General features: G+C 43.3%; 2 protein-coding genes and 1 long non-coding RNA gene across 32 annotated transcripts; 1 reads left to right on the forward strand and 2 right to left on the reverse strand.

Annotated features, from left to right (window-relative positions):
- Positions 1-575: 575 nt before the first annotated feature.
- On the reverse strand, positions 576-42,214 carry LOC125720706 (multiple PDZ domain protein-like). 13 transcript variants are annotated; one of them, XM_048996465.1, is made up of 41 exons: positions 42,092-42,214; positions 40,491-40,560; positions 38,528-38,700; positions 36,535-36,744; positions 36,005-36,141; positions 35,360-35,558; positions 33,234-33,308; positions 30,883-30,985; positions 30,561-30,649; positions 29,737-29,950; positions 29,271-29,357; positions 28,877-28,941; positions 28,518-28,664; positions 27,956-28,129; positions 27,109-27,279; positions 26,566-26,775; positions 25,608-25,766; positions 23,000-23,114; positions 20,196-20,394; positions 14,604-14,702; positions 13,136-13,231; positions 12,632-12,809; positions 12,179-12,289; positions 10,905-10,985; positions 10,368-10,472; positions 10,172-10,243; positions 9,558-9,732; positions 8,999-9,195; positions 8,708-8,799; positions 8,309-8,384; positions 7,524-7,604; positions 6,879-7,023; positions 6,436-6,572; positions 6,157-6,240; positions 5,398-5,570; positions 4,937-5,084; positions 4,770-4,856; positions 3,501-3,629; positions 2,329-2,408; positions 2,047-2,148; positions 576-1,647 (listed from the first exon to the last, which is right to left on the reverse strand). In XM_048996465.1, exons 2-40 carry the CDS (start codon positions 40,504-40,506, stop codon positions 2,064-2,066), a joined length of 4,974 nt encoding a protein of 1,657 aa, XP_048852422.1. In that variant the 5' UTR covers positions 40,507-40,560; positions 42,092-42,214; the 3' UTR covers positions 576-1,647; positions 2,047-2,063. The 13 variants fall into 13 exon arrangements, with proteins under 13 accessions (XP_048852422.1, XP_048852426.1, XP_048852423.1 ...); XM_048996469.1 differs by having other exon boundaries at positions 10,368-10,433; positions 10,905-10,964; positions 27,109-27,285; XM_048996466.1 differs by having other exon boundaries at positions 10,905-10,964; positions 27,109-27,285.
- Positions 42,215-48,908: 6,694 nt separating this feature from the next.
- On the forward strand, positions 48,909-214,036 carry LOC125720529 (adhesion G protein-coupled receptor L3-like). Of its 16 annotated transcripts, XM_048996040.1 has the most exons (27): positions 59,644-59,689; positions 59,784-59,822; positions 71,347-71,426; positions 73,457-73,536; positions 94,267-94,445; positions 109,141-109,354; positions 130,596-130,705; positions 139,404-139,418; positions 141,697-142,497; positions 152,934-153,239; positions 154,476-154,579; positions 158,115-158,300; positions 161,086-161,124; positions 167,647-167,830; positions 172,089-172,211; positions 173,228-173,433; positions 175,635-175,811; positions 183,545-183,754; positions 188,157-188,377; positions 191,505-191,571; positions 192,697-192,788; positions 202,008-202,176; positions 202,951-203,076; positions 204,447-204,543; positions 207,600-207,728; positions 209,112-209,129; positions 211,723-214,036. In XM_048996040.1, exons 5-27 carry the CDS (start codon positions 94,355-94,357, stop codon positions 212,520-212,522), a joined length of 4,485 nt encoding a protein of 1,494 aa, XP_048851997.1. In that variant the 5' UTR covers positions 59,644-59,689; positions 59,784-59,822; positions 71,347-71,426; positions 73,457-73,536; positions 94,267-94,354; the 3' UTR covers positions 212,523-214,036. The 16 variants fall into 16 exon arrangements, with proteins under 16 accessions (XP_048851995.1, XP_048852005.1, XP_048852000.1 ...); XM_048996038.1 differs by lacking the exons at positions 59,644-59,689; positions 59,784-59,822 and adding an exon at positions 48,909-49,432; XM_048996048.1 differs by lacking the exons at positions 59,644-59,689; positions 59,784-59,822 and adding an exon at positions 48,909-49,432 and having other exon boundaries at positions 209,112-209,163; positions 211,723-211,930.
- Positions 134,335-140,443, reverse strand: LOC125720532 (uncharacterized). Of its 3 annotated transcripts, none has more exons than XR_007385491.1 (3): positions 140,235-140,443; positions 135,659-135,752; positions 134,335-135,270 (listed from the first exon to the last, which is right to left on the reverse strand). It is a non-coding gene; the product is annotated as an uncharacterized LOC125720532 (long non-coding RNA). The 3 variants fall into 3 exon arrangements; XR_007385492.1 differs by having other exon boundaries at positions 134,335-134,918; positions 135,659-136,095; XR_007385493.1 differs by having other exon boundaries at positions 135,659-136,095.
- Positions 214,037-288,358: the final 74,322 nt, after the last annotated feature.

Raw genomic sequence — 288,358 nt, forward strand, 5'->3', positions numbered from 1 at the left:
GGGGGGGTTGCTCGAAACAGCAGCAGACGGGGTTTTCCAGAGGGGCTCCCAGCTGTGAAATTCAGTTGGATCAGTTTGAGGGGGGTGTCCCGCGGGGTGTGGTCGTAAATCGGGAAAAAAAATAATAGTAAACAGACGTCAGACCCTCAGACAATCCACATTTTTGCTCCCTCGCAGCTCCCAACACAGGCATACCAGATATTCTGTGTTCTTCATTGGCTGGCAGCTAGGTGGGAGCGAAAATGTGGACTGTCTGGGAATCCCTAGGACTGGGTCAAGATGCAAAGTTATGTAGCTTATGGAGGGGAAAAGAGCAATAGAGGAAATTGAAGGTGTCAGAAAGGGGCAAGAACAGGGATGCAGAAGTGTGATATCTGCTTTTTCTAAGCGTTTGTAGTCAGAAGAACAAATTTATACTCATTACAGTGACCAGGGACAGGTGTAACTAATTAAAATGCAAAACCCCGGTCTCTGGATTCTTTATCTCAAGCATGCCCCCTCCCACCCTCTCACAAAGACAACACGATTTAACATTCAATAAATCTTTTGGAATGCAATTAGTAAATATGTTGCTGTAAGTCCTTAGAATAATTTATTTACTGTTGGGATTTTCCTCGTCTAAGAATTACACTTGTGAATTTATTGTGTCAGTTACTGTAGCTTGAACATCTGTAAGCCAAGTACACAATTAGTGTAGTTAGTTATTCATGTAAATAAATTTAAATCAGAATAGTTTTACGGAAATTAATAAATGGAACTCATTATGAAAAGACTGTAGAAAATTTGCACTGCACAGACATGCCACAAGATTGATTAAAAATCATGACAGCAGAAGCAAAACCATTATTTTCTGAAGACACTGTCTTTTATCCACCTAAAATAGTGAAACAAACATCAACGTGCCGTTTTCAGTTGAAACTTATTAGTACCGTAAAGGAAACAGTGATAGAAGTACACATTTTTTTCAATAATATGTGAGATCTCTGCTCATAATTTCCAAAATCAACTGTCCACTGTTAGTATTCAACTTTCCAAAATGAAAATATGTATAACTATCTTCTCTTATGGAAAAATCAATGTATACAGTAAATGGGAAATCAAATGAAAAATAAATCTGTCCAACATTTGTACCACACTTAAAATATTATAAACATAATCCACCATTTATATAAAAAATAATGTATAATATATATACAAAGATTAATGTGTATGTGTGTATGTGTGTGTGTGTGTGTATATATATATATATATATATATATATATATATATATATATATATATATTTATATATCAATTTGATGCTATGTGAAAGGCTGTTACTGCGAATGTTATGTGCAGGATGTTGCTGTGAATGTTACGTGCAGGATGTTACTGCGAATGTTACGTGCAGGATGTTACTGCGAATGTTACGTGCAGGATGTTACTGCGAATGTTCTTCACAGCGCAGGTGATGATTCCACTTGTCCTCTGGTGTTTCCCAATGCTGTTCACACCATGGACTGTCTGGCAGGGAGCTGAGAGAGAGTAAAACCGTGGACCCTGCGGACCGGCTTGGGATACACCACTCTGCAGTACCCACAACGGGAGGGTCCCTTTACGCGAAGATTCACAGCCTGATCTCCATGCTTCAGCCTTGAAGGTGACTCCCTGCATGTGAAAATGGACATTTTCAGCTTGATGCTACTTGGGCACATTCACACATTAGAGGATGGATGCCTTCCGAATAAATTCCCAAACAGCCTGGACTGAATGGAACACAAGGCACCTTCAGAGATGAAGGAATCACCACTGTATTCTAACTCGTCGAATTCATTTGCATTTATTTATTTAGAAAATGCTTTTCATCCAAAGCATTAATGTAGGACAGAGAAGTCAGTGGCTACTAGTCCCTGGAGCGTCTGGAGTTAGGGGTCTTGCTCAAGGACTCAACATAAGTCTGCCGATCTTGAGATTTGAACCTAGGACCTTCCGGTCATAGACATAGTGTGTTAACCCCAAAATCACCGAATCGAGAGGCACACCTATCCTTCCCTCTAGTGGCCTTACCTCACTGAACCCTGATTTCACATTAACGGGGACACTGCTGAATATTCCGATGCCAGTCTAGCGTAGTCATAGTCCTTCATCACGGTTTTGTGCTGGGGGGGGCTGTAACGGAGAGATTAAAGAGATCTTTGGGTGAGCATTTTCTGTGTCTGTTAGTAAACAAAAGCTTGTGCTACGTCTGAACCGGGACAAAGGGATCTACTGGTGAGCTGGGCTTCAAAGCGTGACCAGCTGACTGGCGGATATGGGGCCAGATGTGGCTGGGTGTGTGTGAGAGCGCACCGGAGGTCATTCTGGAGAGCGCCCCCACTGTCTGGGAGGCCGGCCACTGCAGGCTCTGGTGAAGATCTCTGGGGGGCCACCTACACAGGCCAAAAGGAAAAACACGATGCAGGAATACAGGAAGACAGGACACCGGCGAGCTCAGCAAGGCCTGAACGTTGAATGTTGGTAATGCGTCTGAAAAACAATTATAACAAGCCCTTAACGCACAGTCTCGAGTCTGTCATCCGTCACACTTCCCATCATTTATTAGTGCCATAAATGCTATTTACATCATGCTCTAAGTGCCATTTATGCGCTGTGAGTGAGATTTACACACACTGAAAGTGCTGTTTACGTGTGACGTGGGTGCAGTTTACGAACTTCCTTAAGTGTAGTTTAGCAAACGTGGCGGACTCTTCCGCTAAGTCAGCTGGGCTGTAGCTCCACAACCCCCCCCCCTCCCCCAATGTGTCGCTGTGAGGCTGACGGCCCCCTTGTAACTCCCCCCCCTCTCTACGTATCCCGTCCCTCGATGCTTATGATCCTATCGCCGATCTGACATTCGAAACGCAGTGGGTATCTCCCCGATGTCAACTGCATTCTAGGCAACATGTTTCTTCATTAGTATAACATCCAGAAGGTGATCAAAACTGAAAATAATTCGGATTATAATAATAAATGCAAATAATCTGTCGAAAAATACTTTAACTAAGTGATCTAAGAAACATTGAAAAACAATGTTAAATTTAAATACATTTCAGGAATTTAATCCATATGCGGGGAATAATTCAAATTCAAATTACGCACAATGTCTTGAACTCGTTCAGTGCTTAAGCTAGCTTGATCTTTTAAGACTGATGTAAAGTTCAGTTCAAAAGTTCACCCCCAAGACTGCTGCTCTGTTTGAAAGATGCAAGGCAGTGAAGTAATTCGTTATTTATGTTCACAGATGGCCTGCCTCTTTGTGGTCTCATTGTCCTCAACAGAACACCCGTGGCAAGATGGGACAATGGTCATCTTGTGCGCCGTCAGCCCGCGAGCTGCGCTGGGTGGGTGGGAGTAGAATCAGGATCCAGCTGCGTGGCCCCCAGCAGCTTGCCGGAAGTCCATCACATGACAGCCTTCTGAGAGGCCTCTGTGTTTGATGCCCGGTGCCATCAAGCAGCTTGGTGTCAAGTTAGCGGACTCACTTTCAGTGCCGGTGACTCCGCCCCTGGGACAGCAGGATGCACAAGAACGGGAACGTCCCCCAGAGGGCCCACTGTTCCCCCAGCAGTTCCAGTTCCCGGAGACTCTGTGTCTTCCCGGAAACAACCAGGCTGAAACACAGGAGACATACACAGAATTCTGATGTAGGTGTTAAATCGATGAACAAATTTCCAAAAGTCACTCAGTTCATTGTTTTGCTTTTGAGATCTCCGTCCTCGTGGATTAACAAAGAACTTTCATTAAGTGTCCAAAACTCAAGTCCATAGAAACAGCACTTACGAAACTATGACGTCCACATATCCTGTGGCCTGAGTTTGGAAATTTGCTCTCCAGTTAAACTATTTGAAAAACATGTTTTTATTAGTTGGAGAAATCAGAACACAAATTCCAACCTTGAAAACTGAAACCGTCTGCATCTCTAGATAGTCTGATGCTGTGGGGAAAGTCGAGGATAACAGTCAAAGATAATAACCGTATCTGCTTATGCAGGACCATACACTTTAGGGGGAGTTTAGCTATGGGGGGTAAATCAGGCTAAGGGGAGTCGCTCAGATTTTAGCCCCTGTTCCTCGGCTCAGCTTGGACCTGTTTGGTCTTTACAACCCCTCAGTATCGGCTGGAAACAGAAGAGTTTCTTGCGATCATCACTTTCCCACTGGCTGTTGAGTGTTCCCTGGAAGCCAGGTTGTCTGTGGACGGTGTATCTAACAGTATCTGACACTCTGTTCTGTGACGGATAAGGCCATAGAGGGGGAGAAGTCAGCTAGTAAACGCTTCATAATGCACAGCAGATTATTTACATGCATTCTAGATAGAAACGACCTAAATGAGATAAAAACGTTTATTCTTGTAATGGCGTATCACTGGTATACACACACAGCCTTATGAAACACTTCACAGGTCAGGGTTGATGTCATGGGGGGGGGGGGTGTTGGTGGGCCATGCTACCCGAAATAAGCCAGTGTGCCCCCCCACCCCCCAAATGAGCCACCCTGCGTCCCAAACACCAACGTCTTTCATTTGTTTATTTATTTTTAATTTTGTTTTTTGTAAAAACAATTGATCCCAGTCCCACTCAGGGGTGTGCCTGTGGATCGTCTGAATATCAAAAATACACCCCCCCACGACTGATAACCGTTACCATCACCAATGCACGCCCCCGTCTCATCTGTTCTGGCACCAGCACAATCTCAGCTGGAGCAGCTAAGGTATCAGATTAAGAATTCATGTACACATATACATTACACTACCTGGCTGCAGAGTGACTGTGACCCCTCAGTGGGGATGTTCCTCACTTTACAACGGGCCACTTGTAGACTTATCGGTCTTGAGCAGCACTGCAAAAAACAGGACAGTGTAAAAAAAAATACCCCCCGCTTGTATCCAGCATTGGTACAACCCAACAGACTGCACTTACCTTCAGCAGGGCAGTCACATACTGCTGCGATGCAGCCCGGACGTCTTCCCCATTCACAGACAGGATTCGGTCCCCCTCCTTCAGCCTGCTGTCGGCCTCAGTGGTGCCGCCCTGCAGGATTTCCGAGATAAATACACCTGGATCGTTCCTGCGGGGGTAGAGGAGCAAAATGAGTGACCGAGCCCTGAAGGGGCGACTATCCAGGAAGACACAAGGCGGCCACACTTTGAGAAAAATTAACATGCATGTAAATTGCAAGACGTGCTGATACGGCCTTTTTGTCAATACCTAGAATGTGTCAAGTCTGAGAGACGGCTAAGGAAGAGATAAATCGGGTATCACAGACCTGACACCTCAGACGAAAAAGCTTTATATTTTAGCAAATTATATGTACGTGTATTTCGCATTGCCTACCGAGGGCAGATGACAAGCAGGCAGATTTCAGGTCAGCCCTGGCATACCTTTTCCCAAGAACTTTGAGGCCCAGTTCCTGGCCTGGCTCCCCCGCTAACTCTAACGTAAAGACGTCCCAGAGGTCCGGCTCTCCACAGCCGGCCTTGTCACGGCGCGGGGTCCGACTCACGACCCCAAGACCTTCTTCGCGAGTACCAGCCCTCGGCTCGATGCTATTCACCTGTTCGGGGGCAGAGGGCGCCATTGTGTCGATTTCATCCTTCTGGGGATGTGTGGACTCTTAATATGTCTGGACCGGTATGAGTTTCACACATGCAGGGTATTTTTTGTTTTCACCGAGGTGTAATTGGTGAAAAGGGATTCATTATGTAGGCATGATCATGTCACATAGCTGTAAGGAACGACATTCCCTAAACGCTCCTTACTCTAACATGCAAAGAGCAGCTAGAGTTCACCAATCTCCCACAAAAAGGTTATGCGTGACGACAGGAAAACAAATCGCTAAATTCATTTCCACATCTGAATGAATAATCGTCATAAGTGTGCCTTTATGCTCATTATTTCCAGCACTGCGGTAAAAATAACGAACAGTAAGCAGGCTTTTGGGGAGCCGTGAAATGCGAGGCACAGTCTCCTGTTTCCCTGCCAGGAAGGACGACCGTTCGTGGCGGAGGGCCAGCGATGAATAGCGAGGGATAATTTACTTGGGTCATGGGGTACTATCCACTGGCAGGGCTAAGCTGCTCTAATTTCCCCTGTCTGGCTGCCCCCATTAGCTGCGAGCGGGTGAACGGCGACCAGGGCACCTCCAGGATCTGGTCCCCGGGATGGAGATGTCCGTCCTTGGTGGCGGCCCCCTCTTCAGAGAGCTCCTGAAAGACGATAACCTCCTGGAAAAGGAGACAGGAAGGTGAGGAATGATCTAACGATCTAATGATCCGGCCTGTATTTCCAGCTATAAGATAGAGAACATTACGGTGGATGATCAACAAGATCGTCTGGCAAATTGGATTATGGCTATTTGACATTGAAAACTTCAAGCGATTTGGTTTGGTCATGTGGCATATGGCCTGCCGAACACTAACCGAAGGAATGTCACTCCCTCCCAAAATGCCGAGGCTGAGATCAGCGTGCCCCGTAGGGACTCCCGTGGTGGTCTCACAGCCAGGAATGATTGGGCGGGACCATAGGTCAGAACTTGGGGCCAGTGGTCTTCCAGAACCTGTGATATATAGTAAACTATTACGCAGCTAGATTACTGAAAAACCTTAATGTTAGCCTAGCTATTGCTAATCTCTAACAACTATGTCTATCATCAAAATGATGCAGGGAGCAGACAATGGTGCTGTTTATATAAAAAAAAACTAAGACAGATGTTTAGAAGATGGATGGATGGATGTTCCTCTCTGGAGTGGTACCTGCATACATTATCATCCCATTTGCATGTTGCTACGAATACGCCATGCTCCTGTGCGGCGGGGTGTAGCGTGACTCTAGCTCCATTTACGCTTGAAGGTGTGGTTCTCACCTCGGTCTGGCGCCAAGGAAACGAGGGCTTTCAGCCCACCGGAGACTCTCCTTCCTGGTTCAGCAGCTGAGGGCAGCAAGTCTGGGTCGTTCACGGAGACGCCTGGCTGTAGCAGCCCGGCCACGTTCCCCGGGAGATTTCCTGCCTGACAGCCGGCAAAAAAAAATCACATAAAAACAGACATCGCCTCAAAGTCTCCCATCTTCCCTCTAGACACCTATAGAAACTAATACAGAGCTGGCCACAAGGACCATGACACACCGAGGAAAGAACGCAATAAAAACCGTCGCAATAGGCAGTCAGACGCAACTTTCATCATCCACAGCCTGGATCCCCAGATTTAACCCGGCTGTCCTGCAAAGAATGGCCAATTAATTTATGCGTGTTTCTTCAGAAAACTGGAAGAAACCAAAAAGGACATTGCTCCACTATTCACAAAACATACGGTCACCTTACATACTATTAGTATTAATCTTATTAGTAGTAGTATTATTAGTATTATTACTGCCTATGCTGCTGGCTTTGTAAGGGGACGGTAACGCAGGGAGCTGCACGGCCCGCTGAGTGTCAGCCCACCCTCTGTTTTGGTGGCACCAGCGGTGACCGGCAGACAGAAAGGACACAGGCCTTTTTTTCTGCCGTTACCGTTACTCGTTCCTCCCCGGTCAGACTCCCGATAAGCAGCCCGCTCGCCTCACCAGCATCAGTCACTAGGCCACCAGGATCCTGACCAAGAAACAAAACAATAAGATTAACGGGGGAATTTCGGATCTCACACGCACAGATCCTGCACTTCTTCCTATATACTGACTTCCACATCTGACCAAAGACAAGGAACGCAGCTAAGCTGACTTCACCAGGAGTCACGTTAGTAATTTATATCACGATGCATCATATCCACTGTCACCTGACTCATGACCGCAGTAGAGGGAGGGAGAGTTGGGGGTGATTCCAAGGGCCCTTGAATTACAGGGACTCTTAAAAATTTGAAACATGATTGGCTTGGTCTGGCTTAGAAACCCAGATATGATATGCTTTCATGGGGGGCAAAATTTTCTAACGGCACCCCTGACCTGAATGTGTGTTAACAGGTTTGCAAAACAGAAACAGATCGCATTTACTGCCTACTTCGGGCGGGATCATGCGATAGACACACGTCAACATCTACTGCAGACATTACAGGCTGAATAAAGTCCAGCTAGGGAAAGGCAAAATGCAAAGTATTTCAATAAAACTACAATAAGTCTCCTTCCTGTAAATAGTTCGCAAGGAGAGAATGACAGAAGGGTTTTGTTATATTTTAAGGTATGAATTAAGAATTGCAACCTAGGATGTAGTCTTATACAGAACTGGACAGAAGTCTAGACATCACAGTTTGGTTTGTAGGTCATATACATGAAACGGTCAAAGGGGCAGTTGGCAGCAGTCACCTCTGGTTCTGCGCCCAGCACGTCTCTGCATTTCTTCACAGCTCCCACAGCCATCTGGTCAAAGGCGTCTATGTTCCTGTTGAGGTGGCATCGTGTACGTGAGTCGCAGCCAAACCTCTCTTAATTTGAGCTGCGTATAGCTCAGCAAACGAGAAACCATCCCTTTGTGGATCCCTACATTGCTCAGGGTTGCGGCTGGGGTCAAACTGAGCTTACGGACGTTGTAGCAGGAGCACTGGGGCTGCGGTGTGGATGTTAGAGACAGAGTGACACGCAGCACAAACTGATGGCAGCTTGATGGGAATGAAGCCCCACAGTATGAAGGGCACTACTGCCCTCTGTTGGTAGGAAAGGGTAGTGCATACTGTAATAATACAAACCAGTTTACAGAGCTCCTACCTTATAAAAATGATGTTGACCCTTGACGGTGCACTTTCGATAACGGTGGAGGCATCCTTGTGACTGCAGCCATAAAGAATCTGGCCGTTTATCTAATCGCGCCAAGAGAGAAGTGAGGAATGGCATTTAAAACGCACAAAGAACAGCGTTATTTAGCACTCTGCGTTTATTCGAGTCCTGCCGGCTGAAGAGGCCCCACCCACTTGTCAGGGAATGGCACAGATGGGACTGAGCACGCTCTATTCTACCCATCTCCACTCTCATTGGAATCCCACCGTAATGGACCCCCACCTCCAACAGTTCGTCCCCCACCAGGATGTGGCCGTCCTTGCCAGCAGCCCCACGAGGGTCAACACTTTCCACGAAGACTCCGGTAGCAGAGCAGCCCCTGCTGGCAGCCAGGGTCAGCCCCAAGCCCGTCGTGCCCAGCTCCAGCTCGACCATGTGCAGCGCCTCCAACAGGCCCCCGTACCGGCGATCGAGTGTCCCTAAAACGGCACACAGGATAGTCGGCTGCCTGTATATGACAAACTAACAGCACACGCAACAGGGGCACCTGTGCAGGCCGAACGGAACACTGACCAACTGCAAGAGTCCGGCTTCTGAATTCATTCACCCGACACGTTCGGTTAACTGTTAGGAACACGACTACACGGAAAGCTAGCTGAGGTGAGGGAGATGATCAACTTTAATCTGCAGTTTAACAAACACACAGCAGGTAGATAACAATATGTTGAGTGTTTGTACCAGTTTCATCACAGGGGGGTAGTCATCTCAGGCAGGATGCCACCTAGTGGCGTACTGGGAAACTGTAAACAGAGATGGGAGGGTAGTAATGATGGAGTCGTACCCCAGCTGTAGCCAAAGCCGTCCTCTTTCCCCACAGAGCTGAATGGCAGCGGTGGTCTCTCTGGAACATCTTGCACCATATCTGTGTCTGTCTCGCCAACATGGGGCATCTGGGGCAGTTCCAGGGGTGGGTAAGCAGGCAAGGGAGTCTTCACCATGTCCCTGTGTGCTGACAGCTGGGGCAGTAAGGAGAAACCAGCTATACTGGCAGACTAATTACAACTGATGGGCAAAACTGGACAAAATTTGGAACAATTCTGCCTATCTGCTCCAGGGGGCGCTATCCTGGAACACTTTTAGCCACCATGTGGTGCTAGCAAAACTGTATAATCACATGATTATATAATCATATAATGTTTGTTATTAATATATATTAAAGCTGTGATATCTTGTTCATTTAAAGTGCTATGAATGCAATGTTTTAAGACTGGTTAAGGTATATTTATACGCTGCTTATAAATATTCTATGAATGCATTATGAAGGTGAACTAATTGTTCTACGAATGCATTATAAAGGCATTATGAAGGTGCAGTTAATGTAAATCGTTACCCAATGTTATATAATTCATAACAGGAAATACAAACATGCAGATCTGACACTGATGCCCCACGAACCTTAAATGGGGCGGGAGTGAAGGTCTTAGCTGGGGGGAGGCGAGAGAACGTCCTGCACTGGATGCTGGACTCCTACGGTAACAAAAATAAAATCATCCAAGAGGACACTGTCTTTAATAACAGTATTAATGTGGCACCATTAAACATCTGAGTAATGAACAGGGACACAGGAAGAAGATGCATCTACTACCCTTACCGTGCGATTATAGCTTGGGTTTAATCCATCGACTTCTTCCTCTTCACTGACATCTACGGCGGGTGGCTGCTTGAAGCATTTCAGCAAGTTACACAAGTATTTCTTCTTAAATGGAACATATTTAAAGGGAATTAACCGAATAGAAGACAACAGTAAAGATCAGATCACTTAGGTTTATGTCTAACGTTATTTCTAAATAACAGTGTTTATCAGTGTTAGTTGGTATGACACGGTGTTGGCATTATAATTAAGGACTTTCATTCACGCGCCACGTCTTCAGTAACACACAAACAATCTTGAATTTCAGGATAGCGCGTGGATGTTTCTTGCCTTCATTTGACAATCGCGATTGACGTGCGCCGTGTGACAGTCATGAAGGAGGTTGTTGTGAAGGGATCTGATTTACTAGAGGAGCCTTAAAGTGCTAGTGTCAATTTAACAGTGCAAGTGTTTGTACAGAGACCACGGCAACACTATTGGTGCTGAACCAACACCTGCATTGCCAGGAGGAGGGGAAATGCATGGCGAGCGCCTGACCTCTGGAGGAGCAGGGGTTCGGCAAGGCGAGGGCGGGTCAGGGCCTGGACACGGGTTCGACTGCAAAAAGGGCAAAGGCGGCTTCCACGAGCAACACAGAACATCCAATTTAGAGGATAAGCAGGCGATAGGATAGAAAGAGAATTCAACAAGGATCTGCTTGTGGAAACATCCATTACTCAATAAGCATAGAGCTGCATAGATATAGAGCTGTTAACATCAGTTTAATGTTTATGACAATGCTTTACGTAAACTCACAGTTAAATTATTTAATTCATTATTATAACATGACTTTTCATTGGTACATGATAGTTTTAAGTTTTAAGAATTTTTTTTTCATCTTGGGTAACATCATAAATGATTATATTGATTCAGATTACAGATTAAATTAACATATTTCTTCTTGCCGGGTCCTTAAATTAAAGCATGTCAAAATATGCACAACTACACATAATGTTTATACATGTGGATAAATGTGTAATTTCAAACATTTGACAGACTGCAGTGAAGATTTCAGTCTGAAGGTGAAATTAAATACCCCAAACCATTATACATCCCAAACCATGAAAGTATGCCTTGACAAAGGAGCCGGTGATTAGTGAATTAAGGCGAATAAAAGCATTAGATCATGCTGATATGTACACATCTCAGTGCCTAGTGGGTCGGAAGAGGCCTACAAAACAAGAACTGAAGGATCTGTATAATGTGGATCAGTGCTGGACAAATCATAATTGAATTTTACACTTATTTATATACATTAAGAACACGACTGTCCACTTGAATGTAAATGGCTGCTATCTGATTAACTCTAAACTGGGTGATAATAGGTTAGCTTAATAACAGATACAGGATGCATAAGGGATTTACACCCATGACTGATGAACAGAGGATTTAACATTGTGGGGGTTTTGCGCTCCACTCCGTAAACTGGGGGGGGGGCTGAGGGACTAGACGACAGCGGACAGCGTGAGCTATTACGCGAGCATGAAGAAAGGGGTCAGTAGAGAGCCGTAATGTGTGTCACGTGACCCCAAGAGTGTCCATTATTACATCATTAAACCTGAGAGCAGGCCTGCGCTCCTTTCACATCTGCTGCTCGCTTCGCCTTTTTTACACTCCGGCAGAGTCCGAGGTGAGTTATTCCGCTCTTATCTTACGACATTCATCAACAGGCGACGGCAGTAAGCGAAGGATCCGTGCTGCTAATTCCGATTAGCATCGCCAAGCTAGGGAAGCCAGCGCCTCCGTCCAGGGCGGCCGACACCGGGACCTACCGGAGCCCCCTGGGCCACGCTCTGTACCAGGAACACCACGGGGTCCCCGGCCCTGCGAATGGCCTCCACCGCCTCCTTGTGACTGGCGCTGCGTAGATCCCTCCCTCCCACCTGAAGCATAAACAGAAGAGTGCTCTTAAATACTCGAGTCTGTCGGCACTATCAGGGACAGAACCAGCAGAGTGACAGAAACTCACTATTGCACCCTGGGTAATATTTCAGCATTAGCGGGACGATAATTACATGGCAGGGCTAGAAAGCTTTACGCTAGCCCGTGACCCTCCCAGTAATTAGCTCAAGGTTGCTATAAGCGATGTTGGAAGGGTAAGCAAAATAAACAAGAGGGAATTACGCTGCTGATTTAATTTGGCACCAGAGTTATTAAGTAAGTAGTGGACTGCAATAGGAATGAGTCGTCCCAGGCGGACAGCGCTCCCCCCCCCCCAGTGCTACCTCCAGGATCATATCCCCGTCCTTCAGGGTCCCACTTCTGCCCGCAGGACTGTCCTCCAGGACATGCTTGATGAAGATGCCCCGCATGACCCCGCCGTTGCTGAGACGCCTGCCCATCCCACGGCCGCCAACGATGCTGATGCCCAGGGATTTGCCCGCCTCCCTGCACAGCTTCACCCTTGGGGAGGTTATCCGTCAGGTACCAGGGGGATAAGCAAGGGGTGGGGTCTCGAACCCCAGCTGAAAGTTGATTGGCCCCCAGAGTGTTCCCTCCCCTGTCACTCATCGAATCAAGACATATCATTGGCTAATGATAAGGTTGGATCCTCTGTTAGATTTATGGCCAGTCTTATGCCCCCTACCTTAAAAAATGCTGGAATCACTAGACTGAGTTAAAAAAAAGACAGATCTTTAGTGATAGCAGCATATTTGTTGGATAATCGGTGAAGCATGGCTGGCTGTAGCTGACTTAAGGCGGCCCAGTTAGCCAGCGGATGTGCTTACGTCCTGAGCTGGTTCCAGTCGAGCTGGGCCGTGTCTGACTGATGGCCGTTCTCTCCCCCGCCTTCTTCCTGCTCTGAAATCTGAAGGACATGCTCACTGAGGAGGCAGAGCAGAAAGCAGAAAACCTCAGATTGACCCAGCAGATACATCACAGTAAAACTACTGTCAACAGTACCTGTAAACCACGTATATATCACTACCACTCACTCTGGTGAACTGAAACATTAGACATCATCGCTTCCAGTTGTTCCCCACTTAAACCTAGTAAACGAAATTAGCATTTGATTTTGTTACTCGGTTCGTTATAAAGCAAATAAGAAAGAGAGCTCTTTTACAGACTCATTTATCAATTTCTATCCACCGTATATATACACCTTCAACTAAAAACAAATCATTACCTTGCAGATCTAAATGTGATACAAACATACTTTTTTTTTCCCCCATGCACGTACATAAACATTGCTGACTTTACAGAAAGCAGTTTTCCACCCAGGCCAGCGGTTATACCAGGTCCAAGCCAAAAAAAAGAATAATTAAATTTAAAAAGCAACAAGAAATTCACCCAAAACGAAGGAAGGAGAACAGCTAGATAGATATTTCCGATTGTGGGCCCAGTGGGGTGAGATGTGGTGCCGTAAATGCAATGTGTACAAATTAAAATGCGAGTTGCATTTCTCAGTGGCCATGTGGGGCTTCTCATGGGGGAGGGGGGGGGTTCTCATGAATATATTTTGGCCCTAAAAGATAATAATGGGCTATCATTTTGATGAGTGATTGTGGCAAAACATGGCAGGATTTTTAAGATGCCTCTTCGTGCATGTGCAGCACCTATATTTACTATCAGAGTGATCCGGTACAGCTCATGTTTACAGTCCCGTGAGAAATGCTGAAACCCTGCGAATTATCAGATGAACACGGCAAAACAAGTAAAAGTCCTTCGTGTTTTTTGGGCTACGGCATTAAACCCCAACAGAACCTCTGCACTGAGTACATTCTGTTTTGATTGCAAGCAACATTCATTTGTAGCCTGTTAACCCTTTCCTCTCACCGTTTCTACGCCAATTCCGTATCTAAGCACTTAAATCTGATATGTACTTTCAGTTTCTCCCTTTGAGAAGATTTATATACGAATAAACTGCAAAGGAATTCAATGTGAGTCTGACAATGAACTTTTTTTCACTCAGAATAGCTCTTTTGGGTTTATATATGTGTTTATATTGTGTACCTGTCTTATCAGGGTGACAATTTTTTGTTGAGATGTGTCCAGACGTGGAAAGACTGTTATGCTTCCGTCTTTCCTTCACCTCCCCCTTAACTGATCGTGCACTATTGTAGTGACTCACCGCGGCCAATCAGTCACCACCCGTCCAGCAAACAGTCAGAGGTATAAACCTGCAGGGTTTCTCATAACTATCTGCCGGTCCGGCTTTTTGAATGGAGGAAAATCGCCACGGCGACTGTCGCTCACCACGTGAGGGGAGATGCGTCGTCCGTAGCGTCGGCCGCCTGTCGCTGGGGCAGCCCGGCTCTGTAAGTCTCCAAGAACTCCGCTGGTACGTAGGTTAAGCTGGGGATACAGGTGACGCAGACCTCGCATTGAGAGAACCAGCAGCCTGCCCGTGCTACGCCACCGCGTGTCTCCCCCGGGCTACGCCACCGCGTGTCACCCCCGGGCTACGCCACCTCGTGTCTCCCCCGGGCTACGCCACCGCGTGTCACCCCCGGGCTACGCCACCGCGTGTCACCCCCGGGCTACGCCACCGCGTGTCTCCCCCGGGCTACGCCACCGCGTGTCTCCCCCGGGCTACGCCACCGCGTGTCACCCAAGGGCTACGCCACCGCGTGTCTCCCCCGGGCTACGCCACCGCGTGTCACCCAAGGGCTACGCCACCGCGTGTCACCCCCGGGCTACGCCACCGCGTGTCTCCCCCGGGCTACGCCACCTCGTGTCACCCAAGGGCTACGCCACCGCGTGTCTTCCCCGGGCTACGCCACCGCGTGTCACCCAAGGGCTACGCCACCGCGTGTCACCCCCGGGCTACGCCACCGCGTGTCACCCAAGGGCTACGCCACCGCGTGTCTCCCCCGGGCTACGCCACCGCGTGTCTCCCCCGGGCTACGCCACCGCGTGTCACCCCCGGGCTACGCCACCGCGTGTCACCCAAGGGCTACGCCACCGCGTGCCTCCCCCGGGCTACGCCACCGCGCGTCACCCAAGGGCTACGCCACCGCGTGCCTCCCCCGGGCTACGCCACCGCGTGTCACCCCCGGGCTACGCCACCGCGTGTCACCCCCGGGCTACGCCACCGCGTGCCTCCCCCGGGCTACGCCACCGCGCGTCACCCCCGGGCTACGCCACCGCGCGTCACCCCCGGGCTACGCCACCGCGCGTCTCCCCCGGGCTACGCCACCGCGCGCCTCCCCCGGGCTACGCCACCGCGCGTCACCCCCGGGCTACGCCACCGCGCGTCACCCCCGGGCTACGCCACCGCGCGCCTCCCCCGGGCTACGCCACCGCGCGCCTCCCCCGGGCTACGCCACCGCGCGTCTCCCCCGGGCTACGCCACCGCGCGTCACCCCCGGGCTACGCCACCGCGCGCCTCCCCCGGGCTACGCCACCGCGCGCCTCCCCCGGGCTACGCCACCGCGCGTCACCCCCGGGCTACGCCACCTCGCGCCTCCCCCGGGCTACGCCACCGCGCGTCACCCCCGGGCTACGCCACCGCGCGCCTCCCCCGGGCTACGCCACCGCGCGTCACCCCCGGGCTACGCCACCCGCGCGCCTCCCCCGGGCTACGCCACCGCGCGTCACCCCCCGGGCTACGCCACCGCGCGCCTCCCCCGGGCTACGCCACCGCGCGTCACCCCCGGGCTACGCCACCTCGCGCCTCCCCCGGGCTACGCCACCGCGCGTCACCCCCGGGCTACGCCACCTCGCGCCTCCCCCGGGCTACGCCACCGCGCGTCACCCCCGGGCTACGCCACCGCGCGCCTCCCCCGGGCTACGCCACCCGCGCGTCTCCCCCGGGCTACGCCACCGCGCGTCACCCCCCGGGCTACGTCACCGCGCGCCCTCCCCCGGGCTACGCCACCGCGCGTCACCCCCGGGCTACGTCACCTCGCGCCTCCCCCGGGCTACGCCACCGCGCGTCACCCCCGGGCTACGCCACCGCGCGCCTCCCCCGGGCTACGCCACCGCGCGTCTCCCCCGGGCTACGCCACCGCGCGTCACCCCCGGGCTACGCCACCGCGCGCCTCCCCCGGGCTACGCCACCGCGCGTCACCCCCGGGCTACGCCACCGCGCGCCTCCCCCGGGCTACGCCACCGCGCGTCACCCCCGGGCTACGCCACCGCGCGCCTCCCCCGGGCTACGCCACCGCGCGTCACCCCCCGGGCTACGCCACCGCGCGCCTCCCCCGGGCTACGCCACCGCGCGTCACCCCCGGGCTACGCCACCGCGCGCCTCCCCCGGGCTACGCCACCGCGCGCCTCCCCCGGGCTACGCCACCGCGCGTCACCCCCGGGCTACGCCACCGCGCGTCACCCCCGGGCTACGCCACCGCGCGCCTCCCCCGGGCTACGCCACCGCGCGTCACCCCCGGGCTACGCCACCGCGCGTCACCCCCGGGCTACGCCACCGCGCGTCACCCCCGGGCTACGCCACCGCGCGCCTCCCCCGGGCTACGCCACCGCGCGTCACCCCCCGGGCTATTATATTACATGTCTTTGCCCTGCAGTTGGGTTGTTCCCTGCCTTGCATCCATAGCCTCAGTGCATACTGTAGCAGTTACAGAAAATGGATGGATGGATGGATGGATTACTATTTAGACTGCAATGCGTTGGCACCCCATCCTGGGGTATTGCTGGGACAGGCTAAGGACCCCCACAACCCTGCTTAGGACAAGTGGATATGGAAAATGAGTGAATGATAGAACTTAGGGATTAAAGTCTTAAACCCAAATAGGAGAGAAATTCCATCCATCCATTTTCCACAATGGGCACGAAGCAGGGAACAACCCAGGATGGGGGGCCAGCCCATCGCAGGGCACACTCACACACCATTCACTCACACATGCACACCTACGGGCAATTTAGCAACTCCAATTAGCCTCAGCATGTTTTTGTACTGTGGGGGGAAACCGGAGTACCCGGAGGAAACCCCACAATGACATGGGGATAACATGCAAACTCCGCACACATGTGACCCAGGCGGAGACTCAAACCCGGGTCCCAGAGGTGTGAGGCAACAGTGCTAACCACTGCACCATCATGCCGCCCCTAGAAGAGAAGCTGAAGTTTTTAATATTCGTTTTGTTTTATTCCAGATGTTTCAGACGGAGAGTCTCTCCAGAGTGCATTTCAGCCGTGAGCTGCCAGGGAGATCTTCCAGGTCCCTCATGACCTTAACCAGAATAAGCCGTTAGAAGATGGATGGATGGACATTTTAGATGCAATTTATTTGAACGATACCATTGTCAGCCATGTAAAAAAAAAAAATGTTATTTATACTCAGTTCAGGCAGAAAATTTGAAAGTACATTTTGGTCAGTTTGTCCTTAATGTGTTGACAGTCGAACTAAACTGCATCTAGGGTTGCGAGCAGGAGTGGCGCATGACATATTGGACACGATGGTCGAAAAACACGTATAATATAAATCCTGAATTTGAACGTTCATATTCAATTTGGAAAATAAACTAGCAGTACCCGACACACACATTCTTCCTTTTAAGGTCGAACATAGTTATGAAATACAGGCCTCTCATTGAGATTTTCCTCTGTGTTTAACATATTCAAAGTTCTGCCAAATGGCAAAAGCACTTGATGTAACCCCATTTTTCTACCATCTGGCCATCATTAGTTTTGAATGTTGCTGCTTATTTTTATTTTTTTGGTGGGGGGGGGCGGGGTACAAAATTGTCTAGCTGCCTGAATCGACCCCAATAGGCTTGAATCTCTCATGCGGGTTGCAGCAGTGAAGTTTTCATTGAAACGTTCTCAAAAATAAAATGCTAAGGCAGGCCTTTCTGTCAACACAAAACTGCCACCACTCGTAATGCGGAACTAGAAAATTGCACAATTACCCAGAATATTACCGTTAGCCGAAAAATGTCGGTAACAGTTTTGTTATTGCATTTTATTACGTACTTAAAAATAAAAGAAATATTTGAATGTACGGTCGACTTACATCGGTCACAGTCTTACAATGCGCTGTCAAAACCAATATGTTTAACAACATTTTTTAAAGTAGGTGTATCATGATATGTTATTGTGTTGGCGAAGTTACAGAACCAGCTGGGTTTAAAGCCTAAAATAGGGGCAACATGAGGAAATCGCTGGAAGGTTTTATTAGAATCTGATACCAATTCGGTATGAATCCTGAACTCGGGCAGATTGAATAGTGGTTTGCTGTTCATTCTCGCTGGACTCTGGGTCGGCCCGGTACTGCCACGGACAGCCGCACATTGAGGAGAGAGTGACAGGCACCGTCCGTATAAAGGAGACACATGAGGTGCGAATGTCAAACTCAAACCCATATGCTGACCCTGATCAGAAGCCTGATGCCAAAGAGCGGCAGAGTGGATTTGCTGGGACTGTAACAACCACAGACTCAATCACCACTGACCGACCAGAGACCGACCCAGACCCATCGTTCGATAAGCAAACGTCATGGAGACGTGAAGAATGCTATTGGTCAGTTTTTTTCCCTCATCACACATACATAGACACATTCATTTATATGTTTAATCGATTAATCCATCCATCTTTTTAACCACTTCTCTTGTTCAAGGTCCATTCATCCATTTCCTGCACTTGCCTGTCAAACTCTGGATCTTGGGGGGGGGGGGTTTGGAGACTACAGACACAAGGCAAGGAACAATCCAGGATGGGCCACCAACCCAACACAGGGCACACACTCACATACACAATTTGGTAACTCCAGTTAGCCTCAGTGTGTTTTCAGACTGGGGGGGGGCACAGTACCTAGATGATGGGGAGAACATGCAAACTCCACACACAGAGCTACGGTGAGGACTCGAACCCAGGTCCCAGAGGTGTGAGGCCACAATGTTAACCACTGCACCTCCAATGAAGGGTTTACAATCCAAACCTCTAACAAGTTTTCAGAAATAATTCTGAAAACTGACTTGATTACAATCACTAATTGGTGTGACATTCTTTTTATTTCACACGCGAGTGCAGTGATGAAGTTGTCGTGTAAAATATTGACTTGTTAGAAAAAGCCTCAGTGGCTCCCTCTGTAGGCAGTTCGGTGTACATGAGACTCGTGGGCCTTTAATCATTAGTCTAAACCTAATCACCACCTGCCTGGCTGTTCGATAAACAGACGGCCACATAGACGCCCCATTCTGTTTGCACTTGGCCGCATGGTGAGGCTGATTTGCGGCCAGCCTGCAAGGCTAGAATCTGAAATAAAACTTCGCACGGCTCCTGGGGCAGAATCAATCGCTTAACACCTGAGGGAAGTGCAGAGAAACTGACGTCATTTGTGAGCAATTATTGTCAAGTGTTGAAGGCGATTGGTGAATCACGAACCATCCGCCACCGGTCTCGCTTTGAGGCCAGTTAAAAGGTGGGTATTATATTAGACCGATCTGATTCAATTAGCTTCATGTTTTGTTATAGGTGAGACATCCCTGATATGTTTACTCATTTATCTGATGCTTTGATGCAAAGTGACTTACAGCAGAGGGAAGTATTAAAATTTATGTGTGTTTCTTCATATTTTAATCCACGACCTTCTCCTTGCTCAGAGGCATAGGGACCCGAGCAGGGATGGGGGTGGGAGGCCCCGATGGGCTGCCGATTACATAGCACATTGCGACGACAAATCTACTTCATTTCTGTATTTTGCTTCTCAAGCAAAGTGAAAATAAAGGGTGTTCGTATTATTAATTCACGCTACTGGACTTCATGCTAGAATAATGGTCATAAATTTTACCATGTCGGCTGGGGTGTGTTTTTTTGCCTAGCGTGTGAACCGAAAGTGGTTAACGCACAACATGCAGTAACACGCAGGCGTGTCTTACCGGCCCTTACCTGATTTCCGGCCCAATGAGTGAGTGTTTCCGCAGCAATGCACGGCCCTCCGCATTGCTCCGGCTACGCGTGGGCTCCTCATTGATAGCTACGATGCAGTCGCCTACACCCAACCGTCCATCTCGGCTGACGGATCCTCCGTGAACGATGCTGCGAATTACCACTCCTGAGCCATCCTTAAGCGCGCTCACTGTCATCCCTGCCAAACACACAGGTCTTGTCACCAGGCATGTGCAAAACGCAAGACTGTCAACGCCGTCACTCTCGCCTGCACCATGCATACGCTGATGTGCGTAAGATCTTACAGCTGGAGATATTCAACTTATGGTACGATTACAGTGTCTAAAAAACACATGCTGGTTAAAATTAACCATACATATACCATCGAAAATACATAGAATCCCTCCTGAAATTGTCGGGCTGCAGGCAGGGGTGCTACTAAAGATTCTAGACCCCGTTAGAGCATAACATATTTGGCCCCCAACCCAGATCAATCGGATTATGTTCCGAATTTTTTAGGGCGGCAATCACTCAAGAGGCCCTTGAATCGTCCAAATGTTCCCCGCAGTTCATGGGGCCTCCAGCTGCAGGAATTTCTCAGAACCGTATGTCTTTAAAGGAATAAGCCAATGACTCTAAGTAAACATCAAATTTAGACCGACCATTTCGGTCTTCTTACTTTGCGTGAATTACATTTTTCGGCATATCGCTTTATATACAACGTGTTAAAACTGCAGTGTCAGTGAATCTGGGAGGATTTCTGCGCTCAGCATTAGCGCAGCATAATATTCTGCATATTAATATATAGGCTAATATCCTGAGATGCACCATGTGGAGTTTGGTCACGCTTAATTGACTGCACTTACCGCGGCGGATAGCATGTTTATAACCTCCGCCGTTTCGATCTGCCGCGCTCTCCGCCCTCGTACGTTAGCGACTCGGAGCTATCTCTGGGCTCGCCAAATAAATGTAAGCGTAAGCTAACAGCATATTAATCAGAAATGCGAGTAACGCGACTTAACACCTCGTGCCCTCACCCGATTATCCGAAGACATCTATATGCATGAGTTAGCCAGTTTTCAAAGAGCCTTGTAAAATGACAAAATCCAGACCAAAAATATGCTGTTGCTTTTCGATCACTCAGAAATTATGGGTGAGGAACAGGATGTAGTAGGCTAATAATCTAAATGTTCTTTTACATGCACATTTGTTCCCAAATGACTCTTTTAGCTGTTTCTCCCTAATGTCTCTTTCCAAAGCATCAGCCTCTTAACAGTACTTTTGAAATTGATACATTGTGCACTGTTCCTCTCCAAAATCACGAAATAACTTTAGGCTTAATTAAAAATAGTTCAAACTGATTACGGTCACATTTAAATATTATCTTAATTTTGTTTGTGGGGAACACTACGGCAAATGTGTTTGTACATAATTTATCTCAAACTAAATAGTATGTGTTCCTTAAATACAAATCTCCTGTATAAATTATAGTCTATTCAAATAATACCTTTGCACGCATAATGACTTTTATCGAACGCAGATTTAGTTCGAGCTTCTTAGCGACCCTCCTTGCGTCAGGCAAGAAATGGTCTCATTTTACTAAGCAAATGTTAATTAGTGATCACCACTGATCATTCCGAATAACGTTCAAGTATATTAAGCTAGGTAATTTTATTTTCTCATATTAAACATTACGGACACTTTTAAGAGCTTGAATGTTTTTAATGACACTGATCAGGGGTCTGTATTGTGAAACGAGATTTGTCGGTTGGTTAGGTAGTTTAAATGGCCCTTATCTTTCACTTCACTTACATTTAGCCCAGACTACCTTAAATCCGACAAGACATCCCGCTATGCTTCCCGAGACCCCCTGTTGTGCGTTCCCTGATGACAGCACTGTATGAGTTTAGCAAACCCTCATGATCTGTGGTTGTCACTGACTATTCAGTCACTATTCTGCTGTGTGTGGTAACTCAGAGATGCAGTTGCTTGTGTATTACATGCATGAAACAAGAACACAAAGCGGTAATAGCAAGCGAGAGAAGTTTGGTTTTAATAAACACACAAAATATTATAATACACTCAACTCTATGTAAATCATAAAAAGAGCAAATAGACATTTGAATCTTTCCTCATCATATACAGAACCCCACATGTGGACACAGTTCAGGTATATAATTTTTGAAAAACAAAAATGATCTAGTAATTTTATCTTTGCCAAACACCTTTTCAAATAGTCGTACTTTAAAATAATTATGCTATTTTTTATTTTAAAAAGAACAGTAAACAAACAAGCAAAATTCATAGCTATTAAATATCAAAAAGGACACATTAACTGTACATCATTTCACGAAAATTGTGAAAGTATAATTTTCCGCAAGTATCCACATGTTTGGTTGCAAATTTGTGATGACATGCTGTCCACGCGAGAGAATAATGCATGAAAAACACATTCATGTTGTTAGTGTATTTATTATTTGGAAATAGATATGCTTTGAGTTTACCGTAGCACGACATGGCAGAAGATATAGCTTTGTTCTTTATTAATTTCATTTCAAGTCGCGTCATCGGCCGTGATGTAACATCCGTACCAGATGTGCCACGGTAAACTCACACGCAGCGCAGAAGCAGAGCCCCCATGCCCCCTATACCCAGCCCAGGCCGTTAATGACAGCGCATAAATGGAGATGGATGCCATGCCGTTATTCAGAGACCATGGAAAGACGCAGCCTTGCTAAGCATCGCCATGCCGACCAAATACACACACAGTGAGAAAAGGATCATAAGGAAGAGCAACAACGTACCAAGACTAGAGTTGCCCCTGACAACTGTGATTGTCCTCTGAAAATCGCTTGCGGCGGTAACGTCTCGCTTATCACCCGCCCCCATGTCGGCCGTTTCCGTGTGTTGCCCTTCTTCCTGCACGGGGGATGACAAGAAACGAAATGAACGTGATCTGTAAACATGTGGCCGCTGTTCATTTCATCGCCATTGCCCCGTTTACGCTGAAACGCATCCCGTACCACAGGACTCGCTGTTAATCTGGGTGAAGCACAGAGGGTTGTGAGTTTGGGAGGAAGGCGGCGGTTTGCACTGATGTTCTCTAATTGAAGTGAATATTTCTGTGTGTGTGTGTGTGTGTGTGTGTGTGTGTGTGGGGTGTGAATGTTCTCTTCTGTCCACACGGGGTTTCCTCCAGGTTCCCCAGTTTCCCTTCACAGTCCAAAAAGGTTCTAATTTGAACTGCATTTGGAAAATTGTCCGCAGCTGTAAATGCATGTGTAAATGGCAGGCCGTCCTGGGTTATTCCCTGCCTTGCGCCCACAGCTTCTGGAATAGGCTCGAACCCGTGACCCTGCATTGGACAAGCAGGTATGGAAGATGTGGCTTCCCCACCTCTGGATGAGAATTTCAGGCCTCGGTGCGTTGTTCATACCAAACATCACACCTAGGCATCCATATCAGCCTTACTACTGCTTATAAATGCTTCCAGCTAAAAGCACGATATGCTTCGGAACTATCGACCATGTGCTGATCTAAGACATCGTTGGTCGGGACTATTGAACCTCCTGACTTAACCACCCCACCTCTGTGACTGTGACACCACCAGAGACCGGCCTCCCCCAGCAAGGAGTCCGGGACGAGGCCTGATCAAACCCTGGAGAAGTTCTCCGCGTGAGTAAGGCTGCTGGCTGACTCAGGTCACTCCCCTCCTTCCCCATTTGCACCTAAACGCTGCTCAAGTGGCTAATTCAGAGCGACTTCTCAGAGTGCCAAGCCGAGACCCCAGGCTGACCTCCGAGGCACCGTAGCCAAGAAGGGCTTCGCGACCACGTTTAGCAGAGCACTCGGCTAAAGCACACCGCCGTTACTCTGCGGGGTCCTTCTCCATTAGACCTGCTGCCATCCCAGCGTGCCATTAATTCACAGCACTCGCGACTCCCTCCTCCTCAGAAGGACCATTTTTCTAGGAATAACGGATGACCAGGGAAACGCAGGCAGTCATAACGGCGGCTCGGGTTCCGGGAACTGGTGGCAGCTGAGAGCTTGGTAATAATCTTTGGGAAATATATCAATTTTGGCTTCATTCACTACTTCGGGGATTATTCTATAGCCACCAAAGTCACAATTAATCCTGATTTTTTCAGCAAACAGAAAATAAAACCTTCTACATGAGGAGGACTGAGGGCTGATAAACTTTGACCTCAAGTTGATAAAAAAAAAAAAACATTTACTCTTTGTAAAATATACATATAAAGGATTATTTGAAGAGAGGTAAGGAGTGCATGCTGATTACAGCGCGTTGCCACACCCACCACACGACAAACCACCTCGGGATGAGACCCAAGCGGGTGATACCTCAGCACCACACTAGTCTGAATGGACCAGTGTGAAGGTTTTCTGCTGGCCACCAGGCCCGAAATCTCCCCTGGAAGTTGGAGGACCTGCTTGCAGATGTAGATTAACTTCATACCCAGGATGAAGCTATTGCAGATTAAGGGCCTTGCTCTAGGGCCCACTGGAGTAGGATCACTCCTGGCGTTCATGGGGTATGAACCAGCAACCTTCCGATAGCTGGCACAGAGCCCTTGCCTCAGAGCCACCACTCTGTCCATTATTGGGAGGAGAATTGTAAAAAGCAGGGCTTATTATTGCTATAATACCTGAAAGGTCTGCTCTGTGCAGACAGTTACCCATCTCTCCACTTATTCTCTGCAACCATGTACCCTATTGATCCTACGGGAACAAGGCAGGGAACAACCCAGGATGGGGGCGCCGATCCATCTCAGGGCTCAATCACACTCAAACAACATACACTCAGCTTCAACATGTTTTTGGACTGTGGAGGGGGGGGGGGTGACCAGAGTACCCAGAGGAAACCTCGCGACGATACGGGGGGGAACATGCAAACCCAACTCACAAGGAACCCTGGCAGAGACTCGAACCCAGGTCCTAGAGGTGCGAGTGCTAACCACTGCCCAACCATGCTGCCCCCAAACACTTATCACTGCATCATATTTTAATCAAACATATTTATCATTTTCTTTTCATTTTAGGGTCACAAAGATGCATGTTTGCAGAACCTTATTCACACATGCTTGCATTGCTGCATAGTTCAATTAATTTCCAGCATCCTTAAATTAAAAAATCTTACTATATTATCTCAATGTCAAGGTACCGGCAAGGTACCAAAGTGAAATTTATGGAAAGTCATTCACTCTTGCCACATTATTATGCATTAATCCTAATACCCCTGATAAAGGTACATTTCGGGTTCAGCCTGCGGTGTAATCAAAAATCTGGGCCTTCACAAATGATGAAGGATAGAGGAAACACCTCTAACTGTGCTTCTTCCCAAGACTAGACCAACATTTAAGTGTTTACGGTCCCTGTCCCTGCTTGGGGGCCTACCTCAGGCGCAGACGTCCGCATAAGCATCTGGCAGTCCAGACCGGCACGCCAGGTGCTGCCAGGCTCGGCCAGCGTGGCGGCTTGGAAGGAGCCCTCTTCCTTTGAGTAATGAGGATCAAATGTCTTCTCATTCATCAAATCTGCTTCATTTGAGTCCATCTGTAAAGTGTGGCAGGCTAAATCAGCAGAGAAAACATCGCCAATCTGCCCAGAGCGGGAAAAAAGGCATAGACGGAGGCCAAAATAAACACCTCTTAGTGAAAGAAAAAAAATCACTCGGACGCGATGTAATAAATAAAACAAAAATTCTGAAGTATCGTCCTTTATGTGAATTCAGACAAAGACTGAAGGAGGCTCTGTTGCTACACAGATGGATTTAGACATGACGTATCGCACACGTACCTTCGCAATGCAGTGAAGAATAAATCCCATGATACCACAACTGGCACATTCTAGACATCTACAGTAACCATATACACAGGCTCTGGGGGCCGGGGGGGGGGGGGGGGCATTTCCTGTTTTACCTCAGCTTCCTGACCATGGAACAAGGCAGCCTCACCTGATTCTCGGACGATGGAGAGTTTGTCGGAAGCAGACTCCCGCCCTTCTCCCAGGGCTCCTCCTGTTCTCTCTCGCCAAATTACTCAGCTTAAACTCTGCCGTTTTAACTTACAGACTCCGCTAAAGGCCCTCAGAGCAGTGAGTTTTCCATACCAGATAAAAAGTAGACAGATCTAGCTCGCAGACCTTGCTATCTTGAGAGATTTGCGTACAGGAGGATACGTGGCAGCGAGAGGGTTCCTCCGATGGCGGCTCTGAACGCGATACTCCACATTGTGTAAATTTCTCGCACATTAAATATTAACGGCATGTAACTGGACGCTTCACTGCAGGTCCTTCGGCGGAATGAAAGCGCATGAGAGTGCTGGCGAAAGCAGGCAACAGGGGGCACTCTTACAAATATCGCCTTAGTGATGCCAAGCCTCACTGCCCCGGCGGGTGCCCCCTTCAGCGCCCGCACCGCCTCCTCCAGGCCAGCGTCTGCCAAGTCGGCGCCGTTCACGGAGACGAGTCGGTCCCCTGGGTAGAGGCGCCCGTCGAGGTCCGCCACCCCGTCGGGCACCAGTGAGCGGATGACTATCACTGTCTTTGCCAGGTCCGCGGGGTCCTGCGACAGACGCGCGCTGTGATGACTAATTATCTCATGACACGGGACTGGAAAAACAGCCTTAATGAAGCTCTGCTTCACAGCCACATATGCTCTAAGAAGAACGTTCAGCTTCATCTTCCCGGCCTGACTGCAGACTCATACCCGCAGATTTATCTCAGCCGGTCTTTATGGGCTGGATTCTGTACAGAAAAGTAAACACAGCTTGCAAAAACACCGCCCATTACAAAGAGTTACGAGGTGACTGGCTGAAATTGTTCCCAAGTCACACATCGCATAGTGTGGCTCCTGCTTTATCTACTGTATGCCCCCACCACACTCCGAAGCATTTACCTGATAGTCTAAAATACTGAAGCCAAGTCCGGCGTCCCCTCTCTCCAGGTCGATATACTGTATCTCGGCTTCCCACATGGCCAGAGGAGAGTCCGGGGTCTCCACAGGAACTTCGCCCCCTGTGATGTTGTCAACGTCGGGGACCATGTCCTTGTCTCCCTCGGATCCTTCCTGAAGCTTGAAAGGATGGATTACGCACTTTGGCATATAGGTTACACCTTTGTCTTATAGTACATCTAACCAGTGCTTCCCAATCCAATCCTTGGGGACCCAGAGACAGTTCAAGTTTTTGCTCCTACCGGGAGATGGGAGGGAGCAAAAACATGGACCGGCTGTGGGTCTCCGGGTTTGTTCATTTGCTCTTCTGAACAGAATAATGCTAATGTTGGGGGTGGCATATAGCTCAGTGGGTTGGGATGCTCTGCCTGTGTCCGGACGGTCATTGGGTCAAAGCCCATAGTCAGCATAGTGATGTCACCACTGGGCTCCTGAGCAAGACCCTTAACCCTCAACTGCACCAAGAACTGTCCGACTCTGCATACGTCACTTTGGATGAAAAGCTTCTGCGAAATAAATAAAATGCAAATGTTTGTTGTTTTCATTTTTTCCCCTTACATTCCTTCTGCATTGTGCCGCGACAATGATTTTCATATGCCTTCATATCAGAGTCGATTGTAAGGATGTTGCACACTGTCTGAGATGTGCTCAGCATCAGTGGGGAATTCTAGGGTTAGGGTATCAAAGTCATAATCTAGATATACACTGATTAAAAAAATAAATAAATAAATAAATAAGCAAAATGCACACAAACGACTCAGACAAGATCAGTCGGCAAGGATGACTAAACCTTGCCAGGTTCTTCATAAGGAGACGGTTCCTCCGCAAGGCGTTGGTCAGCACTGCTGTCACTCAGCTCAGATCTGGCAGGACTACTTGTCACCATGGACACGCTTGCTGGCAGGCCCTTGGGGAAGCTCCGCCCCTCCGCTATGCTTTCACCAAAGAGGGGGACCCCGCTGACCTAACACACAAGCCAAGCGGTTCGCTTCGTTAGCGGCCCGAGAGCAGAGCGACTAGCACTTTCCACTGCAGCCTTCATGCTCATCTCTTTAAATCGCTTTCCCAGATGCATCCCATAACTGTATCCTAGAGCTAATCACTTGGATTGTCTCTCCCAGACTGCACTGCTGAATCCGCAGTTTGCTGTAATCCGACCCACATGTGTCAAATAAAATGTAAACAGTAAAACCTTAAAACTAAAATACGACATGACACAAATATTTCTCATTTTATGAGTACGCGGGTAAAACTGGCCTTTTCAATTTGCAAAACAAAGGCGTGTAACTGAACACCCTTGATGGAGATCTGAACCTATGCAGATGGATCATGTGCAGCTCAGGAGCACTGACCTCCAGAAGTTTCTCCTCAGCACACGGCTCTCCAGTCAGTCTTACGGGGCCCTCTGGCATGACTGAGGCTCCGCAACGGCGCCGCCCTTCTGGATGAACACTGATGCTCTTCCAGCTACTCCCACTATGTGCCTCTTCCTGACCGAGCTGCCGTCATACCAGAAAAAGAACAAGCATGCTTCTTTAGCACATCATATTATTCATAAAACGAAATTATTCCAAAGCCGTTATAAAATATTACACTAGATTCCTTGCTTGCAAATCCGCTTTACCAATCGCACCCCTAGATCAGTAACAGCAGCATGACTGATTACGCAATAATGTAAGTGATGAGGGAGTTGCTCTTCGACTTGACGTACGATAGCTCTGTGCTCAAGGACGCTTTCCAGATTTCCATCTTCTGCAGGCATGGTCAACGTCGCCCCTTGAAGGAAATGCATAAACATTGTGTCGTTATCTCCGTTCCGAGGTTCGCCTTTAATGAGGCAGAACGTGCGAACATGTGTGCGCATACATTTGCATGCATTTCGGCGAGAAGTACATATGTAAACGCTCTTTGTCAGCAATCACATGGAATTAGTCATATGTAAATCCGGCAGTTTTCTGAAATCTTCCTGCTGGATTCATTTGCATCCCTTGGGGAACTTATTATATAAAGTGTGTACGTATTCCATTTGCCGGTCTGTTTTCATTAACTGACTATTAGTCTAAGACGACAGTAACCGCATAACTTAATTAAAGGTGCACTACGACCTTGGTAATCTGCCTGCTCTTCAGCAAGGTTGGAGCCGGAAGGCACAGTTTGGGAATGACACAGCGTCTCCTCTGTGACAGGAAGACCTGCGTGCAATACAATGACATGAAACTTACATCGAAAAATCGTTAAAATTTCATTTCGATTTTATGTGACATCGGCAATAACATCCACCTATCTCATTTTCACTCATCACACCTTTATCTAATTAAGACACTTTTGAAGGTAATTATACCTGATCAGCTGTTGGATTTTTTTTTAATTTTAATTTAGGTTCATCTCACCTTCTCTAGGGGTTACTTTGGGAGAGGCGTAAACTCTCTCTGTAAAGTTTCAGGAAATACTTACATTTCCGACGCAGCCATTTGCAGAAGCTGTACACTGTGAAGGGCTACCGAACACAAAACAATCGCTATCTTTGCTAGCATCGGCGTTAGCATTCGGTGTCATGTTAGTGCTTAGTACCTAGTGCTCCGCCCAGGTCCGCATCATGCACACTGGGCTGGTTGCCGTTTTCCACCTCGGTCGATGGTCCGGGTTCTAGGGCCGCAGGGGCTGCTGGGCCATCCTCAAGTCTGAGGGATCTCTTCAAGAGCTTCAAGACCACGGTCTGGCTCGTAGCCCTGAGGAGCGCGGTGACCTGCTGGTTACCGTAGCCCTGGATGCTGGTCCCGTCCACCTGTGGGGGCAACCGCACATGAGCGCAATTCCAGTCTACAGAGTTATAAGAGAACCAGCTACAACAGGGCGGCTCTACGCAAAAACAAAGTGTGCAGTGAGCGTTTTCAAAATGGCCGCCATGAAGGACGACTACCAGAATTAGTACAGCTGGATAGCTGCCTCATGCCCTCACTTCTCCTTAGGCTTTCAGCACCCAGCTGTTTAATATTCAGAAACAGTAAGCAATTATACCACAGTCATCGACTGTGCAACGTTTGGAAAAAAAAAAAAAACACAACAACATGAACGCTGATTATCGGAATACTTTGTATGTAATATGCATGGGGAAGCTGTAATTTTGACTGAAACGCAATCAACTTATTAATCAAGTCTGCGGTTAGCTAATGATCTGCTGTCCATGCTCGTTAAGCCTTTGTTTGGGTCACAAGTTATTGATAGCGATTTGATCACTTAGAAGGCAAAAGGGGAATTAATTAAACCTCGCATTGTCACACAAGCCGGTTAATGTATTCATATAAATCTAAAGTGGCTTTGAATTGAAAATCTGCATTTATTAAAAAGAAAAATAGATGATTAAGGGATTAAAATGAACCTGCAGAGACACTCACCGCTACGAGTTGGTCGCCGACATGGATCTGACCATCTTGCTCGCCTTCACTCTCTTTTGTTACACTCTTCACAAAGACTCCAACTGATTCTGTACCAAGGAATTTGCAAAAAAGCATCACTAGAAATTTTACATTAAAAAAAACTAAGATTTCCTATATTTTATCATTGCAGTATGAGCCGTTCATTAAGACCAAATACAATCTACACTGTTGGTCGTAATTAAAAAGTCTTCGGTTGTTAAATAACAAATATAAAACAAATAATTTATTTAAAATAAAATAGTCAGTAACATAAACTGTAGAAAAGATGACGCATTATTACCGGCGCTCTCTTCTGTGACATAACTGCCGACTGTGATTCCTAATCCTTCAGTATTTTTAATGAGCTCCACATCCAACGTGTCCAGCTGCTCGCCGTCGTGAACCTGTTACGAGAATGAAGACACGCGCCTGAGGTACCCTAGAAGAGGACACACATCTGGAAGCAGCCGGAAAGCCTCGCCTGCCGGGAGGGACGATGCTGATCACTGCGCTGAGTCCCTCACGCTTCCCGGACTCAGAATGACTCCTATGACACTTCATGATTATATGATATATCCCACTGGCCATTCTGGAAATTCTTTGCATAAAAGCAGCAGAATATTCTAGAGGTCACACGACGTATCAGGACATCCCAGAATCTCTGGTTGCTTGGCAATAAGAGGCAGCACTACTGAAGGATAAGCAGTGCTACCTGTGGCCCCCTTTCTGGTCACATGGGTACCACACCATGGTCACCTGTTTGGTGCTCGTCCCTGTCTGGTGTCCCCACACCTCCCCGAGCATAAATACCAATCCCGATGAGCAGTGGGTGATATATCTCTCAATTCCCCCTAAAATGTACATGGAAGTTAGTCTGCTGTTAAATCCAAACCTCTAGGCCAGTGTTTCCCAATCCAGCCCTCAGAGACCCGCAGACGGTCCATGTTTTTGCGCTGGGAACTGGGAGAAAGCAAAAACCTGCACTGTCTGGCAGGGACTTTGGAGGGATTAAAAACCTGCACTGTCTGGTAGGGAGCTTGGAGGGAGCAAAAACCTGCACTGTCTGGCGGGGAGCTGGGAGGGAGCAAAAACCTGTACTGTCTAACAGGGAGCTTGAAGGGAGCAAAAACCTGCACGGTCTGGCAGGGAGTTTGGAGGGAGCAAAAACATGGACCATCTGTAGGTCCCTGATGAACAGTTTTGGCAACACTGTTCTAGGTACAGTAAACGGCTAAAGCATACAGCACTGTAAAAAGATGCCTTCCTTTTCTCATGTTACCAAAACCCACTTAGCTAAAGCTTTCAGATCTTTAACGGAAACTAAATAAATTAGCACAAAATTTTGATGTGTTTATGTAAGACTCAGTGCCTTTGCATGTCCCCATACGCTCTGAAGTTAGGTCTGGCTTAGGCACCATTAGCAGTGAGTTAACTGTAAGCGGACACCTCCTGCAGCGACCGATCAATCTCTCACAGCGCCAGGGAGGAAATCCAGCCCGCCGCTCCACACTGAAGTGCTTCAGCTCAGCCCCATCTGTTAGTTTACAAGGCGTCAACATCGCAGTGGCCTTTCACTCTGGGCTCTGACTAATTCATCCAATAAATCGATGATTGTTTTTTTGTATTGAGCCAATCTGACATCGAGCATCCACTTTGTTTCCAAGAATTATCCCGTTGCATCACCCACCCATGCGTTAAGTTCAGCTCCCACCTGCACGGTCTAATGTTCTCACTTAGAGTTCTCTGGTACAGTTCAGATTGATTGATACCTTCAGTGAAGTTGAGCCATTCAGGTCCTGATTGATGAGGTCATCATCAAACCATGACCCTACCATTATCATTGGTATGTGGTACTTACCGAGGAATCCAACTATTGGGTCTTGCTTGATATGATTGGGTCCATTCCAGCCAAAAGGATCCATTTTTGAACAACTCTTCCACACAACATTCCTCCAGACCATTTTTGGCAAGAATGGCGTTCACATTGTCTGCAGTGACCAGCCTACCGCCTTCCATGCCTGTCTTACATTTTATATAAAGGGTCTCAGGATATCTTGCTAGTGTTATTTGGGCCTTCTTGGCTACTTTTTTATTTCACTGTTGGAGAAATTTTGGCAGGCCAGCTGTTCTTGAGGAGGATTTCACTGCAGAGCTTCGCACAATGCTAAACAAAAATGTACAGGCCTTGCTTTACCATCGACTTATGCTTTTCAATGATTGATTTATTATTAAGCGGACACATTGTTCCATTTATTTAGCTGAATACTCTTTGGACAAATTCAGGGCTGGTGCCTTACCGAGGGGTACAAAACAAGTCTGCTCCTGAAACCTGAACCATCCGTTTTCCTCCATGTAACCTGCCTAATTTATCAATTTAAGCCATCCTATTAAAATTTATGTTTTTAATGGTACAATTTCCGATACGGCTACCCAAGAACTCCAAGCCGAGAATTTATTATTCTGTTTCTTTTTGTGTTTTTGCAGTGAATCATTCCAGACATAAGTCCCTAGTCCAGACCTCATCATATCTTCTGCGAATCGTTGCAGAAGCGCAGGAAAAACCGCACATGCAAACACAGTCGCTTGCGTCGGAGGCGGACCTAGTTAACCTTTGCCTGGTTTTTGCATGTTTATTCCGGCCCTCTGTGGTACCTGGTCAGATGCTCCTCTGGGAAAAATGGCTTTGACCTTCACTGGCCCCGTCATCTCTGCCTGTTCTGAGGCACTCTGCAGGGGGCACAAGAGGGCGGCAAGCAGCTCGTGGGACTTTTACTTACACAAAAATGTCCTGAGAGCAAAATAAAAAATGCTTGGTTCAAAGAGATAACACTGTAAAGGAGGTACACTAGGTCAAAGCAACTAGAGGAGGTGGGACCAACCAATCAGATGGTCGCTAAGGCTTGGTCCTGCCTCCTCTAGCTGCTTGGACCCACCTCCTCTACAGTCTGATTGGTTGTCTCTCTGAACCAATCATGTTTCATTCTGCCCTCAGAACATTTTTGTGCAAGTAAAATTCCCACAAGCCAGCAAAAAGCTCTACAGTAAAATACAGGAGGGCAGACCAGCCAAGAAAACACCTATTTTCAGAGTGCCAGTCTCATTTAACATAAAACCACACTGCACTCCTGCTATATAAGAGTAACATTACTACAACCATTCAGTCCTTTACACTTATTGAAATGTGTTCTATAGATAGCTACATACACACATTCATTGGCCAGCCTATTAGGTATGCAACTGAAAACACACAGCACTCAGACAAGGACAAGAGGTTCAGTTATAGTTTGGCTAAGCATTGTGATCGCTAAGGCGCACGATCGAAATGATTTTGGATGTAGTGTGACTGTGGTTGTCCGACTTGACGGCTCGAGCGTCTCGGAAACAGCCATCCTCCCGGGATTCTCGCACAGTGCTGGAGTCCAGCTTTTGCAGAGAATGGTGCAACGGAACAAATAATATCAGATCTGGGGCAGTTATGCGGCTGAAAACACCATACTAACGAGAGAGGTCAGGGGAAGATGGCCAGACTCGTTAAAGCTAACAGGGAGGCCATAAGTGGAAAAATAACAGCTCAGTACAACAGCGGTGTGCAGAACAGCTTCTCTGAATGAACAACTCATCCACCCTTGAAGCAATCCTGGAGGCAAAAGTGAATCCTATCCAATAATAGTTATATGGACGTAATAACATATCCATTAGGTGTGTAATATTTGTCATCTAGTGTCAACAAAAATAACTGAGAGAAATACGCTCCTCACAAACTCCCACTTTATCCTCTGCATATATTTTCTTCGTACTGGTCCACTTCTACTGGCAGCAAGTCTCCAGTTATGACTCTTGGTTCTAATGCTTTGAAATTACCACTAAGAGCAAAGCTGCCAAGGGGCTGAGTTTGCCTGCTGCCCCGGTTGACTTTGTGTAAGTGCGTTGCCTGCTTGACTGAATTCATTGCAGCATTCAAATGAAATAAATCTGATGGCAATCATCAAAGCTATAATTAACTTCAACACATACACACACAGACACACACACACATGCCAGGTAAACATATCTTTATGGGGACCGCTCATTCATGTCTATGGGAAAAATGCTAATGCTAACTATGACAACCTTATTAGGAAATATGTGTTAAACCATACTTATCTTGCTATTAAGGATTTTCTAAAGATCTTTCCAAAAATATAGGCCTACATATATTCCCCCTTGTTCAATAATTATTCATTTCAGTAAATAATCAATTGCTTTTAGTTCCTCAGTGATTAAGGTCAATTACTTGCAATGTAAATTTATATAGATTTAATTCAGATTATAGCAAGTTACCCATTTCTTTATTATTATTTTTAAATGTAAACATATTTCTCAAATTGCACAAGGTTTGTGTTGAAATGCCAAAGAATTCCACCCAGTCCTTAAATAATATGATTTCACTTAAAATATGCAAAGAACTTATCAAGCCGATTTAGTTAAGAAACCAAATCCCAAGGGCTCTCATGCTTGTGAGGTGCAGAAGTGTCTGCCCCGCGCTGATCCCTCCAGAAAAAATGTGGCACACTCTGACTCAACAACTTCTTCCGCGATATATTCCTTCACCAGTGAAGTAGACCAGTTTGATTAAAGGTGCAACAAAGAATATATTCACATTTAATTCCGTTAGCAGCCTCATTAATCCTCGGTGACACGTACGGTCACAGGGACACGTGAGGTCACAGCGCTAGAAAGCTAATGTTCACCGAGTGAACACGGAACAGCACGGAAGGCCGGCTCCGCCCGCCCCCCACCTTCTCCAGGGTTCCCTCCACGCCATGATGTCCTGACCCTTTGCGTGATGCCGCCAGGCTGCCCAGGTGTGGGACGGGACCTCTGGTGACCTTCAGAAGGACGTCGCCCATGTGCTCCTGCAGGAGGCCAACTTCCTTTGTTACCGTCTGGTCCATCAGCTGCCCGTTGGTAGCTAGGATGTCCCCTTCCCTCAGCTTCCTGCAGGCGTAGAAGGTCGACAATGGACTCAAGAAGTCACACTGCATCACGACGGCCTACATTTTGTACTATAGAGTGAGAGATGCCACTCTGCACCCCAAAAGTCATGGCGAACATCAACAATGTTTAAATAACAGTGTAGGGGGCGATTCTAGGATTTTTTTACGGTGAGGGGGCGTACGAGGGGCCATAACTCATGCAGAGAGGCCAAACTTATTTTTAGCCAATGATGTGTTTTTAATCAATGAGTGACAGGAGAGGGGCATTCTGGAGGCCAATCAGCTTTCAGCTGGAGCCAGTGACCCTGTGGCCCCGCCTCTGTATATGAAAACACTGCTTATATACCTTAATATAATTACGACAGCTTTCCCTGCTACAGAAAACAGATAACTAACCCGTGATTTTGGTTCCAAACTGTGACGTTCCACCTAACTGTGAGGGAATACCTGCTCTCAGCACTGCCCGGCTGAACATCCTGCGCAAAGACACCCGGATTCCCCGTCTCCTCTCTCCTCAGACTGACCCCGGCAAAACCCGGCCCCCCAGGCGGACTCCTGGGCAGCTCCTCCGTCACGTAGCAGCCCTGTCCGACAGATGTTTATGGCCCCTTAACGACCATCACTCAATAACCATCCAAGGGAGGAACATTCAAGTGACACATGAACTACTTTAGGCAAAACTTTCCTTGGTGCTGAATGGAATGCTGACACTTTTTGTTTGAAGTCGGCAAGAATGCGCAACACAACCAAGAAAGTTTGAGAGCTCCATGAAAAACAGCTGTAACATAATAGACCAGGCTGTCTAGGGGGGACAACTGGGGAAATTTTCCAGGGCCCAGACCCAGGGGGGGCCTAGGAGAGGACCCTCACGGGAGGGGTTCCACGTCAGGGGGGCTGGTTGAAGTAATTTTTTCCCGGGCCCTGGAATTATACACGCCGGCCCCAGAACGTTGTTGAGTTTCCAGCGGGCCGCGTACCTGAGCCATGTGGAGTAGGAGGGGCTTGGGAGGGGCCCCTACGGGGTCGCTGCTGCTCTGTGTGGGTGAAGGGGGCATCGACGCGTCCCCAGCAGCTGCAGGACTGCTGTCCCGGGGACCTGAATCGCTGCTCGCAGCAGAGCGCACCTGAGAGTCTCTAGTTTCGGGATTCAACTCCGGACAGCTGCTGGATGCAGCTAAAGCGGCCTTCTGGATCCAGCATGGCACAGACGGTCATAAAGAGGATATATAAATGACAAATAAAACATATGAATACAGCTTATATTTACATGACGTGTGGCTCGGTGGGTTAGAGCGCTGTGTCTGTGATCTGAAGGTCATTGGTTCACATCCCACGGTTGACAGTGATGCTGCTCTTTGGCCCTTCAGCCTGGCCCTTAGCCTCTGGTTGCTCCAGCGACTGGCTGATGCTGCACTCTCCCCACTAAAATGCATGTCGCTTTGGATAAAAGTCATTGCTAAATATGCTAGCAGATGTGATATTTACATCGTATGTAACAAATTAATTCTTTCAGTACTGCAAAGAACAAAACTGTGCATGTTGCCCTCAAAGTGTGGCTCCCGGTGCAGAACCTCTCGGAATTGCACGCATGCTGCCGCAGTCCCAGTCAGACCCTTAAGCCATTAAGGTTTGACGAGCTGTCACAAAATATTTACGCAGTATTTCAATCTATGAGACGAATGGCAGATTGTTTAAGAAAATGTAAAAGGCAAAATGTGTTTCCTCCATGAGAAACCTAAGAAAATTAGTCAACCAATCAGCAATGGAAAAAAAAACACCGTTTTGAGATTTTCCTACCAAACTGACAGCCAAAAATATTTCTCATGACCAAGAAATATCCAGCCCAGTGAAATAGGTCAGAACTGCAGTGACAGCTGAATTATGTTTTCAGTAGCAATAATTTAGGCCGTCTATCTTCTGCTAAAATCTCGGTTCCTCGTGTGACTTACTGACGTTTTGTGTTATTTTGACTCTCTTTTAATGTTTACGTTTATGCTGGAAGAAACGGAACAGATAAAATAGAAAAAAATAAAACCACCAAACAGAGTGAAACGTAGCCCTGGATAGCTAACACCGCTACTGACCTTCGGTGCAACCCCTGCTGCATGTTGCATATAATCTCCTGCTAAAGTGTACAGCAAATGGACAGAGTTCTGCCTTTCTGTGTTTCTCAGTCGCCGTACACTGGTGATACGGGGGAGTCCGGAGCGAGCCTCACAAACAGCCATCGCTCCCTCAGCGCACTGGGACACCGTTAGCCCTCGGGGCTGCGTTGGTCACCTTGGGTAAGTAGATTACAGTGCCGGTTTGGCTACTGCACATTTAAAGAACCGGTTCTGCCCCGACAGGCTGTTGCCATGGCAACACCCTGCCTGAGTCTGAAGGCACTTCCCCCGTTCAGACTCCCGTCGTAAAGCTGGAATCCAGGCACAAATTGAATCTTTGCTCGCAGCATGTTTTTTTGCTTAAGATTCAGTCCGGGGTGTACTGCCCACCCGGTCCCCGGCGCTGCCTGGGACAGGCTCCCCCAGATTCCCCTCCTCCCCCTGCATAACCCTGGCCAGCAAAAGAGGTCTGAAGATGGATGGGATGAATAGACGCATGTTTCGCTTAAATTAGCCGGCAAAGTAGTTCTATGAAGTATAGCCTGTCCCCTCAGTAACGGCTGTGTGTCGCCGTGCCCAAACACGCAAGGGCAGGAACCATCTACTAAAAAGGCGAGTCAGAATGTGACCACGCTGAGGAAAAAACCCTAAGCTGAGACCCTGCTACTGAAGATCTATAACCAAATCATTACAGTCTTAACAGCGTATAGCATAAATCCAGAAACCAATCTGACCTAAACACTAACTATTGTGGATGACTTTCATTTTAGATAAAATGGAAAACGCAGTAGAGAACAATGTGAAAGACTGCAGATTCTTCTTTTACCTTTAAATAACCGTTAAAACATCGCTCTCCTGCACTCACCTGGCTGTGGGACTCTTCATGGGCAGATGTAGATTGTAGGGTGAGAATCTGGTGGAACAGGGGGCTCAGGAGAAGAGCCTTGAGTAGGCTGAGCTTCTCCTCCATGGGACCATGTCCCCGGGCCTTCAACTTGGCCTGTAGGCGTTCCACGGCCTGCAAGGCATGCTGGGTATCTGTTGGGTCATGTGTTCGCATTAATGTGATGTAAGTTTGAATTAAAAAAAAAGAGCTTGTAGGAGTTTTACTTACACAAAAATGCTCTGAGGGCAGAAGGAAAAACAATTGGTTCAGAGAGATAACCAACCAATCAGACTGTAGAGGAGGTGGGTCCAAGCAACTGATTGGCTGGTCCCGCCTCCTCTGGTTGCTTGGACTCACCTCCTCTACAATCTGATTGGTTATCTCTCCAAACCAATCATTTTTCTCTCTGTCCTCAGAACATTTTTGTGCAAGTAAAACTCCCATGAGCTAAAAAAAAGATACCTTCCAAGTCAGGATGCTGTAAAGCTATTAGTGCAGGCCTCACCATCATTTACACCAAAGCAGCTGTCTGAGAGTCCTACGACTCTTCCCATAACAGCGGGATTTCCTCACGGCCTAATGAAATTGTCCGTGTGACGGTTCTGGGTCTTCCCTGGAATCTGCGAATATGTGAACTCAATCGGGTAGGACTGGGCCGCATTGTGGAAACCCTGATGGCTTATGCAATGTCAAAATTACTGCAGCCAATAACAAATTGGGATTTAATGCTTACATAATGCTGGGACAGTCTCGTAAGCTATTTCACAAGCGTCATAACAGCATGAACATAATTGTGTATTTAGCTACAGTTGGCTTATATTGTGAGTAGACTACCAAATGGCAGAAGACTATGGATAAGTAGACTGACAGGTTTTCCTCATCTGGTGACCATTACAATGTTTGCCCCCTGAATTGCATTATGGGAGTTTTAAATCACTAATCCGCACGCAAACTAGACATAAATTCTGAGGATTTTTTTTTTCTTAAAAAGCTATTATCATTCCAGTAAAAGGCTTTCTTGGAAGCAACTGATAATGACATGTAATTATATAAATTTAAGTAATCAAATTTTTTTAAAAAAACCTCTCCTTTCAATCGTAAAATTTTTTTTTAAAAAAAAAGGTTTTTACTTCCTGACTCCTACACTGGCCTTTTCAGCGTGCTGTTTGAAATTATTTATAACCCTAAAAATATTATGTAAAACATTGTGCTACCCGTGAAGTGAATTCTGGACTAATGCATTTGCATTTTGACACAACTGGAAAACAGGAAAACGAGCAGAAAACACAGTTGTGAATGTTCACCGCAACATATAAATTCCAAGAGAGTGTAGCACAAGCTGGGCACAGAGAAATCAGCGGGGTGGGCAAATCGCGGCAGAGGGCAGAACATCACAATAATGTCGCTCTGTTCTCCTCTCTGGAAAATTCCATTCTTTCACTCCCAGAGATTTGGTTACTTTTGTTCCGCGGAGACATTGGGGCGAGATATTCCACAATTTGCAAACACAACCCCATTTAACCTTCGCCGTTTAGTGTCTTGCCCCCTGAAGAAAGCCTTGCCTAAACATGTACAGCTGTTATGTTGCTGTGCTAAAGAATAACCCATATGACTAGCGTACCTGAAACTGGTGAGATAAAGCAAGATGCGTCATCTTATATAAACATTCTTTTCAGTAAGCATATTATACTGGCCATGAATTCATTTAATTATCTGATAAGTTCATATTTTCAATTTACATAAACATTTCAATTATTTTACTTTATAAAAGGAGAGGAGGCATAAGGGATAGAATTAAGCTTATAATTATAATATGAAAAAATTGGGAGATCGGAGTAACATTGACATTTTTCTTTTTCAGAATGACGCTGATAGCTGGCATCTGGCGTTCAGAAAAAAAAACTTTTTTTTAAATAAAAGAAGCAGTTTAAAGGAGACTCACCAATTGCTTCAGTCATTCTATCTGAGCGTTACCAGAGCTAGTCAGAAAATCGGCGGTTTTTCATCAAAACCTGCAAAGAGAGCAGATGGTGGGAGACGTGAATACGCGATCCGTGAATGAGCAGTGAACCGAAGGCACCTTCAACGAAAACAAATGCAAACATATGAACATTTATTTAATTATTTTATTTAAGGTGAATGCAGCATCGACTGCCATTCACTTTGGGTAAGTGTGAGCAAAAAAGAAATGCCTAATATTTCTGAAGTTTACAAGACCAACCAGAAATTGGCCAATTCATTCTATATCTGGAAGGACTTATCTATAGCTGCCTGGTGTGTTTTGTGGTGATATTTCCATAACACGCAGAAGAATATCATAATTCTCAAAGAGGAATTACAACCCTCCAAAAAGGATCGAAATTAACGTGCTACAGCACAAACGCTGCCTGCAAAATTCCATTAAGTCAAGATCTTAGAAAAGAATTCTGTTACCCGCTACCCTGCAACTCTTCAGATATACAGCAAATCATACTTGATTTAATTTATTGCAGACACTGATTAATGAATCACTAGCAAGTGGTGCTGATCATTTATCCAAGTCTATTTAGGGTTGGTTATGTCGGTACACTTTAACAAGACTTACCGAACTATGACTGAGAAATCCAGGCCCCTTACCTTTAGATTTGACAGTTTGTAGTGTAAATACGGTAAAAAAAAAAAAAAAAAAACGTTGAGGCAGTATTACACGCTGGGACGTCGCACGCTGTCGCAGACTGCCTATACAGGCCTTTGATTGTCATCTAATGCTCTTAACAAGGATTAACATCTGCAGATTGCCCTATAACCCATAGTTACATTAATTGACTTTGGCAGAAAAGCTTCATCCGTTAGTTTCTTGTCTCCCCTATAGACTGTATTCTGTAATAACATTTATTCGGGCTTTTTTTTATTGATTTACTTATTCTAGTTTTTAATAAAACAGGAGAAAATCATTTGTTTATTAAAGCCTGCTGTTTGTGATATATTTATGGCGCTTCAATGCATACAACCGAAAGTAACCTTACGTCAAAACATAAATTCGCCATTAATAATTCATCCTGATGCCTGCTTTATAGTCTAGAATACAGTTGTATACGAAACATATTGCACCATGTATAGTTTTTGTCCCCCTGTAAACAGGATGTCGGCATTTTATTCATTGTTCTTAGATTTGCGTCCTTTATCTGGGAGCGGAGAGGATTTAATACCGACACATTTCCTTTTATACGCACATATTACTTTAATATGAAATAAGCAGATTTATATCAAAGGGCTGCAAGGCAATGGTACAGGTACATTTAGAAAATGGCAACCCAATAAAGTTACGCTCATCATTTAAAGATGGTATTTTGAAATAAAAGGACGTATTAAAATGCCGCTTATCGTCTTTTAAAGGAGTAGGGCAAACTTAAAATAAAGAGAAATAACGCAGCCAAAAACAAGAGCATAGTCCATATAGCGCAGTCACGAATTAACTTGTTTATTTCACTAGAGCTGTTTTCACAAAGTATCCAGCTTATTTTAACTAAAAGTAAAATCAGCTAATTCTAAAGGGGGACTTACACGAGCAGCTCCGCCTGGGATCTCCCGGGTTTCCCGCAGCTATCGGGGCCGGAGCGCCGGTCACCGCGGAGCCACAGGAGGTGACAAGCGCCGCCCGGCGGCCGCAGCCCCAACCGGGGCATTTCACCCGCAGGCTATGGCCGGTGCGTCTTCTGTTTACGGAATATTCATTTTTGCGTTTCAAATTAACAACACGCGTGTTTCCATAGAACATGAGTGTTACAATTTACCTGCCACCGATATCGTTTAATAATATAGAGCTTATTATAATTAATAATTGAGGTCACCGTTTTACCCTAATTGCTTTAATAAGAAAATTGATTTGATTTTGTGTCCGAGTTCCAATAACATGCCAAGAATGTCATTTAATGAAGAAATATATTGCAGATTATCTTTTTCTCCGCATTAATAAATAGCATGCATGCTCTGTATGAGTATGGAAATTGATTGAGCGACTCAGAAACGCAAGCTGGCATTTTTATTTTATAATTGGTTCCATTTGCCCTCTGACGCCAGTTCTTCTTTTCTCCACTTGATGGCACCGTGGCAGCCTGACTATAAAAACCCCTTGGCATGAGGGGAAATAAAGGCATTTAATGGGAAGAAGGAATCTCAGGCGGAGACCCTTTACGGGAATAATTTTTATCGATCTCCTATTTCTTCCTCGTTTTGATTGAACGGAGAACGTGTAGTACAAAATCATTTGTTAAAAGCATTTATTAAAACAGGGAGCGACTAAGAACGTATGCTTTGAATATAGCTCGTGGGAGTTTTATTTACACAGAAATATTATGAGGACAAAAGGAACAAAAAAGATTGGTTCAGAGAGATAACCAATGAGATTGTTGAGGAGGTGGGTCCAAGCAATTAGAGGAGGCGGGACCAACCAATCAGATTTCTTGTACCCGGCACCTCTAGATGCTTGGACCCACCTCCTGTACAATCTGATTGGTTGTCTCTCTGAACTAATTTTTTTTTTTCCTTCTGCCCTCAACATTTTTGCATAAGTGAAACTCCCACAAGCTTGAAGCTACCATAGAAAGACAAATTAATTGAAGTGCAGTGAGTAGGGACAGTGGGTTAACCTGAAAGCATACCTGGACGATGGTATGTACCTGGGTGAGTGGAGGTATAGGAGGCAATTATTGTGAAAAGCTTGCTGGCTTCTGTTGTATTGGATGGGTGAAGATGTGCGTAACTATCGCAGGTCTAGTGACACAAGTACTGGCATTCCTGAGTCTTTATTTTGCTTATTGAAACAGAAATAGGTCGAGAAACGTTTCTTCTCTTTGTGAGCAGAAGATGAGACGTAGGTAACAAAAAAACGCAGACAAGCCTGTCGTTCTTTTGCCTGCCGCCTTCCTGTATCGGCATCGTGGGCTTCTTGGGAATCGAGAGGAGCTGCTTGCTCACCTTCTTGTAAAGCTACCACAGATTAGTCCATTTTGCACCACAGAGGAAAGGATGCAGTAGTGAAATTTGTGGCAAATCCAGGAAGGGTAGGAGGGCCATCTAAGTGAAGGACGGCACCTCCACCCTGAATGGCTAATTACCCTATTTTGGTGCATCTCTAACTGGTGGGAAGCTTTGTACCTGGGGAAGAGAGACTGTGAGGCAACATTAAGACCATAGATTGTTCTAGACCCCCTAGGTTTTGTCTTGCCCCCCCCGAAAAATTGTATTTCTGAAACCATTTAGCGATCTGTCCTGCTGTACTGGATTTTCCTATACATTTCATACCTATCGCTCGGCAAAATTTGTTGTGTCCCCCCCCCCCTTCCTCACAGAAAATTTAAGCATTGGAGGGGGGGGGCATATTTCTTTAGGGTGCTGAGCTCCTCTATGTGTCAGACTCCAGAATTGCCTCTAATGAAGGTAGTATCTCAGGCTAAAATTCCCAACCTGAGCTTTGATGGATGGCCTGATCGAGGGGGGGGGGGGTGGGTGGAATTAAAAGTTATGGGGCAGAGCTGGTCCTTTGCACTGAAGAATTTGGGGGTCTTTGCTATCAGCCGAATAAGACTGGAAGGCAATCATTTACAGAAGAGCGATTTTCGCTCTCATAACTGAAATCTTAAGGCGGCTTTTGGGACGGTGCATTTCATTGTTTTATGTGCTTTTTTTATTATGCAACCAGCAAGTATGATCATGTTTCAGTACGAACCGGCCGATTAAACAAGAACAAAAATAAATAAATAGTAATAATCATAATAATAAAATTTAAAATGGGCCGCAGACAGCAAAAATTCTGGTTTTAATACATCCACTGCTGGCTGGTTAGAATTTCTATTATACATTCTGTCTATATCGTCAACAAACCCTTAAGTTTCCTGTAAATGATACTGTAACCTCAATAAAGCATTTTTGGCTGTGCAGAATAATGGCCTGTGTTCCAATTGTTTCTGGATATGAATGTGCTGACAGATTAAGGGCCGAAAATAAATGGCTAAATAGCAGAAACATCGGTGTGGCATGTTGCCTGACAATGCACTGCACACAGCCAGTGATTACGCAGCTGTTTCATGCTATAGTCTTCTGGAAGCGTTTATCATGCTAGAATCCATTTACCCATATGGCGCAAATGACTTTTGTGGGGAAACACCCTCACGCTCACACACAAACACACGAAAATGTCATCCGTTAGGACGATATCGGTCTAGCCGAGAGGGAAATCTTAACAAATAAGCTCTGGGACATACGGCACAGTGCTGGTAAGCGACCAGCATCGCCTCATCATGTGACCTGTGCAGGAGGCTGATTTATGAAGATGGCAGAAGATATTCCACGTTAAGAAATAATAGCAAGCGGAAACTGGTGATAAGTAAACATGATGACAAATGCTCTGGTGACGGCTGATGCGACAAGCCACAAATAAGAAGAATGTTAAGGATGTAATGCAGTTTTTTAATGGTTAAGACTCACTGTAGTGTTGGTTACAATCATCTAGGGCAAAATGGGCTTTGGGGGAGTAACGTTTAGCTTTGTTTCGTCGTCATGGTTTCACGAGACCTTCACACCGGGAACTTTTAGGAGGCTATAACGGTCATTTCACTCAAAAACAGTGGCAGACAAAGTTACACCCCTCGGCAACACAGACGGATGGTGTATAGTCTTGAAATAATACAATAAGAAAAAGCATCCTTCTGTAAGTGTAACGGAAGGGAAATGGAAAAGGACTGTAAGAATGGCCAGTTCATAAATCTTTGGAAGAAATGCAACTGAGAGTCCTGGAAACAGCTACAAAGTAACTCTCTTCCTATTTTTTTATTCCAGGAAAAAAATCATCTGCAGCCTCCTGTTTGGAGAACTCTAAGTAGGTCCTTCAAAATAGCCACAAGAAATGTCCGCTAATATGATGACGCGTCATCCTAGGAACTTCACCCCCTTTCTGGAAAGCACTTCACACCCCTGTTCAAAACACTGAGGAAAGTCACTGAACATTTCCGCATACTGAAACAACGTTCATCACCATTATTTCGACTCTTCCAAACATGTTATCTTGCAGGATGCACTGCACTTACTTTATTGTGATCTCAGCTTGCCCAGAGGTTACGCAATAGTTTTTACCAATTAAAAGGCATCGTAGTATTTTCTGATTTACAAGCTCTTTGTGCGTTTTTATAGGAATTTTGACCACTGCTAAAGAACAAGTTACAAATGTCTGAAAAGGGTCTTAGAGGTCTTACTGCATTGTTACTATAGTTCTTACTATAGTGCATGTACATACACTACATTATGATCTCACCAACAAGCTACAAAAAAGGCTTGATCTACATAAAACAAGTTTGACATTTAAGGCTGCACTGCCATTTTAACTTGAAATAAACGGGTTCCATGTGTATTTGTCTGTGTACTTGCGACTGTATAGCTTTCTAAGAGTCCGTGTAACTTCAGCATGAACTCTGTCTGAACACAACTAAGTTGGCTGTAATTCTTGTGGCCAGGGAGTCTGCTCTGGCCTCCTAGGGGCAGCTTTGCTGTTTTGGTATATTTTTGATTGGAGGATGCATGGGAGAAGCAATAAGTGTCAGGGGTCCCGCGGCTTGTGGGTGGGCTTCTCTTGAAGACGGAAACTTGAGCAGAAGATGGAGGGCCCACGACTGTGCACCATGGGCTTGAGGCAGGGCGCCGGTGTCACTGGAATGCCGGTGGAAACATCTGACGGTTTGGGTGGTTCGCTCGTTCCAGCTCAGTCAACAGCCGCCGTCGTAAAATAAAGACAATATGGTCAATGAAGAGGGGGCTGTAGTTATGCCAAGATGTGAGTCAGTCCACAACGTTCACATAGTTACATGCTTACGTTTAAATAGTTACTCATTCCTCGGCATGTAAGAGGCTGCTGGTTCTTATGCGAGAATGCACGTAAACAGTGCGCAAGTACGGAATGGCCGTGATATGCGCCCAATTATTTGTCGTACTTATTTTACATGCATTTGTTCTGTTATGAAAGAAATTACAGTGTATTTTAACCCTTATACCGCGAAAGAAGTACGCATTAGTCGTATAAAAGGTTACATTGCACTGTAATTTCTTGCTGTAACAGCGCAAAATTATTAAAATAAGTACGCATTTGCATTGTTACTACAAGAAATTACCGCGCGCATCGCTTTATAGACGGCGAGTGCGTATTTGCGCGTCAGCTATGTGCATCCCTGTTCGCATGCATGCTTAACAATGTCGCACAACCAACGTGTCACAATGGAGAAACATTAAAAACTATGGCAAAAAAGCTACCCCAATCAGCTAGGCAAAATGCAGCATATCATTTATGGTCATTGCCGCTCTGCTACAGGAATTACCTATTGGCCTATTTATTCTAAGCACCCTGATTTAGGCCTGTGTTTTTCTTTCTGAACTCCTTTCCTAGTTGTTTCAAGCTGTGGGTTGAGTCCAAATAGCTAAATAAATAAACAGACCCATTTCCACCGGAATGGAACCGAAACCTCGGGCACACAGACAAAAGCGCTTCCAAGCGCGGATGGGTATGAGTGGGTGAATCCCTATTCACGGTGCTGATCGAAAGAGGATGGGGCAAAATGAGTAGGGAAGACAATATTATAAAACTTTACAAAGTACATAAGGCAACAAACGGTCAGTTTTTATCTTAAAATATGTTATCGATTAACTTTGCTGACTTTAAATAGATTAAATTGCTGACGTATTTCATCACATTCTTGTCCGTTTTTATTGTACATTTTTATTGTAAATTGTAGCGCAAATTTAATCAACCTTTCAACAACTAATGGCATACAACTCAGTCACCTATAAAGGGAATCCGTGACAATGGGTGTTGATGCGACAACAGCATGTTCAGAATAAGTCTGAACGACAGGGAATGTAGTTATACCTGGCAAAATGATTCGCACACATTTCCGAGGCTTAAGAATTTATGAATTTTACAGACCTGAAAGCCTGTGAGACTCTGGATATCACTTAAAAAACGATGCATCGCTTTAAAAACATCGCATTGCCTGACAGCTGATTGCTCCCAATGCAATTTAGTGCATTACCGCGTAGTCAGGGGAACGGGAAGCCCATTTAGGGTGGACAGTGGCTGCAGACTTATTGTCTGTTTTAACAGTTGTTTTCAGTTGCGCAAGTGCCAGGGGCTGAGATAAATACGGTTCTGCAGCCTTCTTGATGACACCAAAGGGAATCTAATTTTTTGGAAATGTGTTGTTAGTCCTGGTTTGAGATCCAAGTTAAGGGAGCGCTGCCAAGCTCAGGGATGACAGGGATCATTAGAAACTTTTTTGAAAAGCAAATGATTTTTGAGCGTTTGTCGATCTGTAAAAAAAAAAGTTGATTTGTGAATTGTGTCAGTGCCGCTTAGAGGTTTAAATCTCGGTCTTCCAGTCGCATCAAAGCGAACATGAACTCAGAAATCCTTTGTGAAGCACCGGGCAGATCGCACGCTGCCGAATATAGGTTCGCGGCTCAGCTTTTATTTATTCATGATAATGGGCTCGTTTTTTGTTTTTTTTCTGGCCTCAAAGACTTGCTGGCAGTAAACAATGATATTCACGTCTAGTCAATGGATTTCAGCAGAAACCTGGGACAGAATGTATCTGTTCATTTCCCCCATGAAACCACGAGAGTGTGACTTATGTGAATTTAAAGACAGTCACTCAACTAAATATTCGAGTCTAGCTCTTTATGTTATTTGAGCTGTATATATTGTTTTGCCTCCTTGCTAATATGTTTCCTTTTTTCCCCATAAAACTTACAAGTCTTATTTTAATCGCTATCGTTTTGTATTTAACTGAATTGTAAATTCGAAATTTCGCGTCCGAAATATGTAATTAAACATGAAATTTGTTGTAAGCTTTTTGAAGTCTGGGTGCACCGTACATCGTACAGAACAGAAAAAAATATAGGCCTGTATTATATTAATGTGTGAATTTTAAGGTATTATATATGTAAACGTAGGATACGTTGCTTATATTCATAATTAAAAATAAAATTCTGCCACTTGTAGATGTCCTTAGTATTTATTAACGTGGCTGGGCTGCAGATGAAACCATTTTTTCCCCAAACTGATTCTTACATTTCGTGTGTTATGTTAATGATATGTAATAGTTTAATTATGTATATACTATAATTTGGCCGACGTTGCGTTTGCTTGGTGGCTGAATTGCTTTTCTGGCAACAAGCCACATATAAAAAGTATTTAGTTAATATAATGTAGAGGGAAAAGTATTTATTGTGTGGCGCGAGTCAATTTATCCCCCGATTACGGCTAGATGGAGCCCGAGTCCGCGTGCTGACATGGGATCCTGCACGGAAATTTTCCTCTCGCCATTCTCTGCCATTCCCATCTCCAGTCTGCATCTCGAAATTAGTTTGTCATTTTCTTTCAGGGCTCTGTTCAGTAAGCAAGCCGTACCTGGAGTCCTTTACTGCGGGACTTTTCAACGAAGAGAAGGGGTCTGGATATCTCTCTGGGCGCACCGTTTGTTTCCATTTCTCTCCTCAAACACGGGCAATATAGTGGAGAGGAGACGCGGTTGCTTTTAAGGGTGGAGAGTGATCTGGATACAAAATAAGGAGCTTCTTTTCCCCGATATTTTCTCTCAAATGAGCGGATATTAGACTTTCACTGTCGATTCTCTGAGAATCTTTATGGAGAATACAAGTGGCTGTGATCCCAGCAATTACATGGAATCCAAGTCAATATTTTGCAAGAGTATCTGCATGTAGGGTGTTTAGTAACCCAAGGACACTATATATTTTTTTCTTGTTAGGAAAAGACAGTTCTGTGACCAATTGCATCTTTGATGTTTTCAATGGAAAGACCTGAAGCGGATCGCTGCCGCAAACTCGTCAAAAGCTAGACATGTGGTAAGGATGCTTTCTAAATCCGATGCATCAGAGGTCCGTTTATGCGTATTTCCCAGCCCTGTATACCTGCATACTGTGAGAAAACGAGGATCTTAAATCCCAGCCGGTTGCTGTGTGTCAGCCGTGTTATTGTGTTCAAGAAATCAAACTGCTCCAGTAGGTTAAATCGTGCAATGTTCATGTAATGATCTGGATTTACCGATGCTGTCTGTTGTTGGTACCTGCGATCGATGTGCGTCGCTTAGAAAGATAGAAGGATTACAATGTTGGCTTTTTCTGTCGGAATGACGGTTTACGCCAGAATAAGGAAACACGAAACGATGGACATTCGCATTTATCGCCGGTTTAAAAAGACGCCCAGACGCGCCTTTGTACAGCCCAGTTGATTTCGAGATACTTGAGCTGCAGTTTTTATTTTATACTGTACTGGCTTTTAAAAATAGCGGATGCCCGAATGTTAACGCGCAGCCTATTTAAGTCTAATTGCGGCGAGACTCACTGTAGCCTAATGACAGCAAATTGCTGGAATAAAACAGCGCTTGACATAGTATCGGCACACACTTAAAAGAATTGTCAAAATGACCTTGAATCGTATCTCTGTGTCTATCTTTATATCTGTCATTCTAATAATGAGAAAAACGACTACAATAATAAATAATAACAGAATTATCATTATTATTTGTATTATTATTAGTCTAAGCTGATTCGTAGTAGGTAGATCGTAGTTATATGTTTTTTTGAGGATTTTCTTTAGCTAGTCCGAAAACATGAATCACAGCATTCCGGTCATTTCGCCTGTCCTCTTATACCATCATTCATTAAAAGTGCTGTGGTGAACTTGTATTGCGAATTACGTCTAATTATAGAGCAGAATTACGTGTGACACAATTACTGTGCGCTAAATATATTCAGCGTGAGGTAGGGTTTCCATGCATTTTCAGGCAATAGAACACATTTATCAATGTGTATTTTTATACCTTTGTAATTTCGGTAAGATTTTGGCGACTGCTGCGCCACGGATGTGGAAGTTGATGATGAAGATGAATGAACTTGCGGAGATACACCCTGTTTTGCAGCGTCCAGGCACCTTCCCACATGCGAACTGACGCAGTCGCCGAAAGACTCTCGCCTCTACAGACAACCGGCATAAATCGCCTTCTCCGTTCAAATATTTCCAAGCGATGATGTCTTACCATCTCATCCCTTTTGGCTTTGAATATTATGCCGTTTTTTTCCATCTAACTTCCACACAAGAATACAATTTCATTTACCCATTTACATTTAAGTTTAGTGAAAATAGCTTTGACATAGTTATTTTGTAAAAATAAAATTTTGATAATAATAATAACAATAATGAATGCACAATAACTTTGCTTAGCAACTGACCACAGATGCCAACGCTGCTCCGAACAATCGTCCCCTTATATCAGTTATTGCACCTGCAGTAATAACGCGCATCTTGCCCTTAAAGGGGAGCTGCACACCCTTCTCAGCTGCCAATAACTCATCCGCTATTCTTAGCGAGGCTTCACCTCAAAGTACACTTAGACTTCACTTCCAGGCCGCTGTTGATTGCACTGCCGCTCCGAGAGCACCCTCACCCCGCAATGTGTCGTTTGCTGCTCAGACTGGGGCATTATTTTCTCTCTCTTGCTTTTACAACCTATTTAAAATTACCTAGAGTGAGTCTGCGTCTTGAATACAAAGCATGGAGGGTGCCACTGAACCATGTCGGTAAAATAAAAGCATAGAGTCAGGCTGATTCTTATAACTATATTAATTGATCGGTGCTATAGAATAGCAGTGTTTAATATGGTAGTCAATCGCAATGTTTTAGCGTTTATTAAAAGCAGTCAATATATAATGACAATTTTTATTACAATCTGAGTGCAATTCACATATTTTGCCCATCATGCATTTTAAACACGCCCTGTTCCACTTTTAGCGTGACGTTCATAAAATAAATATTTATTATCACTAAACGGAGAGCTGAGAAATGTCGTTCAGCAGTACTTCAGTTTGCCACAGGCCAAGAACACAGCCTGTAACATATATATAAATGCTAGAGAAAAAAAATACAGATATAGAAATACGTTGTATGGAGTAGCTACTCTCACCCGTTTTCCAGTATCTTTTGGCTGTACTCGACAAATAGATTTTTGCACTGTTACATTGCGAGACTAACATATTTACCCACAACTTTTCTTTGGAATAGGCTACCCTTGCAACTCCGTTTCTGAAATCTCTCAAATATAGAAATTCGTTTTGGTAGGCTTGAGAAGATTGTTCTGCTGGTATTGTAAACACTAAAGCTGATAAACAAAGATGTAGTGGGAATGAGTTCATGTGTAAGAAGCACTGTAAAAAAATCCCAGCTCAAAGCTCATTTATTTATTTTACTTAATTTTTTTCCTTATACTTTGAAAAATGCAGCCAAGCTGCTTGCTTTCTAGATCTAGGGTAAAGCAGACGAATTGGAATTTAAATGAATTAAAATGTTGATTGCCAAACTTGATTCATAATTTTATACTTTGTAATTTAATATCTAACATTAATTACATGAATTTCTTTCAAGCTTCTCCCACATAAATCCCACATTTTGGAAACTCATGAAGAATTCAGATAATAAATAGTGTATAAATTCAGCATGTGCACGCGCAATACGTTTCTTAAAACGCCATATCTGTTAACGCGTCGTGCCTTATTCAACCGGTCGGCGATTCAACAATTAGGAATATCCTGCCAGGCGGGTTATGCTCCAGGTTTAAAGTAATTGTCATTGATTGTACTTTTGCGAGCAGAGGTCTGATTAGCTCGACTCATCTTAATCAGGCAATGTTTGACCTCCAGCGCGACCTGTAGTGAGATACCTCGCCTGGGATCGCTCTTCAAGATGTTTCTCTGTGTATTAATCCATTAACATGTGGGGGGATTAAAGGTCCTCTGGACTGCCTGCGTGCATGACATCACCCCTCGAGAACAATGTCCCCGCCATGGAGGGGCTCTTTGCAGAAAGAGCAGCTTCCCGTTGATGCCGGTTGCGCTTTCTATAGGGTCCTCGCGCGCGTCAGCGGCCTGTACCGTTCGCTGCTCCCTGCCCTCAAGGCGGCTCCCTGGCGCATGCGCGCAGCCTCCAGCATGGGAGCCGCGGCACGAGCGGCATCCCTGTGATCCGTGGGCCGCCGTTTCATTCCCCGGCGAACTTCCCTAAATCTTCCTCGAATACGCTTTCGGTAATGCCTGATTGCATCTTCAGCCTTAAACATATTTTCAGTGAGTGAAACCATCTGGAACTTAATGTGTGAAGACCTTGGTGCAAAAGGAATATATCAAGCTACATTGCCCGACCGATTCTTTTAAGTTAAACTTCTTCACCTGCCTGTACAAACAAATATGCCTTCAATAAATAAGTACGCTATTGGCCAATATTGTGGAATATCAATTTTTAGAGATTGCAGAATTTTATTTAACTATTGCTCCAGTTTCGTAATTAATCGTCCAATGTAATATATTTGTAGCATACGTTGATTGTTTATAAACATTACTAATATTCGTGCAATGCTTTTTGGAAGCGTAATACCAAAAATGCTAAGTTTCCACAATTTTGGCCACTATAATGTAGGTTACATGAATCTTTGATAATGTACATGTAAAACATAACACGCATGTCCTTTTCTAACCAGAAAGGGATAGAGTTCGTTGTGGCTCAGAAACTATTAAAACAAATAACACAAATCACATATAAAAAGAAATGAAAATGCTTTGTTCACAATACATCAGTCTCTAGGAATGAATAATTGATTAAATGTTAAATTGGCATGGGGATTTGGGTTTGGGTTTAAAGCCGTCGGCGGCCGCTGCCCTGTAGCTTTGACTCTGTCCGACAGGGAAAGGGAGCCTTCGTGGGCCCTGTTTGATATATGTGAAGAGTTTATGATACGTAATTGGGATGTTTTCATTGTGTAGCTGAAACGCTACACCACAATATTTTTAAATGTATTATTTGAGAAAAATTTATATCGCAGTCTATAGGGTGATTTTGGCTTCACGAAACGTACAATTAGTTAAAATCTGTATTGCAATATTATAATGTATTTTTTTTTAGCTACATCATATCTCGTAAGTGTTCCATCAATCGTTGTAAGCAGGGGTGCTGTAAAGGAAAGTTGGGAAAATTAGGGCAATTCCATGGGCCCCTGTCAGTCAAGGACCCTACGAAAATAATTGGATTGGTCCGCCTTGATGACTCACTAACATGTGCTTTCACATGTCCCAAAAGTCTGTAGCGACACCCCTGCATGTAAGTATCCTCATAAATAAATAAATCTCTTAAGGTTCATTACCTTGTTGAGTACCACATGTAATGCATCATTTCTCCCTGCTGTAAGTATACAGGAATTTATAACCTCTCCTCAGTAGTTAGGAGAATTTAGTCCTCATTCATTGTCTTATAATATTTAAGGAAATACTTCAGTAATAATTCCCTGTTGCATCTGTTCCTGTATTTTTTAGAGTTTTGCTTGGGTGAGCCTAGCTGCCCGGAGAGTACAGACCGTAAACAACGTGACCAGTATTCATTTTATGATTTCATTAATTGCATTTTGACCGAAGCCTCCTTAAAGTGCATGTAAAATATGCGCATAATCACATTGCTCTTGCGATCCTAGGTGTGTGAAATTTCTGCATTTGCGATGCTTATAAATTTGCACCGTGTTAACATTATGGGAATCTAGATTAATAAATATATTTAGCAAATAGGCTATGTAAAGTAATTCAGTTATTGGTATGCATGGGCTTCGGACCAGTCTGTTGTATTTCTCTATGATGAGGTTCTGTATTAGTTTGATAGTGATTGGCAGATGCACAGCAAAGGAATACCATTGGTGCTGGTCCATGGAGATATTGCGAGGATCAGTGACAGTATCACACCTAGCTGTCACATGAACGACCCCCTCCCCCCAAACCTGTCCTACACCTGCTAGTTGAAGGCCTGCCATGGCTGTGGATTAGGGCCCTCACGGATCAGGTATATTTTGCTGTGTGCTCCTGCCCTGCATAACGAGAGTGATGCGATTGGGAGAGAGCTTAACAGAAGAGTGTACATACTGCCGCTAAGAATTCTGGGTAGACGTCGGGCTACAAGACCAGACAGGACGTCTGAACATCACATGATTGTTTCTGCTGTATTTCTCTGCTACGGGCTGAGCATATAACGGTTGTGAAACGGTGGGGGCTGCAGCATGTTGGGGAGAGAAGAGTGGCCCCTTCCAAGCCCAGTTGATGCCGCTATGTAGCTTTTATCGGCTGTTTCATCAGTCGACGCTTTTATTGCAAGCATCTTGCGTAGATTACGGTGGGGAATGTGTGCCGCGTTTGCGCAGATGGTAATTACGTCAAGGTTAAACGTGCTAAAGAGTTCAAAAGCAGCCCCGAGATTTGGACCAGCAGCCTTTTGATCCGAGGGTGGCGCTTCTTAAACGGGGGCCCAGCTGTGGCCCCTGTGGCTCCATCTGTGCTGACGGCTGCCCGTGACACTGATGTTCCCGGACAGCGGGAGCATTTCGCTCTGTTGTGATGCCGGCTGAGTGTTGATCGCGCGCAGGCCTTAAAGGGGCGGCCGCACCTCGACCACACAGTGGTGTCCTTAGCCCCGGGCAAGGTGTCGTGCCCATGTACTGGCTGCTGGCAGAGGCCCGTTTCACCATACCGCTGGCGGGCAAACCGAAGTCTACAGTGCTGGTCGTTTCTAGTGCAAATCTGCAATTTAACCTGCAGCCAAGAATTCAATCAAAGACATACAATATGGGAGCCAGTATCAAACAATTCAAAACAGGTTTAGTGACTATTTTCTGTTATTGCACTGGGCATGGTTGCATGCTAGTTATGTCGTGGTTTTATAGTTCTGTGTAAAAGTCTTCGGCAGTCAGCTTAGGGATTTTGACATCCCTCCTAAAATCCGCCCCGTATATCTGCAGCGACCATGAAAAACACCAGTGTTTAGTTTTTGACTCAGCTGCTAACACACCTCGTATGTCCAGTCATTGACTTTTTAAAACTAATTTCATTAATTAGTACATGAACATGGAAGGGCTGAGGTGCTCCTGAGGAGAGGTTTGGGAACTGAAGCGGTGTTCATCTATTCATCTAGCCACCAGAAAAGATCTCAGTAACTTTTTGGAGAAGACGTGAAATTCTTGTTAGTTTTTATTGCTACGATTAATTTGAATATGATTAATTAAAAATTCCCCCCCTGTGCAAATGCACACTTCTTATCCAGATAGATATCTTTAATATTTTCTGACTGCCAAAGAGTTTTACACAGCACCATATTAATAGTGGCTCACTAAGGTATTGCATTGTCTGGTTAGATCATGGTTAACTAGGGCTAAGTTTGGGTTTTGTTTGATTAGTCGTTTTCTTAATGACAGTGGTTTGTTGCCATTGGGTATTTTTCATGTCTTGCTACCATACATGTTATACATGAGACGCATTTCTAAAAATTCCTCGCAGGTCATGGAAGTGTGCAGCAGTTCGTTGAAAGGGTAGTCCGGCTAACCCCCAGTAGTATGACGACGTTCCGGGTTTTTCCGTTTGGGCTGTCAAATCGTCCCCTGGCCATTATCACTGACTTGAAGCACTCGTCTGTCCGCTGGCGTTGGTGTGTTTTTGGCTCACGGTAACAGCGGCGTGTTAGTAACCTGCCCGGCGCACACTTCTCCGTGACGGTGAAGAGTTTTAAACCTGAGCCGACGAGGGAAAACCACTTGCGCATTAGTCATTGTCACAGCTATCCCCTGAACTGCGGACTGTCATAACGGTCACTCTCACCGCATTGTAATGAGATACGGCCACGCCGGGCCGAGTTTTATCGTTGTTTACGCGTCGTGACTGAGCGAGAGGCATCCGGAGATGGCAAAGGCTTCCCCTTTCAGCTTTCTGTGTCATGCGATGCACGTCTGATTAAAGGACTTAGTGACTTCGAGTGTAGGGTTAAGTGGGTTAGCTGGCTGTGGTTGTGATCAGAAGGTTGCTGGTTCAAATCCTACTTATTCCATGGATTGTCTGACCTTGCTTTCTTAATTGCATGTCACTTTTTTGAATAAAAGTATCCGCACTTTTACGTTATTCATGCACTTCATTGTTAAATGAGTAGTACTTTACACTGTGTTATGTGTATATGCACGTTATCAACTGTTCTGCTCATTTTATTTAGTTCTCATCCCGTTCAGCAGTGACCTCATGGTACCTCATAACTCGAGCCTCTTCTCTTTAAATCTTCTCTCTTGTGCATCTGGCCTGCATGCCAGGTGACTGTTAGGGATTCAGGCATAAAACCACAAGCGTGCTGGTTCAGATGCCAGGCTGAGCCCCACTGCAAGACCTGTGAGTGAGGTAATTAGCCCAAACCGCTCTGGGATGCATCCATCTCCCCTGTGAGTGGTCATATGTGAGGCATTGCACCCCCCCCCCCCCCTCAGAGAGCAGGCTAGCCCAACACAAGTGGCACAGACATTCACATAAATGTGTGCAGACACTTGGAGGAGTAGTAAGAGGAAACAGTGATAGAACAAGGAAAGAAATCGTGTAGAAAGGCAGAGATACAGGTTTTTAGGGAGGTTTGATGCGTGTGTCTGTAGAGAAACCGCAGTAATTACCGTCTACAAAGCTTGCCTAGCATGTAGCTAAGGGCAGTTTCACGGACGCTGGCTAGATTCAGATATGTGTTTTGTAATATAATAGCCTAATGCTATTTTAAAAATGAATGGAAATTGTTTGACCATTCGGAACATATATACAATTCATCAAAAGATCTCCGCTATTAAGATCTTGCTAGGAAACGGTTGACAGTCTGTTTTTCTCTCAGTATTGTCTGAACTGGTTAATTTCTGTCTTCAGGAAACGGCTATACCATTTCTTTGATTCGCAAACAACTCATTCATTGTTCATTATAAGATTAATATACAATGCACCAGGCAAGCACAGAGATGAACTGAAGCATTATGGAGGATGTCTGATGAGGTCATTATGATTTTTTTATACATAGTTGAAGTGAATTATGCATTGGAGTGTAACAGGAAGTGAAAACAATTGTGATTGTGTGCATGTTTTTTTTGAGGAAACAAAAAAACATTAACGGAATTAAACCTTGGGACTGATATCCGATTTAGAGTGTAGTGCAGCCTTGTGCTCTTTGCATGCTGGGACAGGCTCCAGGCCCCCATACCTTACAATCCTGTGGTGGGTAAATGGATGGATGGATGGAAGTTTGGATGGAAGGAAATTTGTTATTACACACATATAAAATTATAAACATAAATATTCTAACTATAATAAGAGGAAGCAGTTTGTTGTTAACAAATGTGGTTTTTCTTAGTAATAATACACTGTCGGTTTAAATCAACAATCGATTCCTATTTTATGTCCAAAATGGAAGCTTTTTTCTTGCGGTTGTTTTCGTTTATTTTATTTGTAACATCGGGTAATTTGAGGGAATATCTGTTAGCTAAAGCTGGAGAAAGCGCTTTCTCTCTCACCCATATGCGGCAGCCGTCCTTCACATCGTGCTCACCTTTCATTCTGACGTCCAGAACGGGAATCGCATGGGAAGAGAAATAATTAACTTCACAAATACAGAAATGCGTGCGATCCGGAAGAAAGGATGGAAAGGAGTCAAGCGGATGGGGGGGTCGTGCGACTTCATTTTCACGTTTTAATAAATGCAAAAACAGCCACGCGGGAATTTTTGGAAATGTCCCGAGGGAGACGCTTTTATATTTGTCCGATTAGGTGATTTTTTTTTTATTTATTGGCCATTCATTCACTTACTTGCTCTGAATGGAGAACAGTGTACAAATTCAATATGGCGGAAAACTGACGTTCACATGACAAGGAGTGATAAACAAAACAAGGTGTACACGGGATAGGTAAGTCAATAAGCAATTCTCAGCAAATACTGAGAGAACGTTTGAACATCACACTGTATATTTGAACCACATCACCAGTAGGCCACTTGGCAGAGCTAACAATTACTCTGAAATACTCTCCACAGTGTTACTGATAGGAGTTTTCAGACATTAATTCAAAGAATTGTAATTGAACTGATAAAATCAAGAGCAGAGTTAATTGGTTGGCCTAATTACACGAATAACAAACATACCCCAGGTGAAGAAGTGAGTGTTTAAGCACTCAATAGTTATTTTGAAATTATTATTATTATAATAAATGATGCCATTTAAGAGAATGATATAGTGCACTCACTGTGAGATATAAAACAATCACTGAGTCCTTGCTATCTGTTATTTTAGCAGTACCGTTCTGCGGTTCTCTATTTTTGGTACATACACAGCATGTAGGAGCAGTACTGCATTAATATTACGTTTAATTTATTTCGCAGATGCTTTTATGCAAAGCCACGTACAATTGAGATAGCAGGGTTAGACTCTGCCAGCAGGGGGCGTGGGCCCAGTGGGGGAACCGACCACGGGATTTGACCCCCCAATCTCCCAATCAAAGACATAGTCTCCTAACCGCCAAATATTTGACAATATTTGCATCTATTTCAAATGCTTAAGTGATGGTGTTAGAAATAGCAGCCATTTTCCAATTTACATTTTCTCCAATTTCCTTTGAAACAAGAGCTGTTTCTGTTCTGCTTTGCTGTTGCCTTTTGTACATTCAGAATCTGTGCTATCTGAAAGCTGCATCATTACTTAGTTGAGTATCATATACTCGTCCTACATCCATTATTGTAATTATTGTATCTAGGCAACCATTTAAAGGAAACGTGCTTAAGCAGGATGGAAATTATTATTATTAATAATTATTATTATTAAAATACTATTTATAATGAAGAGTCACTGAAACACATCAAAAGAGTTGGTTCTTATCTGCCAAATGAACGAATAAGCAGTTAAAAAAGAAAATTCAATTTCATGCTAAAGTGAGCGGACAGGGTGGATATTAGAGCGGTGTGAATAGCTAGGCGTTGTCGTTTTCGAGTTGCACGCGAGTTGACGGTCACCCGGGCTATCCCATCGGACTCGGGCCCCGCTTGCGGAGTGGGGGTTACATTTTTTTCCCCTTGCAATCACTGGCATCACATATCGACGGGCCTCTTCAGGCCGATGCGATCGAGCTGTCGCTTTTGCATCGGCGTATCAATGGCGTGTCAATGCGTAAATGCGTGGATCTCTGCAGCGTGCGCGTTTGGGCTTACGAGTATTTCCGTTCCGTTTTCTTGGCTGCAGTATATGCAGAGTAGGTATTGACCTGCCCCCAAAGCATGTTGATGTTTTGCTCTTTAGGCTCAGTTTCACTCTGTCTGACATTTCCTGAGTTTCTCATTCCAAAGGACTCCTCTCATATGCGGCCTGGGTGTTCAGCTGCCAAGGTACAGCATGTTTGCCTTTCTCCAAGGGCTCTGCTCTTTCATGTCAGATTTATCCCTGTGCTCCTTCACTCCTACTTCACCCTCTTGCCTCTTCAGTCCAGTTTTTTTCCCGGAAAATACTTCCTATTCAAATCTTCTCTCCAATTGCATCTGCGTCCTTAATTTTAACATGGTCCACAGCACGTGATCAATATTCTGCGAGAACATTTTTTTTTCCGTCTGTCTATTCTTATAAACATCTTTAAGCCGTTATTCGTCTTCTGTTCCGTATTAAGTGTCAGCTGATTTCCCAATCATTGGAAATGAAGAAACACTGTAATTAATTGTTACTCCGGCTAAAAACAGGTATGAGGGAAATGTGTTTTATATATGTACTTATGTGATGCATAGAAAAATATGAGTACAAAGGATCTAGGATCGTCTGAACAGCTGTGAGACAATGTGGATTCTATAAGAGTTACACAGCTGGGTACCTCCTCACTGGGATGCCTTCAAAGACGATTTCATTTGACTGTAAATCTCTTCTGTCCGCCGTCTGCTTTGATTGCAAAATATTCCATATGCATTGTTTTGGTTTTGCTTATGTCATGCGTTTCCCGGCCAAAATGTCATAATGGCAACGGTCGTAAAAAAACCCGGTAAATATATTTAACTGCTGCTTTTGAGGAACGCATTCACGCATGCATCGGCATTCATTCGGTGGCTGAGTGGGTTATTTTGCATATAGATAGATTGGTACTTTTATCTTAAAAGGCAAACAGTAGTTTTAGTTATCGAAATCCGTGACTTGATGGGGAATGAAGACCGATTTCCTTGTATGTTTAGTACAGTCTTGCCTCACATGTGCTACCCTGCACACTTGGCATGTTACGCGATGCCAGAATTCCCCACAAACGCCGAGTCCTTTTTTCTCCCGTGACTCGATTAAGCCGAACTCGGAATGAATGTGATTTATTTCCATCTCCTTCTAACGGAACCTTTCCCTCAGCTGGTTCGGAATGTCGCTGATAGACTTCAGCATATCTTTTGCGTGCCCTTGCGTTAGGCTAAATCGATTCCTCTAATCAATACCGTAGCATAGGATCCAACAGGGAGGGATTTTATGTGCTTGTAGGCTCTCTGTAGCTAGCAGAGCTGATGATTTACTAAAATATGTCTCCAAACAGTATGTTTCTTTGTTTAGTATTGAGCCAGAGGGACAATATGTATTACAATCGGTCTGATATAAGAAAAGAGGAATGAGAGTTGGGATATGAGTTTTCAGACCTGTCTCACTATCATTGGAGTGGGTCAGATGGGGTTGTCTCACCTTGAGCTAGACGGACCACCTTTGAGAGACTGAGTGGTTAGTGCTGACACGGCTGTGTGAAAACGCGTCTCTCTTCTGGATGATATACAGTGTGTCGTGTTTATCCAGTGCAGTGCAAATGTTTGTCAAGCCCACCCTTGTCGTTTTGAAAAAAAAAATATATAAATTCTCTAGCTAGATATTGCCAGCCAGAGGTCCTTCCTCTGTGTTGCTTGTGGCTCTGGGGGGTAGGACTTTTGCTTTGCCCCTTTACGGCTGGGGGGTTGAATCTCACCATCTCTGTGCATGTGTGTTTTGCACGTTCTTCCTATATTTTCGCCAGCAGTCTAGAAACATTTAATCAAGTCAATTGGTGACTGTAATCCAAACCCATTGTGTAATTCTGTGCGAAAATGTGTATGGGTGTTTTCTATGATGGACTGGTATCCCATGCAGGGTGTGCTTCGATGGACTGGTATCCCATGCAGGGTGTGCTTCGATGGACTGGTATCCCATGCAGGGTGTGCTTCGATGGACTGGTATCCCATGCAGGGTGTGACACGATGGACTGGTATCCCATGCAGGGTGTGCTTCGATGGACTGGTGTCCCATGCAGGGTGTGCTTCGATGGACTGGTGTCCCATGCAGGGTGTGATTCGATGGACTGGTATCCCATGCAGGGTGTGCTTTGATCGACAGGCTCACTGCAATAAATGACATTGGAAAAGGGATGGTTGGGCCAGACGAAAATATATAACACAGCAAAGCAACTGTGTTTCTTTGCTGTCTCTCCTGACTTCTTTTATATGATCTGCAAATTAGTTACAAGTTTACTTAAGGCTTTGTTATTCTAAAGACTATTTATTTGTTTATTGCTTTGAGGAACCCAAATCCCAGTGGCTTTTAGATGTTCGGCTACCCGAAAGTTTGCAGTATGTAACAAAAGCCACCCCTGCAGCACAGTGCGTGGATGCAGTGGATGCAGTGCAAACACGCTGTTTCGAGTCCACTTATCTGTGGAATTCTGAAACGCCTTCCCCTCCTTTTTTTTCCCTTTTTGCCTGCAATCATGGCGCGAGGAGCGGGGGGGGGGGGGGGGGGTCCGTCTCCTGTCAGTACTCCCCAGGTCCGATGTTAAAACGCTGGCCATTGTTCTCCCTCCTAGGTCTGCCGTGCAATCAGTCATTATGTCAGAGCTTGCCCAGGGAGCTCTGCTTCAACTCGTTCAGCCAAATAATAACCAGCTGATAAAGAGCCGGCCCAGGGAGATCTGTGGGGCAGGCCGTGTGTGGCTCGGGGCCTGCAGAATGGGCTTTTTCACTCAGCGTGTACAGAGATATCATCTCCGCTCAAGGTCTGGCGCTGCCTGTCACCGAGCGTACCTCTACGGGAATAAGGCGCCCTCTTCCTGCCTCCCTCCCTGCCTCCATCCGCTCTCTCTGAAGCGTAAGGTCGCCCCCCCCCCCCCCCTCCTTTTTTTGCATGCCGAGGGGATACTTTCCAAGCGAGCGACTAAATAGGCTTTTGAAAGAGCGGCACGCGGCCCCAGACCGTCGCCGCAGAGAGGTCGCGCTAGCAGTAAAATGTAACGGTTTTTCGGATGAGAACTATATTTTATTTGCCATTTGTATGAGCACAAGTATGGCTAGATAGGAATTCTTCGATCTTCCCATATCCCGTCTTAATCTCCTGTAACAGGTGAGAGGGAAGTTTGGGGTGAACGGAGGTGTTTTATATATAGGACTGTGGAGCAGTCTTACATTTACGATACGTCGTGCAGATAAATAGTTCAACGCTCTAGCTAACAGCTGACGCAAATGTTTTCCTGCAGGCTCATCAGGGATCATGGGTCAAGGATTTTTATTTGTCATTATGCAAGTGGTGTACAGAAGCATAACGGAATTACGTTTGGATGGTTAGCTGATGCGAGTTGTAGCCAGGCCGTTGACGTGTGGCACTTTGAACGATGTTTCAATACACCGAAGGCTTTGCATACTGTAATTTGAGAACCACTGAAATTTGACATTCGATGCTATTCGATTAGTACGACACGTCAATTTAATGCTTTCCATGAAGGTGTCAGATCATGCAGCTCGGACCAGTCTCAGTTAAAAATAGAAGGTCCTTTTAAAATTCCCTGCCCAGAATTCGGTCTAACCTGTGAGGACAAGGGAAGATTTCGGCGTAGCCTTAGAAGAAGTGTCAGAAATGTCATCCCTGATCACTGTCGCCCATTAATTATTATGTTTTCCACACATAAAATGTCATACGATACACGGAACCTTGCTGCCTTTGAAAAGCTATTCTGCAAGGCAGACTTTCAGCAATAGCGTGTCACGTCAGGATGTAGGGAATGCGTCTTAGTATATCTGGAACAATCACGCGCATGCACAGCCGTGCAACCCCCCCCCCCCCCCCCCCCCGCCAGCACCTGGTTACAGCCAGCGATTCACACGGGTGTCAGGGAGGGTCCCGTCGCGTCACCCCCGCAGGTACAAGGTGACAGAGCCACATGCTGATCTGCAGTGCCATTCCAGCGTTATTTTAACGAGAATGTTACTCGTTAACAAAAAGAAAATGAGCTGACTGTGATTTTTGAAAAGTGAGCAAACGCTGGCTTGCTGGGTCTGTGTTTCTTAGATTTTTCATTTCTAATACAGACCTCTGTACTTGTGGGGTAACGTAAAACATTCCCGACCCTATTCATTTACAGGTAGCACTTAGATAAAGCTGCTAAAGTACGTTAAATGCAAGTAGGCAGCTGCATCTTTCCAGTTCACTTGTATCTTGTGCCCTGAAAACGTATTCTAATTAGTGTAATGCTACATATTAATGTAAAGAATTTATTGATTTTTTACTAGACCAATGTTTTGTTATAGTATTTAATTTTTGACAATTACTAGAGAATTCTATTAACTGTAACTTCTGTTATACCTGTGTTTGCATCCAGTGCTTAGGCTAGGCTATGTTAGACTAATCTACGTTAGGCTAGGCTAGGTTAGGCCAGACTAGGTTAGGCCAGACTAAGTTAGGCTATATTAGGCTCGGCTAGCTGGGGGAAGAGGTGGGATGGGACATGCATACATTTTAACTTGCTTACAGTATATATTTGTGTAAGGAGAAGAGTATCAGTAACTGTTTACTTGAGGGTGAGAAAATAAGGGAGTTTTACACTCTTAATTAATGCAATAATTAACCGGAAAGGTTTTGTTAGTTACGTACCGATACTGTGTTTGTGCATCATTAATAAATCAGTCATAATGATTACTGCATTTCATGCATTTCTTATATTTCTTTATGATTTGTACTCGAGTTGTAACTTTTGTCATTTGTGTCCCCTCAAGTACCATGTTTCCGGAGTGTCTGTATATTTACGTCATTGCTTTAGAAACTGTATTTCAGCTTTGGTCTTACTTAGTACTGTACTAAAAACACAGGATGTGCAGATGGCCTTGCTCCGGGTGTAGTTAAATGGTGTCTCTGAACTGACCTCACCGTGTGTGTGTGTGTGTGTGTGTGTGTGTGTGCGTTTGTTTCGTCTTCACATATAACCCAGGGTGTACCCCAGCCTTGCATCGCATAAACGGTTGGTAGATGGATGGATGGAAAAACGGGTACAATTAATGTGACGCGCAGCCCCAGCAGAATACCTAGTATCTGATTAAAGAGCCTCTTGTAGGATTGTTACACTGTCTTCTTTTTCTTTGGGTAGGTCGCTGCCAAGTTCGCCCGTCGTTACTGCAGCAGCCCTTGACAATTATTCTTGGCTGGTGCGTCCCAAAGCTGGCTAGCTGCATTGGGATCGCCTACGGACAGCGGTTTTCAACTTTTTCAAAGGGTTCTCAGCGGGATCCTGAGCGGGCGGCACTTTGTCGGACGCTGAAGGACACTGGCTTTTTTATTCTCTGGGCCTGTTGCGCGGTGTTGCCTGGGCCTGGAGTAGGTCCTTCTTGGCGCTATTCGGCGCGCTGACAATGGCGGTAAACGATATGCAGGCAGGCCGAGCCGATGCCAGAAGCCGCACAATGGGGTCACGGTGACGTTTCCTCGCGACACCTGCCCCCAAAGTCGGCTGAATTGTTTTTGCAGGGGTGGGTGTCAAAGGTCACTGCGATCCTATGTTTACCCACCCACCCCCCCCCCCCTCCCCCGCTCTGAGGGAAGCTACAAGTTAACAGGACATTTTAACTATTCGGTTACCATGTAGCAGTTACCACGCAGCGGTACACGAGGTCGGTTTCTATGCAGTGTACATTGTGTTTTTCATAGAAAATATCGTAAGTCCACTTGGAGAGTAACGCAAACCTTATTATGACCTGCTGGGGTTAAAGATTGATTTGATTTATGATCTTCAGATGTCATAGAATATTTAGAAGGCTTTTAAATGAATGATTATTTGAAGTAGTCCCTCTTGTGCACTCAAATTCTATGCTCCCCTCCCCCCATGCAAGATTTAGCATGGCATAGTATATTTTTAAAAAAATAACAGAAACACACACACGCAGACCTGTTTTCATATCTTTATGGGGACTCTGTTAATTTCTATGGGGAAAACTATAATCCCAACAATGGCAACCCTAACCCTACCCAACCCTAACCTTAACCATAAGTAACCAGACAAAATACAAGACTTTGGGCATTTAGAGTTTTTTGATTGCATTCACACATTTTTGTAAAATTGATCTTATCCTTGTGGGGTTCGAAAAAACAAATGTTCCTCAAGGTAAAAGTTACAGGTTTTTATCAAATTGAAGGGACATTGGGTCCCCACAATGTAATAATTACAAATTCACGCACGCATGCACACGCAAGTTTGAAATAGACAGCGTCCATCTTCCAGCACGCCCAGGGACTGTTAACTGGAATATACGTGGCTCGCCTATCGATCTGACCCACAACGCACATATGGATTTAAGCGTTCGTTACGGAATACTTGAATTGGACCGCACTGGTTATAAGCCCAAGGTCAATAGCGGTCGATAACCCGGTCATCCGTTTACGCGACCGAGACGTGGGTCCGGAATCCGCGTTTCGTTTTATTTATTTATTTATTTATTTATTTATTTATTTAATTTTTCCTACTGATCAAGATTGAAATTGAGAAACCTGCACGACAGAGTGAAATCTGGCCCCAAAACTTGCTAGCGGGAGTTTTAATTGTGCTGCCGGCACAGGATGAAATTGAGCAGGCATAAAGTGCTTTTGTTCATTGATTTCTCTCTCTCTCTCTCTCTCTCTCTCTCTCCTCCATCCTCCTTTCCTTGCCCCTTCAGTGGCGGACACTGGCAGCCAGTGTGCGGCTGCACGTTTCGATGCTGCATGTAAATGAAGCTGATCCCCAAATCCTTTGCCTCTAAATATGACAAAGCAGGCTGCGGCTTTAATAGACGCGAAGCGTTTATCACAGCGTATAGCGTAGCTTAGCCGGCTCTGTGTTGCATCACCGTAAATCTGCTCCTGGTGGGGGTGGGAGTCAGCGGCATTCTCAGTTGTCAGAGGGATCTGACAATCCCCCCCCCCCCCCCCCCCACACACACACACACACACACACCCTTCCCAGTTTGAATGAACCTGTGGAGATTTCTTCGATATGGCGTGATAGCCAGAGTTAATGTGAACGAGAGCCAGTGGAACCCCCTGGTATCCTTCTCCTGACTGTGTTTATTTTTCGTCCTGTAACTAGATCCAGACGCGAGCTCAGCGTAGCTTAACTCTCACGCTGCCGCAGGTGTCATTTTCCATATTCACTTTATCGCTGCTGGCGGGCTTGCATTTCCTGCAGCGAGTCGCATGTTTAGCTGTTTTCAGTCAGGTACAGTGAAAACCCCAGCTTTAGAAAAGGGCACCCTCTGCAAGTGTTATCTGCCCCGCACTGGGGCAGAATGAAAGTGTGTTTGGGGTGGGGGGGGTGGTTATTGAACACCCCAGGGGAACACATCGTGGTGTCACGTTACACCACTATTCAAACACGTCAGGGCGCAGTCACACACCTTCTGCCAAAGCCGAACAGCTTTCTGGCTGTTCCCAGTAAGGCTGTGGGATTTCACCCACCGTCCTGTTTTACTACCTGTAGTTGCTGGGGCTTAGGACCAGTGGGAAGTTAATTGGTTGCAATTTTGTATCCATAAACAATCCAATTAGGCACAGATAATCTAATTAGGATGTTTGGATGGCTCCCTGTCAAATGATGAATAGTCTCTTCTCCATGATTTTTCACTGATTAAGCAAAGGCTGAGATGTGAAGTCACAAAGTGCCGTTTTATTTCTAGATTTATTTACAGAGCAAAGGCGCTCACACAGTGTGCATGAGTTGAAGTTGGTGCCACCTTCCTTCTTAAAGCCCTTTGGCTGCTTTCACGCTCATTTGCGCTCCTATTACTTCAGTTTCATCAAAGATTTGCCATGGATGGCTTCCGTAACCGAGTCTGAGATGTATGCCTCGGCTGTGAGACGGCTGTGTAATTTTACGCACGGCTAGTCAGCTTTCACCATCGCTCCATTTCTCTTTCGGACGTTTATTAAACGTCCGTCGCAGTGCGCTCAAACAAATGTTCTCGGCGGAGGAAAACTTTGGGAATCCGTCCCGTCAAATCTACCCGCGTTGGTGAAAATCAACATCTTACTGATGCTCTGCTGTATATCTGTCTGATTCATCTCATGCACCTATCATGAAGGAAAAGTTGCCTTTCATATAGAAATGTCAGAAAATAATCCTGGTGTATATCATAACTGGATAAATGTCATGGCTTATCCGTACATCGATGGAATCAAGAGCGGATTTAAAGCCGAATAAATAACTGAAAAATTATGTGGAACATTAATAGCGAGCAACACAGAATTTTATTAAGAATATAGGAATATGTTACATTTTGCTTCTTTAATATGATCACTCTGTGCTTACTCTGTGAAATGAATATTGTAATGATATTACTGAATATTCCACAAAAAAAATCTGTGAAGATGCATCTTTTATTTTTTTAATGGCCGTCCCTCGGACCTTTTGAATAGTTTCTCACATCCGGGGGGCGTCCTCTTGCAGGACCGGCTACCCCCCAAGGCTCGGTAAGATCTCGAAGATGAAGTCACCCTCTGACTCCTCTCGCCGCATAATTGTGTGGGAGATGACTCTGACAGCAGCGGAGCTAAAGCGAATCCTCGATATTTTCAAATCTAATTTCGCCTCTCTCGGCTCAGGTTCAGCCCCCCCCCCCCCCCCCAAAGAAAAAGTGGTGCCCTGCGCTCCCCCCCCCCCCCCCCCACACTATGTGGCCCTTCAGCCGCTGCTTGGTCACCTGCGTGTCCATTGGTCAAGGTCCCCATGCTTACTAATAGGCCCAATTTCAGTGCAGGCACGCCAGGCCTTCCGCTGTGGGCGGATGAAACAGGCCCCCGTCAGGGCCTGCCACTATCCCTGAGTGCCCCCCCCCGCTGCAGGCATGTGTACACAGCCTTGTGCTCAAGGCCGAGGCTGTCTGTGCGATGTAGGTGCCCCCTCCTTCCCCGCGCCATCTCAGGCACCCAAACTGACAGTTATCAGCTAGCGGGCTGATGTGTGTGTGTGTATGTATGGGGGGGGGGCTCATACATATTACAGTGTCAGGACCAAAGACCAAATGTCCCCACGATGTGATAAAAACCTGTTATTCTGACCATTTTTTCACAAGGGGAAAATCAATTTTCAAGCTTTTGTATGCAGAGATGTATAATGTCGATTCGGGCCCCCGTGAGCCTGCTTAGGACAAGCGGGCGTAGAAAATGCATGGATGGTGAGCGCAGTTTGGTTTGTCAGCATGCCTCATGCGGTGCAGCGGTTCAGGAAGACGGTGCCGGGCCCGGTGACATCAGCAGGATTGGGTTACGTTGGCCTGCGTTTTGACCTTTGACCCCCCAGCTCCGTTTCCCAGGGTGAAGGGGAGTGGGGGGTGCGGGAGGGGAATAGGCACGTGCTGTGAGGATGCATTAGGCCGGCCGTTTAAGTCTACGGCCGGCTAAATCACAAATTAATTGATTTTGAGGCAACACCAAGAGGTAGCGCAGGCTCGTTACGTCTCCCTGATAGATTTATTTTACTGTGTTTTTTACATTAGCTGCTTGAAGTGGCTGGAGGCTCTAATGAACGTGCAGCAGATAGATGCATTCGTGACCTTTGCTTAAAGACTGGCAACAGCCCGTGCCGCTGGGCTCCTCCGGGATCATTTTTAACTCTTTCCTTTATATTACAGGAACGCCTTGTTGTTTTTATGGTGATTTGTAGAGCCCTGTTGAAATAACCCGGGCAACATTGCAGGTCTTAGGAAGATATCTGAAGGGTGACATTTTGGAAATGTCTTTTTTTTCCAGTGGGGCCTGGATACTGAGTCAGGCTCACACAACATTGGAAGCGAAGGAGGACGACAGATTTCTAATGAGAAAATGAAATTTTTGTTTTTCTTTTGGTTTGCTTTTGGTTTTGTTCTTCTTTCCATCCTCCTCTGCCTCTGGGACAAAGCTTACTCTCGCTTGGCCAGTCTGGCATCCAGCAGATAAACAAAGCAGGCCGGGGAGGTGGGTGGGGGTGGGGGGCAGCCTCACAGTGGCAGACCTAGGGGGTGCTCGGCGAGACCTTGCGGAGCAGGCCCACCCAGAAATGCTTCCCTATCTGGGGATGTTGCTGGATCCACTGCCCGCTCAAGCTTTTGATCCCAGACTGGCTTTCTGTTAAATATCACAAGCCTTTATGTGCATGTTTGTGTATGTTTGTACGTTGTGGTTACCAAGCCCCATGCTGTATAGACTCTGCGCCCCATGCTGTATAGACACTGGGCCCCATGCTGTATAGACTCTGGGCCCCATGCTGTATAGACTCTGGGCCCCATGCTGTATAGACCCTCGGCCCCATGCTGTATAGACTCTGGGCCCCATGCTGTATAGAACCTGGGCCCCTATACTGTATAGGCTCTAGGCCCCATACTGTATAGACACTGGGCCCCATGCTGTATAGACCCTCGGCCCCATGCTGTATAGACACTGGGCCCCATGCTGTATAGAACCTGGGCCCCTATGCTGTATAGAACCTGGGCCCCTATACTGTATTGACTCTAGGCCCCATACTGTATAGACACTGGGCACCTATGCTGTATAGACCCTGGGCCCCTATGCTGTATAGATCCTGGGCCTCATGCTGTATAGACACTGCGCCCCATGTTGTATAGATACTGGGCCCCATGCTCTGTGGTTACTGGGCCCTGTGCTCTATAGGTATTGGGCCCTGTGCTGTGTGGTTACTGTGCCCCGTACTCTATGGTTACTGGGCCCCGTGCTGTGTGGTTACCGGCCCTCGTACTCTGTGGTTACTGGGCCCAGTGTTCTGTAGGTATTGGGCCCCGTGCTGTATGGTTACTGGGCCCCGTGCTGTGTGGTTACCAGCCCTCGTACCCTGTGGTTACTGGGCCCAGTGTTCTGTAGGTATTGGGCCCCGTGCTGTGTGGTTACCGGCCCTCGTACTCTGTGGTTACTGGGCCCAGTGTTCTGAAGGTATTGGGCCCCGTGGTGTGTGGTTACTGGCCCCTGTACTCTATGGTTACTGGGCGCTGTGCTGTGTGGTTACTGGCCCTCGTACTCTGTGGTTACTGGGCCCAGTGTTCTGTAGGTATTGGGCCCCGTGCTGTGTGGTTACTGGCCCCCGTACTCTATAGTTACTGGGCCCAGTGTTCTGTAGGTATTGGGTCCTGTGCTGTGTGATTGCATTTCCCAGGACCAAGAATATAAATGCAAATATCACTTTAGATATTTAAAGCGACAATGCTGCCCAGATATGTCCCTCTGTTCCACGCCGGCCCCAGGTCCGCAGCTCCGCCTCACGCTTTACCTATTAACAGCCAGCATGGCCTGGATAGCTCCTCATACATATGTGATGAGCTCATTATATATTCTGCACTGGATGCTTCTTTGGCAGGATTAGCTTTGTAGATGGTGAATAGCTTTAATTGAATATGTGTTCTTTAAGCAGACAAAGCCATCCAGGGTGGGGGGAGGGGTTTAACGTGTTTTGGCGGTCTACCTCGACCCGTATTTCATAAAAATGGCCAAAACTGAGAGCTATTTTGTATACCAGCATTGCTTGAGCTGTAAATGTATAAATTTATCTCTCTCTCTCTCTCTCTCTCTCACTCTCTCTCTGTCTCTCTCTCGCTCTCTCTCTCATACATGTACTGTAGAAGAGGCTGCTTTGTGACTTCTGTTTTCCTTCTTTTTCAGGACTGAAGAGTCCAGTGGGATGTGAAATGTGAAGCAGTGGGATTTTAAAATAGGTTTGACGGAGCGAGCGACATTTCCAGGTACCTGTCTCGGTCACCGCCTCGTTTCCCTTACGCCGTCTCCCTTCTTCACTTCCGCTCCCCTCCCCTCCCCCCCCCCCCCCCCCCCCCCCGTCGATCGCGCTCCGGATGAGGCCGATCCGCCGGCGTACGCCTGCACCTCGTTTCCCAATTAAGGCCTGTGTTTGCGGAAGCTCCGCTTTGACTGATGCCCGTCAGCATCTGCAAATCTCCGCTTAATTACTGATAAGCCTCTGATCCGGCACCCGCTGGATTATTTTCACCGCACCCAAACTTGTGCTGAGAACACTTTGACTCTCTGCCGTGCCAGCCCTGTGTTTACTGGGCCCCATGCTTTGTAGTTTCATCTCCTCATGCTTTGTGGTTCCCTCTCCCTGAGCTCTGTAGTTCCCTTTCCCCAAACTCTATGATTCCCTCTCCCCGTGCTTTGTGGTTCCCTCTCCCTGTATTCCGTGGTTCCCTCTCCCCGTGCTTTGTGGTTCCCTCTCCCTGTATTCCGTGGTTCCCTCTCCCCGTGCTCTGTGGTTCCCTCTCCCCGTGCTTTGTGGTTCCCTCTCCCTGTATTCCGTGGTTCCCTCTCCCCGTGCTTTGTGGTTCCCTCTCCCTGTATTCCGTGGTTCCCTCTCCCCATGCTTTGTGGTTCCCTCTCCCTGTATTCTGTGGTTCCCTCTCCCCGTGCTCTGTGGTTCCCCCTCCCCATGCTCTGTGGTTCCCTCTCCCTGTATTCTGTGGTTCCCTCTCCCCATGCTCTGTGGTTCCCTCTCCCCGTGCTCTGTGGTTCCCTCTCCCTGTATTCTGTGGTTCCCTCTCCCCATGCTCTGTGGTTCCCTCTCCCCGTGCTCTGTGGTTCTCTCTCCCAGTGCTCTGTGGTCCCCTCTCCCCGTGCTTTCGCGCAGTACCCACATGCTCCAGCTCTGCGGGCTGCGCATGGTGCTCCCCCCAGGGGTTGCGCAGTGCTGCTTTGCATGCAGAGCTGCACCTGTCCCCTCTCTGGAAGGACTCATTTTCTCTGGGGCGGCGCGCTGGCCTGGTCTCACCTGCCACTTGAGGTGCCGGCACACCGCAGAAGGGCTGCGCTACGTGAGCTGGCAGGGATTGCTGAACCGGGACGCAACTTTGACTTGGCAAGCTGGCTTATACCGGAGACGTGAAGCCGCTGCCCAAGCACGGGCGGAGCCAGCGTGTTGTTTAGTCGAGCTCAGTCTCTGGAGGAGACTGGAAATATGGCCAGTAGACTCTCCTTTTGTTAATCAAAACTGGTCTTGTTGGTGCTTATACAAAGGCAAGCTGAGACACTTTTAAAATATTTTGCCTGCTGTTGCATGTCCTGGGCAGCAGGTGGCGTATTAGTTAGGGGCTATGCGAATTGCTTCAGTGAAATGCATCTCTCTAAAAATGTGTATATCTCTGTACAACTAAGCAGCATGGAAGAACACCAGGGGGTCATTATGGACATTTGTACCTGTTTGTATGTGTTGTTAAAAGCGTTTACATTCCCCGGAACCAACAATCAAGATGCAAATATAATCCACAGCGACAATGCTGCCCAGATATGTCCCTCTGTTCCACGCCGGCCCCAGGTCCGCAGCTCCGCCTCACGCTTTACCTATTAACAGCCAGCATGGCCTGGATAGCTCCTCATACATATGTGATGAGCTCATTATATATTCTGCACTGGATGCTTCTTTGGCAGGATTAGCTTTGTAGATGGTGAATAGCTTTAATTGAATATGTGTTCTTTAAGCAGACAAAGCCATCCAGGGTGGGGGTGGGGGGAGGGGTTTAACGTGTTTTGGCGGTCTACCTCGACCCGTATTTCATAAAAATGGCCAAAACTGAGAGCTATTTTGTATACCAGCATTGCTTGAGCTGTAAATGTATAAATTTATCTCTCTCTCGCTCTCTCTCTGTCTCTCTCTCGCTCTCTCTCTCTCTCTCTCTCTCTCTCTCTCTCCTCTCTCTCGCTCTCTCTCTCATACATGTACTGTAGAAGAGGCTGCTTTGTGACTTCTGTTTTCCTTCTTTTTCAGGACTGAAGAGTCCAGTGGGATGTGAAATGTGAAGCAGTGGGATTTTAAAATAGGTTTGACGGAGCGAGCGACATTTCCAGGTACCTGTCTCGGTCACCGCCTCGTTTCCCTTACGCCATCTCCCTTCTTCACTTCTGCTCCCCAACCAACCCCCCCCCCCCCCGTCGATCGCGCTCCGGATGAGGCCGATCCGCCGGCGTACACCTGCACCCCGTTTTCCAATTAAGGCCTGTGTTTGCGGAAGCTCCGCTTTGACTGATGCCCGTCAGCATCTGCAAATCTCCGCTTAATTACTGATAAGCCTTTGATTCGGCACCCGGTGGATTATTTTTGCCGCACGTCGGCCTGTGCTGAGAACACTTCGACTCTCCTTTGGCGTGCCAGCCATGTTTTCCTAGCAATCATGCAGACTCGCAGCTGCCTGAAGGCTGCTTCTCCCCCTGCACTAATTAGTCATTGTTTGTGTTCGCACTCTTTCACTCAAAACCGGCACATCAAACCAGACTCAAAATTCATTCAGTGTTTGCAGGAAAAAGATTCTCGGCATAAAACATGCCGGCGATGGCCGTGAAGAGGTCTTTTTATTTTCAGTGCTAATATCTGTCGGGCCGTGCAGTAAAGTTACATTATTTCAAGTCATTACAGGATATTAACGTTCTTCATCAATGTTTAATGCACTCGTTGTCGCTACTGTAAGACTGAAGAAAGATTATTGCACGTTTCAGCACATAGGTTGTGTGTTCCTAAAGTACGCCGGTGACTATGACACAGACGATTGACCGACTTTACGATAACCGTTCATAAGCGAGGCTCTAGTACCTTGCAGGACGAATCCGTTCTAAAGTCATCGCAAAGCCATTTTCTTTTTTGCTTGTAGGCAGTTACAGCTATTAGGAAGTGTATCTCAAATCAAGGGCTCTATTAGTGTTGAAATATGTCAGCTTAATTCATGTCTGCGAGCTGCTCACATCACGAAAGTTTTAATGTGTGCTGACACTGAATTAAGACCTATATTTGATGCACCTTCCTAGCCCTAAGCAAAGTCAGTTTAGATCAGCCTTTAGCAGAAAAATAACTTTCTGAATTTGGGCTATATATATATATATATATATATATATATATATATATATATATATATATATATATATATATATATATATATACACACACACACACACACACACACACACACACTTAAGTATACATACATTTTTTGTTTTTCTTTTCTATATTTACAGTCTTAGAGAATCCATCTTAGTGTCAGTCATATATTTAATCATTTATTAAGTTATATGACTCGTAGTAAAACTATGAATTAAATCGACATGTAAAATGTAAACGGGACATCTTTTCATTTCATGGTCCAGTGTTTGTCTCTTGTAAACGGTCCTTAGAAAACAAAACATATACGTCTGTACTGTTTGCTAGGATAACGGGTCTCATGGCTCATTTATAATGCAGTGTGTGTTTTATGGTGTGGGTGCAATATGTAACCACTTCATTTGTTGGTTAAAAGCAGTAGTATTGATTAATAATATAATAAGCAAGAGTAGCAATCAGGATAATAAAAGCAGGAAGAGTGGCTATGAAGTTTATGGGCAGAGCGTGGAACAGATGGTATCTCTTATCACTGTATCAATGAAACTGACTACATATGGTCATAGGCTGCCTGCATCTCAGTATGTTTTTGACCGGTATCGCTTTGAATATTGCCAAACTGTACATCATGCCAGCCAATGCAGCGCACAGACTTTTGTCAAGAGGCAGATGCTCAAATGGGGGGCGTGTTTTAGGCCATATTTCATCAACTGGGGGTGTGGCTTACGGTATATGTTGGCAGTAGGGGGCAGGGCTTTGGGTAAATTTTGCTGGCTGGGGGTGTGGCAGAAGAGGGGCACTTTCTGTTTCTCTGATAAAAGGGGCAGGTACTCAGGAACCTTCAAAGCCCGCTAACTCCCCCCCCTCCTCCTCCATCCCCTTGCATTGATGTGTTTTATTTTATTATGAACAAAGTTGTGATGAGGAGGCTGGTTAAGGTTCCTGGAGAGCAAACGTCTGAACTGTAATTCAGTTAATGGCCAAACAGTAACCTGATTAAACTGCAGTCTACAGCCTTGGGTCGGCGTGCGGTTCCCCTAGCATGGAGATATGGATCCCCATCGCTCACTCGGCGCTGAGGGATGCTCGCTCCCTTCTCTCGGCAGTTGGAAGGTTCCTGAAGTCCCCCAGGAGAATAGTTAGCCTGTCCAGCAAGACCCACCAAGTAACCTGGCGTCCATCGTTCTCGGAGCGGTGCCTGGCTTATCCTAAGCAGCAGAACCTGTGCCTGGCTTATCCTAAGCAGCAGAACCTGTCTCTGACTTAGGACTTTGGATGAGAGTTGGTGTCTAACCTAAGGAGAACTTTGATCTTGCAGGACCAAAAGCTGCTTTCGCACCACCAGAACCTTTTCCCAGAACCAGGGACTTTGGTCATGTTCACACCACAGGCACTCGGCCCGATTGCAGTTCCAGAACCCTCTTTTTAGTACCTACGCTAGACTCGGTACTTGTTGTTCAAACGCAAACTACTGGGGAGATGCTTACAACGATAGCTTGCAAGCTGGTTGACCATAATCACCACCACGAACTCGGACATTACGCAGAAAGGCAGCAAAAGAGATGCGACGAAGCAAAAAATGAGCAGATTGAATTATTTTTCTACCCCAGTTACATTTAATGCATCCATGTGCAATTAATTAATGCATTTTTTGCGTGCATCTCAATATTTCTGCATTGGAAAATTATATCGCTAACCAATATACTTTATAACTAATATTCTCATTGTTTTGGGGTGGCGGTGTAGTTTCGTATGTAATTGTGTGAAGTTTAACCTGCTAACTTTTTGCGTCTCCCTTGCTTATTTAGCATAAAGATCCCAGTTCCTGTTGTACAGTGTGAAACCAAAAGTTACAAAAGTTCCAGCTCGAGGAAGCCTAGGGACTGTAAACAGGGACCAGGTTCCTGGGCCTAAAGGACCCATCGGATGCACAATGATTCACCTGGATGTTTTTATCCATTTTAATCCCATAATAAATGGATTGCAATTAACGTGGCGTTGTAATGGATACAGTGATCTCATCGTTGTCCGAAGGATTGCGTGGGATTCGCTCTGCCTTCTGACGACCACGCTGCACACAGCCCACGTTCCACACCGATGTTAGCTTTGGCTTCCTCGCGCATCGCTCTGAAGCGACCCCGGTAGGCTGACCTCACCACCTGGCCACGTAAATCACAGAGCCAACGATCACAGAAAGGAAGGATTAAAAAAGAAACTGTATTTTAAGCAGCTTGTGGCACAGCTGTGGTTGCGAAGCAGCTTGAGGTGATGATTCTAACAACGGCTCCAAAGCAAATCTCACCGAGCGGATCGCTTACCCTTTGATTTCAGCTACATGATCTTTTATCCGTCTGTTGTGCGGAGCTGCTGGGCACATCGCGTTCCTTTGTGACCTGGGTCTTAATGCTGTCGGACAGTATAATCTTAATGGCCCCCACCTGTCAGGTTTGCGTGGGTCTTCCTCGAGGCTGGGGTGGCCGGCCGCATTCGGCGATGACGCGGCTCTCACGCGGATTAATCGGGACACTCGTGCAGCAAAGGGCTCTCTCAGCGCATGGCGGCAGAGTGAGGCGAGTCACTGCGTTCGAAGGGCCGTCCAGCAGGCTCTCTGATGTAATGTTCACACGCGTCAGGCAGGGGGCGCTAGGCTGATATCAGCATAGACATTCAGGTGTTACCAGTTTTTCCAAGGCAGGATGGGGGCCTGATGTTTGCCGAGGCTCTAGGCCAGTGTTTCTCACACCAGTCCTCCCAGTTCACCTTTTTGCTCACTCCCAGCTCTCAGGGAAGAGGTTTGATTTATCCTCTTGTATTTTTGCCACCTGTATTTGACTTATATACATATACGTGTTTAGACAATGTAATAAAAACTTGTTATTTTGACCGTTTTTCAGGTCCCCACAAAGACCTGTGAATGCAATGAAAAAATTAATTAAGCCAAAAGTCTTGTATTTTGTTGGTTATTTACGATAAGGTTAGGGCTCGATAGGGGTTAAGGTCGTCATGTTGGGATTAGAGTTTTCCCCATAAAAATTAATAGAGAGTCCCCATGAAGATATAATTACAATCCTGTGTGTGTGTGTGTGATAAACATATGTATTTTAATCTTTATGCCACTGCTCTAGTTGACTAGACATGATCTCAGCCATGTTGCAGATTTATTTAACACTCTAGCCTGGCAATGAAACGTGGAATTTATGTCTTACTTTTTAATTAGAAATAATGTCTTGTAGAGTTGAAGTGATGAATGGCTTCGTCAATATATTGACTGCCTTCCCCCAATGAGGAGGCCCTTATTGACAATCTCCAGAGGTAGCCTAACGTAACACTGCGCCTTTCCTGGGGATGTTCGTTTGAGTTGGACTCTGTGTTTCCCATCCTGCCAAAAACGATCAAATGTGCAACATCTTACGCACAGAATGCCTGGCGGTATCTTTTACCCAAGCACCTGTTTGGCGTTTCTGAGAACAGGCTCTAGAATCCATGCATGGCCCTTGTCTGCTCGTGGTTTGTATAATTAAAACACGGCTGTTAAGAAGTTTTAAATGCCAGCTGATGAATATTTAATGCAGACATACTATTAAGTATCAGATTAAGTGTTCTGATAGGTATCTTTTTTGTGTTATATTTGCTCATATTAGCAGTTATTTTGTTTTAAAAATGCATCCACTGTTCATTGCAGTTAGTTTAGCTCTGATGATTTTAATTAACATAAAATGTTTTGTTAGCAGCGATGATTTTTCAATGAATTACTTCATTGTTTGCGAAGAGGTCATGCTTGTTGCATTGGGAGATGTGTCTGCTGTTTGTTCCAGGTGACAATAAGACGCACATCAGCGTTTTAAGCAGCTGAGTTCTGTCTAATGAGCTGGAACTTTCTGTACCACCATTTCCGCTTCAGCTACGAGCCCGATCTTGGTTCCCCGTGTTTAATTTTTAACTTTTTAAATATAATATATGTTGCTTGCGGGTCCCATATTGCATATTGGAAATGAACTGCTCAGGGATTTCAATAGTGTGTATTTTTTTTATTGAATTGCTTTCTAAAATTAACTGGGTAAATGGTGATGATGGCTGGATGGTACATTGATGCAGGGATACTAATTTGATTGGCATGTACCGTCGCATATCCGTCGCATGTCCGTCGCATATCCGTCGCATGTCCGTCGCATATCCGTCGCATGTTCTCCTTCTGCACCAGTGCGTAGGAGTCCGCATGCTCTCCCGGTGCCCGGCATCTTTGCGGGGGCTGTCTTCCCCAGGTTCCTCTTCCTGAGTGGATCGTCGGCGTGTGATCAGGAAGACAAAAGACATGGGCGATTTTCAAGCAATTACCATCTTCTAATGAGCGCATTGTAGATTCATTTCTCTTAATGGGGCGTTTTAAATTCACCGGCATGAATGTGATTCTGAGTGGTGAGCCCTCCGCTTCATCGCAGGTGTGGACGCCATCTCCCGGAAAGCCAGTACCTGGCTCGGAGTGTCCGGTTACTGCAGTCGCACTCAGCTGACACGGGGCATGACCAAAGGTGACCCTCCAACCCGCCCGCTAATTGGAAATCACAGCCGTGTGACATGGAATGTCTTCCGTCTGTCGGATAAGGGGCCTGCAGGTCTCGGGTTGCTTCGGGAGGGGGGAGATACTGACTTGGGGAAAGGCGTGTTTATCCCAGCTTAGGAGGCTTTCTGTTCCAATCCTGCATCATGCTGAGGATATTATTTATTGTTGTTTATTATTATTGCTACTATTATCAGTAGCTCTATTGAGAGTCCCGGCTCACAGAATTGCTTTACTGGATAAAAAGTCACGCAGGATGGATGCATTATTATTTCATATCATTATTGTCCGTCCACCTCATACTCTTTGTCGTGGGGGGGGCATACCTATTCCAGATTGCATAGGGCACAGAGCTGGATGGGCTGCCAGTTACAGCACATAGATGCATCATTATTATTATTATATAATAATATAATGATATAATATGAAATAATTATATAATGATAATAATGGTTGTAATAATAATTGGACAAATAGCAGAAAGTGAGAAGCCTGATGTACAAGGCAGCGACCTTTCGTGCTCCTCCGCCGGCTAAGCGTAACGCCGCAGATGATGTCGTCCGCCATCATGTTGGGGCTTGGCAGACGGTGGGCGTGTCCCGGCCGTGACGATTGCGTCGCTCGCTCCGCCAAGCTCCGCCTCCCGGTGCTTCCAAACGGGCCGCCTGCCCCGGTGAGCGCCCGAGAGAGACGGACCAGGGAAGCGGGAGCGATCGGGCCGAGGTGGGGGTACCAAAGTCCCGGGCGGGGTGATGTCATGCAGTGGGACAAAGGGGCCGCGCGTCAGCCATGCTTGTTTGCACAGTGAAATTGGGCCTTTCTGAGCAAAGGAGAGAAACAAAAAACCGTGCAAAGCTTGCTCACTAAGCTGTCCGTACACGCGCCCGTTTGCAGTAAACGCTTCTATTCACCACGGCCCTGTCTGCGGAGGGGCGCCGCCGAATTACCCGCCTTCACGGTCCTTCCCAGAGCCTCTGCTAATACCGACCTTTTTTTTTTCAGTACAAGAATAGGGGTTAAAAAAAACATGTTCTTTTGTCCTTTAGAAAAGGATTTGCACTGCGATTTATGCTAGTTGAGCACAGGCCGGGACCGGGAGGGATATCGGTGTTGCCGGGCTCCGCCCGCGGTTACGGGAGACGGATGGGGGGTGCTGGGGCCTAATTGTGCAGCACCATCTGCCGACACCAGGGAAAACGCCAGGCGTGTGACACCTCCCAGCTGCCTCCGCGCGCGAGGAGCAGATGTGACGAGGGGAGAACGTGGCGGGAGGCAGAGGTAGTGTTGGGGGGGGGGCGGCGTCGACTGAGACTGTTTGCCTCCTACCGGGAGACTGCAGGCGGTCCGAGTCAGTGTCGTCTGCTGGGGAAAGGGGGTCCTTCAGGGCGCTGTGCCTCTAGTGCAGATTGCATGTGGAATTACCAAACAAACAAAAACAACAGATAACTAAACAAAAACGAAGCGGAACGAAGCGCAAAGAGCTGCGTTTTCTCGATTTTCGTCCACAGTCTTTCTTTTGCTGTGTAGCTATAAATTCTGAACGTACCACATAATCATTTACGCAAATTTTGTGATATCAAGGCATTCGCACCTGTCTGTTTTGGGGTCCGATAGCCAATTAACTGTGTCAACTATGTTGACGGTGGCTATAAGTTATAACCCAAGCACGTAACTGTGTATCTTTAAGAATTATTCACACATTAATTGTCATATGCATTTCAGCCATCGTGGTCATCGTACTCTGATCAATCGCACAGGAACAAGTGCGTCATTAAATGAAGATCATTAACACAAATCGGTCGGCAGTTAAGTGTTTGTCACTTAGCTTTTTTTTCGTTTTAAGGCTGCGAATGGACTTTTTAGTTCCTTATGTCTGATTGGTCTCAGTTTCTTGCAGTTTGTTTATCTACCTGTATCATTCATTATAGTAAAAGCATAGCCTGTGTGTTTGTTCTTTGGAGCACTGCCATGACGACTGTTACCGGGGAGAATTTTTCCCATTGGCTCACAGGATCAGCCCCACAGGAACTGAGAGCACGGTGCGGACTCACAAGATGCTGGGGGAGCATCGTGCTTGGTTCTGTGCCCCGTTTCGGGTGTGATGGCCAGTGTAAAATCATGCCCCCTCTACATGCAAACCATGGGAGTCACTATTTGGTGATGTGGGGGTGTGGACTGACAGTAATTCTCGTTTTTGCAAAAAATGTCATTTTAATTTTAGAAATTAGTTCACTTTTGCTGAACTTTCGAGGAAGAAAAAAAGTCACTTTACACTTGAGACATTTACTTTATTATTCTCCGTTACGCAGTTCAAGTGTAAGGTTATGTAAGCCATATGTTTTTGAAACCATGCTTGGTTATGTAATCATTTTGCACCCCTGCCATGTCGGAGGAGATACAATGTTTTTAGCGTGTGCCGGCCAGTGGTTAATACCGGCCTGGGGTCGGTATTTTCTCATAGGACCCAGAAACCCAGAAGGAATCTTCCTTTGGTTTTTTTTTTTATCTGACTGGGGAGGGGTGGTCTGACTATTTATATGTGGCCTCTGGACAGTGGTAAAAAAGAGTTGTGCTGATTATCGTCAACCTTCGGAGGAGCTCTGCGGCTGGTCCCTAGTGCCCACGTGAGTTCGCCGGTGTCTCCGAGCCTAATTAAGCATTCCTTTTACGGGGACTTATTATCGCTGTTACGGTTGTTGCTTGTTTGGCTACCGTGCTAAAATATCATCGGGCCCGCCGAGGATGCCCAGGTAGGCTGCGTCGAAAGACCCGCCCACATCTCTGGGGATTGGTTGTTTGTAAAGCGGCATCTCCATTTTAAAGCAACAGCGTCCTTTTAATCGAAGTCCCGCCCCCTTTAATTTTTCCAAAGGCAAGACTGAAATCAGACACTCCCCTGGAAAGACATCTTTAGTGTTTTATCTATTTTTCGGATCTGCATACCAATGGACAAGGCTGCCGTCATCTGAGATGCTATGAGATTTTTCAGAGGCATGTACGGCTTAATGTACATTAGCGGCTTTAATACATTCCTCTTCTTCTAGGTACATGCAGTTAAACATGCATCCTGCATTATTACTTTGACATTTGACCCAGCTGGCCTACGGTCCCTGGGAGAACCGCGAGTTTCCCCAAGCTTGTTATTTCTGCATAATACCCATCTTGCCGTCTCATGTGTGGAGTGGTAGATGTGTTTAGTTTTATTATTTTTATGCATCCCATTAAAAATTGGAACATTTATTAAATCCTTCGCCTCTGCATTTTCCGTGTTGCTTAATATTGTATTCATTAGCGAAGCAAAATGGTTTCCAGCTACTGGCACCATGCGTGTGTGTTAAACTTAAGTTGCCGACTGATTGAGATGAATCTCGTTTTAATTGCACTTATTTTACCCTCATCTGTCCTCGCGATGAGTCATTCCCGCGTTCAGAGCGGGGGATCGATACACAGTGTCTGGAAAACAGTGGACGTGCACATGCGGCGATTCTGTGTACACGGGGAAGCGAGCGGCTTCGCACCCAACACTCCAGAGGTGACCGATACACATCCACCGCTTGTGAGCTGCATGCGCTCCTTTGTGTCACTGCCAGGGGGCAGCGGTGTGGACAGGGACCAGTGACAAAATCCATGAAATTTCTGTTGGAAGTATGAGAATATTTACATCTGACGGCACAGGTTCATACTGTAAATTGTAGTGCAGATAAATAGTCCTTCCTTCGTACATTGTTCTTACAAACAATGAGGATATTATCACGCGGGTAAACCCGCATCACAGATTGCCCAAAAATAGACGTTTTGGGGGCTCTCCACAACGTACAGGCGTCCCAGGAAAGGAAAGGAGGAGACGTCACGCTTCCTTAACCTTCGTCCACATGGTGTTCGTTGGGCCGTTTTCCGCTCAGCGAGACGATCCCCTGTGTTAAGTGCTCTCCTTTATGTTTATGCAGCTTTGGTGCCTATGTATTATTCATCGGGGACCTAAGTCCGGCTCGTGCTTTGGAAAGGCTCTCCGGATGAATATTTAATCACGTGATTACACGCCGTAATGCGGCTGGGTGCTCAGCGCTCCCAGGGAGGCAAAGAGGCTGAGGCCTCACCAGGACGCTGGCTGCACAGTGCTTTCTGGGAAGGGTGCAGCGGTAATGGTCCGGGAAGTTGGGGCATTTTTAGCCCCCGTGGGTCTCAGCTATGCCCAGATTGGAGGAGAGAAACCGAAAGAAGAGAAGGGTGGTGCTTCTGCAAGCCCTCCCATTATACTGACACATGGAGCGTGAGATTAGATCCTAACAGGTTCTGGTTTCTGAAGATGGAGGGTGGTGTTTCTTCAGGGCCTCCCATTATACATGGAGTGTGAGATCCTAACAGGTTCTGGTGTCTGAGGATGGAGGGAGGATGGTGTTTCTGCAAGGCCTCCCATTTTGCATGGAGTGTGAGATCCTAACAGGTTCTGGTGTCTGAGGATGGAGGGAGGATGGTGTTTCTGCAAGGCCTCCAATTATACATGGAGTGTGAGATCCTAACAGGTTCTGGTGTCTGAGGATGGAGGGAAGGTGGTGTTTCTGCAAGGCCTCCCATTTTGCATGGAGTGTGAGATCCTAACAGGTTCTGGTGTCTGAGGATGGAGGGAAGGTGGTGTTTCTGCAAGGCCTCCCATTATACTAACATGTGAAGTGTGAGATTATATCCTAAGATGTTCTGGTGTCTGAGGATGGCGGCACGCTGAGTGCGGCACTCGCGCTACTAAATGTTCCCAAGTCTCCTGTGGAGGCCTGCTTTTCCGGTGAATTCCATGGAGACATGGGATACAAGAGAGGAAGGAGCCAAGACCTTGGGCCACAGTACACAGACTTTGGATGGGCCTCCAGCCCTGGAAAACTTTGAAGAAGCATTAATTAGTCTCGTTCTAAATGCATCTGACGTAACATATTAATAATATACTACGGCATATGTATATTTACCTACGTTTATATATCGCTTTCAAGCTGGAAAATGTAAAATTTAGGATCAGTGGACACGGAGACCGGAAATGAGCAATCTTCATAAGTGTGATTTCAGTCTCACACTAAGATAGTATTCTCCAACCCTTGAGGGTGTCTGTCTTGCTTTGGGAAGATTGCCAGCAGAAAGCTTTCTTTTATAGGGCAGAGAAGCTCCCGTGCACGAACTGTAACGGAGGTGTTTAATTTAAAAATCTGGCAGCCGAGTTTCATAGCAGTCAGGTTGCTGCAATGAGACTGTGCACACAGTAATATACAAAGGAAAATTTAAGAAATACTTCAGCGGATTTGCGCTAACAGGATATACAAACTCAGCTAACAAACCAACTAACTGAAGATCGTCCCTAAATTAAGCGTGGGTGCTTTTAACTTTAAAAGTCACTTTCTGATGATTTTTCTATTCCTCGTACAGTGCTAGGAAGTGAGTAAAACGAAAGTGTTCATAATGAGCAGATGTGCATTTCGTGTTTAATAGCACTAAACGCTGCATGTGTAATGGACGTGCCTCTGTAACGGAGTTTTACATCGTTGTTTCAGGCCTGCAAGACACAAAATAATGAACTTTTAATGAACTTTTTTGGAAATGCAGTATATTGTAGACATATATTTTATAAGCTCATAATTATGTACTTGTGGTAAAAAAAATAAAATAAATATTCTGTCAGCAGAACGAAATAGCATCGCTGGTTGCCAGTAGACGCTGTTTGAGCTTAACTGCTAGACGCATGCCTGCTAAGGAATATGTTTACGTGTGGATTGTGGGGAGGCCTCCCCGTAAAAGTTCTTCAGTCGGAACGGTGGATGGGTTTGCGAGACGAGGATGGCAGCAAAGAACGGGGGCTTTATTTGGGAGTGCATTTTACAAGAAGGGTTGAGATGAAAATGCTGGGGGCGGAGGGATGCAAAATGCGCTGAGTCTGGAGGCATGAAAAGTCTGGGCTGTGGAGAGAGAGAGAGAGACACCCGAATTGGATTAGCGTAGGAACTGTCAACAAGTGAAATGGCTCGTCACCTGACTGCCCCCCTCGGCACATTTATGGCATTTCGAGCTGTGGAGTACCTTTCGTCTGGCCCGACTGATTAAGGCATCATGGAGGGGAACCCAACACATCAGCGTTTCTTTGGTCCTTTGGCATTAAGTCAAAACATAACCAATGCCAAGGATACTTCCTAAAGTATCCAGCCAGGAGGGGGTGGGGGGTGCAGGAGGTGAGAGAGAGAGAAAAAACACAGAGGGAGAGCTGAAGACAGACCGACGCCATCAATCATCGTGACAGTGTGTTTGCTCTGGAGCATAAAAGCATAAAATCCTTACTTCTAGACAAGGAGATCATGCCGTTATGCATTTAGAGGTGAAGATAGCATAGAAATGTCAGGCAGGAGGCAGGGCGGCTTGGACAGTCGTGGGTGGGTCGGGGACGTGGTTATTGCCGGGGGTGTGCGTGTACGTCTTTGCGGCATGGCTGTCGTTGAAGTGCTCTCTTCAGAACCCTGGCATGGGCGGGTGGCGTGCTCATCGCCGGGGCTGCCTCGGGGTGTGTGCGTACGTCTTTGTGGTATGGCCACCGTTGAAGCACTCTCATCAAGACCCGAGCTTTGGCACCTAAAATTCCAGCACTACAGCCTTTTATATGTATTTCATTTCCTCAATTCTCAACATCAGTACATTTGGACTCCATGAAACTGGACTTCTCACTGTGATTCAGAGTAACGTGCCTGCAATTCAGTCATAACAGAAACACTTTCAGAAACCCAGGCTGTTCATTTTCTTTCCGAGTTATAAATACTATAATATTATAAATGAATGAAATGGTCTAATGCATTTATACCACAGGTCAGAAACTGTAACAGTTTATCTTTTTTTATTGTCTGTATATTAATATTAAGGAAAGCATTACAACATTTGCCTGATAACAATTCCTAATGTCCCAAAGATCCTGTGAGTATTTGGATATTAAAGGATGGACTTATCTATTTATCAATGAATTATAGATTTGAATATTCTATACTGTCTTCTGTATAATTTATGTTATCATTCCTTTTATTAAATTATGGGCAGTTTTTGTGCATATTTAAACAAACAGTGGTGTCTGTATATCCATCCATCCATCCATCCATCCATCCATCCATCCATCCATCCATCCATCCATTCACCTTCCAAAACTTCATGTCCCATATTACCTCATGACCTGTATTGTAATAGATAAAACATTCATGTAGAAGTTTACAGGATGTATGTAGAGAAAAAGGTTTCCCATATTTGGGTGAACTTTGTCGCTGTGTCGTGCATCACTTGACTTTATCTCGTTAACTTTCGGGTTCTAGAGACGCAAACAGGGATGGCAATAAACGCGGAATCTTCCGGTAAAGTCCTGTGTAGCTGAAGGCCTAAGGCTTGCCAGACTGGAGTACCTAAATTGTGAGACTGAAAGAATGCTCCTGTCCCTCAGATGATCCCCTACCAAAGCCCGCGACAAAAACAACTGCTCGACGACCAGCGGAACTCGGGCCGTGCGCTGGTCTAAGCTCCAGGCCAGGAAGCTGGCGTGCTCTGTGGTATCGCTGTGGACTGTGCCCAATCGATCATGCCAGCTCTGAAATGAATTTCTTTTTGGCCTTCGACACAAAAGGGAAATGAGAAATGCCTGTGTTTACTTTGAAGATTACACATTCCCGATGGCCTGTTGCAGAGGAGAAGTAATATACTCTGTCAGATTGATCTGGCAGAAATGGAAAAATGCTGCAATCCTCTGCACCGAGATCACCGAGACCATGACTGCTTATTGCGGAACTGCAGAGGGAAGAGTGTGTGTTTTTTGCACTGGAGGCCCTGGTGGCTTGTGGGACATCAAGCGGACGCCCTCTTGGAATTAATGGGACATCAAATTCCAAGAGCCTTTCAGGCAAGCCACGATCGGCAACTCGGTAAAAATCTACCCTTAGTTAATTATGTTAACAGCAGAGTTTCCCAATCTTGTCCGCAGGGACTCACAGACAATCCACGTTTTTGCTCCCTGCTGGGAGGAAGCAAAACTGTAGGCTGTCAGGCAGGGAGCTCAGAGGGAGGAAAAACATGGACCGACTGTGGGTCCCCGAGGACCGGGTTTGGAAACACTGGTTTACAGAGCCAGGTTTTTGTGTGTGTGGGTTCCGGTTCCTGGGCTGGGAATTCCGCATTCTGGAGAGTGGAGGTGGTTGGTTCTAAAATTTCCTCTGTGAGGGGAAACTCCTGAAGGCTCCTACTGGATCTTATTATTGCAAGACGCCGTTCATGCTTTAAATCGGCGATTCATCAATATGCATGTGCTCGACTATCAAAATATGGATCTTTCCTGAACACAGCCTCAAAAGGTATCAATTATTACCCTCGCCGGAAATGCAAAGGCTTTACGGTAGCCCTGAAATTGCTGAAGCTATCTGCCAAAATTAATTATTGAATGCTCTTTGATTCCACCTTATTATGTGCGCGGCATTGATTGTTTAAGCGATGGTATCCATTTTGTGACTTTTGCCACATTTCCTGCGTATCAGCCGGGGTCTGTCTGATTAGGAATGGCGCTTCTATCATCTCGAATCTGCTCTTTGGATGAATGCCCTTAGAAGGAAGCGTCGTTATTGCTCTGCTTAGCCCAGAGCCCTTCTGGGTGAATCTAAATAACAAAAACAAAGGAGCGAGTCCCCTGTATTGCTGCCCGGATATGACTGTGTGGATCCGGGCCTGAGATTATGGCGCTGAAGAGGGCATTTGGCACTGAATAAAGCGGGTGGTTCCAGCACTCAGGGTAGAGATTCTGTGTTTACTTTGGTTCCTTTTTTCTCCGTCCACCCATTTTCTGTACCTGCTTGTCCTGTCCAGGGTCCGGACCCCGGACGCTACAGGCACAAAGCGGGGAACTACCCAGGACGGGGCGCCAACCCGTCCCAGGGCATATTCACCCACACATGCACACCTACGGGCAATTTGGCAACTCCAATCAGCCTCAGCATGTTTTTTTGGACTGTTGGGGGGGAAACCGGAGTACCTGGTGGAAACTCCACAACGACACGGGGAGGGCATGCAAACTCCACACACAGAGTCATGGCGGAGACTCGAACCCGGGCCCCAGAGGTGTGAGGCTGCAGTGCTAACCACTGCCGCCTTTTTTGTTCCCAACTGTGGATCTGGCTGAGCGATGGGTTGGTGACAGTTACTGCTCGCTCTCTTCATAATAAGAGGGAGTAAACATGAGGGAAGGGTGTGTCTTTCGCACATTTCTGACGTCCCTGACTTACAACCTGTGGGATACATGACATCTTTTTTTAAAAAAAAAAAAACTAAATGCATGTAAAAATAAATTTTGAGTAGCCGTACTCCTGCCACTCTGCTACCTAGTGTATGCTGCACTCAGTCAGTGAGATTATCCTATCCTGATGTACGTCCATTTCGACATATGACCTGCCTGTTGGAACGGAACCTAGTCATAAATCGGAGATAATCTGTGTAACCGTTTAATAATCAAATGACATCATCCATCCATCTTATCACTGTTTATCCTGGTCAGGATTGCACAGGGGGTGGGAGGGGGGAGTCTATCCCACGCAAGCCAGAGGGACACCCTGGACAAGATGCCGTTCTGTCACAGAGAATAACTGAATATGATTGTTATTGAAATGGTTGTTTGAGGATTTTTGTCCACAGTGACGCACCATGTTTACATCGTTTATGGTGACACAATGGTTTATTTGCTGGTAGAATCATAGTTAAAACCTCTCCTCGATGGTACAACAGCAGGGGTCTGGGCTTTGGCTCTACTTGGCGCCCCGCTGGTGCAGATGGGCTGCGGGAGTCTTTCCAATGTCCGGCACAGCCAGGCGTGCGTTATGACTTAGAAGCTGTCAGATCCCTGGTGGGGGAGGGCTGTAATAACAGGAAGTGCTTCGCAAAGCCCGGGCAGCCTTGGAGAAACCCGGGTGTCTCTGAAAGACAGATCCCTGGTGGGGGAGGGCTGTAATAACAGGAAGTGCTTCGCAGAGCCCGGGCGGCCTTGGAGAAACCCGGGTGTCTCTGAAAGACAGATCCCTGGCCGACCCGGAGCCTTTGTTTTTGGACTAAAAGAGGCTAAAATGCTTAAAGCTAAACAGACCGTTCAGTTTGGACAGGGACACAGGGCTGCTCTTATGGTCCGCGGCACGATCTGCATGGTTTCCACACAGAGGATGTGTAAATACACAGAGGTACTTACATTAGGCCGGCTGGGCACATCTTCATTAAATCTGCTCGTATATCCCCAGTTTTCTTTGCACATACGCCAACCAGTCACCTGATCTCTGGTAAAGCTTTTTCTCAATGAACGCTCGGGGGTAAATCACCGCATCAGCGCGGTAAAAGCGGGAACGGCCATGCCAGGTATCAGATTATCCGCTTCCACCTGGATTTATTTGGAGCGGCGTCGTGCTTGTAATTGCTGTGTTTACGTCGCCGTCTAGTGGGCCAGTGGGTTAAGGAGAAGGGCGTTTTCCTCTGTGATACCCAGGGAATTAATTAGGAAGGGAGGGAATTTGAAGTCGGCTGAATTGCTGGAGCTTAACACTCACACATCTATTTTATATAACTGGAATTATATAATTCTGCAGTGCACAAATATATGTGAGGTCCAGTGCATGTGACAGGGGATCCATCCATCCATCTTTTACTTGCTTATCCAGATCTGGGTTGGGGGGCGGGGTTAAGGGTTGGCGGCCTTGAGCCTAGAAATTTAGCTTTTTCCCTCATTGCTTCGGTCGGCGTTCAGTGAGTCGCGTAGAAACGCAGCAGCTCTATGCTTCTCTCTGAGATCCGCACCAGCTCACACACTGCAATCCTGTTAGCGTCACACCTTCACAGCGTCGCACCATCTGGAGCATATCAGAATCTGTCTCCCCTTTAATCAGCAGAGGTCCGTGAGTCGTGCAAGGATGCAACCCTCCCCCCCATACTGCTACTCATACATCTGCCTGCCCCCATTTCATATCCGAAGAGCTGAATTGTATCCAGGTATCCAACTGGGCCTCCCTTCATTCTCCCCATGGTCCTGAACGTGGTTCCCCTCACATAAACCCAACCGAAGAGGGCCATATGAGTCAATTAACCCGGACAAGGCCGGGCCGTCAATGTGGACTGTGGGGGCGCCTCACTCCCAGTCCCGAGCGACTCTCTGCTCCAGGTCATTCCCCGCTGTGCTTCCAGCCGCTCTGAGTCCAAATGGATCCGCCAGTGGGCTGCCTTATTCAATTCGCTCTACATCAGTTTCAGGTGAATCGGATGTGAACCCTAGTGGTTTGAAGTCCCTCAGTGCTGTAACGGCAGGCCGAGGTCATTAGGCAGGAGAAGGCGGGCTCTGTTTTAAGGGGCAGGACATATGAAATTTATTCTTCAGTCAAAAAGCGTGGGGGCCCAGAGCATACACCTCAAGAGGGTTTATCACGCAAACACAGCACCCCACACCACCCCTGAAGGTGTACCGCAGTTTGATCCTAAAGTACTCATTAAAAGTCGAGCATTAACATATTTCGCGTGGCCCGTATGAGGAGGGGGCCGGCAGCCCTGACGGTAATCCCTTTAAGAGGCGGCAATACGGGTGCACTGGATTATGCTCGTCCCGCCGTTAGCGCATGGAAGAAACCCTTGATAACTAATGCATTCGCAGCCAACTCAGCAGGGGAATGTGTTTACATTGGTTTGAGTTAGCAGGAGTTCAGCCCAGTGGGGGGTCTGGATGGGAGGAGGGAGGGGGGTGTATCATTAGCTTACAGACAGTGTGTGTCACCAAAACAGAATTACCGTGCTTTTGATTTATTTACTACTGCTTGTCTATGTATCAGTGTCTCGCATAACTATCGAGGTATGTGAGGTATATTTATTAGGGCATCGGTTAGGGGGGGTCTTTTTGGAGACGAGCTACGCGTCACCCTCCTTAAAGGGGATTTCTCTCCGTCCTTAAAGCGGATTTTTCATCGACTGTAAGCATCCCGGCCCTCCACCGCATTCCAGTCACGCGGGGGATGTCGCCTCCGTTCAGGGAGCACTTGTTTCCCGTATTCGCATTCAGACATGGCCTTTGAAGGCACAACCTTTCTTTGCCAGTGGCAAGACCGCAGTCTTCGGAGCGACCCAGGCCGGGTTGGGTGTCGTCGGGTCAGGTAGGCTCGGCCAGGCCTCTCGGAAACCTGGAATATCGCATCACACTGGTGCTTTCTGTAGCCAGTGCTGTGATTCCTCCTTTTGTTTTTTCCGACTCAGCCCAGCTTATTCCGAAGAACAGAGGGTGTCAGACCAATGTCTGGAGGGATCTAAGTGAATCTTACTGGGGCTTAATGGTCACTTGGGGAACGAAAAGTTTTGGGGGTTCGAATGCTGCCCCAGCGTGTGCGTGCGTGTGTGGTCATATGTCCTCACGATGTGATAAAAAAAAAACATGTTATTTTGATGTTGTGGGTATCATTATTTCGGTCCTCACAAGGGGAAGCTCAGTTTTATAAAAATCTGTGACTGCAAAATTAACTGCTTGGTTACTTGTGGTTAAGGTTAGAGCTGGATAGGGGTTAAGGTTGCCATTGTTGGGATTAGAGTTTTTCCAATGGAAATGAAAGGATGGTCCCCACAAAGATATGAATACAAACGTGTATGTGTGAGTGAGTGTCTATTTCCTCTAGTTATTCCTGATTTATCTCACGGTCCAAAAATGAGGCCTTATATGAATTTTTGCCTCGTGTTTTTGAATGCACCATGTGATGGACTGGCATCCCGCCCAAGCCATCCTGCAACTTGCGCCCATGTATGGACTGGCATTATAAAGGGTTAGAGTTAGTGACCCAAAGATAACAAGTTATTAGGAATGGAATGAAAACAAAAAAAAGCATGTACTTGAGAAAATATTAAACCTGTGGTGGATTCAATGCAACGCCAACGAGTGCGGTAGGAAACCAGTTGTTGTCGTTTTAGGCGTGTCATCGGTCCTCTCTTACTGTTTGGTGTTCATCCATCATCCATCTTCTAAGTGCTTATGCTGGTCAGGGTCAAAGGGACCTGGCAGCACCGGGAGCAAAGCTTGGCTGCGTTTGTCTTGGAGAACATCTGCCATTCATCGAGTTTGTAAGTAGCGCCTGATAGATGTTGGGGGGAGTGGAGAACAACAGAGCGGGCTGCTTGAAGGAGGGGGATCGCTAGTCACCTTAATGATCCGTTATTTCGGAGAGCCAAATATTACGCCCGCAGAGATCGATACTCTCCATTACTGCCGATGGATTTTCCGCCCCTCCCGCCACGGCACCCATGCAGCGAGGTGACTGCCTCGTGCGTGTCCTGGCGTTATTCGCCGGCCTCCTTTGTCTGGGCGAAGTCGACCGCGGCCCAGTATTCACGCCACACCTCTTAACGGCACGCCGTCGCCTTTCTGCTAATAACCTCCTCTATTTTCCCAACAATTAATTGTTTTTACCAGATAGACCATGAAATGAGCAATTAATTTAAGCCATCAAGTCGCATTTCATGGCGCGGCTTTGACGGGGAGCGCTAAAAATAGCCGCGCGCATGCTAATAAAATGCAATAATGCAATTGTTAAGTCGTGTAGATGGAGATTCAGGGCTGCTTTTGGGCTTTTGCGCGATGGGGCGCCATGCTTTGGGCTGGCTGCTCTTTATGTTGGCGAGCTACGGTGCTTTGTTGGAGTAGCGGGAGTCTTCATTTGCTTCTGCGTACCGATTCCTCGAAAAACGTGTACACTCAAGACGTTTTAGGCAAATTAATACATTCAAATATTGTTTTTTTTTTTTTTTTTAAGAAAAAATACCACACGAAAATAACACTTATTACAGGGTAAAAGGTGCTAATTAGGGAAAATGAACAATTCATTGAGAAAAAAAGAAACATCTTAATGAGGTTGTTGTTCAGTACATGCGGAAGCAGATGTTGGGGGTGTTCAAAGAGATTCGGAGAGTTTTAAATGGAAGATAGTGTGCTGCTGTAAAAATTCAAAGGAATGTATTCAGAGCAGCTGAATTGTAGTTTCCCTGTATCTAACGGCACTGCGCTATTGATAAAATAGAATTTCATGCAGTCGCATGCTAACATTAATGAAAAATTAAAAGTTCTGTTTAACTTTGATGCAAGGGGTGTTTGAAGCAGGACTCTGTGCCCCCGGGGAACACCTGATAAGTGGTTGACAGAAAGTGATTTTTTTTAGAACGTCAAACACAGATGGATTTCACGTTTACTTATTTATAGCTGGTGATGGTGTAGAATTTACAGTATATGGGAGCCATTTTATTGTATAAATAATTACTGACGTTTCTGGAGGGGAAGGAATAAATAAATTAAGCTGTGAAAGAGAAAGGAAGTCCACGTCTGCTCGCATTTGGGCGTGTTTTCCCGCGGTCTCTCGCCCGCCTGCATCGCGGACATGCAGCGCCCCAGCCGCAGCTCGCCACATTAACTGCAAATCACCCCGTTTTCGGGCCAGAGGCTCCCCAACCGGAGAACAATGCAGATGGAAAGCTCCAACTCAGCACAGCTGCGCCCGTGAATGGAAGACATCGATTCGACGTTAATTAGTCGTAGAAGAGTAGCTAGGTTAATGACTTTGCAGATAAACAATGCCCCCCTTCGCTAAAGTTCAATTATTTTAAACTAGATAAGACAACTCTAATGTAGGGCGTTTTCAGATTGTGTGCATTCATGTGACTTCAGAATGGTGTTGATGAGTCAAGCTATCTGATGAAACAAAGGGGAGACTCCGGTAGTGAGTATTAAATTATAGATTTATTAGAATAGTAATGCTGCTGGTTACAGAACCATATTTTTCACAAACCAACCCTGCATACGTTCATCGGGATAACGTCCACCATCTCCCTGCCGATACAGCAGATTCCCTACCACACGTCACTCCACCTTGAGCCACTTTGCGTCCACTCGGGTTTGAGCGCCCCTGGTGTTCAAAAAAGGGAATTGCTCCTCTCGCCAGACCAAACCTTTCGCCAAACCTTTCGCCGTCGAGAGTCGGTTGTGACGGGATGTCATTCTTCTGTATTTTGGATGCATTGCTGGGCGCATGCAGGCTCCCGTGCTCAGCCGTCCTACCATCGTGGGGAGGGGGTGTGGATGCCTCGTGACTGTATGCCCTCCATATCTCCCCCTACCCAGGCCCACCGTGTTTCTGGTCTCTGCTGCTTTGCTTCCCGGGGACTACAGAGGCCGCGGAGACAGACAGCTGCACGGGGCCTTGACGGGGATGCTCCGACCGGGGTCGCCTCCGCTGCGGGGTGCCATGCGGGCCACACAGGTGCTGATCCTCGCCTCCCTCCTCGCCCCCGCGGCCCTTGGTAAGCCCCGCCTTCTCTCCCCTCCCCGTATCTTTGGAAGACCTTCCAGACACACATACTCAAATGCACTAATGCACAGAATCAGAATGTGTAGGTTTCACTGAGTTAGAAACGGTGTTGTGGAAGAAAGAATCTAACCGTGCTGTGTATCTCTGGGCTGTGACCTTTAAATAAATACAAGAAAATAAACTTTTTATTCAGATTTCAAATATATGTCATCAAGATCTTGGAACTGCAGTGTTTGACAATCTGATTCAAATTAACTTTACTAATGTATTCAGTGTAACCTGCATGTGACCTGCAAACTAACTCATTTTCTCCCATCACCATAGTTGAATCTTTTTTTTTTTTTTTTTGACACCGACCTTCTCTCGCTCTGATTCCGGAGTTCGCTCCCTGCTTGCAGGATAAGATCGCACTTTTGTTGTTTTGCACTGGTGGTCAAGCTTCTGGTCTCGGCTTTCTGTTTTGTTTACGTGTCTAATTACGGTAACGGAGCGCCGTGCGAACGTATTTTATTTATAACATGGCAGTAACAGGGGTGAAACGATACGTTCCTTAAAGTCGACATTACTGAGGCACGGAGGCGTGGCGACTGTTTCTCCGTCCGCAGGAAGTGGAAAACAGCGGGCATCTCGGCTTCAGGCGACTCTACAATTTGTCGCCTTTGTTGCTGTGGTCCAGATGCGGCCCCGGTCTGCCTTATTTATACAAATGCGTTCTGTCTCTCGCCTCCTTCGATAATGGCAATGATTTTCACTCATTCCCCGACGGTTGCATTTCAGCATCAAAAAACAAATATACATGATCAAAGGCCGGGCTCGCAATAATTATTTTTTAAAGATCTACATTACTGAGAAAACACAACGACGGGCGAAGGAATATATGGACTTTGGCAGCGGATGGTGTCGAATCGAAAACAGCGCAGATGGAGAGAGCCGTCGGGGGAGTGTGGAATATCTCCGCGCCGTTTCGTGTTCAGTTCAGCCGTGATGAGGAATCCCACACAGGAACAATGTGATGCATTCGCCATTCATTTCCGCACATTATTAGGCTCATTTTTATACATCGAGGAAGGTTTCAGGTGACCACAAGTCAAGAGGGCGGCAATTAATTCTCAGCGCGTTGGCGTTGAAACGCGGCATGTGGCTCGGGTAGGTGGCTTAGGTTTACTGTGGTGACTGTACACTGTGACACAGGTTTCGTAAATCTAACAGTGCCAGGCCCGCCCGCCATCTTAGCCTGCCGCAAATGCTGTGGTCTGCTGAGTCCTCTGTTTCCGTGCTGCTCACACTGTTGTCAGCTTGGTAAGCAGCGATAGCTTGGAAAAGACCATCCAAGCTTGGTGTCGATGTGGACATTCCTGAGGGTCTGGAGTGCCTTGGAAGGACGGGGGAGGGGGAAGCTGGGAATTTGGGGACCCTTCTTCCCTACCAGCTTCAGCCAGGCGATCTTGGAGTACCAGGGCATTCACGCGTTTGCGTTCTTAGGCTTGGCGAGGAGAAGTAGGCCTTTATTATGTTTGTCTTGGGTTTGCCTCGCGTTTCCCGCATCGGTATCAGGAGGAGCTCCTATTATTACGGGACAAGCGTTGTGTTTATTTTCATACCGCTAATTATTTGCTTTCAGGCCAGGTTTTGTTTACCATTACCACATCCAGTGACACATCTGGGATATAAAACGCTCAGCCAAAGTCCACATGTGACCGTCAGGTCCAGCTTGTGTCTGTGTGGGCTCCGGGTGACAATGAGTCCACTATCCATTAGCGCCACCGGCTAATAGGCTTCACCCCATGACATGCTTATCATCTATTCACGACAGTTATTATTTGTCTTATACACATGATTGATTACACAAATTCTGCAATTCTTCCAAGCCCAAGAGGATGCGCCAGAACAAGGAGGCGAATGAGGCATAGCAGCTATGCAGATACACGCCCATTTGCACCAAAATATTCTCAAATTCTGGGGATAAAAATGGAATTAGAAAGAGGATCTCTTTGCAAGTGCCGTAGACAAGGGCATGCCGTTGTCATTGAAATATTTCCCAATGTGCATTGCTTCAGTTTGTATTAACCCTGGCTGACCCCTCGGTGACCAGTTCGGTTCAGCGATTCGGTTCAGGACTTTAAGGTTGTGCAAGTGGCGTGGAGGTCAAAGGGTAATCGACAAACTATGACGGGAGAGTGATGTCACCTTCAGTCCCCTCACAGATGCTATATAGAGTTCGCCTTGGTGAAGAGGCCATTGTATTGGGGAAACCTGTCTGGATATTATGGGATTTTGAGAATGTTCGACCCCGAAAATCATTTAAATCTACAGATATCAAGCCGGTACTTTGTTGGGTCATCGCAGTTCTTTAGTTGACCCAAGGTTTGATTTGAGGACGGTAAGCCATTCTGTCTTTCCTTGGGGGGGGGGGGGTCACATCTTGGAGGTATAGAGAGGAATAACTGAGCCAGTGAAAGCTATGGTGGGTAAATTACCCTGTTCTGAGCTGCCCACCTTCCCAACCTCGTTTGTCTTAAAGGAAATACGAGTTTTTGTCAGCTCGTAAACGCAAAGCTGAGCACTGCCTTTAAGCCACACGCACTGCACCAGATGGCCAAACTGAAGAGGTGACGTCTTTACGTTCGTTTTTTTTCCCCATCAGATATGCTGGAAATGAAAATATTGATCCTTTTTTTTTTTAAGTTTCTAGTTTCAGCTAACAAGCGCAGGCTATTCCTGGAATCGGGCGATTCGTTTGCGGTTCCCCACGAACAGGTGCGCGCCGCTCGGCACCGAGCTGACTTGCTCCCAGAGCATGCGGGGATAAGTTTCCGACTTTCGGCCGTCGTTTCTGTGTCTCGTCACAAAAAGGCAAGCAAACAAGAATCAGCTTTTCCTTTGTGTGAGTTTTAATTGAATTGCATCTTTGCCTACAGGACTAAATTTAGCTTTGATTTTTTTAAAGACGTTTTTTTTCGTTGATACAACAATGTTCCCCAAATACCCTGTTGTGTGATTTTATTTATATATTAATTTATTCTTTTTATGTCTTCTGGGCAATAGGAAGCAGGTACAGTCTTAAATCTGTACTGAGGGAACAGAAAGGAGCCGTCTGCTTAGGACTGTTAAAGTTCTGACTCGGTGGGATTAGGGAGAATGAATAAATTATGCAGACAATGTGAAAAGGCAAAGTGAACTGTAGCTTTGGGGCATAGGCACCAAAGTTAGATCTGGCTTTGAACAAGGCCTTTTTTCAGGGTGACACACAGGCCCTGGGTGGGCAGTTTAGAATGTGAATGCATGGGGGGGGGGGGGGTCCTTGCTAAACCACTTAAAATGAACGTTTGCCATCAGATGGCTCTTTGACCTCTGCATGTGACAGATTTCTCTGTTTATCTGCAGTATCATGGCAGATTAAGACGATAGGCAGGGATTTCAGCTTCGGAAGCAGCCATGGCTTAATCTCGGCATGGCGCACGATAATTGGCTTGGATTTGGGATGTAGCTTTTTTTTTGTGAGAGACGGCAGTGAGGCTATACTGAGGCTATCCGTCTCCCGGCGCTCACGCGCTTACGCGACGAAGTGTGTTCCGTCGAAAAGTGTCAACTGTAGGGCAGCCCTTCACAGGAAGCACATGTGCCCTCATACACGAGAGGCACCTTGGAGATGAGGATTCATCCAAATGCGGTGGAGGACACCCACACAGACGCGGGGAGAACCTTCAGACTGGGAATGGGATTTGAACCGACAAGCCTCGACGTGTGTGGGGAACACCACCCACGGAGTCACAGTGCCAGCCAAAAAAGTGACATCATTCAAAAGAAGCTCTACCAGGCTTGTTGCTCTGTGGAGACCCACCAATAAGAAGGCTGATGTCATGGTGCTAGTGACAGTTCTAAATGAATCCAGACACTCGCAGGCTGTCTTTGGAAAATAAACAGATGAATGAAAGGCCCCTGCTGATTGGTCACCCGAGGAACACTGTGGCATGAAGATACAGGAATGTTGATTGGCTGCTGTGTCAATACTGCCCGTTCTGGGTTGGGTTTGACTATAGGCGGATATAGGAGGGCATCCATTTTTTATAAGTGCCTGGGGGAAACCCGGAAGCGTGTCTACCTCAGGTGTCGGGGTGACACGTGTAATAATGATGTATCAGGCAGGTCCTGTGTGATTCGTAAGGTATATTACAGCTTCGTTAAACAGTACCTATGACCAAAAAGATAAGGAACGCCGAAAATATGGGGAGACTGCGCATTTTCTCTGCACGTAGAATAGTATAGTATACACATCTTTGTTGCGTGTAGGTTACCCCCCCCCCCCACCAATTGAGGAGGGAAAAAAAATCAATATTTCATTTGCAAGCTGAAAGTGGCTTTCAAAGCCAGGCTTCTGTATCTCACGCTGCCAAAGTGCTGTCACTGCCTCTGAAACATATGACAGCAACATTAGCCGTGCGGGCTTTTTGGAAACAGGTTAAATACTCCCAAGTTTTATAGTTGTTCCGAAGGGCATGAATATCTTATAAATTAGACCCCGATCCGCGATTGCTCCATTTCAAGTGTCGAAAGATGCAATTTAAAGTTGCTTATTGAGGCAGAGTGCTGTTTAATGAGAATGGATATTGACAGAGGGGTCGCGGGAATCTGGATGTTAGTTTACAGGAGGTGGCAGGATACACACAACGGCCTGGAGGCCAGCAGTGATGTCATAAATATTACAGAGTCTCCTAAACTGTAAAGGCGCTGACTGTTAACCTTCATTAAAATGCATTTATACACATATATAGCTTATAATATAATTACCATAAGCCTGTGTTCAGTAATATATCATCGTAAAAAAACAAATAACTAAAGATGATCAGCACACTGAATCCGAAGAAATACTGTTTCGGTAATAGATAAAACTGTCAAATGTGTTCTGACGCTGGGTTAGTTTCCTACTTGCTAATTAGCCTTAGCTAATGTGTTTATTCAGTTTTATAATTTTTGGTTTATACAAACTATAATTTTCCTGTTTATACAACTGGCTGCTCTCTGAAGTAATTCATCAAAGTGACTCATTTCATCGTTCGCATTTGGGGAGTCGGTTTTGTTGCGGCCTTCGCCGAAAAGCCGTTCTGTAGAGGAGCCCATCTGCTTCAGCCACCGTTATAGGCATCCCGACAGAGTCCCGGAACTCCAAAGTTAACAAAAAGAATGTGAATATTGGCAGGTTTAAGCATCGGGCCCGTTTGATGGAAAAGTGATCAACACGATGGGTAGAAAGAGGGCTGGTAGATGGAGTAGCTTGTGGGTTTTCTGATTGACGGGCTCTTTTCTTACTGAGCGTACATAATATACTAATAGCCTAATAAAATAATAATAGTACATAATAATAATATTAAAAGTAACTACATTCGGTACTGTATTGTACCTCGAGCCGACGAACCGCCAAAGGAGTTGTCAGTAAGTCAGGTCTTCTGAACGCGGGACTGCCGTTAATAGATGGGTGCATAATCCTTGTAATCCCCGCAAAAGCTGGGTCACCGATTGTTTGACGGACATAGACCTACTCCACCCCTCATTCTGTTAAGAGGCATTTTCATACCAACTAGTGGGTCATGAAAAGGCTGCAGGCACGATTCAGGTATTAAGAGGGACGCCATGTTGAGCAGAGGCAGCAGATATATTCGCTGGACGAGTCTAAAGAATCGTTTGGTCAGCGCCAGCTCTCTATGCCCTGTTCAGTCCTACGTTCCCCATTCCATCTTCCCCTTGGCTCCCCGCTTGGGCATGGGTAACAAGTGAAATAGCTGCCTAAGTTTTCTTAATAAGTTTTCAGTCATGTCTGCGATTCATTTTTTGCAGATTAGCACCCGGTGCGGTCCCACAACCAGCACGAAACGCACGTCATTTTTATTAATGAAACTGAGTACAAGTAAATAAGGTTAACTTTAATGTTCCAAAGGTTCTTTTCTCGTGAGGGAATTTCATTATATTCTGTGGATAAATGAGCCGCTATCCAGACAGATTAGTCGAATGGTAAGTGCATTTTCCATACAAACAAGCTGAACTTTATTACCCTCTGCACTGATTACTGTAGTTTTTGTTGCGGCATGCCAGTCCTTTTCGGGCCCACAGGTTTCAGAAATGCCATGTGTTATTTTATGCGATACATACTTCACCTGCTGCATAAAAATGTAAGTAGTGTACATTAACATAAGGGCACTTTGGTGGCTTGGGAGTTAGTGGCGTAGCCCAACCCCCACCGCCACCCCCACGGGCCTGCAGTTTACATGTTCTTCCCTTGAGCGGCTCTCCTCAGCCAATTCTGACTTCCTCCCACAGTTCAGACACTCATGTCAGGGATTCGATGAGTCTAAATTGCCCTTAGTGTGTCAGTAATGGACTGGCATACAGTTGAGGGTGTTCATTGCCCAGAAATTGATAGTTCAAGTCCAGGAAGTAAAGATCCAGACCAAGATCTTGTCCCAACCAACCAGTTGATAGTAAAGAGTCACATTCACAACTGGTTGGTTGAAACCCCTAGACAGTCATTGTACTTTTTTTGCAAAAATGCGAAAAAGAAAAAAACTATTTGCAAGGCAGTTGGGAGGGAGCAAAAACATGGAGCGTCTGTGGGTCCCCAAGGACTGGCTCGGGATGGGCTTCTCTCTCTGACACTTCATGCTTCCTGGGACAAACTCCAGGCCGGTGTGACTCTGATAAGTGGTTATGGAGTATGGATGCATATTAACTTATCATGCAGGGATTTCATTTTAAGGGTTATAATGGAAGTGCCAGGCAAACGAAGCCTATAATGTTTGCTGAATAAGCTGCTCAATATATGCGGGTGTTTCCAGGATTTTAAATGGAGAATCACAGGGAGCGTATGCATGCAAAAGGCCCGCTATTCCATCCAGCTAGCACAGATAATAATGAGGACATAAACACTAATAATTCAGTTTGTCATAAATTTGTGGATTCTCCTCCTAATAAAACTGATGCAGGCTGATGTATTAGCCGCCTGTAATACAGCAATCGCTCTCTATTCCGACAGTGCTCTCCCTGCTGTTTCAATTACAGTGAAATTAAAATGCAGATGCAGTGACATTAAGGATGTTTGGGTTAAAATTAAGTATTTCAAGACAGATGTAGGGTCGTTAGGTACTTTCAGTCCTGTTTCTGTTTATCTTCATGGGGCTGCGCTCATGACCCCACAGACGACACGTCCCAGACCACAGAAAGGTCGTCTTTCCAAACCACCACCGGAATTTTCTCCCCCCCCCCCCCCCCCCCCCCCCCCGTTGCTGGAGAAACATCTGCTTTTGTCTCATTTTCTTTTCTTTTTTTTATTATTATTTTGCATAAACTTTCTATTAGTGAAATTAACAGCATAAAAACACTCATAAATTAGATATTAGTGAGGGATATGAAAAAGTAGATAAGATTAATTGAGGTCATTTTAAGATGTTCTGCGATAATTGGAATGGAGATAAAGTGAGACTTCTTAAAGACCTTGGACGCATTTATTTCTTTCTGTCTGCATGAGTTTCCCATGACGCTCTTAAAGAACTCTCATTTTTGTGTTGTGCTGTTTTTTTTATCGTGGAGAAATAGAGATCTCATTTTTCCGTCTTCTCCTGGGAAGTGCTGAGCTTCAGACCAGCTGATTTCCTCCTATTTTTAGTGATTACATTGCCGGGTTGGATCAGGAAGACGCGACTTTCACACACAGGATGGAGATGCACCGTGGATGGTCCCACAGCCAATCACGGCGTAGCATGTCCCCTGTGCTGTAATGCTCACAGCCAATCACGGCGTAGCATGTCCCCTGTGCTGTAATGCTCACAGCCAATCACGGCGTAGCATGTCCCTGTAATATTGCTGTCATTACTCTTCACCACCATGTCTAAAAACCCTTTACTGTTTCATTCTTTACTGCTCTGATCGAAATGTAACAATGTTCTATTTAGTGGCCAGGGATGCACTGCATTATTTATTTATCACTGCAACCAGTATTGTAACTGCAGCTACTGTAGTTAATTGTATACTTTTTGTACAGACTTTTTATATTTGTGTTTCAGTCTAATTTATTGACATGCAACAGAAGGTGATTCAAATGAAAATACCTGTGGTTTTTCCTATAACGATATTGAGCTGTTACTCGCTGGCTGTGACTCCCTGACTGTGACTCACCTCGACATCCCACGTTGACCTTTGCGTAGCATATCTGGAAACTCACATATAGTATCAGGTATCCCATGTCCACGCGTGCCCAGAGACTCACAGGAAATGCTTTGTGTTGTCCGAGGACCTCCGCAGAACGTTACACCCGGAATTCAATGTTGGGATTTGCGATATAAAGGAGCCCAGTGTGACTTTGCACATGCAGTACGCTAATCCGGACGAGCTTCTGCTGGCGTGCTCATCCATCAAAAGCTTCCGGATAGACAAAGTTAACGCAGGACAAATATGCAATTTTTTTTGTCACTATTTACAAATATACGCGCACACTATGGTTTGGCTGTTGGATGACATATGAATTTTTCAGTGTATCTGATACGGACCCTGCATACCTCTTGTACTAAGAGCTTGTCCTCTCGAGTGAGATGTGTGGGTGTGTTTAGGGAGAAAGTGCTGAAGGTGACTGCTTAGCCTCTTGGACCTTGAAGACAGAGGCCGATGAGGACAGTTCAGTGTGGGGGATGAATTCAATACAGCCATCAGTAAGAAAAGGGATCTATTGTAAGAACTTCCTTTAAGGAGAAAGACTCCGCCTTTCCCATCTCCTTCTTAACCATGCTTTAAAAAAATAAGAGCCTGACAAAATAACAGAACCTTTAATCTTGCTTCTAGATACGTATCTGGAAATATTGCTTTGATGTTTTACATTCACACATACTGTACGCCGTCACCTTCACCGTGTCACGCGGCACTGCATTCCACTGCATTCCACTGCATTCCAGCAAAAACATGGCCTGGACATAATTTGTTTTCCTAAAACAGATGGTCTTACTTAAAAGAGGAAAAAAATACTAATGAAAAGTTTTTTTTTTTTGCCTGCATCCTTCACAACTTCATCCACTCTTTTTGGTCAGACCTTGAAATATATATTACAGAGATATGCAGTTTAATAATGTATCTTTTGTAATGTATTTTTCCTTTCAATATTCCGGCCAAACGGCCCTCCTCTTTCGTCTCTTCTGAGAACTTGACCACTCCCTCATCTTTGCTGCATGCTGCAATCTCGACCTTGATGCCGATGATGTCAAATTTTTATTTTTGAGAGGGGGGCTAACTGCCAAGTGAGATGGGGGAGGCGAAGTGTCCCAGGGCCCCACAACCCCCCCCCCCCCCCGCCCCACTATAGCCGCTGAGCTTCAGGGAGGATTCCCTTGTATGGACATGGTACCTTGGGGGATGACAACAGGCAATGCCCTTCGCTTACACCTGGTCCCTGGTGTTCTAGCTTCTCACCATCACAATGTCCTGCATGTATACTTTGCTTTTTTGGTGCGTAAAAATTTTTAAAAGAAGGTGCTTGGAGATTCATGCAAAAGCAAAATAAAAACTATTTTCCATAACCAATTATCCAGCACAGTGCTTTAGTGAACGTATACTGGAGAGCTGAGGGCACGAGGCAAGGGTACAAACTGGACATGAATCCAGCACAAATTATGCAAGCAAATGAATAAACTAATAGCTAGATGCACATGCGTGATGTAGTATCTTTGGTGCAATTGAGGTGCTCAGAGTGTATTTTGCTCTGCCTGTCATCTCCGGTTTCTGCCCGCAAACTTGACTTCGGATGCAAGGCAGACGACTCAGATAACCGGATAATCTATCCAGCACTACGTGCTGCATGATTGGCTACCGCTGACCTGCCGGGTTTGAGTGTGGCTCTCGGCGGCTGGGGCATGCTTGAAAAGCAGGAATGAGGGCGCGTTTGGGCGCGTGCTCCGGCTGTTGGGTGTCATTTGCCGCTGCGGCAATATGACCTTCGAGACTTGACTAAATGTCAAGGAAAACGATCACATATCCAGCAGTAGCGATACTATTTGTCATATTATGTATAAGCTACTGCGATGGGCTGGCCCCCCATCCAGGGTTGTTCCCTGCCTCATGCCCATTGCTTCCGGGATAGGCTCCGGACCCCCCGCGACCCAGTAGGAGAAGCGGTTTGGAAAATGGATGGATGGATGGATGTATAAGCTATGTCAAGTTAAAATAATGTTATATGCTGCTTATAATAATAGTCAGTTATTGCACTGTTGTCTGGCACCTCCAGAGATGTGAGTGTGAATCCCGCCACTGGCATCCTCTCCCAGTTCTCCCTGTAATAAGTTCCAGGCTGATAGCAATCCTGTACCGGGTAACCGGTTGTGGATGGATGGACGTGTTTGTGTTTCATTGCTATTTTTGGAAGCACTCGTTTTGTCTGTTGCTTATGAATGTTTTGTGTTTTTTGATAATGATGTATAGGCAATTTGACATTTAGTAAGTGACAGCGAGCTTAGTGTGGAGTGTGTCTGGCATCCAAAGGTATGCTCACGCATTGTTTTGTCACAGAAATATAAACGTCCACAGGAACTTGATATACACTGTGTGTGTGTGTGTGTGTGTGTGTGTGTGTGTGTGTGTGTGTGTGTGATATATATATATCATTAACTGCAATTTGCATTCATAGAATACTTTTCTTAAGAGTTAAGTAAATAAAAAGACACAAAGATTGGGAATTCACTTGTATAAAAAAGGGGTCATATTATAAAAGTACCCCGCACCCCTAAGCAGGAAATGCAGTCAGAAGGAGGACAGATGAATGGATATTAAAACAGAGCGTACCACTCTGGCTGGAGGGGGGATGTGTACAACTACAGGCGAGTATCCATTATGTGTCTTTTTTTGACTTTCCCCTGTGCTACTTATGCATTTAAGGTCCATGATACAGGGTGACGGTAAGTGTCGATTCTCAAAACCGCCGCAGTGAGGTCAAGGTGGATGAAGTGCCTTGATCGGGAATTGTGTTGCCCGCGGTAATCGAAGCAGGCGGGAAGAGTTACATTCGGCTCAAAGAGGACACACTCCCTTTGGTGATGTTCGCCCGTCTCTCGCGATGAGGTTTCCGAAGGAGGACCGCGACATTTCCCGTGTTGCTGATGTTAGGATTTCGTCTTATTTTATCGTAAACGGGAAGAAAGCCGTTTTCACGGCAGATTAAGTTTCCACGTGGCTGTACCTCAATGCTGAAGGGCTAGCAGACTGAACTGGTACACATTGATTCTCACGCCGGCTTCCTCTGCTGACTTGATGAACCATCTCATGGATTCTGACACGGGCAGTTGAATAAAAGCACGAGCTAAATAAACGTGAAATCCCGCGCCTTACGTGTCACTTCACTGGTGTGGCTTTGCTTTAAGAGTTTGTGCTGCGGGGGCATATTTTATACGTCGTCTCTGTGTTTATACAGATTTTCGGTGAACCGGTGACTTTAAATTGCCAGGGAGGTGTGCCTGTGTGAATGAGTACAGCTATCCTGTCTGGGTTTGTACCCAGGCCTTGATCTTTGCGCTCCTCTGGATTTCATCGGGATGAATATTGGATACGGGGCGTGTTAAAAATGTATGGGCGCGTAATGGATTCATGAATTATATCAGTGCCAACTGAAATGTCGGCGGCGAAATGGGCGCGGAAGAGCACAGCATTCAGATGCGTTCCCGTCGAATGCAGACGGCCCTAAATAGCCGCATCCATCATGCGGAATTTATCGGAGACCCTGACGTTAATGTTGCGACCGCCGCACGTTTTGGTCCATTGTCCCATTTTCCCAGGGCGCTGCTGGCAAGGGAGATTGACAGCTACATGCCACATGCTCATACGCCAGCATCGTCGTCATCAGGACACCGACAGCATCTCTAAACGTGCCCATTAACGTCTGCCATGTCCCACAAAAAAATTCAGCATGCGACATTTCCGCGCTTAGTAGGTGATTTGAACTCCTTTACTGAACAAAGTGTCATTCGGTCAGATTTACTGCCTCTACCAAGCTTATCCTCTGACATCTGTAACCGAAAGTGGCTTTTATTTTTTTTTTAAAAATTAAAATATGGCCAAACGTTTTGCTGATTCTTGACCCACTGATGAAGTTGGCCAAGGACGCACCACACGACCCAGAACAGGTCCAGGGATGGAAGTGTTTCATGTTTTATTGGCCAGACAGCCAGTCGATGAAAACGTGAAGTGGAGAGCCGGTTTGAATGGAAGCAGGTTTTCTACCTGCTTCTCGCTTATCAGCCTTTAGGATTCTGCTCCCAGAGCTATTATTAGGGAGGGAAAAACATGCCAGAGATAGTATTTCATTGTACGTGTTATTTTTTTTACCTTGTTTTTATGCCGAAATGAAACAGTCTTGCTGCAGTGTAACAGCAGTACAGTGTGCAGTACAGTGTAGCAATTCTCTCATGTTGAAGACTTGTTCATTTTTGGGAGGGAAAAAAATAATCTAAAAAGGTATTTTTTAATGTTCTAATTATGGTTGTCTTACTTAAAAATCACTATTTCATTTTTTTTAGCTTGTATTTCAACATGCAATAACCCTATTTATAGTTCTGGTTGTCTGTTATAGTGTGGAGCTTTCGGTATGAGTCAATCTCTCACCCCCCTCAGCCGCAGATAAACTCCTAATGTTTTCTCTGATCGGTCACAAAAATCAACAGGCTACTCGGATTTATTACTTGTTCAATAAATCTGATTGGCAGTCATGTGTATTGGCAGTTTAATTTTCCTGTTACGTGCAGGATTTAATTACCAGGAAAGGAAAAATTGCCTTATTAATGGAATTGTTAATCTCCTGTGAAAATACAAATGTAGTCTTAACAATCGGAAGACCAGAGTGCACATAGATAGCTGATTGTCCCTCTCCCACTGAAATGTTTTGTGCTTGCATACATTACTATGTTCTATTTAAATTATTCATAAGAAATATGGTTTTATGTGGGGTGGCTCGGTGATTGACATTCTGGCCTCCTACCAGCAGGGTGCACTATTCAGTGCATGCATGTAGAATTTGGGTGCTCTTCCTTTGTATGTGTCATACTCTGCTATCTTTCTGCAGTCCAAACACATGCAGTTAGATGAACTGGTGGCAGTGGCAGAACATCTGTACAAATGGACCGTGCCTCCCTTTCCAAATTCACACCTAAGGCCTGCCTATGCCAGTCACAGCGGCTGCAGATGATGAAATTTATGTAGCTTCCAAATATCACCCATCATGCACTGCATTTGCTAGCGAACTCCACAAACATGCTTTATTCCTTAAATACATGCCTCAACAATGTAGCTTACCTACAAAACATTAGAAACTATTACATTTAAAAAAAATGTTTTAAGTATTGCGTCGGTTTTTTTGTGGTGATGAGAACGGTGTGAAATGAAACTTCCTGACCATCTATCCTGTCACTGCCTTCCCTTCTGGGTTATTCATTCTGGAGGCTTAAATGGCAAGTATTTTATGGGTTGTACATTTCTGGCTAAGCATTAGTAAACAGTTGAGAAAATATTGACAAAGTGAATGGTTATTGACCCTCCGATGTCCAAAGGTCTCCATCAAAGGCCACAAGAAGATGACCCATCTATCTGCTCAGAGCCCCACTGTTTTTTTACATTAATGATAACTCTTAAATGTCATTGTATATCAGCTTTATCTCAGACAGATGACAGGGTGGAATTAAAACGTCTCGCTCTTGATCGACTAATGCAGCAATTTGGCGAACCCTTGTTTGGTCTCTGCTCCCCCTCGCAATCTAAGTCACACGTCAGAGACTCTGCAGCTCCCACCGTTACCCAGGAATGTCTGTCTGTATGATTCATCTCGCACAATTTGGCACAGTCCTTGAGAAGGATAGGGCCGAGCAGCGAGTCACGTCGGATTTCTGCCCTCGACTTTACATCTCCAGTAATGCAGTCTATAGGACTGTAATGCCGAGGGATGGGGTTGATGTTACCATGGTTACTCTTTCACAGAATAAAGCTTTTGCAGTCCAGTGTCGCAGTCATAGGCACATAGACCCGCAATGTTGTGTTTTCATGATAATACGCAACATGCTTTTAAACGCAGTGATCCTTCAGTCAATTCATACCGCACGCTCAACGTCTGAAATGTCAGTGTCAATGTCTTGTAATCTCGGTGAGCCTTTCTTTTGAAGTATCACTGTTATTATAAAAAAGGACAAAGGCGTTTTAAAATATAGAGTGGGTTGTAAAAGCCCTTGGAAAGAGTAAAACAAGTGTATGCATACTGGACCCTTCTGTTATGACATCGTACCCATTCCATCAGCCTGACATACATCCTTTACAACCCACTCTTTGTTTCTTTATATAGCTGGAAATATGATACGATATGTGGCTCAGGTTCGGATTCCCTGAAGGGCTCTCCTTAGACTGCCACAGTGGCCAGTGATCCAAATCTTAAATCTTTACACCTTCGCCTTACCGATTACCTCCTATTCTGTACCTTATGTCAAAGTTGAAAGAAGCGGCAGTTGACCGCAGCAGTTACCAAGTGTTAATAATAAATGCATTTTTATATATTTTGGTTACTTAAATGTTGGAATGCAGTTTCACAGGTGCGCCAAAGTGGGAGGAGCATGTAGCGAATGGGCGCTGTTACTGCCACCTGGTGGCAGAGCAAGGTCATTGACGATGTGTGTGCCTCTGGCCCGCAGCCTTCAGCCGAGCACCCATCCCCATGGCCGTGGTACGGAGGGAGCTGTCCTGCGAGAGCTACCCCATCGAGCTACGCTGCCCGGGCACCGACGTCATCATGATCGAAAGCGCCAACTACGGGCGGACGGACGACAAGATCTGCGACGCCGACCCCGTGCAGATGGAGAACACGCGGTGCTATCTGCCCGACGCTTATAAGATCATGTCCCAGCGGTAAGGAAATGCAGTCGTTACATCTTTATCAGCGTATTTTTTCGAATACAGTTCATTTGTATAAAAACAAACAAAAAATTAGGAAGCTTTATGAGCAGAATTCCCAGAATCCCAAGTGTATTTAAAGGTACAGATCACAGATTACATTTGCAAATGGAATTATGGGGGTCTATGATGTAGGTGGGGGCTAGAGACTATGGTAGAGTGATCGCATCATTCAGTGCAGGACAGTGGGCTAACACTGACCTTTTACATTTCATTCGCATGGATAACAGTCCTATCTCGAGTACCTCATTTGGCCTGCCTGAGCAAATGCAGAAAACTCGAACTGACATTAAATTGTCCATTAGTATAGCTGGTGGTGGAAATAGAAGAGGAGTCCTACTTCAAGTGACAGGTTGTCAGAATTTTGGATGGCCGTATGACACGACGCTGTATTTAAAATGGATACTCTGAAGCAAAGAACAATCGAGCGAGAGAGTGTTAGGTAGAACTGTAAACGGAATGCATTTATGAAGGTCTTCACCTATTACAATTAAGTGAAAGCTGTGAGGAATTATTTATTGATTTTATTCCTGAGAAATTACAAAACGTTGCTTGCAGGTTTAATACCTCTGGGTGTCATACGTGTAAGTAAACATTAACAAGAGTCTGTTATGTATTATGTATTTTATTTATTTTTTTACCTCGTAGATAGCTTCGGTACAACATAACTATTTACTTTAAGGAAGCCGTAGTTCTGTAGTTCCTTGGGTCGGTTTTTTTATAGAGCTTGATGGACCAGCAGGGGTGGCTTATGATGAGTCACTCGATATATGTTTAAAATACGGACACCCCGTTGTGTACGCCTGTGACTTTACAAAGGATTACACAACTATCCTGTTCATTCTCAAAGGATGACAGTTAATTAGTTCAACTGAATTATTAAGACCAGTCAGGTCATTATTTAAGGTGCACTTAATAGCCATGATAAAATTGCCTTTTTAAACCCAGAATGCTGTAATTATACCAAAATCAATTAAAGGGCAGAATATAAATGCTTTTATTTTACAGCCGTTCTTTGAAATTATAGATTCTTTTATTAATATTTTTATGTGTGCAATATCAGTACTATGTTTCCTTACTTGATTGAAATCATATAAAGACGAAAGAATATATTACCTATTAAACATATTTTATTAACAAATTTTAAAGTTTAAGTGGCCTGCAGAATCTTTCAGTTTATAAAATGCTATGCATATTTGAATCAGGCATTTAATATTTAATATGTGAACATTTGGTTCTCACCAGTTTATCAGCAGTAAATTATAAATGTGTCCAATGCAATCCATGGGGAGTATGAATGCATTTGTCACGCAACATAACTCTCACAATATTCGTGCGGTGATTTTTTTCAGACACCATCATTGTCCGATCTTTTGCCCCTTTTCCATTTGCAGCACCTCCCGCGTTGAATAGTATACCTATACGTACCCAGATAAATCAAAGTCACAATGTGGTATGCAGTCAGACGTCTGTATTTACCCCATCGGTGCCCGGACAGGGAATCCGGGCACCAATCGGAACTGAGGCGCGGCGGAAAAGCAGCACGTCTTCGTGTCGGGGTTAAATCTCTGCGGACGCAAACATGATGCTGCGGCAGCCTGAGCCTCCGCTTGAGCGGCTCCTTCTCCCGGCGGCGCGCCGCAACACAAACAGGAACGGATACGCGCAGGACAGCGCGGTCAGTCTGTGACGGGCACGCGCAGGACAGCGAGGTCAGTCTGCAACGGGCACGTACAGCACAGTGCAGTCAGCCTGCAATGGGCACGGGCAGCGCAGTCAATCTATTGCGGCCATACGCAGCTAAGGGCAGGAAAGCGCAGATGTCGGCTTAATGTAACGGGCACGCGCAGGAAAACGCAGTCAGTCTGTAACGGGCACGCGCAGGAAAACGTATCCGGCGGCTGTATGTGACGAGCACGCGCAGGAACCTGCCAAGTCCCCCCCCTCCCCCGTGCTTTGGGTATTGGTGTGACGAACAACACCGTGGATGATAAAAATGATACGAGGCCTTCCCTGACTTACCTCGTTTGCTTCGTTTAAACCTGGTTAGGTCTTAAATTCTGGGCCAAATGTTGTTTAATGTATTAATTTCGCCGTGATATATTCCTAAAATAACAGCAAAATACCATAGTAGCTCGTGAAAAATAAATACTAGTTTCTGAGTAAATGAAGTTTTATGTTGCGTGGTCCCGTTTTAGCTGTAGCGTTAGCCCGGCTATTGTGCTATATCGACTGCAGAATCCCAATCAAAACCCCAAAAGTATAAATAAATGCAGGAGCCCTATCTCTTGGTGTGGTTATAATGCATCATGTGCTAGAGCAGGCATAAAATGCATTCCCAGATTTGTATGAAAAATCTAATAAAGCGTAATATACAGTAGATAAAATGGACTGACTTTTAGTCAGAATTAATTTCCCCATAATTTCACCACAGTGCAATCAATGTGAGTATTTCAGATGACTGATTATCATTCATTAATGAAGACCAGTGACTGAAGAGGACGGCATTCCACCGCGTTAATGTCATTCTTGCATCCTGCGCTCCGTCTCCGCCTGTCCCTGAACGTGGCAGCGTCAAGCAGCAGTTGCTGTGACGTCACCTCCAACCCCACCCCCACGTTAGCATTTGCTGTGGCCGAGTCCTTGGGCCCTCCATCGCCGCTCATAGCGTTAGACATCATAGACGCAGATTGTCACGGTTCTGAAAAAACTCCCCACTTCGCACGAGCTGATAGTCCTGCCCCACTGTCCATGAAGGAACGATGAAATAATGTTTTGTCGTTCAAGATCCTTTGCAACTTTTTGTTTCAATAGCACATTATTTTTTATTTATTTATTTTTTTGTCCAAAATAACTTTTTTTTTACTTTTTGAAGAAAAGAGGGTCAGCCGGTCCCTGGAGACATTGGGGGTTAAGGGCCTCGCTCAGGAGCCCCGCACTGACATCATACTGCCTGCCTCAGGATTTGAACCAGCGACCTTTTGATCACAGGCGCTGAGTCCCAATTCGCTGATCACACACCTCAATCTTTCTTTTTCTGTTTCCTCGGATTCTACACGCATTCTAAATATCAATGAGTGTACAAGTCAGCCATTAAATAATGCATAAAATGGTAGAAAGACAAAGTGATTCAGATATCTCATTATGCCTGGAATCCTTCTGATCTGTATGACTCTTGAATATAGAATGCATTTTGCTAGCCCTCACCCCTCAGAAAGCGGTTGAAAGTATATAGTTCTCAATAATGTTGAGCATCCTGAAAAGTTTACCGACAGCTCGTTCCATTCAGCGGACCAAGAGCTTTCAGGGAGGGGATTCTAAGTAAATCAGCCTGACAGAGAGAGAGTAGCGTAAGATCTCGTGGTTTTCTGAGCGACCGGACTCCACATTTTTCATTAGGCAGCGGAGGGATCAAAGATGTTCGCGGATTTCGGAAAACGTTAGTCGATAGTTTGAACGTTTCGAAACGTTAGTTTCAAATAAAGATTTTGAAGATGGTAAAAAAAAAAAATAGCAAGGTTTTAATCAACACAAGTGTGCGTTTGTGTGGTAAGACTTTAACAGCTCTGTGCCGTAAAAGTGGCCCATTTTACGCTGTTAAACAGAAACAATAATTACTTATTTATACCGTTTCACAATGTAATATTATCATTACATGTGTTCTTTCTGTATTATTTGTGTTAACCAGTTTTTTCTTTTTAGATAGATGAATGGGAAGCCTTAGTTACGGAGATGCCTTTTATTGAGAAATGCTAGTGCCGGAAATATTGGAGAGTTTGCGAATTGTACTAAGGGTTAAGTGCCATTTAAGATGTCTTCCTTTAAGGGAAAAATGAAATAAAGCTCCGGGATGGAAGGTTATTCCGCTGCTGGACCGATCGTGTCACTGGGGCCGAGATCTTGTGATGAACAGCTCCGAGAAAGAAAGAGAAAAACAACAAAGGATGAGATAGTGTGACGACGGAAGGATGATCAGAGAGGTTCAGAGGGAGGAAAGGAATGAAAGATGAACTGAAATGAGGAGGTCAGATTCGGATGGCCATTTTTTTTTGGGGGGGGGGGGGGGGGTGCAGTAAGCTAATAATGAGATGGCCCACTCGCACGCCAGCAGGCAGAGAGAAAATCCTTTGTTTTGCACCCAGAGCTAAACCTGTGTGTCCGCGTTTGGTCAGACGCCATGCGGGGCGATAACCCTTCTCCAGAAGACCAGATAAGTGAGATCAGCTCCGGCCCTGCCGGAGATGCTCAGGGGTGGATGTGGGACCTGGCTCTGCTCCCAGGCTTTCTCCTCTGATTACTCTGTCCTGTTATCTCACCCGTCTCCCTCTGCCGCCTTTATAAAACTTTAAGCCTCCGCAATTAAACTTTCGGAGCTTGCTAGGTTACGTAACGGATTTTAAATGAAAAAATATGCAGGCCTAAGACTGAGGGAGACTTAAATATCGCCTCTGCTTTCTGTCCCGACTGTTCCTGTGCTCTCTAACGTAAACACTTATTTTTTATTAGCATCATCTTTATCTTATTTATCTTTTTCGAAGACACATGAAAGGACACGTAAAATTTTTCCAAAGGATACAGGCCTGATATACCTCCGCTCTGCTAATTGCTGAGCATGGCTACCTCAGTCTATTAGGCTACACGGTTACGGGGCATTTCTGGGTTTTTTGTTGACATTCTGTACTTCAGAGGCTGAACAAACAAAGCTTTGATTTGCCATAAAGAGGGGGCGGGGGGGGGGGGGGGCGGGGGGGGCGGGGGGGGGGGGGGGAACACCGGACTGCACACAGGCTTGTTTCAAAACGCTGCTCTGTGATGTCCGCTACATGAATCGATGGATATGTCGTGTCAAACTGTGATGATTAGCGGCTGTAAATGGACTGTGTCCAGGCATCGAGTCATGATGGCTAAATGAGAAATTATCGTCCGGGAGGGGTAGGCCGGGCTTTCGCCATCATAACCGGCCAAGTTTCACCCCTTTCTTGCGATAACGACAGGCAGAATGTCTTCTGGGTAGAAGCCTCATATTTTTGCATGATGTGTTCAATTTTGATGTTATAGTTAAGCTGTGGTGTTCATGAGATTTATCTACTGCCATACAAAAGAAACCACATGCTCTCTTTCATGTCCAAAACATAAAAAAAATTAAATAAAAACTTATACCAGGTGCAAGGATAAACTGGCATATGAGTGGATTGTTTAAGGGATTTACTTTTCAGGCAAAAACCAAGGAATGCGTAGGGTTTTCGTTGCCTGCGTCACAGAACGGTTCTGGACGTCCTTGGAGCGGTTACATCGAGAGGAGGGGCTAAAGAGGAATGTGTGACATCACTGGGAATTACAGCCCCTCCCACCCCAATCTGCTTTATTTCTTTCTCTTCTCACTCCCAGTCACTTCTTGACTGGTCACTGCATCCCAGTCACTGCATTTCAGTTGGGCCAATTAGCTGCTGAAAATGTGCAGTGTCTGGGCACTGCCATATTTTAGTACTCAGGAAGCCCCGGCAGGATGCAGTGCACCTCTGCAGTGATTAATAATATGCCCAGTGCCTCCCCTTTAAGCAGTTTCATTACTGTTTTGGTTCATCGGTTCAGTCACACAGTGACGGTTCAGCGGGACAGGAGTTTTATGCAGTGGCAGGACTGTTTATACGCGCGTGTAAGTAAATGCATGCAAAGCGAGTATCAGACAGAGTCATTTTGTCTTCGGAAATGGGGTTGCGAGATTCGTTGTGTAATTCATCCGTTTGAGCTTAATCAGTCAGCATGATCACTGCCTTAATTCACGATTCATGCTGACCTCCTGCACTGACTTTTTGAAAAATTGACAGACGGGGGGGGCTCTCACCCGGTTCACATCCGCTACACCCACTTCATCGCTTGCCGTTCATGTCCCTATGTGGGAGCACCGCCCCACGATGACAGGCCCGCCAGTTTGCTGAAGTTAAGCTTCGGCGTCATGTTAGCTTCTCTTAGCATTTTGCCGGTCATTCAAGTATAAAGTTAAATAGCAGGATAAGTGTTAAAACTCGGGGAAAGTTCGCTAGCTGCTTTGATCATATCCCTTTAGGGAATGAACAGTTGCTCGCTGAGCGTACGACAGGAAGCTGCCTCGAGATAATACACGTATAATAACAACGTAAACTTTTTAGCTGTTTTAAGGTATAATTGTAATAGATAATTTAGCGCTCGGTTTGCCGTTGTAGTTACGCTGTGTGGTGTTGCGTGTACAGATCCGCCGTGGACAGCGAGCCGTCTCTCCTCCCCGGGTGCCCATCATTTATTCACGAGTCCGTGCCATCTTCCCTGGCTCCGGGACGAGCAGATGCGCATCGCCGCCGCATGTTTTGAAGTGTTGTCGTTCCTCGCCGTGGCCATGTTGTGCGCGCGGAGGAGATCTCCTCCTGGAGGAGGAGACCCAACTCGCCGCCCTCGTCCCAGTCCAACGGAGACTCAAGCTGTTCGTCTGGGAAGGTTTCCAGCGTGGGCCTGAGTCAGCCATTCAAAGATCGTCACTCCCTCTTTCTCTCTTTCTCTCTTTCTCTCTTTCTCTCCCTCCCTTCCCCGCTCTGACTTTTCTCTCCCTAACCCCCTTATTTTTTATCAATGGCCTAAATGGAACATGAATGCAGGGCTCTGGGCCAGCCAATCCCAGCCCCCTCTTCCCTCCCTGTTGGTGCAGCGACTTCCACTGGCCACCGGCATCCTTGCCAGCACCACCTGTCCCCGAGACTGAGAAGGCTGGCAGAGCCGGTACATCCCCGGCAGCCACAGCGCCCCCTAGGGGCCGGAATCAGACTGCCGGGGTCCTGCCGGGGGGACCTGTCCGCTCACCTGTGAGCACCATACTTTGGCAGTTGCTCTCTTTGACTCATCGTCTCCGGTTTCAGTGTCGCCTGAGTTTCCCTCGAGCTGACAGTGATGGAGGAGAGGCTGACGGGAATCGCGTTTGACGGCGTGAAGGGGCTGACCGCCATCTCACACGCCGTCGGTTGAAACCAGGGTCACTGTGTTTTCTCTGAGTTTGCGTTGTGCTTGTACTTGGTAATATAATTTAGTGTTTGATCATAAATTTACGAATTTTCAATTTTCTAATAGGATTCGTTCAGTTCCGATGAAGCAAACCTTACGACGATATTCCCTCGTAATGATTAACAAAGCTATCGTTTAATTTTTTTCGCTATTTTTGGCTTTAGATCGGAATTGGTATTTCCCCCGTGTTTTTCTTCGTGCACTGCTGAGGTGACGTACGGTGTTTCACTGTGCATCGCTAATCCGCCACGTTGAAGTTGGGTTCTGACTCATGATGCTGAAGATTCCCCATGGCGTGAGGTGGAGATCACCTTGCTTTCAGAACTGCTTTTGTACCTGTAGACTTGGTTTCAATCCCTTTGAAAATCTGTACCATGATTTTTGTGGATTTTAGACTTCTGCCACGTCTGTCACATTCCTGAACCACGGAGGTCAAAAACCAATTAACGACCTCTAGCTGAAATTTAAATAACAGTAACCAGAAGAACCCCAATTAACAACCTTCAGTAAAAATAAAAAAGTTGCTTTAGCCCAAACTCTCTTCATTAATATTACTTGTTTATTCCTTAACTTTCTTTCAGTGAGGGGGGGGGGGGTTACTAATATTTGCTGAATATTTGCCACCAGTAGATGTGTGTAGTAACATGTTAACATGCCTGAAATCAAGGCCTGGTTCCTGTCGAAATGTCATGGCATTTGTCCGCAATATGAGTAACAAATGTAATCAAATAACATTACAAATGCCATTAAGTACGCTCAGGGCAGCCCCCACCCTTTCGCGTAAATGCCACCTCACACCATTTTGAAGTTTCCCATAAAATAGTTTTTTTTTCCCCTAGTGATAAGCGCTGTCACGTAGCTGTCCCCAGTTTTGTACATCTGTGTGAAAAAGAGACTTAAGACCCTCCAGTGACTGTCTGGAAAAAAAATAAATTATAAATAAAACTGAACAGCAGATTTCCAGTGCTCACATAGCCCAAGCATTGTTGTGTTTGAGGTCCGATCACCAGTGACCTAAAGTCAGCCTCATCGTCATATAGTACTGGCAATGGCAACTTATCCAGTCGTCACGTAACGCAACCAAGAACTTTCGTTAAATTTCCGAAATTTACTAAAACCATAGAAGTCTTCTCAAAAACACATCCCTCTGGCTAAGTGAGTTTTGGAAATTCTGCTCTTTGGTTACGTAATATATATTTTTTTTACCACATAATGAATACATTAATGACAATGAAACTGTCAGCGGTGTCCTTGAAAATGCGGATATTGCAGTGGAGATCACTGGTTACATTTCTTTAGTGAATCTGCTATCGTACGAGGGACGTTTGCGGCAGAGCTCCTGCATTAGCAGGCATCCTCACGTAAAGCGGTGTCCTGCTCCATACCTTATTCCCCACACCTATGCTAGTATTCCTGTGTACCTTACAATACTCCCTGCAGTGTAGGATGACAATGTGTCTGGGGCCCATCGCAGGGCATGGCCCTGGAGGAGGTGCCAGCACATCACGGGGGCACGCACACTCACCAAGGTCAGCTCAGAGACCTCGATTCACAGCTTTGGACTGTGAGGAGAAGCCGGGGGAGCTGGGGGAAGCGGACACGCATGTGTGAATCGCACTCAAGCAGATGGGCAGGAGAGGAACGGAACCGACAATCTCTCATTAAGCCACCGTGCTGCCCGTATAACTATAGCAGAACTCAAAAGAATTTGTAGGACGAAGTGTGATCCCAAGTTAAATGCGGACTTTGTCCAGGTAAGCATTACCTACTTTGAAGGATAACAAGAATGATTAATGCAAAAGACAACCAGTGGCACACTGATGCCGGTATGTTTACATTTCTATAGGCAGGAAACTGAATGGATAAATCGTTTATTTATTTTTAATTATATTTATAATAATTTATATTTTTTTAATTTCACGCCAGTGGGCGTTTGATCGATTTTGAAATTTATTTGTCTTCAAATGGTCATAACAATTTTCTGGTCTGTTTGGCGCGGGATGATTGGCGTGCAAAATGACTAAATCGCAGGTTTTCGCGCATGGACGCGCAGCGACTGCATGTCGCGGAGGTGACACCGTGTAGGAGGACGCTTGCTAGCACAAGCTAATTGCCTCACTTCCCCGCGTTTGAGACTCTAAACACATCATTTTCATTTTTAAATCCCTAGTTTTGGGACAAAATGACATAATCGGTATTTAATCTCGTATCCTTATCGAAAAATAATCATCTGCAGGCTGCCAAGCTCCGCAGTGTGCAGAGTCAACTGTTTAATGTGGATCTTATGTTGAGGACATTTATGCTTCATGCAAGATAAATATTATAAACTACAGAAAATGCAACCCACTTGAAAAACAGAGCAACTTCAAAGCGGCAAATGTTTTCTTTGTTGCCTCTGCATCTTACCAAGTCTCTGTTGGCTTGGAAGGCAGTGAAAACCAAAAACTGTCCAACCCAATGATTTACTCATTCTCACTACTCTGTACAAACAATGGTAAAAAAGCCCAACCAGCTAATAAAAAGATTTGATTATCATCTTTCCATCTTCCAAGCGTGTATCCTGGACGGTGTCACGAGGCGACACAAAATCTATCCACTCGGCCTAGCGGACATGCGTATTCATGTCTTTGTGGGGACCATCCCTTCATTTCGAACCCCTGCACAGCCCTAACCTTAACCATAAGTAACCAAACAAAATACAAACCTTTTGAGTTAAAATTTGAGTTTTCTCTTGTGGGGACCAAAGAAATGGTCCCCACAATGTAAAAATAAAAAGTTTTTATAACATTGTGAGGACATTTTTGTCCCCATAATGCAATCTACAGTATACATGACACACATACACACACACAAACAGAAGGATTCGAACCCAACTCTGGAGTTGTGAGGTCATCACGCCATCTTTTATCATCTTTTACCAACAACAACGATAATGACAATAACAACAACCTGTATTATTATCATTATTTTTATTATTATAGTAACAATGATGCTTTTTCTTTGTTATATACCTTCTGTATTGTAACAATGTAACATTTTGAATTCCACTACCTTCAGTTCAGTACAGACGGAAGCTTGCGAACGTTTCACACGGTCCATAAATATAATGACCGAAATGTATAAATATCGCTGGCAGCAGGGGGCGGGCTGGACGACGCAGCACGTCACATGCGGGGGGGGGGGGGGGGGGAGTAGGCTGTTTCGCTTCGCTGTGCCCACACTCGGGGCGGGCAGTCACACCACCGCCTTGGTGTGCCATGCTCTCAGATCGCAACGTTTATTTTTGAAGCGGTATATCGATGTGGTGCTCTGTTGCCTGAGTGGCTAGGGGAGATGGATAAATGGTATAAGGTTTTATTTTAGACTATTTTTTCACTGCCAGTAACGCGCGTAGTATATTGTGGGGGAGACACGGGGGCCGGCGACTCGGGGGGGGGGGCTGTTAGCCTCTCAGGATGTATCATATAACTTATCTTATAACCAGCAGCCACACCACCCGACTCTGCTTCTCCACGACGAGCCCCCACCGCAGAACGCAAAGAGTGTCAGCTCTGCTCTCCCCCGGCGCCGAATTAGGCCAAACATGGCGCTGGCCTACATAGAGCTGCAGCGGTCCCGGGAAGCCGGTACCGCCGGGGGGAGCCGCTCAGCTGAGCCCGGCGGGCCTCCCTGTCGGTTCGGCTCGGCGGTGTAATTAGGGCCATGCAGGAAACCGTCAATAAAAATAGCCATCTGCGCCTGTGTGGGGCCAGGTCGCGCCCCCCCCCCCCCCCCCCCCCCCCGGCCACCTTCAAGATATTCAAAGACATTGTGGCTATGATGTGTTAGCGAGTTCCAAAGATCCCGATATTGTGACAGGGCTGTGCATTTCAGCGCCTGGTTCGGTTCTGGCTCAGGTCTGCTGGGGGTTCGCTGTGTGGCTGAGCAGGTTAGGATCAGATCGGAAGGTTACTGGTTCAGATCCCCAGGTCGGCAGAGTCATTTTTTCATTGAATAAGGTCCTTAAGCCCCAAGTTGCTCTAGGGACCGTCTGACCCCGCTTTCGATTCTCCATCACACAGAAATTATAATCGAATGATCTTGTTCCAGTATTATAAGGCAAACCTTAGAGCAGATCTGTTTACTGCATTCCGAAAAGGGTGCGCTTACAAGGACACAGATTTTGCTTTTATTACGTCCTGTAGGCAGAGCTGTTGTCATGGATGTCATGCAAGGCTTTAAATCTGCTGATTAATTAGTAGCAATGATCTGTTGATCTGTCTTGCCAAACAGAGCTCTGCAGTAATTGTGCCTTTGTTTCGTTTGCTCTTATTTTCAACCTTATGACAACTGGATTTGACTGGCTTGATCGTTTTTATGCAGGTGTTCATTAACCTTAATTTCATGTCTTTTTTTTTTTCGGATTTGCATAAATCGGTTCTCTTTAGAGCCGTTCCTGAAGCGTGTTAAGCCGCGGAGGCGGGGGTGTTCTGACGCTGGTGACGGGGACGAGGGGAGCGCGCGGCTGCGTGGGGCTCGATGTCATGCTCATCCTGTCACTTCGCAAAGCAGCACCGAGCCCTCGTCCTGGCCCTCGGCTGGAAGGCGCCTCCCAATAGTCTGCTCCCATCTTTTTTTCCGTGTCCTCCAGACTGTCTCGCTCGCATTTCCTCTGCCTCGTTTGCATAAATTTGCGCGGCGAAACTTGGAGCGCGCAGTCGCCGGCGGACTGGGAGACGGCGATCTTAAACGGGAACGCTGTTTCGAGAGCGACACGCTCCTGCTCAGTAATTTCATCATCTTTTTAAAAAGCGGGGGACTTAATAACTGCTCTGTGGCCCCAAAACAATCATCTCACATCGTTAGCGCTTATGAAGAAAGCTAGCCACACAGCACATGGCTGTCCTTTAGGCACCGTAAAGCTTCGTGCCGATGTCATACGTCATACGCCTCACAGAGCAACATTCTTCAATTAATTTAAATTCTGTTTAGCTTCTTTGAAGTATCGATCATTGCCATTTTACTGATATATTTGCAGATGCTGTTTCCGTAACTAGATGAATATCCCATGTGTTGTTAAGTGCTGTTATTGTATTTGATGTATTTTCGCATGTACAGGAATGTGAGTTAAAGGACTAGTAGATATCTGTCAACATGGAACGGGTCTAGAAAGGCTCATGTTGGAGCCAATCAGTCCATAACAGGATGAAAGAGAGCAGACATATGCGTTCTTACTGCGTCTGCATGCACACTGCTGTCCACCAGATAAGAGCCTTTATTAATCTTAAGATGTACCTTCCATCAGCTACTATTTGCTCGTCTGCAATTTCAGTTAAAAAGTAAGAGCCCCCCCCCCCCCCCCCACACACACACACACACAATTATTAGTTAACCGGCTATAATTGGCGGAGTTTTCTGATGTCGCGTATGTTGGGATGTGAGGCTAATAGGCCATTACTGCTCCCAAAGACAGCAAAGGAATGTGGTGATGTGCAAGGAATCAGAAAGGCTTGTTCTCTGGAATTGGACATTTCTATGGGGTTTCTATGGTTACCTAGAAGGCAAGTGAAATATGTGCGTAAGGTCTCACCGGATTGTGTGTGTCTAGTATGAAGTATATTAGGATTTATTGTGTGTTCCTTCCAGGATTTCCAAGCTCTGACGCGATGAAAAGGGGCCGCCTTGGAGCCGAGAATGTTATTTTTATTTTTATTTGTGACTCCGCGTGCACTTTTTAAGAAATAAGCTGTATGGCTTCACAGGGCTCTCGGTTATTTTGTGGAACAAACAGGGTCTCTTTTCAGCAGAAAAGGCTGAAGCAATTTTATCCCCCCCCCATCCCCCCCCCCCGCCCTCCCCATCAACGTTCATGCCGCCATTTTATCAGCAAGAGGATGAAATTCATGAGCTTGCCGGGCACGGCGGGCGGAGAGTGGAGTTTGCCGCAGCGGCTCTGATTTTGAGAAGGTCTCTTGAGAAGGTCACCGCAATCAGTGAAATATATCGGGGCTAATTTTAGCCGCTAAATTCTTACAGGGGAGTAAAAAGTGGGGAGGGGAAATGGGAACAGTGTCGTGGACACACTCACACACTCACACACACTCACACACACACACTCACACACACTCACAGACATGCTCACACACAGACAAACAGCCAGACACACTTATACACACACAAACAATCCGACATGCTCATAAACACACACACAGACAGACAGGCGGAAACGTTCATAACCGCACACAGAGAGACATGCTCGTACACACACACACAAACAAGCAGACACGCTTGCACATGCACACACACACATACACACAAACAGGCAGACACTCATACATACACAGGCTGATACGGTCGTACACACACACACACACACACACAAACAGGCAGACAGTCATACATACACACAGCCTGACATGCTCGTACACACACACACACAAACAGGCAGACAGTCATACATACACACAGGCTGACACGCTCGTACACACACACACACACACGCTGTTGTACACACACACGCTGTTATACACACACACTCACACACACACAAACAGGCAGACACTCATATATACACACAGGCTGACACGCTCGTACACACACACACACACACAAACAGGCAGACAGTCATACATACACACAGGCTGACACGCTCGTACACACACACACACACACACAAACAGGCAGACAGTCATACATACACACAGCCTGACATGCTCGTACACACACTCACACACACACAAACAGGCAGACAGTCATACATACACACAGCCTGACATGCTCGTACACACACACACACAAACAGGCAGACAGTCATACATACACACAGCCTGACATGCTCGTACACACACACACACAAACAGGCAGACAGTCATACATACACACAGGCTGACACGCTCGTACACACACACACACACACGCTGTTGTACACACACACGCTGTTATACACACACACTCACACACACACAAACAGGCAGACACTCATATATACACACAGGCTGACACGCTCGTACACACACACACACACACAAACAGGCAGACAGTCATACATACACACAGCCTGACACGCTCGTACACACACACACACACGCTGTTGTACACACACACACACACACACGCCTGGGTTTTGAAAGGCAGCTACTGCGATGAAATGTGTGAGACGGGGTGGGGGGGTCAACTCTGTCTTTCAGACGCATCGCACCCCACCCTGTGATGACCTTCTTATTTACCATCATCAGCGCGAGATGAGTTTTATTCATACCTCATTCTCTCAACTACCCATAATGCTTTGCAGCCCTCTCCGTCAGTAATTTATCATTTTTTGTTTCCCTCTAATTGCAAACCTAATTAATTAGTCCCTCGAATCTAGCATCGCTCCGTGCCACACTGGCTGCCCCCACTAGTCCTGACTAATTTACCAGGTCACTCGTCCCCCACTCAGAGTAATGGCCGTATACGGTGAAGCGGGGAGTTTCTTTATTACCGAAAAACAAGCCCCCTCTGCTGTTGTGCCGTCAGCTGCCTTATCTCCGGCTGATCTTACGTGGATTTATACGAGCCTAGCTGGCCCTCTGAAGAGGGGGTCTTTCATTTCAGCGTCGACCACATCACCGCTACCTCCTCCCCCGTGGAATGCGACGTGGGAGTCGATTTTTTTTTTCCCCTCCCATCTTTTTGAACTTACATAAAAGTGCCTCTTAATCTTTTCTAGAGCTCTGAATTAGCGAAAGGGTCATTGACTGTTGGTCGTCCAGTTTCGTTTCCAGCCTGGTATTTATATTCTGTTATCGGATGAGCATGATTCATTTGCTTTAAATGTTAAACTTCGGGTGAGTAATTAAGATTTTACAGTGCAGAGAAAACTGGCTTTAAATCTTCTGAACCAGAAGTGGAGAGTTTTGAAAGCGCACTTTACCTACGGTACGTAGCGGAGCTCAACGTACATTGCGTCCTTCTGCTTGGTACGCAAAACCCCTGTGACTGATATCTAACAGATCTGTAGAGGAAAATCTGTTTTGTTCATTTCCACAAGTAAATATGAAAATTTTATTCATAAGGTTACTGAAAATTTTCTGATTGTGCAGAATTTAAACAAAATTCTTTTTAAACCTCCACGAAAACTTGAATGGTGGGTGGACCGTTAGATCGGGTGGTCAAATATGTTTCGTTCTGCTATTTTTTGCTTACATTTTATTTGACGTTAATTATAATAGTTGACTCAGGCCAGTTAGAAATAGATCTCTTTTTTGAGGTTTACCTCGACAACGAAGTACAACAGAATGTTCCTAGCTGTTTTCCAACAATATCAGCCATTTCATCTGTCCTCGAAAGCAAAAGAATGATCAATATTTGTTTGTAGCATCATGCATATGGTCTAGCTTCCAAAATATGGCTTTTAATAAAGAAATAGAAAAAAAAATGTAAAAAAAACAGGCCATGAAATCAATGTAAATTGCGAGCCTCTAAAATTGCACGCAAAGTTCAAAAATAACCTTCAGTATTTAGACCTTTTAATATTTTAATATAGACTTACATGTCACTCTTTTTGCACTTTTGGAAAAGGCAAGGGGTCCCATTTATTAATAAGTGTTATATACTCATCAAACCTCCTATGCAGTTTTTGAACCGCACACAAACGGACTAATCAATCCACAGCCAGTAGGACCCTGCCGGTAATCACACCTGTCTGCAGGTGCAAATGAACTAAAGTGGTAACGAACTTGTTTCCGGCAATTAAAACAAAACAGTTTTGAGGTGCCGATGACACCTTTGTCGCCTCTCCATTGTATTCCGCACGTTGTAGATCGTCATCATAGTGTCCTGTTCTTTGTTTTAGGGTTTAACATAGCAAGTCCAGGCTCGGGGAGTAGAAGTATTTTTAGAAAGGTTGAGCTGTTTAGAGAGCAAATGCCAAACAAGTTTCACTTCAAGCCAATCAGTAAACGTATTCTTCTGAAAGATATAAAAACAGAATAAGCTAATCTATAAGTGAGAAGCTTGATTTACGGTTTAACAAATTCCTCGTCCTTCTCAATAATTTGCTTTATTTCAGTTTGGAATATATATCTTGTTTACTTGTTCTTATGATCTGTGTTTGGGTCATTTTTTTTTCCTTCTAGAACACGAAGGCGAGATACATGGAATTCGTTTTATGTATGTAATACGCAATGGAAGTGTGGGTAGATTCTGTAACTGCCGATCACTGACTAGCGCCTAAATCGCATACATGTTTCTGGGCCAAGGGGTTAGGGGACAGTGGGCTTCACATTTGTCTTATTCTTGTTTACTCAGTTGCTCATATTTAACATTTTAGCTGTTTATCTGCAGTCTGAGTGTTGGTTGAAAGATACCGGAGCACTCGCATACTTTTCTGCAAGTCCATGAGAAAGTTTTATGGACCGAGTAATGCCGCAGTATACTGAGGTGATGCCTGTAGTCATGTGATCAGAAGGATTTGGGCTGGGGAGGGCATCGAATTTACCAAATACGCTGTCCGGTCAAGCACCTAATCTTTGAGAAGGTACCTAGAAGAAATGCATCACACTGGACCGCAGACACGGCCAACCGCTCAGAGGGAAGGAAGAGCGATGAAACATCCGGAAGGTTTATTTATTTTTTCCCCCTGATGCTGCTCCGTGCTGTAGAAAAGTCAGGCATTAGTTACACTCCAGATCCTCGGCTAGGCTGCGTAGCTCCTCGGTGCTTCTGCCTTCATCCCTTTGTCTTCCGCTGGACGCGTCTTTGTGAGAATCACACTGTCTGGGATTCTCGTATCTCCAGCCTCAAAAAAAAAATTGGATAAGGGGCAACTCGATCACGCAAAGAAAGCGATCATCTCCACCCTGGCTGGGGAATCGGTGGAGATCTCTCCCTTTTGTTATAGCTTCAGACAAGCTTAAAGATGTCGGCTAATGGAGGAGGGTAATCATATCTCTTTTGTTGTGGTTCAGGCAACATCAGGCACAGTAATTCTGTTTGTATCCCTATTGTGGTCACAGTTGACGTATGTTCTCCAGGGCAGGTGAAACGCCCACAAGGAAGTCAGAGGCTGCACAATTTTTAAACCATCTTCTTCCTTCCCACTAAACTAGTGCACTGTTGCGGCCTAATGGGAGTAAAACTTTTTTTGTTTCTTTTTCTGTGCCCGTGTGGGAAAGGGGAGGGGTTAACGAAGTGGGTCCCAAAGATGCCACAAAGGGTATAGAGAAATGATAAAGGGAGAGATGAAAGCGATGGTCTGGCGGAGCTCGGTGACCGTGAGGGAGGAGTAGAGGACAGGATGAAAAAACAACAACCAAAGACGAAGCGGAATGATCTGCACGGCTCTGGGAGAGAACCAGCTTCTGGTCTCCATATGACATATTTATACGTACATTTATATAAATAGACACACACACTCATGTCTGGTAAACATATCCTTATGGGGACCGCTCATTCATTTCTATGGGAAAAATGCTAACGCTAACTATGACAACCTTAACCCTCACCCTGCACTAACCATAACCATAAGTAACCAAACTAAATGCAAGAGTTTTTGCATTTTTGGTTTTCTCATTGCAGTCGTGGATTTTTATTAAATTGAGTTGGGTTAGGGTTAGGAAACTGGTCGCCATAAGAGAAAATAAAAAACGGATATTCATCACATTGTGGGGACATTGTGTCCCCATAAGGTAAGGTATACTCACACACACACACCTCACATTTTCTCTGCGTTATATATGCTAGAGGAGGTTACTTTGATGAATCAAAGATCTGACATTTTCTTGCTAATGAAGATACTCAAATGGCGGACATATTGTATATATATTTATTTGATAGCAAAGAATATTGAGTGTATTTTTAGCAAATGTTAAGTGAGTAGCATGCAAATGTGTAAAATGTTAGTGTGTGTAAAAACCTTTGACTGGTACTGGTTTTATACATATTGATGTTTGTGTGTGTGTGTGTGTGTGTGTGTGTGTGTGTGTGTGTGTACATATACACAGTACACATACACACACATTGCAGTGAAAGTAGCAGCGTTTTAAAGCATGTTTATTAATTACAGGGACAATAAGGGGGATGTTATTGGAGATATGAGGGTGTGAACTGAGGAATTAGGCAAAGAGGACGTAGAGAATTAAAATGAAAACCTTTCTTGTTCGTGTAGCAGGGATCTTTACTCTGTTAGCATCTCCCAAGGCACAGAGAGCCTTTTGCTGGTCAGCATCTGTTTCAAAATGCCTTGATACGGTTAGGAGGTTATTCTTAAACATTGCCTTGTTTAAGCTGTGATTTGAGTAGATTATTATTTTTTTTAAAATTTCCCAGTGACTTGTGTCTTTCTGTGGAATAACTCATCCTTACCATGCTGTCTGTACCATGGATGCTCTTTGATGTTCTTCAAAGCCCAGACACCGGACCGCTATGTCTTCCTTCCCCTGTAATTTCTTCCAAGCACATTTGTTTAATCAGTCAGCGCAACCCAGAGGAGCCAATGAGCAGAATACTGCCTACATTCATCAGCGCACAAAGTGCCCCATTATTTCCAAACATACCATACTAGGAAACGTGCATGTTTATGCCTCTAATTGACTGCAGTGCTCTGGAATCGCGCCACGTCCTACGACGTTCCGATGGAGTATGTTTTATAAAGGCTGTCTCCCTTTATGCACGGCCATGGCTTCTCATCCCATTTTAAGCATGCAAATTAGTCAATTTTAATGGGAAAACGACCCTATTTGTATCTGTACAGAGGGAGCAGATATGGAACTTATGGAGATATAGGTTTGCTGTATAAGCAAACACTGCATATCTATTGTTGACTTGCTCCGCTATACTATGTATCATTGTTTTTACTTGCGCCGCTGTGATTATTGACAGACTAATTATTAGTTTTATAAATTTTCCCTTTGTTTGCAGTGGTTTTGGGCTGCGTCTGCTGGTAAATTCATATAATCACGTTCCGAAAAAAATAACATTGCTAAACTTATTTGCTTGTTTCTTTTTACCCTTTGGGCAGTCATATAATTATGTCTGTCATCTTAATTTAACCTAAATAGTCGTGGTTGGATTCTTAAACAAACGTAAATTCTGGACTCCATCTAGTCCTGAGAAATCGGGTCTTTGTGTTTAGATGTCAGACTGAAGAGCTCAGGGAAGCTAGCGATTCTCTTTTGCCTTGGGAAAGCTTTCAAACCGAAAGCTGTCACACAGTCACAGTGATGTTCAGCGGCAATTTAAGACGGGGACTGTGTAGGGACTGTGTTGTTTATTTGTTTATTTATTTATTTGTTTGTTTGTTGGTTCATTTTTTATCAGTTTGTTTATTTCTTTATTGGTTCCTGCATCTATTGTTTTTATTTATCTATTTGTTTGTTTATCTATTTGTTTTTGTCTGCATGCACATTTTAAGACCACCAAAAAGATGGGCTTCCTGAATTGCGGTTAAAACTGACAGAGACTGAAATCCCTTCCCTTCCGTACGGGGACGAAATGCAGCCCCTGGAGAAGTATCAAGATCCCAGCCCTTCTGCCGATCAGCCGGTGTTTGTCTAACGTCTTGGGGCGCGGGTCTGCCATCAGCACGCGAGAGACGGCTGAAATCGGAGGGGGGAGACCTCGCTTCCGTGACTCTGTGCCCACGAGCGATCGGATTCCTCACCGGAATGCGTGTTTAGTTAAATACAGCGCAGGCTATCGATATCTCCCGCTGAGTGAGGCGCTAGGCCGCGGAGGTTCATGCAGGATGGCCCTTCTGTGAAATGCACACGCAGGGAGCAGCGGGCGCAGTAATTAGCGCATGGCACAGATAGCTGGCCAGATAAATCTCTCTCTCATTAACAGGCGGATCTGCTGTCTGCAAAACCCGCTACCCGTCCGGACCCTGCGCCTCTCCTTTTTCATTTTTTTTTGCGATTGCATTTTGTGCTTACAGATGTCTTGCTCATTGTGTCACATCTGACGTTCGCTGTTCTTTATCTGACAGGGGACAGGGGCAGGAGGGGGAGTGTGGAAGGCAGAATGACACTGGGAGGGAAAAAAAACCGCTAAGCATAAATGCTTCAAAGGAAACAGATGAATATTAACATTAGAATAATCTGACATTTGATGGAGGCACCTGTTTAACGTTAACATTGGAGTTTAAAGAAAAAAAAACACGACACCCGTACATAGAAGAAACATTTTAAAGTTCAGCTCTGCCTCTTTCAATAGCTACACTAAGTGGCCCGTAGTCAAGCGTAATCTCCCTGATGCCTGTCTTTTTAGGGCGATGGAGAAATGCTGAAATAAAATGGGCTATTATCGGCCAACCACTAGAAAACTTTTTAGCACATATATTTTAACTTTTCTGAAAATGACCTGGTTTTTAGAAAATTAGTAACTGTCTTGTTTAAACTCTAATGATAATTGTTAATTAATCAGGCTTGTCTTTTGGGACTATAAAAATCGCAAATGCACTTTGTCTAATTTATCCTGACGCGTGTACGCAGTTCTTAATAAGCTACGTAGAACAAAACTCCTTTATTGCCAGCATAGTGTTTAACCTGCCTTGTGATTGTATTAATGTATCAAAGGATGGAATTGCTTTATTAAAGGCTGGTGCTTTGACAGCCTCATTGTATTCAGTATCACTTGACATCCTGACAATAAGCAAATTCGTGTGTCTCAGGAAATGCAAGATAGTAGCAGAATTTAGTCTGCCTCTTGTTCTCTTATTACAGTATTTAGTGGGGACATGCTTGACAAATTTTTTAAATAATAAAAGGTGGGGTAAAGGTTCTTATAGAAGTTAGTCAATGTAAACTCCAACTTTTTCTTGTCAGGGTGGTAAGGAGTGACCTGTTCCAAACCGAATAGGAGATATAGCTGTGGTATGCCCAGGACAGGATGCACACACACACACACACACACACACACACACAACACACACACACACACACACATACCATTGGCATGAGCAGACCATGCACCAAATGCATGTAGAAAGCAAAGGGAGGTACAAATCATATCTTCACTACTTTGCAAGCCATTGCTACTCATAATGGAAATAACTCTCCTTCAAACGTAGCTGTTTTCCGCTCGACTCTGACCGGGATACGCAGGTCGGAGATGGATGATGGATGCTATTCTTCCTGTTTTCTTTTGTCTATTCCGCATCTGACTTCTGCCCGCTCGTAAATAACCTTGTTGCTTTTCCCCTTGATTTCAGATGCAATAACCGGACGCAGTGCGCCGTAGTCGCTGGACCTGACGTGTTTCCGGATCCTTGCCCTGGAACATACAAGTACCTGGAGGTCCAGTACGAATGCGTCCCTTACAGTACGTATCGTTTTCTCTATTTCCGTTATACGTTGATAGCTAAAGCGGCTGCTGAAAAAATATGCTCTTTGGTTTCAGCTTCTGTTTGGTACCTTAAATGCTGTAAATTGAGCGTACAACATACGGATCAAATAATTTTCATAATTTTATAGTGCATCATATTAAATATGCAGAAAATGTCCACATTTTTATTACTGTTCTTGCCACGCATACAGATATGCATATTTTCTTTGGATTCAAGGCCTTTTATTTTGTCTGCTCAACATGTGTTTGTGTGAGAAACGGAACTAAGGAATTGGACACTCGGTTTGTTTGTACAGAATTCTGTCGGAATGCCTGCAATTTTGCACTGCGCCTCCATCATATGACTTTAATAAAAGAACATAAATATACAGTCACGAAGCCAAGGCAACATGGTCTGACATACCGAGCCGAATGGTGCTCTCATACCCGCAGTGTCACACTGCTCCGAAAACCGTGAACGAGGGTAGCTGATTCCGGCCGGATCTGGTTATTGACTGTTATCACAAAAGACATGGAATGGCAGTGGAATTTTGGACATTTTATGAGCAAATTAGGTCTTATAGAAGGTGCAGGAAAGCTGGAAGAAAGGCAGAAAATGAGTGTAGGGGGGCAGTCTTATCCGCAAAGGGCTGGTGTGTGTGCAGGCTTTCGGGATAACCTGTAGGGCAGCTGTTCAAACCCAGGTGTGAGGACTCTTCAGCCAATCAGTCCTCTAATTAGTAATTCAATTAGGGAGTTGCAGCAAAAACCCGCATACATACCGGCCCTTTCTGCATAAGACCGTCCACGCCTGCAGTAGAAGCTAGCCATATATGTGCATTTGTGCATCGTGGCCAGAAAGCTTGGCAGAAGGCAGGCCCAGGCAGATCGTCCGCGGACGGAATGAACGGAACCTCGCCCTCCCACTTTCCGGAAAAAACGGCTTCCGGAAAAAAAGAGAAAATGGAGCCCTCTAGGGTCAGAGCTGGAGCTGATTTAAAGCCTCGCAGTTTATTTGACAGTTATTGGCCGGAGCAGGATATGTTTTTATCATGCCGGACTTGTTTGTTTGCGTTTCGTATCCCGGCACTCTTCATTTAGCTGATTTTATAGCAGGCACTACATGAAATCGTAACTCTGTTGCACGATGCCTCATATATACCATATTGTGCTGAGAGATACAGCACAACCCTGATCCAGCAGGAGGACACGGACTTCCTGTAGCTTAGTTCAGACTCAGCTTTGGTTGCCAAGTGCATTATTGTGTATGTGAAATGGTGCATTTGGTCTCGCTCAGCATGGGCGCGATGCAGACGTCAGTGAAGGCATCCTAGAGCATTCTGCCGGATAAGCAGCCCACTGCAAGAATGTACACGACGTGAAGGTGTAGAAGGGAGGGCTGCCGTGTGACTCAGTGGGTTGGGGCGCCGCGCTCGTGATCAGATGGTTGTCGGATCAAATGGCCGGACCTGCAAAGTGATGTTCACCATTGGGGTCTTCAGCAAAGCCCTTAACCACCAAGCGATCCAGGGGACTGTTTGACCACGCTTTCTCAAAAAAAAAGTGTTTTGGATAGAAATGTTTGCTCTGTAAATGACTGTGTGGTTCTTGGGAATGACGTCATTTTCTAATGCCTCTCATGTTTGTTTGCTCATTTGCACTCTTGTTCATTTCCCGCATGTGAAATGGTAAAACGACTGACTTGCTTTCCCTCCTCAACCAGGAGAACCTGCTACAAAGTAATAAGGAGACACATTTAGTATTTAGTTAATACTAATAGCGAAATATGATTATGACTATAAAAAGAATCGCTTTGGTCTTTAAATATATAAAGGATTTGTGGTAGACAGAATTAAGACGTAGTTACAGGCTTTTTTTTTTTTCGTCCATGAGGAGCGAAAGTTGAATGGAACTAATTTGTATTTGATACAATTAGTCAACTGGGACAAATGACTTAATAAAAAGGCTAATAAATGTAATATTAAATATGTAATATGTAATGCCTAATCAAAATATGCAGCCTAATAAAACAATTCATACTGTCTGCCAGCAAATCTGAGGGTTTATGAATAGAAAATTCAGCCGGATAGGTATATTATCAGCCTTTACGGTATTTATGATCTCTGGAAGTGAAGAACGTCTCGTTCAGAATCCTGCTGACATTCCGTGTCACACGCGAGCTTAGCTTCAGGTGGAGGAGGCCGAGCAGGCCAGCCTGAGGATATCGCAGCGTCCCACTGACAGCCTGCCTGTGCTTCTCACCCGGACCTTCATTAGGATTCTGGTCAGTAACACGCAGCCCCAGAAAAAAAACGAACTGCTTTTCTTTTAATCACCAAAGCCAGGTCTCCACGGTAGCCAGGCTGCCGGAGTCTGCAGTGAAGATGCAGTGCGCTGGCAGTGCGTTGGCTACTCTCTCATAGCCTGAAATAAGATCCCCTTAATGTGCATCGTATTCATCTAATTATATGGTAGGACGCTTACAGTTGCGTGCATAGCAATGCATGCAGTTGTAATCCCGTACATTTCCGATTTCCTTCATAATTTATTAAGAAAAACTAATAATAATAATGTCACACTTTATTTCTATCTGTCCTCTGGCTGTACAGGGCACAGTATAAGGAGCAAGGCTGCGATATGAATGGGATCCTAGACGGTCAACATATTATTATTATTATTATTATCATTATTATTATTATTTATTATTATGCTAGAATGTTGCAGTGCCTATGATAGGCTCCAGCCCTCGCCCCCCACCTCTAAAAAACAATACCAGGATAAAAATCATGCCAGGAGAGGATGGATGGGTGGATGGATGGATGGATGGATGTCTTTACTGCGATATTTATGAGTATCAAAATTTATCTGGTAATAATGTGCCGTCTGGCACCCCAGAATGATTTAGGAAAGACAGGAACAGGAGGTGCATGAAGACGAGGGACCAGGGCATGTCAGGGCTTCCTGAAGTTGCCTAGTGCTCTCTGCTGACTGGAATAGCCCCTTAGAACAGGCTTCTGGTCCAGTGATGCCTAAGGATGGGATGGTGGTAGCCCCTTAGTGTGCATTCCCTGAGTGCGCCCGGAATATCAGCACACCACTGGCAGTGATGCCCCGGTAGGTACGGCACGGCAGATGGTGACTAACGTAACTGCTAATTCAATGTGATTCATCTGTCCTCCTAACCTCCCTATGTATGTATGCCAGTTATCTCCACAGAAACAGATAGATGTGCCGAACTGATTAGACATTCAATTATGGCACTGTAAATTACCTTTAAGGACACATTTATTAAATATTCTGTCGTTCGAATTAATATGGACCGTAGCCATGGACACATTCGGAGAATAAGAGGATGGAGGAGGACGTGACGGACGCCAAACGGCTATTGGCTGGCAGCTAAGTCTGAAGATTTCCTCCAGCAGAAATCATGGCTATCTTATCAGATCGTTCTGTGACATTCAGTCCTACAAGGTGTCAAATAGACTTTTGGAGATAGATTTTGCATCTGTGAAGTGTCTTTATAAGTTGTGTCTCTCTGTATTCATTATTTTGTATTTCTAAGTTGAAAATCGATGGCTTGTGTTATAAAATGTTGCTTGGTGAAGAAAAACACCAGACTACCGGACTAAATAAGGACTCAGTCATTGCATTTAATTATTTATACAGTATATTGTTACATTTTCACAAACCCTTTTGCCTCAAAACCCATAAATGTTTGGTGCAGGCAAACGGCAGTACAGATATGCAGCATTTCTTCCGGTTTGAAATGGAAGTTCGCTCAAAAATTACATTAATTCAATTTTGTTGATCTCTGCACAATGTCAGTGTATTGAACAGCAGCCCAGGATGTTACTGATATTATCTGTGTCACGACTTCCTGAAGTAAAATGTAGTTTTCTGATGTCAGTAAAAACATCCAGCATCTTCATTCCTTCTGGTAACTAATGTGGCTCCTGTAGTTCAAGGCATGACTCCTACCTTCCATTTTCCATACTCATTTTCCCATGAACCCTCGGTGCTACAGAACTGTAAAGAATACCGTATATGACGGCGAAAATGCTCACTGGGAATTGTAGAGGGCTGCCTGTGACTCTCGCAGTGGGAAAGGAAAACAAATGCTCAGTCGATCATGTAGAATCATTATGGCTTGGTGTAGGTTGCTGTCGTGATGTTTCATTGCCTCTGCATTGATCCACAGAAACCTTCATTGCTGTGAATAAAAACTGACATTTCAGTTTAGGTCAGTGGTTCCCAAAGCTCTCCTCAAGGATTCCCTGCTTGATCACTACATTCTTCATCCTGGCTGTGAGTGTTTCAGGGTGTAACAATGTCTCTAAGTTTCCCAGAGTATCACTGTCTGCCCTGCAATGGATTGCCATCCTGATCGTGCCTTTCTGATTCCTGGGTCCAGGGTCTCCGTGATGCTGTACTGGATACATTTTATAGATGGATGGATGGATGGATGGATGAACCTAATTTTTTCACCTTAAGCCCTCCTGCTTCCACTTTGTATTGACTTTAAGATCGGTTGACTAATCAACTTGTTTCTGCCACAGAAGGATCTGAAAGTGATGGGGACAGAGGTTTGGGACCTGCTGGTGCAGGATGTACCAACAGAGGAGGATGACCTGAGCCCGTTTGTTAGTTAGAGAGGTAGATTAAAGCACAGGCTACCTTAGGCTATAGGCTAGGGCCTCATTAAACGTCAGGGCCCCGCCCCACTTGGGGAAAACGTAGCGGTTGGTAAAATCAGCGGCATCTGAGTGTCGCCCTACTGATCCTGAAATAAATTAGCCCGCCCCTAGTTACCTGATCCCAAATTGGTAAAGCATCTCAGACACTTCAGTAGTTATCATTTGGCGTATACCAAGCACTTCTAGTTTAAGAAATGAAGCTTAAATTACGATTTTGGTGATATGACAATGCTGAATAATGCGCCGAAATACGTACCAGGAGGGTCTGTGAGGAATGCAGAAGGTCAGCTGTTGTTCGGTTTTTTTTTTGTCGCGTTTGCAGCCGCCCTTGTTTGTCTTAAGCTGAAGTGCTACAAACAACAAACAAATGTATTTTTGTATGGCGCGTTATCACAACATTACATCGTCTCTAAGCGCTTTACAGCACCCGCAGTGAGTAAGCCGTAGGCGACAGTGGCAAGTGGAAAAGCTCCCTAGAAGGAAGAAACATTGGGAGGGACCAGACTCAAAGGGGGAGCCCACCCTCCGGGGGCCGGCAGGGCGAGTGCCACGTTTGATAGCTGGGTCCGCTTTGTACTTCAGCCGACTTCCAGCACATTTAGGTACGGCGATACGTATCGGATCTAGTCGGTTTGCTTGACACGCTGACATCGTGGCGTCCGGCAGCGTCCATATTTATCTGTAAGGCGATGCCTGTGGATATTAAGGTGCAATTAGAGAATGCAGCTACATTATTAATGCTTCGTGGCTCCGCTGGCCATCTTGCATGAAATGGGCCTTATTTATCTATTTTAGCTCATTTGGCCGGTGTCCTGATGTCCCTCGTGTTCCGCTGGCCGCAGTCCAAACCGGTGCACCTCTCACTCGGTCCCTTCCCTGAATAATCAGTGCCTCTGAGCGTTAGCAATCGCTCCATTGACAGAAATTGCAGTTATAACCCCTCATACCCCTGGGCTTATGCTATTAAACCTTCTGATTTGGGTAATTAAGTAATTAATTTAGGATAGGAAATCTATTCACAATTTCCTCACAGATTCAGATAAATATGTCCCCCAATTAGCCGTGATTAGATAATGCGCTCCGGCGATGACATCACCGCGGTCGCCGGGCAGATGCGGTCGCGCGCAGGACCGCACCAATGGGAAGAGGCGGGGCTGGTCATGTGACTGGAAACTCGCTGGCTGTGGGAGTGACCACTTTGGGGAAGGCGATTGGCTAACAGAACAGCTGTGTAGATGCTTTTGTGTCTGAAAAGTGTCTGCTAAGCATCTGCTAATAAAAAATAATAAGGTGTGAAGGTGTCAGTAGTTAGCATTGGATCCTTACACCGATACTCCATGAACTCCTGTTTCCTTCCATTGTGCCTTTAAATTGTCCGTAATCATGTGTGCCGCGCCCTGTGATTCACTGGCAAATCTTCCTGGGTGTCTCCTGTCTTATGACCTGCACCCCCCCCCCCCCCCCCCCCCCGGCCCACCCCCGGTTATGTTAGCTGGAGGGACAGAAATCACTTCTGACTGACTGGGGAATGCAAATCTGACCCCAGCTGTTGGGTGACTGACTTGATTGAGAAAAATATTAAAAATTAGGTTAGAACGGCAGGCAATTGTAGCTTATTGCAGCGTGCCAGAAAGACAAGGAGTAAAACCGTTTAGACACCGTCACCCATTATATTTGCAGATTTGCCTATAGATTGTTGCATTATTATGTCGATGTGAATCACGTACAGAGGAAGGGAGACGGAACGGAATGTCTGTGACTCCCTTTTATGAGTGACAAGTCCCCTGCCTGGATTCACCCCGCCCCTATTGTTCCATTACGGTATATTTTATATGATCACTGAGGTCCAATTTAGGGATGTTAAGGAGGGGAAGCTTCAATGAATGTCTCTCCAAACAGTAGTTAATGCCTCTCTGCCATCATGAAAGGTCCCGTTGGAAGTGATAAATCGCTCCAATCTGAAATCTCTGGCTGCAGCCGGTATAGCAACGAGGGAGATTATCGAAAGTTCAGCCTCCTGATCGCTGTAATTTATTTCTGGCCGCCTTACGAAGCCTAGTAAGTGACGTAATATGCGTCAGGTTACTCGACGACGCAGCTTGGGTCCTTTCCAAAGGAAGATAAAATAATTACGAGCCCATTAATCGCCATGGAATGAAATGGATTATTTAAGAAAAACAATATCTGTCCTGATGTTTCCCCATGACACCCCCCCCGCAAAAGGATTAATCAGCCCGTTTCATTTTCCCAGGGAATGTGTGTGTGTAGAACGTGTCTTGTATTTCTCCTCAAACAGCTACGCAGAATACAGATGTTTGGAGAACCTCAGGTCAGAACTTCATGTTCAGTCATCTGTAATCAGAATGGGCAAAGGTCCAAATTTATTATGAAGAATGTGAAAATTACGCTGGATTATTAGGTGTTTTTGACGCTGGTATGTGGTGTGTAAACGTACAAGGACTGCTGGTCAGTGGGGCTCCTTTGACGGGTCACAGCCCGGACTCCAGTGTTTTCACAAAACATCATCGCTCAAATTAAACGTTTTTTTTCACCCGACAGTTCGGCCCAACTCCTTTCACACGCAGACATGTGTGGTGCAGGCTATGCAAGCATACAGAGATTGATATCGGCAAACGCGCACTGCATCTCTCCACAAAATACATCTATGCCGTTCTAAGAAAACAGAACTGTCATATGCTGTGTTTTGACTTTAAAAAAGGTGGATATAGATCTGGTCATACGTGTAACTGTTTAAAATTTCGATTTGCATGGGCTGATTCTTTGTCCACATGCCTCATGCCGCAAAGGTCATCAGAGGTCGATTTGTAACTTCTTACGTCGTTATACATATTTTCTTAAGATGGATAGAGAAGTGGTGTTGAATAAATCCTAAACACAGAGTTTAAAGAATGAAGATATTCAATGAGGGGTGCTAAATCTAATTTACTGTACCAGGGCTATCTTGGATATTTACAAACACACACACAGACACACAGAGAGGATTGTAATTATATCTTTGTGGGGACTCTCCATTGATTTCTATGGGGAAAACTCTAATCCCAACATTACGACCTTAACCCCCACCCAGCCCTAACGTTAAACCTAAGTAACAAAACAAAATATGACACTTTTGGCCTTCTTGCTTTTTTGATCGCGGTCACTGATTTTTATAAACTTAAGTTTCTCGATGTAGAGTCCGAAAAAATAGTCCCTGCAAGATAAAAAGTTACAGGTTTCTATGACATTGTGGGGACATTTGGTCCCAACAATGTACTATATACATAATCCCCCCCCCACACACACACACACACACCTCCATTAAATGAGATTCATGTCGTTTGTACTTAGTGAAGAATATTGCATTTTATGCATGACGTTCCTGAGAGATTGATGACGGTTTGTCAGCTGGGTCTTTTGAATCATGGGGGGAAAAGCCAATTAATTTATTTTGTTTTGGCTCGCAAAAAAAAAAAACAATGTGTTGTATGCAATGATTGTTATACGGTTAGCGCGCTGCAGAAAGGTGTGCGTTTGAGGACGTGAAAGACACCACATGCAATGGAAATTCCTTCTTCTAGCAGACATGCTCGGAATGGAACTCGGAATTGCATCGCAGTTACCTCCAGCTCACCACTAGCCTCGGGTGGAAGTGCGGCTGCGCTTCCCTGTTGTCATTACTGTCCCTTAAATTCCAGCTAAGCTCCTGGTCTGGACGTTGCATCCACTTGATTTACAGTGTTGCTTCACGGAGCAGGTCGGGAATCACATATAAACAGCCTTTCATTATCTCATCGTTATTTATTCCTCGTGTTTTATCACAGTTTTCTCCACAGTTTATGTAATTACATCATCTATTGCTCCAAAGGATCGTCTGACCGTTTTCTCAAGGTTGTAGGTAAAATATGATACATATTATTTTGACCCGAAAGGGTACCGTTGTTGCATCATTAATCTATTCTTTCTTCTCTCTCTTCCTCTTGTCTCCCCAATGCCTAACATAGAAGTGGAACAAAAAGGTAATTCAATGCCTTTCCAATTATACGCTCCTCCGCATATATATATATATATATATATATATATATATATATATATATATATATATATATATTTATATATATGATTCAGACATTAAATGTTTTATGACACATAGTATGGAATTCCAATTAGCTCTGTCACTCCTTGTGGTTCAGTGTTTTTTTCTTCCTATTTGCACTGTTGAGGTTCACAGTTAATTATTCTCGGCTATGGCCGGCTGTCTCACCATGGCAGTCACGCTGATAATATTTTCTGGCCGCGTTGGCTTAATTGAATGGTAGCGGAACGTTCAAGAACAGAAGAAAATCCTATATACAGCTATACACTTCATTCTGAGGTCAGATCTCCGGATTTGCCTTGAACTCATCGCTCATGTTTTAATCACCTGACTCTTTGTCTACATTTAAGCGTCCCAGGCGAGGTATCGTGTGTATGTCTGTGTGTACGTGTGTGTTTGTTTTTTAAATTTACTTACTTACTTATTTAATGAAAACGCTTAGCGCGCTGTCCTAAATAATCAATCGCGCAGCCCGAAAAGCCGCCGTCTCTGTAATTGTGCTCCGGGAGCCATACAGCCCAGACAGTAATGATCTCCGAGATGGTCGTAACCTCCAGACAATCCCGGCTGAGGGCGGATAGCGAGAGAGCCCCCTGCCTTCTATGCGGTATTGACAAGTGCTTATCACACGCACTGAGAGCCGCTAATGCACTTAGGGGGTTGCGCTTTCGTGCTGCCGCGTCCCGATCCCATATCCCATCACCATCCCGCCGCATAACATGCGCCCAGTGCTACTGACCACGCTAATTTTGCCGCTTGACAGTGCGACGTGGGCTCGGCTCTCACGTTGCAGCGATGTCTCGATCCTGGTTTTCCGTAATTGTGACTCGTCCGTCTGGAGCCACTCCATGCGTGTCCGCAGAGCCCCCGTCTGTGTGGCTTTGCAGTTTCACTCTGTCTTTATAGATTTACAGAAGTGCTGTATTAATGGAGCATGCCTATGCTTTCTGAACTTACAGGTTAAAGTCTCTTGTGTTAAACCCAGGAGCGAGATCCCGGATAACTTCACCAAATCGCCAACTGCATAAAATATCATTTTAGTCTGTCTGTCTGTCTGTCTGTCTGTCTATCTATCTATCTATCTATCTATCTATCTATCTATCTATCTATCTATCTATCTATCTATCTGTTTACTTATCTATTTATCATAAACAATCACCTGCCAGTGGCCTTTCAGAAAATTAATTATTTCTTTGGCTTTTTTTTGTTGTATTATTGAGCATTAAAAATACCTTTGTCCCCAGGAGCGAATAAACTCTGGCCAACTTTTCAATCTCCGTACCTGGAAGTGAAGGCTACAGTGCGATTGCCTGGAAACCATCTTGCATGTCCTCCAAACCAAGCATGTCCACTTTCCCCCATCATTCACATCCAACCCAGGAGACACGCTCCGTGTGTTATGGGCGTGATGTCATGATATCAAGCCTTCATTTTCACACTATGTCATTTGCTGCCATGCTGAGTGTGTCTGTGTGGATTTTTATTTTGACTCCGCCCCCTTTAACACATAAGAATGATGTTGGTATGCTTCTAGTAATACCGTTAATGAAGCATGTCTTGAACGCAATCCACTTGATAGACTGATGTCATTCAGTGTGAGGTATTATATAGTGATGCCTTTCAAATTTAAATCCATAATTTATTTACACCCCCCCCCCAAAAAAAAAAAAAAAAGAAAAAAAAAACAGGAATTGTTTTAAGTCTCAGGCAAGGGAATAATTTCTCAACATGTACGGTAAAGGCCGCTGGATGATGGGAGGAGACATAAACCAACGGGAGCTAATTGGTTTGGTTTGTGATGGATATATTTTGTAACACGATACTTTTTTTTCAGATAATGTAGCAGCCATTAAATGGAAAGAGGACTTATTATGGTCTGGTAGGGCCTTTGTTTTCCATAATCAGCAATCAGTCACCTCTGTGTGAGCCGAAAAGGCTGTGCGGGTTCAAAGTATGATAAAACTCACTATGTGCCCGTGCATAAATCAGCCGTGTTGAGCTTCACAAGTGGGTGTCACCATCAGCCGTGACAGAAATGAAAAGCGCGTTATTCCGGAAAGGGGAAAATAAATTCAGAAATTGCAACCGAAACGATTAGTAACATGTCACTGTCTAAGAATATCCCATACTGTATATCAAGTTGTTCATTGCGTTTTATTTTCTTGTTTCCCTGTTGCCTCTCGTTAATCCTGACTCTTCAGTTTTCCTGTGCCCGGGCCTGTTGAGGGGAGTCTACCAGAGCGAGCACCTGTTCGAGTCTGACCATCAGTCGGGAGCTTGGTGCAAAGACCCACTGCAAGCATCAGACAAGATCTACTACATGCCGTGGACCCCCTACAGGACGGACACGCTGACGGAGTACTCGTCCAAGGAGGACTTCATCGCGGGCCGGCCCACCACCACGTACAAGCTGCCCCACCGCGTGGACGGTACGGGGTTCGTGGTGTACGATGGGGCGCTGTTCTTCAACAAGGAGCGCACGCGCAACATCGTCAAGTACGACCTGCGCACACGCATCAAGAGCGGCGAGGCCATCATCGCCAGCGCCAACTACCACGACACCTCTCCCTACCGCTGGGGGGGTAAATCAGATATCGACCTCGCGGTGGACGAGAATGGGCTGTGGGTCATCTATGCCACGGAGCAGAATAACGGCAAGATCGTCATTAGCCAGTTAAATCCGTACACCTTACGCATCGAAGGGACCTGGGAGACGTCGTATGACAAGCGCTCTGCCTCCAACGCCTTCATGATATGCGGAAACCTCTACGTGGTGAAGACGGTCTACGAGGACGACGACAACGAAGCCACGGGGAATAAGATTGATTACATCTACAGCACGGAGCACAGCAAAGAGGGTTACCTCGACATACCCTTCCCAAACTCGTACCAGTATATCGCAGCTGTGGATTACAATCCAAGAGACAATTTGCTGTATGTGTGGAACAACTACCACGTCGTGAAATACTCGCTGGATTTTGGGATACTGGATAACCGACTCGGTGAGTTATTTTGTTGTTTTATGTAAACAAGGTTTCTTGACGTCAAGTACAGCACACACACAAGTGTAGGCCTCCCTATCTCAGGAACGGAAATAAGGGTTAAAATTCACACAATACGCCCGTGAGGACAAATCGACCAACCAGCTGTAGCTAATAGTCACATTAGATCTTGGATAACCGTCTATTGATAAAGTACATCCATATATATCCAGTCTTAGGCTTTGTATCAGCTTCTCGGATAAACAATGGCATTTCTGTTAGCGAGGAGTTTTGATACAAAATAAAGGAACCAGTTATACAAAAAAAGAAGAATTTGACAAGCTCAGTGTTTTCAGAAGTTATAGTCATCTCCAATTCTGCCTGAATGACAAACAATCTGTTATTCAGAGCAAGCGAGGCGGCGGGATAAATTGCATAAAAGAGGATATGTGAAACCGGGCACATTTCAAATGGTACACTATCAAACCTGCCATCCAGAAAAGAAATGTTTCGAATTTGAGTTACTGTGTAGCATACATCAGCAGGTCACCCTTGGAAGAGGAAATGAAATGTGCAAATTCCTCATTTAGACCAATGTTTCCCAACCTGGTCCTCGGGGACTCACAGTCGGTCCATATTTTTGCTCCCTCTTAGCTCCCTGCCAGACGGTCCGCATTTTTGTTGTTATCCCAGACCAGAATGCTATGGTTCCTCAATTCACTTTAGGAGCTCGATGATGGTTTAATATGTTATTTTAGATATGCACGTTTGCGAAAGTTATATAAATGCCTAGGTGATGCATATACATATAAGTATGGAGTGCTCACCTATGAGTCCAACGTGACGATGAATTAGGAGAAAGTACAGTGTAGTGGGCAGGGTCTGCAGCTGTAGATGTTATCGAATGTTTTGATTGGTAAATGTCCTGATCTGAGGGTTCTGCCTCTTACTAAATGAATTACATGCAGTGCAACAAATTTGGTGAAATGAATTGTGGGTATCTAAGGTGGAGACGCACAACTGAGATAAATGCCGCCGTGTTGCCATCGATATGCTTCGTCCTGTTTTACTGGCAAATTTACTCTGTAATTTATTTCCTCTCACTTACAAGAGACAAACGGCTGTTTTTATGTCAAACGATAGCTTTAGAGGGGAAACAACCGCGCGATGTGGCGATCCATTGTCCGCGGACGCAGACACATGCGCTTGGCTCAGTATTATTTTGTCCGCCTGCTGAATCTTGGGTATCGATCGTGATAATTAACCGAGGTTAAGATATATATCGGTGCAAAGGGATCTCATGATTCATGCAGGTGTGATAGGAATTTAATCTGCCTTCCCCAGGATGAATGCGAGGATTCCCGCGAGGAGGGAGCTATTTGTTGAGTGTAATTGCTTTTTGGTGCCTTTTAAGAATGAGTCTGGGTGAGTCCAGGCTTTATCAAATGACGGTGTATTAAAGCGTGCCTTTACATGTATTCAGGAGTTGAACTACAAGCAATTATCTGAAAGGTATTATGGAAACTTTGTTTTTACCGATCATCTACCTTAATGGACCTTTTTTCTTTAAACCCGGGGGATTTTCAGGCAGAGATCCATTGATATTCAATGGACTGACCTCCAGAGTGCTGTTAAAGATGGACCGCTGACACGGGAAGGATAGATAAAAAAAAATAAAATCGATCAATGAAAATGCATGATGGATTAATCAATGGAAGATTCCCTAGATCCCCGCATCGGCCCGATTCAGCTCATGGGTGTTTCTCTCGGCTCGCTCCGGCACGCCTGCAGAATATGAATGTGGTCGGGCGTCCTCAGCATAAGATAGAAGCTCTTCTGATGTGAAAAAATAACGATGAAGGAGAACTGGGGAAAAGAAAGTACAAAGAGCAGCCCGGAGACGGTCCTGCTGCATGTCCTTCGCGTCTCCTTCTCTGAATGGCTCAGACATGATTTCACGTGTCTTGCTAGTTTAGCGTTTCTTGATAGCTGTGCCAGAAGTGAGGTGATCCCACCTGTGGCCTCCGAGGCACCCCGGCACTTAAACTGCCTCTACAGAGGGGGATGCTGAAAGGGCAATGGAGCGACAGGCCGCCGTGGTCTGAACAGATGGGTGTGGCCTTAACAGATGGGTGTGGCCTTAACAGATGGGTGTGGCCTTAACAGATGGGTGTGGCCTGAGATGGGTGTGGCCTTAGATGGGTGTGGCCTTAACAGATAGGTGTGGCCTTAGATGGGTGTGGCCTTAACAGATAGGCATGACCTTAACAGATGGGTGTGGCCTTAGATGGGTGTGGCCTTAACAGATAGGCGTGGCCTTAACAGATGGGTGTGGCCTTAGATGGGTGTGGCCTTAACAGATGGGTGTGGCCTTAACAGATGGGTCTGCCCTCTCAGTGTGAGGCAGAGCTGCTATTACACTGCAGTGCCTACAGAGGAGCGTACACACAAAGCCGTATTAAATCTGCTTGGCAGTCCGGTTATTCTAATGCGAGGGTCTCCGACTACTGACCGGTGCATTTTCTGTCCTACCTGGCTTCACTTAAGCCACAGCTGTTCCTCGTATTTACCTGAGAACAGGTGTGTCTCATCAGAAGCCAGGGAGGATAGAAAACCTACCGGACAGTAGCTCTCCAGGACCGGCGTCAGAGAGCCCATGATACAGTAGCAATTTATAAACCTATTTACAGCAATCACTGTACTATATATACACTAGTGGCCAAAATTGTGGAAACGTTTCCACGTTTTTTAGAGATTACAGAACTTTATTCCATGCAGTTACTCCAGTTATTTGTTTAACTGTCCAGTGTTTATTTGAAAACATTTTTGGTTGTTTATAGACATTACCGCCAAATTTTGCGCAGTAATTTTTAAAGCATAAAAAAACGCTAGGTGTTTCCACAATTTTGGCCACTAGTATACACACACACACACACACACACGCACGCACGCTTACTCTGTAACAGTATAGCTTTGTATACTTCAGTATTATATATTTCATTTATTTTATCAGATGCTGTTATCCAAAGAGACCCTGTAGCCAGTCCCTCTAGTAGCTGAGGGTCTTCCTCAAGAGACCAGCGGTGACATCACTCTGCCCACCATGGCTTTATCCAGTCATTCACGTTCTAACCTGCCAAGTGACACATCGGCTGTAGCGTGTCTCAGAAATGCTACCCGAAAGGCTCTTACTGCAGGTCGGCTTCCCCATAGTTTGTTTTCAGTGGAAGTGAGAGCGACGGAGTCCCTCAGTAGGACTGGAGACATTAAGAATACCTGCTCGATCCTTTGCCTGCCTCACGATATGTTTTGTGATAATGGAGAGCGGCTGTCGTCCTTGGGATGTCGCGCTTTATGGAAAAATCTGTTCTCATTTTACAGCCTCAGTGGAAAAAGTGAAAACTGTTTTGGCCTCATCTGAAGAGTAGAATATCTCAGATAAGCTGAAGCGGAGCCGCGTGGTACCAGAGGTCGAAGGCTGAAGCTGTATCTATTGGTAACCATATCACCACAGCAATAATGCGGTCGTCCTATTTATGAAATTAGAAAATAAAGGTTTACTGTTATTCACATTTATTTTACAGGCAAGTGAAGATTAATTCACTCATTATTGCCGTGAACCTCACATCTGCTTGGCATTATCGTTCAGCATTTGGTGGCACAAGCAATCCTGTTCATTTTTTCTATTTAATTTCTTAATAGCTGGATTTTTGTGCTTGGAACACTTAAAACATTAAAATATATGAGAGAGAGACTACAGAAATATGCTCTGAAAATAATTATTATTGGGTATGTCTATTATTTGAGCCAGGCTAATTAATTTAGGGTGATCTAATTACTCATGCAATTGGGTAAGTCTGGAGTAAAACGTTGTACTTTAGATTAAATGCAGCATTTTTAAATTCCAACCCCTTCTCATTTCAGTGTTTTTTTTTTACCTGAATCTCAGTGAAAGTCTTTACCCAAATCTGAAAATACACCTTTAACATCAGCTAGCACAGCTTCCCTCGTTTGTCTGAGTTAGTTTTGCGAAGAGTATTTTATTTTGTGGTTAATGGAACTGTGCTATTCTTAGATTTCATGAGTGAATCGACAAGCAAAGGACACCTGACTGAATAAAAAACTGAGCCACGTTCTGTTAAACCAATTAAATGACCAATCAAGCTACCAAACTCCTGAAACGGCTTAAATGACTCGTCGAGAGAAAAGTGGAAACTCGTAAAAAATTTTGTCAGAAAGGAAAAAGAATTAAAGGCCTGTGCTTGTTTTTGCTCGGCCGCCTGTGCTTCTGCAATTCACCGTAGAGACCTTTGATCTCCAATCATCAAACTTCATTTCCTTGAGAAGTCAAGCATGTAACCTCTATTTTCTTGATGCCCTGTAAGTTAGTGATTGCAGTGGAGGGATGGTGACAAACGGTGAAGGAATGAGGGGGAGATTGAGGAGATTAACTGAAAGATTGTCAGTTAATGGTTCGAGCAGTGACAGTACGCTGGCGAGTTCCCGCTGATTAGCTGAATACTCTTTTGCCTTGCGGTACATGGAGGGATCGTGTAGTGGCAGAATTAAAGTAACTACTCTATGTAAGAACCCTTGGCTAAGGCTAGCAGTAAAATGTGCCAAATGCATACAAAGCTACTACCACTATTCCTTCCACTACTGCTAATATTATGAATAATAATAATAACAAGCATTTTTCCGCATCATTTCAAGAAAACTGATACATTAAAAACAAAGTTGTATATTTACATATTTTAACTTCATAACAGGTGAAAACACCACGTCCATGCAGTCCCCAAATCGGATGTTCTTAAGCTGAGCACTGCCTATTTTTCATAAACGATTACTAAAAAGTGAAACCTAAAATGCGAGTGAAGACTGAACGCTGAACTTTGTCAGGACAGAAGCTGCCATTATGACTTTATTTGCTGTCCTCCACACTGCCGGTGCCCAACCTGACATTTTGCATGGGGACAAAAGCAAAACAACAATCAGGAATGAGACGTTACCCTCGGAGGATGAACGCGGCCATGTGCGGCTTTTGTAGAGTCGCGACCGCGCAAGTGATTTTCAACACTGAGCACAGATGCAGCTGAGTAATTTTGAGGTAATAGTCCACATTAAGACCAGAAAGAACTGAAATTGTTAACCATTAACCAGGCCTGAATTCTGATAAAAAAAAACAAGGTAGTCAAAGTGTGAAAAGGAAAAAGGAAATTTTTTACTTATTGTCAGCGTAAATATAACTTTATTGAACAATTCATCCCCACACTGGAACGGGTAGATTAAATTGTGGAATAAGGCAAATCAGACCTTCAGATTGTTTCCGTTTTTTTTTTTTTGCCATGTATGTTTTGGCTTCATGTATAATTGTTGACAGTATTTGTAGATCATATTTGTGCACAATATACAGGCTCCTATGTTTGTTTTAAGATTTTCCCTGAAGCCTTTTTGAAACCTTTCGCTCTTGTGTTGTATTGTTGGGAGTTTACTTGATCTTTCTTTTTTTTTTTGCCGGGAAACACTGTTTCAGACATGATGTCATAACGCGACTCCCTGTTTTGTACGACGGCCCTTCCTTGCTATGGCATTATGGGATGTGTGAGCAGCCCTCAGGCCTGCTGCAGTGACGTCATCCAGCATTTTCAGTGAGCACACGGTTTTCACTGTCTGAAGGACCATTGTGCATTTCACCTCCGTGCAGCGATTCGGAACATCACAGTCATGTTACAAGTGTGCTCTTGGTTTGGTACATCATGTCCAATTTCCTCCCATATTTAATCACTGCACTGACGTTAAAAACGCAGATTCAGTCCCACTGCGGAGAGCTCTCCAGTGTCATTTCCGACCGCCGTGTAGATATTCAGGTGACGCTGCGTACATTTAAAAGACCAAATGTTGACAGGATGGTAAGGGAGTGTATGCAGGAAGAGACGATGCAGGTCAAAAGACCCCCGCTGAATCATTTGAGGCGCCTGGTTAATATCCACAGCACGGGCCTGTGAAATCGGATTGTTGGTCGCTCAACAATTCCTCATGTGCAATTATCGCAGAATGGCCATAATGTGTCCTCCAGTTGTAATCACAACTCCCCCTGGTAGCTCAAGATAGGTTAGCTGAGAAATTTGTCTTGATAACAAGTATTCTTTTTCTGAGTTTTATGTGGCCATGCATGGCTGGAATGTAAATAGTCCCCGCAAACTCAGAGGCGGAAGCGCTAGAAAACTTCACCGGCAGAAAATCCTGTCGTCACGCACTTCCAAGGCGCTAACTTGCCCTTATCACCACCGGAGTTCTCGCCACCCGCTGGGTATTATGGCACCACGTCGCCCCACCGGGCATCACTGTTTAAGATCAGCCCCCCCCCCCCTCCCCCCGCCACAAACACTCCATGCCCGTCTATCTCCACCCACTTCCTAGGTGATGGGTGGAACAGCCCTACAAATACAGATTTCTGTTTCCAACAAACCTACTCTTTATAAAATTTAATTTTGTTTATCTGTGCCCCCCCCCCCCCCCATTTCCACACAACTTGGCGCTAGCACAAAAAAAAAAAAAGAAATTGCAATTAATTGCCAAACAATGCATAAACTTTTCATTAGAAGTTCATTATATCAGATGGGTTCGGCGCAGAATGGATTTATGATTTATGTCTGCGTGCTCCGGCAGATTGGGGGCGTGCCGCCGCTGAATGCTCCATTAAACCATGGGGGTTCTTCCAGGAGTACATCTACTGCAGAATCTCAATCATACATGAGAAGCATTACCAGTAACAAGCGCTTCATCAAAGCTACACCTGAGAAGCACCATAAGCAGGCTGCCTGAGGTCCAGGGGAAGAGACCTTTTGTTTTCATTCACAATTGCACATCGCTGAGTAAGAAGCAGGTGGATTTTCTCGAACCAAGACCATGACTTTGCTCCGAGATTATAACTGATGCCCTTGCTAACAGTATAAGAATGTTCACCTGCCAGCGATTTTATCTGAATCGAGCTGGGATTGAGTTCCTGACACGCAAAAAAAATCAACCAGTAATGGCTGTGGCGGTAACTGCTCCTCATGCACAATGCGATACATATTTTATTTTCCTTCTGAAAAGTTAGATTCTGAATAGTAGCTATTCAGGGAACATTTTCGGCACAAGTGCTCATTGATGTTTGATGTGATAAAAGCCGTTTATAAACAGTCGTAACGCTTTTAACCCAAAATGTGGCACTTGCTTCAGCCCTGAAGTGCCTGACTGTAACGAGAAGCCTAAATGATATAAAGCATGGTTTGCGCAGCTATACGGCTTTGGTTTGAGCAGCGGATTTAAAGGGAGGAATTTGAAAACTGCTGACAGTTTAGACCAGTGGTTGTCAAACTCGGTCCTCGGGCCCCACTGCCCTGCTTGTTTCCCAGCTATCCCTGCCCTACACACTGCTGATCACCTGGATCAGGTGTGTTCAGTCAATCAGAAGCTGAAAGACAGCTGGGACTTGTGTGTGGGGCAGGGATAGCAGGAAAACAAGCAGGGCAGTGGGGCCCGAGGACCAACCACTGGTTTAGACTGATCCGCTCCTTAGGTGACATTTGGAAAATGTGGCACTGGAGGCCTTCGGATGAGTTTTTTGTTGCCCGTGTAATTCCAGATACTGATTCAGCGTGGCACATTGAGAGGGACCCTATCTATCTATCTATCTATCTATCTATCTATCTATCTATCTATCTATCTATCTATCTATCTATCTATCTATCTATCTATCTATCTGTCTATCTGTCTGTCTGTCTGTCTGTCTGTCTGTCTGTCTGTCTGTCTGTAGTGTGTTTTCACTATACATTTGTACATATCAGGACATATTTCATGTTCTCTGTACAGTTTAATTCAGTAGTGATACCCAATGGCAACAAAATGCTTTCCAGAATGACTGTCCGGTATCGTCGCAATGACCAATTTTAAATTTAAGATCAAAGAGATAGGTCTGAATCTGTAAATTGAGTAGGAGTTGGATTATGGTCTGGCAGGCTTTAGCGTGTTTAGTTTATAATCTACCACAATGGATGCAGAATCTCCAAATGAATCATCCCAGCAGGTAATTATGTGCAATGTCTGTCATTTTCCTAGTCTCTGTTCCATCACAGGGTTGCATGTTAAATTTCTGCCTTGGTCATCTCGATTGGATTGTAGAAGAATGCTTGCTTGTGGCTGAGTTCCCGGTGCCATTAGCCATTATGGTTGGAAAGAGTTTTTATTACTTATGCTGTTATACACTTTACGTATGTGTTTATGTTGAGTGCTTGCGTAGACCCATTCCATCAGTAATGATCTCTGAAATGTAAAATGCACTGCAGTGTTGCCCTTAGCTACCTTCTCCCTCAAACAGTTCAGTTCAGTCGTTACAGTGTGGAGTTCACACACTTAAAAATTCCCAGTGATTTTGTGGTCTAGTGTAGGTAAGACCATGGCAAAGTCTTGACTAATTTTTTCAGGATGTATTTCTTCGTGAGAATTTGCCTTTGAACATTTTATGAATGGTGGATCTAAAAAAACGATCCCTGCAGGGCCTTGTTTTATAAAGCAGCTATAAGATATTAACTTTCCCCTGACTTCCTGACACTGGGCTTATTTAATTATGTATTACAAAGTATTATACTTGCCTGGCCTGTTGAACATTAGCTGCCCTTAATCGTGGCCTCCGAAGTCATGCTCTAAGACATGTGAAACCATGGATGAGTTTTCTTTAATTTCCTTCCTGGAGAAAGTGTAAATTTGTCAACACTGTCAAACTCTGTCAACTCTAACACAGTAAAAATGCTTTCCATTGAGACTTGAATCAGAAATATGACAGCTTAAATAAATTGCCAGTATTAATATCCGTGCGCTATTATATTTAGCATATGCTTATGTGTTAAATAGCAGCCAGTCTTTCCCACAGATATACATTTAGCATTTGCTGTACTATGACGTATATGTTATCTTGACCTTAGGATAGTTTCTCAAGATCACCTTCAGTAACCTCCAATTTCCTGTTGGCATTACATGGAGGTCAGGAATGTACCCCTTTCTTTGGCAGGGATTAATGTATTAATTTGCTGCCCATTTGTAAAGGGATACCATGAAACCTCATCTTGCTGACCATCGTTTAAAAATCGCTCTGTTGACTTCCGGTGGAACATTCCATGCGGAAATTCGGCGTTCCATATGATTTTTTTTTTTTAGGATTAAACAGGACATGTAAATATTGTCTTAATAACTCTTTCTTGTTTGCGTGTTTCGGAACAGGATATATGGCTGTTTCCAATTGGTCTTCAGCTGCTATGCGTGCATCCACGCGTTTTCGGGATAAGGGGGACGTCACAGTTTAAGTGTATTATGGCGTAAGTGGAACACCTCGACTTTCTACTCCACAGAAATATTGGGTTTTATGACTTTTTCCGTAAACCCCAAGCAGACCGTATCTGCAGCAGCAATACCACGTTACGGCCGAGATATGGACCCCGCGTTTAAATTTACTTTCCCCTTTTTCTCCTGGGATTTATTTATTTTCCCTCCTAGATCTGTGTGTGTATGTATTTTTTGTCGGTCCGTGCACTTCTCCTGCCCCCAGCCTCCACCTCCCGTATGCCGGTTACAATCGGCGGCTGACATCTGCTCTCAGGTCCGATGGTTTGGCCAAATGTCGCATCATGGTGTCATGCGATGTCCTTGGGGCAAAGAAAAACTGATTGGGACCCTTATTTCCAATCATGAACGCAGGGCGACTGATGCTCCGGTTGAGATGATTGATGATGATATGTTGCAGGGCGTGGGATATGTGTGTGTGTCTGTGGGGGGGATAACACTGGGGGGGGGGGCTGCGCGGATAAACATCCGGGCAGAGCCGCCGTGCCCTGCGGCCAGCAGCGGCGAGTGCCGCGGTCGCTGGGGTCTCACGAAGACGACGACCGTCAAGTGTTTGCTCTGCACAAAAATTGCCGATAAGAAACGGCATCGTGGGAGGCACGCAGCTGGGAGGGAGAGAGCGCCACAGCTTTATTTAAAAATGAGGCTTTGGGTTCAGGCGAGCCAAGATGCAATGTGGAACAAAAATAAGATCAGATTTCACATAAGCTGACAATGAGGACAACCAATGAGATAAAAGCAATGGAATTCACATTCATTTCTATGGGCGTGACCATAATCATGACAACATTAACCGCTACCCAGCCCTAACCTTAACCATAAGTAACCAAACAAAATATGAGAATTTTGGCATTTTTAATGTTGTGATTGCAGTCACACATTTTTATAAAACTGAATTTCCGAAAAAATAGTCCCACAATGTCCAAATATCAGGTTTTTATCACATTAAATATATCACATATATTTAAGGCAGTGAAGTAGTAGAGTCGTTCTCTGGGATATTTTTCCATTCAGCATGACATTCTGCTGCTGCTCTACTTTGTAGAATAACACTGACTCTCTGCTTTTCCCCTCAGAGTCGTCCTCATCAGTGCTGGTGTACATGGACACGACCACGACAAGAACAACCACGCGGTCGACTCCTCTCGTCACCATCACCAGGACGTTCACCACGTCCACCGCCGGCCCACGCGGCAGGAGCACTACCACTGTGTCGCCAGCAGAGGGCAACAGACCGGAGCGCACCACGCGGCCGCCGTTCGTCTCGCAGCTGCCCAACATAGCCGTGGACTACTGCAGCCCGGTGGAGGAGGCTGACGTTTCCTGGCCTAAAACGCACCAGGGGCAGGTTGCTAAGCAGCCATGCCCTGCCGGAACAATAGGTGATACTTTATGACATCATAAGTGGCTGACATCATCAGGGATCAGGGGTAGCAATAATGTTTGTCAGACCATGAAGCTAATTTTACACAGTGGCGTTCATAGAATTTTAATACATTTGTTTTGTGGAAAGTATTTATTTGTTGCTGAATGTTCCTAAAAAGTCACCAGACATTGAAGTTTAATTACCACTGAATATGACCTAATCTATTTCAGTTTTACATCACTTGTATATCCTCAGTTTCTATTAGTTTTTGGCAGGCATAGAACACCCAGTGTAATATGACTGGAACAGTAATCTTGTAATTGAGACTCAATAATTTGTTTTCATCGAGGACAAGCGACCAAATTAGATTAATAATGTGGTATTTGGCTGTGTGACTCAAACCAGCACCTGTGCTGTGCTTTAGTGAGGCCTAGAAGGTTTGAGCCGCTATCAGCACCAAACCGGAAATGTCACACATACAAGTAAATTAAGTGCACCTGTGTAATTACATGCACATGTACACAATTTTTGGGATATAACATATCATAGCAGAAAAATAGACATAATGTACTGTAATTACGTTTTGTGCCTTGATACAAATCATAGCCACTGTCACTGAGGACATATACTGCATTTATTGCGGTCGCATATTTACATGTAAATTCATGCAAGAAAATTTGCAAGCCGGCCTCAGACATTATGTGAGATGGAAGTCGGAGAGTCTGGCTGACTCGAGATGAAACTAAGTGGGTCACATGAAGTTCATAGAGACTGCATCAAGCAAATGAATGTTATTAGGCTAAGAAGCCTTTCCTCGAGGCAATCCATTGACCTTTGAAAACAAACTCACCTTCTAAACCCCGAAACTTAGTTTCATGCATATTAGCTACAGATTGAATTGTACAGTATATTAATCTGCTGTATCTAATTGCGTTTAGTTATCATAATGCGCTTTGTTGCATAATGACTGCACATCTAAGACAATGGAAACCCGATATAAATGCGATATAAATATAAATGCGAGCACACGCAAATAAAGCCGGCAGTTAAAAATGCGAAGAAAGTGAGAGATGTGATTTAGATTCACATTAGGGATTTGGTCGGGACTTCCCCTTGGGCTCCAAATAACTGGAGCGTGATCCTTGTCTTCGTAGTCGCACGTGTAAAATTGCACCCTCCGTTTCTGCATGGCCAGACTCACCATCTAGAGCGAATGCTTAGCAACATGGTCCTTTGTCTGTCTGTCTTCCAGGGGTTGCTACGTACACATGCCTGCCGCACGATGGGTACTGGGACCCTCAAGGGCCTGACCTGAGCAACTGCACCTCACCTTGGGTCAGCCACATAACCCAGAAGGTGAGAGCCGCACGACCAAGACGACCAACCGGTCAGCTGGAGAACTGCTATTGTTCCGAAAAGTTCTGGTTTTCCCTCCGCTGTCCCTTTATAATGATAATGACGATGGTGGTACTGGTAGGGATGGTATACGTCATCTTATTAATTTGCATTGTTAACTGCCCAAACCAGGGGGAGGTGCAGTGGCGCAGTGCTGAGCACTGTTGTCTCACGTCTCTGGGATCAGGGTTTGAGTCTCTGCCAGAGTTCCATGAGTGTGAAGTTTGCATGATCTCCTCATGTCGTCGTGGGATACCCTCCATGCACTCCAGTTTTAGTCCCCCTCAGTCCAGAAACATGCTGAGGCTAATTGGAGTTACTAAATTGCCCCTAGGTGTGTATGTGTGAGTGAATGGTGTGTGAGTGTATCCCCTGTGATGGGTTGGCGCCCCATCCTGGGTTGCCCATCCCATAGCCTCCAGGATAGGGGATCCCCTGCCACCCTGAGTAGGATAAGCGGTTACAGAACATGGATGAAAGGGTGCGCCTGCTCAACCCAATGTCAGCTCTTTTTCAAAATAAAAAGTTTGAAAATAAAAAAAAATCATGGAACAAGGGCCTCTGCCAACGACAAAGAACAAATCCGTCATTCGCTTTCTTAATGGTTTGATCCCGTCTTTGGGAAAAACATTGAATCATTTAGTAATATTTTACTCATAGACTCGTGAAATGTTCATTATTCAAGCGACGCTCTAGAACTTCTTTTGTTTAGGAATCACACATAATGCGTTACAGACTCTTATTGTAATAGGATTACATTATGAGGCATATGATGCAGTGAAGTTTACCCTTTCAGAAAGAAAAGCACCGTCTTCTTCTAATTAACAAACTAAACTGAAGTAACCAGCAAGCAGTTTTAGTTCTCTTGTATTCGCAATTTTCAAAACTGAGACTGTTTTAGGAAAGATAAATTAATATTTTTGATATGTCCATTTGCATATCCTGGTCACAGTAGGGAAGGAGGTGATGATGGTGATGATGATGATGATGATGATGATGATGATGATGATGATTTATTATTATTATTATTATTATTAGTAGTAGTAGTAGTAGTAATTGCTGTAGTAGTAGTAGTAGTTGCAATAGTAGTCACAGTAGTACAGTAGTTGTAGTAATAGTAATACTTTTTGTAGTAGTAGTTGCGGTAGTAGTCACAGTAGTACAGTAGTTGTAGTAATAGTAGTACTTTTTGTAGTAGTAATTGCTGTAGTAGTAGTACAGTAGTTGTAGTAATAGTAGTAGTTGGTCATTTCATTCCATGATTTATTGTTAATCAGTATTATTTATGAATTTATTTATTTTTTAATGAATGAACCATTAAGGATCTTTAATGGTCTGAAAATGCAGTGAATGAAATTGACAGGCACATTAGTCAAATTAAATGTGCTTTCTAATTAAAATGACTGTCAGTGGTGTTTATGAGGTCAGCAGACTCATTTTCATAGGACCCAATTACAGTCCTTAACGGGAAAATGGTAACAAACCCAAACTTAAGTAAGTTGAATTAAGCTGGTGCTTATCTTGCTATTGCAATGAAGGGGCAGCTTAACCCTGGCCTCTCACTAATCAGTACAAGTGCTTACTCAGTAATTATGCTTTCACCAAGTGTCAAAGGTATTTGGGAATCACTCCATTCAGCAGTTTTCACAACATTACATCACATGGCATTATGACACAAAAGGATTCCAATGTAACAAATTTAACCCTTTGGAGTTGGCAGCCCCTAAATAAAAAATATTTTAAAAACACCCACAAAAACCTTGAATGGTCTGCTTTTTAAATATATACAGGTAGAAACAAAAAGTATTTTTAGAGCTTTGTAAGGAGAATAAAAACTACAAGAGTGACTGACCCGAGTGTTTGAGTCTCAAAGCAGCGCCGATCACCCACCCATTTGCAAATTGCATTAACAATGATAACGATACGATAATCCCACGGTTGTTACTGGGTCAAGAAAACACATGAAAATTCCCAGAAAGAAGAGCTTATGTCTGGGTTTGGTTTACACTGATTGAGGAGCTGCAAACTATTTTGTGATGTGCGAGTTTTCACTGAGAAAATGTGGTAAAAATACGTAGTTTCAATTCATAGATAACTGTGAATTCGGACAAGCAGTCTTTATAAGTATATGCTAACTCATGTTGTTCATTTGGCATTTTTCACTACCTTTATGAGACTTTTTCGCATTTTCCGAGTTATTGGAAATTCTGTTTGGCAGATAAATGCAGTTTAAAACAACAAATAACAATAATCTATGAAAAAGGGAATCAAGGACAATGGACTAATTAAAAAAAGAAAATAATAGATGTGTTACAGTTTATAATGAATTTCAAGTCAAGAATGCATTATATCCCTTTGTTTGTTTTGCATAAAATTTAGATAATTCCAGGAATCTGCTACAGTAAGTCTGGGCAAATGGCATCCACCCATTTCCAGTACCTGCTTGTTCCATTCAGGGTCATGGGGCATCTGGAGCCTATGGGCACAAGGCAGGGAATAACCCAGGATGGGGTACAGACCCATCACAAGGGCTCTATGGACACAAGGCAGGGAATAACCCAGGATGGGGTACAGACCCATCACAGGGCACTATGGACACAAGGCGGGGAATAACCCAGGATGGGGTACAGACCCATCACAGGGCACTATGGACACAAGGCAGGGAATAACCCAGGATGGGGTACAGACCCATCACAGGGCACTATGGACACAAGGCAGGGAATAACCCAGGATGGGGTACAGACCCATCACAGGGCACTATGGACACAAGGCAGGGAATAACCCAGGATGGGGTACAGACCCATCACAGGGCACTATGGGCACAAGGCAGGGAATAACCCAGGATGGGGTACAGACCCATCACAGGGCACTATGGACACAAGGCAGGGAATAACCCAGGATGGGGTACAGACCCATCACAGGGCACTATGGACACAAGGCAGGGAATAACCCAGGATGGGGTACAGACCCATCACAGGGCACTATGGACACAAGGCAGGGAATAACCCAGGATGGGGTACAGACCCATCATAGGACACTATGGGCAATCTGGTAACTGCAATTAACCTCAGCATGTTTTTGGACTATAACAGATTACCTGTAGGAAACCCTATGGCGACATGGGGAGAACATGCAAACTCTGCACACCTGGAGCCATGGCAGAGACTTAAACCCAGGTCCCAGAGGTTAGCAAACAGTGCTAACCTCTACACCACCATTTGCGCAAATTATAGAAGGATAAAGAATGCAGAAAACTTGTTTCGGCTCGGGACCTATTTTATAGACCTATTTTCCATGACAGGGAAGTTCAGACCCATTTGACTCTAAAATTAGTCCAGCATAATTCCTGCTTTCTCTTCATGTATCCAGTCTGTTGCTGTCTAACATTCTGACAGTCCCAGAAAAAAAATGGCCGCTGTGTCTGGGACGTTTCGATCTGAAGGTGGACGCTTCTCACGGGGTTTAACATGCCTTTGCGTCTCCTGTCACTGGAAAGATGAGGATAGGTGAGACTGCGGCCATCATCGCCCGGGAGCTCTCGGAACAGACCAAGAGCCACATCCACCCAGGGGACATCTTATATGTGGTCAAGGCCATGGGCCAGCTGGTGGACCTGCTGGACGTCCAGCTCCGTAACCTCACCCCCGGGGGAAAGGACAGTGCGGCTCGCAGCTTGAACAAGGTAGGGGCCACTTGCACTTGGAGACAGCTGCCTGCTGCCTAGCCTTGCCCGTCCAGTCTAGGTAACATCTGCTTCCTGTTCCAAGTTTCTTACCTTATTTATTTATTTATTCCACACTAAAAATGGCGTAGCATATGCGCACAGATCTAAAGGGCATTTATTACTTAATAATTCCTTTAAACATGAAGGAAATTGAGGTCTTCAAACACATACATAATGTGTGTGTATGTGTATGCATACGTGTGGGTGGTGAGACCTTGGCAATCATCTCCCCTTATTTAATATGTTTTGAAAATTACTCTGCGGATTAAAAAAAAAAAGAAATGTGCGATTCCTGACTCAAAGTAATCTGTAAATCTAGCTTCAGGAGGATTAGTAATGAGCTCATCTGTTTATCTGATTATTTGGCTGGATGTTAATGCTCTGGGGGTCATGCGATACCCCAAAGTTTAATCATTTGTACACATTAAGAAAATGGCCCTGACCTGCCTACTATCAGTCGTATAAGGTGTTTGTTTATCGTAGAAGTTTCGGACCGAGACCGATCATTTTCAGGCCAGAAGCCGGTCCTTGACCTGTCACCCTCAAAAGCTAATCTGTAAATAAATTGTGCGTGACACCGATTGCTTGAAGTACCGCAAAGAAGCCAGGGGTCCTTCAAACGTCGTGGGTATTGTTAGAATCCGTAGCGCTCAGATTGTGTGTGAGGATTATCCTGTCGTCAGGGAAACAAGTGTATTTGTTTAAATCCCGCACTACAGATGAAAGAACACTGCTTGTCAGGTTTACGGGCAACAAAGGGTTCGATGTTCTTCGTGACAGCCGCTCCCAAAAATACGTTGCAAAAATGAAAAAGACATAGAACGTCTCCTTCAAGCCTGACCTTAACTCCGCTGCCATCTGCGATGCGAAACATCTCGCGCAGATTTGCAGAGGGCTGTCAGTTACGTTTTTATTTTCAATTCTGGCTTTTCGCTATATTTACTCACGCTAGTGGCAAGTGCTCCGAAATGCGAGATACAGTAGTGCAGTGTTTAGTGCGAAGCAAATTACTCAGAGTCCGCTGCTGGCCGCATGCAGGGCGCCCAGGCAGTAAAGTTAACTTAATGCATTCGTTTCACAGCGCCGCTGAGGGGAAACAAACATCAGTGGAATCCAAAATGTCAGCCATTAATACGTTTGGATGGCTTTACTTGTACTGGAACGCAGACACCTGTTTTTAAAATGGCTTTTCAAACTTCATTTTATTCCCGTAACTAGATGTTCCCTTTGAGATTTAATGTCAATTCTTCAGAGCGGATGGGAGCATATTGCAGAACCAGCGATTACACGGCATGGTGGAAATCTGATGTCAGTCCCCTGTCCCTCTGTATCCAGCAAATGCAGTGATTAATAGATTTTAATTTCCAGCCTCACTGGCATTAGAGGGACGTCGCTGTTACCAAAGTGGCAAATGCTGGATCTCATCTTGGTTTTCACCGCTGAGAGCTGTGATGGTCAGATGAAGAGTCTCACGTCCGGGAAACATCTTTTCAAGAATGGAATTCCTACCTAATGCCACCCTTTCCAGTGTTTAAGACCATTTCCCCCCAGCACTAGCCCAGGACTGGAAACACTAAATTGCCAGCGAGAGCACAGGGGCGTGAGAATCTGAGACACGCGTCAACGAGCCGGACCCGGCGTTGACGTCGCTGTGCACTGGACTCTGAACGAGAATCCCTGCTCTTCTCACCCATAAGCTCACTGCGCCCTTAGTGCCACTCAGTGAGCTTCAGTTAGCGGCTAAAAATAAACATTGATTTTACGCCAGAATAATTTATGATGGCTTAATGGGATATCTTATAGGATTCCTGACTGACACAAAGTGTCATACAAATAATGCATACATAACTGTTACACACGGTGCCAATGTAATAATAATAGTAAGAATAATAATAATTATTAGAGATACACATTATTCTTGAAGTCCTGTAATACACAGCATATACAAACGCTTTTATAAAAGACTGTGGAAGTTCCAGGTGCTGTAAGCACATTATGAACAGTGTTAATCTTCCATGAAAAGTCACATGGTATTCCTTGAGATTATCTCTTATCGGGATTTGGTTAACCCCTGCCGGATTCTGCCACACGACTCTTTTCGGCATTAAAATGATTCACCGTGAGCGCTTCCTGTTTATTTTTTTTATTATTTAATTCTTCATATCCTGTTTGGCATCGAGTCCCTGTAAGCCGCATTACTCTAGAGCTCGATTATTTCAATACCCTCCGCTAAGAGGCAGCTGAATTAAAGATTCCTTTGATACTTTGCACTGTACACTGCGCTTTCAGACAAAGCCCAGATTGAGACTGCCAGCGACGAGATCCGTACCACTTTCATGATCAAAGGCCCGGCAACGTTAATGGTGCAGCTTCTTGAGCAGTTGAATGCAGCTTGAGATGAATGCTTGTGTATCAGGATGGCACACATTAAGGCAAATCGGGAGTATGGGGGATTAATGTCGAGATCCTCACGAGGACGACAACTCGCTGTTTATTTTTTCATTTGAGTCTCCAGAATAAACACAGGTACTTACCTATTCATATCGGAACAAAACGTCTGCATGTCTCTGTGCGCCTGTGTCTAGCTATCCAATCAACAAAACAACAAATAAAAGCACCTGCTATGTTCTCAGATCACATGCAAACACGGAGCACGTTAGCGAGCGGGCACGGTCGCCGATGTCCGCCGTCCGCCCCCACGGCGTCGCCTCTCACGGTGCTAATGAATTGTTTTCGGTTTCAGCTGCAGAAACGGGAACGCTCCTGCCGATTTTTCGTACAGGTACTCCCACTGATATTTTCGATTTCTGAATGTTGGTGTAGCCCAGTGGTTGTGAAAAGCATGCTTTGTGTGTCGTCGCCATTATCATCGCAGTCAAAAAAAAGGATCTGTTGGAATTGTTCCTTAAAGCTGTAATTGCTCTGCTATTTTATATTTATATATACGTTATTTATTTATAATGTTCAATGTTTGAATGTTTTCCATTAGATCTAGACCACTAAATAATCACTATTTATTGACGCCATGTGTAGATTAATTATTCCACGCATGCCTTGTGATTATTGTTTTGCACCTGATATGATTATGAGTGTGGTAATGGTCCTGTTTACCAGACAGGGCCATGTGCCGAAGGTATGGTTTTAGCTTGATGCTAACCCATTTCAGCTAGCTTCACGTGTCGTGCTGAATACTGCTGCCAAGAATATTATCTTACAATGAGTTCAGACATGGCCATTCGTCATATTTATTTATCAATTGAAGATGAAAAAAAATACATTACACATAAGCCTTAATAATGATTATATATGACAAATAAATCATAAATAAATCATACTGTTGCATCTCCCCATTAAACAAGTAATTCATATTTTGTCAGTATTGTTATTAAATACAATATTCAATGACCCAATTAACGATGCATGTGTTAATATCCTACAAGCTGGTACAATGTTACTCCGACAGTAATATGAGAATATTAGAGGCAAGAGGAAGCATTTTGATGGATTATGTGCCACAATGTTAGTGACATCATTTACGCTGTTTGTTATTTATTTTTTTAACATTATCCATGAATTTGTGCGTGGTTACTTCCTTCTCGTCGTCGTTGGGTGTTCTTTAAAGGTTCATTCACCTCCTGGGCCTCTCTTCCAGGGAGGTCCTTTTGTAGTAGCCTAATGCAGTCTTAATGAAAGATTTCCCCCAAGCCTCAGTGAAACTCGGTGACGCTCAATTTCCTTTCCTGTTTGGCACCCTCCTGGGTGACCCCATATGAGCTCACCCACGCGGTCTCTCCGTCTCTCGCAGCCTCCCCTTTGAAGAACTAAAACCGTTCTCTCCCTCTTGTTTTCTGCATCCACAGACCGGCTTGAGCCGGTCAGCTGCGTGTGCCCACGTTTACCGCCGGCCAGCTCGACGTCGCAATTAATATGATCGTTATCGCGCCGAATAGAGCCGGCCGCCAGCGGATGCGGTTTGCAGTCGCCGCTCTACCTCCCGGCGCAATTGGGGCAGAATGATTGATCGCGGTTTCGCAAGCCGCCCTCCGCAGCCCCCCAAGTCAGACGAAAAAAAAAGGCTTTCATATCGCTCAGATCCCGCTACGAAGAGCAAGGGGAGAGCTTCAGACAGTGTCTCTGCTCGCCAAAAGCTGCATCCATTAGCCAAAAGGGAGCTTATCGACATAGGACAGGATTTTGGGTCAAGTTAACGGTTAAGTGTGGAATCGCATCTGGATGTACTGTCCGGGCCGTGACGGGAAGCGATAACGTATTATGATGTATCAAGTCGAGGTGAGTTAGGAAAGGCCATAAGCACTCATGAAGATCTGACTGCTTGAGATTTCCAGTTGTGGATTCCAGCCGTTAAAATGTCCCTCGATGTCAGAAGTTCAAACTGAAGTACGGCCATGTTTTACTGACCGAGACCAGTACCATCTCCAACTTTGAAATGGGTGGACCGCAGGATATATCTATGGGCGAGGGGGTGTTGACTTAGCTTATGACAGGGCGAGCCCAGCTTATGATGGAGTTGGCCAGAACCGGCTACAATGGATCTGGGCCAGAACAGGAGGATAACAGGACACTTTCCCATCTTTCATCTAAATATAATTTACAAATTTAAGAAACATCAGAAGTTATTAGAGTAGGACAACGCGATATATCGTTTCAGCGTCGTCATCACACGATCTGTCACCACTGCTTTGTGTCATGATAACACCCAACTTATTTGACACTCTGTGGATAATACTGGGTTATATTTGACTATGGTTTATTTAGGGTAAACTTCACCTCCTGTTTTGTTTTATAAGCATTGCAATATTAAGTGCAAATATTTCCAATATTGCAACATTATATCGCAATGTGATGTCATGCAGCCCTACCTTAGAGGCAAGTATTACACTTTAAACATGATATAGACAGATTGCGAGATTACCTTAGGTGGTCTGACACCTTCGTGGTCTTCATAACCTAGGATAATTCTGCATAGGCGAGTCAACATGATTGTTTGTTTGCCCGTGTCCTTTTGAGACGAACAAACTCTCTGTACGTGTCTGTTTACCGTTTATGTTGTACCAGGCCGACCGGATGTTTTCAAGAAATAAGTGAGCTTGTATGGGAATTTCTTCCACCACTAGAATACGTGAACTGCTGTTTACCATTTTGCAACCATGTTGATCTGACACCGGATTCTACATCGGAGGTTATTTGTCTGGTCCACAAGCATTTACTTTTGCTTTGGACTGATCACTGATCACAGCAAATTCCAATCTGTCTGTTCTCCGTAATCTCTAATCCAGTGAAGGGTTGTTGCAAGGCTGGAGCAAAAGCCTGAAAAGGCAAAACCCACTAAGGGCAAATTAGGAGAAATCTGTCCACAGCTTTTGGATGCTCAGGTCACTCATAATAACTGTCACTTTCAAAAGGAGCCTCCTCATCGACAGGCCCAGCACAGCAATAAAACGCACAATCCTGTAGGCCAACGCTACACAGCGAGCCCCAGAACCACCGAGTCAAGTTAAGTAACCAAAATGAGTAAAACGAGCAACATTATTCATTTTGAACCTCCTAATTATGTCCTTTGAATAGCTACACAGCTTCCTTACTCTTATAAGATGAAGTGAGGACATTACATGGGATTAGGGTGAGAAAACCATTGAAGTAAAATACACAGCATGCGTATATTTTTAGATACTTTTGAAGTGTTTTTTTGTTCTAATCTTCTAAGCTGTTATTATTACTATATTGTTTTGTTTTTCTTTTTTCTTCCCCTGAAAGGGACCTGTACACATCTTGGTTTTAAACCTATTTGTACAGTTGGCTGCAGTTTGTAGTTGGTGTGAAGGACCGTTTTGCTAACCATTTTGAGCTATATGTTGTTCTGCTTTAATGTTTCATATGTATTGTTTATTAGTGGGAAACTTGCAGGCGCAGAAATGATGTCTCTGGATCTTTGTGTTGTCACAGACATTGTCCGATTGATGTCTTTTCCATGCGGAATCTACCCAGGATTGATTGTTATGAACACCAACTCCACCCCTGTGCTTGTTTAAATGGATCATCGCGTGTGCGTTTTCCTTTCTTCTAGATCTTTCCCCGTAGACGTGTCTTCTTGTAAGCCTTAGTTAGTGGCGGCCTCTGTTTACCATACCGCTAACAGCCTCTGTGGATCCTCCGCCCAATGCCATGCCCTGCGAGGCACACACGTCTCATTTGCAAGTCAAGCACATTTCGCGGTTCAAGTCGACCAGTTCCTGCCTCACCGACTGTTCTGTTTACATGTCGGGATTAGAGTTTAACCGAGTCTCTACGCATTTAACCCAATTTAAGGCATTAAGAGGCACACACTTACCAGGGCAAATGAAATGTTTTGGAAACTTTGCATTCTAACGATTTCTGAGATCATTTCTGATTCTTCCTCTTGCAATTAATCTTGAGAAATGATTATACTTGCTAATATCGTACATATTGAAACATTTCCCTTTTTCGCGGTTCTCTTTTCACGTATTCCCGTGGGCCACGCGACAGAATAGCGCCTGTATTCATCTAATTGTGTGAGATATTCCAGGGGAAATGTTGCTTTCCCTTTGCCATCTGCCACTATATATATATATATATATATATATATATATATATATATATATATATATATATATAGTTTTTAACTTATGCAATATACATCGATATATGCTTTGGAGATATGTACAGCTACTATGATATGTATTGCATCAGCTATAGTTATTTGAAATATTCGTGAGAGGTCCACCTACATTTCTGTTACATTCGGCTTGCTAGTTTGTCAACCAAGTTAAGCATCAGGCCTGGATCAAAGACCTCACCATAAATTATTAGATATAATAATGTTATAATGTATAATAAAACAGGTAAAACATCAACGATAGTCATTGTTTCCAGATAGTGAAACAGATGGTTACTGATTCCTACTGAATAGTGTAAAAAAAATGTTACTGCTGCATAAGTGGAGAATAAAAAAACACACATGCATGGAACGGCTAGAATTAGGTCACCCGGTGCAATTTGATCTACCCCCTGGCTTTGGGAAAGGGGGGGGGGGGGTCGCATCTCCTATGCCGTCCTCACTGACCTTCAGCCAAAGATCTAGGAACTAAAACGGAATGCATATTAATCACCTACTGGCTGGTCTGATCAGAGCTGTCCTTAACACCTACTGCTGTGAGCAGATGTCTTTCCTGTTGTCCACCGGTGGCGAGATATGTATGGTAAATCAAAAGTAAACAAATGACAGAGGTATTGTTTGAAGGCAGAGCTGCGATGCGCAGGCCACAGCTTCTCCTGAAGCCTCAGAGCTTCTTCGGAATCACGATTCCTGTGATATTTACATTAGGGCAGAGATCACGCTGATGTAAATATAGCTGCCCCCCCCCCCCCTAGATACTTCCCTGAGTTTAATTAAGAACAAAATTCTTCACCCCAGGCTCCTTATATGAATGCGCCTGTAAGTAATTATATTTTTAGTAGAAGCAATTTATTAATGTTTTTCTAAGTGTTATAACACTGGCTTTAATATCTCAATTTGTACCACGTGGACGCTGGGGTATATAGCTGATATTTACTTGGGCAAAATCAATTTCTAGGCAAGTCCTGTGATGCGAGCTATTTGTGTACCTCTCTTTAACGTGGTCCACATTACGTGCTGCACTGTGCCATAGGAGGTCAGTTTGCGTGGACCGTATTGATCCCTGAAAATACAGGTAACCCTCCGACATGCAGTGGTAAATTGCCTGAAAAGTATATCGTATGGATCTGTAAGGTTGCCTTCAGTTTACGGGTTGTGGGACTTTGTCTCCAAGTTAGCTGTTGTCAAATTGCATCCAATACCGTGTCTTAATGAATTCTGGTTCTGACATACTTGTATACATGGAGTGTTCCGAGGTATATGGGATACACCCCGGACACACACACTCGCATACATTCATGCAGTCACACACAATTTCTGTAAATTGTATGCGCCGGTCGAATACAAGCTTATATCTAAGAATCACAGAAATATTCTCTTTCAAAATACATCAGTGTAAATCTGCATTTAATGCCCAATACTTGATTGTGAATTTATGCAGAGACCCTTGAGGGTCACAGCTACAAATGCCTTTCCGTTGGCGTCCAAATTAGTTTGATTTTTGTGAGTGGGCTCTAACGGCACGCGCTGCACGTTCTGGAACTCGGCTACCCCTTCGTGCTGGGATGCTTAACCCCCCCGTTCACTGATCAAGACAGAATACAGCTATAGTGTTAATCCCTGAGGCATCTCGACAAAGTGCAACATTAGGGGCTTTGCAGTCATATAGGTGCTGGGATTATCCGTGGATTGTTTTTGGCCTCAGATAATTTTACTTCCGTACAGCTAAACTTTCTGGATGCTTTGCTATGCGATAACCTACCATTTGGAAATGCACTCGGGGCCCTTTTGAACAAACATGAGAAAAATGATACATTTCTGAAGCCTAGACATTGTACTCAGTTTTTGTATAATTCGTAAAGTAAACACAGACTTATGTCAGTATAATGAAATTTATGGAAAAATGAGAAAGACCCCCCATTTTTGGTCAGCGAATGCCAATTACCCTGTCTGGCATCATGACGTTAAAGGGCCCGGCTTTGCTCTTCCTTCCTGGTTTTGAAAGGGGATTGAAGTGGCAGGACGAGTTGCATTTACAGGCTGCAGGACAATGAACACAAGGGATTTCCGAGTATCCACTGTAGCGTGCTTTGTGCTAGTGAGTTTGTGAAGGGCTCATCTTGCAGTTGTACTATCTTATCGGGCTTCCGACTCATTGTCGTTTCAAGCATGTGAACAGAAAAGAGGTTCTCGGCAGCTGCTCAGAAATATCGGATTTGTCGGCTGATTACGGACTGCGTAAGAGCATGGCCATCGAGAAGTTTTCCGTAACTTTCTTCACGAGTCCGAGCATCGGGCTACAGCTTTCCCTGCATCATGCCATTGCTTCACATTCTATATTAACAAAATAATCAGGACAGAGGGGGAGAAATGTATAGTTTGTATTTGTTTAGTCGACATCACAGAACTCAAAACGAACAAAAGAGCTTCATAAATCATTCAAATCGAACACGCTAACTTGTAGAACTGAAATACATATGCCGAATGAAGGAATTCAGATTTAAATTAGAGATCTGCAACTTTTCAGATAGCAAGCAGCATCATTCAGCACACTTTAGCGCCGTTTGTGTAATTTAGGAAATTGCACGTTCTTAGTCCTTCCATTCGGCCTGAGTGAGTGCGTCACCTAAACCTTTTCCTTTCACGCAGGCCATGGTGGAGACAGTTAATAATCTGCTGCAGCCCCAGGCCCAGGCGGCCTGGAGGGAACTGTCGGCCATCGATCAGCTGAGAGCCGCCACCATGCTCCTCGATACGGTGGAAGAGGGGGCCTTCATGCTGGCAGACAACCTGCTCAAGACAGACATTGTGCAGGAGAGCACAGAGAACATCCGTAAGTAGAGACGGATAACCTTCTCTCGGAACAATCAGTAGTCGTGGATAAACAGAGCTCTCTGCGGCAAGACGATGGGTTTGCCATTTCTGGAAATACTTGTTTTTGATTAAAGCCAGTCTGCGCCTGTATCTGCTCAGCTGAATGAGCGAGTGGTTTTAATTGGCGCTGGTGATTATCACCAGCAGTTATATAATCATCATCATAGACTTTTATTGAAACACAATTAGCACACAGGATGTAATGTTTGGTATAGTCACATAGTCACACTTTCCTTTGATTATGCACTGATTTACTTTTAAATGATGGAAGTGCCCTTTGTAAAACAAGAATGCACAAATTATTTTCACTGTGTGACACTAAAATGCTCAAAAGCAAATTAATATTTTTATTTGCATTTTTTTTGTTACTCCAAATGCCCAAAGTGATGCCCTGCAAACTCCTCAGCTATCTTATATTTATATTTATTTATTATCGTTTAGCAGTTTAAATGAAATCATTTATTGCAGTGAGATTCTGAGAGGGGCTATCTTTTGTTTTCTACTCTAATAAAACTCTTTTTTTAACACTTTTTTGTAACTTAGCAACTCAGTTACTGCTCAGATACAAATCAAAGACATAGTAACTGCATGAATACATGTGATTGATTACTGATTAACAAACATGGGATCAGTACGTAACTAACACTTACTTTATGAGTAATTAATACATTAAGTAATAGTACAGTACTACGTTATTAGTACCCCCTAGTAAAGTGTTACCACTATTATTTATGTTTATTAAAGTTACAAGTCAGTTACAAATTACAATATACTTTGTTCTCTATCGTCCTTCCGTTTGTCAGATTTGCATTACATACCAAATGTGTTTGCATAACTACAGACAATTTCAAGAGATGTTTTTAATATACTCAGAACATATAACCTTAAAAGTGTCAGACCCACGACCTGTTCTCTTATTTTACTGAATTAGAAGTACTACTTTGAAATGTAGTTCAATGTAGAATTTCTAGTTCAAATATTTTTGTTTCATAGCACTGAAAATCAGCATTAATTATTTTGTTTGAGATTGTGTTACTGTTTAAGAACTTATTCTTTAGGAGAAAAAGAAAATATGCTGTGGTTTGGAAGCTTTGAGTTGGCACTGGTGTAAAGGGATTTTCCTGACAAGAACACAATTGCTTAAGCCTAATTGGCCTTCACCTAAAAATCATTAAAAAGCCCCATTTTCTGGATGAGAAGTTAAGGGGTAATTTTTTAGCCTGTGATTCTGAAGGGTGGTAGTGAATCTTATAACTAAATGGTGATCCAGAAAAGTTAGAGCCAAAGTATCTTCAATGCAGAATAGATGGACACAGCGCTGTAGATTTAGATGTTGGTTCTAGTAGTAGGGTGACCAGATAGTCCACATCAGGGAAGACACTCCGAACTACTTCAGGTTTTACAAACTGCTTTAAAACTGAAAGGCTCCTGTGCTCGACTAAATAGTTCCGTTCCTCTTCTGCTTTGACTTTGTTGCCTTGATTGAAAGACCCATCCAGCTGTTTCACATTAACATCAGTGACACGTGCATGATTATAGGAGACTGACCAATCAGCACACAGCAAGGACTCAGTGCTTCAGTGAAATCCAGGTCCTTTTAATTGAAGTGATAGTTTACGAATCCTGTCCTAGCTCACAGTGTCCCGCCTGACATGGATTATCCGGTCACCCTACCCAATAGTCACTGTTGGGTCAGTTTTTCAGGAACTTGATGTTAGATCAAACGACTTATCTGCTACCTATAAAAGTGTTTAGTCTTTCGAAACACGCAGCAAGAATGACCTCGAGACTTGTGGGAGAAGCCAAGGAGCGGGTCCGTGATGCCTTTGAAGGAGCCGGAGTTCAGTAGCCATGAACAAAGGTCCTCCAGTCAACCTTATGAAGACTGCTGTATAACACTGATGCATAGAGGAGTGTTGTACAAGAGAAGTGCAGATTCGACAAGCTATGTCAACTCATATGTATAATTTGCCAAAATGCATATTGGTGACCTATTTGCTATTTATGAAAAAAAATTCTGGTGAAGTGAAAGACGGAGCTTTTAAGCCAATATTTAAAGCACTACTTAGGACACTAAATCTTACACTCTCCCCATTTCATAAATGCCAACAGTGATATATAGATTGGGGGGCTATTATGCTTTGGGGGTGATTTTTTTTTATTAGCATAGACTGAAATACTGCAGGAAGATTTCTTTTAGTATGCCGGCATGCCAAAAACCCGAAAGCTTAGCAACATTAGTGTGTCTTTCACCAACCCAGTGTTTCCAAACACAAGGCTTGAGTTATATTGGGGTGTTTGGAAAGCATAAAATTGAAAGTCTTAGAATGGCTGAGTCAAAGCCCTGATTTCAGATGAGGATCCGTGGTGCAGAGGCATGATCTTCACCACCGGAACAACCTGGAGCAATTCTGCCTGGAAAGAAATGAGACAATGACTCCGGAATAGTTTGCAAAGTTTGCTTCATACTTACTTTCCAAAAGAATAGCCGTTATGGCTGCAAAAGGAGTCTCTGCAAATAATTAGAATGTGGGAGCAGAATACTTGAACAAACAGCTATTTTGAGTAATGCCGCATTAATTTTCAGTTTCACTGCTTTGAAATAAAAATAAAAAACTAAATTTCAGTGTAGGATTTTCAGTTCAGTGAAGCTAGTTAAGGAATCAAATACTTTTACGAGCCACTGCATATGACAAGAACTGGGCGTGTAATACAGTAACATCTATTCTCAGAGTGATCTGTGCCCCAGCGTGTTACTAAGTTTATGCATATTTAAAATCTCTTTCTGGATTGTTTTTATTTAAAACTATTTAGAGCACTGAACCTCCACCTTGGGAAAAGTGTGTCCTAAATACAATGTTTATGCACTTTTAGGTAGTTTTTTTTCTGTTTACAGAGCACTGCAAATGGGGAGACTGTTTTATTGAATATTCGTGTCTGTGTGCATGGAAGCGTTTTTCCTGCCAGTTTGAAAGTGTTGTCAGTTTTATCTGCGCTGATATTCGAGGGCCTTTTCCCCCTCATTCCGCATGTTAATGATGCACCTTAGTTTTTACCAGAGCTCACTGTCATGGAAGGCTCCACACCCTTTATTTCTCCACTGAGGATAATAAGCTATTGCTAATGTTTTTGTGCCAAACCTTCCTGCACTCTTTCTATTCTGCACTGCTTTGGAACCTGTTTCTGGAACACTAAGTTCCCCAGAGACACTCTGCAATTCTCTCTCTCTCTGTCTCTCTCTCTCTCTCTCTCTCTCTTTTTGCAGTTTCCTAAAGCAAGTATATCTAAAACCATCAACAATGAAATATGGGGTTTCAACAGCATACTTATATAATGTCGAAACCTGCTAAGTATGATAAATATGAAATGAATATTTAATAAACTTGAAACTGCAGTATGTTGTTGTATCTATAAACAGATCTTGAGTTGCTGCTAGTATCTCAGAATTCGGCAGTTAGTTCTACTTATGGATTCCTTAGTGGTTACTTTGCTATTTCAGCCCGCTTCCAAACGTGGATAAAATCTAACACATAATTCTACAAAGCTTAGTTTCTTGCCTTCGGATCTTACTCTTGTTTGTCTGAAAACTTGTCTAAATACCACTATAATTTTTTATGGTATAAATCAGCTATGAAATGCCCTCGAAGTCTAATTGATGCGATGACTCAAGCATTCATCATGTGAGAATCGTGTCTCCCATCAGTAGCTATAAAGGCCTCTTTATAACATATTGACTCTCTCCTTCATGGGCAACACAATGGATTTAACTCTTCAGAGGTATCTAAAGTCAAGTCGAGTCAAGTAGGTTTTATTGTCATTTCAACCATACACACAGTATATAGAGAAATGAGATAACGTTCCTCCAGGACCAACTGCATTAATATTTACTTCTCCTACTGAATTGCCAAACCAGGTCTTCATGGTGTCTGAGTCATGCCTCAAGAGCTATCAGGTAGTGCAGCTGTTAACAAAGCAGACTTCTACCTAAAAGGTTGTTTGTTCCAGATGTACCCAGCTGAGCCTACGTGGCTCCTGTAGGTGTCAGATTGAATGAATGTGTAAAATGAAAGGCGTCCCATCTTGACAGGCAGTTAGCGCAAATGTATGGGGGTTATGGGTACCTAGGAAACCCTCGGGAGTGCAGAAACACTAGAGGTGGGGGGTTTTGTGGGAAAATTTTAAAATTGAGCAGTAACATCTTCTGAACTCTTATGTAGAGCTGGAAGTGGCAAGATTGAGCACAGACGGACACTTGATGGACTTGAGATTCCCTCAGTCTGAAGGACACGGAAACTCGATTCGATTGTCTGCGAGCACCTTAAAGCAACATGGAAAAAATGGTAAGTTTTAGTAAATGTCTCGGGCTTTCAGCCGTTCTTGAAAATCGATTTAATTATCACAGGGTCTCGGAAAAACATCTGTAACTGCCGATATCAAACGCAAACGTTTCGGTAGGTCAGTGTATACCGACGATTAAGAATCTATTCGTTTGGTTTTGTTTGTCCTGTCGATATGTGCCTGCCTGAGTGAGTGGGTTTCGCAGCACTGCAAAATGGAAGTTGAATGGATTTGGGGAATGGGCAATTCGGCAATTAAATGCCACCTAGCATCAAGAGTCTCACTGATAAGAGAACGAGCAATTCGTTTGATTAATTTCTCAAGCTAGCAACATTCTGAAGCACTCGGCATGCTGTAGTTGTGTGCGTGCGTGTGTGTATATACGCACTGTTTTGTATATACTATATATATATATATATATGCGTGTGTGTGTGTGAATAATGTTATATATACATATAGACAAAATACTGCCATCTTCTTTTTTTTTGTGACAAATATCCGAGCAGGGTTGTAGATCGGCAGATGTTACATTGCAGCCTGTGTACTAACATTGACGGCGGGCTGTGTGGCCTTATCACATAATGCAATCCAGTTTTTTTTTTTGAATATTTATAATGTCTGCGAAAAATTACATAATTGCATACGGATACCCCGTCGTGAAACATAATTTGCAAATGTGTAATGGTAACACTAGACATAATTTAAACAATTATATGATAATACTCGATTTTATCAGAACAGACTTATGTCTTGCTAACTAATATCTTATTGATTTTTTTTATTATTATTATTATTTTAGTGTAATTAATGTAATTAGTTTCAGAATCATGGTCTCTCTGTAAGAAGAAAGTTTGTTAATCCAGTTAATCTGGCACGATAACTTTTCACAGTGGGCTCATTTTGGGACTGAACACCACAATAACAAATAAAAAAATATATATGCACCATGCACTGGATTAAGGTTGGATTGGTGATTCTTTCCCCCAGACCGTGTTGCTTATTGTTCCTCTATCCTCAGGAGAGATTCGGATGGCCTTCGTTTTATACAAGAACCTTGGAGCTTATCTGTCGACGGAAAATGCTAGCATGAAGCTGGGTGGTGAGGCCATGGCTACCAACTACTCTGTCATCGTCAACTCTCCGGTCATCACTGCAGCCATTAACAAGGAGAGCAACAGAGTGTATCTGACAGAGCCTGTTGTCTTCACCGTGAAGCACCTGCAGGTATTGGTAATGTGGTCTTTGACAAGCTCCTTGTATATGTAAACATTAACTTCCAAGCCTCTTTGTCTAAATATAGCAAATGGATATGTGGACAGAACGGAAATGGTTCAGATCAGTGTTCGTCAACTCTTACTGCTGGCTGAGTCGTCTTCTAATCCAGTGTCGCTCAGCCCGGTTCTTGGGGATTCCCACACAGTCCACATCCTTCCCAGCTCCCTGCCAGACAGTCCACATTTTTGCTCCCTCCCAGGTCCCTGCCAGACGGTCCACATTTTTGCTCCCTCCCAGCTCCCTGCCAGCCAGTCCGCATTTTTGCTCTCTCCCAGCTCTCTGCCAGACGGTCCACATTTTTGCTCCCTCCCAGCTCCCTGCCAGCCAGTCCGCATTTTTGCTCTCTCCCAGCTCTCTGCCAGACGGTCCACATTTTTGCTCCCTCCCAGCTCCCTGCCAGCCAGTCCGCATTTTTGCTCCCTGCCAGACAGCCCACATTTTTGCTTCCTCCCAGCTCTCTGCCAGACGGTCCACATTTTTGCTCCCTCCCAGCTCCCTGCCAGACAGTCCGCATTTTTGCTCTCTGCCAGACAGCCCACATTTTTGCTTCCTCCCAGCTCTCTGCCAGACGGTCCACATTTTTGCTCCCTCCCAGCACCCTGCCTGACAGTCCGCATTTTTGCTCTCTCCCAGCTCTCTGCCAAACTGTCCACATTTCTGCTTCCTGCCCAGCTCCCTACGGAAGCAAAAACATGGACTGTCTGGGAATCCCAGAGGATTGGATAGAGAAATACTGGTTTAGAAGACTACTCAGCCAGTAGTAAGAGTTCGTCACAAATAATTGTGTCATGCAGTTATTTAACATCCAAACCCAGGGCATTTGCGTATGATTACTAGGTAGAAAATTATGAAAGAAGTTATTGTAGGTATGCCCAACATAATAGTGTTAAATAATATTCTTTTTAAAGTGACTACTTATGTATTTCTTAATGAAAGGAAACATTTCAAAATAAGATGCACAAACACATAGAGGACATGTAAAATACATAGATAATGGATTTGATGTATTTTCAATAGCCCTTATAACAGTTTTTTTTTAAAAGCGTAAAAACTGAATAATATATAAATAGTCAAGCTAGGTTGTGATGATCAGTTAAACTGAGAAATAGTATCAGTCCAAATATAACTGCAACACCCAGGAAAGCCAGCAATCCCTGCTTTGTTTTCTAATTCTTATTAAAGAGGTGAGTCATGATGAGGTTATGCTCCTCCAACTGTAGTATAATTTCAGTAATGTGGAAAAAAGCGGGTAGACCGAGTACATCTGAATCACTGGGCCGAAAGATCAAGAACAAAGTCGCGGAAAACATGGCAAGATTGCCGCAGTTGAGAAAAACAGGGGTTGCTGAGAATCGCCATGGTCACGAAATGAAACGGGAGCCACTGAGCGCAAGGTCAGGAATATTAATATCACCTTGGGGCCGCCTTCGCTTCCTCCAGAGTTTGTGTGGCTTATACATTGGTGGTCCTTTTCGCTACCTTTGACAGACCGCCGTCTTCGGGAGACCGCAGAAGCCCTGTAGGTTATTATCATGTACTATGTCATGTGGCATATGATTGCTGTGTGGGAAGGACGTTTGCGTAGACGTGCCTGCAACGTCAACGGCCTGTATTTCTCTGTTTATCAGTTGCTGGTAGAACTGGAGGTGGCGGGGCTGTAAATTTAACAAATCTTATGCCTATTAATCTTGCTATTTGACTGCCTGTTAATCCTAAGAAATAAAAATAGCTAGGGCCTATTCCACAGGTAAAAAATGGCCGTCATTACTGCAGCGATATCCCTTTCAAAGAAGGATGCCATTGTGTTTCAAGGGGGTAACTAGCACCAGTGGAGGATATAATGAAAGGTCATAATTACCTTTAAGTAAATACCTATGGACCCTTTCGTAGCACAGAAGACCTTTGGAAGTACATGTGCTGAGGGTGAACATGGTATATTGTTGTATTGATGTAGCCTAGCTGGTTCCTACAGTATTATGATTTAAATGCTGCTTCTACCATGGGTCCACATAATTTCCTGAGGGATCAATAAAGTACTAAGAATCTGAATATGAATCTGAATCTGAATCCCACAGAGTATTTGGTGGATTTTTTTTTTTTTAACGTTACTTTTTTTTTTGTTAATTATTCATGAATTGCTTTGGTCACAGTATTCTGAGGAGAACTTCAACCCGAACTGTTCCTTCTGGAGTTACTCGAAGCGGACCATGATAGGATACTGGTCGACGCAAGGCTGCCGGTTACTGGGCACCAACAGGACGCATACTACCTGCTCCTGTACCCACCTTACCAACTTCGCCGTCCTGATGGCCCACGTTGAGGTTAAGGTAACCTTCCACTTCTCTGTTAACCGTTGACATTTGTCACACTTTTTTTTCCACATTCATTGACGTCCTTCCCTAGACTGGCATGGTATGCAAACCTCGGTCACTTTCATTGGCCGAGACATTTTGAATGGCACCTTCTTTAGTGTTTTTTTTTTTAAATTATTATCATTATTATTATTTTATTGTGAGGAGATGTAGGAAAAATGAATAGCAGCAGCTTTGCGATAGAGCGGCAGTGAGAAATTCCCGCAGACCGCGACGCGTCACAAAGAAGAGGATTTACTTTGAATTCTTGGCGTCCCGGCCCCCCGGCCCTTAGATGGATGGCTGTGGGTGAAATGGGAGCCTCTTTCCCTGGCTCTTAACAAAACGTGCTTCATTCTGCAAAACTAAACAGCTCTGAATTCTTAGCTCCGCAAAAACGGCAAATAACAATTAGGAAAAACCAAGCATTACACGTGACTGGACGGGTCAGAACAGCAGGACTTCGGCCTGTATGAGTATTTCTTTTGAGAGTGTTGAAAATAAAGAATTGATTCGGAATTTTTCTTTTAAATTGCGTTTAGTAATCATGTTCTGCTTGGTCTTTTTAAGACCAAAACAAATTTAAAATTAAGAATTTTAAATTCCGCAATAGAAATGTCATGCGATGTTATTAATGTGACTGGCCTGGTTGTTTTTGGTGCTGGTTCATACAGGTCTTGCATTTCTTCCTTGCAGTAGGATATGTTCATATTTCTGTTATCGGTGAGAACAGCTGGTAAAACAATGTGTGAATTCCCAGAAATCGCCCCCCCCCCCTGTGGAAAATGCTGTTATCACCGAGAGCTCCCCCCAGGAGTGCTAGAGCCCTACCGCAGACATGTCATGGTCTCCGTCATCGTGACATCACGGCTCCCGTCCCGTCCCGATTGGCTCACGTCCCACATGAACCTTGCCCCCGGGTTTGTCGAGGCGGCCGGTTCGGGTCGACAGGGTCGCCGCGCCTGAGCCAGAGCGACTGTTTGTCAGCGGACGCCGGGCCAGGGCCCCGGCTGGCCCTCGGATGAGCAGCGCCTTACGGAGAGGGTGGGGGGTGGGGGGTGGCGAGCTTTACGGGAGGTCCCCGTGGAGACACCACATTTCTGCAGCCGACGGCAGCTGCTGTTCCACTCAGGAAAATTGATCATAAAACTCCTCCAAACCACCGTCCTGATCATTTTTCTTGGGGGAGCCAACAGAAATAGTTCCATTCTCTCTCTTAAGTCCCGCAGGCAGACTTATGCCTGTCTAAAAGTGCGTTATATTTATCGTCAGAGGCATTTATTGTGCGGACGCCTTGCGGTAGAAATTAAAAATGGATGGGTGCATGGATAGATGATACGAAACTCTGACGCATCTATATGTTCAGCAATATACACACATGTGAAATTGCATAACTAAACAAGTTCCAGGACGAAATACACTTGCTTTATGGAACGTGCTGGCATTCCACGCTGTTTGATTAAGTGATCCTCAGTATTGTCATAAACGTTAAATAAATATGAAAAAAATAAATATATTAAAGGAGAACATTAAAATAAATTATTTACATAGCGCAATGATGGATTGCAGAGAACAGATGGGGCAATTTAGTGATTTATGAATAGGAATTAAATATTTTTCTCTGTGGGAAAATGAAGTTTTGGTTTTTATCATTTTCCATGATGCATGTATGGATTTGGGGGAAGGTCAAATGTGGCAAGAATTAATATTGTGCAGTTACATAAACATACACACACACACACACAGTCGTGTAATCATGTCTTTTTGGGGACCGCTCATTCATTTCTATGGGATAAACGCTAACGCTAACTATGACAACCTTAACCCCCCCTTGCACTAACCATAACCATAAGTAACCAAACTAAATGCAAGAATTTTTGCATTTTTCGTTTTTTCATTGCAGTCACGGATTTTTATAAAATAGAGTTTTCCCTTATGGGGACCAGGAAACACACGCAAACACACACATACACACACACACATATATATGTATAAGCAGAGCAATTAACGCTTTAATTAGTTGTAGCAGTCAGAAATGGTAAATTTTGCAAATGAGATGGGAGCAGTTTAATCTCATTTTTGGACAATGCGCTGGAGTGATTGCACTGTCCTCTGTCCATGGGCACTTTTTGTCTCGTAGGAATTAATTAGACTTCTACTCAATTCCCAGCTCATTTTATTCATTTCTGAAATGAACTCCTCGCTTTCATCTCTGCCAAAGATGACGCGCCGCAGCTTGAGGAATCTGACGTCGGTGAAACAAAACAAAATAGTGGCTTGGTGATTAAAGGTCATGCGCTGTGTTGCTGCTGCTGTTTATCTGATGTTTGTATTGTTCGGAAAGTCGAAAGTCCCTGCTGTATATAGCATGATTATCTTATAACGCTTTTACGAATCTTTCAGTATATTTAATGTGAGATGGACATACTGGCAGTTTGGCAATTAAGCTGTAACCAATGCAAGATTCATCTTTATTATTTTTAAATAGCTTATAAATGAATTCTTGAAATAATTTCCTCTGCAGCTCTGCTAACGTAGCCTAATGAAATTCGCTACCTTATGAATAACTTTAACTTCCGTAGCTTGGAAAAGATCTGCAAAGTTAAGCTTTTTGATTGATTGATTGATTAATATATTAAGTAATATGTTAATGTATTTCATTGAGGTTGAAATTTTGAAACAAATTTATTTAGTTTTAGAACTTGTGTAATTTCAAATTGTCATTGTGGGATAACAGGATAGAACAGTGGTCATATGGACCATCTTCGTTCTGGACCTGTTGCGTTGTGTGGATCGTGGTTAAGTTCACTCTCACTTAATTGGTTCGTTTTGGCTAGATTTTGTCAGTTCTTGTGTTCAAAGTTCAAAGCTGCAAAGCTCTGCTATAGGTACCTAATTAAAGCTAACATGAGTCTAGCTGGTCCTTGTTGGTAGGTGTACACACAGGTCCTAGTATGTCACATGGCAATCAAAAGAGAGTGAGAATCAGAGTGTTACATACAGTACCAGTGAATATTTTGGACATGCCAAGCCACCTACAAAGGAGAGTGATAGTGTCACATGACATGCCCTGGTCACCTGACCTAAACACAGCAGAAATGGTTTTAGAGGAGTTTGACCAGAGTGTGAAGGAAAAGCGGCCAATGAGAGCTCAGCATATGTGGGACCTCCTGCAGAACAGCTGGAAAAGCATCTCAGGAGGCCACCTCATGGAACTGGTGTAGAGGAGACAGTAGGGTCTGCCAGTCCCTGGGGTGATTGGGGATAAGGGCCTCGCTCAAGGGCCCAATGGTGACATCACTCTGCTGACCATGGGATATGAACCGACAACCTTCTGAGTCCCAACCCACAGAGCTGCCCCACCTTTCCATGAGTGGGTGTGTCCAAAGTTTTGACTGGCTCTGTATATACTGTATGTTCAGAGCAGTCCTAGCTGGTGAAGGGTTTCTATCGTATGATCATGAAATGCTATAATCTAGGGCTGGGGGACATGGGCGATAACAGCACAGTAGTAATAAGAGAAGTCGGGTGTGATGATGATGGCTTGGATGAGGGTCTAGTGCGAAAGTCGAAGAGAAAATGTCTGGACTATAATCTGTAAGGCCTCGGCGAGCAGGGCGAGATAATGAGACAGTAACAGCAAGTTATCTGTTAGGAACTATTAACTATTAAAGAGGTTAAGAGCTGCATAGAGGTGAAACTATTTGCGCTTCAAATGCGAAGGCAGCTTTCTAAGGTCCTACCTTTAATCAGCACATGGTTCGTCTTTGGCTCTATTCTGTTGACATAATCACATTTGAAACATGTGCAGTTAATCTTACCGGTATTACCATAAACTGTAGGTTTGTATGAATCCGAGTATATGGCTCAGATATGGATTCCAACCAATCTATCTGGCCTAAACACAATGTAATGACGGCAGAGCTTTTTAGGGAAAAGAAAGAAGTATGTATATGACCTCACTTTGATTTAATTTTCCGGTTCATGCACACACAGCCACAGCTGCACCTTACTTAATCTGTACTGCTTCCTGGTAAATTGATTCAAGTCATGAGTGAACTAAATTGCTAAGGAAAAGCATGCAATTTATAAATTATTTTTTTAAATTTTAATAGAATATAATTAAATATTATTTAAATGCTGATATTAAATAATTTTTTTTTTACTCTGAACACTGATTAAATGGGGCAAATGGAACATAAACCATTGTAACAGTAATTACAGAAAATCAATATGGTATTCTCAGTGTCTGGCTAAAATACCTCTGCACTAAATAGGCCTGGAACTAAAATATGTGTTTCAAGGGACAGGCGATTGATTGTGATACCTGGGAAACTCTACTGCTGTCTCAATACCCATTTCAAACCAATCAATGCTCAGTCATATTCACTCAAACTTAAATAAAATGTGCAACTTCAAGGAAGTCTATAAGAAATGCTCAGCACTAGCAGTGGTTTTTATACATTGATTTGTTTGACGGTTGGCTTTTGTGTCATCTGTCCTTGTGGTTGGCTTTGCAGAACTCACCCATCCATCTATTTTCCAAACCGCTTATCCTACTGGGTCGCGGGGGATTCCCGAGCCCGGAAGCAATGGGCACGAGGCAGGGAATGACCCAGGATGGGGGGCCAGCCCATCACAGGGCCCTCTCCTCTACAAGGCACCAGATTTTGGTTTTGTTGGGAAAGTATGTTAAAAGTGAACTGGATGATGTTCTGAATGCCTTCAAAGTTCCTCTTGCCGGATGACTAGCTAAGACAGGCTTCCTTACGCAGGCAGGAGATCGAGAGAGTTGGTCTATCAGATGTGTTTTGAGGTGCCGCAAACCCAGCCAGCCAGTGTGCTCGCGTCTACGGAGTCCATTGGTCTGCTCTGATTTACCATTTGCGATTTGCAGGGACATCAGTGTTTAGACGTAATCAGATCCAGATCTTAAATGGGACCGATTTTAAATTCGGCCTGGGAAATAAAAAAAAAAAAAAGTTTGCTTTTCATCACACTTAAAATGAAGAAAAAGAGAATCCTGCTCTTCGTTTCAGTGACAGGCGAAATCCATTGCTAAACGAAGACACAAGCACAACTGCTGAAGCCAAGACTGATTGCTCAATTCTACCCAGAGAAGATGGTTGTGTTTTTTTTCCAGACCGGAGGCCTGTCTTCTGGGGGAGGCTGGGGTGGTATCGAACATTCAGTAAGCAGCCACGCTCGCCCCAGACCAGAGCGCTTAAATCGATGCCCCTCTCAGCATGATATAGAAGGATAACCTCTCCAATACATCAATGTCCCGTGGAGTCATTAAGATTTCCAATGCAAGTCTTCGGAAGCGTTTTTTTCAGCTACCGCTAATGTCAGTCAACAGCGGGCCTTGTGTCTTGTGAACTGGATATAGGCTTTCACTGGATAATAACTGTACAGCATCACACTGGATAACAGCCCACTTAACTTCACTGTCTTTTCAGGTGGCCCAGTAAACATTTGGTCAAGAAGATTGTTTGGGTAGCGATCATGTAGCATGTTTTGCCAATGTTTCCCTGTCAAACCTAGCTGATGCAGTGAATTAAACTGATTCTTTTAATGCAAGCAAAAAAAATGCCAAAAGACTTTTACTTTGTTTGGTTACTTATGGTTAAGGTTTGGGCTGGGTGGGGGTCAAGGTTGTCATTGCTGGGATTAGAGTTTTTTCCATGGAAATGAAAGGACGGTCTCCACAAAGATGTGAATTCAAATGTGTGTATGTGTGTGTGTTCGTGTGCATGCAGGTCCGCAGTGTATATCAGCGATTGCCGAAGGCTCGAAAGGTGAATTTTTAAGCCAATTCTGTTACTATCTTTATGAGTCATAACAAGGGTACATTCATTAAACCCGAAATCTCTTCAGTCCATGGTTGTTATTCCTCTGGGCAAGAATTTATGTGGCTGCAAAAAGGTCATGGTTGGTTGTGCCGTGTCTGTCCCCACCGCCGAGAGCCCAGAGAGGACCTAGAGGTCGATCCATCACTGGGATGAAAATGCAAAACTGGTCAGTGGCCCAGCTGCGAAATAAATCAGGACAACAAGAATGGGCAATGTACTACAGTGCTCCAACAAGTAGACCACGCCGATCTGAAATTTAGAAGCCTTCATACTGGAGAAAGGGAGGTGATTTCATAAGGATGGTTACACTATTCACTAGAGTATTTTGCACGTAGCCAGGCCTCATCAGCCTGAAAAATTTGAGGGATATGAAAAGTTAACTAACCGCAGAGGTGTGTAGGGACTGCTGGGAATGGACCTCGAAGCAATTTGTTCTGTCCTCTCGGTTTTCATGTTTTTTTTGCTGCCTGGCAACATTATTGCGTTGAAAAGTGAGGACCACCGCATCTCGCATCGCATTCAAGCTCATTTCCTCAAGATGCTTGGGATCGGAATACAGTCATAAATCCCCCTGGGTCAGACATTCGTCCACCGGGGTCTGCATTTCCGTGAGGATTATTAGCATGTGATCAGTGTTTTTTTAAAAATAATAATAATTATTATTTAATTCCGGGATATCTCCTATGTCGAGCAAAGGCCAAGGCACCAGGCCAGGTGACCATGTGACACGCATTTAGTACTGTTGCTTTCTGTAGCGTAATGTATGTGTCTGGGTGTAAATGTGATTTTTGTAGGCTTTTGTGCATTGCTTTTGGGGTGACACTTGTGCAGGAAGGAACAATGGGGACAATGACCTATTCTTCTTCTTATTATTATTATTTGTGGTATTAGTAGAAGTATTAGTGTTTGCTTGTTTGTTTCTTTCTTTGCTGTGCCCTTTGACCCTGATCTGGATAGCGGTTTGAAGATGGACGGATGTAATATTCACTATTACAGATTTTCTCATCTTCAGAAACACCTGTGGTTACCGTTGTTCCGGTCATGTGACACACTGGAAGGAAGTGTCTGTCCCAGACTCTTCTGCCTCAGTGGTTTTGAATCCCACTCGCGATCCCATTTACCAGCCGGATCATCGGTCCAAAATTGAATAAGGGGGGAGGAAACGGAATCATATCTGGCGTAATAATCGGAGCCTGGAGCGACCTGGAACATTTTATGGAAGTAATTATCCTACATTAATAAATAATCAGTTCCGATTCTAATGTTTGTAATGCAGGTTGGAAAACTGGCATTTTGCGACTTTCCTGAAATATGTAAACTTTAATTGTTAATCCAGGAAAGAAAAATAAATAAACAAGCAAACAAAAAAAAATTATAAACAAGTAAAAAAAAAATCATGGCTTTTGGTGTTTGCTGCGTTGTCCGTCTTTGTCATGTGAGTGTGGAGCCGCATGCCAGCCGCAGAGGTTCCCTGCAGTCTGCCGTTTGCAGTTCCGTTCACACTTTTACTTATTTTCACTTGTCTCTTTTATTGGAGCCGGGAGTAGTAGCGTTCGCTAATGTGGCTAGTAAATCTATTGTAGCTGCACACACAAGAATGCTGTCTCAGACCCAGAAAGAACAATGACCCTTTAATTGTTACTGTTGGGAACTTTACAGTGCCCCCCCCCCCCCCCCCCATCATGCAACACGAAATTAACAATAGGAATAAAATGACTGCTTACGAATCACTTCTGTGTCTTTGATGTAGCAAAGGATTCCAATGACCCTACAGAGACAAACACTTATCAACAAGCTTTACACCCCCGAATGATATGAATGGAAACTCAAGCGTCTGTCTGATGTCTGTATTTACAGAATGTGGACCCTGTTCACGACCTTCTGCTGGACGTCATCACCTGGGTGGGAATCCTGCTGTCCCTCGTCTGCCTGCTCATCTGCATCTTCACCTTCTGCTTCTTCCGGGGTCTTCAAAGCGACCGCAACACCATCCATAAGAACCTTTGCATTAGCCTCTTCGTCGCCGAGTCGCTGTTCCTCGTTGGGATCAACAGAGCTGATCAGCCAGTAAGATTAACTCGCTCGACAACACCGATATTAAATATTTCATCACCTATAACAATATATAATGGCTGGTTGACATTTTCTAACAGTGCCAGTCCTGTCTCAGTAACGTCTAACACACAAATGACAATGCATTTCGATTCCGTTATTTACAAAATGGCTGACTCAAATAAAAACACAGGTAGCTATTTAACGGGTGAACCCCATAAGTTCACTGTATGCTGAAATAGAGGCCAAATGTTTTTAAACAAGCAATGATGAAATAGAAGCATTAATATGTTAATCAAATAAATACAAACATGGGTCAATTAAAACCGCGTCTACGACTAAAGGAGTCGGGGTGTTTTGTGACCCCAGGCTTTTTGCATGTTTTTGGGAAGTCAGTATTTTGCATTTACATTACTTGAGAACGAAAAAGCATTTCCTCTTGCGTATTTATTTACATTAGCAGTCAGCGTATTATGTTCGGAATATTGGTGTCATTTCGTGCAGCACAGTGTAACAATCACAAGTACAGGGGTAGCTAGCCAAATCATGTCGTTAATAACCAGACCTAGGGCGAGTCTAGGGTTATTATCAACGGACTGAGATCCATTGCGTGGGCCAATTTAGTAAACATGGCCGGACTGCCTGCGCTTCCCCGTGCAATTCACGTTTGTTCTCCCCTTCAGTGTCTGGCCATCTGGGCTCACTGGAGCTGCAGGGTGAGTGCTTTTTAAAAGCCCCCCTCTATGCCCCCCCCCTTAGTGGAGATGTGAGTCCGAGCAGCTGGAAGTTTAAAGCTGCTACTGGAGCTCCCTAAATTCCGGGAATGATCTTGCATCACGGATCACTATGGACCATTTATCGCTTTGCCTCGGGATATCGTCACCTCGGCAGAACAGCGAAGTCGTTGTGAGCTCGGAGGCATCCTCCATGGTAACATTTCCTACACCTGCCTTGTGGGCGTGAAAACGATAGCTATGTACAATGCCTGACTGCTGTTAATTACAGTCGCGCTGCATGAATTTGACCCTCTCATTAATGGAATGTGTTTCACTGTATCTACATGCACGGTGAATAATAAGTATTTTATTTGAATATCACATTACTTACACTAGTGCCAGATATAGGGAGTATAGAATTTCAAGACGTGAAACAGAAAGTGCTCCCCTCACTTCTCTAAGACGAGCCAAGCGGCAGCAGAAACGTATCACGTGACCATAGTTTGCAGAGTTGATTTAAATACAATATGGGTTTCTGTGTCTGGGTCGCATGCACTGCTGTGCATTGCTGACTTTATATGTCGTCCTGTGAAATCGTATTTCCAGCCTGCATGTTGGCATAAATTTAACGCTGAATATTATCAGATTTTCATCCAACTCAGATTAAATATCTGATAACAGAGATGCGAAAAACACAAAAGATTCATATAGTGTATTTTTGTTTTGATACTGAAACTTACATAACAGTTAATTCTCCCACGTGAAAACACCCCCCCCCCCCCCCCCCCCCCGCACTTGGTAACTACTTTTGGAACATTTATCTGCAAACGCCTCCTGTAATAATTACAAGAACAGTCCTGGCTCGCTCTTGCATACTAAACTTACCAAGTTGATGACATCTGTGGGTTTATGAACTCAGACTGTTTCTTTGACGTCTCACTGGGGTTTAGATGAGGCGTGCACCAGTTTTCTTGCTTCTCTGCTGTTCTAAAGTAGACCGTCTTTTGTTTGAAATCACTTTCTCACTGCGTGACTCACTGGCACTTAACGCTGAGCTCCCAAAAGAATGACTCAACTTTCTCCTGTAGAATTCTCCTCTTAAAAGAAGAAATAGCGGCTCCTTCCATGATGCCAAGTCAGACAGGATGTGATGCAGAGAATTTTACTGATGTCATAAAAACACCACAATCATGTATGCTGTTGGAATGGCATTCAAACTGTAGAAGGCTTTTGGTCGCCTCCAGACATAACGGGGCCCATGTCGACCAGAATTTTCCAGTTCTCTAACTTAGATTTGTGTTCCAGTTGGGTTTTGGCAGTGAGATTTTCTTGGTCAGTGGTGCCTTCTGCCTTTCCATTTAACAGCCATATATCCAAGCACCTTTATGACAATAGAATCAGCGACACTGACAATAAGCCAAGGCAAGAAAGGTCTGTGGATCTCTGGATGTTCTAAGGTGTTTTTTTTTGTGTGTCTGGAAAATTTAATGTCTTGTTCTTTGAAAGGTTTTGGCAGGACAGCAACTCCAGGGACAACTCAACGCTGGTCCAAACATTCTCCTTTTGGACGACGTAGCTCTGATTGTGGTTCAGTCGAGCTGCAGGGTTTTAGAATCAGTAACCCTTTTCAGACCGATTTGTACCGCGAGGTTACCACAAAATTCTAACTACTGTACCTTGTTATGCCTTAATTTAATTAGCAAGACAATAACTGCACACTTGAGAACAATATTGCATAAAAAAGCATGTGTTTTTTTTGTTTCATATTCCCACTTAAGTACTACTATAACTTAGAAAGACATGGCCGAATGCAGCAATATAATCATGCAAAGGGATCACTAGAGACAAACAGTTTTTGGTGAGAATCGAAGCATGAAGATTACAGTGTAGACCTTGTATACTTTTTTGTTACAGCTGTGATAATCTGGATTGATGTAGGATCCATTCAGTGAAATTTGCTGTTTGCTGTTTATTTGTGAAGACAGGTCCCTTGTGCATTTATGATGTTTATAGTAAAACAGCGTACACATCATTTGCAGTTCAGTGCATTGTTTTGGTGGAAGTTATTTGAATTAATTTAATGGAACTATAGGATGTTTTCCAAGTATCAAAGCTGGAATATAAGTAGTCTTCTGTCATTACAACTATAATTTACTTTTATGGTCCTTTCATTGGATTATAGTTGTGCTTTGGGCACCTGTTATATACTTTAAACTCTTTATTCACCTTCCAACGTACAGCAGACACACACGCATATGCTCCTTAAAACACTAGTCTGTTGCAGTAATCGGGCCATCATCTGAATTATTGATATGGAAAAAGGGCCGGGCTACTTCTCATTCGTGGCATGTTCCCTTTGTGTCTACATCTGTGCAACGACCTACAGTAAAAGACATGCATGGAATGAACATCGCGGTAACCTCAGAGCCGAAAATCTAAACCCACTACTCCAGTCATACCCACACTGCCTGACCCGAAACTCCAAACCCGCTACTCCTGTCAGACCCACACAGCCTGACCCGAAACTCTGACCCCGCTACTCCTGTCACACCCACACAACCAGATCCGAAACTCCAAACCCGCTACTCATGTCATACCCACACTGCCTGACCTGAAACTCTGAACCCGCTACTCCTGTCATACCCGCACAGCCTGACCCGAAACTCTGAACCCGCTACTCCTGTCACACCCACACAACCAGATCCGAAACTCCAAACCCACTACTCCAGTCATACCCACACTGCCTGACCCGAAACTCCAAACCCGCTATTCCTGTCATACCCGCACATCCTGACCCGAAACTCTGACCCCGCTACTCCTGTCATACCCGCACAGCCAGATCCGAAACTCCAAACCCGCTACTCCTGTCATACCCGCACATCCTGACCCGAAACTCTGAACCCGCTACTCCTGTCATACCCTTACAGCCTGACCCGAAACTCTGAACCCGCTATTCCTGTCATACCCGCACAGCCTGATTTATTATACAAGCCCCCTTATTCATTGATCAGTGTTATTGCCTCTCTAACTGCGTGACATGCATGCAAATGTGGGATGCCAGTGGTACACGGTAGGCTTATTACACTACATTAAACACGACTCTCCCTGTTCTGTAAAAAATGATGTTGGTTCCTCCTCTCGCATCTCCCATTTCATCCCACAAGAACAAAACAAAATGCTCAATCTTCGGCATGAAGGCATCACTTTGCCTGTGTCATTTTCATGCTTAGTATAATGAATCATAAGGATGCCACGTTGATAATCTCATTTGGCCACAGAGTTCTCAACCATTACAGAAGTTGTGACCATTTTCGGCGTTTTTCACGTTCGTTAAAATGTAGTAGTACTGGGTTAACGGTGCTTGGTGATGCTGTGCCATGAGAGACTAAAGTTCTTGCGTTTAAAAAGTTTATAGCCAAATGTATTAGATATGTCAAGGATTTGACCAGGGTAAAAAACTAATTTGGGAGCTGTTTGGGAGTTGTATAGTCGTGTGTTTGCAGTGTATTTTGATTTGTTTGTTCAATCTCATATCTTTCTGCTCAAAAGACTGAAGGTTCAGCGATTTATTTATTTATTTATTTTTTTTAAACTTCTTCATTGACAATAATCTTAAAGCATCTCTCGGTTTCCTCCACAGTTTGGGGAGAGCAGTTAATATTTCCATCTCAACACGATGCCCCCTTTCCTTCTTCCGACAGATCGCCTGTGCCGTCTTCGCTGCCCTCCTGCACTTCTTCTTCCTGGCTGCGTTCACCTGGATGTTCTTGGAGGGCGTGCAGCTCTACATCATGCTAGTAGAGGTGTTCGAGAGTGAGCATTCGCGCAGGAGGTACTTCTATCTGGTGGGCTACGGCGTCCCTGCGTTGATCGTGGCCGTGTCCGCCGCTGTGGATTACCGCAGCTACGGGACAGACCGAGTGTGAGTACCCTCCCCCACCCCCTCCCCCCATCCCTTCCCGGGCCCGCTTCCAACACACTGGGGCTCTGTGATAGATGGCAAGTCCTGATGAGGGAAGAGGGAGTTTCCCGCGAATGTTTGGTGCTAGGAGAAAGAAATGAGTAATATATCCCATGGAGTTACTGGAGCCTGAGAACTGCGGGATTCCGTGCCTCATGGTGGGAGAGAAAGAGTGACCGCGACATAAAATACAGTTTGCGTAGATGATTTAGCTACCATGGTAAACAACAGAAAGAAACTGATCAGATGGAGGTGGGTTTTCTCTTTTAATGTGGAAACCCAGCTCACATCTTCCATTTATAAAAATTAATTGGTGTTTTACCAACAAGAAATGGAGGTATTGTTTTGTTGTGGATGTTTACATGTTTCTGGGCCACTGAATGGCTTTCTGGGGCAAAGGACAATGTTGCCAAGGTTCGATGCAGGATTCTCGCAAACATACATCAACAGAACGAAATAAATGAAATATGTGATACAGGATTTGGGCATTAACTTAGAACAATTCAGGTGGAGCGAAAACAATCATAGTCACAGGGGAAAAAATCATCGAAAGAAATTTTCAGTGTATTATCGACTCTATTAACCTTTGAAAAGATAACGTTAAGTCATGGTATATTAAGTTTACATTAGTAAGTCTCACAGTGTTATTTTCTCTTTCATGCTTAAGGGCTGTTCAGAGGGATTGGTTTACTTTCTTATGAATTTAAGCCCTTTATGAATATAAATGTCTTTAGATGACTAGATAAAAAAACATTGGGGATGTATTTGCTGTTAGTGGACAGAAAATACAGATAATTTCATCAAGCTTTTGATGATGCTCCTCGTTTGAATGGATGCAGATTGTCTGAAGGTTAGTATCATAATATTGTCTTAAAAGATTTGACCTGCTATCTAAGAATGTTACTCATAAAGGTTTCATGTCAGACATGAGAAACTTTAGATCTGGTGACATCGTCATCTCCGCCTACGTGCTTTGTGCTGATTTCTGTTAATTCTGCCACATTCTCTTTCAGAGCCATTCTACCCAAAAGCATTGAAGCTGTCTGGCGCTTTAGTGCGTGTAGGAAAGGTGCAATAATCTCTGAACTATACAAAGAGTCTCTGACCAATATTTGAAGTGTTCTTATTGCTATAGTCCCCGACCTCACTTCAGCGCATTTAGGAAATATTGTTCTCTGCTATGAAGTGATGCATCAATGGATGGATGGATGGATGGATGGATAGATAGATAGATGGATGGATGGATGGATGATGGATGGATATATAGATAGATGGATGGATGGATATATAGATGGATGGATGGATAGATGGATGGATGGATGGATGGATGGATAGATAGATGGATGGATGGATAGATAGATGGATGGATGGATGGATATCTCTATTGCTATTTGCATAGGTACAGGTCAGTACAAGTACTTTGGAACATGTACAAGTTGCACTGGCATGTAACGTGACACAGTGCTTGTGTCTTGGCATCCTCCATCTTGTCTGCACCACTGGAACGCAGATTAGTTCCGTCCTGTCAGGCAGAGACAGTGGACGCTTCTTAGGGTTGCCGGAAAACAAATCCGGCAAGGAAAAACGGCACAGACTGTCGAGGACAAAAAAAAACTTTCTAGATGACTCTACCCTTCAACTGCTCTGCAGCCGTTTTTAAAGATAACGAGTGCAGCGGCGTTTCTGATGTGAATTTAAATGGACACGCAGTGACATCTGAACAAAGTGTTTTATTCAAACGTGTGACGGCTATAGATCTTAGGTTATGATTTAAGCTGCACAGGGGTTTGCAGGTCATTTGGAGGACAGCTCTCCCCCAGTGGGAAAAACAGGCCGTTGCTCAGATCAAACCGGATTGCAGTTAGAAGGATGCAAATTACACTGTTTAAAATAATAATGTCGCAGTTTCCCCAACACTGGATTGATAAACTCAGACTCAAAGAAGCCGTCATATTCCAGATAAAAGAACTGCATTCAGAAAGTGAAGCCTGTGTGTTGTTTTGCTAATCACAGCCTTTGAATGAAATGTAATAGTGAACTATGCAAGGTGTGTATTCTGTCTATTTTTGGAAACTTTTGATCTTAATATCTAATCCTAAGGCGCCTTAATCATAAGGATTTGTCTTCAGAAGTCGTAACAAGGAGGTCAGTTACTTAATGCATGTTATGGGCTATGCTGTAGTAGGTAAATGCCTGGGAACTCTTCCCTTAGAAATGGCACAGGATAAGTGTACCGGTATGTAATTTCCATATGTGTTTTTTATATTCCTATATTATTGTGGATATTTTGCATTCAATTATGTTTAACTTGCTTTCTATTTTGCTTAAAATGTTCGTACCTATTTCCAGATCCGCCTTTAAAAGAAACAGTGAAATAAACAGTGATTAGCAGTGATTAGTGAAATACTGAGTCTTATTTTTTAAAAGTTATGGATAAAATGAAACGTTCGTTCCGTTGCCCCAGATTCCTCTCGCCCGTCACCTTAAACGGCGCCAGAGCAGGACAACGCTATTCCGGAGGCAAAGCATGGAGGTCTAGCTAATGTGCTGGAAATTAAACGATTAATAATTTAGCCGCAGGTCATGAATTAACATCCGCTTTGCCATCCTGATGCATGCGAGGCTCCGCATAGACCTGAGAACGAAGGTGATTCTGTGAGTTACGCAAGGCGCAGGTATTAATTTTTCATTTAGCCAAACGTTAAAGTGATGAGAGCTGAATTAAAGGAAGCCAGGTCACTCAGTCACTGCATTTATGACGGCTGGTGTATGTAAATAACAGGTGCTGGGTGCGGGCAGGTGTGTGCGTCTGTGTCTCCTCGCACATGCCCAGAATCGGGGAAGAATCCTGGTCAGGCATCTCATCTTTTACCCCTCTGCCTCCCAGAGATAATTAGCTCGCTTAATCAATAACGCTGTCACGGCTCGCGCCTGTAATTTAGCATTTAAATGAACAAGCGGTGTCATATTTCCCAGCTCCTGCAGAAAGGCTCTGGGGCCGCCATTGCTCTCTGTCACATTCTCGGCGCTGACGCCCGCTCCGTTTCCCGGCCCCTGAACAGCCCCTCTCCCCTGTGTATGATTGCAGGTGCTGGCTCCGACTCGACACGTACTTCATCTGGAGTTTCATAGGTCCGGCTACGTTGATAATTATGGTAAGCAGGCCTGCATTAACCCCCCCCCCCCCCCTCCCCCCGCCGCCACCCGCTCCTCGTTGGGCTCTGCGTACGATCCGTGGAGCATCCTGGCACCGGAATCGCCTCGGGTCCGTGTGCATCCCTGCTCGTTTATCACTGCGCCCGGCGTGTGCCACGGTGCTCTAGTCCCGGGGCTAGCTGGTGGGCGGCAGACGGATCTTTATCATTTGTGCTGCGGGGGGGCGCCGCGGCCGGGATTAGCTTGGAAAGCGATATGCTTCAAAGGCTCCGTCTGTGGGACGGACCTCCCTCGACCGGGCCCGGCCTTCTGAGTCGCACCGAGGACCACCCCCCCTCCCGAAAGAGGATCTCGGTTCCCTCCCCAGAACTCTCCTTCGCCGTACCCAATCCCCATCGGAGCTGGAGATCCTCTCTCGTTATCCCATTACTGGCTGCTTTGTTTAATTTTTAAACAAAATGCAAGATATTTAAAATCTGTAAAAGAAACAAAAATTAATAAAAAATCCACAAATTTTACAATGTTTATAATGAATGACGGCATGTGTGGAGGAACTGGCGGCCTGGTCCCCTGTGCTCCATTTCTAGTTGAGATAATTGGCTGTGGGGGACATTTAATCAATTAGCTGAATGTCACAATACCTATGCATGATGCATAGTCTGGACGGAACGTCAGAAATGTCATCCGCTGCCAGTCAGGCCACAAGGATCCTCCCAAGATAACCAAACCGAACAAGCTGGTTTAATACATCTGAGAATGCCACTCATGCAGTCACGCTATTGGACGACTGTATACTTTGATCCGGAGCTGATGTCATCAGACGGCGCCCGATCTTCACCAGGTGTTTCAACCCTTAACCGCAGCACCCTTCCAGGTGGCAAGCAGCAGAATCTTACTGGGTTCATTTATTCTTGAGGGCTGTGCTAATGCTTAAACACGACACCTGAAGAAAATAAGAAAACCGCAGTGTCCATGAAAGCATGTATCTGGTTCGATCCCTTTACTGTTTGTTAATTTTTTTCCTCACGAAGACAGAATGGTGTTTGGTGTCTAGCATTACTTGTAAAATTAGTAGACCACTGATGCATCTGGTTTGCTGAACCCAATTTTTTTGTGTTTTCCAGCTCAACGTGATCTTCCTTGGGGTAGCGCTGTACAAAATGTTCCATCATACAACCATTTTAAAACCAGACTCTGGCTGCTTGGACAACATAAAGTAAGCATCCCAGCTTTTCATGCTCACCTGATACCTCTCATTGTTTACAGGAAAATGCACAGAACACGCAGTAAGAATAAATCAGGCATGATCAAAATTTTGACTATGGATATCGATGCCTGTTCTTGGTTATTTCCAGCGTTGTGCTTTTAGCTTGTGGGACCGTCTCTGCACTCCTGAGACCCTGTATAGGACAAGTAGATGGATGGATGGATGGATGGATGGATGGATGGATGGATGGATTTCTTTCAGTCAGCAACCTACTTTTAATATTTAGTCGTAAAGTAATGAAACAAAATTTCTGCGATATCTCAGGAAAAAAAAGTGTTTCTATATTTCGTCATTGTTTTGTTGCTTGTAAGTCATATCAGTTTTGCTCACTAAACATCAAAAGAGGAACAGGGGGCTTTCAGTGGCGTAATGCCAGCATTTAGTTAGCTGTAATGGTTTCCATCTCGTTGTGTAAGATTTGCGTGCAGTAGGCCTGGGCATCCCGGCTGTCTCTCGACTAGCCCCCTACCGCTGGCAAAGACTAAAAGCCTTCACTTTGTCTATGTCGTGCCATGCGCCGTCGTGGTCCTTTTAATTACATTCAACGCAAGCGCTATCATGGGGGGGGGGGGGGGGTTGCTATTCATGAGTGAAGCAGGCTTTGGTTGCCAGAAAGGTGCTGAACGCCGCTTTCTTTCAATTCTGGGGTTTCATAGCTGTAAAGCCGCACATGCCATGTGTGATTATCATGTTTTTCTTTTTGTCAGACCTTATCTTTGAACTTTTATTTTCATCCAAGCATTCTGAGTAGGAAAATAGCACACCACAACGCAGGGCGACGTGTTAAATGAATTGTCCTTTTTTGCAAAAAAAAATAAAAAAAATTTTACCGAATGGAAATCAAACAGATTAAAAACCACAAGACAAGATAGCCTGCTTCTGCTTTTAGGGGGCTGTGAGTGGGAGGGGAACATTCACGTTTCGACTTGATTTTCGGTCCACGTCTTGAAATTATCAGTTAAACGTGCCTCACTTGTCTGATCTCTAGCATTTTTCTATTTTAATTCTGAGCAGGCAGCTTGAGTGTTTGCAGAGGTGGGAGGGCTGAGAAAATCGAAGAAAATGACAACGTTAGCCTTGCATTTAAACACATTTAACGTCGCGGCGACCTGAAGATGCACAGAATCCAGGAGACGCTGCGGTCCCTTTTAACATGACTGCATGCGGTAAATTGCAGGCAGCTGTGAGTTTGCACACTGAGCCGAATTCACATGCCGGGTTTTCTGCAGTGAGCACGAAAGAGAGCAAAAGACAAGACATATGTAGGGATTTATAAACTTTTCATAATGCTCAGTAAACGAAAGGAAATAAAATGAAGTAATACAGACAGGCGGCGTGCCGAGAATGTCCGACATACGGTTAACTCGTACTTACAAACGGACTGCCATAATGCCTGTTATACTAAAAATTCTGATTAAATACAATTGTTCGTAATAACGGACACACCCACTACTTTGTGAGTACAGCAGGTCGTTACTTTTATTCTTACTTCATTGATAGTGTTGTTATTATCTCCTGTATTATCATCGCTCTAACTTAACTCGAAATTCGACTTAAAGGCAGACTCAGGGAGTGCATCTCGATAGGATCCTGGGCTCTGCCTTCTAGCTGTGTAGCGCATACCATTAACAGCACTCACACCCGAAAGAGTTGCATCCATGCAGCCTAATGACTGGAAACATTAATCGGTGTGGCTTGTAGCATCTTGTCATGGTGCACCTGTATGCATGTGCATTCACTTATTCTAGAATCAACGGCGTCTATTACGTCGTCATTTTTACCCTTCGCTTAAAACGTAAATGACAGTATGATGATTAAAAAGCTTTCAGTTTTACAGGTATTAATGGTTTTCTTGTGGTTTTCATCAATCAGTCCAAGTCTGAAAAATGAGGACAACCCCCCCAGTATGTGGTGCGATATAATATCCATGCCAGTCTGTGTTGCCCTCCTACCTTTTATGTTAATGTAAAACTAGCATGAGACTCTCTTGGAAACGGTGGATATCTGGATTAATGATTTCCCCATGCAGGAGTGCCAGATTGGCACTGGAGAATCGCAGTGCGGTAGAAGCCCCGGCTGCTCACACTGTACCGCCTGCCGACCTGCACGTCGAATAATGCGATGCAAAAAATATGCACCGTGGTAATCGGTTATTGGCTACCAAATGACGGGAGTTTATTGATAACCACGCGTTTGTGCCATTAAAGGCATTGTACGTTTTGTTGAAGTATTTCAACTGTACAAATACTGTATATGCAGTGTCCTAGAAAGTATGAGAGGTCATGTACGTCTGATATTATATGTATTTTATATGGAGGCATTTCACCATTATATAATGCCAAATTATCTTTTTAGTCCTCATGTATTGGGAAAAATATCTTTACCAATCTTAGTAATAGCCTAGGTGCTACGAGTCTGAATGTTCACCCTGCCAAACTTTACAAACTAACTTGCTGTTTCTCCGCAGCTTCCAAACTACATCTTCTGTACTAACACCCTCCACTTTATAGTTAACAAACTCCCCCAGAAAAAAGAAAAATAACTCAAAGTAATGACGCTTAGGAAAATCAGGTCAGTTCACAAGTAAGACGTCTTCATAATAAGCCCAAGCCAGCAGCCGAGAAGGTCATTAATTTCTTAGGAAAACTATCCGTTTGAGAAATATAGAGCCGCACAGGCTGTTGCATTTGAAATCGATTGGCCTGGATTCTCCCACCTAGCAATTTCCGTCTTAATCTCGATTTACATGACTCTTTATTTGCCTTGGTGTTTAAGACCAATAACCCTCAGCGTAATTACAGACTTCCTTCCATCTAAGACATGATGACTCAGTTGAAGTATCTTTATAAATGGGTGTCCACTGTATGGACGTATATGCCCTCCATGATGTACGTTTGGTATAGCAGGCAGCCATAAATACAACTGAGACATATCACACCGTCTCTTGTCTTCACATCAGATGCTCTGAAGTTCTAATTACAGGGCCATGTGTACCAGCGCTGATATTTCTGACGCTAAATGGCGGCTAGCATTCCCACCCACACTATTCCTAATGTTCTGGGATCGCACGTTCTTTTACGTCACAGCTATTGCCAGACTTATTTCATATTCCCAGAGGGTCGTGTTTGTATGTTTCTGGAACCAGCATCCATTAAAGGTACATTGGTAACACTTTAAAGCAGTAATCATAATGCATTATAGACACCTTCATAATTCATTATTCAAGTATGGTGAACACAGCTGTAACTATTTATAAAGGCATAACACATTATAATCCTGCTTAATATGCATTATGGCTTATGAGGCTCTCATCTACATTATAAAGCATTATAGATACCTTCAGAATGTATTATAATGGTCACTATAACCCATTATGTAGGTATTTCTCTTGCATTATAGATGTTTCATAGATGTTTCATGCACATGGCTATAATGTGTTATGCCTTTTTATAAAAATTATATATATAATATATATATATATATATATATATATATAATTTTTATAAAATTATAAAAAGTTATAGCTGTGTGTATACTTTATGAATGCATTATAATGCATTATGTAGGTATTTCTCTTGTATTATAGATAGGTTTCATAGATCATTCATAATGCATAATACACATGGCTATAATGTGTTATGCCTTTTTATAAAAGTTATAGCTGTGTGTATACTTTATGAATGCATTATAATGCATTATGAAGGTATTTATAATGTATTATACGGTACATGGGTGCTTTAAGAAAAGTGTTACCGGTACATTATATACCTGGATCATGCCTGCAACTCTACTTGCATTAACCGAATTTATAAATAAACGACAAAGAGGTCTATCACGCAAATAACCCGTGCATCTTCCCAGTCAGCCATTTCCTGCTTTTATCACTGAAATCCATTTACTTTCATCATGAAATCAGCGTGGTCCCTGTTTCAGAAACATCTATGATGAGGGTCTCTATGACAACGAGGCATGGGGTCTAAAAACATAAAATAATAATTGATATCATAATGGGAAGTTGGTAATAGAAGATAATAATTCGACATCAAATTATGTCGTATGAATAACTGTCAGTAAATACACTGTTATTTGTGCCATGGTTATTAGAAAGATTATATTTTTGTGGTTTTGTTTGGCTGCTCGACAGTGTGGTTATGCAACAGATTAATTAGTAAATTAACTGGTATTATGAATTTAGAATAAGTTTGGGAGTAGCAGTGGTGGAGTTGAAAAGCAATTATTAAAAAAGTAACTGAAAGATGGCAAATAAAAAAAGTGTAGTTGTAGATTGTGTATATGCAGCTGATTATAGGTACATTCACCGTCTGTTGTGAAATGACATATATATGTATGATCTGTGTTCTTAAGTTGTGCTTGATTTTTGTACGTTTGTAAAATTATATCGGTCTTTCTTTGCTTTTTGTATCGTGTTGATTCCCCTGGTGTGTCTGCAGATATTTCTTAGTCACGCTATCGTTTGTGGTCGGGGGCACCCTTCAGCTTTTCAAACCCAAAGAACCCTGCACATTTACCTTGTTTCCATTACATATCCCACTATCTGAGCTTTTAAGCCAGGCGTTATTTCTCCAGTGTTATGGCTGGAGCTAAAGGGCAGCACTTTTCCTGTCAAAGCAAATCATATTTGCTTCAGTAGAAGTTCAGATGTACTTGGACCAGGACACTTTCTCAGTCATTTACCCACACCGACATACAGATAGACGCCTTTATTTTGGGATTGTCTCTCCTGTAAACCACCCTGAATGAGCATAAACAACTGGAGAATCTATCTATCTATCTATCTATCTATCTATCTATCTATCTGTCTGTCTGTCTGTCTGTCTGTCTGTCTGTCTGTCTGTCTGTCTGTCTGTCTGTCTGTCTGTCTGTCTGTCTATCTATCTATCTATCTATCTATCTATCTATATTTATCTATCTGTCTGTCTATCTGTCTATCTCTGTCTGTCTCTCTGTCTATATTTATCTATCTATCTATCTATATTTATCTATCATCTATCTGTCTGTCTGTCTCTCTGTCTATCTATCTGTCTGTTTGTCTATGTTTGTCTATCTATCTGTCTGTCTATCTATCTGTGTGTCTGTCTATCTATCTATCTATCTATCTATATTTATCTATCTATCTATCTATCTATCTATATTTATCTATCTATCTATCATCTATCTATCTATTCTTCTGTTTCTAACTGTTAATGACGTTCAGTGTCACAGGAATCCTCTCCCAAGAAGGACATTCTGGACTATTGCGTATGAAATATGACCATAAAGCACTATTGACTGAGTTCTGATCAGGGTTCTGCATAATTCCGAATGCTTCATAATTCTCCTCAGTCACTTCTCTAAGACACCAACATGGTAGTGAAGTGTTAACGGCTGTCTCTGCCTAATCACCGAGGACGGAATGTGCATCGCGCTTAAGTGATAGAGGTACTGCAATAAGCAGCGCCGTGCCGTTAATTAATTCATGGTTTTTATAGCATTATTTACTGCAAGTAATATAAGTAAATAAATAAAAAGCTCATAAAATTCCGTAAGTTGTCTTATATTGAATTATTGTACATAGTAATAAATTTTGTTATGTGGCTTAACTAGCCCATTGTGCAATTTGTTTAAAAGCCTAGACTGAAAAAAGCACATTTAAGTACTTATTTGTATGATCCTGTGTAGTAAAATACCCAGTAGTAATTAGTGTAATAGTTCACATTTTTTTTTTATTAAAAGTTTTTTTTTTTTTTTAATTTTAAAAATGCAAGAAATGCATTTAAAATGCATAACTAAAAGAATTCTTTTCCTGTGTAAAACTCAATTAGTCACACATGAGAGAGATGGTAAGATCACAGTGGTTTCACCACAGCGATTTTGAATCTTTTTAATTTTTAATTCTTCTGCACGCGTCCAATAAACTTTGTTTCCTTAGATTATTTTATACCAGTGTTGTTTTTATCACCTGACCACCCTGCCAACACCCCCCCTCCCCTCCCTCCTGGTTACCGGTCTAAATATCTATAATTTCAGTATGTGTTAATGTCACAAAATGTTTTATAGTTGGTTTTGTGGTTTAATGTATTATTCATGCTACTACAGAAGGCATAGAACACATATTGCTTTGATTTTTATTTATTTGGTTGTTGGGGGGTGTGGGGGTGTAAGGACTCAATGAAATATTAAGATGTGAGGTCTGAAGCTGTAAGCCACCCCATGTCATAGATGGTGATGTGCATAAATGCTTTATGGAAAACTTCAGTGTTGTGGAATATCTTATTTTTGATATCTACAGCTACTGCTTGCAATATACCGAGTGAATGAGTATATTCTGTTACAGGTGACATGAAAGCACAAGCTATGAAGACGTTGCACTCGATCTTATTCTCTTCCACATCTTTTTCTTGACCTACATAGTTTATTTTATTTTTGGGCTGCAGAACTTTCCCAGAGCATCTCTGCATCCATAACCAGGTTATCAAATATTAAGATCTCCCCCGCCCCCCACCTTGGCCTAGTGCAGTGGTCCTCAAAGTCGGTCCTCGGGCCCCACTGCCCTGCTTGTTTTCCTGCTATCCCTGCCCCACACACAAGTCCCAGCTGTCTTTCAGCTTCTGATTGACTGAACACACCTGATCCAGGTAGTCAGCAGTGTGTAGGGCAGGGATAGCCGGACAACAAGCAGGGCTCCGAACATTTTATGAGACTCAGTATGATAAGATATGTTTTTTTATTTAGTTTAAAGATGTTTAAGTAAGTTTATAGATTCTTTGCATCAAGCTGAAGTATCAAACTGTGTTTACGTTATAGTTGTAACTATGGAAAATCAATAATTGCAATTAGTGAATGTAAATATGAAAGGTTTTTTTGTGATTTTATACTTTAATAGAGAAATCTGTTTCTAGGTACAATCTAAAAATATCCTGAATTTAATGTATTACAGCAATACAAGTCAGTTAAATTTACCTTTTTACCTTATTTTTAAAATTGTAATTCTGCCTTTACTAAGGATGGTAAACAAAATAAAAAATCTTGCCAGAAATACCCTTGCACTCGATAAAAAAATGATCTTTTCCTGTAATATTCTAGTACTAAAAAAAATTAAATCCTTTTACAAGTGTAGTTTTACCGGTTTTATTTCAGATACGTGTGGATTGTTGCTTTTCTATATTTTGCTAATATTTCAGGGACACTCAAAGGATATACTGTAGTAAACATCCTCATATCTAAGATAACATACTGTAGGTAATGAACATTTCCAGACAGAAATTACCTTGCAATACTGAAGTATTCAGTCAAAAACTCAGCATTGCATTCCATTACCTACCTGTAGGATCATAGCTGACTTGTCTAAATGTTTGGGATATAACTAGATATTGAATGAATTTCCCTTCATCCTAAATACTGAGAGAGCTGACGTTGGCAAATTGAAATTTCCATTCATGTTACCAGAAATTACAGCAGTTAACACAAATGCTAAATTTTATGTCATAATAAAAATAATTTTAGTAACACATTGTGACTGTGTACATGATCCCCTTCTCAAAACAATATGCTACATTGTATCATATGAATCCCCATTTGGTGCAATTTATTACCGTTAAACTAAATATTAAATATTGTTCAAGAATTGAATTCTTTCTTTTGCATTGAGAGTAAACACATTTCACGTTGTAGCTAATTCATTTGTCATTCTTGGTTTGATTTTGTTTGTTAGTTTTGTTTCCATGGCTACAGCAAAATGATTTTCAGTTTTTTTTTTCTAAGTGCGGCGTTGGAAGCTACATGAACGATTCACAGAAATATTGAGAAGCAACTCAATAATATTTTTACTAGTGGGAGAAAATTGTATTTTTACCGAGAAATGGAGTTTTTATATTAAAATCTATCCTAATTGTTGAAATATTTTAAAAGAACATGACTAAATGTTCAAATTGTCTTTATGGAAACTTCTGGAGGTAAAACTCATTTGTAGGCTCTGTCGTCTTTGGCCTCAGTCCTGGCATCAGTTTACGTTTAATTCTCCATCTATCAACATTCATGGGTACGACGGTTCAGCCTGTTGTTTTAATAACTGCGGTAAGCACTCTAAAGCCAAATGTAATTTTAAACTCAAAGCATTTTCAAAGGGGTTCCATTATTTTTCATCATAAATCTGTATGTGAGTTTTCTGATGATGTATATGATGTCAAACACGAGTGTTTCATTTCTCATTTTTGAAGTATCCCGGTGTTCTAAATGATTAATTGAATGCCTGCTTTCGTGATGAAGACACTTTTGGAAAGGAGACTGTCCAGTGAGCATGAGAAGCTGCCGTTAAGCCACTCCCATTTAAACAAGAATGCTATTCGGTTTGCCAAGCTTAAATCCAATCAGCCTATTCTTTTTCCCTATTTTTGTGTTCAGTCTCTCCCCCCCCTTCAACTCTGGCATAGCAATGATTATTGGGAAGTTGGTTAATCAGATAAATTACCATCTGAGTAAACGAGAAGGCAATCTTAGGAGCCAGATACCACTATTAATGGACAGTTTCCCTGCATTCATAAAAGTTGCATTTATAGTAACAGTGAGATTTTTAGATGAGCAGATCATCATAATAAAAAGATATATATTTATTAAAAATAGCTATAAAATCTTTATGGTGTCACTTTCTATCAATGCCATGTTTATTAGCATTTATGATGACATTCATAACACATGATGCATTAATAATGCATTATAAACATGCCTATAAATATTAATAAAAAGGGATAATACACTGTAGCCATGTTTATTATGGTCGGCTGCGGATGTTCGACCCCTCCTGCGTGGGTGTGACATTGTGTAGCTCATCTACAATGCACTATACATACCTTCATAATACAGTACAAAGCATCTATAACTCTGACCAGATACATGCCATCATAATGCTTATGAAGTATTGTAATCAGCACTATAATACCGTGTTATGACTGTCAATGGAAGATACTATTATGCTTTATTAATTCTTTTACCGACCATTATAATGCATTATGGAGGTATCTATAATGCATTATAGATGACAGCTGTTACCATATTGATTGCACAGAATGTTGTTATTTAAATAAAACTGTAAAATGAAATGCGCACATCGGTTTGTAAACAGTACTGAATTGATACAACGGTGAGCCTGTTCTAACCGTTTTGTCTTTGCAGATCCTGGGTTATAGGGGCCATTGCTCTTCTCTGTCTTCTGGGATTGACCTGGGCGTTTGGACTGATGTACATCAACGAGAGCACAGTCATCATGGCCTACCTCTTCACCATATTCAACTCTCTGCAGGGGATGTTCATCTTCATTTTTCACTGTATTCTGCAAAAAAAGGTAATGCCTGAAATGTGTATTTCTGCTTGGCTGAGATACAATAATGCCGCAGATATGATTCATAACGTAACATTTTTTGTACAGCACAATTAACAGTTGAGTGTCATTGTATCATTGAACGATTCCCGCAATACAAGTTTAGTACAAGTTTTACAAAAGTAGTTAATGAAACTAGTGATTATAAAACATCCACCTTCATCATTTTCTTTCAAGACTAGTTGATTGCCTGAGCATGGAAGCTTTGATCATTGATAAACTGAAACTTGGCCCTTGAGACAGATAGGTGATTTCCATGGTCCACTGAACTGTACAAGGTCAACAGTTGGTGGATCGTTAGAGACTTGGGCGAAACAGAAGAGCAAGTGGAAAATACAGAAGACATATATTCAGATGGCCTGTGAAGCATCAGTGAAAGTTTATTAACATATTATTTATTAATATTTTTTAAAGAGATTAGTTTACGACTACTAGCCAACTGAGCTAGTTCAGTAAAAAATGTAGTCCAGTATGCCTTTTTTTTTCCTACCAGTCGGCGGACTGGTATTCAGCTTTTCGTACTCGCCCTTTGTCTACATCACTCGCCTTGGGCAAGTGGGTGAGCCTAATTCCCAGCCTCGAGAGCAGCAACGGTTTCGTCAGCATATATCCAGAAATGTGTATCCTCTTTGAGTATCTTATGCTGTTGTCGGCATATCCGGAGTCACGACGCCGTTAATAATGCATGCAAATCTGTGAGAGGAGGATTGCCCTTCATTGCGCGTGCCAACCCCACAGGTCCGAAAGGAATACGGCAAGTGTCTGCGTACTCATTGCTGTAGTGGCAAGAGCGTGGAGACATCTATCGCTTCCGGGAAAAGCACGGCTTCCCGGACCCCCGGCCGCTACTCGACAGGATCACAGGTGAGGTGGCTCTGTCAGCTGCTTTCTGTGAGCTTTCTGTAGTGCTGGTGAGCTTATTGTGCTTTATGTCACACGTAATTAGGCCGATTAGCTCACTAATAGATAATGGTGAGAGTGCACTCCAGATTCCTCTTGTTTCAGTGCTTAGAAAGAGCAATAAAATCTTTAGCAGCTGGCCACTCTGGGAAGTAGTATGAGTAGCCCTACCGTTGATTAAGGCGGTATGAGTTTCTGTCTCAGTTACAGTCAAAACCTTAAGAGACATGTCTTTATTGTGAGTTTATTGTTGAGCGTTACAGTTTATTGCCGCGCTCCTACATCAAAGCCACTGTGATATCCGAGTTTAATCCCCATAATCTCGTTTTCCACAGAAGTACAGTCAAACAGTTCTGTGTAACGCATATTCAAAGCTACGTTTTCCCGATACACAAACTGGCACACCACACCCTCGCCTCTGTCCCTAATTAATGTTTGCTGGATTGCAGCGCCTGTCGACATTAATTACATAAGCTGGGAATGTTAAGTGCTGGCTGTTAAAAAGGTGGTAATTGATGGTCAGACCTAAGGGTTTAAACGAACATCTAATCAACGAAGTAGGTTGTAAACAACTGACCTGAAATGGAGGTTTTAGTACGTGCTTTCTGTCGAAAAATTCATGCTAGGACATGTTTTTATTGAACAACTTTATATAGAACGTGTGGACACAAAGCATGACAAAGGTCCAATAGCAATATTAAGGTATTGGTGATTATGTTGCGGGATAATGATGCCTTCAACAATATGGGTCAGTATTCATTTGGCAGATGGATGAGTCTCAGCGGATATCATTAGTTTCTTTGCTTCCCTTATGCTATAACATCTAACGAAAAGTCTTGCACATGTCCGAGCACATCTTGCCTGCTCCCTGAGGCATGTCGTTAGTGATTCTCCTCTTCCGTGCCGTGTTGATTTAGAAAGGTATACAGGAAATTGGTCCCGAGTCGTACTTTTTACATGTCATATCACTCACACCGTGGCCGTAAGACAATTACAGGACAGAGTCTCTGTTTAACTTTTACACAAAATATCATCATATCGTCAGTGGTGTTACGCACCGTGTCCTTACTTCATGATTTTGTTTATATAGCGTCTTTGTGGAAACTAAACGGAAAGGGAACTTTCTGGAGTGACCCGATAGTGCCTTGCCAGAACGGCAGGGTGATTTACAGGATGCCAGTGCAAATTGTGGAGCATGGAATTCCAAAACCCTATAGGGAAGCTATTGGTTATTAGCTAGCATTTTGTTTTCTGCCAGAGAGGCAGATACTGTCATCCTGTCAGCTTGACCGCTGGGCTTCTCTCCTCAGCCCTTTCATCTTTCCCTTCTGCAGAGTCGAATCCGCCGGATGTGGAATGACACTGTCAGGAAACAGTCAGAGTCCTCTTTCATTACAGGCGACATAAACAACTCGGCCACACTCAACCGAGGTAATCATGAAATTAACCGGTCTGCTCTCGGCGTTGGTAGTGTTTTGTTACCTCTCTGTTTCGCATGAATCTGACGGCTGACAAATACCTCTGGAACATGGATTATGCCTTGTATAATAAATATGTCATTTTTTTAGGCTAATTCTTCAGCACCCAGTAATATCTAAATACGTACTGTATGGCAGTGAATACGTACTAAATACTAATTTGGACTCCATGGCTTATTCGAGAAAATGTCCTTTTTGTCACTGTCTACGTGGTTTAACTGATTTACTGCAAAATATGTCATAGCTTTCATAGCTTGCTATTGCGGCAAAAGAAAAAAAGGAGAGTAATTTAATCCAACAACAGATAAAGAGACTGGGATGTTCTCTGTTAGGCCTATCTGTTGAAGTTCCTGCAAAATTTGCCCACCGTGCAGAGCATTAATTCTCATTAATTGTAAAAATAGTAATTTATATAAAGCACAGAAAAATACTCATGTTTTTTGAAAAACATATACTCCACTATATTTCTAAAATAAATTCTAATATTTATTCGGTAGCACTTTACTTGAGGGCACAATGTAGTAATACATTCTTACTTAATGCATTAATTTATCGGTAACCAAATGTTAATTACATACTGATCCCATGTCCGTTCATCGTTAATCAGTCATAGTGGCTCATAATGGCTTTTATTGCTTTATTTGTTCATAATTTGTACTTGAGTATTGACTGAGTTACTAACTGGTGCCTGCAACAAGTGAAATGAACTGTCGATTATAGATGGAAGCATAGAAACATACATAGTTTAGGACTTGAACTCTGGTCTTGATGCGTGAGGCTATAGTGCTTGTTTGAGAAAATGACCTATTGTATAAAAAAGCTAGTCTTTTTTTTTTTTTTTACAAACACACCAATCAGGACATGTTATTTATGGATAACTCAGGTTTAAACTGAGATTTGCTCAGACACTAATAAGCTGGGAGTGAGTGGCGAGATCTCACCACCTTCACTCACAACCAATTTTCTCTCTGACAGAAAAGCTAGTGACAGGAAATGGAGTAAGTGGCCTAATTGTCACCATATTGGTGGCAAACCAGGTGTCTTTTGAGCATTTTGTAGACTGTCTGCTCTCCACTATCTGTTATGTGTCCTTTTTCATTTCCAAATCCTATCCCTTATTGGGCACACAATAAGCAGCTTAACAAATATTAGTTTAAGCCTGATATTTTGGGGATATGGGCTAATCACGCCATCATACCACTGGGCTTATTTTGTTTGAAAACACTGGGTGTTTATCAGTTATCAGAGACACGTTTATAAGATAGTTATTTCCCCCCGGTTGTTCTGTAATTTCCCACATTTTGGAGGGAGTTACTAACAATGTAAAAAACATATTGGCTCAAACCTATTAAAGATTCAGGTCTTCAGAGGTCTGCTGTTACACATTGATGTGCTAAAATATGCTAACTAGCATTTTCATATAAAGCTGGTCTAGTACTTTTCTTTAATTATCATTTTTGGCTTGTTAAAAGAAACAGCCTGAATAGGCATTGCGAAATCTGTCATGGATTAGTAACTTATTAACCTAACTTTTGGATTGTCACGATGATCTACATAGAAGAAGCACACTTTCAATTCATTTTGTAATTTTGGTCTTGTGTAAGTTTGGACTTTTAGCATTATCATCGAGTAAATATCTCAAAAGCCAAATATTTTCTCATGTTTTCTAAACTCTTTCACACCGTAATTGGTGACGAGAGAGTCCTGCGTTTCTCTGCGGGTCCCTTGTGCGACACACATGATAATCGTTTGTTGCTTATTAAGTCGCAGCTCCTCAAGGCAAGTTGCACTCGCTGTTGTTAAAAGGAGACTTACTCACCTGCTTCCTGACAGGGTTTGGTGAGCATTGCACATGCTGAGCTCAGCCAACTGCACCATCGTTATGCATAATTAGCATCGTTAGGCAGTCCAGACACTACATCTCATTTACTGACAATAGGCAGACGTATTATAAAATAATTCAAAACAGATTAATGCAATGGGAAAAAAATAATAAAAAAAAAGATTAGTTAAACATAATTATTCCTAGTGTTGTTAATCAAGATGATAGTGCTTAATTTTTTCATTTTTTCTATAATATACCGATTTTGTTTTTGATAAACTTAGTGCAGGAATTATAAAACTTTTCCTGCAGGAGTATGTAAACATTTACTCATAGATAAAGTTGCTCTAAAGAATTTCTGTGTCTTGAATGGCATGGGAATCTATTTTATGAAATTATACAGGGCAACCATAATGCAATTTGGCCTCGCCATTCAACAATGTCTTGCTTGTACGAAAAGGGTTTTGTTTATTTAAGAACAAAATAAGTCTTAACATCCCCTACCCTAATTTCAACTTAATGAGGCAAATATCTGATTGTAATTACAGCTATAATAATTTAGGGCCCGTTTAACAAAATTTCAGATGTAATAGCTTTGATTTACTGGCAGGCATGCAAAATAGTTCTCAAGAACGATCAAAAGTTATACATCCCAGTATTTTTCCTGGAACGATTTAACAATGTATGTTTTGCAGTAAACAGTAACGCAGACAAACTGAAAGCCAAGAGCCTGTAGCGATTCACCGGTTTGCTGTGTTCATGTGGTCAGATCTGCCATCCAGTGTCGATAAAAGATACATTGAAGAAACACTGCAAGAGATAGGGGTGCAGGGTGACTAACTGAATGTACAAATGGTTCATGTCTGATTTGCATTAAGGCTTCACTTCCTATATGTACCCACCATTCCGCTGGCTTTCGTTATTTGTCTAAATGTGTGAACACTTTCCATGAAAGGGGAAGAGGGCCCAGTGAAAGACAGTGTGTCCACACTTTCCCCTTCGATCACATAAATCTCAGTCTTGAGCTTGCCGCTGCTACTGGTCAAACTTTTGGCTGTGACGAAAGAGAAAGAGATTGATTGCTTTTTTTTTTTTGTCATTTTATTTTATCCTTACTTTCAGCTGAACTGCATTTGCCTGACTGATATTTATGTTTTGTTTCCTCTGTGTTCCTGTCTGGCTGGCAGGCGCCATGGCTAACCACCTTATAACTAACGCCCTGCTACGACCCCATGGCACTAATAATCCCTATAACACATTGCTTGGGGAGTCAGCGGTCTATAACAACCCGTCTGTGAGCATGTACAACACGCAAGGTGTGCTGACCTTTGTTTTTACCCCTGGAATTCTGGTAAATGTATTCTGCCTGGCTTATACAGGCCCTGATTATGGACAGCTGCTCTTCATGGCGTGATCGAAATTGAGGCATATCCTGGCGGCCTGTTTTGGATTAATTACCCAAAAAAGGAATCGGATGGCACCTTCCGTTAGGCGGTTCCTGCCCAAATTATCGTGCCTAAAATATAGGTTTTCCAAAAATGGACTGAGCATTAGCTTAATGTTGAAATGTAGATCTGCTGGGAGCCAGATATGTCACAATTTCTTATGCACTTTGCTGCAATACTCTGTCTTTGAAAGCTTGTCTTTGTGCTTCATGTCTACCTGTTTGTATGTCCTTAGTATTCATTTTGTCATGAATTTTTGAATGCACGCATTTTTGGTAGGTGTGCCCAAATCCGTTACCAGCTGCTGTGCTGTGTATGGTTGTAACATTTTTAGAACTTTGGATTCTTAACATTTTTCTTCACACGTTTGGAAATGCGTGTGTGTGTTTTTTTTCCCAGTTAACAATTTTCTAAAATACTATGCACACGTGCATCTGGGTCAATTGTATAATCCAGACTTTTCGAAAAAAAAAAACAACTTTGCATTATGTTTTCTGATATATGACTAAGCAAGAAATAATTTTCTCTTCGCGTATGAAACATAAGTGAGTCACTAGGCAGCATGAGAATATTGGGTAAGTAGCTAAATGTATTTAAGTAAGTAAGCAAATAAATAAATAGCCTTTTCATTAGCATCTATGCGCTGACTGGGATGAACAGCAAGACACATTCTGAAACAACATTGTAGATGTAAAAGAGAAAAACGGCAATGTTGTTCGAATGAGGTGTAGGAGTCAGGGGCGCTGCTAAGGATTTGGGGCCCCATGAAAAGAATCTTGACAGGGCCCCCAACACATTTATTGGGGGCTTCTCTGGGCCCCCTCTCAGTCATGGGCCCCGAGAATCGTCATCGTTTACCCCCCCTTTACAGCGCCCCTGGTAGGAGGATTTTATGACTAGAATAACTATATGATCAGTTTGCGCACTTAGAAGTGCATTCAAACACCCCTAGAAAAATGAGTCAACAGCACAAGACTATCAAGTAAGCCATCATGTCATTTTCGGGAAAGAGAGTAGCTTACGTAGTTACGCAGTTTTCAAACCAGCATGTTTGTTTGCAGCTCTTAGCTAATAATAAGATAAGGTTTGATGTGTGATGTGTACTTGGTACGTATTAGCAGAAGTATAGGGTTGGAAATTCTGGCAGTCTGCCTTACATGCCATCTTTCGTTCACGTTTTCTCTATTTGTGACTGTTGGCTTACGTGTCCTTACGTTTGTCTTCTTCTTTCCTTTCCCTCATGCTGTCGTTTAGCCCCCTACAGAGAGACAAGTATGGGAGTAAAGCTAAACGTTGCATATCAAATGTAATTGACCTCAGTTTACTTTCTTTTCACTCTATGCTGACAAAAGACTGACACAAACGACCTGCTATTCTGCAGCTATTGTCATTTTCCCACTTTGGTTCATCTTAAATGCAAAGAACAAACAGTCAACTAGAGAAGATGCCCATAGCATGACACCGTCTCTTAAACTTGCCGTTTGATTGGTTCGACGCTTAACACTTAACGCAATATGCATTCATCGCATACTATAAACCGCTCTTAAAAGAAACCAGTCAACATTTTAATCTCATATCATCAATATAACATGACAATTACTGTGTTTGTAATTATAAACCTCAATGCAAAAGTTAATCATGTGTCCTGGTTGGGCATTTATATTCGAGTCTTTACACTCTCTAAATTGTATTAATTTATAATCCTGTCAGGTACTGTATTGTATGTAAATGAATAATTATGTTAAAATAAATTGCAGGAATTAAAGTTAATAAAAGTATTTTTTTATAGAGTGTGTTGTGTGGTGGTGACTGTCCCACAGTGACACACCAAACAACCGTCTTTGAATGTTTACTATCGGCTCCCTGGTTGGTAAATATGCTTGACATATGTTGCTAAATTCCATTTAAGGCCAAATGAGAACTACTGTATGTGCCATTATATATTTTATTGACAGGGTAGGCTGATCTGTCAAACCCAGTTCTCCATATTCAAAATACCATTCAGTAGCCTTCAAAATGTTGTCAGTTTGTGCAAATATTTTTCTTCAAATGCACCACAATACTTTTGGCAATTTTTTTAATTTCCAATTTTAGCTGTGCTGCCCAAACAGGAACAGGTTTGACTTTGCACTGAGATATAATTTAAATGCCGTAAAATTTATCACACCATTGAAATTCTACAATTTCTCTGCATGGGAGAGAACAGAAAGTCTCTTAACAATTTTCGTTCAGAAACAAACTTTTTTATTTAAACGATGGCCCATATTTATCACAGCAAAGACTGGAATAACTAATTCCACTTGTGATTAACAGTCAATTTTTATAAAATAATTAGAAATTCATCCTGGAATACTGTATCATACAGCTTTGTTAAATAGGGGCCAGCCTGACTGAGGTCAACAATTGTAACATTATATGGCAAAACTAAGCAATAGCATGGTTGTGGTTTTTCTTTTTATATGTTTGTGAGTGAATTGTTTTTGGTGTTATTTGTCGTCCATCTTTTTTGCCTTAATTCAGTTCAGCATATAATTATATTATATTGCTGGATTGATTGAGGGCGTTCATTTGTGATGCTGTATCAGTTGATATTGCTATTGCATTGACTCTATTTTGTGTTTATTTTTTAAATCACAATAACATATCAGTTATAGATTCAAATACATAAAATTGCTTAAAATGACAAATGTAAATAAACACATCAAAACAACATTTAGACCGAATACTTAACCATATAAGTATTTTGTATATCTACTTAGGAGTAAAGGCAGACAATGTATACACCAATAAAAGTTATAAATGAATAAAAGTAGCTATATAAAGGAAGACATGACAATAAAATGAGATAATGAAAACTCACTAGCATTCTGACATTCAAATACGTGTGGAAAAACAGCAGATAAAATGAAAATCTTCCTCAGTTCTTATCCACCTACTTCCAGCTATTTTTAATTTTATTGGTGTGCGAACCCAGAATGCGTAAAGCAAATTTCACTTAATTAAGATCAAATTGGGGACTCCAGCACCAGACAGGAGCCATTGAAGGAGGCTGTTTTGAAACCTCATCACCTGCTTTGAGAAGACAATTTACCCTAATTTCCAACAGTTTGAGCACCTCTTAGTTATTTTTCTTACACATGAGGCGAAGACGCAGTCTCCCTCCTTGTTAAATAATCCGAATGGTGCTTTGGCCTTTTGGATTGCTGTGGAAAGGAAGGAAGAACTTCATTAAAATTCATTAATTTACCACCGTGGCCATACGGCTGGGCGCGATGTTGCCATCAGCAGATTGGTCTGAAAAGCAGATTTCTTAAGAATAAAACGAACAAAACAAGGTTTATTTGCCATGTAACGCAGATTTTGAAACTCAAAAACATACCATGAAAATAAATTGTAAAACGAAGCTAACCTGAAAAAAATACTTTTACAGAATGTGCTAGTTTGGACTTTATCACTTAAATAACTTTGATAAGCTGAAACTGATTTCGAGACTTGCCAATTTCTGCACAATTGGCTATGAGCAACGTAATGATAAATATCTCCTGGTTTACCAATAATAATTATACATAATAATAGGGACTAAATTTACATTCTTTGGCACGTCATGAGTACCAGCCTTGATTTTGTTATTACTTGATTTATTTGATGGCAAAGTACATACTGAATGGTTTTAATTCTAGTTACACATTATTAGTGCACCGTAAGTAAGACACCACATAACTACAATATGAACACAGACATATATTTCAAAGAATCTATATATACATGAAATATCTCTGTAAATGATCTTTTCAGTGTCTGTGTATGTGTGCAACTGCATCGGATCTAGTGCGGAAAGTAATAACACAATTACCTGCTCTTCCAGAGGGAATCCTGAACAATGCCAGGGATACAAGTGTCATGGATACTCTACCACTGAATGGTAACCATGGCAACAGCTACAACATGGCCGGTGGTGAATACATGAGCGACTGCGTTCAAATCATCGACCGCAGCTATAACCACAAGGAGACGACACTAGAGAAAAAGATCCTGAAGGAACTCACCTCCAACTACATCCCCTCCTATCTGAACAACCACGAGCGACCCAGCGAGCAGAACCGGAACCACGTCAACAAGCTAGTTAACAACCTTAGCAACGGCAGTAAGGATGACCCCGTTGTCCGGGACAACCCCGTCACCTTCAACCATGAAGAGGCCTTGGGTCTGGAGCTCATCCGGGAGGAGTCCAATGCACCCCTGCTTCCACAGCGGGTCCAGTCCGCCGGGCCCCACCAGCCCCATTTCCCTAGGAGGAGGGTCCCACAGGAGAACAGTGACAGTTTTTTTCCCCTGCTCACCAGCGAGCACACCGAGGAGACCCAGTCGCCAAACAGGGACTCGCTGTATGCCAGCATGCCGGTGCTCACCGACCTACCTGACGGAGAAGCGGGTGACAGTAAGGATGAGGAGGAGGAGCTCTCCACTTGTAAAAGCACTGACGCGGAAGACGTGTACTATAAAAGCATGCCGAACTTGGGCTCCCGAGACCATGTTAACCAGCTGCATAATTACTACCAAATGGGAAGAGGCGGAAGTGATGGGTTTATAGCTCCTACTAACAAGGAAGATTCATCTCCTGAAGAACCCAGCCAGGAGCCCTCGCACCTAGTCACTAGCCTATAGATGTCGGTCCCTTCTAGTCGTTTCCTGTTCTGAATCAACTGTCTGCAATTGTAGATTTATTTTTTTATTTTTTTTGTTCCTTCCCCTGGAAATTCCGCAAACGTTAATACAATCAAAGTACTGATAGACACGGCAATTTACAGATTTGTCAGTCGGTATGAGACTTGAAGCCTTTCGGTCGAGAAGAAAACGGTTTGCTGAAAGGACGGACGATATGAATCCTACTCGTTACTTTTATGTCTGCATCCAGCCGTCGTTTTTGCCAAGCTGTACAAGGGTACGATATGCGAACTATAAAGAACCCTGGAGCTCTCTACTCACCTGGATATTTCTCACTTCACTTTTCTGTCATTTTCTTGGTTGCCCCAAGGACTCCTTTGAAGGGGTCAAACAAGGAACAACTTTATTATTCTTTCATCTCTGCTAAGCGTCTACGACATCCCAAAGGAGTTACAGACAACAACCCAAACTGTTTGCTGTTAGCTGAGTGTGTAGATGAAACGAAAACAAAGTTAAAACTATTTTATTATACTTCTGTATCCATGGCTTTTTAAAATTTCTTCCTATCTGGTGATTTATAGGAGATTTTGCTGTGGCGTTCCTGCAAGTTTAGCAAAACCGATCTTTTGGGGGGAAAAGAAAAATCAAAAAAACATGAAGGGACTCTGTTGTACTGTATATGCTAAAACAGCATATTTTATGTTTTTGCTGTAATAATTCCAATTATAAATGGATTAAAGACTAATTACAGAGAATTATAATGAATTTCTATGTAAATATACAGATACTAGCATTGCACATTATAATATGCTTTTTATTTTCCTCTGGAGCCTTTGTCCCTGTAAATGTATTAATAGACTATTAATTTTCTATTGTGCTGGTATTGGACATTATTTTTCCCAGTAGGAGCAATTTTTTTTCTTCTTCCTATTGTTATTTTTCCTACAAACAGACAAAAAAAGACTCACCGAATAAACACTTTATGACGATCCTTTTCTATCATTGTAACCGCTGATGTTTTCAGAATTGTTTTCGCTTTTTTGTTATGATTATTTTTTCACTTGCGTTGATTTAAACGAAACACGTTCACTCGGGAACTTTCGGCAAATCCAGCAACACTGCGACGGCAGGTACAATCAGGCACGGTACTAGATTCTCGGCGAAGTTCTCCAGAGGAAGGTCGCAGAACGTTCAAGTGAGGTGGAAGCTACATGCTGCAACACAGACTGTAAAGTAATAAACACGGAACGAATAAAAACAAAGGCAGTCACATTCATGAGGGATTCATCGCATTATTTATTTGTTCAAAAGACACAAAGTTTAAAAAAATTGTTGAATTTCAAATGGTGAAAGAGCAGCACGTAGTTTTTTCTTCATTGTTAATAATATGATTGACTATTATTTATTCATTTTGTATTGGTTCCAAGCTGAATGACCTCATAGCTAATATTTGTTGTAAAAGTGGAATTTGTTTGCCGAAGAATAAATTACTGGATAAGACTTACAACATAATATTCATAACGGTTTGTGTTTTTGTTTCTTTGCTTTCCTGTGAGCCTCAGCAAATGTGGACGCTGGATGAGAACAACCGCGATATTAAGAGAGCTTTCAACAGTTAAATAAAGCAGAGATGGAATAAACAACTGTTCTATCTGCCATTGATTTGAACGTCTTCCTTTAGTGCTGTGTGTTTGTTTGTTTCCTAATCCAGAAGCCCCTGGGGACAGACCGATGTCCAAGTGATGCATGGCAACATTTTTCTCATTAAAACTTTCATTGACAAAACTATTAATAGAGAATATGTGGGCAAGATGAGGAAAATGGCCTCCACTTTCTATTAACTTGCATTTCCCAACATATCTTTCGATTTAAAAAAAAATACAAAATAACATTTGTAATAACTTGACTTATAACGTTATTGTCTATTCAGATAACCACTTACGTTAATGTGAGTCGTTTAAATAGTGTTGCTAATTTGAAAAGAAATATTTTAAAGTAAAAAATTTTTCCAGTTCTTTAATTGACATTATGACATGAAGAAATGCTGTTGTGTTTCCTCAATGGTTTTACTTTCAAATTACACAATTGGGGAGCTTGTCTTTTTTATTTTAGTTTCTGCTGTTACAGTATTTGTGCACTATGTAATGTTTATCGATACAATAATATGGCCTTCTCAGCTAATTCATAGCTTGGTAATTCAAATATCCAATGAATAATTGAATCATATTCAATGACAGTTTTTATAGATACACTTTCTTGCAAAAAAGTGAATGGATTTGTATGTTACAAGTTCTATCAGACCTGACCTTGTCATTCTCAGTGTTGCATTATAAAGTCATAGTTTAATTTATTTTTTTTTCAGTGTCGTCACAGACGTAGAATACATACCTAAAAAAATGGAAATGTGTGCATATTTCAGTTTTACACTACTAAATCTATAATCACCAAATAAAGTAGATTTATGTCCAGCTTTAATCATGATGCTAATGTACGACGATCAGTTTTAATTATAAACAAGCAAATAAATAAAGCAACACAGATGGCTGACCAGAAAACGTTTTGACTGGATATCAGGTAAAAGTGAGTGTGCAGCATCAATGGATTTGGGGTCATTACCGTCACGACAAGATCACAATCTCAGGCAGACTCATTTCCACCTTTTTTAGTAATATAATTAAAAAACACAATGATAACATGTAAAGATAAAATCATATGAGCTGAAATGCTATTATACATTCATCCACTTTCCAAGTGCTTATCTTGGACAGCGTCACCGGGAGCGTGGAACCGATCCCAGAGGGCATTAGGCGGGGCAACCTCAGGACAGGATACCCATTAGCCTCAGATCACGTCTATAGAGGGAGACCCACACAACGCAAGCGGAACAAGCAAACTACATGCATACAGAGGCAGGATTCAACCCATGATGAGAGGTAAGAGAGCTTCCCACTGAGGCACCATGCTTAATAAATTATAATGAATAAATTATAACAGGTGCAAATTTAACTGGCACAAAAGCATGATAAATACAGGCTCTGGAGTGTCATATGATGCAGTGCAGCATGGTTGATCTACAGTATAGCGATCAATTATCTGAGGCATGCTTCCCAGCATGCATTGCTGCCCTGTCAGAAGTTCTGATGCCATATGTGTCACTTTGACTTGTGCAAGTAAAATGAAGGAGTTAGTAAGAATCTGCAGAAGAATGACTCCTGCTGCCCACATTATTAGTGACTCACTGTGGGACCTTGACAGGCTTCAGATCAGTGCTTCATGCGCACAAATCCAAACCACCAAACAGGACTAGTTATGTGAATTTAGCTAGCGACCGATAGTGATCTGCCTGAGACAAAGATGGGATAAATCATTATTCTTCATCTGTGGCTTGATGAAGAGGGTCTTTCAAGAAGAATTTTATACAATCGGCTGTCTGTACATTCTACGCGGCAGTGAAGGAATCAGAGTAACTGGTGAGCTTCATGCCAAAACTCCGTAGCATGTTTTGGAAATTCCTTCTGCAAAGCATCTATTCCGGGGCAATTAAACGTTTGTAAACATGACATGGAGGATTCCTCTTGAACAGAGGATTCATTCATCTCCAAGCTGAGCATGCTGAGAGCAAATAATTAAAGACACACTTTAAAGATGAATTTCACATATTCGAATTCAGTGTCTTTGCCTTGCGTCACATGAAACGAAAAATAATAAAATGCATTCATGCATTTCATGCAATGCTGAAATTCCAAACGTTGAAATATACAAAATTATACCACAGCTGTGAGCATTTTCCAAAATATTTTTTCTTCTACAGGATATAATTTATGCACCCACATTGGCTGTGTAATTAAAACACAAACAAGGTGAATATGCCTCAGTGTCTCGACATGCAACGCAGTCTAGACAGGCCCCTCTCCTTGACCCTTCTAGAATCTGCAGACTTCCTGCATAGCAACAAACTCCATCTCTTTTCCCTGCCAATATCTCATCTATAAGTGTCTATATCGTGCATTGAATGCATGTAGATATCGTGCTTGGCTTTTCTGCTTTGCTGATTCCCCCAAAACATATTGCCACAGATATTGAACATTTCTGATCTATTGAAGTTAAACTGGCAGCACTGGACAACCAGTTTGATATTGCAATATTGATTGTGGTCTTTGTTCTTTGAAATGCCTATTGTTATTGGATTATTCACCTTTAACTTGTGGGTACATTTGTTACAAAGTTGTAGATAAAGTGATATATACTGTGATTTCTGCCCCCCAACAAAAAGTAATCCATTACATGCCCCACACAACAAATAAAAATATATATTTTTGGAAAGCATTTTGTCAGTGAAAGAGTATCCCAAATTTTGAACATAGATAGATGTGGCTTTCAGCATAGTACAGAAGAGATATCTAGCTGAGATTTGTTTTCATCTCGCCTTTTTAAACACTGACAAGACAAGATGGTACATGCGCCACTGTTTAAGCTCAGTTACAGGCTCTGCGCTTTCAATCTCAAGCATTTAACCGAAGCGAGGTCGCATAAATGAAATGTTACTTATATCTGGCCTGGAAACAGTGCAGTCTTATGCAGTTTGAACTCCTCAATTTCAAAATGAAATGGAAAACAGAAGCCGACGCCCACTGTTTCGGCTGAAATGCATTCAGGGAAAAAAGATCGTTTTGAAGCAGATGAGAAACACTGTTGTCTGTTCTGTCTGTTTTAGGCAATGAGAAACATTTTAATTAGCGGTTAGAAATTTAGCGTGTTGTTTTACGGATTCCATTGCTGAAATAATAGGTCATCTGTGTGAAAAGTGAATCTGACGGCCGTCAGGCTGTTCATCTCTGCAGTTGGGCATATTGTTTTCTCATTATCTCCATGGAAACATCAGCATGCTCCACCGTGTGTGTGTGTGTGTAAACAACTGGCAACCACAATGTGAATTTTACATAGGTGGACTCGTGTATTTACTTGTAGAAATATCGCTGAGGTCGTCATCGGTTGGCCCCCGTTTTACACGACTTGCACCCTGCTGATCCCAAACTCCCGTAACAGACAGGCTCCCCTCTGAGTCACCAGTGACACCCCCCCCCCATCACGGTCAGGGTCGGAACGATGCGAACAAAAGACTCCATCACGCAGTCCAGTTACTTTACAGGGTTAATGAATGTCTCCATGAACAGTTCTGCTTTCTGTGGATGCAAGGACAGGCATTTAAAGCAGAGTTCTGCGAGCTACAATCGTCTATTCAGCTCGGGCACAATGAGATGGAAAACGCGACACTTATGGCTTTACAACCCAATAAAATATATACATGTAAGGGAAGTACTTTATTTTATTACTCAGTCTCAAACGCCAATCAAACCCATCTTAAAATGAAAAAAGAGACTGAGGGTATGCAGTAAGTGACTCGCTGGATTGAATTGCCATTTTATTTTAATATATAAACATAGCACTGACCCAGATAGTGAAGCCTAAACAAAAGAGTATCATCTAATGAAAAGACTGCAGAAGTGGTTCAAGGGCAGAATTGTTTTGTGTTATGAATTTTCTGTGGGATTTAGCCAACTACTTCTTTATTATAATATAATCAGTGGATTCTTTGGCTGAATTCTCAGATAATGTTCTTGAATGATAGGTACAGTACGATAGAATAACCAAAATTTGCAGTCAGCATCCAGAAGACCTTGGAATTGGCTTGTTGGTGTATACAGATGCATCCTTCAAGATGGATGTCCGTAGCATTTTCATTTTATTTGGTATCTTAACCCTCAGCCCTGCTGTCTGACATGAAGTTCCGATTAAAAACATGCGTAAATGTATAAAGCAGAATGTTATGGCAGCAAAGTTCCTTTCCACCAGAAGCTGCCTGTGATGTCACCATACTGACGATGCCTCTGCGTCTTAGTAACCTGGAACCTGTTTGGATGCCCTCAGACAGTCCTCATAGCCATCTGACTGTCTGCCTCTCAGCATTTATTACTGCTGCCTCAGTTTATCTCTGCGGGAGACATTGTACTTTTCCATTATTTTTTCTATTTCTGTTTTCTGTGTCACTCAGCCTGCCACTCGTGCCCCTGGTCGGGGAACTAGTCCTGTAGTAGAAAGGTCATGCTACAGAATCGAGACGCAGAGTCAGGCGCAAGCTCTCGCCAGGACTCACGTGACTCATCTCATTCCCGCCAGCAGAAAATAGTGCTTTTTCCACTTTCCCGGATGATATTAGTAGAGGAGGCTCCTTTTGTTATCAAGTACAGTCCCAAGACATGGCAGATTTCAAAAGAGACCTTTCGAGTACAAATCTACACATAGATGAACACTGTGATTACTTGATATTGTCTTTTCAGCAGAGCCAAGTATGGTATACGGATACCTTTGTGGCACTTGTCACATGACCAGAGACTTCTGGGTCATACGTTTGGGTCCTGACATTAGGTGGTCAGGGAGACTGCCTGAGAAAAAAAACAAAAAAAAATAAAGGGTAGATTGGAGTACAGTTATGCTCTGAATCTCCAGTCGATTTGCATTTTCCTTTTTTTGTCCATGGGCTGAACATTCTTCAATCCCAAAGTGAATTCATATTTTCAGTTCTTGAGACAAAACTTGGTATTGCCTGGCCACAGTGATAACGGTTATCCTTAAACAGTCTAGACCTCAGTATTCCTTTGATGAATGGAATTTATAATGGAGCCGAAAAGTGCACATTCTTAAATACATTACTTTCTTTAATATTATATCACATAATAACAATTGTATGATACAATATGTACCCTAGAACCATTGATCGGGTTCATGGTAACGGAAGATGGATAAATGGTTGATGTAACAGTTATATTGCAGTGCAGAAAGAATGCATTATCCGTGTTCCCCGGGTTCGAATGTGGGCTTCTCAGGTGATTTTCCATTTACTCTAGACATGACTGATGACGTCTGCTTCAGTGCAGAATCCATGTCTTTTTTTTCCTGCTTATTGCATGTCTGAAACTACAAAATCCATTTGGTATCGTTTAGGTGCGGAAATCCAGGGACACTCAGCAAGCTTTGATGTAGCGTAAAACTTTATTTCCTTAATTGTACTGAATTTGTTTTTTTTTTGGTTAACAGTGGGAATATGACAAGGTTAACGGCTGGAAATCCTTGCATAATTGTGCAGTAGGGTGATTCCAATAATAAAACTGAACAAAAATAAAATATATAGCTTTTTTGTACATTTTTTTCAGAGCAAAACATAACAAGAACAGTTCAAAGTCAACGTTAAATATTTGCTGGTTCTGTCTTATCTTTTCCTGTGCATTTATACAAATGCATTTTATGAATATAATGAAAATAGACTCCAAAACACCCAGGCACCCACACTTAACTGAAATGTTGTACAAACATACTGTTTGTTCTCTTAGACTTTTGGTGCATAACAAACAATTGCAGACTTAGTGTTTTGGTCAATTTAATTTATTTATGTATACAGTAGATGCAGGACTTGGAATCAAGTTAAGCACTTGGAGGACTTCCACCCACCTGGAAAATATCAAAGAAATTAAAAACACAGCACTGGCCAGGTCAACAGAAACTATATCTGACAAGAAAAATTCTTTGAAGCTCAGATCATCATGTGGAAGTGATTTCTGGACTTTTAGGTGCAGTTGACAACTGGCAAATCTCTCAATGGTTACTTGGAGGGAAATGTGCGCATTGATATGTGGTAGAATCCTTATATGTTTCCTGTCTTTTCATTTTTTATGTTTTGAACATCAGTCCATCATCCATCCCTCCATCCATCATCCATCCATCCATCCATCCAGCCATCAGCCCAACATCCATGAATCCATCCAGCCATCAGCTCATCATCCATCTGTCCGTCCATCCATCCATCAGTTCATCATTCATTCATCCATCCATTCATCCATCAGCTCATCCATCCATCCAGCCATCAGCTCTTCATCCATCCATCCATCTGTCAGTTCATCATTCATTCATCCATCCATTCATCCATCAGTCCATCCATCCATCCATCTACCAGTTCATCATCCATTCATCCATTCTGGAGCTTAGGGAAGAAGTACAGAAAATAAGGCAGGAGGCGCTCTAGATGGGAAGTCAGATCATCATAGCAATAATATAGCAAAGGGCAACACAGACGGGACGATTCACACAAAAAGAATGCCTTTGTTCTGCAGCCGGAAACGTGCAGGAAATCTAAGGAGAACACCCGCAATCCACATGCACCGAAGGCGCAGAGCTCCAGGCAGGGGGAATCAATCCCACCTGCTCACTCACTTTCCTGTCATCTTTAACAAATTATGTTAGATAACACCTTTTTCATCAGGCACAGAAATAAGCCGTCAGCTATTTTTGATACCACTTTCAGGCAATTACTTGATGACAGACCTGGCTCTTAAGCCATTCTATACAATCCAAAATTCTATGCCACTGTCCTCCAAATCAGACAAAACAGGACGCACTAATTTCCCTCTATTCATCAATCTTACAAGCTCTTATCCAGCCGAGGGCTTTGGGAGAGGCCTGAGTCTCATTCCGACAGGGGGCTGGCGGCATGGAACTCTCCGGATATAATGGAAACATGTAAACGCTACACAGATTGAGAGTCGTCACTTCAGTGACTTTCCTCTTAAAATAAACACCAAAACAGAACAGTATCACTTAGGGCAGAAAGGTTAACATCTTACTGGCGTGTTTTGACACGTTACATTGTGTTTCCGTGCTCCTGAGCGACATGCCACAGTTTCTGCTGTTCACCTGGGCAGCTGTGCATTATGGGTGACTGAACTCACATCGGGGCGCTTTTCATTAAGTCCATTTATGCCTAAGCATGGCACTCTGTCACTTATGCGCAATTTGAGCATGCAAACCAAGTAAAACAGCAGAAATAACACGCTTACAAACTGTCACAGAGACAGGCTGTAGCCCAGATACTGAACCCGATGAAAACCTCAAAACTGAAATGACATCGTCCAGTATTTCATTGAAAAGAATGGCCTTCCCACACTTATTAAACCACTTATTAAATAGTTTGACAAGCTTTAGTAAAAAAGATCTTAACTGACCTGAGCCATGTTTCGACACTCTTACATTTTTTTTTTGATGTTTTAAGAGAATATTTTAAGGTTAGAGGTTTAGCTCTGATGAAATAGACCTTTTCAGCAGTTCAGAAAGATCATATCATATCATATCATATATCAAATAAGTCCTTATAATCTGGGACATTCTCATAGTTCTTGTTGAATGTTTCACTGCTTTGTCCTCCGCACATGGGGAGACACGTGTGTGACCTTGCGTGCTGGTTGTTGGGGCGGCGCTGACTGTGTCCTCTTGGGCAAGACGCTGAACTTGAATCGATCCTGTGAAATATCCAGCTGTATAAACACTTGGAGTCTTAGTGCTATGAATAAACGCGTTTAAAAATGGCCCCTTACAACCAAATTTGTGATTCGTAATTTGCAAACAACTAGAAGATCAGATGGTCCATTTCCTTTCATTATGTTCAAAGGCAAATCTTTTGCCACTAATGCGTGGCCTGAAACAAAGTTTGTGAATCTTCTGATATAACATGGCTCTTTGGGGCCGCAGTGAATCATGTTGACTCATCAATTGGGGGGGTTGGGGGGGGGGGCTGTGCCTGTGTAATAGCACCCACAACATAGCAGAGCACCACTTCTCAGATTTTTTCTGGAGAAAATTGGGCTGCATTATATTATTTTGAGTCTTTACCGAGCATTGCTATGTATTGTTTTTCCTCAGAACGAATTTTATTTTAGTGAGATCAAGTAAGGTGACCATATTTTGCTTTGCAAAATAGAGAACAATCGGGACATGATGCAAAGAAAGGCGTCAAACGGAGGTGGGTAGTTCAGGTTCCGAAAGTAAACATCCAGACCACGATTTTGTTTCAACCGACCAGCTCAGTACCCTGTTACTGTGCCCCTTAATACTCAGCTGTTCTGGTTTAAACAAAATCTTGGTCTGGATTTTTACTTTCTTCACCTGAACTATTCGTCTCTGATGTCAAAGCGACACAAATATGTATTTCTGTAGTATCCTGACTGCAGAAAGCAAAAGTCAAACGTTTCAGACATTTTTAGGTCCTTAAAAGGAGGGTGAGAATGATCGGATACAGCGGCCCCTCACACCGTAGTCTCTTAGGCCGTTTCCGAAATTCAGATAGTGCTCTCGACTTAGAGATGCTTTACGGTCCATACTTGGCCCCAAATCCCGCTCCCCACCCCCGCCAGACGAAGAAGCCCACTCACCCACAGCAGCACAGCTTGTTGTGATTTTCCATTGGCACCGAAGCCCAGACCATTAGTACATTAAGCCGCACTTTCATGCAGAGTGACTACTATAGCTTGCAGATTTACACTTCGCTCGTTAAGAGAGTTAGATATTTTTTACAAAGCAATCCAGGTTAAGTACCTTAGAGAAATACAACTTGCAGGGCATTACAAGTAGTTATGTTCATATGGACAGTCAGTAATCTTTTCAGCTTTAAAATTACTATATTACAGCCTTCTAATGCTTTGGTGAATAGCTTAAATCACAGCATGTATTTTCAGTAGTTTTAAATTTACACTACCGTATTTTGAGCTGCGGAGGGTTTTTTATTAAACATCTTTAAATGTAAGTTAATTGAGCTTCTATCCTTTCGTTTTTTGTAACAATGGTTCATGGGGTCATTGAAGAATAACCAATGAAACAATCATAGTCACTCGAACATTGTCCATCTCTCTAAACATAACTGCTTTTGTTATGGTTTTGTTTACTGAATTTTTTTGTTTGTTTTTCTTGAGCTCTACCACTGATCACTGTCACATGTGTAGCATTTTAAAACGAGGCATATTATGGAAATCGTTGTCCAAAAGTTTAAAAATTGAAACAAAGATGCTCCCTTAACGTGTCTCCAGGGTGGTTAAAGAAGTAAATGGTTTCCCTGCAGTTTAGGTCAGCTGCAAACTGTGACCTAGACCAGCAGGAGAGCAAAACTGACACTGTCCAACCCTGGGTGTCCACTGCTTTGTCAATACTGAAAAAGAAACCCAGAATGTTATATTCCCTGCGATGACTGTCCCACTGTTTATGTGCAATGGTTAGAATAAACAGCGGCAGAGAACAGGGAACATACAGATTCAGGCTGTTCCTCCATACCGTCGTGTCGCAGTCATTTAACCCGACCCAGTTGTTGTACGTCATTGGTTTTAGACGTCTGTATAACCTGTGTAGGGAGCTTGCAGAACCATGTGAGCATGAGATGGGAGGAAGAACTAAAGGAATGGAGACCAACCAAAGCTGTGGGGAGAAATGAAACACAAGGGATCATGTGACCTTAGAAGGGTTAGAGCTTATGTTCTGAGGGGGAAGCAGCAGCCAAGTCCTCAATGACCTGTAATAAGATGAACGAATGGGCTTGTCTTCTGACTTCGGCCCCTCGCAAAGTCCACGCCCCCTGCCCCTTACGATGTCATTACCCCCAAAAAAGATCGGTGACAAACCATAACTCAGGAGCAGACGAGGTGAGCGGCAGAAACCAGGCTCACATTTAAAGAAAATGCTCTCGTGACACCCAGACTTGTCTTTATTAGAAAAACGTGAAAATCGCGCGACGTATCTATCGGTCACCTGGGCATGTAGTCCTTTAACAGATGAGTTCGGGGCCTTGCACTGGGATTAGGCTGCCTGCAATGCTCAGAGAAGCATCACTCTGCTTTATAAAGGTGTCACAGCTTGTTACGTATAGCCATGCCTTATACCTCCCCATCTGCCCTTTTCAGCGCTTATAGAAAATTATGAAAAAGCAACATTAGCAGAACAGCAGTGTTAGTCTGATTCAACAGATGCTACATCGAGAGCATTACGAGCAAACACACCCTGCAGCACGCCAAAAAAGATTTTCCACGTTGACCGGACACAGCATGCGTGGTCGCTCTTCTAACGCCTCCCGAGGAATTAATAATACCTTTAAAGAAACTGCTGTTCACTTACATTCAATGCCAGCACTTGCGGTTACTTAACCTTACAACAATGACAATACATATCCTGAGAATGAAGTACAAAGTGGGTGATAAAAGTCTTTGTAGTCAAATAAAGTTACACATAAAAATACAAGTGACAAAGAGTGATCATAAAAATATAGCTGCAAACTGGAGCTACCGAAGAAAAAAGTAGTAATGCCATAGCTTAAAAAGCACTACATTAATTAAAAATGAATGCCACAAGTTTTTTTTAAGGTAATAAATTTTCGCTGAAGCTGAGTACAAAGCAGAAAGGCAAGTTGACTGCTGTCTTGGATTCTCTCGTTTTTGGCAGTGGTTGGGGTTTATTTTGTCACCGTTATTCTGCCACTGGATAAGGATTGCCGGGCGACTCCTTTGTCCTTGCGATATTTATGCGGCGGAAGATATAGCCGTGGTGTCTTTGGGGAAGATGCGACTGTCAATAACTGCTGATTGAGGGCTGAGTTTCGAAATGTGAAGGCGGGAGGTCGGCGTACTAAGCAGGAAGAAGTACCGCACACAGCCAGAGTGATTTTTTAAATCAATTTGCATCTTTGCTGGAAGTCCAGCGAATGACAGAAAGTGTGGGGTGCCATATGTTTCATTCAATTAACAGTACAGAGGATTCTGCCAATTTGATTTAAAACAACATCCAGACCCAGACAGCTAAGCCTCTGTAGTTAATTCCAAGATTAATAAGAAGAAAAAAGAACGAAATTTTCAAGTCGGGCTTTGTGTGATTCTATTTAAATTGTTTAAATCCTAATTAATTTACATATTTTTTTTATATTGCAAGGATACAGTTCTGTGTGTTTTACATAATTCATGGCGCGATGGCATGGGTATGAAACAAGATTTCACTTTCTATGGAAATACTCTCTTTCGGAGATGTAGATACACTGCAATTTCCCAATTGATCCATCCATCTATCTTCTATTCACGTACCCTTGTCAGGGCTGCGCTGTTTGAATTACGCTCTGTTTATATAATGATCCCTGGTATTTTAGCCTTGCCAAACTGTGCCTGTATTTGAATACGTGTGGTTGTTTTGTTCGAGCTTGCAATTGGACACAGTACCATTGGTAGCATCACTGGTGAAATGAAGATATATGAATAATGACATACTTCACAAAAACTGACACAACAATGCACTTACAGTATTATGTTAATGAGTTTGTAACAGGGAATATACTGTATAAATTAATTATAAGTACATTAATCACCGATACTTTGTATGTCATAACCTAAATGTGATTCCCTGAAAAGTCTAGATTTCAATTAATTGTTTTTTTATTCACCCATTAAAAGTGAAGACTATATACAGTACAGAGCTACAGTAGTAGTGTGTAAATGTTTTGTAGTATACAGTACAGAGCTACAGTAGTAGTGTGTAAATGTTTTGTAGTATACAGTACAGAGCTACAGTAGTAGTGTGTAAATGTTTTGTAGTATACAGTACAGAGCTACAGTAGTAGTGTGTAAATGTTTTGTAGTATACAGTACAGAGCTACAGTAGTAGTGTGTAAATGTTTTGTAGTATACAGTACATACACCTTTTGCTCTGAAGTGTACAGATGCTTTTCACCTTGCTTTTCCTCCGTAACCCTCTGATTTACCCTCTTCACCAAAGTCTTTTGCTGACTCTAACAGCACAGAGCTCACAGCTGACACGTTAAATTACAAAAAATAAATAAATAGGAGCGGATCCGCCCCAAAGCTGTCTAAGCTTCAGCACCTCCTAATACCCAGCGGGGGGGGGGGGGGGGGGTGGCTGTTATCGCGGGCAGACAGAGCATGTCCTGAGTCAGCGCCCTGAATCACAGAAACAGTCCAATATTGGCCAAAGATATAAACATACAACCAAGCGAACGAACATTCGTTTCTATTGACTTACGATAAGTGAAAGATTAGTAGGGGTGCTTAAAAAGGGATGTGGGTGGGGGGGGGGAATAATATCATCATTATTCAATTTCCCACGAGCGACTAAACAATCAAGAACACTTTTGGGCCATCATTAAAGTTAATCATGCACCCTTTGTCCTGGTCAACATTTGTCTGCATTAAACCAGGAAACAAAACTAAATGACAACCTACTCTGCAGATACTGAAAGTACAAACATTTTGCAAAAAATACATTTTACTGGATGTTTTTGTGGGCGAGTGTATCCTATTGATGCATTCTGAGAGAACATTGACTCATTTGGTGTGATAATTAATCAAACATGCCACCTTCGGGTGTGAAAAACATATCATCCTCCCTAGTTAACTCAGCCCAAATAAAAGCTAATTAGGTTTCACTGTCTGAATTCTATGGTAATGGTTCTACGAGGACTGGCCCTTGCTGTCAGAGTACAGTTGTCAGCACACAGGTACTAATGGCACATCATACCATTATAAAAATAAATTCCGGAAGGACTCTAGGGAAAAAAAAAAAAAAAAAAAAAATATATATATATATATATATATATATATATATATATATATGCCTGTCAGCCTGCAAAGTGTTACACAGTCTTTTTCCTAAGCTCTAAGGCTCCTCTGAGCCATACTCAAAACCATTATGTCCAAATAAAGGATTCTGCAAGAGCAGGATGTAAAACTGTACAAAAAAAACCAGGAAGAACTCGAGAACAATATGTGAGGAGGTACAGGCCTCACTTACCTTGGCTGAAGCCAGCGTTCAGGGCGCCGTCGTCAGACCGAAAGCAGCCAAATTATGGGATATATGGCAAAACGGCGGTCTGGAAAGCCGCTGATACTGAGAACGTGAGCGATTGTCTCCTTCCATCTCAGAACTGGCCTTCTAGAAGGAAAGCTGGCTTGGCTTAGTGAACTTACCATGTGATATTTCCTGCAAACTTTTCTTTGGGTTTTTGGGATGAATTGGTCTTAGAAGGGAAATTAAAAACTTCTTGTAAAGGAAGTTGCTGCCGTTGGCGTTTGGGGCAAACAAACAGGAGTTTGGGTTACTGTCAAAACGACAGTTGTGTACACGGATCTATGGGCACTCCGGATGACTGGGAGGTGAAATGAATCCACGCAAACCATTATGGCTTGAAATCTGCCATAAAATCTGAGTCTCCCTCTCGACTGTCACTGATGAATTCTGCTCCGCGCTGCAGAATCCTACAGGAGAGCGTCGGACCATCTGGCCGTATGGCTGATGCATGTCGGTCGGGCAATGAGTCAAGACCATATTGTGCGGCATTATAGCAAGACTACATGAAAACGATGGCTGAACAAGATAAGCACTCGTACCGAGAGGGCCCTGCGAGTCCAGATCTAAGTAAGACGTCGTGGCAGGACCTGAAATGAACAGTTGGTGTCATTAAACCGGCAAATGTCACAAGGTTCCGCATGGTGGATCTCCTCTGCAGAGACTGATCTGTAACTACAGGAAGATACCGGGTGCAGTCATTGCTACTGCCGGGAATCCAGGGATATTGAAGGTAACTGGGCATTTTTCCACACAATTGCATGTACATGGGGCGGAAGAAGAAAGGGAACACCACGTGAAAGTGGATTTTAAGCTGCAAAGGTGAGTCACACTAGGCTGACTGCCAGCTAACAGCGTGTGTCGGCTATAACAGCACTCTGACCGTCGGCACTTTGATATGTGAAAAACAGTGATTGCAAGTCAAAGCTCACCGACAGAAAGGGCTCAATGGACATGTCATTGGGCGGCTGCAGAACGGCATAAAAGCGCAGCCTCTGAAGTGAACGCAGGACTGAATCGGCACCTGAGACGCAACAGAAACTGCATGCAAACTTCACTCTGCAGCAACTCTATGTCACAGCTGCCATTCAGAAACTACTGGTATCCAAGACCAATGCATGAAGACACCTATCCTAGTATAAGATGCACAAAAGCCGGATCAGTGACACATCCTTCCATTTTCAGTACCCGCTCGTCCTATTCAGGGTCACGAGGTGTCTGGAGCCTATGGGCACAAGGCAGGAAACAACCCAGGATGGGGCCTTAAGCCACTGCAGGACACACTCACCTGTACATGCACACCAACAGGCAATGTGGTAACTCAAATTAGCCTCAGCATGTTTTTAAACTGTGGGGGGGGGGGGGGGTACTTGGAGGAAACCTCAGACCGACACGGGGAGGACATGCAAACCCAACACACATGGAACCCTGGCACAGACTCAAACCCGGGTCCCAGGGGTGTGAAGCAACCCTGCAAATCACTGCACCACTGTGCCGCCCCGTCAGCGACATAAGAAACCTTATTGCTTATACTTCTACTTATACTATACTAAATACTACTAAATACTATACTATACTAAATTTCTTTTTCCTGCATCAGAACAGGTTCACTCTCACATCCTTCCAGGCTGGACTTATGGACGACTGATTCTACTGAATTGAGTGAAAGGTCAGGCACTCATTATGCATCTCTGCGAACGGGATATGTTACAAAATGCCCCGTCATCAGGCAACCGACTCTTTTCTGTTACGAAATTCTAAGGCAATAAGGTCTCAGCACCTTTTCGTTTGAGCGTATTACAGACCGCCGAGGAGCCTAATTGCCCCTCTTATCTTTTTGTTTTGTATCGCTCGGATATTCATAATCTCAATTATACCCAAAGGTATCTCAGCAATCGTTATGGGGAACATAAATAAAACTGTGGGGCCCTTATTGAGTTTAGCAGGTGGTGCCTTCACACGAGTCAGCTGTACGTCGGGCCGAGAGCTGGAGAGTCGTCGCGGATGGCTTTTTATCGCAGTGTGCATGAGACGGATCTGTTCGCTGCTTGAAAAAGAGCAGATGGTGGAACAGGCCGTGTGTCAGTTTATAATTATTACCAGCTAGGCCGCGGGCAACATCTATGGGCCTCCATCTTGGGAAAACGCAGGACCTCAGCTCAAAGGTTATGTCAGGTCACTGAAGAGTTTCGATTCTGTGTTTATTTTAAATGAATATATTTTATTATTAATTGTACTTGTTTGTTTGTTTGCTTATTTGTTCATGCATCCATTTATTTTTTGTTTGTTTTTCTTATTTATTTATTAATTTGTTTGTTTATTTATTTATTTGACCTATATTTTAGCTAACCTAATTTTTTTCTAATTGTTTTTTTTTTTTTTCCCCTGTAAGGACTGGGTTTTTGCAGCCATTGCTAATATTCCTGCTCCGGTTGTTAAATGATACAAATGGCATGTGATTTGAAAGAAGGCAATAAGACCTCCCATTATCAGCCAATCACTTGACAGCTCTTAGAGTCGCTAAATAGATCTGAAAACGGAAAAGGGGGACTATCCCACAAATCTGGCGGCTTGAGCACTCCAATCAAGTCACAAGTGTCTGCAGCTGATAAAAGATGGAGAGAGACACATTTTAAGTGCTCAGCCCTGGCATGATTTATTAAGTGGAAAAGTGGGTGTAAGCATTGAGGTCAGCTGTCTCCTTTTGGCTTTTAATTACAACCTAACATCCTCGGTTACACTCCTACTCAGGGATGTGCACATTTCGCAAAGAAAAAAAAATACCATGTTTCTTAGCCTACACCAAGATATTTAAGAGTACCGAACAAAGAACTACTTCATGGCTCTGTAAGAGAATTCAAGAAAATAATTTTTTTTATCGTTACAATGATTACAGTAAAAATATTGCATGTAGGCCTACTTAGAAAATATGCATTATAGTTTTATTTGCCTAATGGAAAATTCAGACAGGAATTGTTTTCCCTGCATTAAGAAAGATTATGAATGAATATTAAGAAGGAACACATAAGTGGAGTTTGATGTTTGAGCTTGGAGGGGCCTTATGTGTTAACGCAGGAATGTGACGCACACGTAACCCGTCATTTTGCCTACCTATAGCGTGCCAACGAAGCGTTTATGCAACGTGCCTCTGCAGATTGTGTGCAATGCTGGTCTTGCCAGTTAATTGCAATTTTGACTCAGAACGTCCAAACTCCACCCATGAAACTACAGCGTGAAATATAGCATGGAACGAAATTACATCACCAAACTAATTTTCTATAAATAATAATGCAATACTAAATATGAAACCATAAATGATGGATTTTATATTCTGCTAAAAGAAAACAATATTCAACCATTTAACCAATATCAGTCTGCAAACAAATTGGAAATAAAACTGTGGGTTTAAACAATGCAAAAGCCATGTCAGCCACAGATCTAAAATTTTATCTCCACTGACAGTAACTGTTTAAGGGGCATAAACGTGTTCTTTTGCTCATCACCATCCTTGTGTTTATAAATTTTTAATTCTCGTTCCGGTGCAGCAGAGAGTTCTGGGATAATGGAGGGTCCGGTTTCAACAGCACTGTTGCTGACTGTCACTCTGATTTTGTAAGTGCAGTCGGCGGCGAAACCGTCATAGCACAAGTCATAGCTGTGGTCGTGTACAATTACATCAGAAACATCATCGCATCGGGGTTTGATGGAGCAACACGATGGCTTTGTCAGCGCAGGAGTCCATTGCTGGTGACTAATGCAAATGAAACCGATCGTAGAATCAAAAGTTGCCTGCCAGTGTTTTACTCCATAGCTAATTTCACCGACAGGACACCACAGGTTTGGCTGACTGGGGACCTTTGATTACTTTATAAATTACCTCAAAGCTGGTAAAATATTCCTGGCCTGTTGCCCGACTTTGATACACACCTTACAAATTGTGTTTTCTTTTTTTCAAACGCAATTTGCTGAGAACGCTACACGCGGCTACTTCACAGAGAACGATGGCAATAAAATTCACTGTGCAAGTCCTGGACATAATTAAAATGATACAATTCAGTTCCCCTGATTATTGAGTATCATAATTACCCAATTTATCATTAAGGCTTGATCTCCACCTTGTGATCATAACTACTCTGTCTTTTCCAAAAGTTTGCATGATGAGCTCAACAAACAACTTTTTAATATTCAGTCTTTGCTATACAATGAAACACTGACACATTAAATGTGTACAAATGAAGAGATTAACAGCTAAAAGCAGTATAATGAACCAAAAACCCTAACCCTAACCCCACTACTAGATCCCATCCATCCATTTTCCAAACCGTTTATCCTACTGGGTCGCGGGGGGTCCGGAGCCTATCCCGGAAGCAATGGGCATGAGACAGGGAACAACCCAGTATGGGGAGCCAGCCCATCTCAGGGCACACTCACATGCACACCTACGGGCAATTTAGTAACTCCAATTAGCCTCAGCATGTTTTTGGACTGTGGGGGGAAACCGGAGTACCCGGAGGAAACCCCACGACGACATTGGAAGAACATGCAAACTCCGCACACATGTGACCCAGGCGGAGACACTACTAGATCCCCTGTAACATAATTTTCATTGGCAACATAAACCAACCCCAGTGTCTGACATCTTTATTAAAAGAAATATGTCTTACCAACTGTGATGTACTGCAGTTTCATCTTTCAGCAAGAGAGATGTAAACCACAGAGGGAATGAATATAAATGTTTTTCTTTCCTGAAAAGCAATTGAGGCCAATGTGATGTGAGGATAGGCAGGAGGACGGAGATGTGACCTTCAGTGATTTGGACGGAGACGTGCCAGGAACCGTCGCGTTGACATTATTGTCTTCGGAGTTTCGGTTTAGGAGCCCCTGTCGTTATTGCTGATCCGGATACACTCACAGTAATGCAATTTTCTGTCAGGCACCAGATGAAAGGAAACACTAACTGGCAGTCAATGTGTTATTTGTTCAATTACTGCTGCTACCAGGAAGAGCTACACAATATCTGCCTGCATTGTTGAAAACAAAAAAAACCCCTTAAAAAAATAACTTTAAACAAACTTAGACAGAAGTATTAATGTTCCATGGCAAACAACATTCCTTTGTAAAATCGGCAACTTATCTGAATTTCATTAAATGGTGGTTATCATAGATTTTTATGATTTATTTTTAGCAAGCCATTAATACTTCTAAGAAGTGAAAAATATGTGCTGTGCACATAATGGGCAAAGCATGAAGCTGGAAAAGATTTTATTTTGTAGCATTTGTACATTTTCAAGTCATTGTATATATAAAAAGAGCCTCCAGTTTAATGTAGGCCTATATCTGGCTTTTTGTGTGATCATACTGTAACACTGTACACTGGGAACAGCAATGCTGTCAAAAAAGCAGTATATAAGTCCTGCTTTTTTCAAAATCACTTTTCCACTATGTTGAAGAGGTCAGCCATCGAATAGACTTTTCCCAGAATGAAACTTAATAAGGGTCATTAACCCTGAAATGACTAGGGGGCTCTTGCTCACCTAGGGGTGGGTTACATTTTCTACTTGAAATACGAATGGAAAAGCATCTGATCCGACTAGCCAGCTAATCATGCCACTCGTGAAACTCGAGTGCAAAAATGAATATGCTTCTTATGGCTAATCACTGTGTAGCGGAAGCCGGAGAGATCCCAGAACATCAGAGGGAGATGCAGATTTCCACCTCTTGGTTTAGGGCTCCGCCTCCTCTGACCTCATGTCGGAACCTCCACCAATTGCCACTTGAGGATAAGAGGAAGCACACACACGCGCCCTTTTCTGCCATGTGCGAGGCACTGCTACCTATTTATTTGGAGCTGAACGTCTGCCTCCTTTGAAAACATTCTAAAAATACATTTTCACCAACATACTGCGTAGACCAGCTGCGTAGACCTTAAAATATTTCCCAAAACCCTGACTAACAGAAACGTCAAGCAATGTGTTTCTGAATGAAACAAAGAGAATATTCCATTGTTTGTGGCGCCGTTTTCCGCTTTTTGAATAATGCATTTAAAAATAAATTAGGCACCTGAATAATACAATGTCCTTGTGTTGCGTCTGTGTATGAGGGGAAAAATAAAGTCTAAAGGACAAAAAACTTATATCCGTTGAATGCAAATTGCAGACATCTGTTGCTGCGGGGGATATGGAGAGCAGACCAAGGACGTTGTTGGGCTTGTGCAGTGAGCAGTTTGCGGTGGGGGGCTGAGGGTTATTAACGTCTGTCCCTGCCCGGGTCCCTCACTTCGCTCTTTCTCTTCCATCACACATCTTTCCCGAAGCTAAAGGCTTTAGACGCTGACCTATCGTGGGTGAACAGGCTCCTCTGCTCTCATTGTCTTCCATGGTGACGCCCTAAGCCTAACCCTAAGCCTAACCCTAACCCTAACCCTAAGCCTAAGCCTAACCCTAACCCTAACCCTAACCCTAAGCCTAACCCTAACCCCACCCACGGCATCCCGGTGTATGCATGCATCGCTGTCGTCGGCGATCTAGCAGCAGGCTTTCAACAAATTAGCGTTTTATATAAATGATGTAATAATGGATTGCTTCAACCTACCCTTATAATGCATTATAAAGGTATCTATAGTGCATTATAGATGAGAGCTTCATGAACCACTTATGAACGTGACTATAATGTGTTATGCTTTTTAATAAATATTCATTTGTGATGCTTTATGAATGTATTATTATTTGTTTATATATTGCTGAAAACATGAGGCCTTAAGTGCTGCCAATTATTATATATGTATAATACAAAAACTTTAGAATCAAAATCAAGAGAGAAATTAAAATCTCCCATCATACACCTGCATTTAGTTAATGTGCTTTTTCGAAACAGGCAGCACAGCAAGACATTTACACCCAAAATAATTAATCAATTATTAAAATATGAATTTAATGAAAAGTCATGAAATTCATATTCTTGCTAAATTGAAGTGTGAGTTGTATGCAACTAATACAGTTTCGGGCCTCATATTCCTCGCAAATTCATTGCACAGATGACAAAAACACTGTTTAATGATAACATTAATCAATGATTATAAATTCTGTGTTTCTTCAGGTGTAGAGTGATTCTTATTTTATTGCAAGAACAATATTGTATTACATTAAACAATACCAATTTCTTACTCCTTTGATACTTTTCATCAGTTTCCAGTTACTACAAACCACTAACAAATAAAACGTATGTTTTTCCATATGTTGAATACCAGAACTCTACTTACACATTTTCAACAATTTAGTTCAATTTCTATAAATAGCAATAATAAGTGTGAGTATCTGGTTATGTAACCAGAGCAACCGTCCTGTGATAAATGTATCTTGACAGTCACAGTGTACAGTGTACAGTGTACAGTGTACTGTACATAGTGAGATTCAGCAAATGTGACCCTGGCTACTCTGTCAGTTATTATGTGATCAACAGTACAAAGTACTGCAAGCATTGCTTGCATAACACAGGTAAAATGTACTGTTCAGTTAATGCATCCTAAATAATGTATGTACTGTATTCTACATACTGCCTGCTGCCCATCTAAAACTCATAGCATCCCTAACCAACAATTTTTCATTCAAATAACTGCGAATAACTCCTCAAGCAATGAATTCATACAGTTTTTCATTATTATTGCCTTAGTTTATAATTTAGTTAAGGTAATATTCTCTATACCAGGGGTGTCTGAAAGAACCAGAATGGGCCGCTGTGTGTGTGGGTTTTCGCTGCAATTCCCTAATTAGATTACTAATTAGAGGACTGATTGGCTCGCACCTGGCTTTAAACAGCTGACCTACAGGTTACCCCGAAACCTGCATACTGTACATACCGGCCCTTTGCGGATAAGACTGGCCACTTCTGGTCTACAGCATATTATGACCTGTAAGAGAGCAGAGTAATCAGAGGTATATGCTAAATGGTGCAGCGGAGTATGAACAGGAATGTCCGTTTAGGCCGTGAAAGTTACGTGTTACTTAAAAGACGCCCTTTTTTTGAATTTGCAGTAATTCTGACCTGACCGAAGGACGCAACGGACGCCTCTGCAAAACGTTAATGCTGTCGGCGGTCTGGAAACGTAGAGTTTGGAAAACAGTCCTCTTTAAAGGTGCCTAGTACATGCTTGAGGTCAGAATGTTCCTCATCGTCGGCAGGAGGTAAGTTGCCAAAGAACAGGACATGATCCGAGTGGTTTGGCTTCACATCCCGAAAGCGAATTGATTTGGTAAAATGTGTATGTATTGGGGCTGGCTTCCAGTCTAGGGTTATTTCCTACCTTGCACCAATAGCTTCTAAGCTCTAGTCCCCCATGAGCCAGCACAGGACAGGCGGGTATAGCAAATGGATTGCTGTATGTATGTATGAACACCAAGAACACACCTTGTAGTAGTTTAATAATTATGCTTTGTAATCTGATTGTCATTACTTAAATATGTAAGAATGAATGAAAGAACGAACGGACGGACAAACTATTTAATTTTGTGTGCATGGAAACATTCTGTAGGCAGCCAGACCAGACGAATGTATGAAAGTATCAATAAATAATTACAAAAATCACCATAATGTGAACTTGCCAAAGAATTTTGTAAACGGTAATTGAAAAAGACAAATAGACAGTGTTGCCCAAAGAAGTTCCTTTTGATAAATGTAAAAAAATGAAAAGCAAATAAATAAATGCGTAATGTGTCGCACCAAGGTTTTTGACCTTGTCAGTTAATTTCTTTTTGTAAGTTAAGCAGAAATATATTTTGGGAGCCCAACTGGTTAGCAGTGGGAAATCAGGCCTTGCTTTTGGAAACTTGGCCTTGTTATTTTATTTAAACTACAAAGAACCTTCTATATACTGGAGTGAATTTTCAGGAGGAATTAAACAGAACCTTGCTGTTTGGTGCTTTTGATGTTACTAGCAGTGTTTTTGAAAAAAAAAAATTAAATAAAAAAACTGGCTTCACCCAACAGATCAAAAACTCATCAGAAAATAAAATAAACCATGATTTAGCTTTAAAGTTTAATACGTTTATGATTTATTACTGAATTACAACTTGCACAGTAGAATTTGTAGTGAGAAAGTTTCAGGTTGATCTGGCAGCCGTTGTTCTCCTGAACAGATTACCGCTTTAATAGGAAAGACTTCCACGTTCGTTATAGTAACGACAAGGCTTTAAAAGCTCCTTAATTAGCCTGCCATTGCTATGACGTCATGGCATTAGTGCTTATTGGTCTCAGCTAATTTGTACTGCACAACCTGAACCACAAAGTCTCAAAATGGCAACGCAGGGCGATGAACGATGCGGGCCGAGTCCCAGTGCACACCTGTCACCTAATTAGCAGGCATCCTACTTAAAAGGTTAGCTAAGGTCAAACTGACATGGAGTCGGGAGAGTAAGCTAGCTAGAGGAAGTGTGGTATCGCTTTCTGTGAGATACAGACCTGAATAATTGACTACCGAAAAATAAAGCACGCACACACACACACACACACACACACACACACAGATTAGATATTTATATCTATATGGGGACACTCCATACATTTCTATGGGCATAAGCCTAATCATAACTACTGTTACTTCACCCATAGCCATTTCAATCCTTAACTATATGTTACCATAAGTTAGTATTTTGATTGCAGTCACAGATTTTAACACAATTACGTTTCTTCATCTGGGGACCGAAATAAATGTCCCCATAAGGCCAAAATAACAGGTTTTTATCATGTTGTGGTTCCCACAATATAATATACACATGCCCAGGCCCACACACAGACATTAGCATTTACAACATGATAATAAGTAGTTGCAAAGCAGCACAACATATAAAACATTTGTACAACTCATAAAACGCATGTAAATCACAGCCGTCTCAAGGGTTCTGCATGAGACTCTGTAATGTCGTGCGCCGTATTTAGCAGAAAGAGGAAGAAGGAAAACATAATTTGCTCTTAAATGGCCTGATATTGCACTTCATAGCAGTGCGTAACTTGCTCAAAAGCCATTAGAATCTAACAGTTACTCTCCCCAGGCCAAAGTGCTTTTCTCGTCTGGACCATATGGACAGGAAAAAGCACTTTGCGAGTGTCTTTGTAGTAACTTTCTGCTTCATATCCTTCACCACAGGCTAGTCGCTGGCAGAGAAGCCCATTAAAACTTGCCGTTCATCTGTCTCAAGTATGATTAAGTAAGTAGTTTCTTCAATCTCCAGCTCAAAGTGCTTCTTTACCATTTAATGTGCCATTTTGCATTGCCTCCTGGAAAGTCTCTCACTTGGAAACCACCAGGTGGACTTCATTACATGACTGAAGTGGCATGCTGGCCATTCGACAAGAATAGGGTTTAAGGTAAAGGTTAACTGCATATTTCTGGTTTAGCTCAAGAAATTTGCTTCGGCTTTACGTGTTAAGGTTTAGTCTACACCAGCTCCTAACACGCACTCACCTGTCTTAGATTATTACTACTATTTGCCACGTATTGAGACTATTACATACATTTTCACGTACATGCTAACTACCTTGCAGCTACATGGTCGTTAGATTCATATTGCTATCATAACAAATAGATTTTTTGTTTCATTGTGTTCCTTTAGAGGAGGATTGTTTTTTGCAGTGTTTTAATTAAGGTTACAGTGGTAACTAATTTGTAAAACGTAAAATTTGTAAAATTTGTATAATGATGAAGCATAATCGACGTCCGTTAGGTGGCATTCAGGACACGGGGAACCTTATTAGAAGCGGAAGTCAAAAGAACAGAAAACAAAGGGGACCAGGATAGGGTCTAAACAAAGGTAGTGCTTCAGTGAAAATGAGGAAACAGAGAGTGATCTAACAGACCAGGGGCACGGTGTTCGGCGAGGGGCATCCAGCACAAAACACAGGCAAGCACATTCAAACACATACAATAGTCAAAAGAAGATAACAGAGAATGGGCAGGGATTTGTATACACATGCGATGAGGTCTAAACAAGGGACATGTGTGGGTCATTAACATTTAACCAAGAACCAAGAACTATGACACTAGATTATCCAGGGAACACAGGACATGCATATAAACTAGACACAGGACTAAATACTTGACGAAAACATATACAGGGAGGGTATACCAAGCAGAGACATTAAGGGTAAGGATCCATTGTGAACGTAATATACACATAAGGATACACAAAACAGAGTCCTAGAGCATAAACAACTCAAGAGTTTATTGTCGTTGAGGTTGGGCCTCAGGCCAACCTGAAAGCTCTGTTGGTCTGGGTTCAGTGACAATCAGCCACATGCTCAGCTCATCTGGCTACGTGGCAGCCTCAGGATCTGGAAGAATTATGGAGAATTTAAATATAGGATAAACCTAAGGAACACAAGGGATAGAACTGGATGACCAGTGACACCTGCTGGCCAAACAGCGAACATAGGCAGAAGACAGACTGAACAGGACAAGACAGGAAGCAAACCTGACACCGGTGCCATTATATATAATATATGCCATTTTAAAATTAATTATTAATTATTCATACACTGATGCATAGTACAAGAAAGGAACATAATATGGCCTGCAATAGCTATAATTTGCAGAGGCTGCCATGCTATTATCTGGTTGACATGTGATAATTAAAGGACTCTTATCTCAACCCAAATAAAATCATTAAAAACCCTATTGCATCTATTTGAAGCCTACTGTTATTATCTGCATGTAATAACCAATAAAGTAAAATTACTAAATGTGTCCCTGGATTGATGGAAAAAGCTTCATTCTGCATAAATGGGCAATTTTTGTATTTATAAGGAATTATCAGCATGATTTATAAGTATACGTTCATGCCATTTGGAATACAATCTGAACTCTCTGGGTACACTTCGTGTAACTTTTTGTCTGCTTGGTATTTGTAGTTAGCGTTCCACAGATGTATCTCAACAGAACCGAAGGATTATAACTCTACAGATGTCTTACATATACAGATACACTCTCTTAGGACCCATAGCTATAATTCCTGAGGTTGCATCTCTTTATCTTTCTGTCTCTTCTATTCCCTTATTTTTTTTTTGTGAGCCAAAGGGCTTCTGGGTAATTATTTCTCAATTTGGACACTTTACTCCATTCTTCCACTTGTGATTGTGATTCAATTTCATCCTTGAGCACTCCACATTTTTATATGTGCCTGGGTACCTTTAGCAGTCTTCATCTCCCGTCTTGATTTTTTTTTTCCCGGCAAATTCATTGTCCCCAGAATGCCGTCTGCCTGCTTTCAGAGACGACACTATGTTGCTGAATGTTTACAATAACCGTCCTTCAAAATACCAATGTCAAAACCAAGATCGTGATATGAGATACGGCTGGATTTAAGCTTTTACTTGCGATGCTATACTAATTTATAACTCGGATTTTAATGCAGCTTAGACATTCCTCAGAAAATTTTGCCTTGAATGAGAAGCGCATCAAATTGTTATAAAACCTATTTTCTCAAAAGATAAATACATACTGCTTTTTTTCTAAATAATGATGCTTTTTCACAAAAAGCAAGTTTTAACAAAGAATGGGAAATGTCCATCGATCCATCCTTTTTATTTTTTACCTGCGTGTCTATGTATTGTTAATCTGAGACGCTTTATCCAGTCCCTAAGGTTGATTCCAGTCAGTAGCTTCACTGGTAAATAATACAGACTAAACACAACATGACAGCCAGCTTTCAATGGACCATTGTTTGTTAGTGTACTGCACAGTTCGCTGCAGTGAACCATGTGGGAACCATATGAACTGCTTTAGTACAATCTACAGTTTAGATAAAGCATGCATCTTTCAGCCTGAGGTACACGGAGTCCTTTCTGCAAATCAGCTGCCAGAGCAATGCTGTGTATTTCCTGCAATCATCACTATCTGGAGATGAAGAGCACTGATAATGAATGATAACAGAATCTGTAAAGATTAATGTGTGATTTTCCTTACTGCCGGAAGCCAGTGATTTTATACTTATAGAAGTTGGAATTACGTACCTCTGTCTCACAATTTGCAGTTTTCTATATGAACGTATTCGCAAAAGCAAGGAAAGGAAGATTTTTTTGGTTTCCTTGTCATGCATTATATCTTTATACCAGTGGATAAATATACCTAAAATATTTTTTAAGGGGGGATAATATATAAGATAAACAATGAAGTCAGTTAAATGTAAAATGGTAATTTTGTTTTCAAGACACTTTGTGCCTGAATATGTAGCATTTATCTAACACACTTTTGTTAGATTATTCTCAAGACTCACTTTCACATAGTTCTGCTACTCCATTATACATAAAAAATTCCATAACTGATACTCAATGCAGCTATCAGATAATAAAGAAATACCCAAAATTACCCTGACATCAGACGTCCATGTTGCAGCGCTTGTAAGCACGCAGATAAACTCCAAAAGCACAATGCATGCCTTGACATTTGCGATTGGTAATCCGCACAAATGGGCCTGCCGCTGTAAATCCCAGGCCAAAAACGGCTCATTAGCATGCAGTGCTGCAGTGCTGCAGTGCACGCAGTGGCAAATGAACTGAGCCTTCGCAGACACATCTTTGTCTGGTCTCGGACAGCAGCAATGAGGAGAGCGAAAATCTCAATCTAGTATCTGATATTAAAAGCTGTGTGGGCGGGGGGGAGCGGAAATGTTCACTGTATGACAGGGAGTTGGGAGGGAGCAAAAATGTGGTTCACCCTGAAATTCGTATTTTACCTACTACGTGAGTGAAGTCATTTACGGCGAAACGCCACTATTGCCAAAATCACTTCTTGTGTGGAACAGGCTCATTTGACAAGCCCCCCCATGAGTGTCATTGGCAGAATCAAACACTGTCGCATCTGGGTCGATCCTTCTCAATCTCACAGGCCCGGCCGTCGACATCAATTTATCCTCTCCGTTCCCCCCGAGTGCCTCACACAGGTCCATTTGTAGATATCACGGTTTCTGGCACTTAGGGGTTTGAGCAAAGTTCTTATCCGGTGAAATAACATGATTTTTGAATAATCTTCAGGGTTAATCATTTCAAAACATCTCCCGAGGTCACAGTGCTTGCAGCGTTCATCCAATATGCCCGCGTATGTTTTTTGCCTGAACACACCTCTTATCAATGTACCATTGACTTTTTAAACTAATTTAATTAATTCATTAAAACATATAAATGGAAAGGCTAGACTGTCCCAGAGGAGAGGTTTGGGAACTGGAGCGCGGCTCATCTGGGCACCCAACAAGATATCAGTAACTTTTTGGGGCACAGAAGAACTTCTTGTTAGTTTGTGTCACCCTTAATTTGCGTATGTTCTGACGTTAAATTGCATATTTTTTTCTGAACAATGTACACTTACTACCCGCGTACTGTAAATGGCCTTTAACAATTTCTTTGACTGTCAAAGACTTTTGCACAGTACTATATACGTGACACTGATGTAATGGTAAATCACATCCATCCATCCATCCATCCATCCATCCATCCATCCATCCATCCATCCATCCATCCAAGCATCCATTCATCCATCCATCCACATTTTATGTCTTTCTCTAATACCAAATGAACCATGAAATATTTGGCTTGGTGCTATTTATTTACATATATGCAATACAAGCATCCATCCATCCATCCATCCATCCTTCAATGGCTTATGCAATCCAATCAAGTGGATGTTGGGATATTTAAATAAGATTTAAATAAATTTAGATTAAATTATGATTAAGTAATGTTCTTTAGGACCTATCTGGCTTCACAAATGCACGGCAGGAGCACAAGCTGGGCAGGACAGAGGGATGGATGGGGGTGGGTGCGTCTGGCTGTACCCTCCTCGCCATGGAGCCGTAGCCAGCCTCAGCACCACGGACAGCACCCCCAGCCCCCACTCCGCCCCGCCCCGCCCCACCCTGCCGGCCTCTGACCTGGGGGGGCGAACAGGAGGCTCTGCTCCTCTGTTTCCTCTCATTTCCTCATCAACCTCGGGACCTCATGAGAGGCAGAGGCAGGCTGTGTCACCCGCGGGGCGAATCCAGCCTTTTCCACTCTTTGATAAACGTAGAAGCATCCTACCTCCACGTACATGAAAAGGAAAGGGAGGAACGACCTCGACCTGTTTTAAGTCGGGACGGTTTTGGTGTCGCCTCTTCAGATGTATGGTTTGGGTGACATCATAATATTTTCTTTAGCTGCCTAATAGTTTTGCACTCTGTTGTACATTACAACTCAGAGCAGCGATTTGTAGTCTTAGTTACGGAATTATTTACTTAATAATGATATAGAAACAGTATCGCTGCCTGACGGCCGGAGCTCCATCCCCAGGCAGCACCGATGCTTAATGAGGGCATCGTCTAGGGCCCGTGTGTGGCCAGGGTTCCACCCCAATCCAGCATATGCACCTGCATCCCCACGTGCACCCCCACTCTGCAGCTTAAAGGTGTGAACGCTGACTGACTTTTAATTTGACACTTTTTATCAGTCACATGAAGTGAGCTGAGGAACTGTTGAGCCCCTCCCATCAGAAAAATTTTACATAAGCCACACCCCCATCGACAAAACGTACCCTATGTAACTCCGCCCTCGTTCCAGCACCTTCCCCTCGGATAATCTGTGCACATTAACATCTGCCGCTTCGCAGGCAATTAAACATTTTTCATGCTTATTTATGGATGTCGTTCATTTCAGATGTTTAACGTTTTATCTCTCTGATACGTACGTTTCGTGTTTACGCAGTCTCCAAGCTAGGCAAGCAAGCATTTCACTACGCATTGTATTGAGCGCAACCAAGCATGCGACAAATAAAACTTCAATTTGATCTGAATCATTAATCACATCACAGCACACTGGTACATAAGTGTTCATCCGAATAAAACTCACAATAATGAGAAAATAAAAGTTATCACAGAATTATAAGTACAGTATTAGTAGGAATTTGACACAGTTGTCCTATTCTTCTTGTGGTAACAGCTTTTGAGATCAGTTCACTTTTTCCTGCTGGTCCTTGTACTTTTACTGCTAGACCAAAACTCGTATTAATTAGAGAAGCAATTACTGGGCTAATTATTGCACTCTCCATAAATGTCGTTCGGTGCCAAGAAAATGCAGAGTAATTTTTGCCTGTATTATACCCTCGATAGTTATTGTGTTCTTTGTTTCCATAGCAGCCCCTGAAAAGGCCAATTTGCATATAGAATAATATCAGGTGGCAAAAGGACGGAGTGAGATTTTTTTTTTTCTCCTTGGGGAAAAAACACTGAAGTCAGATATCAGATTTGATTTTTTTTCCTGTCCTTTTTTCCACTGGTAACACTTAATTAGTTGAGAGTTTTGGCAGCAATCATTTATTTAATAAGCGCATTTCTCTGGCAAAAAACAAAAAAAAAAACAACTTTTCCATCCCGTAAATGAGGGTTTGTGCTGGTCTATAAAGACCATATGAGCACTTGGATAATATTACCAGGGCAGTTTCTACGGGAGAGAAATAGACAATGATCCTGGCACCGCCTTAGTCAGGATGGGGTTGCTGAGCACAGGGACGCCCTACACAGGATGGCAGCCCTTCATAAGGCACGGAGACGCACACAGTCAGGCACCGTGCAGAAAAATCGCTCTGTGCAAAACAGAGGAAGCAGGCAAACACACCGGGAGAAGTGGCCCGGATTTCAACCCTTATCTCTGGAGGTTTGAAGTGACGTTACATGAAGTTACTTTGGGTGATTGTAGGATTTAAGGTGAGGGTCATAAGAGGAGTCATAATTCATAGAGGAACAAACCCTATCATCAGCCATGTTTTGAATGGGTGAGTGATGGGGGGGGGGGGGGGGGGTATTTTGGGGGGCCAGTCAGCTTTCAGCTGGGACCTTGTGGCCCCCGTCCCTGGACTGTTATAGTACATTGGTACACTGTAGCACAGAAATAGTATCATTAACATTTTTTTCTTTTGAAGGGGAAAAAGAACATTTCTACTCACGATTATGATCTCGCAGCTAAACCGAAACGCTCCTCTTTGTTAGAAATCATAGTACAAAGGAATCTTCTGGAGATAATTTACCATGCAAGACTTTCTTTCTTTACAGCCTTACTCAGACCGACCCCATAGAACAGTGGCACTTTTTCAGTACACTGACACTTCACATATTCGTTTTTATGAGTTCTATCCATCCATCTTACATAACAACCTATCCTGTAGAGCAGTGTTTCCCAACCCCATCCTCAGGGACCCACCGACCACCCACATTTTTGCTCCCTCCCAGCTCCCTGCCAGACAGTCAACATTTTTGCTCCCTCCCAGCTCCCTGTCAGACAGTCCACATTTTTGCTCCCTCCCAGCTCCCTGCCAGACAGTCCACATTTTTGCTCCCTCCCAGCTCCCTGTCAGACAGTCCACATTTTTGCTCCCTCCCAGCTCTCTGCCAGACAGTCCACATTTTTGCTCCCTCCCAGCTCCCTGCCAGACAGTCCACATTTTTGCTCCCTCCCAGCTCCCTGCCAGACAGTCCACATTTTTGCTCCCTCCCAGCTCCCTGTCAGACAGTCCACATTTTTGCTCCCTCCCAGCTCCCTGTCAGACAGTCCACATTTTTGCTCCCTCCCAGCTCTCTGCCAGACAGTCCACATTTTTGCTCCCTCCCAGCTCCCTGCCAGACAGTCCACATTTTTGCTCCCACCCAGCTCCCTGCCAGACAGTCCATGTTTTTTCTCTATTGGTCTATTGGTTCTCGGGGACCAGATTGTGAAACACTGCTGTAGAGGCACCTTAACCCCCCAGTCCTGGAAATGTGAAGCTGCAAAGCAAACTACCAAGCCACTGAGCTGTCATTTTTAACTACATCTGCAGACTAACACTAATGCCTCAAAAAGACTGTTTGTTTTGTTCAAAAAGCGCTGTTAGTCAGCACATAGGATGCCAGATTCAGAAGCTTGTGTATATATCGTGGATAATTCTGTGAGCTGTGTATCTTTATAAAAGTCATGGTCAAAATACGACCTGTTGTGAGTGACAAGCGCTGCTTGTTAGGTTAGCCCTAGGGAGGCAGTGATTAACTCAGGTAAAACAAAAAGAGGGGAGACCTTTTATCTTCACGCAGGCTGCATATTCTCTTGTCCCAAAACTGTCAAATGTCAGACTACACAGACATTGCACACAGTAATGGCAGACTCTCAGCGCAGAAGCGGTTCTTTCCTGTCTGTTAGTAAATGTGATTTTCGACCTAATACTGCTAAATGCAGAACACCTTCTGAAAACACGTTCCCTATTAGGTGTGATATTAGATTATATTACCAGATGGACTTGGTTTTGTATGTACATGCATAATGTTTTTAGGCTTTCTGGGCGCACTTTAAATGATGCATGTTACTGTCCACATCGGCACTCATTTTACTCTCGTATCGGTATATGAAGACTTGTGGTTTGAGGCGACCTTAGGGCGAAAGGGGAACGGTCTTAAAGTTAGCGTGTGGCATTCAGGCACCGAGTCACGGTGTGGAGAGTAAGTTTGGGTGCAGCCAGCCTTGTCTGTCCTCAGCTGGCTCAGCTGTTTTCAGGCTATTTCAGGTGCCTGTCTGGGGATTCAGATTCGGGTCCATGCAGAACATGGACGCAGCGGGAGAACCATGAAATTTAACGATGGATTTACATAGACGGTCATTCCAGAGACTGGAAGTATCTTTCATGACTACGCAGTCACTGCTTCACATGGCCGAGGGTTACAGTGTGGGCAGGAGATCTCTGCCAATGAGACAATTTGCAAATAATACTTGGGTCCCTCAACCTCAGCCCATAACAACCTGTTACTGTGGACGTTCCAGTACAAAGATTATCTAGAAATTCCTTCTAGACTGCGATGACTACTTCTATGCAAGAAACGTGAGATTGCATGGTCGCAAAGACATGTGTGATAGGCTAATCGCACCGACCCAAGAGGGACCCAGAACACAAACCTGCTTTGGGTGTTGGACACCAGGATATGGCTCTCAATGAAGGCTGCTCCCAGTGGATATACTGCTCTATATACAGAGGTGGAGATTCCAGGTCCAGAGAGTACAAATCCAGACCAAGATTTTGTTTCAACCAACCAGTTGACTACTCTGTGACTTTTTATACTCTGTAACTCTTTATACTGAACTGGTTGGTTAAAACAAAATCTTGGTCTGGATTTTTACTCTCTGGACCTGGAATCTCCATCTCTGTCTATATATGATTTAAAAATGACTCTCAGGGATTTACCTGACAAAATCTCTTCATTCACTCCAGTCCTGCTTTTTTTATAACAAATTCTTGTCTGACTGCCTTTACATGATTTGAGCACATTCCTAATTCATAATTGGTCACACTATTCCAGAAAACTTTCCTCTTTTATGATCAGACATTCTGACTGACACATTTTGATAGATGTGATGTCAGATATATATATATATATATATATATATATATATATATATATATATATATATATATATATATATATACTGATAGATAGATAGATAGATAGATAGATAGATAGATAGATAGATAGATAGATAGATAGATAGATATTTCACAATGTTTATTAATATCCTTCCTCAAAGCATTTTGCCTGAATGGATCCACCATTGAATAAAGACATAAGACACTGTTATTGTCATTGTAAAAACACTACACTGCACAGATAATGATCAAAAATGTGACAGAATACATAAATAGAAAAAGATAAGCTAGAACTGAAGGCATTGTTAATTTAACTTGATAGTAACATTGACCTTCTCAGTCTCTTATGATACACATACTGTACAGTAAGCGTAGTAAAATCTTAGACCTTTCATACATAGCCCTCAAAACACCTCCTGTGCGTACACAGGGTGGAATTCAGATTATTATTATTAGGCACAATGACAGTGATTATTGTTCTATTAAGTACTATTTTTAATACTTCGAAGCAAACACTAGTTAATGCTATATTATTGAATCACATCAATGCACAATTGTTCCTGTCTTATTACAATAAATGTTATAATTACTGCTTTTTTACAGCAGCTATTTATTTTTGCTACTGATAGCTCTGTAATAGAGGTTATCCTCAGACATTCAGCAGTTTGTCAACACCTGCATATCTAAATGTATCCGTGACGCTCCATTACACATCTCAGGGGATCAGACGTATTTATAGCACATGGATGTGAAGGACTCACAAATTAGCCTCTCTGACAGTACGATTCCAGCAGCAAAGGGCTCATGCTGTCCCGAGGTTCTGAACAATCTGCTGGCCAAATTCAAGAATGATCTTCTTGGCCTTAGCATGCTCTTCTGCGCCTCTGCGTTTTGTTGTCGGGGAAATTCAGTTCATGCGTTTTACAGCCTCGCAGTATCTTCTAATGACGTTTATTTCAAAGGTTGTTTCAAAGACCCAGACTTGAAAGCTGCGAGAGTAGAACCATTAAATTATACAAGAACTTGAGTGTTTACATTGCATATAGCAGCTCTGCTCTTCTTTGAATTCTGTCTTTATCTTTTGGCAGCGTGTCACAAGAAAGGAATGCACATATGTGGATAAAACAAATGGGAGCAGAATATACTTTAATTATTCTTTTTTTTTTTTCTTAAAAACAAGCCACTGCTGAAGTGCAAAGAAATGCCTTATTTAACTAAAATAAAAGTGAGCGTATGTGAAACATCTTTTGAAGCTTCTGAAATTGGACATTGGCCATTAGCGACATTGATACTTTTATCGGCAGAGTAACCACGGTCTCAGTCAAAGATCCTCAAAAAAGCCGCAAATTCCTTACTTGTCAAGTACCACGCCAAGAAAAAAAATTGCCATCACCAAAACTTTTGTAGTTTTGCAGTCTCCCAGACTAAAATCTCCTTTTTTGAGGCTATGCCACATTAAAGAAATAAAAGCGACAATATTGTACCTTAAAGAAATTATTTTTCAGAGCGGTGATGAGGTTCCGTGGTGAATATTAATATCTTCAGGTTGAATCTATCTTTTTTTTTTAAAGTCTGGATGTTATTGCATGTTGCTTCTGTCTTGTTTAAAGTTTCCTTTATGAAAATTAAATAGGAAAAAATTACTGTTGTTAATTCAATCAGTCATGGAAACTGCAATCAATATACAGCCTTTACGTACGCAAGCTGTCACAAAGTACATTACAGTAAATTTTCTAGAGGAATTTTCAAACAAAAAAAAAAAGATGGATGACAGTACAGTGACTCACCGACCTCATTAAAGAAAATCGATTGAGTAATAATTCAAGAGAACACTACCTTTAAATTTAGAGATGGCGTATCGCGCCAGTCATAAAATGCATTGTAAATGATGGTATGTGGTGCAGTGCATAAGTAATTTTACCATAGGCGGGCCTGATGGGGTTCATGGTGCATCGACCCAGAACTCAGAGGCAGCATGAATATATATTTGATGCACAATGACAGGATCGTAGCATGAATCAGGCCAATGAATTAGCAACGTACCTCTGGATATAGTCACAGGTCAATTTCACAGAGAAAACTGAACTGCATGATAAAATTCCCATTGTTAGCACGACGAGCATTCAGCTACAGCCGAGCTCAGTGTGGAATAACCTCAGTACGTTAGAAATAATAAATATCAGTATGCATGTAACTGCAGTGACAGACCCAAACCAGCCGGCACTAAATAATGACAAACAAGAGGCAGCAGGTTATTCTAGAAAAAGCATGAGAACTAGTGCGCCATAAAAAAGTTATAATGAAAGAGTGCATTGAAGGGGAAAATCAGTGAGAAATGTCAGGGCCGGTCTGTTTACTCTGAAAATTCTATACTCACCCTTTAAACTTAGAAACAGTGAACTGACGGACTGTTGCGCGCATCTTCTCAGAAAGATTTACAGTAGGCGAGCACATCTTGTTAATGCATGAACTGCTTTGCTACATCACGCAGAGACAGAAAGTTTATGACTTAATATGTTAATGTTCTATATGTTAATGGAAAGAAAACAATTCCAGGCAGATCTGTAATGTGAGAGTCAAATGTTGTTAGTCGTATAATGAGGCCCTATTATGGCAAAACCGACAGAAACCGGTGGTACAAAAATAGGCATCAACCCTCCAGTGAAAGAAATGCCAACGATCTGAAACTTTCATCACCAGCCTCAAGCGGAGAGATGTCACAGGCCCGCCTGTTTGTTTTAAAGCCTGGTGATTTACTTTGGATCTTGGCTCCAAACTTACAAAGGTTGGGGTTAAAGGACTGTCACAAAGTCAACACAATTTTTTTTTTTTTAACTAGGTGGGATAATTCTTAGAAAGTTTGGCAACATTATTGAAGAAGAAAACTGCGCCATGCTTTTACTCTTCGCAGAGTTGAGAAGTTCATTCCTTTGCATTCTCACGATGTTGAAGCCTGAAGTCTTACCAGAGAAGATAGAATCAGATACCCTCCCCACTCCTCATAAGTGGCTGCACTGCTTACGGTGATGACATCCATCCATGTTTGTCAGTATCAGCTGGATTTGATGAGACATTATTAAATAGAAAGGTTTTTTTTTTTATTTAAGACGTGGCAGCTGGGATCAGATCTATAAAGCTCAATCTGAAGTGGCAGCAGTGGTGATCAACATGTACCTAAAATAAATGTCAATGCTTGCAGGCTAAGGCGTGGTCCCGGGAGCTATCAAGGTACTAAGCAAGACCCTTATATTTTCAGACAAAACCGGATGATTCAATCACATTTTCAAAAGCAAACGGAATAGCATAGCTTTCATCTTCCATGCGAGCATCAGAACATCCTATGACCATAATCATATTGATGGAATGAAAGCACAAAGGATAAAGTCAGTGAATTCATCCCAAAATAAAAACTAAAAAATGGCGTATGGGCCTAAATGGAGGACTGCCAAGGAAATGAAAGACGAAGAGCAGAGCATTGTCAGGACAGAGACCGACACAATGCACAGCGTTAGGATCGAGGGTGTTGCGGTAAATAGTGACTAGACAAGTCCCTGCCCTGTCTGTCATCTCGGCTTGACCAGCAGGTGTCGCTGGCCATCCCATCCCTAGCATATGATCCCTGAGTGTTTAGTAATAATAACCCTCACCTGTTTCTTATTCCCAGTCCCAGTATTGAATCAATTATATCAGTCTGCCCCTCATTATAGTTGTATATATGTGCTTGAACGCTATGCCTGTTTCTGTCCATAAACTACCTTTGTTTTGATCACAAGCGGCCATTGCTTTTTTCTCGTGTAGTCCATTTGTAATAGTTTCCCTATTGTCTGAAAAACGCTCCTTGGATCGTCTCTCCTCCTCCAAGTCCCTTCGCAAGAGCTAGACCACAGACGCACAGTCCTGTCAAGAATTAAGGCAAAGGTTATAATTAAAAGAGAAGCCTGGTGGATGTGATTCAATTAACTCCTCAGCCCCCGATGCTGGAGGCTGACTGGCGTCTTGTCTTACTCCAGCGAAAGCGGTTTCGCCAAAGATGTGACGTGGGAGTGCAGGTTGCTGCTGTTTGTTTACAAATGACGGCTTCAGAAGTTGGCTGTCAAGGAGGAAATTTAGACCGGGGGGGGGTCTTGGAAACTGTTCTTGGATCTGGTCACGATGATGAATGATCTACTGTGGGGGGGGGGGGGGGGTGATTGTTGCTTGTTGGTGATTCAGCTGAAGATCAATCTGTAACATAATGAAAATAAAATGACCTTATTGCATACATTCTGAAATATTCACTAGTGTTATTTTCTTGATTTCATATTGCAGTTGTTTGCATAAATATACTCCATTCAATTAATAGTTGGTATATTCAGCTTGGGGTCTTTTTGAAAGGACATCTACAATCCTCACACTTCTGTACAAAGAGCTTCTTTACTACTGTGAAAAACTCGCTTAAATATTCCTGCAGTTTGTATAGTGCAGCATTGGTGTGCAACCCATTGGTAAGACTTCTGCGGGTGAAGGACATTAAACTGTGCTGTCGTCCTTATAAAATAGATGTTAAATACAGGTAGACAGTGGATATTTGATAGATACCGAAATTCACTGCATATTTTGATCTCTATTTGGAGAAAGATTCTCATCATCAGTGTCCAATCTGAAGGGGATGTAACTGTTAGTTGGTGGCATTAAAATTAACTATTATTATTGGCATATTGTGTGCATTTGTGTGTGTGTGCGTGTGTGTGTGTGTGTGTCTGTATTCCAGTAGGGAGTCATACCCCCTTGGGTTTGACTGTATGATGTAATTTGTCTTGTTTTTCTTGCCTAGTGGGGAAATTCTGGTCAACCTAAAACCCAACTCAGGGATGACTTACTGCACCAGCACATATACTGTACAAACAGCCCTGGTTCAAACTGAAGGCAGGTCCATGACGGCAGTGTGGATCTCCTCTCCATTTCTTTAAGGACATTTTCAGTATAGTAGAAAAACATTAAGAGGAAATTGGAATCCGCATACATTTCTTTTTCCTTTTTTTCCATGGCTTTATCATCATCATGTCATCAAAGGATTTAAACGCATCCAACAGAGATTGGATTACATTTTCCTTGAACTCGAATGCTACAGGGTGACTGTGTATGAGAGGGCACTATATAAAAATGAACTGAATTAGACTGAAATTGAACTGAATGGGGGAATAGCTCTTGTTTTCTGATTGTGCTGGAATTCTGTAGAGGAACGGTGCACGCTCATCAAACTGTCAGTGTATTTCCCGGCCAGAGTTAACAGGGTCTTTCATGTAATGCCTCTTTGTCTCCCAAAGTGAATATGCTCAGCTTTAATAAATAGCATTTCTATGTTACAGTATTCAAGTTAGCACCAGAAAAATGGTCATTCTATTCATTCTACTCAAGTTAAAAAGGTGCTATTGGGTGCAAAGCTGTGCCTCAGTTAATGAATTAGTTTTTTTTTTTTGTTAAATTCAGGATAGATATCAGGGATTAGCATGGATGGAGTATAATTTTTACCACTTGCAAATGGCATAGAGCTACCGCATAAAGGGCTATGAAGAAGGAGTCCCATTTTGTTTTAAATTGCAAATTGTTTAACTGAAGCCTGCGAGCAGAATGATAATTCTTCACCCACTGCATCGTGTCTGCTGCTTGTTTAAAAATGCAATTTCGTTCAGCGAGCATTCTCCATCATATTGTTAGCGGACGTGTTATTTTAGACCACGCTGTTTTGAAACGAAACACTGTTCGTGTTTGTTTTTCGGCTTTACCGCCGGAGGATCCGCGCGGCGGTTTTCGCTACCGGGGGCCGGCGCCACAGAGAGGCGCTTGCTGAGTCGTAAGAGGGAACTGAAGAGATCGGAGCGGGCGAGACATGCTCTGCAAACCGGCGTCGTTTACAGGAAATGCGGCAGCCCTTCTGAGGGTCGGCATCTGGCTCGCATCTTCTGTTTAGCTAATCCCTGGGGTCGTTTGAAGTAAATGCTGTAGTGGCTGGGGACTTGGGCCGAGGGGAACGAAATGCACTCACTCAAGACAGGCTGATGGCTCTGGTGAATGAGAACAGCTCGATCGCCCGGGTGCTACTGGCTCTGCAAAAAACCCACTGCATCATCGCTGGAGGCCTCGCAGACACTTGCTGTCTGACACCGGCATGAGCTTGCTCTCTCTCTCTCTCCCTCTCTCTCTCTTTCTCTCTCTCCCTCTCTCTCTCTCTCTCTCTCTCTCTCCCTCCCTCTCTCTCTCTCTCTCTCTCCCGCTGAGCTAAAAGATCCTGTGTATTACAGTGCTCACAGAAAGTCTTGGGAAACTGGCTTAATTTTGTAAAAAAAAGGCAAATTTATTAGTTTTATAACAAAAATTTTTGTCCATTTGTTTACACACACACACACACACACACCAAATCATTGGCAACATATTTATATCGAATTAAGCAAGGACCCTAAGACTTTCCGTGAATACCGTATGTCACGGATACACTGACAGAATCACGACACTGACGATTTTAGACAGTAGAAAAATCAATGCTGAGGTGGGGGTTGACTAAGAGAGATGCCAATGTCCTGCGTAGAATAGGGATGGCCAATCTTATCCGCAAAAGGCCGGTGTGTGCATGCAGGTTTTTGGGATAACCTTTAGGTCAGCTGTTCAAACGCAGGTGCGAGGACTCTTCGGCCAATCAGCTGCAGTGAAAATCCGCATACACACCAGCCCTTTGCGGATAAATTTGGCCACCCCTGGCGTAGAAGGTGTTAATACGGTTCTAAAGAAGCGAAAGCAAAGTGAAAAAGAAATCTGTCTTCAGGAGTTTGAAGGAGATCTGTAAGTGTGGAGCATATGCTGGCTTTGAACTCCATCTCCGTTTCTGCTCTAATTTTGTACGGCACTTTTTGCAGGAAGACAGCTGCATGTCAAATATTTACTTGGCCTGATCTTGTCCTCTGAGTCTTTACCTTCTGCAGGTTCTTATAATAGGAATTAAAGATCGCTTGAAAATAACATGGAGAATCCTGCTGGAAGCTCTAATATTCTGCATAGATGCTCTTGCCAAATGGGCGTCAGCATCTGAGTGCCCCTTAGCAATGCGCAGAAGCATACGCATGCATAAACGCATTTCTATAACTAAACGTTGCACAGTACACTGTCACCTGGAATAATGCTGGCTGCTCTCATGTAGCCGTGACGCTCAGAGCTAATTAACACTCTTGTTTCATGTGAAAGGTGTAAGCACAGTGAAGTAGATGAGCATCATCTTGCAGCCCAGACCCCCCCAGACTCACTTCCTCAGTAAAACAATGAAACAAGAATAATACCTTGAGCACCTTGAAATTATCTCCAGATACTTTGTCCTGTTTGCACTGCCAAATGGTCTAGACCAAGTCTAAGTAGATCAAAGACTAAGTAATCCATCTGAAGTTAAGCAGGTTTGGGCCTGACCAGTGTGGACGGTAGTGGCTTAATGGTTAGGGGAGCGCACCTGTAATTGAAAGATTGCTGGGTCGAGTCCTCGACCAGTAAGGCACCACTGAGGTACCCTGAGTAAGGTGCTGCCCCCAAGCACTGCTCCCCGGGGACTGTATTAGCTGCCCCCTGCTACAGTAGGTCACATATGGGTAAAATGCAGAGGATATATTTTGTCATTGTGTGTTATAGTGTGTCATTAATGACCACTGATCCCTAAATAAAAAAATTACTTACACTCAATAGGAAAGCTGGATTCCTGCTGGAAGAGGCGTTGTTGTGGCTGACAAGTTAGCCCATCCTGTGGTCTGTGTGTCCCAATGACCCAGTGCAGTTGTGCTGGCTGAATTGACCATTGTACCCCTTTCAAATCTGGCCTCTGAATCGTCCGACATATCTGACTGGTGAATTCTCTCCTGTCCCTTCACCACCTTAGCTACTGTGGGGTGATTGTACTGGTGCAGAATGGCTGCTGACGCATCAGCCAGGTGTTAAATTCTGTACTACTGAACCTTAACAATTACAACAAGTATGCTTGTAAGCATACAAGAGCACATCTAAGCATACATCTATCATACGCTTCTGTATCATGTTCTGCAAACGATCATATTATTTGCATTATCCAAAACATAAGATGTCCGTGTTGAACTTTGAATTGAATACCCATTGAGTCCATGCAAGACGGACTGTGGATAGTCATACAGACCCCCCCCACAGACAGAGGCACAGAGAAACGCAGGCGGCAGCTGGTGATGACAGCATTCCCATTGTTACACTGCCAAGGGTGATGGTATTTAAGCCCAACCTTTGGCTGAAGACTTTGGCTCCACCGCAGGCCACACAGTGGCTGAAACAAAGAGCCCGCCTCTGATGAAAGCCACATCATGGATGCACGAGGCACGCTTGGATGAACAGCCTAACAAGCAACACTGACACCAAGTCCAGCAGGCCTGAGGAATGAGACACGTTGCTTGGGAGCGGCACTGTGCTTCCACAGAAGACTGACATCATCGCTTGCTGAGCAACAGAACGAGTCCTGACTCACCTTCACTGTGAAGAGTAACTAAGAACATTTTAGTCCCTTTTAAATTCCCAACAATTACACCGGTATTAATATTTCTGAGATAAATCTGTATTGAGGACAGCATCATGCTTCCCCAATAGCCTACAGTGTCTCTCATTTAAAGCGATTCTAACCTATTCTAACCTATTCAGATGTACGATGATTTGACTGCACAGAACAGCGTCTGGTAGATTCAAGTTCATAGACACATTTTGCTACCATTTTGCACATCTTTAAAGATTATTTTTAAACTGTCAAAAGCAGCTTACCGTTATACATTAAAGGTAATGAAAACCTATGGCAGTGAATTTCAACAGGTATTCATCTTGATAATTAGACATCCCTGAATCATCCAGTACATATACTGTACAGTAGTACATAAAGAAGGACCTTATACCTTTTTTGTTGGATCTAAAAAACAGATATTTGTTGGGTTTAATAAAGGTCAGATCACCTTGAGCTACACTCCCAACGTGATAATTTGAATGTCTAAAATCACAATTATTTCTCAATGTCATTCCAGTCTTAAATGCTCTATGCAGGAAAGGATGAGTGGTCATCGTGGAAGGAAGAGTCATGTGACCATGATCGATCATCTAAACACCATCATTCAGTTCATGGTTCAAGGACCATTGCACTTTGCTTTTCTTATCTAGTGTTGCAAAATTCTGTGAACATTCTGTTAATTCCCATACATTCTGAGTAATTCACGTAGAAAGATTCCTCAGCTTAACTTCCCATGGAATGGAAAGTCTCTGGAAAGTTTATGGAAAGTTTCCAGAAACTTACTGCCCCTTTGCAACCACAATATTCACATGTTTGTAGCAGATATTGTTTTCACCTGTTTTTTTTCCCTCCACCACCCCCCACCTGTTAAATATCTCACGCACAATAACATGCAGCAGACGGAACCCAGCACAGAAATACAGCAAAATGCTCCACTGCCCCGTAGAACCTCAAAGTCAGGTCTGTGACTGTACATTTAAATTTGCGATCCACCAGGTCATTAAAGAAATTTCCAATTCATTTCCCACCACCTGTATTCCGATACAAGGCCAAACCAAGAAGACATTAGTGCACGCTTGAAAGACTCGGAGTGGATTAACCTCAACCTTTTGTTCAACATCTTCCGGAAAGGCTACGGAAGATAGTCTGCTTAATTTCTGCTTGGTCTACAAGCTAATGAATCTTACCTAGCTGAGGTTATACAATTTGACCCTCTGGGAATCATTTACAATCATGTACAAAAAGTAGCGTCTTTTTATACATGAATGATAAAAGAAAGCATTGCTAGTCTTAATAATTAATAGTCATGTATTAAATGGCCTATGTGTCATAAATAAGGTGGGTTATAATTAATGAATGGATTAATGAAGTGCTGAGGAGATATTTACTTTTATGTTACCGTCATTTTGCCCAGTAACACTTAAAGTCTTCATGGACGTCTATATAAGATGGTAATTTCTATAATATGCTGCATAAATGCATGCTTATGGAAACACCTGACGTATCTATCGCATGTCTATTTCTATGCATAATATTATACGTATTATGTCCGCATGCACAGTATAGCGTAGTTCCTCTCAGCTAGCTGCTCAATTACGCATTTTACTCATATAACTGTTAAATGATACTAATTATTGTAGCCTTTCACTTCTCAAAGATCTTTGGTTTATAAGGCCACCGGTGTCTCAGAGCTTCATTACAGCACAATGAGAATGATTAGATAATATATAACATTACTAGCATAACCACGGATAGTCACATGACCTACACAAAAGTCATTGCATCACTGAATGCTCTATGATTGTTTCGTATAAGCAAAATGCCCTAACCCACCATGGCTATTTTTATATAGCGTCTCCCAACTCTGCTTGGGGGGCCTCGTAGATATGCTTTCAACTCCTCCCCATCCCCCCCCCCACCAAACACATGTCCGGGGCGTTGAGGGATTGAAACGAGGGAAGGAGTCGAGCTGCCTTTCAGTATTGCTCTGAAGACGGGAGCCCCAACCTGCCGCCTCGCAGGTGCCTGACATCTCTGTCTGTTTCTCGGCAGTTTTCCCTCAGCTGTACCGCATCATAACGAGATCATCATTTGTGCCGCCTCAAAAAAGAAATAAAAAATCCTCTTGGGGGGGCTCACTGTGCACAGAATGCTACAGGGGGTATTTTATGTAGCACACAGTGACTGTCAAGGTGAACAGCAGAGCACGGCATTCAGTGTGAAAACGCTACTGCATAAACCTGAGCTAGTACAAGGCTTAGCAGTTGCTACTAGTTCATTAAAACCTCTGTTTTTAACTTCAGAATATGAGACGTAATATACCAAGTGTGCTTAAATTAGCAGCCTTGAAAATCTCCACGTTAAAACACGAACACAGAATTCTGCATGTTGCTCAGTCCGAATGGCAAACAGTATGCAGATAATATATACATGTAACATGGAACAACTTGTAAAGTCATCAGTAAAAAATAGGAAAAGCAGGAAATGTGGCATCACAGAACCTACTGAAAGAATGCTGGTGGTGAAGGAACTCAACCTTCACTTCTACAAAGTACTACGCTGTCTTACAGTCAGATGATACCACAGAGAAAAATGTGATCGCTGCTGTTTACCCCACTCTATAATGAAATTCAGAGAAATGCAATATGCATATCTCTGACGAGAGAACTTCATATTTACAGCTATTGTCATTATATAGGCAATTTCCACAGCCAGTAATATGTAACCTCTGGTTTTCATTATTCCCAATATGAATTTCCATTATCTTTATTCTCTTGAGAATTACATATATTTTCAGTGCACAGAACTCATTACTGTACTTTATGTATCAGGGTAACCATGGTGTCAGGAATCTCACATGCTCACTGCACACAAAGATGTGATTGGTCGATTAACCCATTTAACTGCAGAGGGAACCAGTCTTGAGACTTGACTGGACAACAAATTAGTGCAGCGAGTGTGTATTCAGTCCCAATAAATCACTCTTCACGGAGCGCCATAGTCTTCAAACATCGTCGAGCGGAAAAGGCGCGTGAAGCTGGCAGCTGCATTGTTGGGTGTAATTATTGACACAGAAACTCTGGATCGGGATTAAGGATCTTTTCATTGTAAATATTTTGCACAGATTTGGTTCCATGCTGAAGCTGCAGCCCTTTACACAAAGGATAAGCAGACAAACAGTGCTGTCAGACCAATCCTTCTCCTCATGCTCAGCTCAATCAAATCATATAAAAAAGAAGCATTTGAGATACAATAGTTTCAACATTTTTATGCAGTTTTGTCTAATACAACTTATTTGAAGTGGATTCGCTTAAGCGGTGGTACGGTGGCACAGTGGTAAGCAGGATTGCATGCAGTGTACAGTTTGCATATTGCAGGTTCGATTCCTGTGAATGTCAGGGGTGATTCTTTGCTGTTGGGCCCTTGAGCTTAGGGCCCTTAATCTGCAGTTGCTATGTCCTGAGTATGATGTTAACCTACATCCATCGCTGCAAGCAGGTCCTCCAATTTTCAGGGGAAATTTGGACGTAGGGGGCACGATTCGTTTGACTATAAGCCTTTTTTGTCGGAGATAAACTATTTGGCAACTGGCCCTTGCTGACATTTTGCCCTCACTGAAGCCGTTTGGGGACTACAAACATGGCACCATTTACCTGGAACTAGGAAGGAGGGTCTCAGCTCTTTATTGGTCTATAGCTCTGTCAATGAAAATACATCTGGCGGGCTGTATCACAAAGTAGGATTTCTTGCTTAACTTGTCAGATTTAAGGTAGTCTGGCCTAAATGTAAGTGAACGAGGACAGCATGTCAGATAGACTGTTGCAGACACACTCACTAAAGACAGGAAAAAATATGCGTGATTTTACAGTTTACAGCTGTTTTTGACCATTAAACTTTATTCACTTTACAGTTAGCGGAACAAAATTTAGTGGAACCTAACTGGTCCGCTAACGGTTTTCAAAGGAATCAGCTAACAAAGAAGTTAGCTTTGCTAATTAGTGATAAATTATTAGTTGAACGCAGCCCAGCACTGTGTGTGTGTGTGTGTGTGTGTGTGTGTGTGTGTGAGCGGGTATACCGATCCTTATGGGGACACAATGTCCCCATAACGTGATAAATATCCATGTTTTTTTCTCTTATGGGAACCGGTTTCCTGGTCCCCATAAGGGAAAACTCTATTTTATAAAAATCAGTGACTGCTATGAAAAAACTAAAAATGCAAAAACTCTTGTATTTTGCTTGGTTACTTATGGTTAAGTTAGGGCAGGGTGGGGGTTAAGGTTGTCACAGTTAGTGTTAGCATTCTTCCCATAGAAGTGAATGACCGGGCCCCATAAGGATAGGTATACCCTACATGTGTGTGTGTGTGTGTGTGTGTGTGTGTGTGTGTGTGTGTGTGTGTGTGTGTGTGTGTGTGTGTGTGTGTGTGTGTGAATCCCAAATCACATGAAATCCCAAATCACATTTTTGTTGTTACTGTGCATCTGATTTAATAAAAAGTAATTTATGAATTAAGTGGTCACATCTAAAACTTGTCTTGAGGATGTTTTTAGTCTGAGTAGAGAAATAAAGAAAGTATATCGTCTGGAAGACCTTGAGAATGTACTTAAACTGAATTACTTCCATCACTTGACAAATACATTGATAATAATGTTGTTTCAGCTTCAAAGCCCAGGGAATTGATAGACAAAAGCAAGATAAAAGTTTGTCTGTGAAAGTTCTGGATAACACAACTACGAACAAAACGATGCCATGCTTATTCATTGCTGTGCAACAAAAATTAGTTTTGTATGCATTTTATTATTATTATTATTATTATTATTATTATTATTATTATTATTATTATTATTGCCACCCAAAAAAATATCTAAAAAACAAAAGAGAAAAGGAAGAAAAAGGAATTACTAAACAGAAAAGTTAATCTGTGGAATAATGCATGATAATTGGATGGGTTGGAGAAAAAGAGATGTAGATCGCACTCATACAAAAACATGCAAATAAGGAGTTTGCCCTTTCATTGTTTTAGATTGTGACACTTAGTCTTTATTCTGCAAACTGCTGTTTCTCTGAAATCGAGCTCGAGTCTCGCTTGCTTCAGAGGGGGCCAGTCACATGTTTGCCAATATGATCTCTAGGGCAAAAACACACTGATCAAATTTAAATGAGAGAAAGACATGCTGCTTAGGTGAATTGGGGATTTAGGTGAAATTGGAATTAGATTTTTCCGTAGTGCTACCTGTCAAAATGTGACATTAATTAGACTATTACTGAGAAGATGACACAATAGTGTCTGAAGGCAATATCTCCAGATGATATTAAGTAGGATGTAAATTAAATAAAGTGACAAAGGTATACTGTACTGTAAGGATTTATTTTGATTAAAAATTAGCTATTCCCACAAGCAGTAGCATGGAGGGTCCGAGGTAAATGTGGTTTTGTACGTTTTTTCCATCCATTTGATTAAAAGGCCACATTGAAAATGATGCTGTGACACTCACTGGGCAACAGCTGTCTGACACAAGCCCTGTCAGAAAAGCTGAACACTCCGTAAAGATTAGCAGAGGGAATATTTGACGTGGGAGGGTGACGGTCTCTGCTTTGGTTTTCTTCCTATAAATGAATTAAAGGTAGAGTCTTTTTTCAAAGAAAACTCACAAAATTACGCCTGGGCTTAAGCTGAAAAATTTGATATCATGTCATTTGATTGCTACTCGCAGTTTATTTCTTGAAACAGTGGCTCAGTCGACGGTTTGTGGCCAGGAGGAAAAACCATTGTTTGTCGTTGGCTACCGACTGTGTTTTGAAAACTTTGCCTGACTCAACAACCCAGGCGGCGGAGAAACGCGACAGCAGTTTGACAAAGGTCTCTGAGTAATGAATAATACCACTGACAGAGTGAAGGCCTCACTGAACTCCTCAAACATCAGCATGTTCAAAGTCTACCAGACTGTTTACATCGTTTACATTGTGCCATCGTGCTCTGCTCCTAAGCAACGTGCCGAAGACAATTAAGGGAACAGACTGAAGATTACGTGCCATGCTAATGAATTAATGTGCCCGCGGCTTCATGTCCATCTGTACTAGCTACCTGCCAATGTTATGCTGTGCAAATCCGGACTGCCAAGAAAGTTTCTTCCTGGTTGCTTGTACATTAGGGTGCTTGAGCCTGCCAACACTGTGCAGAAAACAGTCACCATTAATTTTAATTTCTCTTTTCAAGGGCAGCGTAAAATGTTAGTTTAATTTATGATATATGATTATGATATATAACGTTGTATCTGTATTTCTTAATTGAAATATTTTAATATATTATGTTGCTATATATCTTGATTCAAGGCATGTTACTACGGAGGATGCAGTGGTACCATTGCCGCATCTAAAGTATGGAACAGGGTTTTGATAGATAATTAACGCAGCAGAATGGAGGCCAAGTGACTGCTAGCCAGTATCCTCTTCGGTTCGCAGAAAAGCGAAGGGTCCTTATTTCAGTCCTGTGGCCTGTCTCTCCCCCCCCGTCTCCTTGACAAAAAGAACTTAGAGTCCCTAACTTCCCCGCGGGCTGCGCTCCACCTACGCTGATTCCAGCTCCTCCTGCCCCCACCCATTAGGACAAAAACAAGGAGCCAAAGACACTCCTGGTTAGGAACCACCGTCTTCAGCGCATATGGTTTGCAGATCCCTGCTAAAAGCCAATCACACGCACATGCACAGAGACACTCGGACGAATCTCTGCTTAGCTGTCACTCATATGGCAGCTGATAACAAGTAGACCAACGGGACACAACTACTACTATTACTACTGCTACTACTATACTACTACTGCTGCTGTAACTACTACTACAGTACTATACTGCTGCTGTTGCTGCTATTACTGCTTCTACTACTGCTGGTACTACTACTATAGTACTGCTGCTGATGCTACTAATACTATACTGCTGTTACTGCTATTACTGCTACTACTACTACTGCTGCTACTACTATATATTACCATATTCCTGCGATAATAAAAATAATTATAATAATAGTGATAATAATAATATGGCTCAGGTTACTCAAGGTCAGGTGAATTGCTCTTGAATTACTGATTGTGCATGCCATGTGACAGACTGGCATCTCGTCCAGGGTGTCCCCTGCCTTGTGCCCTCTGATGGACTGGCATCCCATCCAAGGTGTCCCCCACCTTTGGCACTTCCTGTCACTCAGCCCCAAATAAGCAGGTGAACGACAGATTGTAATGATAATCATTGTCAGCCTGCACTGTAACTTCAATATAAAATATTTACTTGCAGCAACATAGGAATCATGAATATCAGAGCATTTGTCTGGTACGTAGGCCTCCAGGTTGACTGCTTACATTTCTCCCAGTCGAGTCTAAATCAATGATTCAAAGCGACATTTAAATATTTTGCAAACAGCCTCCTCCCTTCTCACCTTACTGCATATGGTCGCCTCCTACTTCATTAAACTGTGTGAATGTGCATATAAAACCCCGGTATGCAAGGTAAAGATGAAGAGTGCTAAGAGATATTACAGGAACCTGCGTTAATATGATTTTAATGTGATGTAAGATCTCAGAGCTTTTTGCTGACAGTAAAATAGCAAATTGCTACATTGTTCCTACATTAGGGGCATGCCCCTTCTTCAATTCTGTCTTTTTTTTTAATTTACATTCAAAGTCAGGCCAGAATCATGATCTTGGGCCTGAATATTTAAAATCTTATATTACGGCCTGCAAGTAATTAATAATTCTGTATGCTGATCCACATTTACATAGAAAAGGACTGATTTCAAGGATACTAAGAAGGTTCATTGTGTAACAGCGGGGCTGATGGCAGCCATACCAACATCGATGTTTTCACAGATATTGAGTCAAGGGTTGGGTCTTCGCCATATCTTCAAAACATATGTAATTGTCATTTTAATACACAAATACATATGCCAGTCATATTCGGTCTTGATTGGCAGATGATTCTAGAAGCAGAGAGCAAGGCAAACGTTTGATTAATTTTTGAAATTGCCGAGTATTGAACACAGACCTGGACGCAGGAAACGCGCTCTTCATTTCCTCTAGAGAACATACGGTATGTACTTTCTCATATCACCGCATGTTGGCATGATGTCATGATGTCAACATAGTAGCACACGTTTCATGCACAGTGACTTTACACGGCTGAAATATTCATGTAGCTGGGGTTTAAACTTAAGATTTTCCTTTTATGACATGACCATGGTAACCTACAGGTCACAATATGAAATCTATACCCTCTATACTTCCTGAAATCTGTCATCTTCAGTATAACACATCTGCAATACGTTTTAACACTTTTAATTTTTAATTGCTTCACATTCAGTGAAATACAGCATTTGATGCTGTTTCTTGATTCAGTAAATACCACATGAATTAAATGGTGATATATCCGTAAGGGATGTTTGTACTTGTATTTAGCCAGAATTTGTCTGTAGAAGTTGTTTGTTTGCTTAAAGCTTGTCTGTAGAAGTTGGGTGAAGCAACATAATCTACTTTTGTGTTAAAGTACATCTGATATATTCGTCATTGTGAGAACTGATGTTTAAGTAACGTTGCATCATTTTGAATACGAATGTCGAACTGTTGTCACCAGCATTTATTTGAATTCTTCATCAATGAAATGAATTTGAATGATACATGGGTTTTGCAGTTTTAGCCCACACCGTTAACTTATTATTTGTTTGTACAAACAAATAGAAGCATCAATAGTTATTGAAACAGTTGATGTCTTCAGCCTTGTGGAACAGATCCAGCAAGAACTATGTAAACTTTGGATAGAACAACAGCGCAACAAAAGTATTTTCCTCTGCCGTCATTTTTAGCAGTCTCCGTTCTTTCTAGTACATGCTCTTACGAGAAAAAATAATTGTCACTGTCACACTAGCTATTATTTGTCTGTCATCGCAAAGTACTATAGTCATACTGGGTTTTCGAACAAACTTCGTTAAAGACCAGCTGCATTACAGTGGTTTGACAGGGGATGTGTCTCAGTCATGTACTTGTTGATATAACCCTTGGAAAAAAAAATTGTCAGAGGTTGGCGGTAAATTTTTTGTTGTTAAACAATGAGAAATTATCAGCCTACCAGAGTGAACTTGTACCTGGGGGGATGGGGGGGACAGTTAGAACAATTTAAAAAAATTGTAACATAATTGGATTGGTGTGGTTTGGGGCTCTAATAGGATATGCTTTCATGGGGCACAAAATTTCTAGCGCCCCCCCCCCCCCGGCCACATTAGGAAACTCGACATGGACAAAACCATGTCGCCGTCTTTCATCCCACTAAGCCATTTTTGCTACCTCCAGCTCCCAACGGCAAAAACATGGACTGTCAGTGGGTCCCCGAGGACTGGATTGGGAAACACAGCACGTCATTGTGATGCCTATACTGTAGGCCACGACATATAATTTTTAAAAAGTTAGAAATTCTTAAACTCTGCTGTTTATTTCTGATAGTCTCTTGTCTCCAGCACTATACAATATTTCAGATATTGCTTTCAGGCCTGTTTTATTAAAACTAGATATGAATGACTATACTGTGATCAAAGGTTGCCATGGTAGCGCCACTCAGGAGGCACAAGCAAGAAATCTAGAGAGTCGAAATTTCGTAAATAATCTCATTGCCGCATCTTGTACCAATCATCTGTCATAAATTGTGATGTAACAGATTGAGACAGTGAGGGAAAATTTTATGGTGCAAAACCTTTATGAAGCCCCATTATATCACATGGGACTCCTGCACATAAATACACATTAAGTCACATAGCGCATAACTATAGGAGGGACTTAAAATATGAGCAGACTGCTAAGCCAAACGAAACAAAAAATGAATCACTGCCAGCCATCGCTGCTTGGGATATATGTGTTTGTCTACATTTAGTTCTGTTCCTGATGATAAATGTTATAAGGCAACATTTATCTTTGTATAGCTTGAGTATTTTGGTTAAAGGTGCTTTTTTTTACTTATCCTGAAAGGGAAAGATATTTATAAAATGTGATTTTTGTTTCTTATTTTATTTGTTTACTTATTTTATTATGTGACTTAAGACAACACAGTACAGTATTAGGATTTACAAAAACATAACTCTGAGTCATTAAATAAATTAAATTAAAGTTAGGTAAGACTTTATTTAAGGCCATGTTTAGTCATTTATAAACACATTAATAAGATATGATAATGCATTCATAAAGCATTATAAATGTAGCTATAAATGTTTATCAAACAGCATAACATTATGCATTATGAGTGCTTTATGAAGCTCTCATCTATAGATGCCTTCATAAAGCATTATACTAGCAGGTATAAGCATTAAGGATACTTTAATACTGCATTAAAGGTATCTAAGGCAGTCATGCAGCATAATAAAAGTAGCTATATTATGTTATGCCTTTTACAAAATATTTACAGCCATGTTTATAATGCTTTATGAATGCATTATAATGCATTACGAATGTCTTAAGTAAAGAGTTACCGAAAGTTATGGTTTATACATTTTGAACACACAAGAGCTTAAACGGGGATGGGGCAGGATACCATTTGTGATAATTAACTGTAAAAAGCTCAGCACCAGACGACTAATGAGAGGCCTCGTTATTTAATATTTGATAGATAACCAAAATGATCTTTCACAGATTTATTCCAGGTGACAATGTAGAGTTAGTCGTCTGCACAGGTCGATATTATTTTTGTCAAGAAAATGTACCGTGATGGAAATGAATTGTTGCGACAAGTCTCAGTTCCAGACAAACCTTCTTTTTTCTTTAGATAAAGCTTCAATTAAAGTTAATACAGGGTCGCTTCCTCTTGTCAGCTAGTACATAAACACTGTAATATTTGTTGCTGTAACTGAAGTTGTGTCAGTTGCTGCCTGCAACTGAATAATAATCCATGTGGATGTTCTTTTTTTAAAATGATTTGTCTGCTGAGCGGAGGGAGGGAACAGGAACAGCTGTCTCGCAGGCTGTTCCAGGGGTCGCCTCTGTGGCTCTGACAGGCTCCCAGCTCAGTTAAGTGCCAGTCATCACCTTGGGAGCCCATCCGCATAACACTCAGCTGCTGTTCAGCTCCCTCGACGGGCTGTGTGCTACTCTTTAGCGCGTTCGCGACAGTAGGGCGCCCCTTGTCACTCGCCTCCCCGCAGCATTTTCGTAAATGTTTTCCGTCCAGAGGTGAAGACAGCCAGGAAGAGATTGACCACGGGGTTGCTGGTCGGACATCCGCAGTGAGAGCCCTGGAAATCTCTGCCGGTTGAGACGCTTGTCTCTTCATGATCGCCTAAAACTGTCAGCTGAGGCAGATAATGGCCGATATAATGAGTGTTTGATCAGATTTGTTACTTTACCTTCATAACTCCATGGGTGTATGTGACCAGAACATGACAAACATGACCCAAATCAAATACCCGCTGGTTACAGCTCTTATCAGGTTGCATTTGTAGGTTATTATGTCAGAATTTTTAAATAATAAATAAATGTATTCAAATACTGTATATTATTTTCTCTGCCTGTTTAGAATTAGTTTTGTTTCATTTTCTGACCCACTGAAGCTTGATCTAAGATGCAGATATTATTGAGAGTTAAATACCTTAAATATCTAGCTTCTTATTTATCTATTAATATATGCCAGTTGTCCTGCAAGCCAGACCAGGAGAAGCAGTTGGAGGATGGATGGGTTTGGCTGTTGTGTCTAGAATAATGATGTATGGTGTGTGGTGTAATGAATCTTGGTCTCCCAGTACTTTTTCCGGATAGCATGTCTTCTCCACCCTTTGCGCATTGCTGAGAAATGCAAAGGAAATCTGGCAACGATGCTAAGTTTGCGGTCAGCACACTGGGTCACACACCTACAGGAGATAATGGCCCAGAGTGATCTCGCTGCCTCCAGTCACCACGGGCCGGAAAGTTCCGGGCAAACAATCTGCTAAAGTTTTGAATGGAGGAAAGGAAAAGGTGAGAAGGACACGTCCTGGAAAGCTGGACCGGCGACAGCAGATGAGTTCAGGTTCTCCAAAGACTGTTGTTTAAGCGAGTTCTCAGATTGCCTCTGTGGGTAACCTGATGTGTGAATCTCAGGATCCGGTCACCTAAAATGGGCATTTGCGAAAAAAATGAAACGTAAACCTGAGCCACACACAGATTCTGATACTTATTCAAGATGAGGGTTCTTATCGATTTTATTTTCATACGCCGGATAAGTTTTGTTACAATCAAATATATTTCACTCAATTGCACGCAAGGGATGTTATCTATAGCAGCGACACAAAGAACAGAGTGATGGAGTGGATTTCGCAATCAAGAATGACAAGCACAGAAGATTTATTCAGGCCTTGCCGGCGTAATGACATTTTAAGAAAAGTTTAAAAAGAGTATACCAAGCTTTTCATAGCTGAGGACGGTGAATTCATTTATTTCACAAAGACGCCAATACCGATTATGGTGCTGACAGAGGACATGTAAGAGAATCATACAAGTCTTCAGCAGGCCTCACTGTCAGCACGAGCGAGAGTTGCAAAATTTCTAAACTTTAGGGCATTTTTCATTTTGCAACTGACTTTTTTTTTAATCCATAGTGGGAAGAAAAAAATTGTCAAAAATAATTATACTGAAATGGGTGGTTCGGATAAATGTCAGGTGTCATTACACTGTAGACCGTTGATCTTCGCAAATGTCACCTTGATCCTGCACTTTATTTTTTTGCTGATATCAGTGATGTTAAATTAAATGGAAAAAAAACAGTGGGTGTGTATATTTCTTCCTTAACCGAGTCTGCAGTTTAACTTATTTGCCTTCTTCTTTGATGTGAATCCTTTGCGGACGGAGCGTGTGAAACATTCAGGCATTAGATGCCGGAAATTTAACTGTGGTGGCTGGTGACATTAAAGAGAAACTAAATGGAATTTAAAAGTGAAAAGAGTTAAATCAAGATTCGTCGAAATATCTTAGTCAAAGCGTTGAAATGTGATGGTTCAATCGCATACAGTTTGAATTCCTGATAAATATTTACGGGTAAAATGAACAGGAATGTTTTCAGCTGCTATTGGTCCACTTATGGATGTTTTTACTTTTAATGTCTTCCGCGCTGATTTAAAAGTTGCATTTAAAAAGGAAATGATTTGCTAGCTGCATGAATGGCAAAAAAAGCTCTAAGCAAACTGCTTAATTACAACTGAACGGTCATCAAGATCTCAGCACCTTTTCAACACCTCGAAACATAGCAATTCTATGACTCATGTGTGGATCCGCAGGTGTTCAGCTGATTAATTCAGGTTGAGCATTATCTTATGTTGTGTTCTTAAGTGTTTTTTTTTTTTATAGCATCGGGGGGCGGGGGGGGGGGGGGGGGGTGCATTTTACCTTGTTCCGTAATCATCTTGAATATGATACTGTGCATTTTCTTATTAGCTTTGGACGGATCTTGTAGCAGATGGTGCAGATTTTAAACACATTTGCGCCTCATTCCCTCTCACTTCCCCATCTATATTCATCATTAGCATACTTTATTAAAAAGGGCCGTACAATATCACGGGTGCCTTTTCCCGTGCAATACGGAGAATAAAAAAGCAATTATAGATATGCGGGGATCCTTTTCATGCTGCCAGGCAGGAAGGGATTAGCTACAAGCAAACCAGAAGCTGTGACATCACCCCGTTGCAGCGTCCAATGGGATTCAAGCAGCAAGCCGAAGACCCCTATTGTCTGATTTTCGCCCGGACCCCGTAGCATGATGTGGATGTGTCAAGATGCGGCGACAGTTTGTTTCCGCTCGTTAAAGCGCTTGACATTTAAGTCTGAATGTGAAGGTGACTCAGGGAAGAAAACAGGACTTACGTATAAGTTAGTGAGGAGCGTGCTGTCAGGCTTCCTGACTGCCATGGACACATGACATTCATTAAGGTGTACATCAGATTTCATAAAGTGTATTTCTGATATACACCAGATTCTTTAAAAAAGCAAATTATTAACAGATGGCCCATAAACCTAGTGATAAATCAATTTGGATTTATCACATTTTTACTATAAAACTGTCTGGCAAAAACGAAAAACAGAACGCATTTTTTTTTCACAAGTACACTGTATAGACGCATAAAAGCTCTGCTGCTTTGTATAGAAAGCATCTCGACGGATGAAACGAAGGACTCGAGGGCAGGCGCCAAGAGAACAAAAGGGGATTTTATTGGGGTCAAAACAGGAGCGGGGAAATAAACAGAACTGCGAGGGGTCAAAACGGGAAGACTGGTACCGGCAAGGACGCAGGCAACAAGAGGACTGACTTCAATGGCTGGACTGAGGAACCCAGGACTGCGAAGCACGTATGTACGGGTCTAACGAGGGGGACACGAAGCAGGTGAGGATGGGTAGCACAACTAGGTTGGGCATAAGGAGGAACACTCACCTGAGAAGAACCAGAAGGGATCTGGAGGATCAGCAGCAACCCCTGCTGGTCATACCGGGGGATGGACAGGACAGGCTGCGGCAAAATTTTTATAATTATATAATATTATATTTATAATCACCATGCCTGGATTCTTATATCCAGAGCTTTAGACCTTAAAACGCTTGTCACAGAAGTATGTCCTGGTAACAGTTTTTATAAAATACATTCCCCTGGATTACTTGGTCTGTTATGCAACCATCATAAATATTACTTTTCATGCAATAGCATTCAGGTACATGTTGGCTCTGCTCAGATACAAACCGCTGAGTCAAAGCCATCACATTTTGCGCTATTAGATTAAGGTGCGACTTTCCCTTTGCATATACATAAAATTATGTTAAAACCGTCATTATGGCACATTCTCCTCGAATTCCAAATGCCGCTTTTATAGCCAAAGCTAGTTTTTGTGGTTCGGCTATTAACACCGCTGTGTTATGTCTCATGCAGGCTATCAGAGGACATCCTTCAAGTTTAATTGCTCTTTTATACGCCGCGTCCCCATAAAATCCCTACCCCTAGCCTATCCAGGCCCTAAGCAGGTGTGATAACACCCAGCCACTAATTTACAATCGCAGATTGTGAGTTAGACATAGCAGTGTGGCCTCCAAACATCTGCTCTGAGCACTGCAGAGCAATTCCCACACTGGCAAATTTACTTAGCATTTTGGATGAATAAAGCAAATTGCCGAACAGCACTAACCGGACATGCGTTTCTACCTGGCCTTGTCATCTAAATTCATTTTTCAGAACTCCAGCTAATGCAGCCAATTTAAGCCAGGTTTCATTTTCTTAGCACGGGCCTCTGACAGACAGTTCAGATGCCGACAAATTTGCACTCAATGCCCTCATGTAGAATTTCCTTATAATAATTTTTATAGGACAACTCAAGTTTGCTGCAAATATTAATGATATGTAATGTCAAAAAAAGACACATTGATATGCTACTGTACGACACTGAATCCCAGGGTTGGCAATCTGATGGCACCGTCGGGCCCTTGAGTAAGACCCTTAACCCCCAAATGCCCCAGGGCTGCTGGAGACTGGCCAACACTGTTGTGTGACCCCAAGCTTGTTTACTGTAAGTGTCTGTGTGTCTCATGGAGAGTAAGAAGCAGTAGGTGAGAAGGGAATTAAAAGCGTATAAGAATTCTATTCTATTCTATTCTATTCTATTCTATTCTATTCTATTCATTTTCCAAATGTGAGCTAGACATAAAGGCAGAAATGATAATAATGATGCAAAAACTGCTACTTTGGAAAGGATTTGCTAGTTTCCAACCATTCACTGTCAGCCTCTGTTAGCCTAGCGTCTCTGCGCTTGGCGCACAAGGGGTTAATGGCAGACGCATCACCAAGCCAGCCATAGTGTCTGTGCACTACATCGGTGACGTTGGAGAGGAGGCGATCAAAGTGAAGTGATGCTTTATGATCTCGATCTGCTTCATTGTCTGGGTGCTTGTATACTGTATATACTGTGTATATATGTATATATATATATATATATATATATAAGCCTGCAGTATACATACACATAGCTTACACTTCTGTACGTACCACATTACGAGATATTTCTCAGACACAGTTCAGGGTATACAACTTTCTCAAGGGTTCACCAGCAGTTCTCGTCCTCGGAGTAATTGTATGACGGCACTCAGCTTCATAAAAGCGATCCGTTGGCTAGATCGTGCTTAGGTGGCAGCGCTTGGCTATATAGGTCACCGAGTTTTATGTCTTTCTCTAATACCAAAGGGATCCATGAAATATTTGATTTGGTCTTATTTATTTACATGTGTGAAATTTGAGAGTATCTATCCATCATCATTCAATTGCTTGAGCCATTCAGGGTTACTGTATGGGGACAAATAAACATCTTAATAAGTAATTAATTTGAACATTTGATAATTATTATAATACTTATAATGTTTTAGTTTTCCAGCATGCATGTGATTTTTTATGATGAAATAAGTATTTGTATAGCATTCATTCTTTTCAAGCTGAATCTGTAAGGGCCTCGATTCTTAAAATGTTATCATAAAATTAACAAAAATTTAAGGACACATTTAGAAATTCAATAAACTGTGATCATAAAAGTACGCTGCGGCCAATGTGTGTGTGCTTGTATGTTCGATCCAAGTATACATTATATATATACCAAATGTCCCCAAAATGTGATAAAAACTTGTAATTTTGACATCGTGGGTCCCCACAAGGGGAAATTAAATTTTATAAAAATGTGTGACTGCAATCAAAAAACTAAAAATGTCTTGTGTCTTGTTTAGTTATTTATGGTTGAGGTTAGGGCTGGATAAGGGTTAAGGTTGTCATTGTTGGGATTAGGGTTTTGCCCATAGAAATGAATGGATATGAGTACATAGACTGTGTGTGTGTGTTTGATTAATCATGGTCATTCTGCTATTTTTAGATAAGTTAAGATCACTGAAGCTAATACCTATATAGGAAGATACTGGTATGCATCAACTAACCACATTGTTCTCATTCCACGGATCTTAAAATGTATTTATTTAATGGATTTTAAGGCTTATTTGCATTTAGATGAACATCTCTGTTGACAAGTCGAGTGCCAGTCAGGAGGAATTATGCACATATTTATATCTTTGAATGTGAGTGTATTATAGATTACCCTCACTCCTGCTGCAGGTCAGGAAGTGAACGAATGCGAAGGATAAAAAATGCGGGTTCAAGAAACGTGATGCAGGAGGGACAGGTAGAAATGGAACGCGCAGTAGTGTTGCCCAAACGACTGAAAGGCGACTGGTGCGAGGATTCGGGAAGGAATGTGTCAGGAGGTGGACTTGGGAGGCTCAGAGCTCTCGATCGAGGCTGGACAGGACAGGACAGGAGTAATTTGTGTGTTTCCCAATACTAAAAACACACAGACCGTACTTGGGGTCTTGGAAAGACCAGTCTTCCTAACTTGCCTTCTAAGGACGAACTTTGGGTGCTATGAATGATGGGATTCGTCTCGATAGGCGAGGATGCAGCCGATGTATCGGTGATATTTGGACCAGGGCATGAACGACCTTTTTAAGGCATTTTACCATCCTTACGTTCTTCCATTATTGAGTTTTGGAACGTGTCTTCGGTAATGGAAGATGACGTATAACCGGTACACAAGAACACAAATATGGTCAAGTACGCATACTGAGAAACACCCCTTGATCACCTAGATTTCTTTGGCTGGCCAGCCTGGCAGAAGAACACGAGGCTAGAATCTTCCATACTAGACGCAGAGCCCTGGATAAAGAGGAGTCTGATTGCATGTTGGTGAATCTATTGCAGGTGGGCTTTCTAGGCCAGACACTCTCCATGGTCTGAACTGCGTGTTTGTCGTCTATAAATTTTGTAGATTCAAGCAATGGTCAGTCTAAGTTCACATTATGCTGCCGAATTAACATAGTATTAATTAAAATGCATACCTTATACAGAGATAAAAGACCATATCCCACTCAAACAGAGAGCTTTATTCTGGCCCTTTTCAAAATTATGTCCAATAAAAGGGTTATGTGTGTTCTTAGTTCAAAAGCCTTTCAAACGATAGCCGTAACTGCAGCTGTAAGCTCTGTCAAAGAGTCTGATGTAACAGTGGGTCTTGGTTTTTCTGAAAAGAGCTTAAAATATCTCCAGAACAATATTCTCTAGCCTGCAACAATATTGCGAAAATCAGGTACATTCTATCACTAAGGATTTAGGATCAAAGTAGTTCATGCCACTGATATTTCAAGACTAGATTGTTTCATTTTATGGCTGGCTGCTCTAACACTTCAGAACACATCTCCCAACTTCGAAATTCCGAAAATTCACAATAATTGGATTTATTGTTCCTGCAGTGGTGACACTTCATTGATCACCTGTAGAGTTGACTAGACGGTAAATTTATACCACTCACTTATAAGGCTTATTTAGAGGAATTAATTAGGTCTTCATTCCCCCAAGATGTAACCGCAGGTCTCCACTAAGTTAAAAATGAATATAATTTCAAAAAAACAATGGCCCGTCATAACCAAGCTACACTATGATTCCTTCTCAGACACGGCTGCAGCATTAAAGTAAATTGAAAGCATACTTGCTGAGATTGCTGATATAATAGATTGTCACAGGAATCTGGTAGCTATGGAGGTTCTGAGTGTTCCAGTAAGAGGCAGTTACCTTAAGCTCCGTCTGCTGTTTAATACACTGGTTTGGTCTGTATACTATACTATACTATGCTATACTATGCTATCCTATACTATACTATACTATACTATACCATACTATACTATACTATAATGTATACTACCTCTCCCCTTTCGCTTGCAAGTTTTCTGGCATAGTTAATCCCATCTGAGGCAATAACAAATTACAGTCAGTCTATTTTTAAAACCAAGCTTTAATGCAGGAAACTGTATGACCAATATGAAACATGTTTATTGGACGCTTTTACGCAAAGTGACACGCAACTGAGAGAACAGGATCCCTGCAGCAATAGGGGTTCAGGGCCTTGCTCGAGAGCCCCAGGGCGAAAGCAGTCTCTCAGCAATGGGATTCGAAATGACAACCTTTCGATCACAGACACGAAGGTCTAATCCACACACCGCACACCACTGATAGGATAAAATGAGCATCTATGAAAATGCAGAGAAAGTCCTTGTACAGTACTCTTCAACGAGGAAATGAACACCTGTATTCTTTCCTGGAAATCGGTCTCTAGTTATGGTACGAAGTATAAAGAGACTGAAATGTCCTCCTGTATTGGATTTGTCATATGTGCAGCTTAGTGGCTGGGATATGAGTAACACTAACTTCAGGTCTGGTCCATAGGCGTGGTTAGATCCGATCAGTCAGGGCTGCAGCCCGAGTATTTTAAGCTTAACCCCGAGTATTTTAAGCCTTTAGTCCTGAGCATTTTAAGCCTAGCACCGAGTATTTTAAACTTAGCCCCGAGTATTTTAAGCCTTTAGTCCCGAACATTTTCAACCTAGCCCCAAGTATTTTAAGCTTAGCCCCGAGTATTTTAAGCCTTTAGTCCCGAGCATTTTAAGCCTAGCCCCGAGTATTTTAAGCTTAGGCCCTAGTATTTTAGCCCCCATGCCAATCTTCCTTCCAAATAAACAAATACAAAAAGTCAAGCTCCGGGAAAACTTGATGTAGCCCCTGGTCTGGTTTAATGTTCATCCTGTCTTCTGGTGCCCCTTTACCAGGTCAACCAGTTTGTAGAAAGCCAGGCCGAAATGATAAATTCTATTGAATTTTATGCACATAAAATGCACTTTTTTTAATCGACCTGGCAACAGCATTCACAGCTTCTATTGATTCTATCTTAACTCAGCAGTGCCATTAAATAATTTTTTGAAAGAGTCACACATTGTTGATGTCTTTCCATATGAAAAACGAAAACATGTAATTCTATTCTAACATATGAGAAGTGTCGCACCTTTACGGCGGCTTAGAGACGTCTGGTCATTTTCACAAGGCCATTGTGAATGTGATGTGAAGCTTGAATTCTTTGCATTATCAGGCCCCAAATGGTTTATTATCGAATGTGTTTTTTTTTCTTTTCTTTTTTACAGTTTAACACTGTTATCCTTCAAGACCCACCTGATTAGACACAGACTAAGATTTCCTTCTTTTTAATGCAAGAAATGCTGCCAACACTTTACTAGTCATTATAATGTGTTATAGATACCTTCATAATGCATTATAATGCATTCATAAAGTATATATATATATATATATATATATATATATATATATATCTGTATATATATAGTGTTATATAAACATATAACTATTTACACGCTATCTATAAAAACGCATAACACATTATAGCTATGTTTTTTTATGCATTACAAACTCAATGAAGCTCTCATCTATAATGAACTATAGATACTCTCATAATGTATTATAATGGTCGGTATAAGCATTAAGGATGCTTTGTACTGCGTTTTGAAGGTATTAATAAACATTTATAGGCTTTAATAATAACCTTTATGAAATGTTCTGGCCATGTTGGGAAACGTGTTTCAAAAATAAGTTGCTGCGTACCTCCCTTGCACTAATCAGGAATTGTTTTCATGATATGGTCTGAGATATCAATTAACTGAGCTCCACTGCGTACTGATAACTCAGCGGCAGCAGGGTATATATGCAACCCTTCTGCCTGGCTCTCATCTGTCCAATACTCTTTTGTTAACGTTTAAACAATCATCTGCTATGAAAAACCCCAACTGGCTGAAGAAGTGAAGGATTCAGCAACATCACCAAATGTCAAGTTTGGCTGAGTGAGTTAAGTATGCAGGAACATCACTAACGACCTTATTGGCCCAACTGGCGAAGTATTCAGCAATTCCACTAAATAATAAATCAGTAAATAACGATTTCTTGCAGGTTTCAGATATCACAGTGGTTCACTGGATAGCATTATAGCCACGCTTTGCCAAGGTTGAAGGGGTTCTATATGTATCGAATTAGCCAGCAGATAATGGAAAAATTGGGGCACCTGGTCCACTAACAACGTAGAAACAATTTGCTTACTAAGCGGAACAGAAATGCTTATCTTGAATTCGGAAGGAATCGCCGATGTGATCCTCAGGATATACGCAGCGATGTTCCATAGCTAGCTCCTCTAAAAATACAGCTGAAAGCTCACGTTCCTAAACTCAGGAGCCGAAACCTCTGTGCAGCATTATGAGAGACTTATCAGTGCCTGCGATCGAGTGCGGTTATCGCCGCTAAAGGCATTATTGAGCGTAAGACCCTGTTTCAAGCCAGCATATTGGGTGTTAAACAAATCCATCCACTCATGCATTGTTGAATCACATTGCCAGTACAGACTCATGGGGGGGTTAATGAAATAAACAAGATATAAATCTAGATTTAGTTTTTTTTTTCTCTCTGCCAAATTCCCAATTATCAAGGTTCAGTTTTAAAAATGTTTAAAGCAAACAGATGATCAAACAAGCTAATTAGGCAAGCGCTTCTTTGTGGTATGCCGTTGTTTCATTCTAAACTCCTCTACGTTAAACCTCACGACTACTGCAGACGATACCATGTTTATGCTCCTGTGTGGTTGCCATATCACAGAATTTTCTGTTTCTTTTTCAGGTATAACTTCCAATTGCACGCAATATAACAATGTGATATCAGTGCTTCATGTTTGTGCTGCTACAGTATGAAGATGACAACAAACGTTATACTGCTGGCATGGAAGGAAGGGTTACACCGCAAAACTAAATTTTGTGTACTTTTAAAATTAGAGTGGGTGCCCTAATTCTGCCAGTTTGTTTTAGTCGCCTGAAAAAAGTTTCTCTCCAACTAAATATGCAAAACACCAAAATATGGATGATAGATACAGAATAAAATATGTATGAAAAAATGATACCCTGCCGTGCTGTGTCTCGGGATGCATACACCACTATTCTGTATGGGACGGGCAAAAAGAACGTCAATCTCCGAAGAAATTAGCAATGCTAATTCAGGAAGAAGTCTTCAGATACACATTTACTCCCGGCGTGATCCTGGCTGGTTTTGAATATTCAGTCATTAGGCCTGTTACCTTGAGGAAATGCAGAATCCGGTCAAAAGAATTCTTACTGTGATCTTTTCCAGGGTGTGACCGCAAGCTCCTCTTCTCACTTCGCACTTCCATCATTGCCGAAACGGTTCATTTTTAACCATTATTCATTTACAGAAGCACCTCTGTGCATCAGTGCCAAGGGCCAATCTGTGTTAATTCACAAATTTCTCACACTGGAGTTAACATATTTTAAAAGAAGCAGCACTTGTGGCCTGCTTTGGCATTAAGTGTGTTTTTGAAGTATTTGACAAAAAAAAAAAATTACGAATTAATCTTACTTTGCACTGAAGGAATTTCAAGCTGAATATTGATCGGCTCGTGAGGATGCAGTAATCAAATGAAGCTAATGGTTCTTCTGACTCTGCTAAATTATCCATTACGTACAATACGGGGCCTGTGTAATACATATAATAAATAATGGCATTGTTATTTTTATGGCCGAACACTTAAATAGAATTTGCCACTCTGGCCCGGACGGAGCACTTTTAATTTGACCTAGAGTAGGGCGGAAAAGATGTCCAAGACTGTTAATAACCTACTTTATATCCTGCGTCGTTAGTCTCTACTTCCCCTGGGCTTATTGAAAACCTGCAGGGACCAGTAATATCTTTATGAAAGCCTCTTTTCATTGGGTCAACCAGGACAAAACTACCCTTGCAGATCGAGCTGTAGCTCACTTAGCAATTAGCAGGCGGCGTCGGCCTTTCGGTTTGATTTGATCTTGTGTTTTCATCCCCGGAGGGCATTTTTTTTATGCATTGAGTGAAGTATGACATCAGCTCTGGTTGGGATGGGACTGCTGCAGGTCCACTGAAAGCTCTTACAGCTCTGTTAAAACACTGATAAACTAGAGAACGCCTCAGATTCTCCAGACGCGGATGATGACGTGTTATTCATGACACGCATCTCTGTTAATGGGAAACTGGACGACGGCCGATATCTGCATGTAAAACACTTCAGATCTTTCTGTTTATTATGGTAGGAAAAGGGGCTGTCACACTCAAACTAAATACTCCACCATGCCCTTTCAGTGGCATTTTTAAGAATGATCCTTACACCTTCCTGTATGTCAACAATTGGAAATGATTGATCACCTGTTCCTCAATCTATGCTCACCGTGACCACATTGCACAATATCTTTGTGTTTTTTTCTTTTTTTGTATTTTATCCTGAGGCATAATGCCACACTGCAGAATTCATAAAAGCTCCTGCAGGAGAGGTAGCTGAGATTTCCAATTACCTATGATTGTTCCTCAGTGAAATGACTTATCCAGCAGGATATTATATATACTGTGTGTATATATATATATATATATATATATATATATATATATATATATATATATATAAAATAGAAATATAGTACTAAAGTACTCCAGAAGGTACCGTTGACTGGGACTGTATGATATTTTTGGTGCTGCCAGTTTGTTCAAAAGTATATTCTTTTATCTGTAACATTTAAATGGTTTTATGTTCTGTTTTTTGATAAATGATGCTCGGTTTGGGTTTTTTTGAGCAACGGATGACGCACATTCGGTCTAAGATAAAGCGTCAGAAGAATCCTATATAACACCCTCATCTTATCCCTGACCTCTACACGCAGTGTCAAGAAGGAGTATTAGTTCCTTACGTGATCACGCATTAGTGGTATCCCTGTTTCCGGTCACCATCTTCGTTCTGTTTTCACTAGGTGGTCCCGGGTTAAACCACAGTCTTATTATGATTCCTTACCCTGTACGGAGTCACAGGATGAAGTAGACAATGATTATTACGTTAAGAAGAAAGGTGATGACACTCGTGGAATCAGTAGGAAATTCCCTTTAGTCCTTTAGCTATAACGAGCAGTTTAATCAAGTTCACTTCTGAGGAAATGTAAGGTAATCAAAGTTTCCGATTCTTATTAACAGCCTGTGGACTTAGGCAATGAATTCCAGGTCAACTTGTACAAGTTCCTCGACATAAACCGTAGATTGCTTAGTTAACGTGGCTTTAACTTGATTGATTTACGCCCATTATTTTATTTGCTTTTCATGCAGTCACGACTCCTCATTGAAGACCGATCACCCACAGAACACGAAGCACCAGTTTCGTCCGTCTGACTGTCACGTTGGTCCTGTAGTTGATGTTTCTGAGTCACGCCTGGCACCGATCAATGAAATCTTACGTCAGTATGTCTTAGCTGTATATTTTTGACATGAGTGTATTTAAAGAAGTCAAAAAACTGGAAGCTATGTTGCTTTACTTCATTACTCTATAAAGCAAAACCATTGCTCTTCTAATGTCAAAATTCCCTTAAAGATCCATGCAACTTATGTTAATTTCACACGCAGCAAACACAAGAAAACACAACAAACTCACTCACTCGTTGACTATAAAAAGATATCTGCTACCAAACTGGACTTCTGTATTAAGTTCAGTCGCCCCATAAGCTCATTTACATCCGAACTGTGCATAATACAAATCGTGAACGATTGCATATATAAAGCAATGAGCTGACATGAAGAGACGTGCGCTGGGCTGGTTCATAGAGTGAATGGTAGCATAAATAGCATGATTATAATGAGGCGTTCTCCGGTGAGAGGGAGCGCTAAATTTGTCCTATTTGATACGTACACAGTAAAAAGAGAAGGTAGATATAGTGTTATTGAAGAGGACACCTACAGAGCTTGAATTAATGTAGCCTACAGAGTAATCATTTAGTCACTTACCTCACACGCCATGTACACCGCAGAGACAGAATTGCATTTAAGGCAGCGTGTTCTGAATGTGTAATTAGATTACGAATATTTGTTGCTTTCTCGGATGTGCCTAATTAATTAATTAACACATTAATGGTATATGTCATCGTCGTAAATGTATAAAATGCATAATTTGCATCCTATTATTATGGGGTTTTTACATTCAGTGTCATGTTTGAATGGATTCTTCAGCCAGAACAGCATCATTCCAAGCAATATTAATAGTTACAGGTGGAATCTGTTGAATTCTCTGTTCCCTCTGACACACGACAATTTTTTTTTGTCGTTTCATGTCAAAAGCTACATCAAACGTGGACCAGCGTGCAAGTCAACTATAAATCGCAATGTCAGACGAGCTCTTACGAGGAGCTGGACAGCATAGTAGCATATCGTGACTGTAAACTAAAACGAAATACAGAATAGGACACCTTACAAAATCATCCATTAGATTTCCGACATGTAGAATCAGCATAATGTAATTAGCCTAAAGACGGGGGTGGGTTTGCTGACCCTTGGGCCCCCCACCCCCCTAGGGGGGGGGGGGGGCTTCCCCTGTGTGCAAAATTTCTCCATTTTTGCCATATGATGCAGGTCACCTTCAGATACTCTGATTTCCTGCTGTAGTCCAAAGACCTTCAGTTAGTCGAACTGACGTCTTTAAGGCTATGTTCGCATTACGAGACTCAAATTAGATTTTTTTTGCCTTGTGACTCAGATATGATGTTTTCAGGGCTGTGTGGACGCAGAAATTTGATCTCTTCCAATCAGATTTGAGTCACTTTCATATGTGGTCCTCTCGATCAGACACATGTCCGATTTACAGCCATGTGACACGAACGTGAATGGTCCAATCAGAATTCACTGCGTTTTCTTAAGCGCTGAATCTTTTTTGTTGTTGGTGACACCGATGACGCATGGAAAAATGCATCAGTGTGCGCATGGGTGCCGTTTTGGAGGACAGATGCGTTCGCTTTACAGTTACATACAGGTCACTTGTGATTATGAATGTGAACCTTTAAGATCCAATCCGAGCAAAAAAAATGCAATTGAACAATGAGGTCTGTAACATGAATGTATGAATGTAACCTAAGTTGCTTATAGTGGGTGTAGAGTGTCTTATATGGAGTGGCCCCCCATCCTGATTTACGCAGCCACCCCCACCCACCACACACACTGTATGCCCTGCCTTGCTTAGGAGGGGCTCCACAGCCCCCATGACCTTGTACAGGGTGAGGGGTAATAAAATGGATCAACAGATATTTCTTCCTGTGTTGCTAACATTTCTTGCGATTCTTATAGTTTTCCTTTAATTGTTTGCCTATTGCAGCCTCCCCCAGGGAACAAACGATGAGGCAAATCACATAGACATACAGATCCTCTGCTGGACACGCTGCCACCTGATGACTTTTTTTTTTTTACTTCTGTCCTGTCCGGCAGCTTTAGGAAGCAGAATCACGGTCTGAATGCCCTGCCGTACCAAACATGTTTGCTTTAGCATGAGGGGCTCAATAAACTCTGCATAGGCCCCTCATGTTGATCGATTTCTCTTTATTTTATTTATTTGTTTCATTTTTTTCACTCGTAAAATATTGCAGTGGCTGAGCTGGCCGAAGAGGAGGGACAGATTAGGGGAGGAGAAAAAGAAATAAAAGAAAAGAAGGAAAAAAGGAGTAAGTGAGAAACAGCTGATGGCGTTTAACTGCATCGGCATTTCCAGACACATTATCACATGGATTCATTTTCAATATTCCTGCTCACACACCTGATTCATAAGCATTCCTTGCTTTTGGATTTGTTTGTGAAGTAAATGTTTAATGGAAAATTAATGGCTGAAAGGCTGCCTTTGGCATATAGAAACGTTCCGGATGCTGTTGACAATGGCTTTGAGAGCCTTTTCCCGAGCATGCAAACTCCTGGGCACCATGACAGGGCGGGCTGCCGGACCGTCACACTTCGCCATGCTTGACTCCGGTCCCCCCAGCAGCCAGACAGGGGCCACAAACGGCACTTATACACAAAACCAGTGGTCCTGAAATCACTGGTACGGGAAGCCAAACTCCCACCGCCACTATAAGAATGTCACCAATAAACAAAATCCTGTTCGCTTAGCTTTGATTGCAATGTTGTCTGGCCAATGTTAGCTTACAAGACTACAGGACACACACTTAGGTCTGACCTCTGTTAGCTTGCAAGACTACAGGACACACACTTAAATCTGGCCTTTGTTAGCTTGCAAGACTACAGGACACACACTTAAATCTGGCCTTTGTTAGCTTGCAAGACTACAGGACATACACTTAAATCTGGCCTTTGTTAGCTTGCAAGACTACAGGACAAACACTTAAATCTGGCCTTTGTTAGCTTGCAAGACTACAGGACACACACTTAAATCTGGCCTTTGTTAGCTTGCAAGACTACAGGACGCACACTTAGGTCTGACCTCTGTTAGCTTGCAAGACTACAGGACACACACTTAAGTCTGACCTCTGTTAGCTTATAAGACTACAGGACACACTCTTCCATCTGGCGAAGCACACAAAGCGTAGGACCACATGCTTGTTTTCTTGCCTTTTTATTTTCATAATAACAAGGCAAGTCCCCCCGGCCATAAAGGAGCCTGGAGCAGCAGTGAAGATTATGTTTTTATGAAGGAATCTGCTTCTGGACACCATCCATCCATCCATTTTCTGAAACCGCTTTTCCTGTCCAGGGTCGGGGGAGGGGGGGGGGGGGGGGGGGGGCGTTCCGGAGCCTCTGGACAAGATGTACCTATTTATCTCAGATTACACAAACCATAGCATTTTCTGAAATCGCATAAAGACAAGAGAACCTATTTTGAAGCGAGACAGTGTGTGATGTTTAAGGCCCTTTCCTATACAGCATTGACACGAGGTAGAGGAACATGCCGGAAGGCATGCAGTACGATGCAGAACACACACACACACACACACAGTTTTGTAATAATATCTTTGTGGGGACTCTCCATTCATTTCTATAAAGAAAACTCTAATCCCAACTTGACGACCTTAACCCCTACCCAGCCCTGACCTGCGAGACTTCTGGCATTTGTAGTTTTTTGATTGCAGTCATAGATCTTTGTGGGGACCTGAAAACAGTCTCCCCACATCATCAGAATAACAGGTTTTTATCACATTGTGAGGGACATTTGGTCCCCACAATGTAATATAAACCTAATCCACACACACACACACACACACACACACACATTTGCCCAGACCTGGACTTTGGGCTAATCAGAGATGCAAATTAGCTGCAAAAATTTGGACTGAGGAAAACCCAACAGAAACCCATATGTAGGTTTATTACCAACAAAAAATAGGCTTTTCGTATTTTGTCTATTTCGTCATTTACCGAAAGGCTTGGGGTTACTGTAACGCAACGTGCTGCCAGTTGACCATATTGTGGTTCTCTTTTGTTATTTCACCATCGTCGTCCTCATAGGTAAGCATAATTGGATTTTTAAAACATTTTGTTGCAAGCAAAGCATCGGCAGAGGCCTGCATTGCAGAATTCTGAATTTTAATGCCAGAGGTATAGTGAAGCGGTGGGGGGGGGGGGGGGGGGGTCAGTGCCAACCTCGTGTCTTCGTCTATCTATTCATCATCCAAGCACAAAGGCATTTATATGCAGACAGCGCCTATAACAGTCTAGCAAGAAATCATTACTGTCACATTAGTCAGCCATAAAAGAATTAGTAAAGGTGATTGGTGGAGGAGCCTAGGTTTTTACATCAATAAACTGCCATTTGAAATGTGCTATATAAATGTGACGCCTCACTTTACAGGTACTGGTGACAAACGCATGTGAAGGTGATATGATCAGAGAGGGGAAGGTACCGGCGAGGCCGTTTCCATGATCGTCTTGTCCGCTCCCCGTGCCGCTCGGCTCGCCGGTCCCCTCTTAGCTAACGGATGTCACGTCGTGTGGAAATGCGCCGGCTATTTTGCGCCGCATCTTTCGGGAAAACAAAAGTCTGTATTGCATTCAGTTACGCACGCAGAGGGTAAATTCATAAACGTAAGTGTTTCTAATGGGGTTCCATGTTCCTGGAGAGTTCAGGTTGGGTGAAACCTAATGAGCTGAATGCAGCTTTTGTGTGTCGAATAATAGGAAAAAAAATACGTAGATAGCCTCAATTTTTGTAAGAAAACTCCAGATAAACTCTTTGTATTATAATTATATTTGAACATTGCACATGATGTAGGTTGTGTATTAGTGATATCGATCGACTTTCCGCATTCCGCTTTACGCAAAGTTACTGTGTTTATGAACTCCTCTGTGTTGTATTTCCCTGCCTCTGTTTTGCCCTAATTGTCATCTGTCTATTGTCATTGTGCTTCCAACAGTAGCAAGCTGTGCTAACAAACATTTCCACCGGCCTTGGTCGTGCGGCAAAAAAAGATTCTGATTCTGTTATCTGTCAAGTAGCACGGGACCCAAAATTCCGCCGGAGATGCAGGGTCTCTCGAATATTACGAGAGCAGCACGTATCGCTCTCCATCTCCTCTCCGAATCACCCACAGGCTGATCCAGAAGCTCCCCTCTTCCTTATCACGAGCTCCCATGAGCACCTCCGTCCCTTCATCCTGTCAGTCACTGTGTCTGGGCGGCGTGTGCGGTACGGCACCCCCACACCGTGGCGTCACCCTGGACCCACACCTCGCGCACCGGCTCTGCCGCTCGCCATCTGCCCGCGCCGTCTCGCAGCTTGAGGCCCACACATTTCCGTGTCACCTTCCGGCACCTTCTGTGCTCTTCCCAGCTTCGCTGCACCGTGCCAGTTTCCCCACTGTTATATATAGACCACAGTCGGAACTGGGATCACCTGACCAGCGAAGACTGGGATTTTTCTGAAGGTACGTGAAATGTGATCCAGGCTAATTACAATCATTACTGCCAGCTGTTTCACTGCTATGCATTTTACCAGATTTTACACTGCTTTGTAGAACTTACATCGTTCTGGTTTTAACGCATGCTTTAATTCACCCTATTCAAACAGGGACTCTTGATTTTCGAGACATTGCATGACTGCAGGGCAGCCCATTTTATGCCTCATGTACACGGAGTTGGCATTTTCGTACGACAGGATTTTTAAAACCTGCCCCATAAAAAAGGGCACATCAGACCCCCTGCAGCCATTTACACCCCCTGCCGTAGATAACAGAGCCCCAGGCATTGTCCTTGGACAGCACTGGTCCAGGTGTCACCTCTGCCCTACCCTTCAGAGGAAACAGCACTTCGAGGTACTTCCATAAAGCTTGCATCATAAGAGCAAATTTAAGCCCCGCCGTTCAGCCAAAGAACTAACATCTGGATTTCTGGTCTGGCCATGAACGCTCCGTGAGCACTTCTAACAGCGGTTTCGGCACGGCAAGGCGGGAAGGGAAGACTGTGTTTTCCAATTTTCACCCGGCTTGACACACAGCAGAGACAGCCACCTCCTTAGCTTAGACAGAGTGCATCCTGTGCAAGTCGTGCGACAGATTGCTGATACCCAAGTCCAAGTACGTGTACCTTTCAAAAAGTAACTTCAGTAACATTTTACTTGAAGCTGTCATCTATAATACACTATAAATATCTTCATAATGCATTACAATATTTGCTATAATAATAAAGCATTACAGCATCTTCTATTGACAGTTATAAGGCATTATAGTGATTATAATACTTCATAAGCTCCAATGAAGCCCTCATCTATAATGCTGTATAGATACCTTCATAATGCATTATAATGGTCAGTATGGGAATTAAGGATGCTTTGTACTGCATTATGAAGGTATGCATTCATAATGCATAATAAGCATGGCTATAATGTGTTATTCCTTTTTGCAAATATTAATGGTCCTGTTTATAATGCTCTGTAAATGCATTATAATGGTCTTCAGTGTGTTCATAGATTCTTATAAACATGGCATTCATAGAAAGTGTTGCCAAAACTTCAATTTCATAAGTGAACGAATTCCTCTCAGTGGTTGGTACGCTGGATTTCCACATTATTTGGCTTGTTTGTAATGAAAAACTGAAAGAAAATGTTTTCCTGCAAAGTCCATTCAGTGTGCTCAATAACAGGATTTTCACACATTTCTCCCCAAATCTTTTGGTCTGTGAACTAAAGGTTACCTTCAACCCAGTTACAATATAATAATGCTTTCAGTGTAGGAATCTAGTACCTGCTCATTTACTTCCCCAGTAACAGAACCACCAACCAGATCCAAGGTCCTGATGACAAAAGGGTCCAAGACATGGGCCCTGAATTCAATTTCAACTCGTGAGGTTTTCTACATTTATGGATGCAGTCATTTGTGTTTCTGAGCAACCAGTAATATGTTTAAATCATCAAACAATTTTGCCTTAATTTTATGTAAGTGGCAGTTTGACAGTATAAATATTTTACTGCCGTCAGTAGTCTTCAAAGAAAAGATGCACTGAAATTCACTCTTATCACACCGTACAGCCAAAATTGTCTTGATGCGTTGCCATGCTGACAATGCTGTCAGATCACAATAATCACCCAGCCATCGCCAAGCTCAAGCTAGATTGTAACATTTAGCAGGACAAACACTCGGCGTCCTTTAATCTCGATTTAATTCTTTGTACGACGGCGTTCTGCAATCACCGGGAACGCAATCACACGTAATCGCTTTCCTGCTTTCGAGATACAGAGTTGATCAGCCATAAGACACACTGAGTCCTTTGTACTTATCTTATTTGATATATTTTTCCATTCAACGGTTTTTGCCCACTGGGGACACAAATGTGGATGCCTGCTGGGTGATGCATTTTTCAGGAAGGAGTTTAGACAGCACATATGGAAAACATCTGAAAATATCTAGAGAGCTGTTAAAGAAGACAGGTCCCTTTTTATATAAAAATTCATTTCACCCCTAGCAGACTGAAACTGAAGTTAAATGTAGTGACCATACCGCAATTACAAATGAAATAATGATTTTAATGAAGGAAAATTATTGACCCTTTTTATTGAAAAAGTAGAAAACAGCTTATGAGTATTTATTTCTAAGGAGAAAAGTAAAGCATTTCTCTATCCATATGAATAAAAACTCGATAATAAGTTTTCTCACGTTTGATTTTAGATAAACAGCCAGAATGGCAGATTTTTCACACATCCAAATAAAATTATATTTAATGGTGTAACTGCTGTATCCCTGTGTAATTATATGGGTTTTAAACCTTCTGGGGTTTAAATTATTGTAACAAAAAATTGTGTAATGTGTTGACGGCATGGGATTGGTGGCGGAAAAAAATGATGACATTCAGACACGCAAATCTCCTCCGGGAGGCTCAGTTTGGGTTGTGTGGCACCTTTGTGTTTGCGGCACGTTCCGAGCAAATTGCAGCCTCTTCTCCACAGCACAGAAGCTTCCGTGCGAGGACTTCAGTTGCTAAGGAGACAGCTGTGGGCGTAAATGCCAGAGCACAACGGAAACTCCGGCGGACCGCAGAGAGTGAACGTGTGCATGGTTCTGCGAAAACGTCCATGTTGGTCACCTCATTTGGGGGAGGGGGAGGGGGGTTCTTGAGCGATTTTTCAGGGTTTTGTGGTAGCATGAAATTAGCATGAAAATAGCATGGCACCTATGAAATGGTGTTAAACTGACTTTACACTCCCGCTGTAAATGCAGACAATCTGAAGCCAGTCAACCGCAGGTCGATAACTAACAGTAAGCTCTTTGGAGTTTTACTTACACAAAAATACTCTGAGGGCAGAACTAAAAATGATTGGTTCAGAGAGATAACCAATCAGATTGTAGAGGAGGTGGGTCCAAGCAACTAGAGGCGGAGGGGTCAAGACAATGCTAGTCCTGCCTCCTCTGGTTGCTTGGACCCACCTCCTCTATAGTCTGATTGGCTATCTCTCTGAACCAATCATTTTTCGTTCTGCCCTCAGAACATGTTTGTGTAAGTAAATCTCTCATGAGCTAAAAGTAATGGTTGAACCCTATCTCAACATACACTGAACAAAACACATTTCCTTTGAAAATGAAAGCTTATTTTAGTAATATAGAATAATGTTCCTGTGTTAAATTGCCTAGAATAGTTGGAGGTGGTCTCATTATAAATGTTGCCTGAGCATCCATAATTTGCTCTTTTGCATGATAAATGTACTCCCTGATAATGCTAGGGGTTTTTATTAAGATTACCGTATTTTACATGTAGTGAGAAACAAAGGTAAATGATTTCATTATTTCAAGGGAAACACTGAAAATGGTCATTTTGCTGAAAATGCCTCCCACTTACTTAGGAGATGCCTAATGTGTGTTGAGGGAGTGTACCCTTTTTGCATTAAATAAGGCAAACATCTGATTCTTCTTTTAGATATGCAGTCAAGCTAAAAATGAGAGACCAGTCTTCATTATTCAATGATTTAATAAATATGGCAGTGATAAAAGGTCTGATT

The sequence above is a fragment of the Brienomyrus brachyistius genome, chromosome 25, assembly GCF_023856365.1.
Source record: "Brienomyrus brachyistius isolate T26 chromosome 25, BBRACH_0.4, whole genome shotgun sequence".
In the NCBI taxonomy this organism is placed as follows: Eukaryota; Metazoa; Chordata; class Actinopteri; order Osteoglossiformes; family Mormyridae; genus Brienomyrus; species Brienomyrus brachyistius.

Coding starts and splice junctions, on each gene's coding strand:
- LOC125720529 (XM_048996038.1), top strand. CDS start 94,355: ATGCTCCGACCGGGGTCGCCTCCGCTGCGGGGTGCCATGCGGGCCACA. Junction 173,434..175,634: donor TCACCGTGAAGCACCTGCAG/GTATTGGTAATG, acceptor CTTTGGTCACAG/TATTCTGAGGAGAACTTCAA. Junction 192,789..202,007: donor GGCTGCTTGGACAACATAAA/GTAAGCATCCCA, acceptor TTGTCTTTGCAG/ATCCTGGGTTATAGGGGCCA.
- LOC125720706 (XM_048996460.1), bottom strand. Junction 29,951..30,560: donor TCGGCGACCAACTCGTAGCG/GTGAGTGTCTCT, acceptor TTGCCCCCACAG/GTGGACGGGACCAGCATCCA. Junction 3,630..4,769: donor CACAGTCACTCTGCAGCCAG/GTAGTGTAATGT, acceptor CCTGTGTTTCAG/CCTGGTTGTTTCCGGGAAGA.